At 28.4% G+C, this 274565-nt stretch overlaps 52 protein-coding genes and 1 long non-coding RNA gene across 104 annotated transcripts in view; 29 read left to right on the forward strand and 24 right to left on the reverse strand.

Annotated features, from left to right (window-relative positions):
• The first annotated feature begins 5194 nt into the window (after positions 1-5194).
• Positions 5195-6544, forward strand: LOC118066239 (odorant receptor 2a-like). The gene is made up of 5 exons (XM_035082124.1): positions 5195-5286; positions 5539-5931; positions 6009-6213; positions 6278-6433; positions 6503-6544. Exons 1-5 carry the CDS (start codon positions 5195-5197, stop codon positions 6542-6544), a joined length of 888 nt encoding a protein of 295 aa, XP_034938015.1.
• A 346-nt stretch (positions 6545-6890) lies between these two features.
• On the forward strand, positions 6891-8169 carry LOC118066244 (uncharacterized). The gene is made up of 4 exons (XM_035082128.1): positions 6891-7147; positions 7214-7446; positions 7530-7687; positions 7810-8169. The coding sequence occupies exons 1-4, from the start codon at positions 6912-6914 to the stop codon at positions 8062-8064; spliced, it is 882 nt and encodes a 293-aa protein (XP_034938019.1). The 5' UTR covers positions 6891-6911; the 3' UTR covers positions 8065-8169.
• A 197-nt stretch (positions 8170-8366) lies between these two features.
• Positions 8367-11494, reverse strand: LOC118066254 (facilitated trehalose transporter Tret1-like). Its single transcript, XM_035082157.1, has 4 exons — positions 11098-11494; positions 10290-10354; positions 9781-10128; positions 8367-9692 (listed from the first exon to the last, which is right to left on the reverse strand). The coding sequence occupies exons 2-4, from the start codon at positions 10341-10343 to the stop codon at positions 8532-8534; spliced, it is 1563 nt and encodes a 520-aa protein (XP_034938048.1). The 5' UTR covers positions 10344-10354; positions 11098-11494; the 3' UTR covers positions 8367-8531.
• A 4719-nt stretch (positions 11495-16213) lies between these two features.
• On the reverse strand, positions 16214-18941 carry LOC118066226 (uncharacterized). Its single transcript, XR_004690225.1, has 3 exons — positions 18789-18941; positions 17291-17405; positions 16214-16412 (listed from the first exon to the last, which is right to left on the reverse strand). It is a non-coding gene; the product is annotated as an uncharacterized lncRNA (long non-coding RNA).
• LOC118066225 (uncharacterized) lies at positions 16802-17666 on the forward strand. Of its 2 annotated transcripts, none has more exons than XM_035082094.1 (4): positions 16802-16914; positions 16994-17173; positions 17264-17414; positions 17482-17666. In XM_035082094.1, exons 1-4 carry the CDS (start codon positions 16837-16839, stop codon positions 17598-17600), a joined length of 528 nt encoding a protein of 175 aa, XP_034937985.1. In that variant the 5' UTR covers positions 16802-16836; the 3' UTR covers positions 17601-17666. The 2 variants fall into 2 exon arrangements, with proteins under 2 accessions (XP_034937985.1, XP_034937986.1); XM_035082095.1 differs by having other exon boundaries at positions 16994-17104.
• Positions 18123-19349, forward strand: LOC118066224 (uncharacterized). Its single transcript, XM_035082092.1, has 4 exons — positions 18123-18402; positions 18470-18655; positions 18801-18951; positions 19035-19349. The coding sequence occupies exons 1-4, from the start codon at positions 18328-18330 to the stop codon at positions 19265-19267; spliced, it is 645 nt and encodes a 214-aa protein (XP_034937983.1). The 5' UTR covers positions 18123-18327; the 3' UTR covers positions 19268-19349.
• A 347-nt stretch (positions 19350-19696) lies between these two features.
• MTPAP (mitochondrial poly(A) polymerase) lies at positions 19697-21829 on the forward strand. The gene is made up of 4 exons (XM_035082075.1): positions 19697-19862; positions 19965-20152; positions 20228-21101; positions 21179-21829. The coding sequence occupies exons 1-4, from the start codon at positions 19697-19699 to the stop codon at positions 21745-21747; spliced, it is 1797 nt and encodes a 598-aa protein (XP_034937966.1). The 3' UTR covers positions 21748-21829.
• Positions 21830-22091: 262 nt separating this feature from the next.
• On the reverse strand, positions 22092-26680 carry LOC118066255 (RING finger protein 207-like). Of its 2 annotated transcripts, XM_035082159.1 has the most exons (7): positions 26274-26680; positions 25920-26195; positions 25706-25854; positions 24856-25637; positions 24070-24682; positions 23598-23990; positions 22092-23528 (listed from the first exon to the last, which is right to left on the reverse strand). In XM_035082159.1, the coding sequence occupies exons 2-7, from the start codon at positions 26111-26113 to the stop codon at positions 22930-22932; spliced, it is 2730 nt and encodes a 909-aa protein (XP_034938050.1). In that variant the 5' UTR covers positions 26114-26195; positions 26274-26680; the 3' UTR covers positions 22092-22929. The 2 variants fall into 2 exon arrangements, with proteins under 2 accessions (XP_034938050.1, XP_034938049.1); XM_035082158.1 differs by having other exon boundaries at positions 25920-26680.
• Positions 26681-27246: 566 nt separating this feature from the next.
• Positions 27247-28574, forward strand: PrBP (Prenyl-binding protein). The gene is made up of 4 exons (XM_035082090.1): positions 27247-27385; positions 27606-27668; positions 27865-28122; positions 28237-28574. Exons 1-4 carry the CDS (start codon positions 27345-27347, stop codon positions 28316-28318), a joined length of 444 nt encoding a protein of 147 aa, XP_034937981.1. The 5' UTR covers positions 27247-27344; the 3' UTR covers positions 28319-28574.
• Positions 28575-29217: 643 nt separating this feature from the next.
• On the forward strand, positions 29218-30801 carry LOC118066223 (paired mesoderm homeobox protein 1-like). The gene is made up of 3 exons (XM_035082091.1): positions 29218-29560; positions 30109-30317; positions 30448-30801. Exons 1-3 carry the CDS (start codon positions 29362-29364, stop codon positions 30799-30801), a joined length of 762 nt encoding a protein of 253 aa, XP_034937982.1. The 5' UTR covers positions 29218-29361.
• A 408-nt stretch (positions 30802-31209) lies between these two features.
• On the reverse strand, positions 31210-35089 carry Cul2 (cullin 2). Its single transcript, XM_035082087.1, has 4 exons — positions 34767-35089; positions 33954-34149; positions 31866-33867; positions 31210-31697 (listed from the first exon to the last, which is right to left on the reverse strand). The coding sequence occupies exons 2-4, from the start codon at positions 34100-34102 to the stop codon at positions 31566-31568; spliced, it is 2283 nt and encodes a 760-aa protein (XP_034937978.1). The 5' UTR covers positions 34103-34149; positions 34767-35089; the 3' UTR covers positions 31210-31565.
• A 72-nt stretch (positions 35090-35161) lies between these two features.
• Prosbeta3 (proteasome subunit beta type-3) lies at positions 35162-36485 on the forward strand. Its single transcript, XM_035082088.1, has 3 exons — positions 35162-35317; positions 35710-36275; positions 36352-36485. Exons 1-3 carry the CDS (start codon positions 35315-35317, stop codon positions 36398-36400), a joined length of 618 nt encoding a protein of 205 aa, XP_034937979.1. The 5' UTR covers positions 35162-35314; the 3' UTR covers positions 36401-36485.
• Positions 36486-36658: 173 nt separating this feature from the next.
• On the forward strand, positions 36659-37677 carry LOC118066264 (uncharacterized). Its single transcript, XM_035082175.1, has 2 exons — positions 36659-36796; positions 36947-37677. The coding sequence occupies exons 1-2, from the start codon at positions 36745-36747 to the stop codon at positions 37597-37599; spliced, it is 705 nt and encodes a 234-aa protein (XP_034938066.1). The 5' UTR covers positions 36659-36744; the 3' UTR covers positions 37600-37677.
• A 104-nt stretch (positions 37678-37781) lies between these two features.
• LOC118066263 (facilitated trehalose transporter Tret1-like) lies at positions 37782-45054 on the reverse strand. Of its 3 annotated transcripts, XM_035082173.1 has the most exons (3): positions 44783-45053; positions 41916-42897; positions 37782-40015 (listed from the first exon to the last, which is right to left on the reverse strand). In XM_035082173.1, exons 2-3 carry the CDS (start codon positions 41921-41923, stop codon positions 38407-38409), a joined length of 1617 nt encoding a protein of 538 aa, XP_034938064.1. In that variant the 5' UTR covers positions 41924-42897; positions 44783-45053; the 3' UTR covers positions 37782-38406. The 3 variants fall into 3 exon arrangements, with proteins under 3 accessions (XP_034938064.1, XP_034938065.1, XP_034938063.1); XM_035082174.1 differs by lacking the exon at positions 41916-42897 and having other exon boundaries at positions 44783-45054; XM_035082172.1 differs by lacking the exons at positions 41916-42897; positions 44783-45053 and adding an exon at positions 43430-43661.
• A 1320-nt stretch (positions 45055-46374) lies between these two features.
• Positions 46375-51257, forward strand: LOC118066240 (uncharacterized). Its single transcript, XM_035082125.1, has 10 exons — positions 46375-46905; positions 47021-47298; positions 47366-47901; positions 48009-48113; positions 48310-48468; positions 49576-49897; positions 49954-50489; positions 50779-50883; positions 50950-51111; positions 51204-51257. The coding sequence occupies exons 1-10, from the start codon at positions 46844-46846 to the stop codon at positions 51255-51257; spliced, it is 2319 nt and encodes a 772-aa protein (XP_034938016.1). The 5' UTR covers positions 46375-46843.
• A 234-nt stretch (positions 51258-51491) lies between these two features.
• On the forward strand, positions 51492-54745 carry ninaB (neither inactivation nor afterpotential B). The gene is made up of 8 exons (XM_035082170.1): positions 51492-51552; positions 52035-52455; positions 52670-52816; positions 52910-53196; positions 53274-53488; positions 53571-54122; positions 54199-54297; positions 54371-54745. Exons 1-8 carry the CDS (start codon positions 51531-51533, stop codon positions 54551-54553), a joined length of 1926 nt encoding a protein of 641 aa, XP_034938061.1. The 5' UTR covers positions 51492-51530; the 3' UTR covers positions 54554-54745.
• Positions 54746-55402: 657 nt separating this feature from the next.
• On the reverse strand, positions 55403-80187 carry ClC-a (chloride channel protein 2). Of its 8 annotated transcripts, XM_035082102.1 has the most exons (10): positions 66276-67520; positions 66072-66209; positions 65797-66003; positions 58627-58912; positions 57410-58540; positions 57101-57331; positions 56611-56834; positions 56030-56530; positions 55731-55958; positions 55403-55651 (listed from the first exon to the last, which is right to left on the reverse strand). In XM_035082102.1, exons 3-10 carry the CDS (start codon positions 65860-65862, stop codon positions 55463-55465), a joined length of 2856 nt encoding a protein of 951 aa, XP_034937993.1. In that variant the 5' UTR covers positions 65863-66003; positions 66072-66209; positions 66276-67520; the 3' UTR covers positions 55403-55462. The 8 variants fall into 8 exon arrangements, with proteins under 8 accessions (XP_034937993.1, XP_034937994.1, XP_034937991.1 ...); XM_035082103.1 differs by lacking the exons at positions 66072-66209; positions 66276-67520 and adding an exon at positions 80078-80187 and having other exon boundaries at positions 65797-65881; XM_035082100.1 differs by lacking the exon at positions 66072-66209.
• On the reverse strand, positions 62896-65185 carry LOC118066232 (uncharacterized oxidoreductase YjmC). Its single transcript, XM_035082109.1, has 2 exons — positions 63905-65185; positions 62896-63832 (listed from the first exon to the last, which is right to left on the reverse strand). The coding sequence occupies exons 1-2, from the start codon at positions 64253-64255 to the stop codon at positions 62984-62986; spliced, it is 1200 nt and encodes a 399-aa protein (XP_034938000.1). The 5' UTR covers positions 64256-65185; the 3' UTR covers positions 62896-62983.
• LOC118066236 (vesicle-associated membrane protein 2-like) lies at positions 67656-70370 on the reverse strand. Of its 2 annotated transcripts, none has more exons than XM_035082117.1 (3): positions 70213-70370; positions 68826-69145; positions 67656-68025 (listed from the first exon to the last, which is right to left on the reverse strand). In XM_035082117.1, exons 2-3 carry the CDS (start codon positions 69139-69141, stop codon positions 67970-67972), a joined length of 372 nt encoding a protein of 123 aa, XP_034938008.1. In that variant the 5' UTR covers positions 69142-69145; positions 70213-70370; the 3' UTR covers positions 67656-67969. The 2 variants fall into 2 exon arrangements, with proteins under 2 accessions (XP_034938008.1, XP_034938007.1); XM_035082116.1 differs by lacking the exon at positions 70213-70370 and adding an exon at positions 69436-69584 and having other exon boundaries at positions 67657-68025.
• On the forward strand, positions 70768-78481 carry nSyb (neuronal Synaptobrevin). Of its 4 annotated transcripts, none has more exons than XM_035082115.1 (6): positions 70768-70912; positions 72969-73183; positions 73262-73341; positions 73427-73478; positions 73731-73791; positions 78053-78171. In XM_035082115.1, coding segments are annotated over exons 1-5 (363 nt in total). In that variant the 5' UTR covers positions 70768-70910; the 3' UTR covers positions 73745-73791; positions 78053-78171. The 4 variants fall into 4 exon arrangements, with proteins under 4 accessions (XP_034938006.1, XP_034938005.1, XP_034938003.1 ...); XM_035082114.1 differs by lacking the exon at positions 78053-78171 and adding an exon at positions 76242-77128; XM_035082112.1 differs by lacking the exon at positions 73731-73791 and having other exon boundaries at positions 78053-78481.
• Positions 80188-80399: 212 nt separating the features above from the next.
• Positions 80400-83473, forward strand: ATPsynbeta (ATP synthase, beta subunit). The gene is made up of 4 exons (XM_035082108.1): positions 80400-80563; positions 81404-81871; positions 81961-82760; positions 82880-83473. The coding sequence occupies exons 1-4, from the start codon at positions 80455-80457 to the stop codon at positions 83051-83053; spliced, it is 1551 nt and encodes a 516-aa protein (XP_034937999.1). The 5' UTR covers positions 80400-80454; the 3' UTR covers positions 83054-83473.
• Positions 83474-83567: 94 nt separating this feature from the next.
• Positions 83568-85858, reverse strand: Nse4 (Non-SMC element 4). Of its 2 annotated transcripts, none has more exons than XM_035082111.1 (5): positions 85591-85858; positions 84638-84730; positions 83996-84577; positions 83798-83916; positions 83568-83721 (listed from the first exon to the last, which is right to left on the reverse strand). In XM_035082111.1, the coding sequence occupies exons 1-5, from the start codon at positions 85700-85702 to the stop codon at positions 83674-83676; spliced, it is 954 nt and encodes a 317-aa protein (XP_034938002.1). In that variant the 5' UTR covers positions 85703-85858; the 3' UTR covers positions 83568-83673. The 2 variants fall into 2 exon arrangements, with proteins under 2 accessions (XP_034938002.1, XP_034938001.1); XM_035082110.1 differs by lacking the exon at positions 85591-85858 and adding an exon at positions 84834-85098.
• Positions 85859-86023: 165 nt separating this feature from the next.
• Positions 86024-87936, forward strand: LOC118066220 (dehydrogenase/reductase SDR family protein 7-like). Its single transcript, XM_035082089.1, has 6 exons — positions 86024-86650; positions 86720-86863; positions 86950-87169; positions 87246-87330; positions 87410-87570; positions 87627-87936. Exons 1-6 carry the CDS (start codon positions 86519-86521, stop codon positions 87830-87832), a joined length of 948 nt encoding a protein of 315 aa, XP_034937980.1. The 5' UTR covers positions 86024-86518; the 3' UTR covers positions 87833-87936.
• Positions 87937-88422: 486 nt separating this feature from the next.
• Positions 88423-90423, reverse strand: Pmi (Transmembrane protein Pmi). Its single transcript, XM_035082169.1, has 4 exons — positions 90281-90423; positions 89944-90126; positions 89270-89487; positions 88423-89209 (listed from the first exon to the last, which is right to left on the reverse strand). The coding sequence occupies exons 2-4, from the start codon at positions 89964-89966 to the stop codon at positions 88923-88925; spliced, it is 528 nt and encodes a 175-aa protein (XP_034938060.1). The 5' UTR covers positions 89967-90126; positions 90281-90423; the 3' UTR covers positions 88423-88922.
• A 5621-nt stretch (positions 90424-96044) lies between these two features.
• LOC118066260 (somatostatin receptor type 2-like) lies at positions 96045-124571 on the reverse strand. Its single transcript, XM_035082168.1, has 2 exons — positions 124482-124571; positions 96045-98354 (listed from the first exon to the last, which is right to left on the reverse strand). Exon 2 carries the CDS (start codon positions 98209-98211, stop codon positions 96928-96930), a length of 1284 nt encoding a protein of 427 aa, XP_034938059.1. The 5' UTR covers positions 98212-98354; positions 124482-124571; the 3' UTR covers positions 96045-96927.
• Positions 124572-128194: 3623 nt separating this feature from the next.
• On the reverse strand, positions 128195-136850 carry coil (coilin). 5 transcript variants are annotated; one of them, XM_035082166.1, is made up of 5 exons: positions 136456-136850; positions 135611-136391; positions 135425-135530; positions 135176-135336; positions 128195-128814 (listed from the first exon to the last, which is right to left on the reverse strand). In XM_035082166.1, the coding sequence occupies exons 1-4, from the start codon at positions 136689-136691 to the stop codon at positions 135176-135178; spliced, it is 1284 nt and encodes a 427-aa protein (XP_034938057.1). In that variant the 5' UTR covers positions 136692-136850; the 3' UTR covers positions 128195-128814. The 5 variants fall into 5 exon arrangements, with proteins under 5 accessions (XP_034938057.1, XP_034938056.1, XP_034938058.1 ...); XM_035082165.1 differs by lacking the exon at positions 128195-128814 and adding an exon at positions 134418-135058; XM_035082167.1 differs by lacking the exon at positions 128195-128814 and adding an exon at positions 134420-135026.
• A 760-nt stretch (positions 136851-137610) lies between these two features.
• Positions 137611-146898, forward strand: Pex23 (peroxin 23). The gene is made up of 9 exons (XM_035082160.1): positions 137611-137942; positions 138008-138242; positions 138335-138517; positions 138598-139248; positions 139319-140052; positions 140125-140256; positions 140343-142407; positions 142497-142536; positions 146058-146898. The coding sequence occupies exons 2-9, from the start codon at positions 138018-138020 to the stop codon at positions 146240-146242; spliced, it is 4215 nt and encodes a 1404-aa protein (XP_034938051.1). The 5' UTR covers positions 137611-137942; positions 138008-138017; the 3' UTR covers positions 146243-146898.
• Positions 142746-146340, reverse strand: LOC118066257 (cationic amino acid transporter 3-like). 2 transcript variants are annotated; one of them, XM_035082161.1, is made up of 10 exons: positions 146096-146340; positions 145439-145667; positions 145245-145373; positions 144901-145161; positions 144502-144785; positions 144193-144430; positions 143833-144111; positions 143591-143757; positions 143395-143503; positions 142746-143313 (listed from the first exon to the last, which is right to left on the reverse strand). In XM_035082161.1, the coding sequence occupies exons 1-10, from the start codon at positions 146096-146098 to the stop codon at positions 143195-143197; spliced, it is 1818 nt and encodes a 605-aa protein (XP_034938052.1). In that variant the 5' UTR covers positions 146099-146340; the 3' UTR covers positions 142746-143194. The 2 variants fall into 2 exon arrangements, with proteins under 2 accessions (XP_034938052.1, XP_034938053.1); XM_035082162.1 differs by lacking the exon at positions 146096-146340 and having other exon boundaries at positions 145485-146082.
• Positions 146899-147281: 383 nt separating the features above from the next.
• Positions 147282-153203, reverse strand: LOC118066237 (cationic amino acid transporter 3-like). 4 transcript variants are annotated; one of them, XM_035082121.1, is made up of 10 exons: positions 153071-153203; positions 150168-150420; positions 149783-149911; positions 149448-149708; positions 149100-149383; positions 148768-149005; positions 148351-148614; positions 147991-148157; positions 147583-147691; positions 147369-147493 (listed from the first exon to the last, which is right to left on the reverse strand). In XM_035082121.1, exons 2-10 carry the CDS (start codon positions 150394-150396, stop codon positions 147369-147371), a joined length of 1806 nt encoding a protein of 601 aa, XP_034938012.1. In that variant the 5' UTR covers positions 150397-150420; positions 153071-153203. The 4 variants fall into 4 exon arrangements, with proteins under 4 accessions (XP_034938010.1, XP_034938012.1, XP_034938009.1 ...); XM_035082118.1 differs by lacking the exon at positions 153071-153203 and adding an exon at positions 152430-153007; XM_035082122.1 differs by lacking the exon at positions 153071-153203 and adding an exon at positions 151351-151586.
• Ssl1 (general transcription factor IIH subunit 2 Ssl1) lies at positions 153073-155258 on the reverse strand. The gene is made up of 7 exons (XM_035082123.1): positions 155071-155258; positions 154793-154994; positions 154588-154716; positions 154348-154524; positions 153642-153895; positions 153300-153552; positions 153073-153222 (listed from the first exon to the last, which is right to left on the reverse strand). Exons 1-7 carry the CDS (start codon positions 155127-155129, stop codon positions 153085-153087), a joined length of 1212 nt encoding a protein of 403 aa, XP_034938014.1. The 5' UTR covers positions 155130-155258; the 3' UTR covers positions 153073-153084.
• A 389-nt stretch (positions 155259-155647) lies between these two features.
• Positions 155648-161778, forward strand: Chro (chromator). 3 transcript variants are annotated; one of them, XM_035082061.1, is made up of 7 exons: positions 155648-156252; positions 156543-156630; positions 156806-156948; positions 157039-157279; positions 157395-159373; positions 159449-160382; positions 160511-160652. In XM_035082061.1, exons 2-7 carry the CDS (start codon positions 156579-156581, stop codon positions 160606-160608), a joined length of 3447 nt encoding a protein of 1148 aa, XP_034937952.1. In that variant the 5' UTR covers positions 155648-156252; positions 156543-156578; the 3' UTR covers positions 160609-160652. The 3 variants fall into 3 exon arrangements, with proteins under 3 accessions (XP_034937952.1, XP_034937951.1, XP_034937950.1); XM_035082060.1 differs by having other exon boundaries at positions 157395-160382; positions 160511-161778; XM_035082059.1 differs by having other exon boundaries at positions 155648-155822; positions 157395-160382.
• Positions 161779-162317: 539 nt separating this feature from the next.
• LOC118066204 (G protein-coupled receptor kinase 1) lies at positions 162318-183594 on the forward strand. The gene is made up of 14 exons (XM_035082066.1): positions 162318-163439; positions 176211-176287; positions 176519-176592; positions 176721-176822; positions 177053-177127; positions 178867-178928; positions 179012-179063; positions 179160-179351; positions 179964-180271; positions 180364-180538; positions 181003-181380; positions 181469-181523; positions 181611-181852; positions 181994-183594. Exons 1-14 carry the CDS (start codon positions 163327-163329, stop codon positions 182150-182152), a joined length of 2064 nt encoding a protein of 687 aa, XP_034937957.1. The 5' UTR covers positions 162318-163326; the 3' UTR covers positions 182153-183594.
• Positions 183378-185254, reverse strand: LOC118066205 (uncharacterized). Its single transcript, XM_035082067.1, has 5 exons — positions 185096-185254; positions 184946-185030; positions 184832-184870; positions 183908-184617; positions 183378-183665 (listed from the first exon to the last, which is right to left on the reverse strand). The coding sequence occupies exons 1-5, from the start codon at positions 185171-185173 to the stop codon at positions 183615-183617; spliced, it is 963 nt and encodes a 320-aa protein (XP_034937958.1). The 5' UTR covers positions 185174-185254; the 3' UTR covers positions 183378-183614.
• Positions 185255-185700: 446 nt separating this feature from the next.
• Positions 185701-189635, forward strand: LOC118066227 (VPS35 endosomal protein sorting factor-like). 2 transcript variants are annotated; one of them, XM_035082097.1, is made up of 10 exons: positions 185701-186030; positions 186129-186219; positions 186308-186526; positions 186597-186762; positions 186835-187168; positions 187239-188707; positions 188780-188845; positions 188915-189081; positions 189150-189416; positions 189489-189635. In XM_035082097.1, exons 1-10 carry the CDS (start codon positions 186014-186016, stop codon positions 189573-189575), a joined length of 2883 nt encoding a protein of 960 aa, XP_034937988.1. In that variant the 5' UTR covers positions 185701-186013; the 3' UTR covers positions 189576-189635. The 2 variants fall into 2 exon arrangements, with proteins under 2 accessions (XP_034937988.1, XP_034937987.1); XM_035082096.1 differs by having other exon boundaries at positions 188780-189081.
• On the reverse strand, positions 189634-193237 carry Gabat (4-aminobutyrate aminotransferase). Its single transcript, XM_035082098.1, has 10 exons — positions 193095-193237; positions 192878-192960; positions 191868-191992; positions 191598-191765; positions 191437-191523; positions 191161-191356; positions 190779-191092; positions 190550-190707; positions 190189-190457; positions 189634-190101 (listed from the first exon to the last, which is right to left on the reverse strand). Exons 2-10 carry the CDS (start codon positions 192939-192941, stop codon positions 189986-189988), a joined length of 1497 nt encoding a protein of 498 aa, XP_034937989.1. The 5' UTR covers positions 192942-192960; positions 193095-193237; the 3' UTR covers positions 189634-189985.
• Positions 193238-193772: 535 nt separating this feature from the next.
• Positions 193773-206885, reverse strand: E(bx) (nucleosome-remodeling factor subunit NURF301 E(bx)). 4 transcript variants are annotated; one of them, XM_035082080.1, is made up of 9 exons: positions 205440-205776; positions 205221-205368; positions 200536-205142; positions 200010-200455; positions 199643-199908; positions 196889-199535; positions 196218-196413; positions 196049-196133; positions 193773-195930 (listed from the first exon to the last, which is right to left on the reverse strand). In XM_035082080.1, exons 3-9 carry the CDS (start codon positions 204658-204660, stop codon positions 195728-195730), a joined length of 7968 nt encoding a protein of 2655 aa, XP_034937971.1. In that variant the 5' UTR covers positions 204661-205142; positions 205221-205368; positions 205440-205776; the 3' UTR covers positions 193773-195727. The 4 variants fall into 4 exon arrangements, with proteins under 4 accessions (XP_034937971.1, XP_034937970.1, XP_034937972.1 ...); XM_035082079.1 differs by lacking the exon at positions 205440-205776 and adding an exon at positions 206762-206885 and having other exon boundaries at positions 200536-205368; XM_035082081.1 differs by having other exon boundaries at positions 199643-199875; positions 200536-205368.
• AIMP2 (aaRS-interacting multifunctional protein 2) lies at positions 206200-208209 on the forward strand. 2 transcript variants are annotated; one of them, XM_035082085.1, is made up of 4 exons: positions 206200-206670; positions 207197-207352; positions 207436-207646; positions 207752-208209. In XM_035082085.1, exons 1-4 carry the CDS (start codon positions 206509-206511, stop codon positions 208123-208125), a joined length of 903 nt encoding a protein of 300 aa, XP_034937976.1. In that variant the 5' UTR covers positions 206200-206508; the 3' UTR covers positions 208126-208209. The 2 variants fall into 2 exon arrangements, with proteins under 2 accessions (XP_034937976.1, XP_034937977.1); XM_035082086.1 differs by having other exon boundaries at positions 206203-206640.
• Positions 208185-228294, reverse strand: sdk (sidekick cell adhesion molecule). 2 transcript variants are annotated; one of them, XM_035082083.1, is made up of 12 exons: positions 227125-228294; positions 218190-218285; positions 217715-217894; positions 216842-217055; positions 216588-216761; positions 216150-216509; positions 215766-215893; positions 215514-215621; positions 214911-215030; positions 210579-214826; positions 209554-210197; positions 208185-209470 (listed from the first exon to the last, which is right to left on the reverse strand). In XM_035082083.1, the coding sequence occupies exons 1-12, from the start codon at positions 227210-227212 to the stop codon at positions 209228-209230; spliced, it is 6603 nt and encodes a 2200-aa protein (XP_034937974.1). In that variant the 5' UTR covers positions 227213-228294; the 3' UTR covers positions 208185-209227. The 2 variants fall into 2 exon arrangements, with proteins under 2 accessions (XP_034937974.1, XP_034937975.1); XM_035082084.1 differs by lacking the exon at positions 215514-215621.
• A 505-nt stretch (positions 228295-228799) lies between these two features.
• On the reverse strand, positions 228800-229829 carry LOC118066210 (40S ribosomal protein S15Aa). Its single transcript, XM_035082074.1, has 4 exons — positions 229677-229829; positions 229333-229467; positions 229064-229229; positions 228800-228989 (listed from the first exon to the last, which is right to left on the reverse strand). Exons 2-4 carry the CDS (start codon positions 229463-229465, stop codon positions 228896-228898), a joined length of 393 nt encoding a protein of 130 aa, XP_034937965.1. The 5' UTR covers positions 229466-229467; positions 229677-229829; the 3' UTR covers positions 228800-228895.
• Positions 229830-229879: 50 nt separating this feature from the next.
• Grasp65 (Golgi reassembly-stacking protein 2) lies at positions 229880-231649 on the forward strand. The gene is made up of 3 exons (XM_035082068.1): positions 229880-230693; positions 230821-231133; positions 231196-231649. The coding sequence occupies exons 1-3, from the start codon at positions 230043-230045 to the stop codon at positions 231525-231527; spliced, it is 1296 nt and encodes a 431-aa protein (XP_034937959.1). The 5' UTR covers positions 229880-230042; the 3' UTR covers positions 231528-231649.
• A 344-nt stretch (positions 231650-231993) lies between these two features.
• On the reverse strand, positions 231994-232730 carry NP15.6 (NADH dehydrogenase [ubiquinone] 1 beta subcomplex subunit NP15.6). Its single transcript, XM_035082072.1, has one exon. The coding sequence runs from the start codon at positions 232593-232595 to the stop codon at positions 232113-232115; it is 483 nt and encodes a 160-aa protein (XP_034937963.1). The 5' UTR covers positions 232596-232730; the 3' UTR covers positions 231994-232112.
• A 5-nt stretch (positions 232731-232735) lies between these two features.
• LOC118066209 (uncharacterized) lies at positions 232736-233791 on the forward strand. The gene is made up of 4 exons (XM_035082073.1): positions 232736-232932; positions 233008-233086; positions 233226-233438; positions 233570-233791. Exons 1-4 carry the CDS (start codon positions 232921-232923, stop codon positions 233740-233742), a joined length of 477 nt encoding a protein of 158 aa, XP_034937964.1. The 5' UTR covers positions 232736-232920; the 3' UTR covers positions 233743-233791.
• Positions 233609-234847, reverse strand: LOC118066207 (uncharacterized). Of its 2 annotated transcripts, none has more exons than XM_035082071.1 (6): positions 234631-234847; positions 234439-234560; positions 234236-234363; positions 234081-234157; positions 233851-234008; positions 233609-233750 (listed from the first exon to the last, which is right to left on the reverse strand). In XM_035082071.1, the coding sequence occupies exons 1-5, from the start codon at positions 234761-234763 to the stop codon at positions 233851-233853; spliced, it is 618 nt and encodes a 205-aa protein (XP_034937962.1). In that variant the 5' UTR covers positions 234764-234847; the 3' UTR covers positions 233609-233750. The 2 variants fall into 2 exon arrangements, with proteins under 2 accessions (XP_034937962.1, XP_034937961.1); XM_035082070.1 differs by having other exon boundaries at positions 233611-233750; positions 233855-234008.
• Positions 234848-235358: 511 nt separating this feature from the next.
• Myd88 (myeloid differentiation primary response protein MyD88) lies at positions 235359-237610 on the forward strand. 2 transcript variants are annotated; one of them, XM_035082144.1, is made up of 7 exons: positions 235359-235497; positions 235601-235972; positions 236057-236247; positions 236329-236546; positions 236632-236800; positions 236887-237052; positions 237141-237610. In XM_035082144.1, exons 2-7 carry the CDS (start codon positions 235860-235862, stop codon positions 237472-237474), a joined length of 1191 nt encoding a protein of 396 aa, XP_034938035.1. In that variant the 5' UTR covers positions 235359-235497; positions 235601-235859; the 3' UTR covers positions 237475-237610. The 2 variants fall into 2 exon arrangements, with proteins under 2 accessions (XP_034938035.1, XP_034938034.1); XM_035082143.1 differs by having other exon boundaries at positions 235469-235972.
• Positions 237465-239942, forward strand: LOC118066250 (lanC-like protein 2). Of its 4 annotated transcripts, none has more exons than XM_035082141.1 (10): positions 237465-237514; positions 237708-237787; positions 237953-238088; positions 238172-238351; positions 238423-238571; positions 238640-238919; positions 238991-239173; positions 239330-239476; positions 239535-239637; positions 239717-239942. In XM_035082141.1, exons 3-10 carry the CDS (start codon positions 237981-237983, stop codon positions 239791-239793), a joined length of 1227 nt encoding a protein of 408 aa, XP_034938032.1. In that variant the 5' UTR covers positions 237465-237514; positions 237708-237787; positions 237953-237980; the 3' UTR covers positions 239794-239942. The 4 variants fall into 4 exon arrangements, with proteins under 4 accessions (XP_034938032.1, XP_034938030.1, XP_034938031.1 ...); XM_035082139.1 differs by having other exon boundaries at positions 237471-237514; positions 237964-238088; XM_035082140.1 differs by lacking the exon at positions 237465-237514 and having other exon boundaries at positions 237653-237787.
• On the forward strand, positions 239932-242644 carry LOC118066249 (allantoinase). The gene is made up of 10 exons (XM_035082138.1): positions 239932-240213; positions 240270-240439; positions 240511-240625; positions 240890-241036; positions 241349-241485; positions 241567-241753; positions 241820-241949; positions 242056-242228; positions 242307-242339; positions 242424-242644. The coding sequence occupies exons 1-10, from the start codon at positions 240067-240069 to the stop codon at positions 242553-242555; spliced, it is 1371 nt and encodes a 456-aa protein (XP_034938029.1). The 5' UTR covers positions 239932-240066; the 3' UTR covers positions 242556-242644.
• Positions 242645-243292: 648 nt separating this feature from the next.
• CrebB (Cyclic-AMP response element binding protein B) lies at positions 243293-249242 on the forward strand. 11 transcript variants are annotated; one of them, XM_035082148.1, is made up of 8 exons: positions 243293-243572; positions 244159-244366; positions 244647-244796; positions 244884-245010; positions 246014-246103; positions 246445-246588; positions 246719-246788; positions 247474-249242. In XM_035082148.1, the coding sequence occupies exons 2-8, from the start codon at positions 244178-244180 to the stop codon at positions 247616-247618; spliced, it is 915 nt and encodes a 304-aa protein (XP_034938039.1). In that variant the 5' UTR covers positions 243293-243572; positions 244159-244177; the 3' UTR covers positions 247619-249242. The 11 variants fall into 11 exon arrangements, with proteins under 11 accessions (XP_034938039.1, XP_034938042.1, XP_034938041.1 ...); XM_035082151.1 differs by having other exon boundaries at positions 244159-244270; positions 246011-246103; XM_035082146.1 differs by having other exon boundaries at positions 243411-243572; positions 246011-246103.
• On the reverse strand, positions 248932-258363 carry LOC118066241 (uncharacterized). Its single transcript, XM_035082126.1, has 15 exons — positions 258135-258363; positions 257992-258047; positions 257130-257591; positions 256465-257010; positions 255774-256097; positions 255570-255594; positions 255152-255316; positions 254796-255070; positions 252202-252372; positions 251940-252119; positions 250699-251689; positions 249893-250637; positions 249652-249821; positions 249537-249588; positions 248932-249464 (listed from the first exon to the last, which is right to left on the reverse strand). Exons 3-15 carry the CDS (start codon positions 257583-257585, stop codon positions 249452-249454), a joined length of 4113 nt encoding a protein of 1370 aa, XP_034938017.1. The 5' UTR covers positions 257586-257591; positions 257992-258047; positions 258135-258363; the 3' UTR covers positions 248932-249451.
• LOC118066248 (peroxisomal acyl-coenzyme A oxidase 3) lies at positions 258306-262651 on the forward strand. 5 transcript variants are annotated; one of them, XM_035082134.1, is made up of 12 exons: positions 258306-258387; positions 258478-258568; positions 259512-259686; positions 259829-259993; positions 260055-260358; positions 260428-260891; positions 261042-261164; positions 261225-261345; positions 261420-261653; positions 261721-261875; positions 261945-262247; positions 262334-262651. In XM_035082134.1, exons 3-12 carry the CDS (start codon positions 259519-259521, stop codon positions 262454-262456), a joined length of 2160 nt encoding a protein of 719 aa, XP_034938025.1. In that variant the 5' UTR covers positions 258306-258387; positions 258478-258568; positions 259512-259518; the 3' UTR covers positions 262457-262651. The 5 variants fall into 5 exon arrangements, with proteins under 5 accessions (XP_034938025.1, XP_034938028.1, XP_034938024.1 ...); XM_035082135.1 differs by having other exon boundaries at positions 258342-258360; XM_035082137.1 differs by having other exon boundaries at positions 258313-258568; positions 261420-261632.
• Positions 262652-263042: 391 nt separating this feature from the next.
• Positions 263043-264265, forward strand: LOC118066212 (uncharacterized). Its single transcript, XM_035082076.1, has 2 exons — positions 263043-263197; positions 263289-264265. The coding sequence occupies exons 1-2, from the start codon at positions 263070-263072 to the stop codon at positions 264241-264243; spliced, it is 1083 nt and encodes a 360-aa protein (XP_034937967.1). The 5' UTR covers positions 263043-263069; the 3' UTR covers positions 264244-264265.
• A 248-nt stretch (positions 264266-264513) lies between these two features.
• Positions 264514-266526, forward strand: LOC118066247 (uncharacterized). Its single transcript, XM_035082132.1, has 2 exons — positions 264514-265794; positions 265981-266526. The coding sequence occupies exons 1-2, from the start codon at positions 264586-264588 to the stop codon at positions 266434-266436; spliced, it is 1665 nt and encodes a 554-aa protein (XP_034938023.1). The 5' UTR covers positions 264514-264585; the 3' UTR covers positions 266437-266526.
• Positions 266527-270714: 4188 nt separating this feature from the next.
• Positions 270715-272603, forward strand: LOC118066246 (G-protein coupled receptor 143-like). The gene is made up of 7 exons (XM_035082130.1): positions 270715-270750; positions 270860-271033; positions 271095-271206; positions 271401-271495; positions 271561-271739; positions 271812-272139; positions 272229-272603. Exons 2-7 carry the CDS (start codon positions 270884-270886, stop codon positions 272448-272450), a joined length of 1086 nt encoding a protein of 361 aa, XP_034938021.1. The 5' UTR covers positions 270715-270750; positions 270860-270883; the 3' UTR covers positions 272451-272603.
• A 191-nt stretch (positions 272604-272794) lies between these two features.
• The window catches only part of pkaap (A-kinase anchoring protein pkaap), a 4050-nt gene continuing 2279 nt past the window's right edge, over positions 272795-274565 (reverse strand). The window contains exons 5-10 of the mRNA XM_035082129.1: positions 274545-274565; positions 274353-274470; positions 274101-274278; positions 273864-273937; positions 273731-273783; positions 272795-273542 (exon numbers count right to left, since the gene is read on the reverse strand). The exon at positions 274545-274565 is cut by the window's right edge and continues 130 nt beyond it. Of these exons, the coding sequence (XP_034938020.1) occupies positions 273453-273542; positions 273731-273783; positions 273864-273937; positions 274101-274278; positions 274353-274470; positions 274545-274565 (534 nt within the window). The 3' untranslated portion in view covers positions 272795-273452. The remainder of the gene's footprint in view (positions 273543-273730; positions 273784-273863; positions 273938-274100; positions 274279-274352; positions 274471-274544) is intronic.

The raw sequence follows: 274565 nt of genomic DNA on the forward strand, positions 1-274565 counted from the left end.
TCAGCAATAGCCCGGGTAAAAACGGATTCTAATCAAATTTATTTGCCGTCCGGTTTTAAATGTAATTTAAATTCGAAAACATGTGTAGATCCCGAAGAAGGACATACCTTCTGGGATCAATTACCGCACAGATATTGTTCTATAACTACATATCCAACATTATATAGAGGATTAGCTCAAAAATTAGAAACTAAGAAGGCAACGATTTACACAGTTCCGTCGAAAGATACTACATTTTCATTATCTATAATTGAAGCTGAAGACTCATGTGGTCTCAAATTATTAAAGACTGAGCATCCAAAACTTTTCATAGTTATTGGAACCTCACTCGGTCAAGTGAAAGCAACTAAAGCAGTCAAGACGACAACCGATAACATGGACATTTTTCTTTATATTAATACTAAATTTATTTATGTTGAAAGACACATTAGACGTCAGCTCCAAACATTATATCATGATGTAATGATGCATAGGTGTGAGCTAGAGAAGGAGATTCTACAGAGCAGCCTAGCTATTGCTTCAACCCAGCCCGATGAATTCGCCTATAGATTCATGAAAGGACCTGGATTCATGGCAATTTTGGCTGGAGAAGTTATTCATATTGTACAATGTATTCCAGTTGAAGTGAAGATTCAGCATACAGAAACTTGTTAAAACAGAATACCAATATTAAGAAACAATCAAAGTTTTTTCTTATCACCAAAAACTCATCTAATCACAAATCATGCTGCACAAATTCCATGTAATTCGCCACTATTACAATTTTATAGAATTGGACAGACATGGTATAAGTTCATGTCGAAACAGCACCACCGATGAGTCTAAAACCAGCCTCGAAAATTACTTGGGAATACAAAAATCCTGTTCATTTGGCGAGTAGCAGAATTTACACGTCCGAAGATTTAGAAACTATGAGGAATCGAATAATGTTCACCATGGAACAGGCAGCAGTATTAGAGACAGTTGCGGGAAAGGCAACCAGAGGATCAATATCAAATAAGCCATTAATTTATAATATGCTGGATAAAGAATCGTTGGAAAAATTAGCCAAGAATGCCTGGGAGAAGACCTGAGGAAGATTTGTCAAATTTGGGACTGTCAGTGCAAGGTTGATTGGCGTGTTTATGGTCCTGAAAATATGTAAACTGATAATAGATACCATTGTACATGGTTACACACTTCATACCGTGTACGGATGGTCATTGAAATTAATAGGAGCCCTCTGGGACTCAATAACATACTTATTGGTTCATTTGGCAAAAGATAATTCAAATAAATATTCTTCGCCAAATGTAAAGATATCGGATATAAACGTTGAACGTGGAGAAGATGTTACAGCAGCTGAAGCTAGTTCTCCATTATATCCAGATATAGATAATCAAAGAACAGAGATGACAACTCGAGTATTTGTCAAGTGAATAACTTTCCGCAAAATTAGCCTACTCAACTTCAACTAATTTGCAGAAGGATGACAAAGGAGCCATCAGTGAGCTGCCAAAAGGTCTTCGGAAGGGTTATAAAATAGTTTATCATTGTCAACCAGCGGATAGAAAGTAATTTCAAATAACTAACCATGTATGAATTGAGTGTTACTAATCTCATTGTAAATGTTTGATTTTGAAAAGAAAAACGTCGTACTCGATCAAATTTTGTCACTCGCACTTCCGTCTAACACGGAGGGTGTAATGTCTAAATGTATTTTTATTATTTCATATAATTATTCAAAATATATTTTAAGAGAAACTAAAAGTGAATAGCAATAGAACTTAAGGATTGAGGTTAACTAATATTACTCAAGTTATTTTTTTTGAGTTTTCCTAAAATTTCGTTAAAATAAGAAAGGTTTCGAAGAATAGTTGAGGAAATCATCTTTTAGATATTTTATTGCTTTTGGAAAACCCACGTGGCGAAAAGCAATAAAATTTTAAAAAAGAGTACGTGGGGTAAGAGGAACGTTTGCTTTCCAAGAAGGGAAAGACCATGCGAAGGGACTTGTGCGCGCCTGAAGCAAGGGACTTCTAATTATGTCACATTCGACTAAATAAGTACGTAAGGTTTGATGCATCAGTCAGTTGTCGAGAAAGTAAGATCGAGATCAGATCGTTGTGGAACATCTCTTGAAATCGTAAGTCTTGTGATGTCTCAAACATTGTAATGATAATATTTCAAAGTTTGTAAATTTTTGTATGAAGTTTATTTGATCCTCAAATTATTCTTAAATTGATATTCAAATTAATTCGCGAGTAAAAGTGAATAATTGCGCTGACTGGAGCATGGACTAAGGACCAATTAATTGTAATTCATCTCGACCAGAGTAAAAGAAATCATCTGCTGGTAACGTTTAAATTATTGTTATAATTTTTTCATAATTTTCATTCAATAAATTTTGTTATTGTTTTCATATAAATCACACATTTTCACTTTCTCTATCGAAGATCCCCTCATCCCTGTCTATTGGTCGAAAGGTTAGGACTAAAGAAAGGAACTTAAAGTCTCTCAGGTTAAGCATATGGTTTACATATTGACACCTTTAGAGAACAAAAATACATAACTACCGATTATTTGATCTATAGTATCCTCCTCAAAAAGATGAAAAACATCCATTCTAATTATATTTAATTATCTACCATGACAAGTTGTCTTAGTTTTTTTTTCTTTTTTCCAATTTTAGAAAAATGATTAAGTCGATGGTTGTATCGTAAACTTTCTGCTTATCAATTATCTTACATCTGAGTTTTATTCTATAGGAAGTATTATTTTGTATAAAAAGGAAAAAACGTAAAAATATGGAAGTTTACAACTTTAAAAAAGCTTCAATTTAATCAATAGCTATTATCAAGTGAACAAAGTAGCAGCCATATCATCCTTAGTATATATTACCTGATCAATAAACGTATATTATCCTATTATCTGTAATCAAGGTAAGACAAGGAGGTGGAGTTTATTTCAATCATTGTTCATTATCTGTTATTTCCAACTTATAAACAGAGTTGCTTCTGTTTAAAACTTCAAAAAAACATTGCTTAGGCAGACAGAAAAAAAAACTGAATCAATTATCTTACTGCATTTTCAATCGGCTGTTCTTAGCCTGTAAATAATAGTTTTTCTGGTATAGCATAAAACATCATAAAATAATGTAAGGAAAAAATGTATATTTCTAAAGTTTACAAGTACTTAAGCAATCAATAGCTATTATAAAAAGAGCAAGAGAGCAACTATGTGTGCTTCAATATAAATTATCTGATCAATGATCATGTATTATCCTATTACCCATAATTTCAAGTTGGAAACTTTGTGAAAGCTCTTACAGAGCAGCCGCAAAAAAAAAGTGGGGGTCGGCGATCTGAGTGAGTTTTCACTCGAATTAATTCATTTTCAGCTATCAGAGAGAGTAGTTCAAACATTACCAATGGTTTTGGTTGTCTATGATCTATTGTGGATACTTGAAATGTTGATGTTCATCAGTACTATTACTCTTGTGAGATATCAATATCATATTACAATTCTTTTCAATGGAATAATATATAGAATATATTCAAACAATTTTGGAGACTGGATTTGACATCATGCAGCCATATTTTGAGATATTTTTTGTTAGTGATATTGGTAAAGTCTGATATAAATAAATAGAAGAGTTTGGTTGCTTAATGATAACTTTAATCAGATATAAAAATGGTAATTATTAAAATAAACTGTGTTATTAGACAAAAAGAAGTTGGAATAATTTTTAAATGTTATCTGATTATCAAGTGGTTTGGTATTTATTGTTATCAGTGAGTGTTCATTTTATATGGTTGTGTTTCTAAATTTGGACAAAAAACCTGTTTATCTCTAATTAAAAATTTATTTATAAAGATAAATGTCAGTAAATCTATTCACCTTTGAGTAATCTTTTATTGATAGATTAAAAAAAAATGAAATATTTATTTAATTTAACTAAATTTTTTTGTTTAAAAAATTAAAAAATAATAGATCATTTAATGAATGATTCGTTATAAAGAAAATTCTTAACTGGTGCCACTTGTTGCTTCTCCTTTAATACTATAATAGAGTAAAATAATGGATGTAACTGTTAATAATGAGTAAGTTTACTATCATAGAGTAATTGTATTTATAGTTATTAATTTATAATTATGATCTATACTTTCTAATGGTTTGTTTAATTCAATATTTCATTTGACATAAAAATACTGATTTAGTGAAATTCCCTTTTTTTTAACTTGTACATTCATGATAATTTGAAGCAAATAATAATAAATTTATTTACTGTGTGTATTACGGTACATGATTGTTGGAGTTATTATTCAATAACTTTATTTAGCACAATTTAAAGAAACTGATACTCTAGGTAAAAGAATATTTCAACATATTTATTTCTCAATCTCATAACCGGCATAATCATCTCACAATTGATTTTAATGAAGGATTACTTTAATAAATGATTTCCATAAAAAACATGTAAATAATCTATAAAATTACTTATAGGGTAATTTCATTAATATTTAATTAATTATGTTCACTGATTAATTATTTTTTTGTTAAGTATAAAAGATATATGTTTTTTTTATAACGCTTGAAAACTTAAGCTTCTAGATCAGCAGATGATTTCTACGTCAAGCTTGAACTACAACTAACCACTTTTTTCCATCATCTCCCCTTAAAGAACTATAGATGATTGCAAAAGCAGAATAACGTAACCCTGTTGTCTCCAAGTTCTGCTAATTATTGTATAAATAAACTATTATCTACATAGGTCATATGTTGACAATTAATAGTTGCAATTGTCTCAAGAATAATTATCTTCAAGATATTGATTAAATGATGACAGTAATTTTCTTACAGACGTTAATGACTACAACATACATACAAAAAGTATTTCAGAAAATAGTTTCTCGTTATCAAAGGGTTTATTTTAATCAATATACGCATGTCTGTTTTGCCTTATAATTTTCTTGCACTCACCTGTGTAGGGCTTTGGAAACCAGAAGGATGGAGAGGTTTAAAAGCTCTTCTTTATCATTTGTATACATTTATAGTAATACTATCAGTATATTCATTTGTATTATTCGGTCTTATGGACATCGACGTATTGAATATCAATATCAATGCATCGATTGATCATATTTCTTTGATCCTGAGCTTGATTGCAATAAGCCAGAAAACTATCAGTGTCATTGCTAATCGTTCAAAAATAATGGAAATGGTATATCGTCTTGAAAAGGATATATTTCAACCTCAGGATCATAAAGAAAAAATTATTCAACAATATTATGATCGTATTTGTAGGTAAGTTTATTTCTAACTTTTTTTCGTTTTACGTCATTTTCTTATTAATGAGCAAATGGTTGAATAATTTAAATATTTATATGGAACAGCTGAAGTGACTAATTCTCAAAAAAAAATTTAAGAAATAACACAAAACCATGATAAATTTATCTATTGTGTGCTTACTAGATTTAAAATAATAATAAAATCAATCAAAAGTCAATCAATAAGTATAATAATTTTAAATATTCAATGCTTAATTCCATTTTTCAGAGATTCAATTTTATTCTTCATTGTCTTGGGAAGTATAACAATCTTTTTATATACAATTAGCCATATATTACTAATGAAACCACCGGAAGTATTACCATATAGAGGTGCAATACCATTTGATTATTCAATATCATATATTTATTGGATTGTAGCAATTGAACAGATTTATGCTGTTATTGGAGCTGCTTCTGTAAATGCTGCTTTTGGAGCTTTTTTTCCTAGTATTATGATTCAAATTTGCGCCAAAATAAAAATCCTTGTTCATCGCTTTCAAATAACTCTAAGCACATTAGAACATATTTCAAGTCAGAAGAATTTAAGTCCTTATGAAGTTAGTATGATTGAACAAAAGCTAATCTCAAAATGGTTAAAGAACCATCTAGAAATTCTAAGGTAACAGTATAAGAAATTGATCTTCTGAGAAAAATATTCCTTAATGACATTTATATTATTAAAAATGTACCATGTAGATTATTCGAATACGCTAAATCTTTATTCTCAACAGTAGTTTTTATACATTATGTGATTACTGCATTTGCATTATGTACAATTGCATATGTTTTATCAAACACTGATTTTCATAGTGTTAATTTTATTGGGAATTTTTTATTTTTTATTGCTATGATGTCGTTGCAATTTTTGCAATGTATTTCAGCGAATCAAGTAACTGAAGAGGTAAATACATATATTAGCAATAAGAAAATAATTAATTTTATTATAAATGATTATTATTACATAGTTTGCTAGTCTTCATAACATAATATATGATACCAATTGGTATGCTGTAAGTAATAACGTGCGGAGGTCCATGGTGATAATAATGACCCAAACACTGCAACCAATTATATTTTCTAGTGGGCATTTTGTTACTTTATCTATAGAATCATTCAAACATGTAAATAAATTTATTCAGTTTTTACAAAATATCTAATCTTTTGAATCATTATGATTTTTTTATGTACAGGTTCTAAAAGCTTCATACACAATTTACAATGTTTTAGCATAGTTATCAATAGACTACGCAAAAAAAAAAAATAAAAGGGTATTGTAAAAAGAATGAAATAGATTGGTAACAATATTATTTTTGTGGCAAATATGATAATAATTTTCTAATAAATATTTTTTCACATGCTGTGTTACGTCACTACTTTAAAAAGAAAGTTAATAAAAAAAAGTTTTTGAAATTGCGAGTTATTTTATTCTATATTTGCCAAGTCTGCTTTAAGCTAGATAAAAAAATTATTTACACTCTTATCTACAAATATTCACATCTGTTCTATTGGATCCAATAATGAACTAATTGAACGATATTACAGATGTTATTTTACTATAAAAAGTACCTAAGAATGATAACGAACTACATAAAATCGAAAATGTACCCGTTTGATGTCACAATATCTTTAAAAACGTTTCTTTACCTGTATGTTAATATATATACCACTGGAGATACTTCCTCGACTAAAGTAGCCCCATGGATGGCAACTATTTCTACATCTCATCCACCATTCTCTGAAGAGTTTATGGATGATAATTTAACTTACATTTTTGGATGCCCAAGTATTATAATTGATCGACAAGCAGCACTAACATCTTTCGAGTGTTACAACAGGTATGGTCATTTTTAAACTAACAAATTTCTAACAGATGAGGTTATTAATAAAAATCATTTTTTCAGTCATTTTGATAATTTACCTACATATATCAACTTTCACCAATCCAAATATAGTGTTACTGAAGTGCAAGTCAATAACATTCCATTAAGTAAAATTATTAACGATAATTTGGTACTTCTTATTTCCTCTGATGAAATATTTAGTTTCGGAGTTTCCGATATCATATCCTTCCCAATGAACAAAGATGAAATAAATTGGAATAGTTGCAAATTGATTCAGTATCCTCAGGATTTACGTAAACAAATGATTTATTTTTTACTTAAAAATAATATAGAAATATGAAATTTAAATTTAAATTAAATTATAATTAACTTATAGGAAATTCAATATTCAATTTTTTTAATATTGATTTCGTTCAATCTAATAAATGTAAACAATACATCAGTAAAGCAAATCAATATGCCGTAAATCAGAATATATCTTGGAGCTCTAATTTGTTGTGTAGTACTTTAATCAGTAAAGATAAATGTCTCAAAGTAAGTAATTTTAAAATTTCACTGATCGTCAAAATGATTATTTCTTAAATTGATTTAATAAATTATAAAAATTAATTATAATGAATATTTAATTAATAATATATTTATAAAATTTTTTACAGATGAGACGATATTCACCAGTTGTTTGTCAAGTCAACAATAATACCACAACAAAACATGAGATCTTAGCATTCTCATCCAGAAGAATGTTGATCACAGATACGCAATGTTTTGTGTTATTCTTAAGTGTTCTTTCTGAGTCTGATTGGTTACATCGTGAAATAGCAAAACTAACATGGGAAAGATTTTCAAGATACATATCTCAAGAAAAAGAATCACCCAATCCCAAAATCTTGAGAACAGAATGTAACTGTTAGTTGATGATGAACTTTGACTCTAGATACAGCCTTAGGTATAAGGCTGAATAATTGACGTATTTCTTGCCCATCTTACAATTTACCCTATCTACGGAGCTTATTGAAAATAATTATCGCAATTATAAATTTAATCAATACTAATTATTTATTACATTCAAGTATTTTGTAATAATAATTGAACACTTTCATAGAGTGTCACGTAAATGATAACTTATTTATTGTTAACATCAAATGCAATTGTTTATATATTTATATACGTATATTTAACATAGAATAAATAATTGTAACAATGTATAAAAAAATCTCATATTTAACACAATCATTTATAAATGTATACAATCAACTAATACTACAAGCTATTTACATGTTTAATACTGATCGGTGGGTTCGTTACAACTTCTGACAGTACTAAAATACAAAATGTACAATTGAAAATATCTTATAACTAAATAATATCAAGTCCTTTATTAAAGTCTACCATGTTCCAAAGATGAAAGTTTTAATATACATGAATCACTTGTGAACACTTGACTATTTAGTGATTTACTTGGTTGTTCATCTCGTAAATCAATTCCCAAATTTTCATACGCACCAGATAATACAATAATACGGGGATACGTATATTTATCTTCTGGTAAAACTGAAAATCTTTCATTTGGTAAATTACTGACAGTATGTTCCTGAACTGAAGTAAAATCTTTTCCTATCTCATCGAGACTTTTTCCCTTAGTCTCCGGTAGGATTGTTCCAGCAAATAAAGCTCCAACAATTGCCGAAACGGTGAATATATACATAGTTCCTTCAAGTCCAATAATATTGTTGATATGAGGATAAGATTTTATAGTTGCAAAGGCCATTATCTGAGCAATAGCGGTGGTAATTCCACTCATAGTTCCTCGATATTTCAAGGAATATAATTCTGAAGTCATAACCCAGGGAAGAGTTAAGAAACCAATCATGGAAAAAGCTACGTGAAAAGCAACACAAATTAATGGGATGCATGAAGGTATTCCAGGATATTTTAATGCAATAGCAACACCACCTGCAGAAAATGTCATACCAATAGCACTGGAACAAGCAAGAGCTTTTCTACCAAAATGATTTGCTACTGCTGTTCCTAAAATAGCTGCAGATAAGCGAATTACACCGATTCCAACGCTTGCTGCATACTCATTAATGTCTGTACCGACTTCCTTTAAAAAGGTTACTGCATAAAAGAGTATGATGTAAATTCCACTCATTTGTTGGAGTGCAAAAAATATGAGAAGAATTATAAATGGTCTCCATATGACTGAGACTGTTTGAGAAAAGCTAACAGATTTTTCTGATGTATTTTGAGGACTAGAGCTGCATAGCTGCTGGAATTCTTTCTCAGAAGCTAAGCCAGGGCCTCGGAGCCACGTTAGTGCTTCTTGGGCTTCTTTTAGACGATTCTTCCGTATCAACCAAGCAGGTGATTCTGGCATTATTCGTGTTAAAGCTAGAGATAATATAGCTGGACCAATACTTATAGCTGCACTACTTTGCCATGATGTGATAGCTCCTAATGCATAGATAGCAAGAACTCCTAGAGATACTAGAACTGGTCCGGATGATGCTAACCATGCCCTTTGATGAGGTGCAGCTACCTGCAACACAAATTATGTAGAAATTCGTTCCAAAAATTTAATTGAAAAAAAAAAAATGTTTAGTTATTCCAAAGAAAGAGTCACTTACTTCAGTCACATATAAGTAAAGAGCGTTTGCCATTCCAGTTCCAATCCCACTGATTAATCTTCCAGCATATAAAACTGGAACATTTTGTGCAAGGGCTATTAAAAGCCATCCCATAGCATGCGGAAGTGTTGCTAATGCTATAGCTGCTCGTCTTCCATAACACTCTGCCGTAGTGCCTGCAATAAATGCACCCAAAGGGTTTGATATCACTCCTAAGGATGCTATCCATGAAGCTTCATTGATGCTTGCAAATTTAGATTCTAGCAATTTGGGTAATAAAATTGCACTGAATCCTTGAGATAATCCGACAGAAATTTGTCCTGAATGTGCTGCTAATCCTGCAAGTACCTAAAAATACCAAAGAATAATTCACTTTTTAGTAACACATAGTATTGAACTAGAACTTGTATGCTGAAAAGCTGCAGAAAGCTTGGAAAATGATATTAAAAAAAATAATGAAAGGAAAATAAAAGAAAAGAGTAATAACTTTTAATAAAATTAGTACTTACACCTTTAAAATTGGTCGTATGTAATAATTTCCACCAATATCCACCTTGTTGCATTTTCTTTCAAACTGTTGGTAAAAAAAGAAACAGGTAAATTATTCTCCTATTAGATAATTCTATGATTATTTTATGCTGATACAATTATAATAATGATTGTTGTTATTATTATGATTATGATGGTTATCAAACTTTTAAAGATACTACATCACGTGTTGGAAGTCACGAGAAGTCTTTTGGAAGATGAACGAAATGAAAGAAGAAGAAGATAATTGAACATAAGATGAGTAATGCATCAAATTGAATGATAACTCTTATTATCAATGACTCAAAATGCTTAAGTCAGAATTTAAATTTTTGATTTATGCTTGTATCTATTTCCTTTATTATATTTTTGTCTTCGTAATTAAAAATATAAAAACTCTCATTTGTCTTAATATGGCTAAAAATCTATTTGATATTGAGGTTGAATAATAATGAATGCCGTCATAAATTAATATCGATTTCAAAACTTTATTTCTATGTACTTCTTACATTCGAGAGTTCAAATTACTCCAGAGGATAAAAAAGTAGGATCAATTTTATATGGATCACATGTCTAGAATTTCCAATCACACATAATGTCCTTTTAATTGGCATTTTTATATGCTTTTTTAGTAATTGTTATGTCTATTCAACAAGGTTTAAAGAAATTATTAGTATCAGTTTTTTCAAAATAGATATATTCAATTCTTAAAAAATCACAAAAATTCAGGAAAAGCAAAAAATAAAATTTGAATGTTGAATTATTTTTTTAATTTATTTGACAACTTACCTGATAGTTAAAAGTCGTAAAAAAAAAACAATTTTAATAGTTGTTTTTATTATTGATTTTTTTCACTGTATCGGTGTACATATATTGTCATTAAAGAAATTTAAGAATACTTTTGAATAATAAAATAAGATATTGAAAATAATATTGATTATGAACTGTTAAATCACATAGTGATCATGTACCTTAAAGAATAATTAATAACACATAATTAACACCTCAATAATAATTAAAAATCACAAATTGAAATATTTGCAATTTAGCATAATTTATGATTATGATTTCTTTTATCACGTAATTATCCTGGAGATTTATGAATCTTTAAGAGTTATTATTATAATTTAATAACTGTTATTATTTTATTTTTTGCGTTTTTTGTTATTCAACTGATCATCGACGATTTTTCAAGTCTCACTGAGAGCAATCGTCGTGCAACACCGGCATTTATACTTTTATTCTTAAAGTAGTAGTATATATACATATATATCGTCGCGTATTATACTAATCGTTAAAAATGCCAATGTTTAGTTTATAAAACTTTTATTATTATCCTCTCACGTTTCTTTTAACCAACCGTTTTCTTTTGTTGTTATTTATTTTATATTTTTTACCTCATATATTAAAAGGAAATTGTATGACGTTTTATTTTTGTTACTGTTTATTGTCATTACTACTTGATGAATATTGTTATTTAGATATTTCAGGATATGATTATAAAAAAGGCATTCCCAGAATAAATTGTGGATAATTGATGATTAATTTTGATTAAGAGAGGAGTATATTGATTTTGTGAAAATGATTATGCCGTTAATACTGTCATTTTCCTGAAATAATGTGTCTTACTATTATTTTTTTATCGATAATTAATTAAAAAATATTTTTATGCATCAAAAGAATTTCAACTTAAGTAATATTTTCAACAAAAAAGTGTGAGTTTTTGTTGAATTATCTGCATAAGTTAGTGATATATAAACAATACTAGTCATAAATGAATTTATTTATTATTTATTGTATAATAATAAGTGAATAAAACATAAAATATTATAAAATAGAAATTAAAAAAGACTGTGAAGATTGTGGACTATTTTTTAATTGTAATAGAAGAGTAAAAATATTTATAGTGATCAATAAAAAAGACATTTCTAGACTAAAGAAACTCCAGGATCTTTAGAGAAAATTCTTGTTTACTTGTTAGCATTATAAAAATATAAAAATAGATATAAAAAAAATAATTGATCTGATGAAGGCGGAACAATTCAAGGAACATTTTCTGTCGCCTCAGGATACATCACCCACTTCTAAACAAGATCAACTGCCCCTTTTTAGTTATTACTAACTAATAAGAAAACCGTATCAAGGACTTCAATCTCCGGAAGTTCAATGTCTTAACAGTCTTTCAGACTTCTAAATCTATTGAGTCATCAAATATAATTTATCCTTCAAGATGGATTTACATTCATATGTTATCAAGTCCTTGTACTTCCTTCTAAGGATTTATCATCGGAAATAAGCTTGTTTTTGAGCAGATATCATTAATTATTGAATGTTTAGCAGAAATCATGATTATAAACTTCAAAGAAATCTCTTGTATTTGTTTGTTTTTAATTATATTTCATGATAAATAAACTATTTATTTATCTGTGATTATTAACAATTATAATCTTTTACAATTTTATTCATTAAAATTGTGCATATAAAATATTTTTTTGATTGAATAGAGCAATAATCTAGTTAGAAATTCAATGTACATAAAAATTGTTAGGATTATTTCTTAATACAAATATTTGAAATTATTATTATTCTTGGGTAAACATCATAAATTTTTTTTTAAAACAAAATTACTAATAAAATTGAAATTATCAATGAAAATCTTAGTTCACACTTTGTGCAATAACAATTTTTTTATTGCAAAAAATGATGAAATATTCATTAAATTTAAATGTTGAAATTCGATACAAACTATTCTCTTAGAACGCATTTTATTACTTTAGACGTATTTAAAAAAAAATATATGCACATCTAATGTTTTGATCATTATCAATTATTACCAACACATTTTTACTACGTCACTGTATGTTCTTGTTTAATCACCTTATTTTTATAATTCTATGTTTCATCCAAGTTAAATCCAAGATGTCATCTTTTAAAAATCTCTGTTACAGATTTTGATCACGATATCAAATGTTGAAGATTCAGGAAAGATAAGTTGAAAAAAGAGTCAGATCAAATTTTCTATTCCTCTAATGGCATTAAAAGATGCTGATTATGTCAAGAATCACAATAATGCCAATTGGTGTTGCTGATAAGATTTGTAGACTCGAGTTGCATCATAATTGCAGTGCTGTAAGTATGTATTAAGGAAGTATTAGTTGATTCATTATAGAAGATTATGAAAAGAGAGAGCTACAAATAATAAAAAAAAATAGTATTAAATCGTTCACACTTCTCTTCATAGTCTACTACTTTTTATTCATTTAATTTATTTATTGATTATTGTCTTCTTTACTGCAAAATATAAAAGTTATTGCTTTTTTTGTAACTTTAAAGCCACACTAATCGCTCACTAAATGATTTATTTTACGATAAAAAATAAAGTTTATTATTTTTTTTTTTTAATTTACGTTGGAAAAAATACAATTTTTCTAAACGAAATTTATACATTGAGGTACAATTGAATAGAGAGTTTCTAATCTCTAGAAAAATTAGATTCAAAAAGTGTTTTGTTTTTCAGCACTGTGTCTTACTATTGCATGATTTCCTGAATATATTTGAAAACATTTTGTTTATCGTGACGAAGCTCTTTTTATCTTAAAATCTCCATTTTTTTGCATAGGATAAAAGTCAAAAATAAAATGAAAAAATTTAATTTTACCTCAAAATTTATTCAATTGTTTAATTATAAAATATTTTATATATCCTAGTAATCTTAATATTCGTTTTAAATAAATAAATTATCATAAAATTTATAACAAAATAAAGCTGCATGATTTCCTTTATTTGAAAAATATTTGACTTCTAATATATTTGAAAAGTCACTATGAGTCTTAATAAGATAATCAATAGAATTATTATTACATAAGAAAATTTCAAGATTTTATTTAAAAAATCCAGTGATTTTCCTTTCTTTACATAATTTTTATAAAGATTTTAATTGGAAAAATATGTAGTTAATTTTTTAGATTTCAAATCTGAATCAAATCAAAAAAATAAGTAACAACTCAATCAATTCATGTACTCATGTGAAACGTTAATAAGTTACAAGTTTATCGTACAAAAAGATGCCTCTTTGTGATTTACAAAACAGTCATAAACCTTTCAAATATTTTTTTTATACATATATGTTTTTTTTTGACGTAATCATAATCTTTCCATCTATTGTGAATCAGAGTATTCTGGAAGATGGTAATATCCAATTTATGAGATGGAAAAAACCTACTAAAGACTCGCATAATATCTGTGAGAGTGATAATTATTTTTTTTCCCATGATTTATCGATAACATTATGAAGGAATAATTTATATATTATAAAAAGCTTTTTAATAAACTACAAAATTTTTATTCTTTTATATCCACTAACCAGTTAAATAATATATCATTATAAAAAGAACAGCATTTACTTTAACTAACAATTAAAAAAATTTATTTTAAGAAAAATAAAAATAATTTTTTCAGATTAATATCTAATAATTAATACTTATAAATAACTCTTTCACGATGATTAAGATAATTGATTAAATTTTCGATTTATAATAACAATAGGTAATTGAATGACAATTAATACTATAATAAGATTGAATAAATTTTATAATTTTTTTCCAATTATTCAAGACTCTTCATTAATAAATATCTTCTGAGAATCATTTGTTGAAAATTTAATTTCAATCTTTTATTATCTTGGCTCAGACGTCAGTTGACAAATTGCGGACAATTTGGAAAACAATGCAGTAACATCACTCACGCGATATCATGTAATATAAATTTAACAATAATTTTTTGCTTGCATTGCTAACATATTGATAAAATGCATAAAAGTATTTAATTCTATTTGATACTTGTGCAATAACAAGTTTAAGAATGATAAAAATGTATATAAACATGTATGTGTATAGATCTTGGGTAATTGTCCTTTAATCACTGTGCAAGATAATTGTATTCATTTCAAAGTCAGTCAATTATGTAATGATTAAATAACGAGTCTGAGTGTAACCTTGGCAATGACCACAGCGGAACAAAACCAATATACGTTTTTCTTCATTAAGTATAAGATTCAATTCAAATTTCTGTATCATCATCAGTATCTGACGTCATACTAAGATGCTATTACGATTAAGCAAAAAATAACTTAGTAAACAAAAATAATTATCAGTGTGAAATGTGTTTTATATTTATTGAAAGTAAAAAAAGTGCTAGGAATTTTTTAAATTATTCTTACTAATTCATTTTAAATACTAAACTTATTCATATTATTACCAAGTGCATAAAATAGTTCTTTAGGTTTTTATTGCAGACTATTGAATCTTTCTAATTACTGCCGTTAATAAGAAAATAAAAAGAAAAATCATGAATAGTAATTATCGATAGAAAGGAATATTTTTTTTTTACATAATCTTCTAATTTTTACGCTTGAAAAATTATATTTCTCGAGGAAATTCATTCAATGCTGAGTGAGTTTGAATGTTGCAAAATTGATTGCAAGAAGTTGATTAGCAAAACGATTGATAAAACCAATTTATGTAAATTATGGTCATTTTGTTTTATCATTATAAAAAATTCAAAAGAAAGCCTATTCTACTATTTCTGGTAATTATAATTAAAAAAAAAATACTTCATAAAACAATAATAAACTTATTCTTGTCAATTTATCATTCTTTTATCGTTTTTTTTTATATACAATAATTGATTTGTTCAACAACATATAATTTAAGAATGATGAATAAGATTATTAAGCTTACAAACATATAATTGTACATTTGATATGGCTATTATTGTAGTTTCTTATATTTAAATTGTAATACTATTTGATAAATCATATTTTTTTTTCATATTTGATTATTAGTAGTTAATTACCAACTAAATGATGATGTAAATTTTGAATTACATATAAAATTTATGTGTTATATTGACGTATTAGAATATTAATATTAAAATTATAGATCGTTTTATTTTTCATTATCTTGATCATTAGAAAAAAACGATTAGTGTAGAAACGACGATATTAAAAATTCAATCGAACGTTCCAGAGATGCAGTTGATATTAAATACATTTTTTCAGAAGACATTCGACAACACAACTTAGCTTACATCGTTCTGAATAATCTCTATAAACATGGAAAATTTTCAAAATTAGAATTGTTTATTCATAAGTATAATTACGAAAAGTAATTATAACATCAAAAACAATTATTTGGATAATTTTGTCAATTATACATTTTACTTCCTTTTATTTGAATGGAAACTAAACGGAAATTGCAGTTAATTTAAGATCTAAACGATAGAGGGAAATACGGATATTATGACCTTAGAAAAACCATACATCATACATATATCTAGTAAATGATCTATCGCGCATGCGCATACATTTGAAAATGACTTGAGTGAATTTACAGTAAAATTATCAACAATGAGTATACTAAAAACTCAATCATTTTATATTTTTTTTGCATGTTTTAAAAGTAGTGCATTATTAAAATATCAAATGTGATGAAGAGAAAAAAATTATATTGATAAAAATAATTAATTAAAATGGGTATTACATTGAATTATTGCTGCTGTTGTTATGATTTAAAATCTGGGACATTAGTAATTGGAATTTTAGTTCTCGTGAGTTATAATAAATATATAAATATTTAATATAGAAATTATTTATCATATTGATAAACTGATTAATTTTCTTAAACAGATTGTTGATATTTTTACTATTATTTATGCAAGTATCTACTATTGTATTGATAAAGGAATTCTTGAAACTTATTATCCAATTGCGAACAAAAATATAAGTGATTCAAAAATAGTATTAATATTTTTCATTGGTATAGTAGTGATTTTTCTTACATTACTGATGATCTTTGGATCATGTAAGGTAGAAAAAATTTTACTTGAATTACATAAAGTTTTCAAAGTAATTAGTTCATTATACATAAATATGGAAATATTATTTTCAATCCTTTAGAACAAAAGTAAATTTATGCTGCCTTACCTTATTATAAAATGTGTTTGCCTGGTGATGGGTTTCATATTTTCTTGGTATGTCATAGTAATCAACTTTATCAGTGGTATTATTTATGGATGTTTTTATCTTTTTTCATTGAATGCTGTAACAGGTAAAAAAATTAATTTAGCAATTTTTATTGTTAAATAATTTAATTATTAACATAAATAATTTTTTAGCTCTTATTCTTTATTCTTGGCTTGTAGTGTATAGTCGAGGTGAAGAAATTTTGCTAGAAAAAATAATGGAAAGAGATAAAATTGAAATCTCAAGAGAAATTATAGTTATACCTAAATAAGAACTGTTAAAATATTATTTTATAGTAAATTGATTTGACTGTTTATAACTTTTGTAGACCACTTTTAAATGAATAAAATCTATGCAAAAACTTAATCAATATTATTAATCACTGCATAATCCTATAATAATTTATACACATATTATCTAAGTTAATTATTTGTTTTTGTTATTTTAATCATTCTAAAACTATCAAAATTGTAGTGAGTTTTTTTTATTTAACTATTTCACTTGACTATGAACCCACACATATACATATGAACAGCAAGAATAACATTGTTATCAATAATATAATCTTTAACTACTTCACCGGTAGATATTAAATAATTAATTATTAAAATAGAGTTTCAGAACTTTGTTCGCTTATTTACATTAATTAGCTTATTAAAACTAATGATGTAAGATATCTTATTGGAGATTGTTATGGTCAGTATTGTAAAATTAAACAAAAGTAAATAATAAATTGCAAGTAAAATTTAAGCAGAATTCGTTCATAAAAAGCACATATATATTATAATAAATATTATGCCCTAGTATATGCATAATGAAGTGGTACAATAATTGGAAAAAATTATTATTGCGTGTATTCTTATACCAATGAATAATATGTGATTCAAACACGTCATTCTTCTATTAATTGTATAACAGTAAATTCACTTTCGTAATAAATGAAAGAAGTGACATTGTAATTGACTGAATAATCAGAAATCAATTTATTAGCATCAAAAATGATACATCTGGATCGGTGTTTTAAATGTTTTGATTTGAAATATGCAGCTATTCTCATTGGAACTTGTTATTTAGTGAGTAATTGTATCTAATCAGTTTTTTTATTAGCACAATTAGTTTATCCATTTTTTCAAAATTTAGACAGGAGAAGTATCATCAATTATTGCATTGGTTTTATGGTATATAAATAGTGCTGATTACGCCTATACAAATTTCAGTAAAAATCCGTTGAAAGTAGTTGATAATCCATGGATACTAATCATGCCAGTACTTACTTGTGTTTGTGCAATTGTAATAACAATCTTGATGATATATGGATCGTTGATGGTAATTTATTAAAATACTTAATAATAATACACGATCTAATAATTTTTTTTAAGAAAGTGTTTATGAACTTATGTAGTCAATGCTTTTATAAATCAAGAATTATTGAAGAAATATCATTCAATTTATACTTTACCTTTTATTTCAGAACAAATTTAAAGTCATGATTCCTTTTTTACTTTTAAATTCCGTTGCGATTGTTTTTGGATTTCTTATATCTTGGGCTTACATCATTTTTTCTTTTATGGAAGAAGGAGCCAAAAGTTGTATCTGGCTGTTTGTTCTTAATGGCTCTATAAGTATTAACAAACAAAAATAAATAAATAATTGGTAATATTGAAAAAATATCATTCAATAATTTATTCATTTATAATTTTTTTAGTACTTTCCGTCTATTTTTGGATCGTAATTTATAATCGTTTAGAAGAAATTATCATCGAAAACGGATTATATGAAAAACAAATTGTAGAAAATACTCATCCTAAACATCCTGAACAAAATTTACAAAGCTGGGCAATAAGAAGAAATTCTACCCGTATCAAAGCTAATGATCGCCACAGTGCGTTGGAATCTTCTGAATCATTTGAGGAACCATTTAGAAAATCGACTAATTAATTCGATAATATTGTTGTCCAATTTACTATCACAATATTCTTTTTGTCTTCAATGTAAATTAACAATTTGTGTGTGTGTTCTTATTGCGTTAAAAAAATGTATATTCATTTACTAAGAAGTTGATGTTCATCCGATTTTTCAAAAGTAAATTAAATAATTGTTTTGTAATACACTTGGTAAATATTTATATGTAATGATGATAAATGTATATGCATAATTTAATAAAATCTTTATGTATTCCAAACTTTATTGGCACAGTAATTAAAATTTGACAAGTTAGACGTCAACTAACCTGAGACAAAAGAGCGCGAATGGAAAATTGTGCAATATTATCTCGAGAGTAAATTATCTTTTATTGGTAAATTACAAATTTTTTATCATACCATGGTAAAAAGACATAACTCATTCGCACGTTAGTTTAAAATAAAAATGGCACTGTTCATGCGTGCGACTAGCAACAAATATTCATTATTTATAAATAATTGTTACAACAAGTTGACAATTACTAATTTAAAGTTGAAACCATGCACGGATTTATTACGACATTCTGTTATATTAAATTTTTGTTCTCAACGTAATTCTCCAGAAAATAATGGTAAACTAACCTCAATATTATGATTCCCAATCTATCACATGATTGTAACCGTATGAAAATTCCTTTCTTTAAATATATAATTCGTTTTTTATCATTTTACAGATCATACAGAAGATCAAGAAGAAATATTAAACCCTTTTTATAAATTTATTGCATACAGAAAAAGAGAAGCAAAGCGATCAGTTATTATTCAAGTTCAATCACCAGATTCATACCAGGATTTATACTCTTATTGTGCTGCTTTTGGAGCTATAAATCAAATGAAATTTTATAGCGCATCAAATCGTGGGGTAATAATTCGTTAGTTATATATATTAATAATTTTCAAAATTTATTTTTAATAGGAAAACTGTTAATATTTCTAGCATTTTTTTCTAATTGAATTCCAAGATATATCAAGTCAAATATCACTGATAAATTCAGCTACACATATTAATCACAATGAAATACTTCCAGTGAAATCTTCAATGCTATGGTTTAGGAATGTATATAAAAAATCGGGGAAAATATCTAAGAATAATATTCCACCAATGCCAGAAAATGATATTATAACTGAAAATCGAATAACTGACAGTATAAGATCACAGAAATCTATAAATGATCAGATAAATTGTTTATATAGATTATCAAAATTAGAAGATATTGGAATTCGATTACGATTTTTTACAGCATTACAATTAGAAGCCACATTAATTGGATTATTTCCAAATGTCACTGCGTTACCTTTTGGATCATCCGTTAATGGATTTGGTAAAAGAAATTGTGACTTGGATTTAATTTTAAATTTTGAGCCTATAAAAGAAGAAAAAGAATCGAGCAGACTTGTATTTCATACAAAATCAGCAATGCCTGTTGAAAGAGCACAAACAAAACGTTCAATGGAGACGATAGCGACATTAATGCAACATTTTATGCCAGGAGTATATGATGTAAGGAGAATTTTGCATGCACGAGTGCCAATAATAAAATACCACAATTCGTTGACGGATGTGGAATGTGATTTAAGTATGACAAATATGATTGCTTTATATATGTCTGAATTACTATACCTTTATGGAGAAAGTGACGAAAGAGTAAGACCTCTAGTTTTTACGATAAGGAAATGGGCTTTGGATGTAGGAATCACGAATCCTTCTGCTGGTCCTTGGATAACCAATTTTTCATTGACATTAATGATATTATTTTTTCTACAACATGAAGGCATTTTACCATCATTAAAAACTCTCCAGAAATTAGCTAGTAAGTTATAATTATTCTCTTATTTTCATATCCATTATTCATTAATTAATTAATTTAAAAAATAATTATTTTTTCAGGAAAGAATGATATAAGAATAACAGAAAACTGCGCAAACTGTACATTTTTAAGAGATTTAAGTAAATGGCCCAAAGAATCACATAATATCTCATTAGAGCGATTGTTAATCCGATTTTTCCATTTCTATGCAAATTTTGATTTTTCTTCGCGTGCAATTTCATTAAATGAGTCAACAAATATTGCGAAAACCGATGAATCTGCTCTTTATATAGTAAATCCATTAGAAAAGACGTTAAATGTTAGCAAGAATGTCAATGATCTAGAAATAAGGCGGTTTGTTAATGCAACAAGGAATGCTGCATTATTACTAGATGATAAAAAAAGTTGTAAACGAGGTTTAATTGATCTTTTTGCAGAAAAACAATCTAGTACAAAACATTTCATCTTGCGTGAAAACGAAAACAAAATAAATATTGCAGATTTATTTGAAAAAACTCATATTGAACAAAGTAAAGATGGGAAAAAAACCAGTAATGTTGATAATAGTAATAAAGATAATGTAGAAAAATCAAGTGATGAATCAAATTTAGCGAAGAAAGGTGTTAAAATAAAACAAGTGAGAAGATAGAATTTTTTAAATAATTTAAGAATTTCCACAATTGGAAATTTGTATGTATAAAGTATTAGACATTAAAATGAAACATTTTGTATATAATTGATTTTATTGTTGTTATTATAATTATTAATAGATCATATCATTATAATTAATGTTAATATTAATCTTTTAATTCATTTTTTACAATCATCATGGATGATTGATTAAGTGTACACTGTTTCATTTGTTTATATATAATTTTTTTCCATACTTTATATATTTTTTATAATTGTAAATTTTATTTATCTCATTTTTAATACTTTTCCTATGAATAAGTTAATAACATACATAATAATTCCATTATTTCATGAGCATTCGAGGGTTCTGTAATCGATAGAACCTAAAAAATTAATTCAAAGGTATGTTTTATTGTTTTATTTTCAATTACTTTAATTATTAAAATTGTCCACAATGGAATGTAGATTAATTCATTTAAAAACGTTTCTTTAAGTAGTTTATATTTTAACACAGTCATCATTTGATACTTGAATTTGATCATTTATTCATTTTATCTCTTGGTGTTTTTTTTATTTAATTTTTTTATTAGACTATTCTTAACTCTTGTGACTCGATAATATTTTTATTCGACATTTAATCAACATTTTTTACGTTTATCTTTTTTTTTTTTATTATCTATTTATTAATTATATTTTGGAGCAATAACATGTCGAGCTCATATTAAATTCGTATCGTGACGGTTGGCAGTGTCGTTTATTGATTTTTTATTTTTTTAATCTATCAATTGATTATTTCAATATTAATCATTCTAATTATTTCATTTATCTTCCAATTTGCCACATATGTATTCATGAGTTTAACAGTTTAATAATAGTTTATTTAACATAAATTGGAAGATAAATAGAATATTGAGAATTTTTTATTTTTCACCTATGTTAATATTTATTTATTTTTATCTACGTATTACCTAGTAAAGGCTCTAAGTTTCACTGTTATTAAGTATTTATTCGCCGGCACAATTAGTACAATTATATAATTAACATTAAATAACTAACAATTCACTTATTAGTTGGCAGCATCATTCATGCGTTCATTTTGCATTACCTTTTTCATTTGAAATAATGTAAATTGTGATTTAAAAAATCCCTTATTGTAATTAAAAAATTTACGGGATAGTAAAAAGTAATAAAAAAAAATTTAATTCGTTTTACTTTTACGATGATGGCGATGGTGATGAGCATGGTGATGTCTTTGAACTCGTGTTTCTTGCACAGCAGCAACAAGAGTTCTAACAGCCTCTTCATGGCCCTCGAAGCTATCGGCTTTCTTCAAAGGACCAAGACCTGTAACAGAAGCTTCAGTAGCTGCAGTACTTACTGGAGATCTTTTGCTTTTAGGCCGCGGAAAAGTTTCCCATGAGCGTTGTTTTTGCACTAGACTTGGAGTAGATTTAGACGAGGAAGTTCCAATCAATACTAGAACAGTTTTTCTTGGATCTTGACCTTGACCTCCAGTGCCATCAACAATACTTGATCTTCGACTACCGGATCCTGTAGTACTGATGCTATCACAGCTTGCTCGTCTTCTTCTTCTTACATCAGCATTCTTTTCAGTTGAGTAAAAAACATCTTCTGAATCACTTGCTGGATAAACTTTAACAGTTTTTTGTCTTTCAGAAATAGGATTGGGATCTTCTGATGGAGCAGCATGAATTTGTGCTTGAACTCGTGATTTTTTGGCTTCTCCAAGAGTTGATGCATCAGATATCCTCTGATACTCACTGTCTTCAGTAGTTCCTGGAAGTGGAAATTAGGAAGAGGAGAAAACTAAAGACTAACTTTTTAAAACAGATAAGATAGCCTTACCAGAAACCTGTTGCTGTTGTTGTTGTTGTTGTTGACTTTCAGGAACTTTTTCTTGCTCGATGTTATCTCCTGTATCTCCCCCAGTTCCACCTTTTAACGAACGATAGAGTGAGCGAACTTTACTAGTAGACGAATGGCCTGGTGGAGTTTTAGGTTTTTGACCATCAGGGGATTTTCGAGATCTTCGACTTTGACTTCGATCTCTACTTTCTTCTCGTCCGGGTGATTTTTTTCTATCTTCTCTTGGTCTTGCTTTTTCAAGTAATTGACTTAGAACTCCTCGCTTAGCTTCTGAAGACTTAGCAGTTCCATAAACAATAATGTTTCCTGCAGAATCAAGAAGAGCCCCCACACCACCAGACGGTGTCCTACTTCTTGGAGCATCTTTCGACTCTGCCAAATTACAAGCACGTAAAGTAAATTTATCATCAGATTACTTTAACTTTCCTTTGAAATTTAATAATTGCCTCACCTTTCATATAGAGAATGTTATCAGTTACACTAGAAGCTTTAGCATGTCTACAATCTTTAGAAGAGGCTTGTTGTTGAGGTTCTTGCATTTGTAGTCTTGTGAAATGATCTAAAAGTGCTTGCAAATGTTGATGGCCTGCAGCGTCAGCAGCAGCAGCACTCATTTCTCCGGCAGCCACTCCAGCCGAAAAGGATTTAACAAAAGGCTCCAACTGTTGCGTCAACGTCTGCAGTTGTTTAACTTCACCTCTCAACATCAAGATGTCATTCATTTGTGAATGGAAGATTTCTTTTTCAATGTGAATTTTACACAACTGCTCTTCCCAAAGAGCATCAAAGATGTCTCTCAGTCGTTCCAATTCAATTTGATGCTGTTCTAACTGTTGTTCTAATAATCTACAGTCTCGAGCAACATGATCATATCTTGATCCAAGTGGCGGAGTATTAGCACGTCTCAAAAGTGTTACATCTCGATGCAATTCATTGAGCCTCTCCTTCACAGTCATTAGTTGTTGACTCAATTCCTTTAGTTGTGAATCAAAAGTTCGGCAATGGCTTGAAAATGGTCCAGCATCTACTGTAGACTTAGGTAGTCTTGTGCTCGCTTTTGTGCTCTGCAAAATAGCCAACATTAAACTTGAAACCTAAAATACAATATACTCTAAAGAATCAACAATAGAATAAAAGGGTAAGTAGGTAAAAGACTAGAAAAAAGTTGAAAAACTCAAGATAATTCTTGACCAACTTTAGTACAATAGTCTGTTAGCATGAAAAAAAGGATTCTTGCCTGAAGAAGTTGGGGCTCTGTTGAGATTTGATGAGTGTGGTCATATAAATCCTTGTGCCCAGTATTTAATTGTCCAATAAACGGCTGAAGCACACGGACAAATTTATTTCGATAATTGATTTTAAAGTGACCAGTTAGTACAGGTGGTCTGGACGGGTATACCAGTTGAGCGACATGACCAAGTCGTTCAAGCATAGGATGAGCGAGCTCGAGAAATTGATATTTGGTAGCTCCACTAGTAAATACAGTACAAAGCATTAAATGCATCTGTAAAACTGGAAGAGCTGACCCCAGACTTAGCAATTGAGATCGAACCATTCTTTCTTTTATTTCAAATTGTCTTTGTAATTCAGCTGAAACCGATTGGTGAGTTTTCGTAATAGCATCTTGCATCCCTTGGCAATACGAATTAAGAGTGCGCTTTTCGGAATCTAAATTATGTCGCAATTCATCAAGTTGGCTTTTTAGAGCTAATAAACCATCACGCACCCCAGCCTGCAGTTCACAAATCGAATTGGCTGCTCTTTCCATTTTTTTTGATGCTTGTTGCCACGCCGTATCAATATCAACACAATGGATCCTAGCGTCATTTGGTGTATCTCGAAGGCAGGTTGCACATAACATAGACTTAGTACTTTGGCTGTACATAATAAATAAATCGCCATGAGTTGGACAACGTTTTTGAGTTTCTTTCGAGCATTTGCTCATATGCACAACTTCATGTGATGAGAACATTTTCGCACGATGAGTATGTTCTCGACAGTGGGTACATAAAGCTTGACCTGTTGATAAGTAAATATTATAGTTATGCCAAGTAAATATGCATAAATTACTCAAGCTATCAACATACCACATGTTGTGCAAAAAAACATAGTTGATTTGTCACGTTTGTCGCAATTGGCACAAGCTGGATTTTCTGAATTCGCGATCTCTACTAGTTGACATATCAATTGATCTACCGGAGGCATTTGTGCACCTTCTTCGAGTTGAGTAATTTGTCTGTAAAACCGATGGATTGATGAAAGAAATTGAAACAACTGAAATACAAATAAAGTATGGGTTACCCGCAAATTGGACAGACGACTTTTCCATCCAGGTGCGGTCCTCGTATGCATCTTGCGCATACCGTGTGGAAGCAGGAGAGAAGACACGGCTCTGAATAGTAATCTTGGCAGACACCACAAGTGAGAGGATTTCTTGGGGCGCCAGCCAGACTAGCATCAGCTTCAACCCCATCAGTTGTTGCTGAACTTGCCATTCTTTTCAGCTTTTTTCAATCCAATCACTGTCCACAGATGCCTTTCCCTACACTTCCTACACCCTTCGTTGAATATCTACCCCTGCATCAGACACTCCCATCACTGATCGATTCTTTCCGACGAATAAATGAAGAAAAATAATTAACGTGATATGTTTACCCTCCCTTGAGACGCATCTCCACTCGTGACGTGATTCCACAATCCGGCGCTGTTTTATCCCTCCGTCATTCTGACGTATGTACCTTATTCTACCTCTGCTGCTAGATGAGCTTGCAGAGCTTTCATCCCCATTTCATCCCGGAGCTTGCGCAACGTTTGACTACGTCATACCATCGCAAATCTCCTCAACCAATCCCACTGCGTCATTATTGTTTTTTAGTCGTGTGCGAGTTGCTTTCACAAACATATACACTAGAGATGTATTGTGCCAACATCCTCAACAAACCCTTGAACAGGTCAACGGGCGTGAAAACTTTAGACCCAGGACCTAGATCTAGACATTTATTCTATTGTTAGCAACAGACCGAAGGGAGCACTGGGTTCAATAGAAAACAGAAAAATTGTCACTAGCCTTTTATAAAATGCCAATTAGCTGAACTATCGATCAAGACATACCATTGATTTTTATATAACCTCGAAAAATATACTATATCATTTTTTTGCTCGATGACATTTATTTATTCCTATTCAATTCTTTTTTAGTTACGGAAAATATTTTTTAGTATGCCAAGAGATGAATTCACGCTCAATTTTCTATGCCTCGGTGGTCGTTGAACTCTTTTATACATCACAAAGACTTTAGATGTGTTATTTCTTTTTTGTTTTTCGATGCTATTCAATTTTTCTTCTGTAAATTATTTTTTACATTTTAATTATACCAATTAGTCATACTTTTATTTATTTATTTATTATTTTTTTCATTGAAAAAGGTATTGACTGAAAGCATACCGAAAAAAATAAAATTATTCAAAAAATTCTACAGTTAATTTTTTTGTATCAAATAACATAATTATTCAAATTTCGCGCTTTTATTTATTACAAATCACCTGCTCAAGTTTAAAAGGAAAAGAAACTAAACAATCAGATGGCGCTGAATGTATGTGCTGAAAAATGGAGGATCAATCATAGCGACGCCAAAGACGCCAGTTGACATTGTTTCAGGTGTTCGACCTTTTTTAGAAAATTATTATTGTTAATTTTTAACAATACTGCAATCAATTATTATTCACAATGCCTTCAAGAAGTGAAGATATTCTCAAAGGCTTTCAAGTGTATCCTTTTTTTAAAAAAAATTGTATTTATAATAAAAATTATGAACATAATAAATGTACACAAAAACATAACCTAATAACCTAACCTTATTAGGTTATGTTTTTGATGTTTGGTCACAAAATGAATAATTATTACTCAAAATTTTTAATTATATTTTTTTAATGCATGTAAAATTATAACTGATATTTTTTCCTTAATTGAAAACTTATAATCATATAGTAATTGGATGAATTTAAGAGACGCAGATAGTGGAAAAATTTTATGGCAAGGAAATGAAGATTTGTAAGTATTTATACAAATAATGATTTTTTATCATCAAATTTATTAATAATTACGACTTTAACTTTAGTAGATTTGTTTTATTATAATTCTGATATATTTCGTTTTATCTTAATTTTAGCAAATGATTTTACTTTCGATTCAATAATTGCATTTTAATTCATGTTAAAAGAATTGAAATTAATTTCGTATGTTGTAGGTCAGTTCCTGATGTCGAACATGAAGCTAGAGTACCCAAGAAAATTCTCAAATGCCGTGCCATCTCACGAGAAATAAATTTCAGCTCCGCTGAACCCTTAGAGAGATTTAGACTTGAACAAAAAGTCTTATTCAAAGGAAGATGTTTAGAAGAATGGTTCTTTGAGTTTGGGTTCGTCATTCCTAATAGTACAAATACTTGGCAAAGTCTTATTCAGGCTGCTCCTGAAAGTCAAATGATGCCAGCCAATGTTCTAAAGTGAGTAATTTATTGATAATTCTTATCTTTTATTTATTTGTTTTAGTTATTTGTAATTTATTTTAACATAATTATAAATCTATTGTTTTACATTTAACTTTTTTTTTTTTTTAGTGGAAACGTAGTAATAGAAACCAAATTTTTCGACGATGATTTACTGGTCTCCACGAGTCGAGTTCGACTTTTCTACGTTTAATGAAAAATACAAATTTGTATCAAAACTTCGTAAAAAAATTACGACTAAGAAAACGGAGATGTTATTAGACTAATAATTTATTTATTTTAATAAGCACAACTCGGCTGGTGTGATTGCATTTATAAATATAAGCACTTATTAATTTTATTTATAAGTATTAAGAATGTATAATATAAATTGCTATTGATGAGAAGATAATTGTAAGAATAATGTTAGTTAGTTCAAATGATTGTTCACCGATAACAGTCTTTGTTAATGTAATACAAACTATTTTTTTGTAAATATAATTTTTATTTCACTTAAAATAATTCTGATTTCTTTATTTATACCCACCCATTATCACTCTAATTTTAAGACAAAATTGAAACGATTGAATTTCTTCAAATTATTTTCAATACATATCAATGATATAAGAAGTTGTCATGAGAAAGAGCAAAAACAAAGATATATATCTGGAATTTATATCATAAAACAATTTCATTTAACAATGTAAGAATAAATGAATGATAAAATATCACAGTCATATCGATTGTCAGCATTAAAAAGGTTTCGGAGCAGCCCCTGGAGACAGGGAAGCCCATTCGAAAGTAACACACTCTTGTCACCCCTAAAACACCTTTATTCTCTTTCTCGCTCAGTTCTCTCAATCACACAGGTGAGTGTGAGGTAAAAAAGAAAGAAAGAAAAAAAATGTTGAAGAACAAAGACAAAAATAAGAGCGAGAGGTTGCAAAATGTATGAAGAAAAGAGAAAAAGACCTGACAGTGGACAACGTCCACAAGTACGTGGTCTAGTGTATAACCGACTCGTGATTCAATTACAGCAACGACTCTTCGTCATTTTTTTAATTTATTATTTTATTGTTGTATTTTAGTTGAATTAATTATATTTAAATACCACTTTACTTTTTAATTAAATCACTGAGTATTTATTTATAAAAAACGGAGTCAGAAGTAAATCAAGGGCCCGTGGGTCCAATTTCACCATCAAAAACGGACAATCCAGAGCACGAAAGCTTTGGAGAAGATTTCTTCCACTCGGGCATGGATTTAAAAGCTGAGGATGATGATAATGTTGAAAATCGTGAACTTTATCTTGTAAATACACCACGGGATTCTTTGCCTGATGTGATAGTTGCGGGTTCAGAAGCCGTCAATGAAGAAATAAATGCAGATCTTCAGTCAAATACAATTGCTGGCTTGATGGCAGGTCAATCTTCAGTTTGTTTCCCAGCTAAATTCAGTAAGTGACTAAGACTAAAAGTTTATTCGTTGTGCTTTAAGCTTACTTGTTACTCGTATTATTTTATCTAATTAACTAACTATCTCTTCTCCTATTGAAACATGTCATACCCCAACCAAGTGGCTCAACCCCACTAGTCCTAACGTAATTTAGGGCCTTCAATTTAATTATTTTTAAATACATTAACTATACTAAAGGCTGAGCATTGCCAGTTTATTCAATTTTATTAATTGCTTTATTTTACTTGTATTTTTTTTTTCTTTTTAAAGTTTACAATTTTTTTTTATTGATAGAAGCAATAGTGTCAACGTTCTTCTTCATCATTATTGAGGTTCATCTTTTGACAGTGAATTGAATTCAGAAACTAGAACTTTTTTTTTTAAATATTCACTAAAACTGTAATTTTTTTTCTTTTTTACATAAATACATAAATACAATTTATTTATTTATTAAAATTTTTGTATCAACAGCTTATTAAAATATAATCTTTTTTTTTATTTGACATATAGATTTTTTTATCATCTATATCTGATTCAATTTCCTTAAAGCGTACGACTTTTCACCTAGTCCTGGAAGCGATGACCGTCACCAAATTTCCGTCGGCGTAGGCAAAAGAAAACAACGAAGGTATCGCACGACTTTTACAAACTTTCAATTAGAAGAACTAGAACGTGCTTTTCAGAAAACTCATTATCCCGACGTTTTTTTTCGTGAAGAACTTGCTCTAAGAATTCAATTAACCGAAGCTAGAGTTCAGGTATATTTTCCATAATATTAGTGACAACCAAAAAAGAAAGAATAATTATTAAAAAAACGGCCAAATGATCTATTTACAATTTCTAAATGTTATATTAAGTTTTCATAATTAAATTTATAAACATTTTAAGGTGTGGTTTCAAAATAGACGGGCAAAGTGGCGAAAACAAGAAAAACAATGTAAAGTTGGCATGACGTCACATCTATCACCAGACATTTGTCAAGAAGTACAACACCATCAACAGCAACCTATGCAACACCAACACCATCACCAACAACAAAACACTGAACAATTACTTTTAGAAGCACCATTAGGAAGTCCGCCGCCAATTTATCTAGGAATGGAGTGGGCTGGTTTTTCTCCATTCACAAATGTTGCAACTACCTCGCCTTTGATCATCAATACCTTAAATAAACCAGCTGAGCATGATGATAATCCACTTTTAGATCCAGATCTTTTGCAACTAAAAACTCCGCGATCATAATTTAAAATTTAATCTAATAAATAATTTACTTCTTCAATTTATTTTTAATTAAAAGTTATTTAATTTATTGTTTATAAATTTCAAAATTGATTAACAATTTAACAAAAAAAATCTATCACTTTCTTATAAATATTATCAATTTTATTTTAAATCAAAGAAAAAATTTTTATTAAAATTATAAATAATATATCTCAAATTGCCTATTCACAAAATGATGAAAATAATAATTATTAACTGATAAGTCAAATAAAATAGTAACGTCTTTATTTAATGTGAATATATTACATTTTTCCGTTAATGGTTTTCTTTTTTTTTAGAGCAATTAAGCGATTACAATACTTTATTAACAACTTTTAATTAGTTTTATTGAAATTTATTTTTCATTAAAATTTGTAAATATTTGTTTGCCCTGATGTCATTATCTTTACTATTGTTATTATCACTATTCTTAAACTTATTATTTATTTTTATTATTATTACTACTACTATTATTATTGTTTTATACTTATGAATATTAGCATCATTATTCAAGTAAATACAATGATATTTACACTTAGCAATCCGAGAGATGAACTATCAGTTACAATTTGTATATTCGATTTTTTTTATGTAAATCATGGCAGGAGTATAATTCTACAAGCAAGAAAATAAATTATTTATTTGATTGCTTATCAGTTAAGTATTATAAAATACCAATTAAGTAATATTAATAATAGTAATGTTAATAATAATAAAAATTAGATCAATTATCATTATCTTAGTGATTACGCGACATAAGAGTATTCATCAGCACCATTAAGCGTTCGTTCAATATATTGTTTATCGATAAGTGCCTCAATACATTTTTTGATCATACCAATTGACGGAGCAAATGTTACTTTGGATTGTTCAAGTACCTGTTGAATAATTAAACGTAAAATTGAAATTAAAAATCTTATCGTTATTTTTAATATTTAATGATTGTTTCAAAAAATCTTATCTATCCAATTATCAAACGATTAAAACGTGTATATTTATATATTATGAATCCAAAATGTAGATAAATTGAGATAACATTTACTCACCTCTTGAACTAACTGATTATGTCTTAACAGTTTCCTGCTTTTCATAATTCTCACAATAGCTGCTTGAAGATAAAGTTTTCTGTCGTCATCAACACTGCGATGTGTGGCTTCAGCATCATGTGGTGCATCCTTTTGCAATGCTCCAGTAACACGAAACTTAGTACGTTTATTATGATAATCAAGATTTAGCGAAAGAATAGTATCTTCTTTAATTTCTCCTTCAGTATTTTTTTTCAAAATTTTACAATCAATAAGACTAGCAGCATGTTTGACCAATTGATCATGATGCAGTCGCAATGAAACCGCTGCTTCATTAAAGGTCATAGAATCACATTGTTCAAATAATAATAACAAAGCCATTTGATAAGTCTGAACGGTTACAAGGTACGGTTTTTTTAAATAATTGAGCTTTAATTCTCCTTGCGATAAATGATGAAGCCAAGTAAGCTTTCTTCCACTAAACTGTTCATGATAAAAGCTTTCAAATGCTTGAATTGATTTTTCTAATTGTTGAGGAACATGAAATTGCCCTGGAAATGTTGGTAAACTTAACGGCCAAGCACCAGCCTGAAGCACATAAATAACAAAACCAATGCCAAGTTGATTTTCGGCATCACGTTCACGAAGACTATTAGTAAACTTTGCATTCAAATCAACAGAAACCGACATGTCAGTAAACATACGATGAAGTTTATTGGTAAACTCATAACCACACATTTGCTTCAGTCTATCAATCATCGTTTCTTCAGCATCCATAGATTGAGATTGCTGATGGATCAACCTTTTAGCCAACATTCTGGCATAAAATTTCTGAAAAACGTCTTTATCATCAACATATTTAAACACAGTAATTGACTTGGCAAGTTTTTTATCAATTTCCGACTCCGAAATTCCTTTTGTGGATTTTTTCAACAATGAATCACAATATTTAGCTAATAATTCTGGTGCCCGAGCTGGTTGCCTAGGGGGTCGATGATTCACAGCTGCCGAACAGGCTTTATCTAAAGCAGCCATAAACGCTTGATCTCCTCTAAATACAACTCCAATCATTTGTGAGTATTTCGAATGAACATTAAGCATATTTTCCACAAATTGTATATGCACATTTTCACCTTGAAGATCGCCTATGGCATTTAAACCTTGTTGAGTTATATGCTGAGTTAATTTTGTTATCAAAGGTGATAAAGCACCAGGAATAGAACGTAATAAAGGATAAAGTAGTGATAGGTCTCGTTTACGTTCTTCTTCAATCATCGTTGCTGACTCTGCATGAAGCCAACGAATAGGACCAGCTATCATTTTTTCTTCACAACACTGACGTACCTTAGGCACTGATGTATGATGTAAAAAATTATGAGCTCTCATGTCTTCTTGTATTAATCTCCAAGTCACTCGTTCCATATATTTTGTAACATCAGATTGTTGTAAAAGTTCTGAAGCTTCTCGAGAATAAAATTCTCCACTGGTTTCTAAAAATGGTGTTTCAAAGATTTCTTGATATAATTCTAATTCTCCTTTTACTTTATAGGCTTCTACTGCTACAAAGCTCTCTATTACTCCACAAATTACGTCTGTTTTTGTTGTTTGAGCTTCACCCATACGATCCGCATGAATTCCTTCAAGTAATAAAGATACTAAAGACTTCTTTAAAGGCTCTATCATTTTCTTTTTCCATATATCTAAACCTAATTCTCCAATCTCCATTTGTTCTAGGCAATCTGCATTATTTTGCGTTGACGACCCATAAATTAATTCGGCGTCTTTTATTTTCTGTTTTTTTATGTGTTGTTGATTTAAATACAAATATAAACGATGTAAATAAATTATTCCTTGTGAATATTCCGTCCAGTAGCGATGATAAGTTTGTAATAATGCCGATTCTCCTTGAGATTGGACTTTTGATAGCAATTGAGTTACATGATTGTCCAGAAATCTTTTTGTTTCATTATACAAACGATCTGCCAAGGGTTCTGGGTATGCAACGCATAAGGAATAAACGTCACTGAAAGAGCATGATAAATACAGATTAATTAAAAAAAAATTGATTATATATTAAATAACATTATTTTAACTACATTCTCTGCATACCTAAATCTATCATTCCACGTCGATCGAGGGACATCAGCTAGTGTAATAACGCTTTTGACAGTTTCTTGCAAAACACCCCAAGTTTGTCCAAAATCAACTTTTTTCGGTTTCAATGACATATTTGTAGTATTGGTCAATGTTTTGTTCATCGAGTGTAAACCCCGAAATTTTGTATTTTTTGTTGTAACTACAAAAACTGAAAAATAATTTAAAAAATAGATATTATTTAAAAATTATTGATGACTTTGCTGATCTTATGAACTAATTTATGAATGAAATATAGTTGTTGATACGAAATGGACTGTTTATTGTTGAAACGATTAAAAATTTCTTTCTTCTTGTCGTGAAATAATCTGGCGTTGATCCAAGCCCTCAATTTTCAACGATTCATCGTACGTATTTTATCATTTAAATGAGGTTAGAATTATATAAAAATACGTCCATGTGTGTAAAAATAGAAAATTATATTTTAAACATTTTTCTTCAGTCTTTCTTTTGTATTTACATGAATTCATTTCAGGTTAACAAAACCGAAATCCAACAATAAAAACATCTGAAAGCAACTGGAATAGTTTTCGACTAAGTCAATAAACTGAAGCATTAAGTATATTGTAAATGTATTAATAATTCAAGAGAATCCTTGTTTCAAAGCATTAATATTTGAATTTTTAGATTAACCCTGAAATTTGTAAATCAAGCGACAGAGAAGGACAAAAGCATGGGATCCAGATGTTTCCATGTGCGTCACAAACACTTTAGATGTGAATGAAAGTTTAGTGATCAAATATCTTCTATTATGAGATATTTACTTACCTTGACTATTAATCAAATTCTGTTATGATAAAAATAACTTAATTTCAGTTTCAAATTCTATAATGGTTTAACAAATAAATTACGTTTTGTTTTATATTTCATGACATTTGCAGATTTTCGCATGTAGGCAAACATTTCACATAAACTATTTTTTTACTCGATTTTACACGATTGTCTCCTCATTTATAAATGGTGTATATATTTTTCAGTATTTTTAATAATAAAATAGATTACATTAATTTGTTAAATGTTTTTATTGATAAAAACACTGAGAAAACAACTACAACTTTAACAGTTCTTAATAACATTCAGCCATATTTTTTTGGTGGGGATAAAATGATTGCAACATTTTCCGCGAATAATTCCCACTTTATCTGCTAATAATAAGGTTGATAATCAATTTATTGTTTTCAACCAGTATGAACATACACTGCTCTTTGTTATACGCGTGCGCCGACGTTTTCGTTGTATCAAATTGATCACGGTCCTAGTGTTGGTACATCATTCACTAATATTTGAGTGATTATTTATTGAAAACATCAACAAAAATGGTAAATACCTATCTAAATATAACTGTCAAAAAATATTATTAATAAATTTTTGAAATAAAATAAAAATTAGATCAAAGTATCAAATAAAAACAATGAATCGTTTTTGAAGGTTAGGATAATGTTGTAGGTTCAATGACAAAGCAGGTTTGATCGAAATTTTGCAAAGAAATTAAAGAACACTTTATTTTTAATTAGATTTATTTGAAAAATCATTAAAATAATCATTTCAACAACTTATGACTTAATTTATTCAAAATATCTAATAGCTATGTGAATGTAACTAAATTATTAGTAATGACACTATGATTTGTTTCAAAAATTGTTTCAATTTTCAAATGTTAATATCATTAAATTTTTTAAAACGAGACTAATAAATTTATATTTTTTTGTAGAGTATTTTAGCTTATAATGGTGGTGCGTTAATCGCAATGAAAGGAAAAAATTGTGTAGCAATTGCTGCTGATCGTAGATTTGGTATTCAAGCACAGACAATAACTTGTGACTTTCAAAAAATATTCGAAATGGGACCACATTTGTATTTAGGATTGCCAGGACTAGCTACTGATGTACAAACAGTCATGGAGAGATTGAGATTCAGATTGAATCTTTATGAGCTTAAAGAAAACAGACGCATGCATCCAAAAACTTTTGCTTCAGTTGTTTCTAATTTATTGTATGAGAAGAGATTTGGCTCTTATTTTGTTGAACCAATAATTGTGGGACTTGATCCTGTAACCTATGAGCCCTACATTTGCAATATGGATTTAATCGGTTGTATCAATGAACCCGATGATTTTGTTGTCGGTGGCACATGTGAAGAGCAGCTTTATGGTATGTGTGAAACAGTTTATGAGCCCAATTTGGAGCCTGAAGATTTGTTTGAAACAATCAGTCAAGCACTTGTTAATGCTTGTGACCGTGATGCTATTTCTGGTTGGGGAGCCATTGTCCATATAATGTAAGTGTTTTTTTTGTAATTGTAATTTATTCTAATTATTTTACAAATGTTTAATCATTTTTAAATTTTTTTTCAGTGAAAAAGACAAAGTAACCATCAGAACAATTAAAACTCGTATGGATTAAATATCGATAATTTTTTATAATTAAGTAAATTTATGCATTTTTGATCAGATAAAATTAATTATTAAAGATCTAATTTTGATCCAAACTTGACTCAATTATTTTAACCTTCAATTTTCATAATAATTATATTGAAAAACGACATCAAAAAGAAATCATTGAATAGAATTTTCTCTTGTACGAAGAAAAAACATTAATTCATTTCTTGGCGCTCTGAACTCAATCGGTGTGGAATATGTATATTATCGGTCGAGCAACAATATCTCCGGTATTATTGTCGTTTTATTGGGAGTACGTTGTAATGTGAATTCTAAGTCCTGTTATTTGCTCCAATTTTGCAAATAATAATGGCTAACGTGTTACGTCGATCATTTCAATATTTGAACATAGCAAAAACTAGTAAGTTTACTATGTGAAATTATGAATTTATTATTTAATGATAATTATATGGAGCATACAATACTTAAACGTTCTAACCTATTTGAAATACTACTGCTGTATTCATTAATTGCTATAAACAATCTTAATTATGTTTATTAATTATTATAGGTTTATTAATATCAAAATATTCTACTGCATTTAATCAAGATTTAAATAAAAATTACTTTCCACCATTTCTTCATGAGTCATCAATAACTTCAAAGTCTAATTATGAACCTAATTTGCGTGTATCGGCAGTTCCATCTTCCAATATCGTTGATTTGGGTTTACCACAAGGAATATATCGAAAAATCATTGATACTCCAATAATGAAAATACCGCGAACAATTATTGATCCATTAACAATATCCATATTACCAAAAGAAGATAAAATTTCGGACAAATCCTTTAATTTACCTACTCCAGAAGGACAAATAGAGAAGAAAGCACATCGAATGATTAGGATCAGGCGTAGAAAAATGAAAAACCACAAACTAAAGAAATGGAGAAGGAAATATAAAACTTTGTATTTTAATAAACTTCAACGAAAGTGGTTGAGAAAAGAAAAAGAATTTCGAGCAGAAATATTAGCTAAAATTAAAGCAGCTGATGAATATGATGCAAAAGCATACGTTGCTTCACGCCTGGCAATATTGGATAATGTTAGATTCCCTCATACTTATAAGGGGTATTTATTACCTGAAGCTCAAATAAGGCAATTGATGAAGGAAGATGAAGAGAAGTATAATGCAAAACATAATCCACCCAAACTCACTTTATAAAATATGTTTTTTAAAATAATTAATAAATTGATTTATAGAAATTATGAATATAAATAATAAATTGGATAAAAAACATTACTCTTGATCACTTTTATGGGGCTGAATAATAATTTCATTTAATTCATGTCATAAAATAAATAAGTTCATTATTATTGAGATTATTTACAATTAGAAACTTATAATTAATATAGTAATTGGCACGTTAGTTAGCAACTTTAATTATTGAAAAAGAGATTACGTACGCATTGTGCACAATTTGAGGCATTTATGAATAATAAGGCATAACAAAAATTATGCCTTTCAAGTACTTATATATACAGAAAAAAGCGACTTTGTAAGTGATATCATTAATATTTACAATTTCGTTTTTTTCGTGTACGTACAATCTTAATTTACCATTGTTTTGTGTAAAAAATAATTACTGATTTAACTTATTTTATATTACATCTAACAATAATATTACAATCTTTAAATACCTATTAAAAACTTGGAAGAACACATTTTTTAACAACAAATTTTTACTATGTTCTAGAAACATGATAATATGATAACAATATTTATTTGTTTTAAATGGTTCAAATCATTCTTCATGATATCTCTTTTACCTTTAACAAAATTACTTACAAAGAATATGAGGAGATATTTATCAAGGAAGAAAATTAATTTATTGTACCATTTTTTTTTCTTTTTTAAGTCTACATTTTTTATATTAAAATACTCAATGTATATTTAAAAAAAAGTCTTAAAAGTAGCACCGCAAAAGTCTTCGTCAGCACACTTATATCACAATAATCTTTGATATAAAATTTATTTAGGTAATGTTTCTGCTTTTTTATTTTCTAAATTTTGAGTTTTCCCAATACAAAACAATTTTCCTGTTTTTAAAGATGAATTTCTACCCGAAAAATAATCCTCAATTTCTTGAAGAGTTCTATTCTTCGTTTCAGGCAGACAAATATAAAAATAAAATGTTCCAAAGAATGAAATAAATCCATACAGTAAAAATGTTCCATGTTCAGTCAGTGTAGCTCTTAAAAATGGGAAGGTCTTGACTACCATAAATATAAAACCATGTGCTGACATCGTGGTAAGACCACCAATAATTCCACGCACTTGAACTGGATACACTTCACCAATCATAACCCAGGGGATTACAAGAAAACCAATAGTACATGCAATTGTGTAGGAAAAGATACAGAGAACTGGAATCCATGTCCAGGACGGTAGAATATTATTGGCTTTCCAGTAAACATTCATCCACATGTAACCGCCTAATCCTAACATGGAAAGTCCACATCCAAGTGAGGAAATCATTGTAAGTGGCCTTCTACCACATTTTCTGCATAAAACACAAGCTAAAATAGTTGATAACAGTCTAACTATGCCTAAAATTGTTGTTGCTAAGTATTTATTCATTGTGGCACCGGATTGTTGGAAAATATCCACAGCATAGAACGTAACAGCATTCGTTCCTGACCACTGGTAGATGAGGAAGTAGAAAAATAGCAATGTAAATGGTTTTAGTGCATTTGGCTGAAGTAATGCAATTATGATTTCGCGAGGTTTCGTCAGTCTCTTGAGGTTATTTTTATTTGAAAAATTTATGAGGGTATCCATTTCTTTATCAAGGTTATATGAGCTTCCTCGAAAGTGTTCCAAAGCTTTTCGAGCTTTTTCTGGCTTATTTCTAGATATTAAATAAGATGGAGTTTCTGGAAAAATGAACATTAAAATCAAAGCCGTAAAAGGTATCAGCCCACTTATTGCTGCACATATTTTCCAAGAGACTATGCTTCCTAATGCATATTCTAGTAAAACACCTGTGCTTACTCCTACACTCGATAATGCTGTCAGCATACCGCGGAGATGAGGTTGCGTCACTTCGCTAGTATAAACACGAGCTGGTGCACCAACCATACCTGATGCCAAGCCCACGAAAAATCGTCCCGCATAAAGCATATCAACATTTAATGCAAATGTTATCAAAAGCCATCCTAGTAATCCTGGGATTTCAGTTATTATAAGAGATCGCTTTCTCCCAAGTTGATCCATCATGTAGCCAGATAATAAACAACCTATTGGTGTTCCAATTGATGACATGCTGGCAATCCATGATTCTTGTACTTCATCAATACTTATTGTACTGTTAGCATCCCTGAGTTGTGGAATAGCAATGGCAGAAAATCCAAATGTCATTCCAGTATTTATCGTTCCTAGTTGGGCTACAAACGCAGCTAATACTTGTCTCACGGCACTTCCATGAGATAAATGTGGATTTTCAGGGTCTATTACATGGCCGTTTGAAGCTAAATTTGGTTTTTCAAACGATATAGATGTAGAAAACTGTTGAACTTTTGGCTTGAGTAAGCTGTCATTGACCAAGGCTTCTTTTTCCTTTTCATCAGTAGTCTTGTTTCTGAAAACATTAATTTTTTTTAAATTAATATATTATTTTAAAATTATCAGTATATAGGATTCAATACATTTAATTGGATTACAAATCACTTAATAATTAGATAAGATTTTAATTAATCTCAGAGACTTCTGAGGATAATTCAATTATAAGTAAACATTTTAAATAATAATATTACTTCTCAATTACATAATTAATCCATATTTTTTATATTTTCTAAAAAAATAAGTCATTAAAAATATTCCATAGTACAGCTATAGAATTGAAAAAACTTATCAAATTTTTTCAACTAAAATATTTTATCGTCCTCTCACGAGTTAGGTAATTATATAAATGCTATTGTTTAAATAGTTGACAGAGCCAACAACTTATTGTCATAAATGGAACACTGTTTTACTTATTAACTAATAGAATAGTGATTGAAAAAAAAAATAAATTCTTTGAATTAATTGACACATTACAAATAAAACATCAATTTAAACAATTGAAGTGATTCAATACTTTTTTTTTGTCTACACATCTATGTGTATGAGGTAGCGTTCCATCTAAATGATTATAATCATTCTAAGCAGTTAGATAATGTCAATTATTATTCAAGAATATACTGCTTCGATTAAACCAATTAGCGTTTAGCAGTTTTATTGACAAAGATATGTTCCTAGCAAACAAAATAATTCGTTTGTTCCAATTGATGCGAAGGTCATAATATCTCTGATAGATATTTCAACATGTTGACTAATTTAAAAAACCTAGTTATGTTGAATTCAAAATATATTCAATCAAATTTTTTATTTTTTTGCCTTCGACATTCTAAATGGACAGTGTCTAATATGAATTGTAAATTTGCTTGTAAATCATTTGTATTCTCAAAGACGCGAACTTGAATCTTCTTTAGTTTAGAGTTGAAGACGTGCCCAATGGCCTATATTTTATTTATAACTCTATTCTATCATCTAATGTCTTGTTCATTGAGTTTTTTCCTAGCAAAATTTTTTGTATATCACTATTTTTTTGCATTTATTTTTTCCAGATCATAAGAAGTAATTATCCTTTATTATAATACTTTGTTCGCTTATTTACGTCTGTAATTAAGTTCAAACAAAAGAGATAATGAAGAAAATGACAGAACTTAAGCGAAAGGAAGGAGTTTAATTTATATATCATATGGAAAATATTCCATTTTTAATGTAATTTACGGTGTGATGATTCATAATCTTATTATCAACTCATACGGAAGCATTTTTTTTTATTCATTTAAGTGCTTTCCAACATCTTTGCTTTTTGCTAAAAAGAAATATTTCCACTGTGTTTTAAGTAATTAATAATATGTAATACATTTGTTTAGTTGATTAATTCAATAAGCAAGAATTGCTTATCATACTTTGACATTAAACTTTATATTATGAGATCGTGCAGTTTATATTAATTACTAATATAAACGTAGCAATTTTTATGTTAATATGTATTGAGTAAATTTTCTTGGTACGTGATTGACTTCATTTGCAAGGATTAAATTATTAGCATTTATTAGGATCAAAATAGATAAATGAAATGACTGATAATAATTATTTTTTTCCACATGAAAGTACATACATTTACGAATAAACTATTTATGTTAATTTAGTAAAATATTTTATCATTTGATAAGCAATCGTGAATTTTTATAATTGTTAACACACTTGTGTAGATAATATTTTTTTGAACAAAACATTTGTTACTTGAATATTTTATTTACACAGACAGCAGATTTAGTGCCATTATTTTTAAGTCTGATTATATATTTTATCTAACAGTTAAATGAATTATGATAATACCAAAAGTTTGTAACTTGTTTGAAATTTGCAGAAAAAAATTGAAATGTCAATTGACAGTATAAATGATTAATTAGTGAGTCAATACTTACAATTCCATTTTGTTAATCTATGAATCAAACGCAATAAATTTGTAAACGTTTTTTTTTATTTAATAAATAATTTATTATTATAATTTAATTACACTATAAAAATGATTCTTATTGTTATCATTATTTTATTATTGTCATTAAAAAATAAATAATAACAAATAATTTTTAAAAACTTGAACAAACAATTTCTTCCTTTTGCCACGATTCATTTGTAAATACGTTCACTTTATTTTGAAATACAAGACAAAAACTTAAGTAATGATATATATATTTTTTTTTTATTACGTCAATGTTTTTAAATTTAATAAAAAGTGATATTTTTTGTTGAATTTGACGTTGAAAGATACGTTTGCACGTTACGATACGAATGTTTCGTGTCTTGGCAACTCATGAGTTTTATACATAAACGCACGTATTTTGCCTCTAGCAAGAAGAAAGATGATAAAAGTCCTAGAGTAGAGGGGGAATTTCAACTGTTTCGGCGTTGCCAACTTCAAGCTTTCACCTTTAGATAGCGCACTTATTGAACATCCATCGAATAATTCATTTAAATTTAACCACTTTATTTATTATTTATTCTCATAACAATCATAACACACTTAACACTGTAATCTCCTTATCAGCACAGTATTATTAGATTTATATTCATTTGATTCGAGGGAAAAAAATTTTCCGAAGATTAAAATAAGATTCTATGAAATTTGTATTCATCATGAGAAGTATAAAATGGACTTATCATTATCTAATAGCAGATTTAATTTTTAACACGATTTTAATAGCTGATAACTCATATAATCAGAGATAATAAACAAGGATTAATTAATAAAAAATAATTAGAAAATTTATCGACAGGTATTACGTCTGATTAGATTCTTTTTAAGTACATTGTGATAATAAACTTCATAGACAACTGGTAACTGATGCTCCAATCTTCGAACTCATGTCATAATTTTGCTCTGAATATCATCATCCTCCTAGTTTCCTAAGGTGGTGTAATCTTATTTATTTTTTATTGATCAAGTAATTATTTAAAGATAAAAAATTAATGTGTAAAATATTTCTTTTTTTGCAGTTAAATCAAAAAGTATTGGAAAATATAAAAACAAAAGCTGAAGATTGGCTGTGAGATATTAAGTTGAGTGAATAAATTGTCATTTATTGGGAATAAACATCTTTCCAGTAGCATTTTAAATAATAAAGAATTATTCTAATTCATAAATGATATAATAGTTGCGTTGTAGGTAAATAAAAGTTGTTTACGCATACACTCATCACGCAGTATAGACGTGAATGCAACGTGATGGATTTTACGCCAATGCCGGGTGACAAGGATATTATTTATTAGACTGTTTATTATGACTAATGCAATAATAAATTATTATTTGCCAATAATCCATCAAAGGAAATAACGCAGCTCCCTCTGTAAATTTTACTTTTGATATGTTGCAGAATATGTCTTATTGAATTAAAAATAATCATTGAATAATTTTGATACTTGAACATCGGTTACTTACGGTAATTTGTTATTTTCACTGAACGTACTGTAATTTCGATTGTAATTAACCAACATAGTATATTAATTATCGTAATACTGAACTCTGATGTAAATGCACGCGTATCTCTTATATGTTCACCACGAGGCACGACCATTAAATAGTTCCCCTATCATGTATTTTTTATACTGAAAGTTTTTTTTCTAATCACATCTCTTTCTTTCTTCCTTCGCTGATATCAACATGTTTATTTTTGGCCATTTATATTTAATAGCACATTTTTATTAATCGATATTGTGACAATACTACTGATAACAACAAAACAGTGATAACAATTATTCATTTACATTAAGAATTTATTTTTTTTTGTTAATAAAAAGATAAAGTAATTTTCAAGAAGTGTCTATTTATTATTGATATGGTTTTTTATCGTGAATATGTAGCTGAAATTATTCAATTATTATGTTATCTAAAAAAGAAAAAAAATTGTTTTTTTTTTTTAAACAGAAATATTAAATTCTAAATTAAATAATGTTATAATTATTAATTAAATGATTATTATGAGTTTAATTGCTTTAAATGAATAAATTTTCTACTCAGTTAATTAAATATTCAACTGTATGACTTGTTTTATTGTTATTGTTTAATTAATTGTCGTAATTTCTATTGCTAAATAAATTATTGTAATTTATAGAAATAAATTATCTTTATTTTTCAACGACCAATTGCAACATCTTGAATAAATTGATTATGATGAATAGCAATGTCTTAATAATATTCAAATGACAATTTATCCGCAAAATTTCTCTTCTCAGGATCTCATAAAAATGATCATTTTATCTAATAAAGAATCTCAATTGAAATATTTATTTTTTCTATGCTATTTTCTTTAAAAGCATTTATTGCATCACTGTCAACCACGTGTTGTATTGCTTACAACACTTTCACGAGGTGTCTCGTGACTATTGCGTGTTCCAGGATCGAAGGATTTGTTTAAAAAAGCATAACACGTGTGCAACATATATATTTATATTCATGTGATTTTAAAAAAAAATAAAAAAACTACCAACATCACAGTAATAAAGTAAAATAGAAAATGACTTATTAGGGATGGAATTTAATTGGATGTAATTAATTAAAATTTTTGTCGGTGGGAAATAGTTTCAAATGATGAGTCATGTTAGATCACATTCTAGAATAGGCCACAGATGGAAAGGATAATTTGTAAAAGGTCACAATACCAAGCTCTGATGATAGTAATTACGTAAGATGAGGAGATTATTAATCAATTAGATAAAATACATACGATGAGAGAAGGTTTCGAACAGTCGCGTGCCAATCATTTTTATTAGAATTAATGAAATTTATACCTACACTTAGTTCCCCTCCAATGTTGTTAAATATTTCAAGAAATATTTTCGCATCTATGCATCGTTATCTCATTCATAAATTGCAATATTGAATAATAACTTGAGTAATAGATTGAAATTGATTGGCTGTATTGAGGGCTAGACTGCGCGGCGACAGTTTATTTATGATGGTTTTCCTTTACTTATTATTTTACTAATACTCTGACATGTAGATGACTTAATCATTTTCTGTAATCAAGAAATTCTGTGTTAGTAAGTTATATATTTCACTTTGATAATAGAAAATATGTTGGGAAAATATTGATAACTTTTAATTGATATCGATTGAAATATCAACATTTTTGAGGTTATATTATCAAAAAATCATATGAAATTGATTTTAGATAAACTTATCTATTTGATGATCATCAATAATTCGCAGAAAAAGCTTTGAAACTGTAAGAAAATTGGAAATCGTAATCAATTGTCATTCTTAATCTTTAACAGCTTTCACCTGGAATAATACACAAGATTAGAATAATTGTACTTTCAATGACAATTTCTAAAGCACGTGCCAAATAAATCAGCTCAAATTATTGTTATGTAAAAAAACATGTTAAAATATTTATAACTTGCAAATGAATTGTGGCCAAAACACTTTTTGCATAAAGAAATAGATTTTCAATGTTTAAAAATAAACTTTTTTCATTGGATTTTCCTTATTGTTGCAAAAACTTGTTAAAAAATATATCAATTAGTGTAATTCTCATTTTAGTATTAGTTATTGATGACTTATTTTTCTTCATGAATAAAATATGACCAACTAAAAAGGTCAAAGTTCGATTAGAGAAGAAAAATATCGTTATCAGACTCCGATGAGTCCTCACGTGCTTTTGTCAGTCACAACAGGCATGTGACTCGTCATGTGATTCTTTTAATCTGTAATCTCTTTTGGTCACTCAATCGTTACTATATTACACACTTATTTTTTTAATATTTTTTTTTACTGTTATTATGCTTAATGAATATTGATAACGAATTTCAAATAAATTCATAATTGTACTAAGTATACGACCTTTAGTATAGCTATTCATCAAAGTTTATATAAGCAAGATTTAATTTTTTATCAATCATGGAGATAAAAACATTTATTAATAATTTTTTACTTAATAAAAAAATGTGTTTAGTCTAATCATCGTGTAATGAAAATCAATTACGACAAATGTTATTTATTAAAAATATGCTTGATAGCATATGATAGCAATGAATTACATCAAATTGTTGTTATTTTTTAAAATACTCCTAATAATTGAAAAAAAACTAATAGTTTTTTAATATTGATTTATATTTTCAACTTTAATTTTTATATCCACATCTATTTTTTACCACAACTTAGATATTTGGATTTAAAAAATAGATTCACATATACGTTTTAATATTTTAAATAAATTAATCTTCAAGTGCGACTTACAAATACAGTTCGACTACAATTATGAACCATAATCACATATTTACTCAACTGGTTTCTATTGATTGGAAAAATTCACAAAAATAGTTAAAAATAAATTTATTTCAACAATATCTAAATAAGTGTAAATTATTTTATTTCAGAGTATTGCTATTTAGCATTAAGATTTTTGAATAGTTAGAATGAAATTGAAATGTAAAAACATTCAGCAAATTATTCAACATTCTACTATCACGGAAATAAAATAATGCTGACAGAATAAAAAGCACCAGTTAACCGCTGTCTAGTTAAATATAATGTAACAAAACGTCTGGTAAATATTTTATTTACCACTTATCATATACATGTTTGGCTCGATAGAGTTTTTCTTACGAAAATAAATCAGATGGGATTTAAACAACTGCAAATAAATTTGTAATTCAATAACAAGAGAAAATAATAGTAGAAAAACGTAAGCTATAAGTTAATTTTTCCTGTGATGTTCAAAATAGAGATACAAGAAAAAATAGAGGAAAATATTTACTTTTACCACTAGAAGAAAATGATAGCTTGAGAAAGTAAGTGTAATGCTGAGCTTTAAATAAATAAGTATTCCTTGTACGCAAGTCCTTAGCAGACATGAAAGGTTCAACCCCTCCAATACATCGTAGAACTATGGATGTAAAGATCTATGGACTCCGGTAAAATACAAAGAGTTTATTTTTAACAAGATTTAAAGAATTTTTATATTTTAAAAATTCAATAAAATTGAAAATAATAATGAATGAATGTTAAAAAATTTTGTTTTGATTGCAGATTATTTGGTTTATGGAATGAAAAGTCAAAATACGTGCAGCTCCTTTTTCATGTTGGAGTTTTTGTCAACATTGTTCTGCTTTTTGTATATCTCGCAACTGTAATAGTTGAGATCTTTCTGACGGATAGTAATGTTATTATATTTGATTGTACTTTACATGTTGTTACGGCGATTGCATTACTTTGCAAATTTTATAAATTTTTTTTTGATCATGATCGGATTGATAAACTGATTGAAAAGATCTATAAACCACTGGATATTCTCATATTATCACCAGGTAAATATTAAATCAATGAATTGTTTTTTTGTTAACAATATTTCTTCTTTAAATACATATTTTCCAGATACTCAAATTCAGGATATAATTCAACGGAATCTCCATCAAGAAAAAATACTAGATATTTTTTTTGGATGTTGTTTTCTTATTTTTGACATTTCTGTAGCCTGTGTAATATTTACAGAAGGAAAGAATCTGCCTTTGCCAGGAAGGTTCCCATTTAATACATCAATTTCACCTCTTTATGAAATTATATTTAGCTACCACATGTGGGTGACAAGTCTTCATTTAGGAGTTGTACTTCTGGTAGATGAATTGATTTTTTCGTCCATAAGATGGATTACCGTTCAGTTCATTATTTTAAACATCAACTACCAGAATTGCTGTAATACCAGTTACAGTAAAAGTGAAAAAAATAGTGACGATTCTTTAGTTATTGTCAGTGTGCACAACTTTACTGATTTATTAAAAATCCATTTTCAAAACCATCAATATTTAATTGAACTAGTTGCAGAGTGGAATGCTATTTTCAATATGACCATGTTTTGTGAAATTGCAACCAATTGTTTTATGATTTGTCTTGGTTCATTTCAAGTCACAATGGTAAGACCATACTTTGAACACATTTACTTTAGAATCTTTAAACATTTTATTAGATAATTAAAATTAAATTAAAAGAATTATAATGCATTTATATTTTATGTTGCGAGGGAACAAGTAACTTAGCATATACAGCCAAATTTATGTTTTTCTTTGGAGCTGCGTCTTGTCAGTTATTTATTTGGTGTTGGTTAGGCAGTGAACTTACTTCACAGGTATAATTGTAAATCCATTCTCATTTTTATATTTTCGTATTATGCATTTCATTATTTAATGAAACTATTAAGAAGCCAGGTAATCTATTATTATGTAACAACTTGGTCCAAATTTACTAAATATTTTTTGAATAAATCTTTAAATGAATATCACGCTTACGCTAGAAAAATAATATTATTAATAATTATTTTTCAGAGTGAATTAATGGCTTCGGGCTTATGGTCATGTGGTTGGGAATCATGTCTTAATTCAGACATCAAGTCAATGATGATTATGTCCATGATCCACACCAAAACTATATTACAACTCAAGGCTGGAAAATTTTTTGTTATGACCATGCAGACATTCGTTTCAGTAATACCAAATTCTATGAATTTAATTCATTTCGTTTCATCAGATTAATGACTTTTTTTATAATCATTCATAATTATTAACAGGTTCTACGCAGTGCATATTCATTCCTTGCCTTACTTTCAGCATCAAACGACTAGAGTTTTTCACTTTTAAAACATCATGAATATCTATTTGTTTTTTTATCATCTATTCAGTTGTTTAGAGAGACGCTTCAAGAATATTTAATTTACTACTTATTACCCATACGTATTCAACATTACATTTTTTTTCTAAAGTAATAAATTGAATGAGGATTTGAGCCAATGTAAATAAATTTATACTTCAGTTGAAAAGAAGAGAGAATAGTAGACAAAATGCCATACGAAATTTAATTTTGGCACACATAGAAAATAAAAAATGATGTACCTCAACACAGTAAGTTGAAGTGAAATTTTTCTTCATATCATCATATTGTAATATTTACAAATACTTTTGAGGATACATTCTTTGACGGTGTGATGAATTTTAGTATTCAGGCTTTGAGATATATTTTAGACAATACACTCAATATGAATGATCACAATTATGGTGTACAAAGTGTTACTTGGTAGTTACTAGATACAATGTAGTAGAAATTGTTCACAGTACAAAAGTCAGCAAGTAACTAAAGTTAGACTCAATGCGTTGCAAGGAAGTACTTTATGCATATTTTATGAAACCCCTACCACTGATGCACTAAGTACGAAAGGGTTTTTCTGCAAAGTATATGATAAGACTTTCTCACATATATTGATACATATTTTATCTAATAATGATGGATAATTTTTTACAATACCTCAGCTTGCGATTTTTCTTTATTTTCCTCTGTACAGAAATAAATAGAATGAGAGGAAAATTTTTTTGTGTAATGTAGAAAATTACAGTTCACATCGAAACATCCGTAGGAAAGGATCTGAATAAATTATTAACTGCTACACTTTTTCGTATTATAGAGAAATAAATGGAAAAAATAGTACCTTCTTCACACCGTAAAGCCCTGAATACTAAAATCTCTGGACTGAGGTACAACATATCTACTCTTTTTATAAATATTTCTGATAAAATAACAATAACTAATAAGTTATAAAGAACATTTTACTAATCAATTTTTTAAATTATAGATTTTTAGGATTTTGGGCTCCAGAGTCATCAACACCACTGTGTACTAGATTCCTCTATACTATTAATCATATTTTAGCTGTATTTTTTTTTTCTTTTTATGTAGCAACTTTGATTGGTGATATAGTCATTAATAGAAGAAATATCCCAGTTACTTTGGAAATTATTTTATATCTTTCTTCAACATTGATGGTAGGGTTTAAGTCATATAAGTTTGCAATAGAACATCTCCGAATTGCTCATCTTACTGAAGCAATTCTCAAACCTCTTGATGCTCTTAGCCAATCAGAAGGTAAGATTTAAAATACTTTTATTAATTTTTCTTATTAATTATCGCCGTTTAACTAGATTCCAACATCAGAGAGTTAATAAAAAAAAATGTTTTACATGAATTTATTGTTGATGTCTCTTTCGGAAGTATGATTACCCTATTCGACATGGGCGTACTCGTGATGATTTATTTTAATGAAACTGATTTACTTGTGAGAGGCGAATTCCCATTTGACACGACAATTTCCCCCAATCATGAATATGCGATCATTCTTCAAGTTTTTATGATTCATGTCGTTTTTGCATTGATCGTATTGACAGACGAATCTATATTTTCGTTGATTCGATGGATTACTATTCAATTGACTATTCTGAATATGAATTATCAAAAATGTAATGTTTCGAACAAATCAATTATTGATGGATACTCTTCACAAGAACCAATTTATGAAAATGATGATAATTTTTTATTTAAACTTGCAATTTGTTCCAATGACCATCGATATCTTATCAAATTAATGTCAGAATGGAATTCAATCTTCAACACTGTTATGCTTACAGAAATATCTACAAATTGTTTTATGATTTGTCTTACTTCTGTTCAATTAGTGATGGTAAGAATGTATACGGTATGCAAACAATTTTTTTATTGCCATCAATTTATATTCTTTTTGTGTTTTTTAATCTTGTGTTAACGAGAAAGTATAATTATCTTGATAACTTTTCTAATTTTACTTTGTTTATTCAAATCTATTTTTTGATATCTTGTGTAATTACATCATAAAGCATGTAAATTACTTATTTGTCAAACAATTTTTACCGTGGCTTTAAAATATCAATATGTATTCTTCAATGAGCTTACTAGAATAATCATTTTATTAATTTTATCTTGTAAATCATGAGGATCATGAAAATATGGCAGAGACAATAAAATTTATGCTGTTTTTTGGCTCAGCTGCATCACAGCTATTGATATGGTGTTGGCTTGGTAATGAGCTTACTTTTCAGGTGATAATCAATGAGATAAATTTCAAATGTAGTTCAAAATACTAGAGATTAATTGTTTATTTTTAGAGTGAGTGTGTATCTAATGGATTGTGGTCATGTGGTTGGGAGATGTACTTGAAACACCGTCACATTAAATCACTTATGAAGATTTCTTTGGTGCAAGGAATACGTCCGTTCCAAATGAAAGCTGGTAAATTTTTCGTCATGTCTATGGAAACGTATGTCAACGTAAGAATATTTCTTTATACCTTTTTACTCATTGAAAAAATGATATTTATAATTAATTCCCCAATTGAATATTTGTTTCATCATTTAAACAGGTCATAAAAACTGCATACTCATTTTTTGCCGTACTTCGTGCAACTAATGTATAATTTGAATATACATTTGATATTTTTTAATTTGATTATTCATTTCTTAGTAAACTTTGTTAGCAAATTTCGATGTTTAATAAATAAGTAAACATGAATTGTGTTCTTGATTACTAGACTGGTCTCTTAAAAGAATTAAGTAAAAAACTAAAATTGAAAGTTAATATTTCAAAGTTTGTCTTAAAATAATTTTGGACAACATCCAAATACTTACAATTCTTAAGAAATACTCAGTTGTAGATTTACTCGTAGTTTCCTATACTTATCTGCTATTTTATGAAGCTACCATCTCTACTTAGTGAGTAAATATTAATATCTACAATTTCTTTTTCATTTAAAGAAACTTTAAAATACATTTAACAAACTAATGATTCCATAAAACAATAAAATAAAAATAATTATGATCAAATAAAACTGAAAATTTCATCATAGGTTTTATTTTATCCCCCTTTGCTTTTAATAATATTAACCTACTATTATTTTTTTAAAACAATAAATTAATAATTCACGTGTGACATGACCATGTGTATTTTGTTCATGGATGGAATCACGTGGATATATAATTCCCATGATATCAATTGTATGGCTTCCTATATCATTTAAGAGGATTAGCGGCTTCCATTTAAAGGTCAAGCACAAGCATGAAATGCTTTCACTTTACAAACGTATTTACTTGAATAAACATACGATGGATTTAACTCCATCTAATTCAAAAAAACGGATTTTACAAATACTGTCATCTATTTTAAAACCACTTCTTTCTGCTAACGGTGAAAACAGGTTACCTGTCGAAGACGACAGCGATTAAAGTGTTAATAAAGATTGGAGCTATGACACGAAGAAAATTAATTTATTCGCAATCAATAGACAGCTTCAAACCAGTTCGTTCTAATATTATTGATAAATATCTCAATGACAAATTAAATCGTCAGACATCTTTAAAATCTTTTCAAGAAGAAGAGACACCAGATCATGGTAGAGATGTTGATAATTCTACGGATATTAATTATTGGCCCAAGTGTGATTCATCTATTTGGATGAGATCTTGTGAAGAGGAAGTCATTGTACCAATAAAAGGTCAAATTACTGGTGAAATTCCTAAATGGTTAAAAGGAACACTTCTGAGAAATGGCCCAGGAAGTCTTAAAGTTGGAGATTATAAGTTTGATCATTTGTTTGATAGTTCAGCTTTGCTACATAAGTAGGTTCTTTATATTTGTGTTGATGATCTACAGTGCTATCAATTTAAATCTGGTTAATGTTCAAATTATATATAACTGAATTAATAATTGACATTTTCAATTGGAAAATGATAAGCAAAAAGAAATAAGTATTAATAACAAATTTTTAAAAGCACTGTAGATATCAATCATCAAAAAAATTCATATAACAAGTTTTATTGTGAATATTATTAGATTTTATATAAAAAATGGAGAAGTGACTTACCAGAGAAGATTTGTACAAACAGATGTCTATAAAAAAAACCATCGAGCAAAGAGAATTGTTTTAACTGAGTTTGGAACCCGTGCTGCTCCGGATCCATGTCAAACTATTTTTAATAGGTAATAAAAGCATGAATTAATTTCAATATTCAATTAATAATAATTATTTTAAATTACTTATAAGATACTAATAATAACTTACATTATTTCAAGAATCGCTGCTATCTTTAACCCTGCTGATAATGCCTCAGATAATTCCATGATATCCGTTTATCCTTTTGATGATGAATTTTATACTTTTACTGAATATCCTGTGATCCACCGCATCGATCCTGAAACATTAGAAACCAAGTCTAAAGTTAACATCTCCAAGTATGTTGGAATAGTTAATCATACCTCACACCCTCATGTTATGGAAGATGGTTCAGTTTTTAATGTTGGCATGAGCATTACTTCTAAAGGACCTGCTTACAGTGTTGTACAGTTTCCTTGCAAGAAAGGTAATAAAATCAATGAAATTTTTACTAACAAAAATAATTATTGTTCTTACTTATAGAAAGTTTTTTAATTATTATAGATGATCAGCGATCAATGTTTGAACAAGCAAAAATAGTTGCTACTCTTCCTGTGAGATGGATGTTGAATCCTTCATATATGCACACTTTTGGGATAACTGATAACTTTTATATCATTGTTGAACAACCATTAGCTGTTTCATTGGCTACTATGGTTAAAAGTCATTTGAACAATGATCCTTTAAACTCCTGTTTAAAATGGCATGAGAATGAAAGTGTAATATCATAATTATCTATTCTATCGGATATTTATTAATTGATTACTGAATAACTAATTATTAGTTTTAAATTAATTTTAGACTTTAATCCATGTGATATCAAGAAGTAATGGTAAATTATTGAAATCATTTATAGCTGATACATTTTTCTTTCTCCATATTATCAATCAATTCGAGACTCTTGACAAAAATTATGTCGTTATCGACATTTGTTGCTATAGAGATGCAAAGATGCTTAACTGTATGTATGTGGATGAAATGAAAAATATGCACAAAAATCCAGATTATTCTAAATTATTTCGAGGTCGACCACTCAGATTTATTCTACCGATTGGTGACATAAAAGATAATATTTCAGCTGATGAGAATTTAATTCAAATAAATACAGTCCATCAAAGAACTGATATTGAAATAATTAATCATGATAATTATGAAAAAAATATCAAAAATACTATTTTAGAGCCGAAAGCTTCAGCTTACCGTTTAAAATGTGGAAAGATATTTGTTCAACCGGAATTGATTTGTGATTTAGGATGTGAAACACCGAGGTTTAATTATGACAGGTGTCTTGGTAAAGAATATCGATATTTTTATGCGATATCGAGTGATGTAGATCTTGATAATCCAGGAACAGTAAGATATTTTGATGTTTTTGTTTCTGGTTAATTGAAAGAAATTCAATCAAATGACAATCGATTTACTGTTTCAGCTTATCAAAGTTGATACAGCTACAAAAACAAAAACCACGTGGAAACAGGATGGTTTGTATCCAAGTGAACCGATATTCGTACCTCGACCTGGAGCAACAGTAAATATCAATAATTTATTTAATGGTAAAATTATTTAAACATAAATTAATTACCTAACCGTGAATCTTGTAGGATGAAGATGATGGTGTAATTTTAAGTGCAGCAATTTTTGGTGAAAGTAATGAAACTGATATAACATTATTGATAATTGACGCCAAAACGATGAAAGAAATTGGTCGATCAATATTTTCAACACCTGGACCAGTTCCTAAATGTTTACATGGTTGGTTTACTCTTGAAAGAAGTATAAGTTGAATATTATTTATATAAAATAAATTATTTTTAATGTCTTTTTCAGTTTTTGAGTGTTTTTTTTTTCTTTTGAATATAGATTTGTTTTTATGTTTATACATTATTTACAAGCATAGAATAAAATTATCTATTAATATATTACAATTTTCATTACTAATTTTGTACCTCAGTATTACTAATTAGTCATACACTTTTCAATTATTCCACTACCTACTTAGGAAATTATTTCTTTCTAACATTATAAGTAATGATAATAACATCATTATCGAACTTCTTTCATAGTGTTTTGTCGATTATGACAATATATTTCAGTTGGAATGTAAAAATATCGTTTTAATTGATTAAAATATTATCCCTAATATCATAATAATATTTATAATTATTAACATTCATTTGTATTAATAATTTCTATCAATTTCATTGTAAATATCTTATGAAAATATTATTGGCACAACCTTTGTAACAAAATAAAAAATTACGATAATGTAATTTTTATTTAATTATTTATCTTGTTCATAATTATTCTAATGACTTTATTCCTATATTTTTATTATTATTCAAATAATTCGGTATTGCTCAATTCGTATAATTAAAATTATATATAAAATTGATGATGTGATAATAAAATTTCTTCATCAAAAAAAGTCATCATTAATAAAAATAAATATATTATCTACGGATCCTGCCGCATTAACTCTACTTGATTATCTAATTTTTTTTTTCAATAAAAAAATGGGATTAAAATTACAAATTAAAATAACATCAAATTCAAAATTCTGTTACACGTACTTGAGGCCACGTCAGAAGATTGACGAGACTATCACAATTATTGATTCATTCATTAAAACATTCTTTTTTTTTTAATTTTAAAAATTTTTACTCTTTTTTGTAATTTTGCTTCGATTCTTTTCTTTAAACCTTATTATCAACAACCTTCTGCTCATCGTCAGTAATAACATCTATTGAATTTAATTTATCTATTTCTTTGACTTCTGAATCATTATCGCTCTTTGTTGTAAGACTTGAAACGGACGTCGTAGGATTTCCTTCTAAATGTGCGGGTAAAATTCCTGAGTTTGCATCTTCGATAGCTTTTCGTAACTGAAGAGTTGAAAAAATAAATACTGATAAGCATTAAGTATGAATAATAAGAAATATTAATTTAACTAAATTTTTTTACCTCTTTTAGCGCTACTACACCAACTAATCTTCCAATTGCTGTCACATAAGCATGATTAACACCCACCATACTGAATAAACTATGTACTTTAAGCAATGAAGTTCGCTCGACTAATTGAAATGGAGCTGGATCGATATGACAACGTGAAAAATCAACTTCAAGAGCCATTTCACTTTCTTCCCACCTTTTTTGATCTTCTGGTGACATGTCAATAACTCTTTCTCTTGGCTACAAAGTCAAGAATTGTTATTACAAAATAATATTATTATTTTTAAGCTGATAATTAAAATAAAATTTACCAATTGAACTTTCTTGGAAGTTGCAGGGCTAGGTGCTAACATCGGTGTGTGAGCAGTAACATTAGCTTCAGTACTATCATGCCTCGTGTTATTAACAGACCCAACTTCAGGATCAGGATCGACATCTTGAAGAGTTGCAGACTTTTTAAAAATGGCCTCAAATGCCAATCGGATTCTGCTTTCTGCTCCAGTTACTGTTGTATATGGAGTCATAGCAGGACTAACTAGTGGACTAAATCCTTTGAGTGTGAATGAATTAGTTTTTTTGAGAATTGATTTTTTTGGTTGGGTCCCAAAACATGGAGTATGATAAGTATGATGATCAGGTCCATTTCCTGCCATTGTTAAATCACTAGCACTTTGACGTTGCATTTTTAAAATATCTGGCGCTGGAATGACTTCAAATCTTGATGGTCGTCGTGTTCTCTCCTGTTCACGCATTTGACGTTCCATTGCTTCTTTTGCTCGTTCTTCAGCTTCTTTTTGAAGTTTTTGTGCTACCTAAATTATTTATATCATGTAATTCAATTTTACAGAGTGTCAGGTAATTTAATATAATAATAATTGATAAAAATAATTACCTGAAGCCTTCGTTCTCGACCAATTTGTTTCTCAATGAGCTTGATCAGTTCTAATCTCTGGATAGAGCCTAATAGAATCATAGACTCTGGATTATCAACAAGTGGAAAACCACGTAATTTACGATTCTCTTTTAAAGTTTCTTTCAACTTCTGATATGTTATTCCGTGATAAATATATTTAACATCTCGCACCATAAAGTCTTCTACATAAACATTGTACATTCCTAAAATAAGAAAGTAAATATTTTTTAATGAAGAAATAAAACTAAAAAATTTCAGAATCAAACAATATTAAGTTATATTTTAAAAATAAAAAAATTTATTCATACGTTATTTTTGTTAACTGAGATCACATATTTTAATATCTTACCAACAAGATCCTCATTTAAAGTTAAAAATGACAGCTACAGTAACAACACATTAGGTTAACAAGTGAAAAATGAGTGTTAGTGAATAAATTATCATACAAATAAACAATAATTATATTTACCAGAGCTAGACGGTAATAAATCAGGCAGATATGGCAGCTTTTTAATAAGAATAATACTGTCGTAGATGCTGGGTTGAAGTAATGCAGCAATAGCATTACTAATTAGCACAGCAATCATAATGGGAACAATATGAGTGATTTGCCCTGTCATTTCAAAAATTATGACGCTCACGGAAATAGTATGGGTGACACCGGCTGAAAACGCAGCAGCACCAACAGTTGCATAACCCCCTAGAAATTCCAAAATTAAACATTTCAAAATTTTTTTTTCTTGTTTACCACATAAATCATTCTGTTGAGAAATCTTACCTGGAGTGATAGGAGTGATGATTCCACCATAACGAACACCATTTGGAAACCAAAGAGCCATGGCTTCTCCTACAGCTCTTCCAAGAGCTGCACCAATTTTAAAAACTGGAATGAATATTCCCGATGGTACTGGGACAGTAGAACAAATAATAGAAAATATGAATGTAAAAAGAACATAACCAAATAGACCAACAAATACATCGGAATAAGGTGTTGTCCAATGTTTAACGACACTCATCTCTTCAACACTAAGTCGTTGTTTTGTCCAAGTAAAATTGGTAAAAAGACCATGAACTTGATTATGAGTATTTAATTCTCCGGCCATAAATTGACCAAGTCCAAGAGGGAAAGAAACTGATGCTACCAGTAGAGATACAATTCCCGGATAGAGAAAACGGTTTTTTTGTAAGAATAAATTCATGCTTTTATTTTTCCTCATGAATATGACATATTGACGATGAAGCCAAACATAAAAAGCACCTCCAAGTCCACTGCCTACACCAATTAAAGCAAAAATAAAAAGTTCTTGAGGATCAAATGGAAAATCCATTGTAAAATTTGTTGCAAACATTGCTGTAATTGTTTCTTCCCTCTGAAACCAGATAGCTAAAAGTCGGAACATGGTAGCACCACAAACAGCAGCAAAAAATCCTCTCCAATAATTTCGAACTGCGAAATAGACTGTCGTTACTTCAATACTAAATAAAACTCCTCCAATTGGTGCTGCAAAACATGATGCTACTCCAACAGCACAGGCAGCAGCAAGCATTTCACAATTTCTGCTTTCATTTTCGTAAATTCCTTGAAAACTTGTGACTAATTTTGATAAAAGGGTTGCCACAATACTGGCAATATGGACAAATGGACCTTCTTTCCCTAGAGGTAATCCTGATCCTAGTGTTGCTGTTAATCCAATTACTTTGGCTACTAATGTCCGAAATGTTAAATATTCTTTCAGTGCTACTCCACGAAGGATTGTTTTCATTTCAGGAATCCCAGAGCCAATACTTTGCGGTGCCACGATATGGACAAATCCAGCACTGAAGAGAATTAAACATACTGGAAGTGACACCCACGCCAAATATTGAAGAGCCGGATGCGAAGTTAAATCTTGATAAAGCCATATTCTGGCTACGAAAATAGAACGAAAAAATGGTAATTAGCTAGAGTGGTTTTAATTTTTGTAGTGTCCACTATTTTCTTTTTATTAAACTGACCATTATTACACATAGAAATTCCACGATCCATCGCGTAGCTAATCAATGCCATTATGATTCCTAGAAGTGCTAAAAAGACCCAGTCTTCTCCAAGCCTTGCTCCAGTATGTTTCCAAATAAATGCAAGTAATGCTAAAGCTTTTCGACATAATGGACCTCTTCTTGATTTTCGTAATTCTTCGGCACGTACTTTATCCAGTTTCCTTCTAGCCTTATCGTGTACTTTGAGTCTTCGTGCCTCTTCTTTAGCAAATTCACCCAAATCTTTGGTGTAACGACCATACATCTAAGAAATTAATTTCAAAATTAAATTAGAATATTTTTTATGATAACTTGAATATTAATTTTGGTTAATAAATCAAATTCACGGCAGGTTTAAACTCACCTAATAACAATCATTGGATCCAAACTACAGAATTCATTAAGGCAAGGCGGGAAAATACAGGAAGACAAAAAAAAGTCATTTCAAAAGCGAAAAAATGAAAAATAATGACATGACAGCTTAAACTTACAACGTATTCATCATTGCAGACAAAGTAAGCCCTGTTCAGGACACTGGCTGGCATATGAGATAAGAAGTTTGGTCTATCAATTATTCCGTATTTTTAACTCACTAATTAAACGTTCAAGTTACTGAGGAATTCATGGTTTATGAATGAAAATAATTAAAAAACATAAATAATGATGATGATAAAGTAATGAGACAAATTGAGAAACTTTCCAAAGATATATTGAGATGCTTGTGAAGATAGTCAACCGTTAACTGAAACGATTTGGTAGTCTCGACATTCGGATTTGTCGAAATTTGGCAACAGTCAGCAATTATTATTTTTAGATTGTAGCTGCTGCAAAAACTTTATCGGTGTTTCTACCTATTGTTTAGCAAACATGGTCGTTGAACAATCATTCATTGGTTGATTTGAGACACAGGTAAAATTAAATCACATCATTCAATGTATCACATTTTTCAACATGGTATCTTTATGAGTTCTGTTTGATCATTGCCACCAGTAATAATGATATATCGAACAATAAATTGTATTGTTTAGTCACAAAAAATTCATTGACATGAATAATTTCCATTATTTTATTTCTCACCCACTAGACAGATCAAACCGTCTGGGAAGAAATCCCACTTTTAACTGGGTAGAAATGCTGGCTTTTGATCATTTGGCAACCTCGACATTGGAAGCTATAACTTTGTCAAGAAGCTACAGTTATAAATAACTAAAAACCCCAGTAATATTGATTTAATCCGATATAGAATGATTAGCTTTAGCTTTTAAAAATTTATATAAACAATAACAAAAACATTTTACCAATAGTTCAACAATTTTATGTTAAAAAAAAATTCTAATTTCATTCGAGGCAAGTGTCGAGGGTTCTATTGACGTCAATAATGACCACGTCCTACTGGGCAATCGTTCTACTTTAATTTTAGTGATTGGACCTACATAATTAGCTTGCCATTGTCTATTAATAATTATTATACCTATTATAAGTAAAAGAAAAAAAAGAATTTTTAAATCCAACAATTTAATGAACTTGTGAATGATGCGTATGAATGCGTAGGCGAATAACGCCAAGCATACTTCTTCATGCCGGTCACGCATACGAGTCATGTGCATAACAAGACCAAGAGCTATTATCAAATACACATACGCGTCACTCGCATAATCGTTGAGATATCAACCACTGTAACGCTTTTCTTTCATGAAATTTAGCTATTTTCATATTGTATTGTCGTTGATGATAATAGTATCTAATACATCAAGATACAATTACAAAATAAACAAGGCCATCATTTCTACTTGACTTGTAGCTGTACACCCAAGGTCACGTTTGCTGACACATGTGGAGCTTTAGTTACATTTAATTTTTGCTCTTTGTTCAAGTGCGTGACAATGCTAGTGATTTGGCGGTGAATCAAAGAGTCGTCTAGACAATTCGGTCATATAATACAAAACTATAATAACTTTATTCTATTACTATTTCCCGCCAATTTTGTTAATAATAAATTAACATTTTAAATGCAGAAAAATTTTCATGACAACAAAATAATTTTCATATTATTTATTGATTTTAAATAAACATGCATGAATATATTACAGTTGTAAATGTACAATTTAAAAATACCATGCAAAGTATTAATATAAATAGATTTCCTTACAATTGTATTAATGTAGTCAAAAGGATCAAACTCCGGTTGGTCATCTTCTTTAGGTGGTGGGCATGGATAGAAAGCTTGCGATGGTCTATCAGAAATAATTACCATTCATTTAAGGATTCATTCAAATAATCAGACAAATGATAAGTGGATCAGATTATTGGATACCTGTTTGGTCGATTTGATCGACTTTCCCTTAATCTAGCCATCAATCTAGTAAAATCCTCCCATTCTTTATCGACATCCTCTTCATTGGCATCCATATGTGTATCTGGATGATGATGACGATGCCGATGATGGGTATTATCTTCTGATTCTTTTTTCACTACTTGGTTTGCCATAGTTAATTTTTATCTCTTATCCAAGTGTAACTTCATCCACACATCGTTTGAAGACTAATGAAGCAATTGAAGTGATGAAGAAGTTTTTTATTATTCAAATGGGAAATCTGATAAAAACAACAAATAGCCGTTTGACACCATTGTCAATGGTGAACTGTGAGTCACAATACTGAGCTTATGCGAGCCACCACTGCTTCAATTTACAAACTCATTAAACTCACACTAGTATATACGAATAGAGAAGGAGTGAAGAACACATGAAAAGAAAAAATGGCTAATGATAGTGGTACCATACCTGTAACTATGTCATCAATTATCTCCAGAATATTTAATGCCATAATTTTTATCTAATCTTACGGGTGATTTAGATGATATAAGAATCAAAAAATATAAAAACACTAGATAAAACAAAAATGAAATGTTTGAATTGTGCAGACTGTACAAAGTCATACCGTAATGGGTTACTTCCCTCACTAAAAGTAAGGGGAAGGGATCTCGTAGGAAGCTTCTCGGAGCTCAAAGTCACGAGTTATCTTCTTTATCATTGGTCAAAATGACCTCCTCATGATCAAGTCTACACACTTCTCAACTTATATTTAAGAGGGTCTCGCGGAGATTTATTATTTATCTCACTTTTATCCTCATGCTTTCAATTATTTTTTAATATTTTAATAACTTACCTCATCGTTCTTAGAATAAAAACAACAAAATTGTGCCATCGTTTTCCTTATTTCGTCTTAAGTAAAAAAAAAAGATTTTCTTTCGTAGAAGCAACAATTATGACTGACTACTAACTTAACAACTCGGCAGTGCGAAATAATACATTTTTTTACTCTACAACTTGTATATACTTTTGATTATCATCTCTAATATTAGTTTATTGAACATGAAAAAACAACGATAGCGGTGCTAGTCACAGAAGAAAAAGTTAACAATATTATTAGTGTAAATTTAAAAATCAAATTTCGCGCTCGATTATAGCAAATCATGATACTTTCAATGTTAATTTGCTGACTAATTTAAGAAAATCTCTATATAAATAATTGAATTGATTGGAAGACGGAATAAAACGGAAGTCCCACAGGTTCTATGACCCTCTGAAGAAGAGAAAAGGGCAGGATTGGAGATTGAATTAAAGTTGATGTGAGTCACATGACTACATTATTATTTCTTTTCCGCTGACGATAATTGGACTTCCGATCTCTTCAATTTCTCACTTCACACCATCTTCAAAGATTAAAAAATTTCATCTATTTATCTCTGAATCCATTCGTTATTATTCATGCTTTTTAGCATAGTTTATATTTATTGTTGATTAAATTCATATAAATAATTAATTTATTTTTTCTTGATTTTAATTAAAAGAAAATTCTGATCATTCTTTTTATCTTGTTTTTCTACTTCTTGAGTAATATCAAATATGCTCGCAATGTGTTTGGCTTCATTAGTTCTTTTATTATCTTTTGATTTACGTAACCTTGAATTCCAAGTATTCAGATTGATTAATTTGCATAAAATGAGGGCTTCCAAAATAAATAAATAAATGAATAAATATTTTCAATAATTCTTTTTTAATCGTAAAATATATAAGCCAAGTTTCAAGGCCTTTTTTTGTATCATGATTTGAGGATTATTACGTCATAGAAGTTAATGATAAAATAAAAGTTAAGTGGAATTATAAAATCATCAAATTACTTGCAAACATCAAGAACAATTTTTTAATATGCAAGAAATTGATGCAAAAATAAAAATTGCATGATCTAGAGAAAAATAAATTGATCGTTTTATTTATGGCGTCACACAATATTTTATAATAAAAAAAAACTAAATACATACTCAATTATTTTATTCAGACTTTTCTTTTTTTATCTAACTTCAATTTTTGTGTCCCTAAGTGCTCAGCAAGATTATTACAGATTTTTATCTGATTTGGATGATACTCAAGTCCACCTTGTGTATCAACTTTTTTCATTGATTCTCTTTCAAAATCACCAGCAACCATAACTTTCTCTTTACCAGCAGTTGGAAGATTCCGTAATTGGCACAGAAGATGACTTAATCTTTCCTGAGACCCTGGTCCAAAAGCTTGTGGATTAATAGCCATAAAACAATGTCCAATATTGGCAGTTTCGCTGCTTTCATTCCATTTTCTGATATTTGGACCGTAATTACTGCCACTCAAAATACCACACAGTAATTCCACCATAACTCCAAGACCATAGCCTTTGAATCCTGAATGTTCTTCAGCTCCTCCAAGTGGCATGAGTTTAGCAGATTCCAAGGCTTCTTTAGCATTAGTCGTTATTTGTCCATCTTTGCCTAAACCCCATCCTCGTGGAATATCAATTCCCTTATTGTTAGCTACTTCAATTTTTCCTAATGCAACGGCAGTCGTTGCCATGTCAAGTACAAATTGATCATTGGATGTTTTCATACCAATTGAAAGTGGATTAGTTCCTAGAGCTGCTTTAGTAGCTCGTGTTGGTACCATTAATGGACTGGAATTGGTACAGCTGAATCCAATAAGATTTTTTTCCATTGCCATGAACGTATAATATCCACAGATACCATAATGATTAGATCCACGAGTTGAAACCATACCTATTCCAAATTTTTGTGCTTTTTGGATGGCTAATTCCATAGAAAATTTACCAATAACTTGTCCGAGGCCATTTTGACCATCTACTAGAGCTATCGCCTAACGAAAAATGAGTTGATTAGTCAAAAATTGAGGAAACCGATCAAAGATAGAGATAATAAGAAAAATAACCTGGAAATCGGTAATGATGACTGGTTTTGCATGAGGATCTGTTAATTTTTTTTCAATGTCACTGACATACATTGGGAGCCGGTTCATCCCATGGCTGAAATGGCCTCTGTAATCTGCAGTCATCAAATGATGTGCCACCACGTTAGCATCTTCAGCAGTGGCGCCAACTTTGTGCATGCAGTCACCGATAAACCGGATGACCTCTTGCTTTGGTACGACAAGATCATCGACTGCTTGAGATTGTCCAATTATACTTCCACTACTTGTAGGCATTCCATTTGAAATGCTAAATAGTCTTGTAATACTTGTTGATTTTTTAAATAATAATTGACAGCTCATTATCGACGCCATAATATTTTTTTTCAACTTTTCTCTTAAACTTCACACGCGTCCACGGATAACTAAACAAATTTGTAAGAAGAAAATATATTCACTACAGTTAAGTCAACTGTTATCGAACTTCACTAAAGAAATGATGCATAAACCGTTAGAAAATTCTTTGAAGGCTTTTCTATCCAATAAAATACGTTCACTTCTAGTAGAACTCACGAAAATTAATAAAATTAACTAAGTGGGGATTTTCAAGGTCACTGGAAAAACGAGCGGGAAAGAATATGGGATTCCAATAAGAGTAAATGTTATACATGTCCTGTCACACCCAACTACCAACTGATTTTGGTAGACGTAATTATTATCTCGTGTTCTAAATGCAATTATCAACTTAAATATTGTATTACGTCGCATCTTGATTTATACGCAACACCTCTCATGGCCAAGAGTCTATTTGGAGCGCGCGAACTTTAAATATTTGAAATCCCTGAACTTTTTACCGATATCCACTAATTTATCGTGATTTTTTTGACCTTACCGACATATTTGAAAAATTATTTTTGCAATAAACATCACCAAAAATAATTATTGTATCATTGTCCTTTTTTAGTTACTCACAAATTAACGAATACATCATAACTCTTAAAACTAGTTATCCAATGTTTAATGATTGAGCATTAATTTTTTTGATTAAATATTGAAGATGGGCTATTCAAATCGGATGAATAGATGTTAAATCGCTAACACTAATCGATGATAACAGAATTGCGTCATTAGTACACACGTGGCGGAAACGTGTGGTCGATATTGAAGGACTAAAGTCTAGCGTCTTAAACGTAAGTGACAATTTGCCGTGATCAATTAACATGTCTTCTTTACAATCAAATTATGATTCTTTTATGGTCAATAAAAATACAATAATATTTACACTTTCTAACTGGTATTTACGATTATTTCGTTAGATTGTTGTCATCGAATAATAATGAATTATAAATGAAGACATTAATATTTATTAAAAGATAATGAAATATTTTATTAACATTTGTATAGTCTTAGTGAGAAAATTCTAGATGACACCTAAAGCTAACGTAGAATATTATGTCATTCGTATCTTTTTATAAGGATACACAATAACTATATCGTATGATGATAAAAATTTTTTTTTTCAGTTCGTTATCTTATTCTCTCGTTCTTAGCATCCGGCATTAAAAAATATACGTGAGTATTTTATGTGCAAAATTTACTCTTCAATTTTTTGAGATAAGAATTTTAATTTATGATCAAATATTCACAGTCGATATGTCAATTACAGAACTTGATTATTATAATTTATTACTTTTACCTGGATGTTTATTTTATCTTTTTTCTTCAATAAGAATCTTTCTAAAGTGAAAGTGATTCAGATTAATTGAGTAATGAAAATATGGAACATTTTAAAAATTATACAATTTATACATTATTATTGACAATTTTTGAATTTTCACTTTTTACAGAACAATTTTAAACCTGCCGACTAGATTTATTAACAAAAAAAAATTAAATAGCGTTATTTTGTGACTTACCAAAGTATTTTGATACCCCCAACCAAAATTGTTGTGATCCGATTTTTCATAATCCATTGGTGCCATTTTTTTTTTCTTGAATTTACTATTTAATTTTTGGACATTTAAAATGACTTGAAATTCTTAAGAAATTATCTTATAAAAATATCTTTTGACAATTCTCACTGCTTGCGTCTACTATAGTAAATAGTTTGCCGACTACGTTAGCTAAAAATTCATTCATTCATCAATAAGAAAAATCCATGAATTTAATTATTTCATTCATAAAATATTACCAGTTTGATAACAAAAATTTTCAGACCATTCTCTGATTTTAATGAAACAATAATTTTGGTAATTACTCAACAATCAAATAGTGATATTAAAATTATCTGACGACATGTATATTCATTATAATACATATGTAAATGAAACTAAATAAAAAAGAAAAATATTTTTATCAAACACTTATACATGAACACATAAATGAGAAGACTTACGATTAATACTTTATTTTGATTCTTGTATTAATCACTTCGAAATCACTAAATTATCTATCATGTCACACTTATATTACCAATCGCACAATAAACCAAAAAAGTAGGCCGAAGCTATTAATAAAAAATGTCAACTTATCGATATAGAGTTGTAAAATTATTTTATCAAAGCAAAATTTCTTCTACATTTACTAGAAATTATTTCGTTAAAAACATAAAATATTCATTTCAAGATATTTTTTATTTTATTTATTGATACTATATCACAGTTGATTGAAGTATTAATTAATTAACTCGACCAATAATTAATTTATTTTTAAATTTAATAATTAAACTATTAATGATAATAATAAATTGTTTACGACGACGCGCAAAGCGTCGAGACGTACGTCGACGTCTGCTCACTGTAACGGTCGTGAGTCAACTGATAGGTAAACTGTGATTCCTTTAGTAGTTTACTTGAATATTGAAAACTCTTTCAACTACTTGATACTATTCATTTCCTTAATCCTCTTACCCTCCCTTCCCATTATCATCACCATCATCATTATCATCATCATTCTTTACTCCGATCTTATTTTTCCTCATCACCATTATATGTAAATAAAAATACTATTCTAAACTATTTTTACTAGGTCTTTTCATTCAAACATTCTGCACAATCACTCATGTGACTTACATTTTTTTCTTTTTTTTTTTGAAATAATTCAAAACATTCTGAGAATAATGTAACACTGTTCTTCATCACTTCATAAGTATCAAAGGTTATTTCAACAACAATGTGTGAAATAACACATTTTTGTCTTAATTCTTTGTTTTCATTATATGATTCGTTTTTTTTTCCAAATCAATTGGTAATTTGAGATAGCAATAGTTACATAGTTAAATAACAATTCATTTGAATTATTCAAGTATTAAGTAACAATTTTTCATTAACAGAAAAATCTCTGTCAATCATGATTAATTCTATCACCATCAATTAACGTATATGACACTTCTAATTAAATTACTCACTTGATGGACTAAGATGGCTAAGATTTCCAAACAAATGAACAATAAAAAAATTAAGTAAGCACTACTACTATCAACTTATGATGATGATATATAATTTCGGTCACATTTTTTTGTTTATATTGATGTTGACAAATTATCTGATCAGATAATATAACAATTCATATGATAATTGAACTATTATTGTAATGAATAAAAAAAAAAGATAAGAGAAGAATTTTATGAATGTGAATGAAACTGAAAATGACAATTTAATTTTTCAAAAATAGAAAATGTATTAATAGACAATTATAAACATTTGTTAAAATGTATATATATTAATTAATAATATTAATTAATTGGATATTATTATTAGTATTAAATACAATCATTAAATCATTATTAAATGATTGACGTATAACAATAAAATGTAAAAATACCATTAAACACGCTCCATTTTACATTAAATAATTACTTGTGCTTGGACATTTTTATGATCATAATCTTTTAATTCCATGAAATACTCCTTTTTCCCCAATTTACTTCTAGACACTAGTAGATTCATTTCTTGACTTCAAGATAATATTTTTAAATACATATATGCATCACTTTTTATACTCGTTCAATTAAAAATGAATTCGTTTGATTTCTTTTACTTTCTAAATTATAAATGAGATTTGATTGATGAATAAAATAACATTTCCTTCTTAATTTCCTTTGGGTGGTGGTGTTGGAGATGCTTCAGAACTTGGAATTACAGATGCTATAACAGAAATATTTTTTTGTGGTTACAAACTATGCATTACATTTTTTTAATCGATAACAATTCTCACGACTACACGGTAATAGAAATTTGATAAGTGTAAATTAGAAGCATTGCGGTTTTACTGTGATATTAAATTGCTGAATAGAAAAAATTATTCACAATTTTAATAGGTAGAGTTTTCATGCTCAATTTCTTCTAACAATTCTTTTTTGATATTGATTGATTATTCTTATTGTGAATGTGATACGTATTTTTAAAAAAAAATAATCGCTCAATCTTAATACATTAATTTGTCAATAATATAATTACTTTTCTACATAAAACATATCGAAATTAAATAAAATAAAAAAATAAATAAAAACTGTATGTTCTATTAAATTTACTACAAAGTAAAGACAATTTATGTCTAATGTTGTATAAATGAACGAATTTACTAAAAACCTTGAACAATGTATTACATACAATTAAAAATTAATAAAAACTATTATTACTCATTATCAATCAAATTGAATAAAACTTTGAGAATATTATATATAAATATTGTAATAAAAACATCAGTTAAATAATCGTTAGTAACAATGTTAAACATCAACAACGTACTTGTTTTTCACAGTAAAACAGCAACAAAAAAATACTAATAATTATTAAATTATCATTAATAAAAAGTATAAAACCCAGTAATTAGGTTTCAACAAAATTGATTTCTAAGTAATGATACTTGATTTTGATTCTTAGTCATGTTTAACTAGTGTTAGTTAATGTGTGTTAATATTAAAAATAGAAATAAGGTATATTACCTATAATTATGATCAAAATAATAGTACAAATGATCCCAATAATAATCATCATTTTTAAGTTTTTCCACCAATATTTTCTTTTTAATTTTCCAGCTTGTTGCTCAAATTGTGCTGCCCCCTGTTGCAAAGCGTCAGCACGGTTATCAAGTTCTGACAATTTCTGATCTCTTTCTAATACTTTTTCAACATTTACTTTCATAATATCAACAACTTCATTAACTTTTGCTTGAGTTTGTTGTAGCTTTTTTGATGAAATTGTCGGCTGTGATGTTCTACCACCCAAATCATCATCACCAGAGTAACCGCCACCGTCCATAGTCCTGCAAGTTAATTTAAAAACTTGTTTAATTATATGTACACGCCCATAACCTTCTTAACAATTTTACGTAAGTTTTCAAAGTACAATAAGTAATTAGTTTTTTTTAAATGAAATTTTTCTTATTTAAAATAATAGTTTAAAAAACAAAAATTCATTTCTCATGATTAGTTGCATGTGATTCAGCTGCTGACGTTATAATTGACTCACTTTAAAAAAAAAATACTACTTATGGCTCGAACTTATGTTTAAAAATACTGCATCTTTAACCGAAAGAATGTTTACAATACTTACGTAACTAATAAATAAACACAGTTAATTAAATAAAGATATTAATATATGAAATAATAATTGTTTCTTCTCAAACTGTTAAATATTGAAATAGTTGTTCTTTTCATACGACACGTCGCGGTGAGAATAACGGACTGATGATTTAAAGATGGCGAATGACCATGACGTCATAATAAAAAATAGTAGGAGTAAACATCCTGGAAATTTGTTATTTATCGCATGATTGTAAATAAAATTACTCTAACAACATCATCATTGAAAGTAAACAGTTAATTAATGTTTGTATATTTTGATGATGTGTCTTTATTAATAAAGCTTTTGCTATTATAAAGGAAAATAAAGAAATGTTTGTTGTTACTTGTTGAATTTAAATTTCGAGCCATTTCTTTTTTACCGACTAATGAAACTGTTTTATCGTATACCATCTTTTTTATCAAACGTCGGCAGCTTGTAATTTTTTATTTGAATCGATTCAAATTTAAATGACAATAATTTAATTTATATTAATATAATTCCAGTTTTAATTATGATAAATGTAAAATAATAATTAATTATATACAGAAACATTTAATTTCTTTAGAACCAATATTTTAAATGTTAGAAATATTGGATTTTAAAAAATTAAATTGGCGTTTAAATAATTGAATTGAAACATCTATAATTTGTATAAAATAAAACCATGTAAAATAAGACAGATAAAAATGAAAGAAAATATATACAATTAAAATGGAATAAGATTAATTTAAATAAGTAGAAAAAATAATTATAATTATAACTTACTCTTTGAATAAATCATTGTTGATGAAGAATGAATATTTATCGTTAAAACCATTACAAAATAAATGTAATTAACCGTCAACACTTGTCGATTACGAGCACTCCAATTCGAAGCAAAATATTAATCAGAAAAAGATCAAATGTAATAAAATTGAGTGAAAGATTTTCTTCACAAGGGTGTTACAGAATCTAGAATAAAATAATGAGAAAGGGGCGGATCTGTAATTATTGACTGGTTTTAAAACGCAAGCGCAAATAAAAGGCGCAACCGCACTATTAGAGTAAGTCTCTCGATTCTCGAAAATATTCGATTGTTAATAATCTATTCGATTATTGAAACAGAAATTATTATTTATCAGCTTAATTATCAAAATCTGTCACTAATAACTAAATAAATTCAAATAATTAATGAATAATTATTCAATAAAGAACGAAAACTTGGAAAATTCGGTCTTTCAGAAGACTTTGTAAGAGTAGATTTGATATTGTTAAAAATATTCGAGTAATCGTTTGATGTGATATCGCGTTATATAGGATTCGATACTCGACAACAGCCGGAAAATTTATCAATACCGGCCACCAACCCAGTCATCGGCAGTCGCGTCGAATCTTACGTGAGAACGTCAGAAAAGAAAATTAGTGAAAGATTATAACGTTATAATTTACAACAAGTTTTAGCTTCTCACAATTTATCAATAAACATGTAAGTAGAACAACTATTAAATACATCTAACAAATACAATAACTTATTTTCATTAAACTCTCCATGAAAATATTGGAAAAATTTCTAATGTAACTATACGAACGTCCATTTAATTTTTTAAACGTCTGTAAGGAAAGCCTGCGCACCCTTTTAAAAATATTTTGTTTGCTTTATCATAATTTTTGACGGCCATTTATCAATACCATCAAAATAATCATTTTTTCTTTTATATAAATCATAAAAAAGGTAATTTTTAAAAATCAATATATTTAGCTTTCAATGGAATTATTTCATAAAAATGTCCTTTCTGGACGACAATCGATTGTATTGCACACTTTCTTGGCTACTGCAACTTCTCAATAAAAAGTCAATGCGGTATTATATAGATACTGACTCATCGTCTCACTTGAAACGAAAAAAATAATGTAAAGGCAATTAAAAAAAAAAAAACAATTTAAATAATTTATATTATTTGTTTGTGTTATATCTAAAACGATGGAAAAATTTTTACAAATCATTTCCATTTTCTATATTTAAAATCAATCGATATTTATTCGTGTATTTTTATCGTTAATATTTTATTTACATCTGATAAAATCATTTTTGTTCCCAATCGCAATTCATCATAATGTAAATTGCTGTCATGAATTTAAATATAAAAAAAATGATGATTGAGATTTTTTTTTTTATGATTAATTTTTATAATTAAACTAGAAAATATGAAACGGAAGTGAAGACGGTTACGGGAGAAGGAAAGATCAGGAAGAAATAGGAGAAAAGTAAGAAGGTGGAGCTCGGGGTTAACCCGCGCCGTTGACCTTTTACTCATCTTTATCTTTGACCTTTCCTTCTGTACCCCCAAGGCACCCCAGGGAACAATCGATTTTTATCATATCAACTAAAACAACCACGTGTATTTTTGTTCTATGTTATTTTAGAGTTAATAAAACAGTAAGAGCATTAGATTGATATAATTAATAACAAATAAATAACAATTAAAGTACAAGTACATCTAGATGCTTATCATAATTCTTCAATTGGTAACAAAAAATTAGTTGAGTTAAACCATCGAAATAAAAGAAAACTTTCATCAAGGCTTAACTGATAGTTAATCAATCCCAAAGAAAGTCCAAGTCATTTTTAGATACTTCGAGAACTTGGAAATATCAATATCATTCTAGAATATTTAATCATAAACGTAGGTGTATATTAATCCATTTGCTTTTAATAAACAGGAATAAATCAGAAATCATTAAATTGTTACGTCAAAGTTATGACTTTTTTGATCTTTAAATCCTTTTATTACGTCACTCAAGTAATTACGTAAGGTGGGATGGAGAATGAAATGAAAAGATGTCAATAATGATATCTTTATTACAAAACGTTCCCAATTGAAGCTGTCAATTAATAGGAAGATTCATTGTATCAAATAATAATTCATAATTTAACGTTATAAACAAATGAAAATTTTTGATAAAAAAAAATGATACAATTAATTTCATTTTATTTTAAATTTAGAAATTACTATCAAGCTGGTACGAACCTTCAAACCAATAGCTTGGAGTAAATAATTTTTTAATTAATGGAAAATTGATGATCAAATACTGTACACAATGTACTTAATAACGCATTCGCATCAACATATTTCCATAATTATGTTATCATAAAATCAATCATATTCTTGATTAACATCATGAGTTAATAGAAAATGTTAATTCTTCTGAATCGATTAACAAAAAAAAAACACCTTTTTGTTCTTCCATGTTAAAACTTATCATTTTATTACAATACGTGAAGGATCAAATGAACCGATAAATTTCCTATCAATTTGTTCGTATCAATAAACACCAGCAAATAATGGTTCAACCAATTGAAAATTAATGGTCAAATATTTACCAAAAGAGTGTAATACTCAAGAATATTAGTTTATTATTATTAAAAAAATAGTTATTTCAATTAACGTAAGATAAATTGCAGAAAAATAATTCAAGAATAAATCAAATGATATATGAGTAGTGAAATATGATTATTATCAAAAACTTTTTAATTTAATTAGGGCAACTGAAGGCGGTCTCGCGCCAGATGCAGCTGCTCCAGGAGCTGGTACTGATGGAATCGTTGGGGGTCCCAGGACACCTCAACAAATTGCATCACAAAAACGTTTGCAGCAAACACAGGCTCAAGTTGATGAAGTTGTTGATATTATGAAAACAAATGTAGAAAAAGTACTTGAACGTGATGCAAAGTTATCGGAACTCGATGATCGAGCTGGTAAATAGTTTTTTCTTTATTTTAATATTTCTTTTGTCCAAGCTAAAATATTTATTTATAACGTGTGCTTTTTTTTAGATGCACTGCAACAAGGAGCATCACAGTTTGAACAACAGGCGGGCAAACTTAAGAGAAAATTCTGGTTACAAAATTTAAAGGTATGAATATGTGTTCCAACTAAGATTTTTACAGCCAATTATTTTGTTCATTTTGTTAAATGAAATTTTTTTTTTTATCGAACAGATGATGATTATTATGGGAGTAATTGGACTGATAATATTGGCTATCATCGTCGGTAAGTAATGAAAAAAAAAATCATATTTTCAATTAAGAATCATAAAACGAAACAACCATTAAAAACATTTACTTATCAATGTTTTATACATCAGTGGCTATATACAAATGTTCGATGTGATGATTGTATTTCGGTGTATCTACTTTTAATTATTTTCTGAATATAAACACAAGTAACACAAAAAAAAATCAAAATAGAAAAAAAAAATGTCTTCATCTAACGTGCATATTGTCTTTGTTTTTCTTCGTCTAGCGAACTTCATGTAGGCGCGCAGAGATTGGTGGAAGAAAAAATTTATGTATGAGTGAGTCAGGTAGTGCAAAAAAACCCATTAAAGAACAAAAAAAAAACGAAATTCTTTAAAAATGCTTTGAAACATCAACAAAACATTTTTAAACGCGATTTGTGTTTCTCTGTCGTAGGAGTATGAACCCTGTATCGGATGTCTAATGTTTCTGTCTCTCACTCTATATTATTTATTTATTATTTTTTTATTGTAATTTCTCTAATGTTTATATATATAAACCATAAACAATCTATCGGTTATATATATATATACTTATCTATATATGTCAATGTTGTTTTATTGTCTCTTTAGGATTGCTGGTGTACTATTTGCTGTATTTTTTTATAATAACAATTGTAGGGCCCACAATAAACAAATAAATTTTCTTATAAATTTATTTAGTAAATGAAATAATGATATCTATGATAAATCATTATTTATTAAGTCAAGTATCATTATTTGAGATAATGAATGTCTAGCTAATTAGGCCCAAACTGTTGTTATGTGTCTGTCCGTTGTAATTTTTTTTTTCCTTTTTTTTTGAACGATTTTTTTTTGAAGCTAGTCCCAGGTAAACAACAGAAACAACAATTATAACTAACTAACCACTTTTTCACTATATACTTGTATCAGAAATTTTTTTATTATTATTATATACATTTAGACTCTTCAAATGTCGAGGGGTAAGCATAAAATATCTACAGTTATACTATTTTTCACTAATTCTGATGTTTTTTATCTTAATATTTGTCAATTCTACCAACAACATTTATATATATATATATATATTTCTCTTTGAACATATTTATTTTAGCATGATTGCGCAATTAATTAATTCAGCAACAAATATATATTTATAATTTTTCTCATTCAAAATGTACATTTTTATAATCTTGAAAACACATCAAATAAATAATATAAATACAAATAAACAATTAACAATTATTAACAGTATACATATCTTCAATCTGGGACGGTCTTCAGTTTGGAAAATGGCTTCTTTTAACTTCAAATTGATTAAGTTGAAAGCTTTTTTGCAATGCATGTTTTTTTTTTTTATAATAATATATATTTTATTTCAAAGTATCTATTTCTCATTTTTTCTGTAAAAAAATTAAGGGAAAAAGCATGATTGATGTCGTTATGCTTTGACAGAATGAGATTAACATTCACGTGATTTTATAAAAAATAATTGTATTTAAAGCTGCGCACAATCGATTCACGCATGGCAGAATGACCTATTTAAGTGGGGATAAATGACTATCACTGGCCTAGTTGCATGCTATTGGTCCGCAATATTATTATTATTATTATTATCGAACTGTTGAACGCACGCGGACTAGTGTATTCACACTTACTTGTGTGTTATAATCTATCTAGCCCTAGTGTCCTACACTTCCGTTTCCGATTTTTTTTTGTTCCATTTCTATTTTTGATTCTCATCATTTTTCTTTTTTTACGATTCTAATCTCATTTCTGATTGAATTTTTTTATATTGTTGATTTTAATTATTTTCCCTTTAACTTCAATAGTAATTTTAAATTTAAAATAGATTTTCTTTCACTTTTTTTTTTTCATTTAATTAATCAATCATTATGTCATTTTTATTGCTTAAGGAGATCTAAGCTTCTCATAAATAACAATGGAATTTATTTTGAAATATTATTTTTTTTTTATCTCAATCATAATATATTTTTTGGATAATTAATGTTCATATAAAAAAACATTCCAACTTTTATCGATTTAGAAAATTAAGGATAATTTAAGAATTACGTTCTATTTTACGATTAACATTATTTTTGAAAGAAATTTAAGGGAATTAAATTGAAGATTTTAATTTTGATTTTATTTTAAATTAAAATTCAACTAAAAACGTAAAAAAAATTCCAAGCTTGAGCTTAATTATAAGATTTTTAAGTAAATATTTAACAAAGTAAAAAATGAGCTTCAACAATATTCTTTTTTTTAATAAGAAAAACATATTACTTAAAGCTTGATATTCATTCTAATAATAATAAAAATATTCACTTTTAATTTCGTATTCAAGAGCTTTTGAAAATAACTCATAAGAATAAGATATTTTTAAAATTTCTTTGCCAGAAGTTAGCTCGTTTGAATAATAATTATTCAAATTCTGAAGAAAGTTCTACTGACTAAAAGTAACTCTATATCTCTTTAAGTAAATATATTATAATCAATATTTTTATGTGCTCATAATTATTTCTGATTTTTCTTTGTTCTTTTAACTTTTATCTTTATTATATTATTATATTCATATTGTTTACATTTATGTTCTTATTATTTTTTATATTTATTTATGTCTTATCAATGAGATATCAACATTTGATTTTTTATTATTTTTTACTTGGTTAATAAAACCTAGTATCTTGTTTATGACAATACTCTTGCTGATTATTTATGTCAACATGATTGATCAATTGGCCAATTATTAAGAAAAAAATTTGGGTTATTTTCAGGATTAATCCTCAGCGGAAGCAACACGAAAGAATGAATTAATGATTGAATTTAATGAACAAATAAAAAAAAGGATTTATGAATAAATAAAATATAAAAAGTTAACAAAAAAAAAAAATATAAATATAAATTATAGATATAAATAAATAATATATGTATAAATATGAAAAAAATGATGTTGCGACTCTTCCAAACTAATTGATAAAGGGAAAAAGGAGCGAAGAAAAATAGAAATCTTAAATTAATTAACTAAAAAATTAACTAATTCACAAAAGAACATAAAAAAAAATTCTTAAATTATTAGCTCCCGCTCTGTGTCTTCATAATTAACAATAAATATTGAATTATCTAGCAAATCCTCGCGTGGTCGTATAATGTGTAAATATAATTGTATTTCTTCGAGCATTTAGTCTACAGAATTGTCATTAATTCGATGCAAAAAAAAACAAAGCATAATCGTGTTCCTCGTAATATTAATTAAGATTTAAAGATTATCAGAAAAAGTGATAAAAATATGACAAGAAAAATTTTGAATAATTAAATACCATGTTGAAATATCAATTGATTCATAATTTTCTCATTCTGTCTGTTTCATTCTCACGAAAATAAAAAAAAAAAAAGACATCATCAACAGTAAACTAACGAATGAACACCGAAAAAAACGTATAATCAGTAAAAACCCATATGCAACCATGAGAAACAAGTAAAACTAAAGAGAAAATTATGACAACAAAAAAATTAAGAAGATATATAAATAAATGAAAATTTATGAGCAATTGATTAGTTATGTTTTAAGGCTTAATAATAAATTCAAAAAAAAAAATTGATAACAAGCATATAACAATAAATAAAATTATTTACCAATGTTATATGTTAATAATTATTAATAAATTCTACGATAATAATAATGATAATAATAACAATAATATTAATTAATATTATTCAATTAACAAAAATACTGATAATAAATAAAATATCAACAATAAAAAATTATTGACGATTTTCGTTGAATTTAGACTATTTTTTTAAAAAATAATCAACAAATACTCCAGATGGTGATCTACAAATAAAATCTCAATAAAAAAGTGGTAATTTTTGATACTTTGCATAGAAGGTGAGAAAGAATTATTTATATACAAAAAAATAATTATATTCAAGCATGTGAAAGCTTTTGCATGAAAATTTACTGCAAATTTCCTCAACAATTTTCTTCTATCATTATGATAATATTAAAACTAACTTTTCACTATAAATAATCATTAATAATATTTCCTCGTTTTCACCATTTTTTATTTTTATTTTCCAAGAACATGAAGCAAAATCATTATCCATTTTCATTAGTTAATGGGAGAAATTTCTGAACTTTAATTCCATTAAAGGTTATTATTATAAATTTATAGACATAAATAATGAGGGAAATATCATGTGATCTATAATTTTGTTTCATGTTCTTCTATAATACTAGATATATATATATATGTAATAAACACTTTTCTAACATTAAAACTACAATAATTAAAAGAAACTAATAAAACTTGACAGACACATAACAATACAAAATTTATTTGTTTATTTTTAGGATACTATTTGTTTAGTTTTCTTAATAAACTTTTTTCATGTAAACAATTACTATTATATATTCAAGAATCTAAAACAGAGGAATATATGATCATCAGAACAATATACTCACAACTATCAACTGTTTAACTGTATAATAATAACTTGTTAAAACCTGCCTGTCGTTTGTTGGAATTTTTCAAAACTAAAATTCATTTTAATATTTGAAATTAATCTATTTTCATTCAATTTCTAGCGAAATTTATGCCAGAATCTGCGCCAGCACAAGCTCCACCTGTTTATCAATATGCTCCACCACCGGGTGCACCAGTTGGACAACCTGGTGCAGCTCCAGCTGGACCTGCTGCTGGAGGTGCACCACAAACAGCACCAGCAGCATTTGTTGGTACGCTCAATCAGGGAATTCTTCGCAGTGTTATGTAAAGAATATCAGTAATCTTTTAAAAGATCAAACTAATTTCGAAAAAAATGATAACCATGACTTCAGTTCAATTATAAGAATAATTCAAATATACAATGAATTTAGTGAAAATTCTTTGCGTTGACCTTTAGATAATGGCAAACATAATTAAATTATTTATATAAAGACATATGTATTTAGATAAAAAAAAAAAATCAATTATAATTAATTAACAAAATCCCACCTAAAGTAAAAATAACTATTATGTGCTAATAAATTATAAATAAATGATAATTAATATTAAATAATAATAAATAAACATAAATAAATTCATGTATTATGTGTATATAATATAAAAATGTTATAGAAAATATTTCAATTGCATGAAAATTTGATTTAAAAAGAAATAAATTATAAAAACCAATTGCATCAAAAGTCGAAAGAACAAGAATTTAATTTGTAATATAACAAATCAATATATTGGAGTGAAATTTAATAAATAGTTATAAAGAATAAAGAAAGTGACTTTGTGGATATAATTATTGTTATCAATAAAATTTTTCCGATTATTTAAATAAATAAAAATTCTTAGATCAAACGATAAATTTATTATTAAATTCAATAATTTTTTAAGAAACACGTCTATTTTCACTTTCTCCTCAATACTTTTTTTAATTTACTCTGTGCAATGATAATAAAAAAAAGAATAATAAATGATAAAAAAAAAATTATAGAGCAAAGTACAGAATGTATACTTATTTGTTTAGGATGCAGTATAAGCTACAATTTCGATGTTAAATAATTTAATAATAAATTAATTGATAAGAAAAATGTAATATTATCACTTATATAAAATATTCACCGCGTGACTATATTCTATTCTCTATTTTAATTAGAACAAAATGATTCATTACTTCACGTAATATATTATTTACTCATTTATCAATTCAATCAATTTAGTTGATAATTTCTCATTGTAAAAAATTTTCAATTATCAATAAAATAGGCCTACATAAAAATTTTAACATCTCCAATTTATTATTTATCAAAATAAGATTATTTAATCCCTAACAAATGGTGAGAAATGATGAAGTAATCTATAAAATTGAGAAAATCATATAAATATAAAAAAAGTAATTTCATTGGATTAAAGAAAAAAATGATATACTCTACTCTATTGAAAAATCGAGAGAATCAATTGAGTGCAATCTAGAGCAACCTCATGGTAAATTGGAACTTGATAGGGATGAAAATCTAACTTTGAAACATTAACATGCCTTATCAAATGTGAATAATCATCCTTTTCGGCCAATGCCATATTGACCTATATGAGTATTTCAATATCCTTGATGACATATGTGTGATTAATATAACACAAGTGTTCAATCGTAAACCTGAAGAATACTGATTCTCTTCAGCCATTTCATCAAGTATATCTTCAAGTTCTTTGAAGTTGAATATTCAATAAAAAAAATTGCTCAATTAGAATCAAAGCTGAAGCTTTTATTAACTCGGTGACTTGATCATATTGTTTGATAAAAATTCTTCATTCTATTCTATTATGGTCTTTATTTTTATTGTTTCTTACTTATCATTTTCTTCCATTTTGGAATTTAGGATATTAATGTAGCCTAAGATGATGAAACTTATTTATGAACAGTATTACTTTGCTAAAATTAATACGCTTTGACGCATATTTATGTTTTTATTTGATAAGAAACAACAATTTACTACGCACATGTTCATCTGTATATCTATTTAGAACGTAACTCAAGCAAGTTTGAGAATTGACAAAAGTTTATATTAACATTTGAACTGATGAAAATTTTCATTAGCTAATTCAATAATATTTAAACTTACCAATTTGACGAATGTAACAGGTTGTAATCATTTATTTCATTGTTGTCATTGTTAAGAAACTTTTTCTCGTGCAAAATAAAAGCGAAATCGGTAGCGTCATTTGTTTTTTGTATTTAACTGCCATTTTATGACGTCATAACTTCAGCCCTCATGTGTTTGGAGATTGAACTACTGTTCAAAAATCAAAAGACGGAAATGTATATTATCAACGATTAATAAATCGTTTATCAGTTGATAAATAAAAACGTTACATTAACATACTTTAGATGGCGTCATATTAAAATTTTTCACGCAATCGCAGTATTCACGGATACTCCCGAGAGATTTGTTCAGAAACATTTCGGCAGAATCCGGTCGCCTTTTCTATTCGACCGGCCATGATGTTGAATGCCGTAACAAAAGCAGCCGCAGGAGCCCTTAGGGCCGTCAAACCTACTTTACTTCAAAATGAAGTCGCCAAAGTATCTGGAGTTATCTCTGTCAACAGTAAGTACAAACATTTAATTAACAATTTAATCTTTCAATCTTTGCAATCCTTCATTCATCACATCATTGCCATTATCATGTATTCCGGCATTTAATCTATCCTAGACATTTTAAACGACTTTGACACCTTCCTGACGATTAACGTTTTAATATTTGATCTCTTCGTTTTAGAAAGTTCATTCAATGAATTGACAACTTGATTTTATGTATTTCTATAACGTTAATCGATTATATAATTCGGATTTTCTCGGTCGTCGACGTCCCATCGTGTGCCAACATGGCCGACACTTTAGGTCACTCAAGACATTTTTCAGGATTTATTTACTTATTTATCATTTAGTTCCGATATTGGCAATGAAATATTCAGTAATGATCACTTTTTATTATTTCATAATTTATTCTTATACTAAATCTGATTTCATTTATCATTTTATGATATTTTCCAATTATTCTGGTCTTTGATTACTTGAACATCTTATTCCCTGAAAATCTCCTATTTTCTATTTTTAATTTCATTTCATCAAATAAAAATTAACTGTCCTACTTGATTAATAAAAAATTTGAAGATATGAAAACAACTCTAATAATCTAAGAGTTTCAGTTATGTAACTATTACCTAATATTTTGATTACATCCCCTTAAAACCTTGAAAAAATGAATAAAAGGCTCATAAGGGTTCATTTTACCATGTGAAGTATATTATGACAATTGATATGCTATTGACAAGCACAGTAATTTTTCTAATTAGTTATGTTTTCATTAATTATTCATGTAAAATTGATAAATTCAAACTGTAGTAATTAAAAAAAAATTGAATGACTGAATAACTTGATTTTTTAGAGCGTGATTATGCGAAAGCGGCAGCGAAAGGAGGTGCTCAGGGCAAAGTTGTCGCCGTAATTGGTGCCGTCGTCGACGTTCAATTTGATGATGCCCTGCCACCAATTTTGAATGCTCTCGAGGTTCAAAACCGAACCCCACGTTTGGTTCTCGAAGTTGCTCAACATCTTGGAGAAAATACAGTACGTACCATTGCTATGGATGGTACTGAAGGTTTGGTACGTGGTCAACCAGTCCTTGACTCTGGATATCCCATCCGAATTCCGGTCGGTGCTGAGACATTAGGACGTATTATCAATGTCATTGGAGAACCAATTGATGAGCGTGGTCCAGTGAACACTGACAAACTTGCACCAATTCACGCAGATGCTCCAGAATTCGTGGACATGTCGGTCGAACAAGAAATTCTAGTAACTGGAATTAAAGTAGTAGATCTTCTAGCTCCCTATGCTAAAGGAGGAAAAATTGGTAAAAAATCAATATTCACATAACTTAAAGAAATGATCGTTGATATAGAGAATTAATATTTTGCTACATGTATTGCTATATGTTTTTAGGTCTTTTCGGTGGTGCTGGAGTAGGAAAGACTGTATTGATTATGGAGCTTATCAACAACGTAGCTAAAGCCCACGGAGGTTACTCAGTATTTGCTGGAGTAGGAGAAAGAACCCGAGAGGGTAATGATTTATATCACGAGATGATTGAATCTGGTGTCATTTCTTTGAAAGACAAAACATCTAAAGTAGCGTTGGTCTACGGTCAAATGAACGAACCTCCCGGCGCTCGTGCTCGAGTAGCCTTGACTGGACTCACTGTCGCTGAATATTTCCGAGATCAAGAAGGTCAAGATGTGTTACTCTTCATTGACAACATTTTCAGGTTTACCCAAGCCGGTTCTGAAGTATCTGCTTTGTTGGGTCGTATTCCATCAGCCGTAGGTTATCAACCAACATTAGCTACTGATATGGGTAGCATGCAGGAACGAATTACTACCACCAAGAAAGGATCAATTACTTCAGTACAAGCTATTTACGTACCAGCTGACGATTTAACTGATCCTGCTCCTGCCACGACTTTCGCTCACTTGGATGCCACCACCGTATTGTCTCGAGCCATTGCTGAGCTTGGAATTTATCCAGCTGTCGACCCTCTTGATTCTACCTCCCGTATTATGGACCCCAACATCATTGGGCCTGAGCATTATAATGTTGCTCGTGGTGTCCAGAAGATTCTCCAAGATTACAAATCCCTGCAAGATATTATTGCCATCTTGGGTATGGATGAATTGTCTGAAGAGGACAAACTTACTGTTGCCCGTGCACGAAAAATTCAAAGATTCTTATCTCAGCCATTCCAGGTAAATTTAGAATTACTTTTTAAATTTTATTTATATTTTTACTCTTAATATCATTAATAGATGTAATTTTTCATAGCTCACTTAAAAAATCCATTAATCAATTAATATTATTTTAATAGGTCGCTGAAGTATTCACAGGTCACGCAGGTAAACTCGTGCCTTTACCAGAAACCATCAAAGGATTCCAAAAAATCTTAGCTGGAGAATACGACCATCTCCCAGAAGTTGCGTTCTACATGGTAGGACCAATTGAAGAGGTTATTGCTAAAGCAGAAACACTTGCCAAGCAGTAAATCATTAATCCTCTTCGCAAGCTTAAGTTTATAGCAAAAAAAAACAAAAACCAATAAATGAAACAAAAAAATTTATTTACGATTCATTTAAATCAGTGATTCTCATATAGGTGAATAAAAGAAAGACCAGAACGATCTTCCAACTTTACTGCCGGGTTATTATAAACCAAAATGTTTTAATTCTGCGAATTAAACTGTAGTACGCAGGTATAATAAATAAATTAATGTAAAAAGTAAACATATTTTTTATTTTTTAATCATTTATTTATGTTTGGAAGATTGTTTTGGCCCCCTAATCGTCGGTTAATGTTAGAAATGCTTTTACACGTCGTAAAAGAATATTAAAAATAATGAAAGATGTTAATCATTGATTAATGTACACTAATTAGTGAAAAAAACAAATATTAATAAAAAGAAAAATATTCTAAAAATTGATTGCCAAAATTTAATTTATTAATCAACGATATTAATATAATAATAATAATCGTAACATGAACTACATCTTTATTTTAAAACGAATACCATCATAATTAATTACGTATATATTATAAAAATAGTAAATGCTCTTCATTATATATTTTAATACTTTGTTTATTTAATGAACGTAAAATTGAAGACTTTTAAAAATTTATCATTGGTTCGGTTAGCCGAAAAGCATCCTTCAGAAACTAAAATAAAGTAATAATAATTTTATTATTTTAAATCGTTTATAATTATTTTTGGTTTCAGTAAATATCAACTGACCTGCCATGTCTTCATGTCTAAATAACTGATATGTTGATATTTATGTGTAACTTGTCGACTTTGAGCATTTTTTCTCTTCTCTTTCGAGGCCGGAATGACCACTAAATTTAAATCATTATCTAAAATGAAATAATCGAATGAGCAATATATAAATATTTAGAAATTATTAATTCAATTAAAATTTATAATTGTTTTTACCAGTAAGGATTTCTATATGTCCATCACGACACAAGAAAGAAACATGAAGCATATTTTCAATTGTTTTTCCAAAATCAGGATCCAAAATTAATTTGTAATAATTGATCGGTTCTCGGGTAGTTTTGTAAGTATTTTTAATCAAATAATCAATTTTAAGGACAGTTTCCTCCACACCTTTTTCATCTTTATCTAATTGCACAACATTTTCAGGCTTTTTCTTTGCTACATTAAGATCTAATCTTGTTCTTTGACTTCTTTGAGAAGCTTGGGCTCTTTGAGCAGCAATTTGTTCGATCTTTAGTTGTTTTTGGCTTTTTTGATTTGTCCGATTAAGGTTGCAAAGTAAGCTCATAAAATTTGCAGTATTTTTAAATGGAGGCAGTTCTCGTTCTAATATCTCCCAATTTGGCTCTGTTAATGTGACATCAGGTAAATTTTGAACATAGCGCAATAATTTCTCTGCAAAATCTTCAGCACTAAAATCTCCTAGCTCTTTTGTCAACTTTTTACCACAGGTTTTAATGACCTTTGAAGATAAAGTCATTACCTCTGAATCCAAAACGACTTCATCTTGATTGATAGCTATAAGAATATTTAAATTAGCACGTAATCTAATGTTATTTTAAATAATAAGTAGTATACCTTTTTCCTTGAGTGAAATGTCATCGTGAATCTTATCAGCTTCTTTAAAAACATCTTCCAATCTATTAAGGGCATCGGAATGATTGTGTTCATCTATAAAAAAATAAAATAAATAGTATATTAGATGAAGTTTTGTAAATTATTATAATAGATTAAAATTTGTTAAAAGTAAACTGTTCAAAAATTAGTAACATACATAAATCCTGAGTAGTATGTAAAAGATTTTTTAAGGCTTTTTTCCTATCTATAGGAGTGCGATAAAAACTGCGACGAGTCATTATACGTGATGGTTGTGAATGTTGAGAGGACGCCATAACAAAATTTTTTTTTTAAAAAAAGAAAAGAACAATTATCCGTTATAAAAATGTTTAAAAAAATTTGTTTCCTGATTAAAAATGAATTTAAAATAATATCAAAACATCATTATGTAATCGTTTATTTACACAAATATTTTAGGTTAGAAATATTGTAGTTTTAGCGCCATGACGCCATTACAGTTATTTCTTACCCCGCGAAACTTGAAAAAACTTGATATTTAAATAAAATAATATCCAATTACTAAATAAGTTATTTACATAAAATAATTGTTCTAAACAAATTGTAACAATCACTTTTAACAGAAAATCTACAGTAAAGTAAAAATAATTAATACAGTAAGAGTAGAACAAATAATCACTTTACGTTAATGTTCATTCATTCACGTCGTTGTCTATTGTTTATTTTTGAAGAGAAAAATTATTAAGAAAACGCTTTTTATAGGAAATATTTAAATTTTTTTTTAGAGAAAAAAGTAACTTGAAATATTGCTTAGCCTATTGGATTCATCTGATATTATTTCCGTAGTTATTATTTATTATTCCAGTGTTCATAAGAATTTGAAACAAGACGTTCATTACATTTACCTAAGAAAAATTTAGTTTTATATTAATTAAGTAATAATATAATTATCTTACCAAGGATTTGAGTCTCTATCAATATATTCCTCAAAGCTTGTTTACGTACATACATAGAAGGAAAAATGCTTTTACGCACATTGTGAGAATTCATCGATGCTGAAGCAGGCATCTTTAAAAATGTATTATTTATTAATACAAGTAGATAAATAATATACCAACTTTATTAGGTATAAACTAATATTATAAAATGAATGAATAGTTATCGCATATAATTAATCAAATTATATAATCAATGTCTCAATTAGTTAGATTCAACTAAAAATGAATCAGGTTTATCTTCAAAACAATCAAAACACGCAAATAATCTCTGTTACCCTCATGGCTTTAAATGCGGTACGCCATCTATGTAGGGATCAGATTAGTGCCATCTATCCCGCCCAAACAGAATATAGTGTTTTTCAGTATTAAAAAAATAAAAAAATAAATTAGAATTGAATTTATTGTAATTGTATTTTTAAATTTAAAATACTGTAATTAAATTATATTTCTTAATTCTAAAGTTAAATTACTTATAAGAAAAACTGTAAAAATATTTATTAAAAACAATAGATTGTTATCAAACAATCAAACAAAGTATCACCATCAGAGACAAGCCATTTATCCAAAATCATAATAATAATAATAATAATAATAATAATAATAAAAATACTTTGGAACTTGATCAACATCTTTTAAAAATATTTTTCAATTATCAATGTTAAATTACAAAAAGTTTGATAAATATTTATTACTTCATTTTTATGTCCACGTGACACGGTGATCATGTGTTATCATCAATATTAATTGTTTCATTGATTGTTAGTGCTTGTGTACAAGAATTTTACATCGGATTTAATTGATTTAGATTTGTTTAATTATTTCGATAATATATTAAATATTTTGAAGAAATTTTATTGGTGTTTCCTAGTCCTATAAAAAATTCATTATGATAAAAGGAGGGTCAATATTATTTTGGCTGTTTACCATATTTGGAATTCCAATAACTTTTCCATGGGTGGGTTGTTACCTCTTCACCAAGATTCAAATGAAAAAGAGAAAAAAGGAATTACGTGAAAAGGTATATTGTAAGATATAATATTTTTATAGTTTTTAAATATCATTATGTATTATCTTCATTACATTTTAGGTTGTAATGATTACAGGAGCAAGTTCAGGTTTGGGAGAAGCTCTTGCTCATGCTTTTTACAGATGTGGGTGTAAATTAATTCTTGTTGCAAGGCGAAAATTGGAACTAGAAAGAGTTAAAAATACTCTACTGCACACTCATTACGTAAGAATCATTTTTAAAGGCATTGACCTCACTTAATGTGAAAAATAATATGCAGCATCATTATTAACTATATTTCATTTTTATAGACTGTTCCAACTCATCCACCTATAATACTTGCTGTAGATCTAACTGAGATTGCCTCACTTCAGACAGAAGTAGACAAAGTTTTATCTATACATGGACAGATTGACATTTTAATAAATAATGCAGGAATGTCATACAGGGGAATGGCTAAAAATACACAAATGAATGTTGATACTAAGGTTATGATGATCAATTATTTTGCACAGATTGCTTTGACAAAAGGTAATTATTAAAAGATTTAAAGTCTCAATTGTGAATTATCTAAATAGAAATAGAGATAACAGTAAAGAAATTCCAGCAATTCTGCCATCAATGATAAAACAACAATCTGGTCATATTGTTTGCATCAGTAGTGTTCAAGGGAAAATGGGAATACCATACAGGTATTTTATGCATAATATTTTAATTAATGAAACAAAAAATTGTTTACAAAAAATTATTTTAATTTTAATTTTTATGAAGATCTGCATATTCAGCATCTAAACATGCTCTCCAAGCTTGGTGTGATTGCTTAAGAGCAGAGTTATTTGATACAAATATTCTGGTATCTGTCATTAGCCCTGGCTATATAAAGACATCATTGTCACTGAACGCTGTAACTGAAACTGGCGAAAATTATGGCCGTAAGTTATTATTTAATTAAGTTAATTTATTTTTTACTTAAGTTTAACTTTTGCAGAAATGGACAAATCTACTCTGGAAGGATACTCATCAGAATACGTTGCAGATAAAGTATTGGAGGCGGTTTTAAAAAGGAGTAAAGAAGTTATGATTGCTCCTTTAACAGCCAAACTAGCGAATTTTATACGTTATATGATTCCATCATTATATTTTAAAATAATGCAAATGCGTGCTAAAAAATACGCGAATTCTAAATTAAATTAGTTAATTTATTAGTAGATCAATTTTTTTCATATTATATTACTAATCGATGAATAGTACAATTTTATTTTAATTAATTCGTACAACGAAGATTTTAATATTGTGTATTGAACACTTTTTTTTTAGTAGTGTAAACATTCACTACATTTATAATGTAAATATTTATATTTATTCTAGATATAATAAAATATTTTCTATTAACTCTAAAAAAAAATCGAATATGAGTTACTCATAAGCTTTATTTGTTTAATTATACATAATCCATTGCGACTAATGCACTGCAATAAGTATATACATATTTAATAACGAAAAACATACAAAAATTAATAAAAAATGATCAATCAAGGATCTTATGAAATTGATAATTTCATTTAAATTTTATGATAGACGGAAAAATTTTTGACATCCGACAAAATTATTTATATTGATCGGAAATCAAAACAAGAATCATGATGAAAAAAAAAATGTCAATCAAAAATTGTAATTTGCTGGATGAATTAACCAACTTGGAATAATGTTCAATTTTTTATTCTATGCATTAATCTGATACTTTTGTTTTATTTAAAGTAAAATAAGATTTTTATTATGCATGATACATTCTACCTATTTTATTTACAGCTTAAAATTACAGTAAGAATAAAATGGTTTTTTTTTTCGTCTATATAAACTTCACATTGTATCTACAGATTTGAAATTGTTCGTGTTTCTTTCAGATGCACCCTCCATCTGATTAAAATATTGTACACGAAAACAAAATTGAGCTTACCTAATTGGAGTGTGCAATAATTATATTATTCGTACAAAATAAATTCAATCAGGAAGCTCATCTTTAGTCATTAAAGTAAAATATTAGCTGCTTTTATGTACTGTACTGCTAAATAATGAATTAAATTTTTCTTCCACCTTTGAGTATCATATAAAATAAGTAAAAAAAGCAAGAGAGCGTGAATTTATAAACTACGAACAATTTCTGTAAGACTGAATGAACGTCGGCAGAGGAAATGTAAATAAAACCGAGCGTCTGTTGAAGTTGCTGCTCATATTTATAGTGAAAATCTAGGAAAGTTAACACCTGAGTTTTGTACGTTGCACTTCATTTAAATGCCTGATATAATCTCCATGCACAAATGCTAACAGCTGCAATTGTAATAGTTCCATGGAGTATTCTTCTTCGTCGGTCATCTTTTCGAACGAGAAATGTAGGTGAAGATGGTCCTAGAACTGCTAATAATTCTACATGAGGTAATTTACTCGTATCTGGCTCAACCTGATACTGACAACAAGGATCAAACTGCCATGAGACAGTATAAAGTCCACACGTGATCATGGCAGTGATACCAAATGTTCCACAAATGTAAGGTCTATCTTTCCAGATTAGACCTGAAAGAATTATAAATTTAATTAAAGCTTATAAAGATGATTATCATGAACAATTTTTACCTGTTATAATAGCAGTTAATCCAGAAATGGAAGCTGTTTTGTGCAGGCAATTTCCTACTGAAATCCATCGAGAAGTTTCATCGCCAAGTTTCGATGGCTCAATTACTATGAGATTACACTCGGCTTCAAGAGCTCTTTCCAGCTCGTACTCGAATGTTTCGTGTGCATTTGCACTATCATAAACTTCACGAATGATGGCAACATTGGCAGTTTCGTCTCTGAATAAAAAATGATTGGAAATTAATAACGTGACTTAAATCAAGGTTAATTTAGTTTAAATGAAAGTGTCTTTATTATTTGCTTCACTTACAATTGTTCATTGTTAAAAGAAATTATGAGATCATTGGTATTGATAGAAATTACTGTGCTCCAATGTACATAACTACTTACTACACATTATAAATAGTTCTTTTATAAAATAGGTATTAATGCACTTATTGATTACAATATAATTATATATTTAAAAAAAAATTATATAAAATATTTTTGTATAAATTTCGTAAATAAAAACTGACACCATAGGCAGATAAATATACGAATAGATGTTTTTTAGGTTAACATTTTAGGCATGAGCTTTTTGATAAATATTTTATGATAAATTTAATGATTTATACATTACACATTGATTTAATATTTGCATACGTTAGGTAATTAAAATTAATCGTCTTACGAACCTGTCGCGACTTTCGTCGATCATCTTTTTTGATGAATTCGTTTTACGGGTCCTCACTGGAAAGATGATTTTTATGAACCGGTCGAAAACATCGAACGGATATTCCAAACAGCTGATGAATGGTGCAAAGTCTTCATTTGACTTCAGTAGTGGTGTTTTCAAACTGAGTTTTGTAACAGTTCAGCTAAAATTATTTCCAAATGATGTAGTTGATAAATACTTTTTCTCCAAATAAACTGTTATAATAATCTTCAAAGTAAATAGTGCAGCTAAATAATTAATTCTTAAACATTTGTACTTATGGACTTGTCTCGATATGAAACGCTGAGAATGCTAACCTATGAGTAGATGTAAGTTAAAAATAATTAACAAAATCCATTGATGTTATAAACATAATGAATTATTATTAACAATAATAAAAATTATTTAATCCATTTAAAATATCATGATTGTTGGATTGATGAAATAACTTGATTAATAGACATTGGCAAAAATCAGGTTATCTGAAAATGAAAAGTATGAGCACTATTTAAATCTACTTTGTAAAACCAAAACAGATTACGGCCAGCTTAAATCAATTGTATCACAAAAATAACTTACAGCGAAATTGAAGTTTTTTTTCATTTTGACATATGATATGCCAAATAACAGATAAGAATATTCATCATGAATATACAATTCTCACAACGTTATCTATTTTTGTTGATTTTTAATTATCATGATTTGCCAATTCTGTCATTTTAAAGATTAAATTCATTGTTTCAATAATAAATCATTCATCAGTCAATTAATAAAATTGCATAAAAATGTTGATGATAAAGCATCACTTAATGCACTTTTTATGAGATTGGATAGACTAAAAAAAAAAGAAAAAGTAATCTGATAAACAATTAAACTTTTCAAATAGTATTGAATATTATTCAAATGGTCTGTAATCCAACTAAAATGATAAAGATAGATAAGATGAAAGTAGGTTAATTTCCGTAGCGATTAACTAACGTTTACTCATCCTGCATCAAAAGTGAAAACTTATCAAACTAAAAGAAAAGTTTAAAATCTAGACATTCAACTCTACTTCTATCCCGATGATAAAACTGTATGTTGAAAGGTTTTCTTTTGTCTTAGGATTTAAGCACATCCCGAAGGAAATTCTATAAACAACCTTCCCATGATGTACATGTTTATGTCTTTTCTCTCTGCTCGTCATTTACTTTTGCTTATCTTATCATACATTTACATATAAACATTCACAGTAACCATAGTTTATAGACATGGTTTGTTTATCTCCTATTATAGTGACAAACAGTCATGCATTTTTATATACTTTTTGTTCTATTCCTTGTTTTTGTGTTATTCCAATCAACTTGGTTGCATTTTTGCTGAAGATATTGGAACTTAACAATAGCAAGTCATCTGAAAATATGTTGGGAAAAATGTTCAATATTTTTCTGTTGTTTTAATATATTACAAAATGGTGTTAACTGCATTTCAGAGATAATTCTTTCTTTATTTAAACATAATTTTAAAGTAGATATAATCCATAACATATTTTTTCATTAATCAATATGACACGTTAACATATTCAATGCCATATCTGACACATGTGTTGGATACAAGTTTGTATCACTTGGATATCGTATGAATATTGGTTCAGCATTCAATGTGTTAATAAATATGAAATTCAACAATTAAAATTGTTATTGGAAAAATAAATTAATCAGAAGTGAGTTTATGATGTACTATGGTACTCAGCTGATCAAGAACAACTTTTTAATTACAAATTCCTTGAAGTTGATGTAAAAACAGCATGTCTCTGCTATCAATCTTAGCATGCATCTAATTATTTATAGTTAGAAAAAGTCGATAGAAGAATTAATTTTGATACGTTTTTGAAATTAAGTTTATCATTAGCAATTTAAGAACTTTATTTTCAATGTTTTTGTTAGTTCAGATTTAATTGTTATAGGATTTTATGCATACAAAATTTTATGATAGCCTCTATCAGTTGATATTGGATTGGAAGCAGTAAAAAACATAGTTTTCGAAATAGAATAAAATAAAGGATTGTAGAATTCAGTTTTTTTGTTAATATTAGTTTATTGTGATAATATTAAAAAAGAATTGTTTAACATTTTAAACAAAAAAAAAAATTTCTCAGGAATTCACATTTTTAATATTTGCTTATAAAAAAGACTGATAAGCTAATTAAAAAGCGAAATATTAATTATAAAATTTTGTTTACTGTTTGAGTTATTTTTTAATACATGAGAAAAAACTCCTACGCTTCTTGTTAATAATATAATACCAGGATAAAGACATCCTGATGATTAGAAAATGCTTTGATGTTTTTTAGTAAACTTTAATATGTTTAAAGTTATCTTTTTTTGAATTGTCTTGAGAAAAAAAAAAAATATTTTTTTAGAATTATTTCAATTTGCTATAACAATAGTTAAATTTTATTTTTACTGAAGGAAGATAAATAACTGTTTAAAAAAAAAAACTTTTTTATCGATATGTAGTGATATAGTGGATTAGTTTTCTCAGTGATTAGTTTTTTTCAATCACCAGCAGCTCCAATAAAACTTGATTAATCGATATTTATTAAAAATGAAGCAAACTCATATGATTCATTTGGTTAATTGAACTAATAAAAAAGAATATTTTTTAACACCGACATAGCACAGTGTTTTATTCATTGTTTCATTTGCGTTTAATTACTATTTTTTTCTATTTTTTTACACATATAATTGTATTCCCAGTTCATTTGCATTTATCGATCCACTGAGTCGTATATAAAGTATCGAGGGAAATTAATGGAAAGCAAATAACAATTAAAATATCAACATTTAGCACATTATTTGATGAATAATATAATTCTATGTGGAAATCTCTTAATGTATGTGTATTCCATGATGATGATGATGATAATTTTGAATTGAAAAAAATATATAAAATAGGGTTTAATTAAATGTTTATTATCTGGACATTTTACGTATGTTACTGTCAGTGTTGATAATCATTGATGTGAGATAATGTTGAAAACATGAGATATATCTAATGATTACGAGATTATCCCTGGTCATTCAACTGATAGGATGGACAGTAACTTTTAGATAGTTTCATTTTTTTAGGTTGAGTCTTAAGTTCAAAGTAATTTAAGATAAATAAATGATTATTTAATTTGATCGAAAGATGAAAATAATTTCAAAAAGGATCAATTAAATAACAAATTGAATTTGAGTGATAAATAATTCATACATATTTATTTTATTTCATAAATTATATACATTCTTAAATTTATGTAACATTTAAATATCTTTACCCTATTTGATAATAACTAAATATTTTTATATTTAATATACATTTATATATACATACATAGAAAATTATAATCTCATTGTTAATCTTATTTATTTATAATCTTACTCGCTTCATTTTTTATTCATAATAATTATAATTGGATTAATTACTAAAAATTTCATTAGGACGTGTAGATTTTTCTTAATTAATTTAAGCGCCGTTAGTCGTTTTTATACATAAAACATCAAAACAAATTGTTCAATGAAAAAAAAATTTTTAATATTATTAAAAAATCAAGTACACTTGGATAAATTAATTCTTGCATCGATGTTTTGAAATTATTTTTGAATTATTCAACAAATAATCTGAAAATATTTGTTAACAACGAGATAATATATTTAATAATTTAATATCGAAATTAAATTCAACATTTTAAATAATCGTTATTTAATTTGACCTTTAAATATTTTCCACGTACAAATTACTTTTAACTGTTCAAAATTAAAAATTAAACTATTATTATTATTCTATTTGGCTCGACACCAGCTTTAAGGACATCACAGTAATTACATTTATAGAGGAATCGATTATTTGTCGATAGGTTTTTACTATTTTCTTTAACTTGATAGTATTTTTTTTTTATTAAAAAAAAACAAATAATTAATTTAAATTATTTTTTTTTTGTAATGATGGCATAAAAACTTTTTGTTCCTAGAGAGAAATGCATTTGTTAAATTAAAAATTCTTTATGAATATTTCATTCGATTATTTTACTCATTATTGTATTTGCCGTAGGCGTTAATTGATTACGCAAACAATTTATGCTTCATATAGTAGTATTTAATGTTGATCACCAGGTTTAATGTTCATTTTTTTACCAATTGATATTTTAGTAATTATCAATAATACATCGCACCTCATAAATCAATATTTAGTGACAATATTTAAAACAATACTTTTTTATATAACTCCACTAATTAATATCAACTTTAGTTATCTCTTTACATTTATTTTTTGAACTGCTTGTAAAATTATTATTTTCAATACTCCGTAAACTTTAAATATATTTAAAACTTTTATAAAATCAAAACATGGCTAAAAAATGGAAAAATTTCCTTAAAATGACGTTAACTAGAACAACAAATCTCCACAATGGCTTTACTCACTGCAAATCTGAGAGTTTAGGAACTAGTTAAAGAAGATTTGAAATAAAATAAAAACTATGTTTCCGATTCAACAAATTTCAATTAAACCTATAAATACTTTTACCAAAATTCTAAAGTTAGTCTATGGCGTTCAACACTATAAACACTTATAAGAGTTTAATTCGTGTTTTATTACTAAACAATAAAATTTTCCCAGATTTGCAGTGCTAATAATTGATTTAGATTCGATATTAAAAATATTGTTTCAATCAATTAATTTGTGACATAAATTTTATTTAACATTTTTTTCCATAAAAATACTTTTTTTCAAGTTGCAATAATAGTTAATTACTGTATATAACTATAAATCCTCTACTTTTCACACAAATATTTTCTTACAAATTCCATTCAGTAAGAACTATTTTTCTTAATTAATAAATAAAAAAAAATTATTTCTTAAAGTAAACGAATATTTTTTATAGATTAAAACCCCATATAAAACAAACTAGCTACAACTTTTATTTACAATATCAAGAGAACAATCCAAACTATCACAAAGGTGTGGATCATTTTCTCAATACTCATGTGTATTTTATTTATAATAGCAATAATAATATTAATTTATTTCTAATTATATATATCATCACGTATACAATAATTGTTAAGTACATACACTGTTGTCTTAAAATATTTATTGTGGCACACACATGGATCATTAATTCGATGAAGATGGAAAATGACTATCAATCATCCATATTTTTAATTTTCGACATTGATTAATCATTATTTTACCCTAATTATTTAAATATGATACGACTTATAATAAAATTAACAAAAATACATGTAAAGTAATTAATATTATACAAACAATTTTTTTAAAGTTATTTTGTATGAAGAGGAGCAACAAGAGTTAATTAAGATAAAACTACATATAATTTAAGTAACAAAATCTTGGCTGTGGGAAAGATGACAATTTACGCAAGTGAAGAAACAAAATATACAATAAAAAGTCAAGGAATCTAAACTGCCAGTGTTGAACTATTTACCATCGTATTGATATTGACTTTTAGAATTCCAGAAGAAGAGTTGAGTGCAATATGAACAGACTAGACTGAACAATGTCTTTATTATATGTCTTTTTATTTGATTCCTTGCTCACTTTTATGTTTTCACATATAGTCACCAAATATATTATTTTCAAGTACATACATTTTTCATTTCCCTCAAACTGGTAACAAAAATTTATTTGAGGCTTTCAATACCACTGACTATCAATTTATATTAAATAAATATTTGAACTAAACAAAAGATTAAATTGTATCACTTTTATGAATTTTCAGAATATTCATTATCTTTACTATTTCATTTTTTCAATTTTATTCTTAAAAAATATTGAAGATTAAATGTAAATATTAAATTTAATATTCAAGTAGTATTTAAGTAGTGTCTTTGAAGTATCTAGCCTCTTATTTTTTAATTTAATGAAATCGTTCAAGTGACTGAAATGAATTTTTTTCGAGACAATAAAAATGATTCCAATGACAAAATAAAATAGTAAAATTAATAGAAACTCAAGATTGTTTATAAGAATAAAAAAAAAGAATTATTATTCATTTATTTAAATTTAGCAATAATAATAAAGTAAAATTCAATTCTAAACACAAATACACTATTATTTATGACAATGTTAAGCACCATTTAATTATTATACGCTAGAAGAAATTCTCCAATAGTTAAAATTCCACATGATATAACTCTTTGGTAAGTAGACTAGAATGGCATAGCATCGGAATCCATGAACGTACTCATGCTCGAGTAAACTAGAAGGCAATAATCCAAAGGATCTCGATTGTAGATCATATACGCACTTGCCACACTACATTCAGAGTTTGACTTATAAGGCATACTTAATATGTCACTCATATAAAATACTTCTAGCAGTAACATTCTTCTATATAATGGTAATTTTTATCAATATCATGTTTACAATTCAAATTATGTTAACTAGTATTTAGAACAGTTATCCAAGAGATATTAAATGACAAAGCATACTCAAAATATAAATTGACATGACATTGAATATTTAATTAATTATTTACAATTTATTCAAAACTTTAATCTGTACTTGAAAAATACCTATCACTAATAATGCTCATTTAGGAATATAATATGTAAATAATAGGCGACCAGACTTTGTTGCAAATAACAAAATACAAAATTGTTTAATTAATTTACAGAGTTAGCTTATTCAGTTGATGATAATCCTAGTTGCCTTACTGCGTCGTGGCTTATATGTACACAAGTATATCTAACATACAGAAAGTTCTTGTGATAAACTTCACCGAGTAATGGGGTAATAGGTTGGAGATGAAGGAGGCCGGAGGAGATATGAAAGACAAGAAATAAGGAGAAATGAGGGAGATGGATAACGCTGGATAATATATCTTAAGCATATCCTGCAGTTCATGAAAATGATTATAATAACAATAAGCCAAGGTGTCATATTTCTGATGCAATGTACAAGTTATAATTGATATGCTTTAAAGTTGAGTGAGATGAGTGAGTTGTGTTCCATTTTTTTTACTGTTTTCGTTACTTTCTCGTTGTATTAATTCATGTTCTTTCGAATCGCTTACAACTGCTGTTATATTTGTTCTAGATGTCATGGTAACTGTTGTAGTAGAGGTTTTACTGATGAGCAGACCACGTTCACCCTCTTCATCTATTTCCAATTCTATTCGAGAATTTGTGGAATTGGCAACTGGCCGATTCTTAGATTTTAGACGTTCCGTATTGGTTTTTTTCCTCTTTGGAAATACACTATTTTCAAGATGGAGTGTGGTATTGACGTCTTTGCCGGCTGCACATGTACACGCTTTGAGGAAACTTTTCTTGAAGTTATCGCTTAGGAAAGCATAGAGTATTGGATTCATAGCACTGTTAGAGTAACTCAGAAATCCAGCAAGTAGAAATGCTGTTATGCTTATTGGAGATTGGCACTGTTTTGGTGGTGTATAAATTAGTGCTACCTGGGTGATCCAATATGGAAGCCAACAAAGAACATATACCGTTATCACTGTTAGGACAAGTTTAGTTACTTTTTTATGTGATTTCTTTTTCTCTTTGGATTTATTTTTTGGTCCAACTGTTTGTAGCTTTCTTATCACTAAGAAATAGAAGATTAAAATAAAAGTAAGTGGGATTGCAAAACCTAATATAAGTGAATAAAGAGTAAAAGTTGTTTGGCCTCCATGATTATCTGGCCAATAGATATTGCAATTGACTCCACTTTCAACTTCCTCGATATTAGCATAAAGAATTATTGGTATCATGAAGAGAGCACTTGTAAGCCACGCTGTTGCTGAGACTACCTTGGAGATGAATGGTGTACGCATTTTTGGTGCTGATATTGGATGACAAACTGCTATATAACGATCAGCACTCATGATAAATAAAAAAATGCTACTTGTAAATTGATTGATGCTCGTAGTTGTCATATAGGCTTTACACATAATTTTACCAAAAGGCCAATATCTAAGACTCATTGTGGTCACTAAGAATGGAATACCAATGAGAAAACATTCATCAGCAATTGCCAAGTTAACTATGTACATATTTGTTACTGTCTGCATTTTGGAATATCGTAATACCACATAAATTACTAATGTATTACCTAGTAAACCCATGATACAAACTATCGAAAATAGAATTTGATTAACTACTGTAACTACTGGTAAATCAGTGCCACAATATGGGTTGAGTGAAGTCTGATTAGTTATATTGAACATTGCTTGTTGAAACCAATCTACACTTGTGAAATTCATTGTGATGTTTCAGTTTTAAGTGGTTTAATTTGTTACGTCGATTGGTTTTTTCTTTCAATACTGATGATAATCTTGGAGGAAATCAACTACCACCACCCATCCAACAATGTTGAACCAACTGTTGACTCATTTGGATATTTTTCCTGAAACAACAAGTTTCGAAAATTTTTATTTTCTATTATAAAACATAGATTTTTAGTAATACAATAAAATTATTATTTCTAATCTCAAAATGATTAGATTCATTATATGTTTTATTTCGTCTATAAATAAATATGAAATATTGCAAAACAATAAATTTTGGAAAACGACAAAAACTATAATTCCCAAAGGTTAACACAAGAATACGAGAGATCATTTACAAGATTTAATGTAAAACTGCAAAGCGCTCTCGTGGGTATGAATGTAAACGTTTGGGAAAACGGGAGAAATATTTATTTTATAAAAGCACAATAACGTGGTAAAGTATCCTCTTGGGATATTCTTAAGACAATATTTATAATGTTCTTTCAAACTTTCGTATCAATTTGAAATCAAGTTACAAGTGTTTGTTTTCTTTTTTATTTCAGGCTTGCGAAATATTCAGATTAGGGCAATTACCAATCTGATTGTTTACACGTGTAAGTGACTGTTGGATAAATCTAGGAAATTTAACTCTATCAGGTAACTAAGTCATTTATGTATTTAAATATTTTAACTGGTACCATTCCCTCGCAGTATCAAATCTACTGAATATCTTGCTAATAAATTAGTTATTAGAAATTAATTGACTGCATGTGAGTATCACAATGCAAAAGAATCAATTCTTTTGTACATTATTGTGACTTTTTATATAAGTATATAATAGCACTACCTCTACGAATAATAATGGTAATCCTACTTTTCTCAACGACTAAATAAAACAAGTGGAAAAAAATAAAAAGAATGAAACAGTGTTGTTACGAAGCATATCACTATCAATTCATGTTCACTCATCCGATTAGTACTTTCTTTTTTTACAAATAAAATAACCCATGATTGTTTTAAAAATGCTCAGTTTTTTGTAGTGAATTTTTGTTTAGAAATGCATATTTTAATTCTAAAAATGAAATATATTGAAAAAAATACAATAAGTTCGATATGAAAGCCATACAACGAATCATATAAAATATTATCCGATTATAAATCAGAAAATAATCGTTATGTATATTATATTTTTATCTTGATTATTTTTAGTATAGTGGATTAGACTATATTAATTATAAAAAATAAATATAAAATTTATTTTCAAATATACGATTACCATTCGAGTTGCATTCTCATCATAAATGTCAGTTAATATGTTTGATTAATTTAAAAATTGTTTTCTTTTATTATCATGGATGATTTTTTGAATGAAGTGTTATTCTTAAGTAAGCTAAATAGACAAACGTGTAGGCGAACGTAGAAACGAAATATCGTAATAAATTAAATTAAGTTATATAGTAGGAAAAAGGGGAAAAGCTGATGAAATAAAGTCAAAAAAGGCAAATAATTAAAGAAAGAGTCGATAAAATAAATGATATTATAATAAAAAATTATATGTAATTGATATGACGAAAAAAAAGAGTAAATATAAATTTATTTTAAAGTTTTGTTTATGAAAATTCGAGTTCTTTGGTTGAATAAAGAAAATTTAATAATATTATGAAAAGTTTTTGAAAGGATTCTTTAATCATTGAAGATATTCTACAATAATTTGATTTGGTTGTATTTCAACCATTTATTTTGAAGTGATTTTCAATTTTTCATTTTATTGTTACAGAAGTTTATAGAGCAATTTAAAAATAGAAAACAAAGGGAACAAAGCTTTATAAGTAATACAAAAAATTTTACAAACTAGAATTATTCTTTTAAAGAATAAAAATAATATTCCATCTAGATGGTTATAATCGAGCAACTACCATCTCATATCACTACTTTAGAGTTAATATTCTTCGTAGATACTATTTTTACTTGAAAATTTATTACAATACATCTTTCCAGCAAAGTAGAGTTGAGTCCAATTAAATTTATGAATATACTCGTTAAAAGATACAATTTCCTGAACAGCTTTATTTCATAAAACTCTTTACATTGAATTTAAGATAAATTAAATATTGATATATGAGCAGTAATATTAATACTTTTAAGATATACTTAAAATAGGAATGAATAGAAATCCATGATGTTATATTGGTTGAATTCATAAAGTCAACAGAGCAAAGATGTCATTAGTATGTGATATGCCAAGCTTATAATTTATGTCAATTGTGATTAGAAATGAGGTATAGATGTATATAAAGGAAACTTTGTTGGTGTAAATAAACTAATTTGATCGTCTAAAGGAATTTGTATATGAGAGATGTAGAAAATAGAAATGAAGTTCGAAATTGGAAGTGTTGTCATCAAAGGTAATGCTATATAACATCCGTTACATTCAGAAAGCTTGAAATTGCAAGTTTCAACATTGACATCCATTCGACCGAGATATCCGCTCGATTTACCACTAGTTTTCGTCTACAGTTGCTTTATATTTCTGAATATATGCAATATCAAGCAATATTACATTGCTTGAGACTTTTTAATATATTTGAAATTTTCTTATTACCTCCACACCTGAGGTAATTTAATCATTTCTTTCATCAAATGGATGATTATTGTGACATAGATGAAAGAAATGTGTCTTTGATTATTGAGTTAATAGTTGTTCAGGTATTGATGATAAAATCGAATTGATGAATTTATAAATGCTAAAAAATGGAGTGCAATCAAATTTGATTTTGATTGAATGGTTTTAAAAACCAATCACGAATATTTTTCTCGAATTAGAATTTAATAAATATTTGATACGTGAAACGAATATTTAGAATGTCATGAAAATATTGTGAATCATTCAGTAGATATGAAACAATTTATTGAAGAAATTTCATAAAAATTAAAAAGAGTCATATTACTTGTTGTTGAATATTAGAAAAACTGAATGTAAATGAATTTGGTAGTGCTTCAACGAAAACTTTCGTGTCGTGATGGTTTATGAAAAAAATCAATAAACAATATGACTGTGACAATCAAGTTGTTGAGATAATCCTCAGATGACAGGAATTTTTTTTCTATTTTATTGACAATTTTTGTTGAGCATTCACCATGAAACTAAAAATAAGACAAATTGTAGGGTGAACTGTAGGGTAGATCATGATATTCTATTATTAACATTTCCAAAAGTAAGGCTGATATGTTAATTTTTTTTGCTCTCTGACTAATGTCAAAAGTTAACACAGATTCTGATTTTTAAAGTAAAATTTGTCTCTGTTTTATAAAACATTGATACAAAATTATCAAATATTAGAAAATCTCTTTCCACTATTTTCAGTCAGAAATTAATATAATGATTTTCTGATTTGTAATTAATACAATATTCATCATAGAACAATAAATGAGTATGGATACGAGTTTGTAAACTCACATGATCGACTTTCTGTTTCGTACCTTCACGAGATTTCTAATCAATACATATTTTTAATATCATCATCTGTTCTAAAATATATGTAAAAGATATTTATTTTTAGCTCGATAAAATTTTCTTTCAGTAAATTAAGGAGAATAAAAAATCAACAACATATTAATAAATCAATCTTTTTATAACATGACATTGAATTTTTTTTCGAAAGCTAAAATCATACAAAAGAATGAAAGAATGAAAAAGAGATCTTGTTGAATTGCAGATTGCATATGTTCGAATATCTGTAGCATTGATTTATTGTAACGTATTGCAGCAAAAGATAACTGGATAAATTCTGTAGGAATTATGTTTAAAAATAGTCGATTTTTATGGGTAAAATGATCCATAAGTTCAATGAAATTTTTTTCTGAATTTCTAACAGTTCTAATCTAATGTCCACACTCATGAACAGGAAAGAAGATTGTTCTGAGACAAATAAAAACGATGTATTTATTTCAACATGCATGTAATAGATACTTGGGAGGAATTTATTCAAGCTTAAAACAATGTAATATAATGTAAAGTCTCTTGAATAGGCATACTTTCTCAGATATTAAACAAAGAAGAGCTGAACAGAATAACTGAAGTAAAATGAAAAAAAATTACAGAAAGGGTAAAACAAGGGTAAAAAAAAAGATGAGCACATGAACGAAATGTTTTTAATTAAAGTCTTTTTCTGTGAAGCAGATTACGAGCATCAGCTTGCTTGACACTCAGTTATGAACGTTTGTTCAAATGCACGTGACACATCAAACCCCTTCAGGTAAAAAATGAAATAAAATACCGTTATGCTAAAACTTATTCTTATATTATGAAAGAAATAATTTATTTTATTTTTCATATAAAAGTTTTATACAATAGCTGAGTATATTTTTCACTTCAGTTTGTTACTTTGAGCGAGAAGTTTTTATAATTATAATAAACCCACGTGGCTAATTAAATAATCATGTTGTAAAGTGGGTCTTGAGAGGAAACGAGAATTCAACAGATGGAAAATAAATTTAAGAATAGGTTTTTAATATTAAATATGAAATTTTTCGTGATACCATTCTCATTATCTTCAATTATTTCGTAGTTGAACCTTTTTCAAGTTACCAGTCAGTAGAAGTTTTTTTTCCAACGGGAAATACATAATTGGAAAATGAGTAATCAATGTCGGACTAAAATCTAATTACTTCCCTTACTGTAATTTTTCTTTTTATGGGCGGTTAAAAAATGTACCTTTTTGAAATTGGAATGAAATTAGTGGGTAAAAGATTATTTATCATTTATCTATTAAATAAATCTGCTTCATAAAATGTGCCATCGCAGTAGATTCGGTTAGGATCACTACAGTTCAGATGTTCGATACTCAGATTTGTAAGATTCACTATATCTTAGATATTCCTGAATTCGTTCTTTCTCGTATTATACGATCATTGCTGTAGTGATTTATATCTTGAAAAAAGTTTCTTACAAAAAAAGGTAGTCTATCTTCCTTGATAAAATACTTTAGTAAAATATTTTTAGAATATTTATTATCACTAAACATTATTTATTATGAACAGAAAAAAATAAATACCTTGAGTCTCAATAAATTATGTTTAATCAAGAAATTTATATTCTATGTACAACATAACTCATATTTTCCTGCGTGTAATAAATGAACATGATCTAAAGATATTTTTTTTTTAATTCAAAACCACTGAGTTAAAGTAAAATAAAAATTTCTTCGATTTAGAGTATATATTTTGAAAATATTTATTTCGATTGTAGATATTTTCTTTTATTGAAAATTTTTTCAATATCTTTTAAAAGAAAATATGTTTTTCATTTTATCATACTATGAATTGATAAAAAAAAATTAATTATTGATAATAAAATTTATTTATTAAAATTATTTTATTCTACAAATGCAATTGTTTTTACTGAAATATAGAAATTTTTATTCTTCAATTAATAAAATTATTTTTAAAAAGAAAAAAATGATAAATATTTTTAATTACAGTTATCTATGGCTTGAGTAGATGAAAAAAAAACCCATAAAAGATAGAAAAAATAGTTATGTTAAAAAAAGAAGAAAATTAAAAAAGAAGTTATGCATATTATTCTCATTTGAATATTCACATCTTACATTAAAGATATCTATTTATATAAATATGAAATATTGTCGTAACTGCATGACAAGATGAAAATCATAGAAATAATTTATCGTTGAAGCTTAATATTTACATCAACCATACATATATACAACTACTGATCACGAATATTTAAATGCAAATTGCTTTTATTGTACAAAGAGTTACACAGAGGAATTGTGTAAAATCACTTATAAATGAGTTTTTTTTTTTGTTGCGATGGAATACTGATATTTATACAGTGCATGACGAATCAAATTTTTTTACATTGAGTAGAAAAGTTTTAAACTAGGATAGTCCATTGGCAATTTAAATATACATAAAAACTATTTCAACTGATTTAGTTGTTAAAACTTTGACAATCTCGTAGATAATAACATTGAACTTATAATAAATCATTATACGTTATTTTATATAAAAAATATAATAATAAATTATTGGCTCGATTCCATTAAAAACTATCTAACAATTGAGTGACATTGACATACATCGATTGCACATTGTTTATCCCAATCCAATCGTGCTATTCGTTTATAAAAAAAATGCAACCTGAAATATTGTCAACATGTCTATACGTCATCTTAGACATGTACATACAAAATGATGTATCTAAACTCATCATTAAAAAAAAGTTTACAAAAAATTGTAATAAATAAATACAGTGATGAAATTTATTAACTTATCATAACGAGAATAATTAATCACTAGATGCTGATTAAAATTACTAGATCAATGAACAATTGAATAATTTGATCAAAATTAATAGTTATTTTGACCTCATTATCATCATCAACTCTATCATTAATTTAGCATTGATCTTTTAAAATGTAAATATTATATTGATATTTTTTGCAATAATTAATTATTGTTTGGATTGATATGAGTATTTTTATAGATTCATGTTCTGAAAAAATAGAATTTAGTAGTGAAAAAAGATTGAAACTTTTTTGTCTAAATCTTGCCATAAACGTCATTGTTAAAAGTGCAGAGTGAGAAGAGAGTCTTCTCTGGTGTATGCTCAACTGAATATATTGCTTTTAGCGCTTTCCTTTGCTTCCTTCAATCGATTCTCAATCAAGATTTCTACTCTTAGACCTTTTTTTTTAACCGTTTGCAATAGACTTACGTCACCACTGTTTAACTTGGCGCCTATTTCCAAGTATAAGGAAAGACATAAGGTAACGAAATATCAGATGTTGGAGAAAATAAGGTGGTACCTACCACTATTTCATGGGTATCTTGGGATTGGAAGTGTAGTAAATCACAGTTTGTGACTCCAAGAAATGTTACAATACGCAATATTTTTCTCTTCACTCTCTCCCTATATATGATTATGTAAAGAACATTTATTTACATATAGTTGGTTGAATAAAGTATTCATAGGCATTTTTATTTATGAAATATATAAGAAGGTATGTATGTTTCATTTGCATAGGTTGGTAAATAGGTATGGGGAAAAATGGTATGAATGTCCTGGAAAAAAAGAGAAAGATAATAAATCACTGAATTCACCTATCCACACATTTAATTTTATTTTACTTGGAGTAAATAAAAGTGAACTTTGGAATAATGGATATAACAAAAATTTATGGTTAATAAAAGTTAAAATTGATTTAAAGTGATTGTTTTGATATAGACTAGTCTATTGATGATTCATAAAAAATAATTTATAGCTTAAAAAGTCAATAAATTGAGATTATTGATATAATACATCATTAAAGAATCATTTTTTTATATATATATTTACTTATTTTTTATTGAAAAATTATTTATTTTCTGTGCTTATCATTCTCATAAGATTTTTTTGGAATTAATCAATATGACAGTAACTGTTGTAAGTCGTCTAGTGGCATGAGATATTTTTTAAATTTATTAACAAAAAGTAAACCCAGTAGGAAAGAAACTATTGATAGGATCACTTTTATAAATATTTTTTCTATGCATCCACATGTATGAGAGAGATTTTGATATTGATGAAACAATAAATTTGTGATAGATCATTGAAGAAGATTATTTTCCATCATCAAAATGATAATCATCATTATATATTATAGAGTTTATATTTACAAATGTTTGATAAAGTTAGATAGAAAAAAAAAATTAAACTGATAATGCATAAAGTTTGCATTACAAACATAGGTAATTAATGTATTTGAATAATTTCAATTTTATCAAGTTGGCTAATTAACATCCTAGCTTATTTTATTTATTTATCATGTTATACCACTAAAAACAACACATTATTGACTTAAGTTCCATAATAGGTCAATAAGTCAACCTAAAAATCGACCTTTCTTTGCCTAAAACCAACATCCAATATGTTCAAAAATATTTAAACATGTTTTGAGCTTAAATTCCACTTGTAAATATTTCCCCAACAAACTATTGATTTATGGAAAATTTAGTTTGCAAAAAATTCAAAGTAACATCTGGGAAGGTTTAAAAAGGGATCAATAAAATTGATAGTCAACTTATAAAAAATAAACTTACACAAATTTATTTTTTAACATAATTCTCCAAATACTTGATCCTAATTAACTAATTTCATACCTAGCTTCATTTCATACCATTTGTTTCTCAAGGATATCATTTGAGTTGTTATTTTTGTTGAAGAAAAGGTTTGGCTAGAAGATGATCATAGACATAAAGAATAATGACTCCATTAAATTGGTTAAACGTTTCAAATAAGCAAACGTGCTGTAATTACATTCGTTATTAGGCAATAGATTTAAAACACCACTAACAAGAAATATTGTGACTTTGATGTTCATTAATATTCTTTATAAATGAATAGTTTTTTCATCTTTAATTTAAAATATTGTTAATCATCAGTGATTAACAGTAAGAACATTTATAATTTATTTTAATTTCTAATTAATTCAAAAGCTAATATTTTATCAATGGTTAGAAAAATTTAATAATAAGACATTTTTTCAATGCCTTAAGAAAAGAATATGAGACTTTTTTTAAATTAGGAATTTCAATGAAAATTATAAATGGGATGATGAATTGACTTTACTTGTTTGACCATGTTTTGCATAGATTTGCAGATTAATAATTTCATTGAAACTTATTAATCATCCAAGATGAATTGAAAATTGGTGGACAATTTATAACCATTGTCTGGCATCAAATGAGCAACGTCCAAGTCTGATAATTATGAAACACTCCATCTCTTTAAGTGAAATGTTCTCCTCTTGATTCTGAAGATAAATTATTCTAAAGCTAATTCACTGCACATTATTTTATAGCTCTGACATCAATGCTATATAAGTGAACAGACCAATAAAAAAAAAACTTTAAGAGAAATAAAAATTTCACCTAATCAAGATACTAAAAACTATACACTTCAATATTAATATCTAATCTTTAAAAGCGTAAAAGAAAAAAATTTTTTATGGTATTTCGTGGAGTTGACTTTCTTAAAATAAAAACTAAAAATAATTTAAACAATTCGACATTATTTCAAGAAACAAATTCACAAAAATCAGATATTATTGTGCTTACAAATGTTTATCTTAAGAAAAAGGGTAGCTACTATCTGGAATGAGAGCTTTAATTAGCCAAGAAAGATATGTACTTCGAGAAAGTCGTAAAGCGAATTTAAACTTATCTCTCGAACGATCCAAATTGTAAATCAAAGTGTAGTACCAAATCAGTAAAAAAAAAGTCATTTGTTTTGATAAAAACTAACGACTGATTAAGTTTTAGATAACATTCTAAACATGTTGATCTACAAGAAATTCAAAGAAGGTTTATCATCATAACCCCATTTATTTTCACAGTTAAATCATCATCTCTTTGAGTGTTTGAGATTGGCTGTGTCGAAGTAATCAATGTGACTACGCCTTTTGCTTCATTTCTGTTCATTGATTAACTTATATGCTGTTCTCTATTTCTTAGAAGATGTTTTTGTATATATATATATAAAAAAATACCAGTTCTTCATTTTTACTTTAATTTTATTGAGAGAAAAAATTCACTTCAAAACAAGTCGTTTTTCAATAAAGGAATAAATTATTTTTTCAATTCAGTGTATAAAAATGCTGTATAGAAATAAACTTCGTTGATAACAGTAGCTTTTATGTGCCTATCACACCTACAAGTTCCATTTTTCTACCTTGAGTTTCTTTGTTTTCTAAATTTATTCGATTTTTTCATTTAAAAAAGGGAATCTCATTGAATTGTCAATAGTCTTAGTGAAAATGGAAAGAATAAATATCAGTTAGTGAATGAGTCGAATAAATCATCATTAGGATCAGAAAAATGACAATATTATCGTATTTGAAGTTATAAGTTCGACTCTTGTTCAGATTAGATTGCTCAAATAACAGGATCGATTTCAGACTCCTGCTTCACTTAACCATTATTATAATAGTATGGCTACTTGGTATAACTGCAGTCTATCGACGCCGTCATTATCATTTCCATCGAGGATAGGTCGACAATCCAATTAGTTAGTGATATAATAATAATCAACTGAAGAGTGAAATTATTACATAAAATCATGATGGGAATCACCTTCCTTGGAAACATTTAATTCACTAGATAATTCTGCCAAAACAGTTTTCAATCTACAGATTACTCAAGATTTTTTTTCTTTTTTCAAAAAATATTCATAGAATAAATTCCATTTTAATATTTTTTACATTTAATATCATTTATTTCCACGAGTAATTTTAATTATTAAAGATTAATTATATTTTATTCGTACGTTATTAATTTTAATAAAACGTTTTCTCCCAAATCTTTTTTTTTTTTAAATGGAAGATTTTTATTAATTATAAGACAAATTTTTTTTCTCCAGGATTATATTTCTTCCTGACGTGTGTGTGTGTGTTTTTTTTTAAATAAATTAATTATCGTTAATATGAAATAATAAGTGTAATGGTTATATTTTTTATTGTCTTCATATCCTTGTATACTTATTCATATAAAACAAATTCATTATGTTATTCCCAAAGTAATATTCAAATTAGCGACCTCGAAGTCAATTGGAATAATAATAGTACGTATATGTTTGCTACTCAAATCTCATGCAACTTCTGTATTATATCACATATAATAGCATTTGTGGTTTGCGAATAAATTTTGATTAGCTATGTGTCTATGAATAAGTTCAATAGAAATAAATATAATTTTATTGAAATATTTAAAACAAAAAAAACAATAAAAAATTTATTATATCATCTAACTGAGAATTGTTAAGCAATAATATGACAAAGTGAATACAGATGGTGGAGAAAAAAAATTAATCTTTATTTAATCAATAGATAAATGTAAAACATGTAACAACAGATATTCCGCCTGTCAGTCGAGAGTAGATAGGCAAGCAACGTTTGAGTAAAGGCTATATAAACTTACTTAAAGTTCCAACTTGAACAACTATTGGTCTAACGAAGAGTAGTATAACCGTAATGTAGCAATATAATTTTGATTTAATTCCCTATTAATTACAAGTTTTATTGAGTTTACTTTTGTTAAAAAAAAAAAGTATCTGAGTGTTAACAAAAAATTTTCCCTTAGAAATAAAGGGTAAATTGGATATTTTTATTTATATTTAATTGAAAATCGTCTTTATTTGGCAACTATTTTGTTTGTAGTAGAGTGGTTATTTACAATATAATTGATAAAGTTAATTATAGTTATTACAATATACATAGTATGAATTATTCATGAGGAGAGTTCATTTCATTAATACTATGAACATTGAGGGCTTAGGGTGTGATAAATCCCTTTGAGTAGGTTTAAACTAAAGAGATATAAATTCTTTGTAAATATTCATTTTTTATGTTTAAAGAAAAAACAAGATGAAAGGCATGATTTTGTTTTTTAAATAATTATTTTTTTATAAAATATAGATAACTTTTATGAAATATTTCTGTAATATTGAAATTATGATTCTCTAAACTCCATCATACCTCATTTCGTATCGTCAGTAGAGTAAGTCATTTATACTCAGACATAGGGATTTCAGCACTCATGTAAAACTTTTAACTCACTGTGTCTCTAGAGGTTGAGTTTTTTTGAGGCTCATTCCAACGAAATTATCCCAAGTTATTTCTTCTAAGTTACATTGTATGAAACTATTCATGCTTTTACCAGGATTTTAATTAAATTGGTAATAAAAATAATAGATTGATAGTTTTAAATCAAGAATTAGGATATATAAATTTATTATTTGATGAAATAATAAATTATTTTTAACGAATTATGAAAGAGTGAATTTAATATACTATTTTAATATTTTATTTATAACGTAAATAACACTAAATAAATCGCTTTTATGCCAATGATTATAATCTCTGATAAAATGAACCAACAGTTGTAGATTCTCATTTAATCAATGCTAAATATATTTACATATTTCATTTTATTTTTGAATTTTTTTTTTATGGAAATGAATGGTATTCTATGAATCTAAAGATTCTTTAATTAATTTATTAAAAATAAATTAATACACATTTTATTGTAAATATTTCGAACAATTATTCTGATTATTTGTTTTACAATTTTTTTATTGAATTATTTTGAATATAAAGTAATAAAAGAATATTAGCAAATTTAAATATTGTTAAATAATAATAATAGTTTATAAGAGATATGATGAATGATAAATATATTGATTCACAAAGGAGATAATCAAATTTCTTACGATAGATATCACGATAAATAAAACGAAGAAAAAAAAAATTATTAAACGCCATAACACATTCCTTTTGTATATAGAATCTATACACATGTATATATGTCGGCATATAAAAAATAATGGGATTTAATACACGATTGACAAGGGAGAAAATAAAAATGAAGAGAGGAAGACATAGGTCATCGAGAATAAAGGTTGGGATTACCATGGGATTCGAAGTGACAAATAACTTTGATCCTTGATATTTCTTTTCAACTTTTACACATTCTATACTTTAAAGAAAGATATTAAATGATCCTTTACAGTGACTGTTTATTCAATAAATTATTATCTATTTTTTAATCGAGAAAAATAATTACTCCAAGAGAATTTAGAAAAATTGAAGTTAAAATATCGATTTGTTTGATTAAAAAAAAATAATTAAAGTGTGTACGTTCGAAAACGATATGTAAAAATTTGACGTTTAATTTTTTAGCGTGAATAGAGTAGAGCTACAGATAGTGATTTATTTCTCGTTTACTGCAGAAAACTGAAGAAAAAGCTGACAATAAACTGATATTCCTATAGTTGGGTATTGGAGTTTTATTATCTCTGTTAAAGAATAATATTATAAAAATTGTACAAAATATTAGAGACAAGTTTTCGAAATTAAACTTTCCATTGTTTTCAATGTAAATTCAAGATTATTACGTGGAAGTGGGATTTTATCTTAATTTCAATGCTAAAATACATCACAATATGTAAAGAGTGTTGCCAAAAGATAATTTAGGTCAGTGGAAACACAAAAAGTTTATTCGAAATATCTCTTATGAATAATTGTAATGAGCTTTTCAGTATATTAAAATTTTGTGGGAATTTGATGGATATTTTATAAGCATTTGATAATTTAGAGACATTGAATGTTTTGAGATATTTGTTTTTTTTTTCTTAGTTTTACTATTGAATCTTAAAAGTATTCCCTCGTAAGAGACTTGACACTATCATCAATTAAAATATGTTATTAAAAAAAATGTTACTATTAATAATTTATTATCCCTACTTATTGTTTTTGATTACTAGACAAATTCTAACTACCAAGTATTTAGTGAAAAAAGTGGATATGCCAGTAAGAAAGTGTAGGAGCTTAAGAGAGAGTAATACTCTTGACAAATGATACCAAGGATACGAACAATTGTCGAGAAATCCTTCGGATTTTGCTAGGACAAGAGTTCGTCATTCGTTATGTGAACATCCTCCTATGTGATATTTCCGGTTCGTTATGCCTCTTCTCGTCTTGACTTTTTGTGTATAAAATCATTCCTTCAACAATTCATCTTTACTTATTCCTAAATTGTGAGTTCCACCCTCTGACAAACCCTCCTATATCATCGTGGCTGATTATTTCATCCAAAATAAAAAATACTGAGATTCCTTATTTCATTTTAATAAGATTTTAGCCAGATTTAGCAAGGGGAGAAGAATGAAATTATCTATTCCGTTGATACCTTCATTTTTCGCTGCTCTCAGTTAGCATAGGAATAGCAGCTCTTTCAAATTACTAAATCAATCAACTTTATTAATTTCTTAAATTGATATATCCAAAGTTATATAACTATTCTTACCGTTACTTTCTTTCCAAGATCTTGATGAATTTTTGAAGAAATTATTACTTCTTCCAGTGCTAATGTCACTCTTTGAATGATGTATTAATTAATTTTTTTTAACGGCCATCATATTTAAACAATTCTTCATTCCAAGTAGGTCAAAGTGACAAATTTTAATTTTTACCGCATAGAAATATAAACATTGTTTAACATAAGTGAATGCAGACTTATCAAAAGTGAACTCGTGCTTGCCAAAAATATTTTTGAAGTTTGTCTTAAAACTAATAAAAAACACACACACACACAAATAATGCATACTGGGATGTTAAAGAATATCATTGCCAAGTGAAAATTACTCATACAGAAAATAAAAAGTTACTTATTCCAAATAAAACAATGCTGTTTTTGTTTCAATATTTTCCAGTGCCAAGTGCCAGTTCTTCATTTAATTAGTAACCAACTAATTTATATTAATTGTTTCTGGTTTATTCTAACAAAATAATTAATTACCAACTTACTAAAAGTTATTTAATAATTTCAAACAAGTTTTTATGAGATGTTATTGTTTTTTTTTTAAATCTTCAATAAATAATAACGTTTCCTTTAATTAAAAATATTGCTATCGATAAAAATAGCTTAATAAATTTGCTATATACCTTTTTTACTTTCAATAATATGTGCATATTTGTCGATAAACTTTATTTATTTGCATTTAGTGCGAACGATATCCTGAAGCACTGAGTTATCGTATTACACTCTAGAAAGCATCATCAATTCTCGATAGTTTTACACTGCATATATGTGCATTTATGAACATGATATTATCGTACTGTGTAAATGTCAGATAGACCAAGTTATTATGAAACGAGGTAAAAGAGGTTGTTTGAAAGTTGTAAAAAAATCTGATATCTCATTGAGATTTCCAATCCAATATTGTAAATAGAAGAAAGCAATATTATTCTTTACTGATATTACTTTCGATAATACAAACAATAAACCATAAAATATTTCTACTCATTAGTCGAGACTGCTTTTGTAGAAATTTTTACTCGTGGCTGCAGGAAGTCTTTCCGGTGTAGATTTAATCTATGTCCATTTTAAGTTTTAATGGTTAATTAAATCACCGTACAAGATGGGTAATTACTTTTTTTCCTTCATAAAAATTGGCCCATCTTATACCAAAGGTAAGTCCACGATAGTCAATGTTAATTCAACTTTGGGGAGAAGATTGGCTTCTGTGAATTTTGTTTCCTGTGAGATTTAAAAATATTTATGAAAAAATTCTTCAAGTTTATATTGGCTTAATTATGTTAACAAAATTCCAAATAAATGCCCTAAGTTTTTTAATATTATTTGTAAAGTAAAAAAATATATATATAAAAGAAAAATATGAGCTTTCATAGCGTCTTTAATCATAATTTCGTTTCATATCACGTGGCAAAAGTGAGCGTGAAAGATTAAACACAGTAGTTATTACTGAAAGCACGACATGAACTATAAGACAGTCATGATAAAAAAAAAAATAGGAAAGAGAACGAATGAGAGAGAAATAATGTAAGCACGTTAAAACTTCTATAAATTTCCTTACGTAAATTGAAAGTGGTCTTTTTACTTCACTCTTTTCGTTCTTTTGTATTATATTTTTCTTTTTATGTATCAAATATACGAATAATTGTTTTTCTCTTATTAATCATATATAAACATCAATATTCACGAAATAATATTTATAAAAAGCACATTTAAAAAATGAAAAAAAAAAAAATCTGTGTATCTCGTTTTGCAGTTTACTCCGATTTAAAATACGATTTTTCCTCTTCAACTTTTGATCTTAAATTTTTTATCAACTCAATAAAAGACTTCCGGCATTTTGCCAGAAAATTTGTTCGAATCTTCGTATTCAAATCAGTATTTATCAAGAAAATGAACGGATATTCAAAAGTAAAACAGAATTTCGTGAAAAGAAAGTACTTTTTATTTAAGTGCTACTTATACTTGACTTTAGTAAGTTCTTTTTTCTTTATTCCGCATGTTTTTATTCTCACGTCTCTGTGATTTATTTATCTACTTAATATTACGCTTTACTACATTGACATACATTTGTGAAGAATAAACCTGTGTATTTGCTTCAAGTAAATTTTTATTGAAACAAACAAAGATATTTTAAATCTTTCAATAAAAAAATTGAAAAAAAAAGCATCAAGAAAGATGAAGTATTAACTGAAAGTACAAAAGAATAATTCTTTCATCATTGAAAAGACAAAAATAAATTTTTATTAATATCAAAATAATTGCTCATTATCATTTATTACTATTTTCATAATTAAACAAAAAAAAATAGTTGGAAATGTTATTATTGTCAATATTGACAATTTTGGATTGTAAAAATAACTATAATAATTTTCTTGTTATTAGCCTGAATGATAATAACGTTTATTATGCAAAGCTCACATCTGATATTCACTTAAAATCTTTTACAATTATTGTCACAAGGTATAAAGCAATATAATGTAAAATACTATACGTATATATTCACACAACATCTATTTACTCATAATCCTACTCTTAACAATGGTTACAACTGTTGACACAACTCCATTTGGTGCATTCAATTTAACATCATTTTGAATATAAACGTTCAATTACACTGAATAATAAATCACCATGTGTATAAGCAATAAAAAAAAAGGCTGTTATTTTTTCATTTTCATCTTTAAAAATATACACACTGAAATTTGTAGATGTTGATCAATTCATTCATCAATCTATAAATCTTTGTGTATCAAATATTATTGATAATGATAAATGCAACAAGTGAACTCATCATTAATTGATAAAAAAATATTTATATCTTAATTTAAGTAACTTTATAAAGATAACAAGTTATTTAAACTATTGTTTTAAAACTTTTTAAAGATTAATATCTTTAAAAAATTTTAATGAAAGGAAATTTATAGAATTATTTTTAAAATATTTATGAAAAAATGACCAAAGCAAATATTTCATGTAATGGAATGGTTTAGAAGTGATTCCTCTAAAGGATTTTGCATTAGCAAGAATTAATAATAACTATTAATGCAAAATCACTAGCAAATTTTCTCCAAGTATTATAATTAGTAATCGTATTATTAATCTGGGTTTAGGAACTGTATGTAATATAAATGCGAATCTATTATTCATTATAATCTAAATAATGCTTTGTTTCAAGGGAATTTAATTGGCACCCCACTTGGTTTGCAATATGCTCTATCAAAAAGCTTAACTGGAATTCTCGGTATGTGATAATAGTGAGGTTTAGTCAGAAAATCTGTAACGGTTACTTCCTGGTCAGATAAAATTTGACTTCATCAAGAAGTCCTATATGATCTATAATACAGAGAATCAAATTAATTAGGTCAATAAACGTATAGCAGATTAAAAAATTAATAAATAAACAGCTAGAATAAAATTCAAAAAGTGATTAGCAACTTGGGTGTGATATGATGATATATGAATGTTTATGATGCATGTTTATATACACTCGGAAAAAATGCCGGTAATTATTATTAGCTGTAAAGTGAAAATGAGGACAACGAGATGATGTCAAATAATATTTATTTCAAGTCGACTTTTATTTATGATACTTTCAAAATATTTAACTCTATGTAAAATTACACTGATCAGTATGCAAAAGATGTTAAATATCGCTGTGAATTTTTTTCCGAGTATTTTTGCTGTACATAAGATAAAATACATCAAGTTTGAGGCTCGTAATCTACTTGACACTTTATGTTCTCAACTATAGTTATGTATTTCGTAAAGTCTCGTAACTTTTTGATCTTTTCTACTAGGACATTTCATCACTTGCATATTTATTACTGATTAAATTATTTAAAAATGAATATTTATATAAAAATAATAAAATAAAAAGAAAACTAAATCATTTAAAGGAGGAAATGAGAATAAAATGCGAGCAATAATGTTTGAAATTTTTTTTGTGATTTGTTTGAAGAAAAAAGTTGACTGAACTGCATATTTTATTTCTTTGTTATTGACACTGATTATGATTTTAATCAAATCAGACCTTTACACTTAACTGACTTTCAATTCTCCAGTGGTTTTCTTTTTGACAACAGTTGGAGACAATTCTGTTCGATATTGAAAGCATTGAAGTTAATTTCATATGTAAGCAAAGTTCACTTTAACCTATCAATTCAAATTATTGAAAGAGTCAGCAAGTACCATATATATTCATTACCTTATCAATGAATCAATAATGAAATTATTACTAAATTTAACTAATGAATATTATTGATAAAATTCTTTTTATTTTTTATGAATTCAAAAATTAACTTTGTGGATTTGAAAAAAATTACAAAATAACACACATATATTCGAAGAAACTGTCTAAAATTTCTAACAAAAGAACAAGTACAATAATAGTTTGCATTAATGGCATAACTTTGTATTATAAAATTCTTTACATACTAAATTTTTTATCGAAAAAGTTGTCAAAAGAAGTCAAGCTTCCTGTTTTAACAAACTCGAAGCTTTGAAACTTTTAAATAAAAATAAGACTGCTGATACGTGACATTAAATGTGTCTCATTGTGTAAACAATAAAAATAAACTTTAACAAGATAACTGACATTATTTATAGAAAAAAAAAAATTAAGATCAATTTATTCACGTAATGACATTTCAACTAGAACAGTTTGATATTTATTTACTTATAACTCTAAAAATCATGTGGACATAGAATGTTATTTCAAAAATTCTGAACTACTTAGCAACGTCTATGAAATTAAGAAAAATTCTCAGAAAAATACATTTTATATTTTTAGAATTAGCAGTCTAAGCTTATTTTCACTTAACTTCAAATGTTTGAAAAATAAAAAATAGTCTTAAAATCATACATGTGACCACAAAATAAAATACAGGAATATTCTTTTTGTTTCTAACCAAATACTTCTGAATAATTATTCAAATAATGACAAGCTTTTTTTTTTAGTTTGTCGATCAAGATAATTAATTTGCTTTATCATTTCAGATATTCAGATCATCAAACACAACTCAATATAGTTCAAAAATTAATTAATCAAAAGTTAAATAATTAAATTAAGTTAATCTGAACAAATGTTTAGCAAAACAGTTTTCAGCAAATGCCAAGAAAATGATCTCCAATGTCAAGGAAACTGGAGAGAAAACCTTTTAACTCAATCCAGTTGAAGAAAGGTGATGTTCTTCAACCCATAAAAAAATACATGAGTTCAAAGATCACAGAAATATCCGAATTTTATAACAAATCAAATTACCTTGATGAAGAACTTCATCATGGTTAATTGACTGCTCTAATGATGATGACAATATCTCCCAAGAAAACTTGCCCAGTATGAACATTTTCAATTCCCCCTTATCTTCACAAAGAAGACGAAAGACCCTAAATTTTAGTCTTAATTTTTACAATCCCATTCAAACAAAAATTCCCTCATGTTAAGTTAAAAGTAATTTTTCGTGCTATATAGACTATACTTCAAAATAGCACCTCATAAATTTCCCTATACTTGTTGGAATACTATTTTACATTTGAAAACCAAAGTATGAGTAATTATTTTTCTACTTCAATTTATTTTTCAACTGTCCAACTCCATCTCAAGAGTTTTTTTTACATCAGTGACAGCCAGATCATTAATAAAGCTAACTGGTTTCCAATTTCAATATATTTGTCTTTTTTTTCAAATTTTCATTTAGTTTATCAATCTATTCATTAACTGGTATTAGGCTACAAGGTATCATCAAATGCTCAGCATCCATTGGATTCAAGATTGACACAACAACTAGGCCAGTATGGTGTCAGATAGCAGTCCTTGGGTTTGTTGACCTCACCTAATTAATCCAGACTGGTCATTAGAATGACTTTGACACATCTTAGTTCTATGATAATTCAATAATCATAGTGAGAGAAATCAAAACTGACGGTTAATTAAAATTATCAATGTATTTAAATTAATATACTTTGATATAAAATTAGCATCGAATAATATTTTGTGCTATTTATGAAGTTGAATATCATATGGCAATTTTGTAGCGAAAAGTTTAACAATAAAAAACAGTGGAAATGTTTTCAAAGTCTAATCGTACTAGTGAACAATTTAGTTCCTTCTTTTTTTCTAGTATTATAAGATAACAAAGTACATGTCCTGAACATGTGATGTTGGGTGTCTTTACCTTTTTCACCTTCACTTTCATCGTCTACGTAGTTGTACAACAAAATATATATATACATATATACAATTGTGTATTCTGCGAGTTTCTTAGCTACAACTATTTTTTTTTTTCTTATTTTCTGTCTCGAATTAGTTTCACATCCCTCCTGTCTCCTCCTACCTTTCTGTCTACGACTTCCATCATTCACACAGTACCACAATGTGGTCGGTAACTTGTATACCTTTTTCTCCAGTCACAAATAACTTTTCCTAACTTTTAGCTGCATTTATTTTGTATCATTCATTAGAGATACATCACGCGATTGAGGAAATATTTATATACTATATCATAAGATATCACTATCATGATGACTATCAGCTGTTAAAGTGAAATGGAAAGCTTCTACCAGAGTTATCATATTTTTTCTTCTTTTAAAAAACTTTTCAGCAAATACTAAACGGCGATTTCATTCAATTAAGTTGAGTAAAATTTTATTTTCATTGCTATAGATCATTTTCTACAACAAAACATCGTATGAGTATTAGATTAAGTTTTTTAATTAAGGTAGTAGAAATTATTTTCAATCACAAATACTCAGTAAATTATTTCTGTCTATTCAATCAATCAATTTTAAAAGATACGTTCATCGGTAAATTTCGTTTTTTTATTACCAAAACAAATAGAATAATTTTTAGATTGATTGTTGAAAATAAATTGCTAAATTATTTTATATCAAAAAATATTCAAAAATTGAGGTATTACGCGCTTTTAGAATATCATATTATCAAAATATTCCTTGGTAGTTGATAATTGCGTGTCGAATTATTTATGAAGAGGAGTAACGACACGTTTGTTAAAACGTGTTGAAATATAAAAAATCAGTTAATTGCTCCAATGATTGACGAGACTAAGTAAAAAGTGACAGCAACGAATGTGTATATCAAAGTAATACGGATATATGCAGGTCATGGCGCATGTCAGACTATACCAACTCGGGGCTTGGGTGCGGCAACTATTCTAACACTCGGGGTGAATCGTCATTTTCTTCAAGTACTTCTTCTTCATCTTACTCGGTTACTCAACTGTATTATTATTTAGCTTATCAACAACACCCAATGAATTATAAACCATTAACTCTTGACTAAATACATAAAGAATCAACATAATTAATTGCAAAACGTGTCAAATCGTTGTTTAGATATGTTAAGAGTGCATTAACAAACTCAAAGTCATGAATAAAAAATTAGTCTTTTGATAAATAATAAAACTGTTTGCTATATAAACATATTATTACAACATCATGTATACTTTACATGTTGTTTCACACTGATGGAAGATTTTTTTTTCAATTAACGAAATTTATTTTTTCTCAAACATAAAACACATTTTTTCTGTTTTTAAATTAATTTTTATCAATTTTTATTTCACTAAAAAAAGATTTTTTTTTAAAGTTAGATTTAACCAAGTAGAATTAAAATTCATTAATATTTGTTTAATTTGTTGATTAAACATATATAATAATTAATTAACTTTTCATAATTGATAATAAATAAACAGTTTTTCTTTGTTCAATAAAATAAGTTAATTATAATTAGAATTGTTTGATGGTAAATTAATTAACTTTATTGAATTTAATGAGATTTATTGATACTAATTAGTATTAAAGAAAATTTTAGTATAAAATAAAAATAGATGATAATATATCTAGAAGTGGAATATTTTTAAAGAAATCATACATTACTCTAACCTTCGAGAAAGTTGAAATAAATCACTTGGATCTTCAATTTTTCAAATAACTCGTAATGCATGATAAATGACTGCTCTTCACTTAATAGTTGACGTTTAGTAAAAAATTCAAGTAAAACACGAAAGTTATCCCGCCAGCTTTAGCTTTTTCCAATGAATGAAGATTTTCATTAAGCTGGCGTGAGGATGAGATTTTTTCTTCGTAAATTAAAGCCATAAAACAACATAACAGCAATCAACAAAAAATTATCACTGAAAATATTTCCCCTGTTTTTCGATTGAAAAATTAACAAAATACTCCAGCTAATTACCACTCCATCATAGAAAAAAAGAAAAATTCATATCCACACGAAAAAGAAACAAGAAAAAAGAAAAAAATGTTAAAGGAGAAAAATTGTTCTAAAATAAAGGTAAAAGAAATTTCATAATAATTAACTTGTGGATGTAATGAACTAAAGAAAAAATATCCATTGTGCATACAAATATAAAATTTTCACTAAGACCATGCATTTATTACTTTAAAGATGTCTTATACATCCTCATTAACATAACTTATTTAATTTATTAAATTTTAATCACTATTATTAGAAGTTTCAATTTATTTCAATAAAATAATGATTGTAAACATCTACATGCTATGATAGCAACTCCCTTTACCATTTATTTATAAATGTAAATTTTTAAAAAAATTTATCAAAGAATGTTCTATCACTGAAGTGCAAATCCAAGTTGTAGACACTTGTAACATGCTAAGCCTCTTCAATCTTATATACCATAAACAAACTATAGATTTTTTACACACTATGAGACGTCTAAAAAGTCTCTACAAATCATGCATAGTTTATTAATGGGCTTTTTACATTGAACACACTTTAAGTGTGTTATTTTACTACGTTTGTGAAATCTTGGGATTTGCAGTATTTTCTTTTTCTCTTCTTTATTCTTATCTTGTTGAAAATTTCAACCAGTTTAAAGAAGCTTATTAAACGACTATTAAAAAATGTGAAATGGTAATTTATTGCTCCAAAGGTATCTAATGAGAATAATATTAAGCAGACTTTTAATTCCACAAGACATTAATACGTTAATCGCATATGTCAGATTAAATCCAAGCATTGGTCTTAACATTTTTCTACACCAGAAGACAAATCTATTTTACATGAGGGTAATATTTTATTTTTTTCACAGCACTGCGGAAAATGTCACTTTGTAAAAATCTAATTAAAGGGAAAATTCAAATTTTTCTTATGAATGTTGCAAAAAAAAAAAAATATGCATGTATGAAATATAAGTTATGTTTTGTAATAATTCATTTGTTTATACGAATTTCATATGCAGATGATATTTTTTTTGAATTACACAAAATTGTATTTCTTTTGAAATAAAAAATAATTTAAAACGATTATACTCTGGTTAAGATAATTGTATCGTTATTTTTTAACAACATTTAAAAGTTTAGATCTTTTACCAGGCAAAACTTTTTTCATTTTTTAATTACGTCGATTCTCCGCAACAAAGTTACGTTAAATAAAAAAGGAAAAAAATCTTGCAAATTGTTTTGTTTTTATTTCTACATATTTTTTTTTTTTTTTTTATTAAAAAATGAAAAAAGTTTATTGATAAAATTTAAAAACTTACATCTTTAGCTTAACTTTCATATTCAGAGAAGCTTTTTACAAGCATTTTCGACTCAACTATTTATACCAAAAGCTGTCAAATTTACTTTAGCTTCATAATGTTATTATTTTAGACCAGAATTACAGGAAGTATTGAAGAATGTGGGTTACTATCATAAAAAAAATTCAACGAATTTTATTCTTCCTCACAATACAAACCACGTGAACGGATAAAATAAGAAGATGCTATCTGTTGCATTCTGATACAACAATTACAAATACATTTTATTAGAATAATTATTAAATAATAGTTATCATAAACTGGACAATTATTTAGAAAAATCTATTTCCTAAGTTGAAAAAAAATCAATTATAATTATAAAAAGCTCTAAATATATTGTGATTTATTTAATGTCATACATTTCAATAAAATGATAAAAAATTTTTAGCATGATTATCTAGAGGAAGATTAAAGCAAGCTCGAAGTATGTGTGTAATTAAAGTTTGCGTAAATTAATTGGTAATTATGGAACTTTTATTATATAATACAGGGAATTTTCTTTCTTTAATGATCTTGATAATAATAACAATAACAGTAACAATTATTATCACTAATACTAATAACTTTTGTTTAGGTTGATGATTTCTAATTTTATAATTACAGTTTACTTTTCGTGACCTGATACCAAATTTTTATTAGCTTTACATGTTAACAGCATTAATCATTTATTGATATCAAAGGGATTAATGTAAATCGCATGAGTCAGCGTAACGTGAAAAAAAAAAAATAATAAAACAAACTATTTTTATTTGTTCAAGTACTAAATATTGTAAAACAACATTAAGGTTGTGTATACATTGAACTTGGTAATTTTTATTTTATTCTATGTTTATCTTATTGACAATTAATATGTCCACATAACTTTGGGAATACATAACAATATATTTATTGATTATTTATTCATTGTATTTACTATAAAAAAAAAATTAGTTATATTAGCATTCTAAATAATTTTTTTTTTTTAATTATCATTATGTGTTTAGATTATCAATATTTATATATTTTTAGCCACTTATCACATCATTTAAAAGCAAAATATTATGCTTTTCTATTCTCCAAACGTATACACTTTAAAATTAAAATTTCTTCCCCCTATAATCTGAGTGAAGTATTATTATTTTCTAAACCTACGTGCTAGAAGTGACTACTCAAAAAACATTTTTATTTTAATGCAAATATTTTTTTTATTGTTAAACAAATGATTAGAATACAAAAAAAGTTGTTTATGGCTTTGAAAGACATTACTTTTCCCTTTTTAATTGACTTTTCCATTAAAATAATTGGCAATAAATATTAGAATAATCCATATTGATTAGGATAATTCTTCAAAGCTAAATTATCAGTAATAAAAATTAATATTAATAAAAATGATTATTTTATAAAATTATTATTCTCTTTCATTCTGAGATGAATAAGTGCTCGAATAAATTTGGTTAATAGTTTTATTGACCCTTATGAAGACTTCGAGAAATTCGAAGGGTTATTATAACAGAAAATGAATGTATTATGACAATTTATAAGCATTTTGCTAATAATTATCGAATGATCATTGAAGTAGAAAATCGAAGTAAACGACATATGTACATATGTATGCACATTTGGAGTTAGGTAGATGGTGGTGTTGTTGAGTATCAAGAACTATAACGTCAGAGTGAGATCGATTTCAAACAGCAAATGGGTAACGCGTGACCATCGTAACAACCTGATGCACGTAGTTTCCATCTCACTCACACTCGTTGATTTGTTACCTAACTCTACGCCCTCTTCTATTCCTTTACCTCCATTTACACTTATCTACATATATCCATACATTCTGATATTTGCTTTATGTGAATGATCTTCAAGAGTAGAGAATCACATTTTTACATTAAACTTCTTATAAATATATACGCATAATATTGAGACTGAGAAGAGTAAAAGCATCAACCACGGTTGATCCTCTTTTTGCAGGAGTCAATAGACATTGTAGAAGCAAATACTCTCGATCCAATAAACATTACAAAAATAAAAAAGATAAAAGTCTTCTTTTTCTTTTTTTTTATCAAGAAATCTCTTCATCTTCTTAACTACTTTTATTTCTTCTTGTCGAGTCAAGAGACAACAAAAAAACTAAAAGCTGTCGTGTATGGTTTGATGTACAAAAATTCAATTTTTCTAGCACTATGGTATTTTATCTGATTTGAAAGTGAGTTATAAATGTGAGACGATTTTTATTCGTATTTTTAAGATACTTTGTAAATGTTTATTTGAAAAAAAAAATCAACTAAAATATCCTTTAAATAAATAATATGATCAAAATAAATTGGAATAATTTTTTTAATTATATGTAATCTTATGAGATCATTTCAATATTATTCCAGTGCTTATGATTTTATTTTATTTATGGTTATGATTTGACGTTAATTGTTGGAAAATTGTATTAAATTATTCGTCAATTAAATCAATTGATATCATGGAAATGATAATTATTATTGGAAATGTATTATTATTTGCCTAAGGATTTTAAATTGATAAATAAATCAATAATGGTTACATAACTTTTCTAATTATAAGTAAAAAAGAAATCCACACAAATAAAAAATGTATAATAATTATAATAACAAAAAAATATAAATACAAATAATAATAACTTAATCATTACAATTATTTATTAACAAACTTTCATCTCATAAAGTTTGTCAAAAGAGATTTGCTCATCGCTGTCAATTTATCGATAAAATGCGCTCATTTTTTTAAGTAAAATCATTAATATAAATTATTTGATAATAATTTAAACAAGTGTTTAAATTAATTAGACTTGAAATAAGTTGATCTTACCTCAAGTAATGCTTAAAATTATTGACACTTGAGTGGTGATGATGAAGATCCTTTGAACTTTATGCATGACACAAAGTCAGTGAATTTTTTTTTCATCACTTGAATGAATTATAAAGCGGAATAAAATAACGGTAATTTTAATTTTAATATTTTTAAAAGCATACGAAACGTTGTATTGAAATGAGTTAGAGTGGAGTTGTAAACCGTTCATAAGACGCGCTCCAATACATCTAACTTGTATGAATGATCATACAGGACTGAGTATAATAGGGTGGCAGTTGGGTGTCCGGCGCCGTTCGGCGGTGAATCGGGTGGATGTTGCGATGCCAACAGTTTTGCAATGTAACTGAGCATGCGCTTGTTTATTAAATATACACAGGTACAGTCGTTAAATAAATCTTTTTTTTTTTGTTACAAAATCCGCATTTTTATATTACAACATTTTATACTTTTTGTTCTATTTATCCTTTAGAAAAATACATACAAATACATATAATTGTGGTATTATTTAATATAGAAATTTGTTTTACAGTATAAGCCGGCAATATAAAAGATAGATTTTGAATTTCGTTATTTAAGTTTTAAATATTTTTTGTATTTCAAAAGAAAGACGATTTTGTTAAATTTTTTCATTTGTTTTCATTTGTTTTTTTTTCATTGTTTCAATATTTTATTATTTTTTTTTTTTTTTTAGTTAATATTTATATTATTGCGAAAAATAATAAAAATCATCGTCTTTTATTTTATATCCCATAGAAGTATTGGATCCTCTTTCAAGTCAATAAATTTTAACTCATTTTTTAGAGTAATAATTTAATAATTCTAGAAAAAGTATACTGAATTTTCAGATATATATTTTAAACAGAAGATTTATTACTACGAATCAAATTCTTTTCACTGATTCAATTTTTTACAAGTATCTCTTACATTTCAAAGTCGTTAAAAGTAAAGCGCTTTACTCAATGTATCGATAAAAAGTCCTGAAACATTTCCAAGACTTAATAAAATGATAATTTACGAAAAATTGAATTTTTACGTGAATTAAAAAAATAAAAAAAACACATAAACAAAACAATTCTGTTTAGAAATATTACCAGCCAGTACATATTATTTTTATATTTTTATCAATAGTGTAAATACGTTATTAAAAAAATAATTGTTTCAATTCTCAACAACATTTCCACAGTTTTATTTTCCTAAAAAGTGAGCATTTGAAAATAAAATAAAATGCCACCATTGTCTGACTTTTTATTCGAGAATTATATGAGCTCAGAATCAAAAGTGACTGTTTTATTTCAAAAAGTGATTACATGGTCGAAAAATCTATGAAAATAGAAAAATAGTATAGATAAAAAAAAAAGAATATAATTTAATTAAATATTAATCGTTGTATAATTATTTTCTCAATTTAAAATGCATAAATTCAAATATCCACTGACGTAGCATACTTTAAAAAACATTGCTAGTTAATCATGAAAGTAGTAATTAAAATAAATCAATTACAACAGAATTCAATAGACAAAAAGTCGTTGTCATAAATTATTCAAGTAATTGATTTATTACTTTTGAATCCACAATAAATTTAAAAAACAATGAAACCAATGTTTTTTTTTGTCGTCATTATTTATGGTATTCAGTTAATTAGTAATAATCGTTTAATCAATATTAAATTCAAGGCTCAAACTAAAAATGATTTGTTATATCCCATAAAATGGTTATATGAGGTAATAGAAATATTTAAAACAGAGATAATTATCGAAATAAATATCAAGTAGAATTTATTTCTTCCATTCAATAGTAATAATTAACGAATATTGAATTAATTAATAAAAGCAGTATGCTTATTGAATCAATAAATGACAGAAAAAACTATTGGAACATTTAAAAGAATTGAATTTCAGTATGCTAATTGATAATATCGAAAGAATAAAATTTACATGCTAACGAAGTTGAACTGATCAACGAAACATTATTTTCCAAGTTGAAAAATTTCACTTACGTTGAACTTTTTTAGATATGAATAAATGATAATTAAATTAAATAAACAATGAGATATCAATAATGAAATTAAATTAATTAGGAAAAATTTAAAGTTATTTATCTTTTTCAATGAGACTAATTTTCTTGAGATGGATTATTTTTTTAATTTCCCATCATTGTTTAATTATAAAAATAAATAGCCATCATTAATTTGATGAAGTTAATTTAAGGAAATAAATGAATAAACTTTCCCACAAATTTAACTCAATAATTTTTCATCATTGCAATATTGTTAAATATAAGCCATAACAAAATTAGCATTTTTCAGGTTGATAAAAGTATAATACAATTGCCGGGTTGTTTTCACTTATAATCTACTTATGTACACCTGAGTCAAAGCGTTAAATAGTTTGAAAAGTATCGCTTTGATAAAATAATCAATGGACAAACAAAAAATTGATCAAAGCGAAAAAAAATGCGAAAATAGATAATATTTTTTACTTATAGTATTTAAAGTTTTTGTTGAAGATTATTTATTGTCACATGACAGTTATTATTGTTTTGAAAGCTCCTACAAACAACGTAGATCGGATAAATTTTTTTCGGTTATGATGTTTTTTTTAAGGATAAGGGCAGAAACATAGGGGAGGTGAACTAGTATGATGAGGGTTGTTTGGTTGGAATGAAAGATGAGAAATCTCCTATTTTTATCGATTAAACTTGTTTATCTTTCACATAAAAGACATTTGAATAATGGAATTCCAACAGGATATTTGTATCTACAATTAAACTAATAAAGAGTTGAAAAAGTTTCTGCAAATATGGTATGGAAATAGTTTGAAAAGTAAGACAAAAGTTAGTAGTTTATCTACAGTGAGTATAGATGTAAGTATCTATGATAATGATATTGAATATGAGCTATAAATGTGAGCTTATTTCTATTTTGTGAATGAAATAGCATCGTCTGTAGAGTAGTGAAAATACATTGAAGTGATTCTCCAAAGAATAGAATATTCATTAATATAAAATTGAAATGAATAATATGAAGATAATAATCAGAAAGTAATTAAGAACTTTTAAGAGTCATAACAAACTATTTAAACCCTTAACTGAATAAAGTGCTAATTTTTATTTTATTAAATCTTTTTTATTAAAAAATTGTTTTAATATTACAAACAAATTAATAATAAGTCACGAACATATTAAATAGTTTGTTCTTATTTTACAATTATAGAATTTTTTTCATATTTTCTGCATTGTTTACAACTCGTAACTGTATTTTTTTATAAAATCCAACAGTAGTATAAATTGCATCTACATATTTAAACATTTCTAGTTTTTTTTTCTTAGCATTTTTATTTACAAACAATTATTTACATAAAAATTTAATTTATCTTTTGGAGCTATGCCAATATAACTTGGAAAAATTCACAACGTCAAATTCAAATAAAATTTTTTGTTATTGCATATTTATGTAATATTTGATATGTTTTATAACTTTAAAAACAACTTAAAAAAAATATTCTTATAAAGTTCATAGTTACGATTGTCAAGAAGCTTTGAAAAAAAATTTTTTTATAATTGTGTAATAACTACTGTCAAAGTTATCGCATTTAAAACAAAAATGATTACATTTAAATCTTCATTTACATAATTTAAACGATAAATATCATGAAAAAAGTATGAAACTTCTGTCTACTCATTTTTCTTCACTCAAGTTTCGTAAATATAATAAAGTCCAACTACAATATTAATAAATAATGAATAATTATAAATTATTAATTCATTAAATCGCAATTCAGTCAGTTTTGAATTAGTAGAGTTCTTTCATTCTCTCAACTCAGAAAAGCTGTATGTAAAAATAGAGTAAGATGTATGAAGATGAAAAATATTAATAAATAGATAAGAAAAAAAGGGAAGAGGTTGAAGTAGTAGCTGATGAATTAAATTGATTTGTAGATAATTAAAGGTAACGTTCACTACATATTAAATAATTGCAGACATACATCCGAATGAACATGAGACAATAATCGAGACTTATTTCACAAACTTGTCACGACTCTCTCCAATATTCTTCGTCGTGCGAATTTATAAATTGATATATATCTATATATATATATATATATATATATATTTAGTTGAATTTTTGAGTTAAGGGAAACTTGTATGCCCAATACTGTAATAAAATCGTAGCCTACAATCCATTGATATTCTATGCCGGCATGAGGTGAGTCATCTATCGGTATTCACTCTTTCAGTTTTCAATTTCATCTAAATTTTAGAAGCTGATGCTGCATCATAATATTTTTTATTACTTCAATCAGTTTACCTTTACTATCTGTTTTACATTTCCCTACAAAAAAAATATTTAAAATCATTAGTGAATGTTATTACAACTAGTGACAGAAGAAAATGAAGTGGAAGTTAACCACGATTAGAATTATATTACTTTTTACTTTTTTTGTTTTTTAAATATTTTTATTTTGAAAAAATTCCAGATAAATAATGCGAATGTTTTGCAACTGTTCCAATGGATTACACAAGGGACTTTTTAAATATTTCTTTTTTGGTTGATAAAAGTCAAATCTATGTAGAAGGAAAGTGGATTTAAAACTTTAATTTCTGTTAAAAACAAAACTTCGGAAGAAATGTTTTTTAACAAGAGGGAATCATCCATATAAAATGCATCGAAAGCATTTCGTAGGGAATATTTCTAGTATTTCGAAACTTCTAAATTTATTGTCATACAATGTTTTGTTCCAAGGCTATTGAAATTTAAAGTTAAGAATGTTATTTCTTCTACAATGATTTTCATTATTTATATCAATAGTATCAAATAACTGAATAAGTATTCTATTTCTTTAATTTTCTTGAAAAAAAACTTCTCTAAAACTTTCTAGAAAATAATTATCACTATTTATTTTAAATTGAAGCAAAAAGTTGTCACTGACATGGGTTACATGGTGAGAATTTTTAAAAAGAATATAATTTGTTGGAACCACTAATGATAACAATAATATCAAAAACTACAAAATGCATATGATAAACATTTTTAACAATCATCAACTATAATTTACATATAAAATTTGAATATTGAATACATTGTCCATGTATTATTTTAATCACATAAATTGGCAATGAAATATATTAAACAAAGTCATAATATTTTCTATGCTCTTCTCTCCATGTCTGCATGTATAACACACTAGCTTTAAACTCTGATTTTATTCTTGAAATCTTCAAATGGGATACCTTCGTTTTATCGTGACTCCAAATCGCAACTGATATCATACTCCCAGACACAATTTGAGTTTTACGTCAGTACAATTTGAAATAATTCTTGTTACTTTATATTAAGTTCAAAAATAAAAACTCCAGAATAATCATTAATTCATGAATGCTCATAAAAATGAAATAATTGATATTGTAGGATTCTTGGATAAGTTTATTTTTCAATTTCAATCATGATTTCCAACTGCAGGCAAAATAATTCTCAAGTGATTGCATTAATTGCAACAAGAAGAAAAGTTTCCAGTAATCAATAGAAAGTACAAATAAACTGTCGTAATAAACTTAATCAGTAAATTGAATTTTATAAAAATAGTAGTATATCTGTTCAGCTCATCAGTTAAAGTAATTGACAACAAAGTAGTAGATAAGATGATCGTGCTAGAACATTTAATTTTTGGATTTATAATATATCTAGCTCGTTCTGCTTTGCAACTCTCCAATAAGGATTATTCAAAGCTGCTTATTTTCAGCTTTTTATTTCATCTTTGTTGTCTTCCATAACAACTATACTTTCATTTAAGTCAACCTGTTTCCATGTAAATTGACTTTTTTCAGCTATCCAGGCAAAACAGAAACAAAAAACCCATTTTCTTTGCTAATAAAGTTGATGCATATTTCAATGGCAGATTTATTTCAAAAGATTTCATTAAAATGATCAAATAAACGTGAAATAGTATTATTATTAGTCATGATGTTGATAGTAGTAATACGAGTCGGAGATGTGATAGGACTTTTTATTATTTTCTTTTCAATTATTCTTGAGAAAAAGATTTTAATAATAATGGAATTGTCAAAGGATATTTATACATTTTAATTAGTTTACCAAAAATACAGCATCTTTTGTATCATTTCTGGCACTGACAAGAGAATTATCATTTTTGTTATTATGAGAATAATTCTAATAATAATAATTGATTAATTATTAATCAATCAATTACAATTTTTACTTTCTATCATTTTTCATGATGATTTTATGTACAAAAATTGATATTTATTAAAGTATTAATCTAATCATGGTCATTATATTTAATTAATATTTTATTCAATAGAATTTTGGAAATCATTTAAAAATAAGCTTGAAAAAGTTTTATACTTCTTATTTACATCCCTTTTTTTCACAAAATGTTTAGAGATTTTATTTAAAATAAAGTAGTGGTCTAACACTATCATCTTTTGTTGTTCGTATATTCTTGAGCTTATGTTAAGCTAAACATGTTTAATTTTATTTTCGTTTAGATTTAATCAATTTCTTCATCTTCAAGTACATATTAGAGTTTATTTAAAAAATCAAATAATTTGTATTTGGTATTACTTTTGAAAGACATTCATTCTTTATTTGTAGTTTATTTGAATAATTGAATCTACTTTATTTTAAATTCCAGTTCAAATCGGATAAATAAAATAATTTTTCATAAATAATAAAATTTTACGTTGAAATAACAATGCCAAAGAAATGATGCCAAAAATGAAGAAGATCTGATGAAAAATTTTAATTTATTTACCCTACTTCTTCTTTCTTTTAAATCAATATATATTTATATTGTCAAAATGACTTTAAAATATGAGCATACCAATGATATTGCACATTGTTTGAGATAACTACAGATTCACTGCATATTTAAATTAACTTTTTTTTTTAACTGCAATTTTTACAAATCGATTTTGATGAAATATTTCTTTAAATTTGTATTCTCTACCTTTTTTGAAGAATTAAAGGTAATTATGTATTAAGTGCACGAATGAGAAAATGTCACATCCGGCAAAGAAAGTTATCGATTCACTAAGATCCTGCAGAAATTTCCATTACTATCAAAGACGAGTAGTAATGTCAATCCATTAAACTAGTTGAACAAAAAACTAATTGTAAATTTTAATATTCTCTTATCATAACTGTATATAAAACATATTTTTTAGATACAGTTTTAAATTTCCATTCCGTAGTACAAGTCAAGATTTAATGCATCAAAGTAAACATGTATGCATTTCATCATCATAAAATTCATGCAATTTAATGGTTCGATAATTTCCAACACGGTTTGAACTCATGTAAGCGGTTTAAATATCATAATTTCAGAATAAATAAAAAACGATTAAAAAAAGTTCATATAATTATAAAATTTACTTCGTTTTTCAAAGAAATTTATTAAAAATCTAAAAAACTTTATTGCATTATTGATTATCATTAATTCCTTATATTGAAAAGGATATATTTATTTCGTTCCTGCATACCAATTATCGATTATTAAATAGAATTTAAAAATTCCAATGGTCAATATGGCTTTTATTCACATAGAAAATATTCGATTGATTGCTAAATTCAATAGCAAATAAATTAATTAAAATTGCAAAAGTATTCTGACAACATTGAAAAAAAAAATGTCGATCTATTGGTGGATTCTAGCAACATTTTTCTCTTTCGATTCCATCAATATCCACATAAGCTGTCATTCAGTTACACAAAAGCGATTGAATGCAATGATGAAGCTGAAAAAAAATATTCCATATTTAGATAACACGCACATCTATGTGTATCTACTCCATGAACACAATAGCACATTCAATGTTCAAAGCTGATTTATCCTTATGCCAAAGTGATCTAAATAGAATTATTGTGAAGGAGCTTACAGTTGCTCTAGGAAATGGAAATTACTGATGTTCAATAATAATGATGGAATATTATTGACAGTTGATACAAAACATTGAGATAAACTGCCAATGTTGATGATAATACATTCATACTTCATGGCAAACTATTGGATATGATGATAACTTGATTCTATAATGTATTGATCAATTAATTAAAACATAATCATGCCAATATATTGTTCAATAACTCGTTACTTATATTATCATATTACTTATGAACCATAAATGTAAATCCATTAAATGTAAATAAAACTAATTTATATCTGTAAATTTTCAGGTTGAGCATACCAAAATCCTGATATATATATATCTCAGTTCAATCATGCCTCAATGTAATGACCCAGAAATCTTTCAATAGCAGCAAAATAGATGAGAGAAAAAAAATTAAGTATAGATCTACATCAAAGTGAGATGGATAAGTTCCAGAAGAGAATAAATAGATAAACTATCAATCTTTATTAGGTTGAAGTTACATTGTGTGAAGCTCTCCAGATTCTTGGACTAAATTCAGGTATGTTGAAGACATTTTCCATTGCAGAAAAATTGATAAAATTATTTTGGAATTGATTTCGGTATTATTAGACTGAGATGAATGAAATGTTAAGATGAAAAATATTTTGATAGTAAACATTATACAGAGACTAAAAAAAAATAGTACAAAATAACATATTCTTAAGGAAAAGAATTTTAATTATTTATTAAGCATGATTAATAATAGATAATGCTACACAAACTTTTATCAAAAAATATCAATTTGTATCAATAAATGGAGCATATTATTGATGCTTTGATGTTAATTATAAGAAAGAAATTCTAAACTCAAGTACTGTAATAACTCTACTGCTGTAACATTAAAGCTTTAACATTTCGTATTCATTTCATAGAAACTGACTTTCTTGAAAGTTATATTTCATCATCAGATAATATAAACTATTTTATATAAGAACACTTTGACATTTCGTTCATGTTCTTTGTGTAAACAAATCATTAATACAAATGTGATGAAGATCTGATAATTGAAAGATAAAAGAAATATACTTTTTTCACCTTAGTTGAAAACAATTAATTAATAAGTAATAAAAATTTGTCCCTGCAAATAATTGAACAATTAATCAACAAAATTGGCAGTAATTGTCTTTTATCCGACATTGAATTTCAGCTGTAATATAGATAAATGCAAAATATTACTCCATACAACCTATTTTATAGATGATGATTCCACAATCCTTCATTACTTACTAATTAATGAAATAAATTTATAAAACATGAGTTCACTAAATAATTCTGGAATCAAACCGACAATTAGTATGTAATTAATGTTCATTGTAGATTAATAAGCCAAATTTGCAATAGAATAATTTCAAGAAATAATCTAGTTCAAAGAAAAATATCAAACATAATTGAATATTTGAAAATTAATAGAACAATTATAAGAGATTTTTCTCAGAAAGATGAAAAATAATATTGTCAGCTCATGTGAGCTATAATTGAGGGCTAGAAATAAAGTAAAAAATCATGACGGAGAAAAAAATACCAAGAGAGAAAGTGTGAACGTTAGATATATAACTTCAAGTAGTACTGTTGGCAGTTACCTAACGATTTTGTTGGATAGTGTGATGCGAACAATCGATATATTCGTATATATCATCTAGAAAAATATCGAGAGACTGTAACGTTTTCAACGAAAAAAAATAGTTCATAGCTAAGAAGGGTTGAGTATGAAAAAACAATAACAAGGAAGAAAAAAAGTTTGCGATACAAAGATAGAACTAGTAAAGTAATATTGAAAGATACATAGGAGGTAATTACGAAACAATCTTATGTGGGCGTTTGTGTCAATCTTATTGTGAAAAAGTCTAACTTATTAATTTTTTATAGGTATTATTTTATTGATAACATCTCTATAAATGGAAGATTTATTTTAATTAGATTATTACATTTGCAAAGTTTACCCAAGCAGCAACTAGAAAGAATGAAATTTTAGCAAATGTCATAGTAGTTAGCCATTTTTAGAAGTTCAAAAATTTTATCTCAAGTCCAAAAAGGCTACTACGAAAATTTCGTTGAAGATAATATCGATTTTTCGTTTTCATGCTTGAGAACCTCTATCAAAGTGAGAGATAAGAATAGGCTCCCTGATGCCTCGAGTTTTTTTTTTGCTTTTTTTCTCTGCCGTAAATTGAAAGGAACTTATCAGAAATCGAACTGACAGTGCAAAAGAATACATTTGCGTGCTATGTTGTAATGATAATGTATAAAATGCTTAGATGTTTTATTCTTTGTATCAAAATAATCCTACATTTTTCTTCTAAGAGTAATGGTTTAGAGTATCAACACATTGTGTATGTTACTTTATCATTTATTAAATCGGTCAGTATAAAATGATTTTCTTCAAAAAAAATCTTAAGAATGGTATGAAAAAAATCTTGAAACATTTATATTCATATCTCGTATAAGGTTTGATATACTAATCATAAGCGAAAAGTTTTCGTGTAACTTAGGCTTTCATTTTGTCAGACTGTTATTGCTACTTGATCCATGATTAGCTTAATCCTAGATTATGTATGGGAAGTGGGCCTGAAATGGGTATCACAAAATGTGCTGGATCTGGCAATGAGTTTCTTGGTTCTTAAACGAAGATCATAACACTAAAAACAGCACTGATACTTATCTTAATTTAAACTTTAAAAAAAAGTAAATTTATTTATATCTCAAATCAAATAAATTAAAGTCGATGGATATTAAAAAAAAATAAAATTGAATAAAAAAGTACGAACTTAGTTAGCTTTTACGCGATAGATCAATCGTGGCTCCACAAGATGAGTTGCATTTAAAGTAACCAATGCGTCTTCATCCAGGTTTGTATCATTATCATCATTTTGTTCATCATTGAGAAGAGAAAATTTCCCATTCGGTGTTTTCATTTGGTCATGACCTTCTGTAATTATATTTTTAAAAAATGTAAAAAATAACATTCAGACTTTCATCAGAATTATAATATTCGAGTTAGAATAAAAGAAAACTACCGAGGATTTTGAATACGTAGTTATTTTGAGTACAGTCTTTGGATACGGTTTTCGCAATAATATATCCAGATACAGTAGGAGAATAATCTTCGGCCATTTTTAATGTCTATAAAATTGACAAAAAATAAATTTATTTTAACAAATATTTCATATTATATTTATTTAAAGTAAAAATCAAATACTTACTCTGAATGCAAGAACATCATCAACTTCAAATTCTGATGAATATGCTGGATAATCAAGCGGATTAATATTAGCATAATTAACATTTTCTTTGTCAGGAACAACACCATTTGTTATTGGAGAATCAAGTTTTTTCGTTTTCTTATTTTCATTTTTTTCAGGATTTTTATTTGTTGTCTCCAGAGATGTTGGGGAATTTGGTTTCACTTTTTTACTAACAAATCTCAATGGGCTTTTTGAATTCTTCAATCCCAGTAATAAAGTTAAATCAGCAGATTCATTGGAACGAACAGTTGGTTTTGTTTCATGTAAATGTTTAGGTGAATTTCCATTAATTTTCTCATTTCTATTTTCTATATCCTCCCAATTGAATTTCAAATGTTTTGGAGTAGATGTATTTTTGTAACCATTGTTACAATGATTATTTACTGATTGATTACGCGTATTATTTGAATTCTCATTGACTAGTGGAAATGTCGTTTCCGCAGTCTGAGTAGGGTTCTTTCTTCGCCGACGACCTCGTTTTCTTTTTCTCTTAGGAGGGTTTGCGGAATCAACAAACTCTTCACATTTTGTGTGGTTATTATTCGCTTTAAGTTGTTCTGTTACATTGATTTTTGTTTCATTATCTGTATCTGATGTTGATTCACTTTGACTGCTAGGATTCGTTTTGGATTCTGTACTTTCAAATTCCTTAAGCTTAGTAAAATCCTTTTGAGCTTGGAATTTTTCTGATGCCGGCTGATTGATAATTCCAATGAGATTAGAAGATTCTGGCAGAACTCTAAACATCATATGTATTGTAAAATATAATTAATACATTTAAATGATTTATCTGCATGACTTACATGATAGTGTCATTTTTATCAATAATCCTTATATCTTCATTCAATGGTAAAAATATATTCTCATCCGTGAAAAGATGAAAAGGCCGGTCAATGTTGAAAACATCACTAATTTTTTTATGTAATCCAGAAACATATGTGATTTTATCTGTATCAACGTAAATGTAACTTAATTTTCGCTGGTCATTATAGAAATTTGCAAGATCTATTTTAAGACGGTAATTTAATAAGTTAATCATATTTTTTGGAATATTAGACACTTGAAATTTAGAGGTTGTGAGAGTTGCTTAGAGTCTGTTATGTATTTTTTTCTTCATGTGGGAGAAACAAAAGCATGTTGCTTTACTGTCACTATATCGACCATACAACGACATCTTCATTTTATTGAATCATTCAACTAAATACGAATTCGTATTCAAACTGAATAAACAATATTTCCACAAGTCAATAAAAATTCAAATAATAAACGTAATCCATCAATAAATAATCATTGTAACAATGGTTACAAAAATACATTTACTCCAAAACTTTTGTTAACATTAATTTTAAGTCATTATAATTTCATATATAAATCCATAAGCAAAATGACAATATTTAATTTATCGATATTATATTTTCATTAATCGAACTCTGTGTACATGAAAGGGTAAAATTTTGCAAAACTTTTTATTAATTTAATTATATTTTTATGAAAAAAACAGTCGAAACTGTGAAAAATATTCGTATCATGTAATTTGAAACACATTCTTAACGTGGCATTTAAATTTAAATTTAACATGCAAATCTCGAGTAAAACATGAAAAAGAAAATGTCACAGATGATTAGTGACAATATTTGTTGATATCTTCTGAATAAAAAGTAGTTATTTTACCCATATTAAAATAGAATAATACTTTTCCATTGTGTTTTTATTTGCCAATTTTTCATTTTATTATTCAATACCAACTTTCTAATTTTATCAACATAAATTACTATTTTGTTTTTAAGAAATAATCAATTTATGAGCTCTAAAAAAATATTCAGTGTATTTTTTAATTTCTCTACTTTTATAAATTATTTGAAACATCTGTCTAGGATCACACATTGAGCAGATTTGAAACTGAACCTCTTACAAGATTATTCTCATTTTTTTCATCATTATGATGAATCCACAAATCCATAGTTATTACCATTATTATTTATATCTGTAATTAAAAGTGTTTTTAAATTTTTTATCACTATAGCTGCTTTCACCCGACTATATCAACCTTTATTGATATCGAACAGACAGCATAACCTATACAATAAACGTCATTTAACACTGACAGCTACTTGATAGCCCTCATATAACCCAATAATATTTATTGTATTATTATTAAATAGTGAGATTACATTGTGAAACTAATTTAATTCGTGTAGATAATAATTTTTGAAAAGATCAAATCTAATGAGAGAATTAAGAACAAATTGATTATAAATTCAATTTTCTTTACTGAAATTCACTCATAAAAGTAATGTTTTTTTTTAAGATTACTCACGATTTCGATTTATATTGACTCATTTATTTTGATAATAGATAAGACATCATGCCAAATTCATATCTTTATGCAATCAATAATGAAGGCAGAGTGTTTGGGCTTTCAACATCAGGAAATTTGTGGCGTGAGTTCATGTATCTTGGATTGGAATTTAAAAGATTATCAGCTATCCCCCATTTCATGTGGGCCATAGGAGGTGATCGCCAAGTTTACGTACACGTTCATGAGCTGGATATTCCCATAAGGATCAAAGAAGAAACTTATGAAAATGAGGTATCATAATGAGAAATAAAACTTGATTGTCAGTGCATCATTTCTAATTGAATCATAATCATCAGCGGTTTTAATAATAATTGAAATTCTAGAGATGGTTACCTCTGGAAGGATTTACTGGTAGATTATTACCAACAGACAGATACAATTTTTCAAATGCAGACGGAACAGTTGATAGGTCTCGGGACAAAGTGAAACTTCCATCAATGGCATGGCAATGGGAAGGTGACTGGCAGATAGAAACGACTTTAGATGGTCAACCATTGGATCACGACGTTAGTAACGGTATTTAATTGGTAAAATATATATAGACAATGAATGAGCTATACAAATAAATTACTAATTATTATTATAGGGCTGGACATACGCAGTAGACTTTCCAGCAACTTATTCAATCAAAAAACAATGGAAGTCGTGTGTCAGAAGACGTAAATGGGTTCGATATCGACGATACAGTGCAATGAATTCATGGTGTGCTATTGCTCCATTGCACAAAGATCCTACCAAAGAACCATTTATTGATGTAGCAATAGGAGGAACTCAAATACCTGGTGGTACTCCTGGTAGTATGGTAGTTTGGGCAGTTACTGCTCATGGACGAGTGATGTTTAGAGTTGGCGTTAGCTCTACATCACCTGAAGGCCAACGTTGGAGTGCAATTAAATTATTAAATGGTCAAGAAATAGCACAAATTAGCGTAGGAGTTACAGGATTGGTTTGGGCCATTCTTAACGATGGTAAAGCTTTAGTTAGAACTGGAGTCACTCGAGAAAATCCAATGGGTGATGAATGGAGTGAAGTTGAACCTCCTCAAAAAGATCTACGTTTAGTTCAAGTAAGCGTTGGCTTTGATGCCGTATGGGCAGTAACACATGATGGCAATGTATGGTTTAGAAAAGGGATTAAAGGAGACATGAGTGGAATGTGCGAACAGCTTGCTACTGGAACTGGATGGGTGGAAATGTTAAGCAAAATGGCTTCGGTTTCTGTAGCTTCTAATGATCAAGTAAAGTATCAATTTGTTTATGTACATTTGCTCGTATCATTTTCTAATTATTGTAATTTTTTTAAACTAGGTTTGGGCAATTGGACATGAAGATAGATGTTTATATTATCGAACAGGAATCAATCGTTCAGAATTAACAGGAAAAAAATGGAAAATCATTAATGCACCTTTACAATTAAGTAGAGCAAGCAGCAATGCCAGTTTGTCATCTAGTAACCGTCACAGCATGTGTGGAACTCCTCAGCAACAACGTCATCAAAGTTGGAGTTCTTTAAATAGACCCCAGAGTACCGGAGAATGTGCTGCTCTTATTAGAGATTGGGAAGAACAATCTAGATCTGCACCAACTCCAACGTCTTTAAAACTTTGGCAAAAAAATGAACAATCCAAAAATGAACTATCTCAACAAACATCACTACAACAGATGTACAATGCAGATGAAAAAAATAATTCTGCAAATTCTAGTAATGATGAGAATCTGGATAGTGCTGCAAATATAACAATTTCTAATGAATCACTTTCACACAGTGGAGAAGCAACAGTAATTTCTGGAAAAGGAATGAGTAGTACAATTAAAGTCAATCCTGCTGCTTGGAGTCCAGTACACTCAGTTGGGTCTATGGTGGGTGTTGAAGCTCATCCTGAAACTGATGGTAGCATTTTTGATCCAGATTGGACTGGAGACTCTGGAGTTTATGGTGAAGATGAAAGTATTGCTGCTATTTATTGGGCTGAATGTGATGTACTTTGGTGCAAGGTTGAAGCTGGAGCTTGTTTTGTTGATCCCTCTAATCCACCTAAATGGTATTTTGATTACTTTGATAAAAACTTTTTATGTATTTTTTCATTTTAGTCTAATTTTTAATTATGTATTAGGCTTGCTGATAATTATTCTTTAACTCAAGGAGAAATTGCTGAATCGTGGAGGATGCATATTTTAGAAGAATTAAAAAATAGAATGAAAAATTTTAATTTTGATTCTTCGGTTTGGGAACAAGCTGTTGAAAGGTGAGTAAATTATTTAATAAAAAAAATAGTTTTACTAAAATAAAACCAGATTTAAATTTTATTTTGTATAATTTGTTGTATTTCAGATCTTCATGGGTAAAAAACGGAGATGCTAAGTGTAAATTAAAAGGGAGTAATAATTATGAAGATTGTGTTATCGAACTTGAATGGATAAGTAGCGATAGCGGGTCATTAGACTCAGGAACTTTAACAGTATTAAATGCTGATGGTGCAACAACAATAATGCAATTTCCTGTGATGGAAATAGTTTGTGTGGTTTGCTGCAGTGAACCGGGTAATCCGCGACTCGCAATTCACACTCCGCGATTGCCAAAATCCAAAGTTTTGCGGCTACAATTTGCCAGTGATACGGAAATGGAGGATTGGATGAGTCATATAACCACAGTTACTTGTCAAATGAATAATGTTTACGGAAGACCTGGGCCAAAATCAATTTGGTCAACAACAGCTTTAGGTGATGTATTTGTATATGATCCAGTAATTGCTGAAGCAACTCAACTATCTAATGGGATATATACACAGGAGCTAGACAATGTAGGGAAAGAATTACCATTTGAGAGTATTTTACATAATGGATTTAGTCCTGGTCATTCACTACATATTTTTGTATGTGTTCATGATGATGCTGATCGACTTTCTTTTAATTTTGTCTGTTATAAGGCAACAAATCATAAGTATAAAGTAACTCCTGATACACATGACATAGCATTCCATTTTAATCCGCGATTAAATGAAAATTTAATTGTAAGAAATACGTACCAGAATGGTCAATGGGGTGATGAAGAGAGAGGTGGAGGAAGTCCTCTGAAACCTGGTACAGATTTCTCATTGAAGATATTATGTGAAGAGAGAGGCTACAGAGTTTTTATTGACGATAAAGAGTTTACATTTTATTGCCATAGGATACCATCACAAAATATAACTCATTTGAGAATTAAAGGACTTATGACGCTACATAGTATTTTATATAAATCACCATCTGTTATTGTCGAACCTGTATCAATGTTCTGGAGACAAATGGGAGGTCATCTAAAGAGAGTCGAAACTTGTAGCACTGGTATTACATGGGGAATTGGCTACGATAACACAGCGTGGGTTTATACTGGTGGTTGGGGTGGATCATTTCTCAAAGGACTTGGTACCAATAATGCTGACATCTACCCCATGACCGATATGCATAATTATTTTGTCTATGAAAATCAAAGATGGAATCCTGTTACAGGATATACATCACATGGTCTACCAACAGATCGTTATATGTGGAGTGATATAACTGGAAGACACAAACGTACTCGAGAGCATACTAAATTACTGTCCATGCATTGGAAATGGGTATCTGATTGGATTATAGATTTTCACACTCCAGGTGGTGTTGACAGAGATGGATGGCAGTATGCCACTGATTTTCCTTCACAGTATCATGGAAAGAAACATTTTACTGATTACGTTAGACGAAGAAGATGGTTTAGAAGATGTTTATTAACTACTCGTGGCCCTTGGAAAGAATTAGGTAATACGAAAATAGTCGATATATCATTGTATTCTCCAGAAGATGCTGGTTCTGATGGTCTTGTTGATGTTTGGGCTGTTGCTGCCAATGGTGAAGCTCTCTTTAGACGAGGTGTTTCAGAATCTTGTCCTACAGGAGTATCTTGGGAACACATACCTAGTGATCAAGCTCTCATTAGTATTTCTTGTGGATCTGAAGGCCAAGTATGGGCCGTAGGAAAAAATGGATCATCTTACTGGCGTGTTGGCATCACGAAAGCTAAACCTATCGGAGAATTATGGGCAAATGTTGAACCACCACCTGGCGCACAATTGAAACAAATTTCAGTAGGAAAAAACGTTGTATGGGCTTTGGATACATCTGGAAGATTGTCTGTTAGACGGGAAATTCAACCTAAAGTCTTTCCTGAAGGAACTTATTGGCAAACATTACCTGCTATGCCAAATGATCCTATACATATTGATCACTCTGTTCTTACGGCTAAACAAGGATTTAGGCACGTTTCTACTAGTCCTGATTGTAATCAAGTTTGGGCAATTTCTGGTGCTGGAATAATTTGTAAGAGAATCGGTGTCACAAAAGATAATCCTGCTGGCACTGGATGGAGTACGGGAATTGGGGTAAATAATTTTGATTAAAAATAAACAATTTTTAATAAAAAAAGAATTGTAAATTTTACACTTATTTTTTCTTTTTTTTTAATTTTCAGGCTAATTGGCAGCATATAAGTCTTAGAAGTTTTACAAACGGTAAGAAGTAAATTTTAAAATAAAAAAATTTATCTATTTTCTCAGTATTTTGGCATCAGAACCAAGGTGTTGGCGTATATTAAACTTAAATATCTTAAGGCCTATTTTAGGTTCTAGTCATTCAGTGAAATCGTGTAGTTATTGTTGTTAATTGTTTTCAATTCACTTTTTCATTTTTCCATGTTTTAATTTATATACATTTTTTTAAATAATTATTTTATATTATTTAAAAAGTAATTTATTATAAAGAACATAAGCCAAATAGAATTTCCATCGAATTTGTTTATTTTTTCATACATTCCATTTATAGTTGAGCATAATATATTTATACATAAGTATAATAGATATTTAAAAATAGTCAACCTAATGTTTTTTATTTTTTTACCACTTATTGTTTTCATTTATAAATAATACTATTTTTTTGATACTCTTTTTATTTAAAAAATAATACAAAATGATGAATAATACTAGATAATTTTAGCCGCATTTATACTATACAAAATAAAATATGTACAGTAAAAATTTATATACGCTAAAAATTGCGCTCAATATGTAAATTGTAAAAATATTTACAATACAATATTTAAAACAAACCAATTCGATAATGATTATGAGAATAGTGAGTCTTTGGAATAAATAAAAAATAAAAAACAATTATTTAAAAAAAATTCTGTGATGTGCTTTGTGTCTCCTGTGATGGTATATTTTGGAATTTTAATTGGTTTTTTTGACCCTGAACACTATTTTTTATTCCATAAAAAAAGTAAATACATAAACCTGAAAACAAAACATTAATACAATAATACTCATTATAGTGATTTAAAAATTAAAGCAGTAAATATTTGTATTGTTACTAACCTATAACCATCCACACAGAAAATCTGATCCATGTGAACATATCTAATTGTAGCATTAGAAAGAGATTTATAAATATACTACAACAAGGTGCAAATGGAACTAAAGGTACCTGTAAACATATTTGAAATAAGTCAAAGAATATCGTAATAAAATAAAATACATTAAATCTGTTATTATTAATAGTTTATAAACATACTTTAAAAGCCAGTTTTACTGAATTAATTGGTTGTCTACTGATTGCAACAACAGTAAGTACACCAATCATACCAGAAATTAACAAAACCAAGTATAGTAATATATTTATTGATAAGCTACTTGATGGTAAACGATTAATAGACAAGCCAAATATAAATGCCATTATTGCTGAGGATAAAAGTAAATTAATAGTTTTTTCAAATTAAATGAACTTCTTTCAATTATTTTCAAATATATAATTACCAAATACAAGTACACCCCAACTTGCCACTTTGCTAGATGATGTACTTGGAGTATCTTGATTATTAAAATTGAAAATTATCTTGGAATATTCTAAAAATGGTGAATATGTTTCTAATGATGAACTTGAATGATTAGCAGATGCTTTAATACTTTTTTGTGAGGTTGATTTTTGATATCTTAAAATGAGAACAGATATAGCAACTATTGTATAAGCTAACAGAGTTCCAATAGACATCATATCGATTAATTGTTCTAAATTAAACATCAGTGTCATAAGACCTAGATAATAAAATAATATAAAAATAAGAAATTACTAAAAATACTTATGAATATTTACTTAAATACTTTTTTTTATAATACCTATAAAAGCTCCAGACACAATAGTTCCAATTATTGGAGTCCTAGTCTTACTGTGGACTTTCGAGAAGAATTTAAAAATCACTCCATCACTTCCCATAGCATAAAGAATTCTAGGAAGAGGAAACATTGAGCCAAGAAGATTAGTACAAAGTGCAGAAACAGCACCAATATTTACAATCCACATTAATGCTGGCCAACCCATTTTTTGAAAGACATACGGAAGTGGAGCTTCAGGATTCTAAAATAAAGAAAAATTAATTTTGTTGCAATATTATTACAAATTAATTTTTCAAACATTTTAAAACTAACTTGATCGTAATAAGGCCACATCATTGTAAGAACAGTAGATGTTGAGAAATAAGCAACAAAAATAACCGTCAAAGAGATGACAATAGCAAGGGGGATTGTTTTTTGTGGGTCTTTAGCTTCTTCTCCTGTAGCTGCCACTGCATCAAATCCTACAAATCCATAAAAACACTTTGCAGCTCCGATCATTATTCCACTTAACCCGAATGGCATGAATCCACCAACTCCTGGGTTTGTTATTTCCGGTGGTATTGTTTCTTTGGCTATTTGCCAATTAGCAGGATTAGCTATTTATAAACAAACATTCCAAGTAGATTAATTAATTATTTTGAATAATTTAAACATTATGAAATTTGATTGTTGGCTTTATACATAAAACGACGTTTTGGAAAAATTTTTTACCTTTAATAGATCCAGCAATAGTTACTATGAGTACTGTAGTTAAATTGATGGCTGTGAATCCCATATTCAGATATGATGATTCTTGTGCTCCAATACAAAGTAAAACAACTAGCAGCACAATAACACCAAAAGCAAAAAAATCTGGATATTCCGATAAAAAAGATACTTCTATCGGCATTACTGAATGGAAATAAGTCCGCATTTTATTGTCAACCAAGGAATCAACATAACTGCTTAAACCTCGAGCAACACTGGCGGTAGCTTTGAAATATGTAAGTATGGAAAATTTATTTTTGTCAACTTATTCAAACGTTTTAACTTTTGATTAACAAATATTAATTCACCAATAACATATTCAAGAATTAAGTTCCATCCTATGATGAAGGCTATGAATTCTCCGATTGTTACGTAGCTGTAAACGTATGCTGATCCTGCTTTGGGGACTCGAGAAGCAAACTCTGCATAGCACATTCCTAAAAAATTTTATTTATTAAATTTGAACAATAAACTAAATAAAAGAAAATAATAATTTTTCTACCTGCAAGTGCTGAAGCAATAGCTGCTATAAGAAAAGAAATACATACTGCAGGACCAGCTGTATCTTTGGCAACACTTCCTGCTAGAACGTACACGCCTAAACCTAGTGTTGCACCAACACCAAGAGCTGACAAATCGAATAAACCTAACACTCTTGCTAATTTTCCTTTATCTTCTAAATCTCGGATTATTCTCTTTCTCGTCAAAGCTTTCCATAATTCGGTAAACATCTTTGAAATTAAGATAATGAGTTATTTATTTGCAAACTGATGAGTTAATTAACTGATTGATGATTTTATCAATATGATTACAACGATTTCTATCTTAATTTTTATAAAATACTAAACAATAGCACTGATTGAATAGAGACTGTTTGTGGTAATAAGAAATGATTGAAATTTTACATGAGTGGTGAACTGCATGAAGAAAAAAAAATACAATCAATGTTGTGGCATTGCATCATGCTAATTCTGCCAATTGATGGTCGATTATATGTGACTCATTGCTTAAATGATTGACATTGGTGTTAAGTTTGTCTCTTTTTTGAAAGATAATTTTTGTCTGTATTTAATACTCAAAACATATTGAATACAATTTATATAATTTTGAATGGTTTTCAGATAAGACTAAATTGTGTAAGTTTACGTATCATAATTACCATGAAATTACTGGAATAACTGCCGTTGTCTCCACTAATTTAAGTAACAACGTTAATTATGATATAACAAACGATTTTATCTGGAATGAAGAAAAAAGAAAACTGATCATTAAATCGTTAGATAGAATGTTACGTATCTACAAATGACACCAAGTTATTTTACACGTAACAAGAATTGTCTATGCAAAGAAGCAATGCTTTGCTTGTCAGTTTTAGAAACTGATACTTGAAAACGTCTATGAACTGTTGCTTATCACTCTTTATGATTCTCTTCTATCATTTTATTATTCTTACTTTATTTGTAATGATAACTCTATAGGTGAGAGAAAATATAAATACATATATTGAAGTATCATAGACGAAGGTTACTAACAAAAATATTGTTGTTGCATAATGTTGTATTTTTGGATAAGCTAAGAGCAAAGAATTAGACTGAAATTATTATGCAACTGTGTGATATATTTTTATTTCTTTGATACTTTTTCTAAATTAGTTCAATTTATCTTTCATTTCTTCCGTATCTTTAGTATTTTCGAAATTGAACTCTCCTCTGTTATTTACATTGATAAATTTTATTTAATATAGATTATCTGCATTGTTTATTGTAGATTACTATTATGATAATGCAAATCAATTATCTACAATTACTTGTTAAGTTAATAGTATTTGAGTAAAAGTAAGTTTACCTGTATGAGAAATTTATTGTATAAGTATGTGGCACGAGATAAAAACTGTTGACTTAATGGTTTTTAATAATATTTTAATTGTTTAAATATAATTCAATATTAATATATTATTATTAAAAAAGCTTTACTTTATTAAAGTGTATTACTTGATGGTAACGTTGCTTGATTACTAATACTTGAAGAAAAGTAAGAATTTGTTGATCTAATAGAAAAGTATAGTGAAGGTATGCAATAAATAATGCTTCCAACTAAGTAACTCCAGATCACTTTTCAATTTCATTAGATCAAAACAATTATCTGTATGATAGTATACTTTTTGGCACAATATATGTTCCAGTATTTTTTACTTTCGTTGTCATATTTTATCTCCATTCTGGTCATATTTAATTTATCCTTCATACTGGATAATTTTTTTGAGTCCAATATAAATGAAATAAAAATTAAACAAATAAGTAAGAAATGGTTTAAAAAAATAAATAAATAAATCATGTAATAACAAGTACAAAAAATAATTTAATTTTTATTAAAATATTGCAAGTACTTAAAAAAAATATAAATGATAAAAATATACATTTAATTACTCTCATTTAAAACTTTGTTACTAATCTCACTGGATTGGTGTAATCATGAATAGTAGTTCTATTATTTAATAATCTGTCTCTTTGTCCTTGAGAACTATTTCTAATTCCATAAAAGAAATAAATACAAAAACCTAGAAAATAATCCAAAACCAAATTAAGAGTATTCTACTTAGTAAATAATAATGTGGTAATTTTTTTATCTATATATGTAATTACTCACCTATAACCATCCATACAACAAATCTAATCCATGTGAAAATATCGAGTTGAAGCATTAGAAAAAGATTTATGAATATACTTCCACAAGGCACAAGAGGTACGAGTGGAACCTTCAATTAAAAATATCAATTTAATTAACTATTCGTATTTGTTTTATTTTAATTTTAATAATATCAACAAAGATAAAAATTCAATTTGCATAAAAAAGCAATTTTTTTCTTGTAATTTATTATCAAGAAATTTTAAGTAATAAAAATAAATTGGAATCAGTTGATAATTATTTTTATCACTTAAATTAAATATCAATAAATAATTTATCAGCTGTTATTAACAAAATTATAGTATCTTATGGAAAGAATATTCATTAAATATGTTTTATTGAACAAACATTCATTTGTTTGATATTTACCTTAAAAGCAAGTGTGATAGAATCAACAGGCTGTCGTCCAATTGCAAACATTGTTGATATGATCATTAAACCAATTAACATTAAAACAAAATAAGCAAAAATATCGCCTGGATTGTTGTCGAATTGTACGTATTTGATTGTTAATCCAAAGATAAATACTAGTATTGCTACACAGTAAAATGAGAATGTATGTATTTCAAAAAAAATATAACTGGTTTATTTACACACTCAATGTTTTTCTTTTACTTTTTTGATAAAAAAAATGGTTCATTTGATGTTAGCTCATCAAAATATTTCAATATACTAAGATTAACTAGTAATAACTAGAAAAGAATAATTCACAATTACTAAATTACTTACCAAAAACTAGAACGCCCCAACTGGCCACTCTACTAGAAAAGTTTGTAGCAACCTTCTCGTTACAAATATTGAAAACTCTTTTAAAATAATCTACATAACTTGAATGATTCTCCATTGGCATATGAGAGAATATTTTAACGTTTGGACTAGTTTTTTGATACCTTAAAATGAGTACAGAAATAGCTACTATTGTGTAAGCTAAAAGAGTTCCAATAGACATCATGTCAATTAATTGTTCCAGATTAAACATTAATGTCATCAGACCTACAAAAAAAATTATTAGAAAATTTAGTTTTTTAATATAATAAAGAGTTTACTTATCTATTTCAACACTTAAGATATTACAAAAGAAAATGTTCACTCATTCGTTACTTTTTAAATAAATATCATATCTGTAATATGGTGCTTTTATCTTACCGATGAGTAGTCCAGAGATTATAGTTCCGAGAATTGGCGTTTGAGTTCGATTATTAATTTTTGCAAGAAATTTAAATATCACTCCATCACTTGCCATAGCATACAAAATTCTTGGAAGTGGAAACATAGCTCCAAGAAGACTGGTACATAATGCAAATACTGCACCAACATTTACAATCCACATAATTACTGGCCAGCCAATTTGTTGGAAAACATAAGGGAATGGTGCTTCAGGATTCTGAAATATTTACAAGAATTGTTTTGATTTGAAATATCTTTAATATCATTTTAATCAGCATTGATGATAAAATATATTGGGAAATTATACGAACCTGATCGTAATAAGGCCACATCATTGTGAGCACAGTAGAAATAGAAAAATAAGCTGCAAAAATTATTGATAGTGATATAACGATAGCAAGTGGAATGTTTTTCTGTGGATTTTTAGCTTCTTCTCCAGTAGCTGCTACTGCATCAAATCCCACAAAGCCATAAAAACATTTAGCTGCTCCAAACATTACTCCTGATATTCCAAATGGCATAAATCCACCTACACCTGCGTGTTTCACTTCTGGTGGTATAGACTCTTTCGGAATACGCCAATTAGCTGGATCGGCTATAAAAAAAATCTTTTAGCTTCTTTTAAAAATTATGTATTTTTTATGTCAATGAAAATTTACCTTTTATAGATCCAGCAACAATCACTATTAAAATAGTAACTAAATTTACAGCTGTAAAACACATATTCAAATAAGACGATTCTTGGACTCCAATGCAAAGTAGAAGAACAAGAAGCATAACAACAAGAAAAGCAAAAAAATCTGGATAATCTGATAGGAATGGTACATTTATTGGCATAACTGATTGAAAATAATCTCGCATTTTATTTTCAATCAAAGAGTCAACATAATTGCTCAAACCTCGAGCCACACTAGCAGTGCCTAAAACAATTATAATTTAATTTCTTATTATCTTCATTATTGCGTGAAGATTTTTTTTAGTGAAATATATATACCAATAACATATTCTAAAATCAGATTCCATCCAATAACAAAAGCAATAAATTCACCAACAGTAACATAACTATAAACATATGCAGATCCTGCTTTTGGAACTCTTGAAGCGAATTCTGCATAACACATGCCTGAAAAAATTAAAAACAAGTTATCCGAAAATTGTTTCTATTTATCGTACAATTGTGATTAATTATTAATGATATTAAAAAGTCATTTGATAATTGAAAACATTTATCAAATGACTTTTTGAAAATTCAATTTTAATGAGGTTGAATAAACCGAACAAAGCCATTAGTTAAAAATATGTATCGACTTTAGATGCTAGTATTTATTTATTTATTATTTATAAATAATAAGATTTGACGGATAACATTGATTCATTACCTGCAAGAGCAGATGCAAATGCAGCAATAAGGAATGAAATACAGACAGCTGGTCCAGCAGTTTCTCTAGCGACACTTCCTGCTAGTACATATACTCCTAAACCTAAAGTTGCTCCAACACCCAGAGCTGATAAGTCAAATAAACCCAATACCCTTGCCAGTTCGCCTTTTCCTTCATTATCTTCTTCTATTCTTCGTCTGATCAACGCTTTCCATAATTTTGTGGCCATAATACAATTTGTTGCTCACTTATCCTATTCAAACAAACAATATTTATCAAATATAAATTTTTCCTTAGAAGATGGCTAATTGTTTAAGTTATAATTAAAAAATTGTTTACATACAGCCTAAAGTAATTTTAAAAATGAAATGAAATATATACAGATAAAAAATATATAACGATTGATCAAAATTGGAAGATAGAACAAAACAATTAAAATGCATGAGACGATTTTTCCTGTCATTCAATTCCTCCTCACCGAGTAATTTTATTAGAAAGTAACTCATTGACATCTTTGTTTAAATACTGATCCTTGCGTCAATTCCTATTACGAAATTTGTCATGAAAAAGAAGATAACATCTTGTAGAATTTCAAGAATGTAATTGATGTAATCATTAATGTAAATTATAACATAATTATAATCCAATAAACAGAAAATTGATTAATTTTCCTGATTTTTTTCTAACGTCGATTCCTTTAATAAACATCATTCAAGGACTATTTCATCATGCAATCACAAAGTTTCTATGTTGGTCGAGGACCCAGACCGAGGTAAGGCTTTGACCGCCAAATTTAGTACTTTGGCGCCAACATGTCTCATTTTGACTCTTATTAGTATTAAGGTCACAATTTTACATAATTGGTTCTATGAGTAACGAATAAAAATGAATGAATAAATAAATAATTCCATTGGCATTTAATCTCTAATATTTCAGATAATGATTACCTGTATTTTGACCTAGGTAAGGATAAAAATACATTCAACTTCTTGTCAATCAATGTATGCTGAATTAAATGATAAATATGATAAAAGAATTAAATGATGAAACATTGAAGTGTCATTAATTGTCTTTTATATTTTAAATCTTTCCGACAAATCAAAATATCAGATAATAAAAAGTATTTTCATTATTTTTCAGTTATTTTGAATTCCAAAAATTTTTTATAACTTTTTTTTATTACCTGAATTCAATGATTGATTCACTTATTCCCGCCAACACTAAGCTAGTGTAAAGCAACATCGACACAATTGAAGTAATTTTTAATAACATACATAATAATATTATCACTGCATTTATAAAAATCTTCAATCCTTAATCTTCACAACCAGACAACTGAATAATAATAATTATTCATACAGGTGCATTTTACATGAAAAAAGTCTAGTCTTAATATGTAAACTAGATAAATATATACTTTAATTACATATTAATTTTGAAAGAATTAATAACATATTATTTACTAAAGTGGATATCTTAACTGACATCAACGATTCGTTGAAATTGCGTTCAAATGTAAGAATAAAATTTTTAAAAAAAACATCCCATGAGATCAACATAAGTAATAAATAAATACCTTCTGAATAATGTTTATTATCACAATAATCATTATGCTTACATAAAAGAATACTTTAGTATTATTACCTTGACCAAAATGTATTATATGGTTTTTTTCTTAAGTATTGTATGCAATAACTATTTGATAAAAAATAATTACCATTAAAAAAAATTGTTTATATTTATCTCTACTGATGATTAGTTTTTTTTTTTTTTTATAACTCACATTTGAATGTTAAAAAGAAATAAAAATCATAAAATAAACAAAATGACCACAAATTTCCTGGTAGGAAATGTGATAAATACATGGTATTGAGTTGAAGTTTTCCTTATACATTAATAAATCAATATACAACTTCTTTAATAATTTATTGTTAATTTGAAAGTTTATTAGCGAGTGATAATGGTACTAGATCATTGTTGAAAGAAGGTAAAGGAAAAGTAATAATTATAAGAAATGATAAGATTATTTTTCAATTATCGATGAACTCAAAGAATATTTGTAAAAACAACAGAATTTTCACAAGATAACAAATGTAAACTGTCAATACAACAAAATTATCATTAATTATGACAGGTAAATAATTAAATGATAATTATGTTCTATATTGTAATATTGAAATTTAAATTATTTCAATTTTTTTTTCTAAACAAAGCTAATCTACTAAAAGAAGCAAAAATGAACTTTCAATTGTTGTAACTCACCCTTAATGAAATGGAAAATATTCAATAAATCCATAAAAATAATTAATAATAAAATTTTATTGGTAAATGCAGTATTATTGCATTACCGATCTTTTTTAAAAAACTGTTCGTAACGACGGTTGAGCGCGAACTAAAAAATAGTATTACTTGTATCTTTACGTTCACTCGCACCTGTTCAATGTGACAAATCTGAGGCTGCCTCCCACTCAGTCTCATTCACTTGATATCTCACTTTTTGCGACTGTATTTCTCTGTTACCTACTCTCATTCAACCAGACGATTAATCATAATTCGTAAATTAGCTAAACTTTCAAAGGTCTTCCGATTTCAATTTAAATCCTCAGACAGTATCATTACGGATCATCTTTCCAATCAGATACAGCTCTATATTTACGTAATCATTTGCGTATTAACTCCTTTACATATAAATTATGTATTTTGTTAATTATTAGTTTATATAGAATTAAATTGGATTAACTATTTTTATATCGACAATTGTCACAACTATTTGTACTGTTTTTAAAAAAAATTTATTAGTAAACGAATAATTACTTTAGTAATTATTTACGTATATATTAATAGTTGTCATTTCATCCATAGGATGAAAAGAAAAAATAATTTATAAAAAATATTTTAATAACCTGTTTCACTACTACTAGGTGTTACTATTCTCCATCGGCTTGTGAAATGATGCAGTACTTGTGGCACAACCAGGGCATGTATGTAAGGACTCATGAATAAAAATCTCACAATCAATGCAAAATGTTTGCGTACACTTTTCACATACATAAACCTGCAATTGAATTGGCAATGAAATCGTTATATCATATTATATTGACTTATTTCTAAACAAAACGAAGATAATCTGACCTTTTTATCCATATCTGAAAAAGATTTTTGACAACCGTAACAAAACGACTTTACTGAATTGTCATGAGGCATTTCTTTAAAGTGGTTCACTGGGAAGAGATAATGGTAAGACCTTGCTAAATGAGGAGCAGAGACAAGAGTAAGTCCACATGATTTACATTCAACTGGTAGCTCACAATGTTTACTAAGACACTGAGGACAAAGGTAACCATTACTTGATAGCTTGGTAAAATCATCAGTGCTGTCAGCATGGCTGTTATTAAACGACATAAGATTTCATCAAAATGAATATGAATATAAATGTATGAACAATAATGAATAATAACGTAGAACAATTATTACCACATGCAAAGACTCATAGATATGTCAGCTCTAGAGCTTAAAGCATGATGAGGGAATCCCATTTTGACTAATGCAGCGTCAAGTCGTGTTGCTGCTGGTGGTGGATCTACGTGAATCTTTAATTGATTTCGATAATGTTTGTCATCTAGTACAACTGCATGTTCACCTCCAGTTAGTGTAGCCATTTTTTTACAAACGTGTAGTTCTGCTGAGAGTCCAATGACACTACATCTTACACTTTCTGACTTTAACGTCTAACATAAAAAAATATAATTTTAGTTTAACAAAGATCACTTATTAAATTTTTAGATTTTTATTACAATTAAATTTATATGTGGTTAAATTCTTATATTCAATTAATAATATAAGATAAAATATTTTTAGTTTTAAAACTGTGCAAAACATTTATTTTAATTTGAATTTAATAAAACAATTTAGTACTCCATTAAGTTAAAGTATTTACATCTTAAAGTAATCAATCAATACCAAGCGAGACATTTATCGTATTGTTAGAAATAGATATTTTTTGCATACGAAAATAGCTTACAAGATGATTATTATCTAACCGAAGCCAAAGTAAATCGTAAGCTTCATATTATTCGATATTAGATATGTTAAAAAAGCAAATACATAGTATTGTTTAGAAGAACTTATCTTCAATACAGTAATTTTTTTTTAAATAGAAAATTTAAAAAATTGTATTTACCTGAATTGTATCATAAATATCACCTGGATCACATGTTGTTAATGATGCCATAATCACTAAGATTTCACGACTAGCATGAGATGGAAGATTTTTTAATGACTTCAGTGCTAGCTCGAGAGAGTTTTGTAATGACGGCTCTCCTGTGAGAGAAGTTGAATTTAACAAAGATTTTACTTCCTAAAAATAAAGTAAATATGAAAAAATTACCAATCACATTTATTATTAAAACATTGTTCATACTTTGATATGTTTTTTGGCGTTTCCAGATAATTCACTGAGCTTTTCAGCTCTTTTATTCTTTGTAACAATTATTCCCAACTGACTAATTGGATTTTGATAAAAGAATTCATCAATAAATTCTTCAAGAAGCTAAAAAATATAAATCATAAAAATTAAATACGATTTTTTTACATATTTTTGAATAATTTATGTGAATAAAATTTACTTTAACAGTGCAAAATAGCCTAGTAGGTTTGAGGTCTTGTGATGTTATTGATTCAGAGACATCCAGAATGATATAAAGATGTCTCATCATCCCCAGTCTAGCACCTCCAGTTTTTTCCAATTGACGTTTCCTCTTGGCTTTATGAATAATATCCGCAACTGAAGCTTCAAAACTTCCATGATCATCCTCTTTTATTGCTTCCCTACAGAATTCAAAAGTTATTTTACATTATTCAAATATGTAAACCATAAATAAATGACAGAATAATAATATATTACCAAGTTTTCTCGTAACCAGTCTCCCAACGGTACTCTTTAAGATTTTCTTCTTCTGCCATTTCAATTATCAAAATTATACAAATTGCTAAAAATTAATAACAGTACATGTACACATTTATTATTAGAGGTTAGCTATTTTCACGAATTATTTTCTCTCTTTTTTCCTCAAATAAATGCAACTTTGTTTAGGTAGAAAAAAATTGATTTATCCAATCAAATTGGATATAAAGAATCCAAACGTCATATTTGAGAGTTGATTGGTTTTATTCAACCGGATGTAGAGTTTTTGCTTTTTCCAGTTTTAAAGCGCGGGAAATTTCAACAACGAATGCAAAAAATTACCGTTAGAAATAAATTTGAATAATGATGACAATTAAAACATAATTGAATCAAAATACCGAGTTCATTTTTTAAAAATAATCAATATAAAATAAGTGAAATAAATATTAAATTAATTTTATATTAATAAAAATATTCCCGCCAAAAGTAAGAAGCTCTAATAGTACCAAAAATGGTCACTAATGGTGCGTGGCGTGGCGGTTGTTTTGCAAGTTGTAGGAGGAACGCGATTGGGTGCGTTGTTCAGTAATCCGGTGTTGTCGGTGTGCATGTATTGTTGTACAATACGTTGCTCCCGGTTTGCGTGTGCGTCCCTGGCATAAGAAAATTTTTCACGAAACGTAATTCCCGGGGAAACGAGTGCTATCAAGATAAAACAATTGAATACAACCGAAAAGTAGAAAAACCATCAGGTAGGGAAAAAAGATTGTTGTAATCAAATAATTGTAAAGCTCACTTTCGGGTTTGACCGCGAATATCAAGCAGGAAGTGAACGCCAACGTGTGCTCTGTGTTCAGATTTGTAAAGTGTAGAGCAGTGTAGAGAAGTGAGAGCCATCTTGAAGTTGAAAAATTGTAAGTAGAGCTAGTTTTTGGCTCGTGGACAAGCACAGTAGTAACAGGATAGAAGATTGGTGCGGTGGCGCGGCAGCTTGGTAGTGGCGGTTGGTAGCGGCGCTACAACGGACAACCATCGAACGGCGCGATGGCATCACATCACGATAATAAAAGCTACTTTGCGTCCTGAGGCGTTCTCTTCTGAGTGATATTAGCGAACAAGCTACGAAAAAACCAGTGATTTGTTTTTGCACATCTAATTGCATTTCCAATACGAGAATACAGCGTAAGTTGAGTAGTTATTTACGTGACTGGCCGCGTTTTCAACTATTCCATGCCTTATTTCTCCCCTCTCTCTCTCTAGACATAAGTCTCTCCTGCTCTTTTCTCTCTTCTATACTTGCTATTTCTCAAACTTACATATCTAGTTTATGCGGGAATTCATTAAATTCGAAATGGACAATATGCTAAGATTTTTTTGTGAGTTTTTCATTAACTCTATGTTAATTTATTACTTTCTTTTGATAACTTGCCGTATTTTATTTATTAATAATCATACTTTTTTCATTTTTATAGGTTGTCTGAACAATAAATTGAGCGGGATACGGCAAGATGGAAGCCGAAGATGGCCCTGCGGCCGTCAACAATCCAAGCGTCGTCAAAGGTAACATTGATAATATGAAATTATCGCATTATTTTTATTATAAAATTACTTTTAAACAATCATGAATACATTAAACATTTTTTTCGCTCATGATTGCATCAAAATTACTGTTTATTTAGTCGACAACTATGAATCAAAAAATGAGTAAATTTCAAAAAAAATTTTTTTTTTTCAGCGGCACAAGAAGAGATGGGAAGACTTGACGTTTTAGTATGTGGACAATGTCATTCTGTTTTTCACTTTGTTGAAGAATTCCAAGAACACCGAAGCAAAGAGGGCGCTTGTTCAAAAACCTCACATTTTCGCGATAATGGAAATGTAAGTTCTATTCTTCTGATATTTGAATAGAGAATGTGTTTAATAGTTAATATTAAGTAGCTTTTAATCATTACATTTATTTTTCTTTAGAATGAACAAAAAGCGCAAGTATGGGCATTTCTTCTCTGGAAAGATACACAGATCCAACAGGAAGGCCCTGATAGAGATTCTGCAAACTCTTGGAAGCTCTATCAAAGATGGTGTAAAATGGAATCTCATGTAAGAGAAACTTGGGTGACCGCTGGAAAGACTATTCAAACATTTACTAAAATAAATAATGCAAAGATGACAGATTTTCGACCAACTGGACAAACAAATATCACCTCAGATGGTATTTTTATAATTTATTTTATTTATAACTAGCTCAACTAGTTGAGCTGATAGTAAATTTTTCCATCATTGAATTGTATATTAATATATATGTATGTATATAATTGTTCATTCAGGTGTGAAACAACCAATAGTGGTACGTAAAGTAATTCGTAATGGGCAACCAGAAGAATCTACTGAAGTTAAAAAAGAAGTAGTAATTAAACAAGAAATAAAATCACAACCGGGAGAATCAACTACACCACAAGAGAAGAAAGTTATTCATCCTCGACCGAAAGCTCTTGTTAAACCCAGAGTAAAACCTGGAAAGTTAGCATCTGAAGCAGATGAACCCAATGAAGAAGAATTTGTTGTGGAAAAAATTGTCGCAAAACGTTACAATACTAAAAAACGTTGTCCTGAATATTATTTAAAATGGGAAGGATTATCACCTGAGTTTAATACTTGGGAATCAGCTGATGTAATATCATCTTGTAAATTTCTTTTAGATGAATTTGAAAGGAATTTAGCAAAACAAAAAGAAATGAAAGAATTAAAAGCACAACAGTTAGCCCAACAGCAGCAGCAACAACAACAACAGCAGCAAACAAAAATAATTACTACACGACCAGTACCTCTAAAAACAATCGTCAAGTCAGAACCAAGTAGTATACCTGGACCTAGTAGTGCAGCTCAAATCAGTCGTCCAATGCGATCAAGTAAGTCAAAAGCAATGGACCAAGTAAAACAATGGTGTGGATCGATGAAAGAAGAAGAAGGTGAACTTTTGGGTAAACGTCGTGCTGAATTTACGGATAGTGATTCAGAAGATATTACTTTACCTAAACGAATAAAGGGAGAGACAGGTAGCGATGAAGATTGGAGTGGAGAATCTGAAGATGAACGTCTAGTTGGTAGAAGTGATGTCATACAACGTGCATTTAATCGTGCTAATGCCCAATCAAATGGTTCCAATAAAGCAAATACTATTGTTTCAAGCTCTGACCTATCATCTTTACATATTCAAACATCAGATGGCTCCAAAGTGACCCATCAAACACCGGTTTTAGTTGCTAATGCTAAAGGTGTTGTCAAAGTTGATCCTAAGCAAATGCCTAATTTGGCATCTGGTGTTTATGTAATGTCGAAAAAAGAAGGAATTATCAAATTAGATTCATCACCAAGTGGAAAAATTGGTGTTAAAGGATCGCCTAATACTCAAGGTGTATTAATGGTACAAAATCGTGAACCAACTGTGGTTCGAAGACAAGTGATTACTGCAACGCAAGCAAATTCAATAACACCGGTTAAAGTTGTTTCTAAGCCAGATGGAAGTCAGATAGTTACTCAAATGAAAGTGATCTCTAAACCAGTTCAAACTAAACCAAGACCATCTCTGGCACCAAAGACGGAACCAGTTAAAATTCAGCCTAAACCCGATCCAAATCAACTTCAACAAATTCATGTAGTTACGGCTGTCCCAACACCTATAGGTATTCAACCAAAAATGGCAACAACAACAATAAGACCTACAATTCAATCTCAACAATCACAATCATCACCACAACAACAGACACAAAAGACTCCAGATGGTCGTCCTCTTTTACCAAGACCTCCTCTCCGCGGTGCAACGCCTACTAGTGTTCTTGGTGTTGGATCAGTTCGTACACCGGTACGAGCACTAGCTCCAAGACTTCCTACAGCTCAAACACGTCCAATAATGCAACAAAAACGAATAATAGCAAGTTCACCACAGGCTGTAGTAAGTCCTAATCAATCGACTCAGATGCGATCAAAAATTACAGTTTTAACTACGCAATCAAATCCAGTAGTTAAAACAGTAAGCACAGTAGCAGCTAAATCATCACCAAAACCTCCAGTAAAACCATCCCAATCGCTCTTATCACCTCAGCAAAAACTTCTTATGGCAAAGAGAAAAGCTCAAGAAGCTGTTGGATTAACTAAAACATTTACCAAGACGGTTGTAGCTAGCCCGAAAACACCACAAGGTCGTGGACGTGGAAAAATCACACCTGTTGCAGCTGTTTCTACTCCTGGAAAGCCAAAAGAAACCAAGATTGTAGAAAGCGACGGATTACATATGGAATTTCAGGAAGTAGGCAGTGAAGATAGCAGTGAGGAGGCAGAACCTGAAGTTTTGCCTGAAGATAATATCTGTAATGTTCCGCAGAATGAACCTGACAGTCCACCGAGGCCGTTTACACTTTGTCCATTGACTGGACGTATCATTGGACCTGATGGGGAGCCGATGGACACAACGACTGAACCTGAACCGGAGCAGCCAACTACAACATCGGATCCAGTCACGTCGGTCACCACCACTGTAACATCATCTGAAAATTCTGAGACAACAAATGTCACAACACCAACAACAGCAGAATTAGTTTTACCATCTTTAGATGTCTTAACCGATGCTAGTGGTATTATGCGTGTAGAAATGAGTCCAGGTGGCACAACAGGTACGATAGTGCAGGCTAGTACTGATGCCACCCAGATAAATCTTACAGGCGTTACTGTAGCAGCACCAGATCTTCCTTGTTTGGATGATACAACAACAACTTCTGTAGGAACACCGATACCAACAGCAGCATTAACTGAGACTACTGCATCTGAAGCAACGACTACTAGTCTCACTGCCACTGTTACGACTAGTGTTCCATCAATAACTACTAATATTAAAGATATTAAAGAGGAAGACAAAAAAGTGATAGCTGAAGATACATCGAACTTAGTAACAATCACTGGTGAGGACGGTGTTGTCTATCAAGTTGCAGGTCATGCTGATGATGGCCAGACCCTTTTAGTGACACGCGGTGCTGATGGTGAGCAGCAATGCGTTTATGTCACGACTGAACAACAGGGCGATGATGGATCAGTACTCACACTTGATCATGCTGTTGCTGAAGCTGTTGCTCAACTAATGCCAGATCAGGTCAACTTAACTCCTCAGTTCTACGTAAAAGAGGGTGAAGGTGAAGCTGCTGAAGGTCAAATGGTTATGTCTATAATGGATAATAATAGTGGAGCTGTTGGAACTCAGGAGGATCCTGACGGACAAGCTCAAGTTGTCGCTCAGGTTGTTCAGGCTGATGAACCTACTCCTGGTAAGTTTTCTAATTTTTTATTGAACAGATACTAGAATTTATAACTAATTTCTTATCTATACAATTGAAGTATTCTGTATGAAATTTATATAAACCACTGTTTATAACTGAATTTATTTATTTTTAAGGTGGTACTAGGAGGGTCGTGCTCCTACTTCCAGATGGTAATTTAATGATGACGGAGGTGGATGAAGAACAATATGCCGCATTAGAACTCGATAAATGAGTTTAATGTAACAATATGCAATACAATAATACCATGAATTCTGTATGGAAATTGATTACTGACAACTTCACATTCATCCAAAACGTGAGTGAAAAAAAGAAAGCGAATAATGAAATTGTGAAAAAATAAATATTAGGCATTGCAGAAAACGTGAACAAAAATCTTATTATTAATATGTATATATGTAAGAATCGTTAAGTGAGAATGACGATTAAGAAGTTCAATGTAGAAGAATTCGCTTTCAAGAATAATAAACATCTTAAATTGAATGACCACTTCTACTACTACTATCACAATTATTATTGCTACTGCTACTATTATACCATAAATAATAAAGCTGTAAAGAATCAACCGAGAGGGAAAATAGATAAAAGATACAAAATTGAATTGATTTGTGACGAAGTAGACGTAAATATTTGAAATAGCAAATCCACGCTATATAGATTAAACAGAATAAAATTAAAAAAATGTATTTTAGACATTCATGTCTGCGTGTAACAACTTGCTCTTTAATTTTAATTTCCACATGAAAACTTGTAATAATGCAATTATAATTGCATTGGGATAGATAATAACACAAAGAATATCGTAGAGTTTAATAATTAAATATAATAATATTCGCTATTGTTTCACAGTGAAAAACAAAAAGAAAAAATAGAAAGAATACATGCAAAGATGTATTTAAAGAATACCAAGTCTTTTAAGAGTAGTTATTTTCTGAATTTTATATTTTACCATTGTATGAGAGCGTAAAATGATTATTTTATGTTTACAATAATATACGCAGTCACATTGGTATTAAATCAATTTCTTACCGCTATGACGAATAAATAAGAAGAGCATATTTAATAATACAAAATTGAAAGAATGAAATCAAATTTTTTTAAAATTTAATATGTAAAAATTTTTTTTTCTAAATATTAATTCTAACTCACGAGTGATTTTTGCTCTCATGAAAATAATCAGATTAATTGATAAGTATATACTCAATTAATTAATCTCTTATTTTATCATCAATTTCGAGTTATTCTGATGGTTGATGATTGAGAAGAATATTAATGTAAAATGATGTGAATGAGAAGTAAAGTGTGCGTGAAAGGCATGAAATATTGAATATTAGACATTCGTATAATGTACGAGTCCAATAAAAATACATTCTTACACGGTAAATCATTTCTTTTATATCTTTAGAAATAATTTACATAGTTATAAGATTAAATATTAATTATTTAATAAAATATATATATTTCTAGCTTTTTCTCTTTAAATAATAATAAAGCACTGATGAGTTAAAAGTATTTTAATCTCTTATCTAATATTTTCAAATTAAATTTTTTTTCATATGAATGAATATAATTATTAAAGTATTTAAAAAAATAATTTCTACTATTTTCGGTCTGAGAAATTAATTTTTAATTGTGACATTTGACGTTTCTATCTTATTAAGACAAAAAATTTTGATTGATATTTATAATATTGATGTACAAAAAGAATGTTTTAATTTTTTTTTCTGTAATTAATAAACAATTAATATGTTTGTTAAAATTAAAATTTTCAATTAATTTTTTTGCAAAACATGTCGTTTTTACCGATAGAGGTAATATATAACTATTAGTTGTTACCATTTCCGTAATGTAAAAAATGTCGCTACAGTCACAATTGAAAATCGAAAACAGTTCTATCGCAATTTTCTATACAGTGTTCTACAGTCTCCGGCCAATCAGGGTGCGGACGAGGTCAATTAGGAAGTGTTGTGTGACGAGCAAGTTTTGCGCGAATGTCATCATTGTCGCAAAGAAGAAAAATAGAAAAACCGCGAAACGAATCATCAAAATAGTATTTACAAGTGAAACAATTGTAAATTACTTACCTTAATTATAATAAAGTCAATTGAAATTAATATAATACATTTAAATAAATGAAAAAATAGTGAAACATGACAAATGAATGAAAAAAAATTTTTGATCTAAAGTGGACTCCCGGTGTTGCGTTTCGTGATTCTAGTATCGTGCTGTGTGTGATAAAAGAGAAGGGATATCCTACAAACATAGCATTGATAAAAGTGTTTTTACCGGTAGTTAGTGTTTACAACTACGTGTATATCAATTTCTTGAATAAAAATAATATCATCATTGCCAATATTATCAATAACAAACGTAATATCAAAATGACAGTATTAAAGAGTAAATAAAAATTAACATAGAAAATAACCACAATCAATTATTTTAATAAGGATCATTCTTTACAAGATCAAGTAACTGTTAAATCGATTACTAACGGAATTACATTTTTGGAATTGTTTTCCACTCTAACAGGTCATTACGAAAATGTCTTTTGGTTAAAAATCTACAATAAATAACATCAAGTAAACATCATCAATTTATCTTTTATTCAACACAAAAGAAGGGGAGAAGTTGAGTAAATAGGGAGTAAAAAAGTCTTTGAAAAAGTTTGTGATTTAAAATTCTGACTTTGGAGACTGACTCCAAGAATTTATTTTGTATGATCAGTGTCAGACAATCACAAAAAACGGCATCAAGTGTTAAAAAGTGTAGTGAAAGACACGGGTGAGTGTAAGACACCGGTGAATACGCCGCTGTGGCTACTGGCCGCAGCGGTGCCTCATACGACAACGCTAAGATTCAGGAACTTAGCCAAGAGTAAAACCACGGGGAAGATTTTGATTGTTAGAAGCTTTACTAATCATCACGCACAAATATGGCGGATCTCGAGGCCGTCCTCGCGGATGTCAGCTATCTTATGGCTATGGAAAAAAGCAAATGTACACCAGCGGCAAGAGCTAGCAAGAAAATAGTTTTACCAGATCCTAGGTATTGCGTTTTATTATTTTTTCCTTAATCAAAGATTAATATGACAATTCTCATTTATCCCCTTTAGTATATCTTTGAAACTTTTATTTCACTACTTCAGACCCCCTAATCTTGTGTCACATTTTGTCTATTTATTTTTTATATTCCTCAGAAATGTGGGCTTTCTGCCAGATGTAGATTGTAATCTTGATTTGTTCGTGTTTTTTATATATTTATGAGAGTAAATCGAAATTAAAAATCAAAGTATTATAGAATTTTAATCTAGCTACTACAAAAATGAAATTAATCTTTTTTACGTACCACAAAAATATGTCCTAGTAATGATTCAAATTCCTACATTATTTAATATTGATTGAAAAACTCAATTTAAAATTTGATGTTTTTTTCATGTAAAATAATAAGATTTATGAGATAAAGGAAAATGAAAATAGGTAAAATTATGATGATTATATTTACTAACAATTGTACCAGTTGGGCATAATCGATTTTACTAGAATTTGGGTATTTGACTTTTGGTATATTTTGCTAAGATTTGTCTTTTGATTGAAATTCATTCATTCATTCATTCATTCATTCATTCATGCATTCACTTCTTTATATACACTTTGATCGAAAGTTGATCTTTAAATGCATGAGTTATACGGGCAATTGGAAAAAAGTCATTGTTCTACTTTAATCTCTATATAGGTATATTCAATGTTGATGAGAAATCTATGCTGAATTTACTTTCGAACATTTTAATATTCATTAAAATTTGTTTGTCTTCTAGTGGCTTTATTACTTATAGAAAGGATATTAATGAAATGCAAAAGATTTTTTTGTTTTAGGTTTTGCAATAAATTTAAGTTATAATTATATGGAAATGTGCAAATGATAAATTGGACGTGAAATCGGTCAAATTTTGACAAATTATCTTGCTATAAATTAGCTGGAAGTTTCGTAAATAGGACAAGCTCAACACCCCAATAAATGGTCCGTATAATCTTGTTCTGTCAAGCTAAAGGGTCAATGTGTTAATAGAGACATAAAAATAACAATGGTATATCTTGGGAATACAAGTTCAAGACAAAAATAATGAATACTCTATAACAACAAGTTTCAATTATAGACGTGGTACATTGAAACATGAGTTTAAAAGAAACAAATCATAATATCTAAACTTTGATATTAAATTTTAGGTGTTAAACTTTTATTAGTTTTTCAAAATAACTAAAAAATAGGTTAAATAATTAAAGTTTCAATAATAATTGGTTTTATAAATCCATCATTTCTCTGTAAATAAAAACAATACAATTTCGATTTTTTTTCTTCTCTTTATAAAAGAAATTTAATCCGTAATTTTAATTGATTAAGAAATAAATTGAGGGAATAAAGTTTATATAAAGGGTCATTAAAACGTAAGTTATTGAATAAAATTCTAATAAAAATTTCGATAAATAAAACTTTACTAAATAATTGTTTAAAGAAAGAAAAGAAAAAAAAAATTCAATTAATTAACAACAAAACAGTGAAATCAATAAAAAAAAAGTACAGTTTTTTTTTCTGTTATTTATATTTCTTCAATTTCACCTTCAATTTTAAAATGATTTGCAGCAAATTTTTTAAAAATATTAATTGTTAAAAACATACACATGTTTTTGTTTATACTCATAAATTCAGATATTCAATTCGATTACCTGATAGCATATGATTGATTAATAGCAAAATCATAATTAATTAATTTAGTAAAAAAGTGGTGAAAGAAATTGATGGGAGAAGTGGTTTATTAAAAGAGATAAGAAACCAATTTGACTATGTATCCGTCTTTACTAGACGAAAGAAGGGAATAAATGTAAATTTCTTGATGAAAGTAAAACGAAAGTACAAAACATAATAAGAATCCCTAGTTTGTAACTTGAAAATAATTTCATAGAATAAAAGTTGAAAACGCAAATCACCAAGACATTATGTATAATAGCAAATAATAATAATAAAGGGTAACCGTTTGATAAAATAAGGTACGCAGGCGCGGAAAGGTCATTGCAGAGCAATCTCTAGCAGCTCCCACCGTCTTTTCATATCATCAACGTCCTGTGCATCGACCTACATTACTGCCGGGAAATTGTATTGAAGACTTTCGAGAGCCGTTATCATCAGTCACGAACTCAAGGACCAATTTACTATAAACAGGGAAAAAGGATTTGGAAAATAATTTCGAGAAAATAGGAAATAACACTTTATTATATTGATTAATAAACATCTGTAGTCTTATCATTTTTGGTTGATGATAAAATGTGCTATTAGCTTTCTTCTTGAAGACAAATTGCATTTTAATAACCTATTTCTATGCAAGACACACTTTCGTTTATGTACATACCATGCTCTTCCCTTATTACTTTTTAAAACACACCTACTACTCTTTTTCTCTCAATCAAATATTTACATTTGAAATCTTTTTGATGCTTACATTACAACCTGTAAAAGCTCTATCAAACATCAGAAAAATTCAAAACAAGAAAATAATATTGAGAAAAAAGTCAAAAATATCTCAAGCCAAGAGTTTTCTTTGTTTTCATTCTTCTGTACGGTTACCTCTGATAAAAACAATGTGAGAATAACTCGATTGGAGAAGAGATGTTGGTATAGAAGATAAATCAATATCAAAAGAAGGATTATTGCCTCTCCAAGTGTTCAGACAACTTGTCAATGCAGGATTTTTGCACTAAAGAAGACCACCAAAGAATTGAATTCAATACCAAGAATTAAATCAACTGTTTGGTTTATTTACTGTTATTGCCATTAATTTAATCAATACAAATTTCCAAGCATATTGGAGATCAACATTAAACACTTTACAATAACCAACTCGAGTTTGAGAGACTATTGTTTTCAAAGCCAACAGTATTATACTTAAAATAGATGAAGTTGAGTGCATCTGAACCATCTGGTGCTTGACTTCCAAGTTTATAAGAGAAAAAATAACGAATGTAGATAGTATAAAAGTTATTGAATTATATAAGTTGTTGTATTTAAGTGAAATATAATGTTAAATTAATATCTTGTTAAACAGGTGCTGAGGAATAGTACCAAAGTGTTTAATGTAATATATTCATTATCATTAATAAGAGTACATCTGTCAATTAATTAATGGTTATTACAATGTATTGACTACATTTGTTATGGTTCGAATATTATGAACTAAAATTATCCGATGATTATCCAATTTTCAGATCTGTTACTGAAGAGATTTGTTGTGTAATGATACAAATTAATTTATCTGTGTTTGGAATTCAGAACCCCATTGGGTGTATGTTGGATAAATAAGAGACTAAATGGTGATAAAATTTGAATAATTGTATCTCATTTTATTTACCTACGTATTGAATTTCTTTGCTGATGTTGCTATATTTATTGATGATATTATTATATTACAACAATCATGATGGAGGATATTTTTTGAATGATATTTAGATTATTGACAAATAAAGATATTGATTGGAAATTTTTTTAGGAGAACTGTGCTAAGGGGAAGTAAAAGATATCAGGATAGAATGAAAGAATTCTACTTTTACCTTACTTTTATACTTTTTTTTTTGTTGTATTTATCAATATCGACATTTTTTAAAAGTAGAATAATAGTTGAAAAAAGGAGATAAAAAAATTGTGAAAAGTTATGTAACATACATAAAAATGCTCTTTTATACCGTTTGTTATTTCTATTCATAAGTTAAACTCAACTTTATAAATTTATACGGCTTAATTTTTTGTTTATTCAAAAGTTTATCTATTGAAGAAAAATTAAATTAAATTAATTTAGTTTCTTAAAATTTAAATTAAAGATTTATACTAAATTATTTTTTTTCTATTAAAAATAAATTTTTGTTACTTTGTTGAATAATATTAAATAATTATTGTATAATATTCTATTACATAAATTAATTAATTATATTTATTGAAAGAAGATTAATTTCTAAAAATATAATATTAAATTTTTTTATTTGATTGTATTTGCTAATTGTCAATTACAGTAAATGCAATATAATTGATTTTTCACAAATACAATATTTTATTAAAAAAATATTTATTTTTTATTTCAACCATCTATATTTTCAAATTATTTTTTATAATATACGTTGTTGTTTATATAGCAATTGATAGCTTTATTTTATCAGTAAAATTTGTATAAAATTTTCCTTTTACCAGTTACTCTATTTATTATATGTGCAATTTATATCGATGAATTTTAATGAAAAAATTTCGTTAACTTTTGTTTAGTCTATAAATAAAATTGTCAGTAACATTTGCATTGGTTTTTTTTTAACGATATTTTATTAACTATTTTTTAAAAATTATAGCTCAAAAAAAATAGAATGTAATATTCATAAATAGACTAGTTTAAATTAAAAAAAATCCAAGATCAAAACTTTGACTCACTAATATCACTACTTTTATCTTCCTTTTAATAAAATTACCTCATTTTCTATTCAACTTAAAGCTCATATTTTGAAGTATTTTTATTTTATTAATAATTTATACGATGGTTAATCTGAAAAAGAATTTATCAAATCCTTTTATTAAAATCATAACACAAATTTATTTTATAAATAAAAAATATTAAAATTTTGATGAAAATTTGTCGTCGAATTTCACGAAATTCAACATAAGGGTATGGTTGATAGCACTCTAAGAAAATTGGCAATAAGTTGAACGGACTCCTGAATCAGTGAGCGAAGAAGATAGACATAAAATGAGTAAAAGAAAAAAAAAATGTGAAAAAAGTAGAGACAGAGAATTGAAATGGATGAAGGAATTGGTATGTGTAATCGTCTGTATACCAGACGTATACTATATAAATATAAGCGGAAATTTCCTTTTTTTTACATACAAGTATACAGACGTAACACATAAAATAGAGTGGTATTGGAGCGACAGGATAAAGTACAATACCAACATGTAGAATCGATTATTGGCAGACGATTAAAGACAAAAAGAAGAAACACCTTTTGCTTTTAGTATTGGCAAGAAGGTATTAACATTCTATAGATTGATTGATGAAACTTTGGAGGTGTCTATATGTCTACTTCCTTCTATTCTTCAATGCTACTTCAACATTTTTCAACTCTCTTGCACATTAACTCACTTCAACTCAAGCAGACTTTAATGCTATGAGATGGTACGTTTGCTGTTTAGGAACTAAACCTTCAATGTCTAGAAATAGACCCGTCACTGCCTGTTCCTCACTTGTTTTCTGTGATGCATTTTCCTCTAGAATAAAAACTAAGCTGATTATTGTTGTACATTAAATACACTAAGATGTGACAAACATCAATAATATTGAATATATTGTTAGTTATAATCTGATACGTTCTACAAAGTGCTGAGTTGATTTAGTCCAGGAACTTGATACAATAATTATCATCGAACCAAATTTATATTGGATTCTAAGATAAAAGTTGGATAAAATAATTTATTGTAAGGCTATAAATTAACTTATTGGACGAAATACGATGCGTGACGCATGTGGCCTCGGCCTTGGCAATCGCACAAAACGAAAATCCAGTATGTATATGAGTTGATTGAATGTTTTTCCATTTACTTAAACTCTTTTGAAAATTTATTAGATATAGAAAGAAAATATTTGCACTATTTTTAGAAGCTGTTCAACTAGACAGTAAATAGAAAGTTATGTTCATCAAGATGTTGGTGATTTATTTAAGTATTTGTAATAGAACATTTCAAGAAATTGATAAGATTATTAAATATGAGTAATCTATCAAATTGTCAATAATATATTTTTTAATTAATAGTCTATAAATAATAAACTTTGTCAAATTTATTGTAATAAATTATACAAAAACACTTCTTATGTTTAACATAATTAATATTTAAAAATGTCTAGAATAAGGAGTAAGAAAAAATGATTGAATTAATTATATATGAAAAAGCAAAAAAAAATAGTCAAATGAATAAGTTAATTAAACAGTAAAAATGATCCTTTTCTATTCTTCATTTTGGAGTACTTCTAGGACATCTCATTTACTCCAAAACTGGCAATGGTTTTTATCTGTAAAGAATGAAATTTAACTTTTTATAGAACTAAATTTACTCTGGTACTGAGTAATTCTTTGTTTTTTGGTATTGAAGAGATGTTCGAGGATTACTCCGAAATAAAAGAGCAGATTGAATTTTACGTTAATCTTTAGGCTCTTTTCATGTATAATTGGTATTATTATGGAAATGAAATGTTGTTTTAGTTGAAGCTTAAGATTCCCATTTGTTTTGGGGTTTATAAATACATCAGCTAAAAATTGTGTAAAAAAAATGCTAATGATCTTGGATAAAAAATTAATTCCAAGCCTTAGTTTCATCACAATAACTTTTCGAATTACTGTCAATTTTAAAAAGTAATAGTTGTGAAAATATTCATTTAGTTTTTATTCAAAAATTTAAATGGAAAATGTTGAAAATATTCACTATATAATTTAATATAAAACAGGAAATAAAAAGAAGTTTTAACGACAATTTTTTTCCCTGAATTATTCTACAAAAAAGATGAAAAAGTTTTACAATTTTTTTTTAAATAGAAATTTTAATTTTTAAAAAGTCTATTTAAGACATATAATGTCATTATAATTATAGAAGATTAAATATTCACTGAAACGTTTATTATAATTTCCATAAAATTAATTGAATTTTTGATACTACAACCAATATCTAAATCATGTAGTACCACTTTAATATTTTATTTAAAAATTACATTCACCTTTGTTGTAATGTTTTTTTTTTTATATAAATATGTTAGACACTTGTTTAAACAAAAATTTTCAATTTATTAAATGAATACATCAGTATTCTTATGTAGTATTGAATAAAATTTATCAACTACTCAAAAACATGCATTTAGAGATTTTAATTGATGAAAAAATATTTACTTACCTTATAGAAAAATTTTATTCAATCAATGCTTTATGAAATAGTTGGAATATCATAATAGAAATAGATATTAACTTACGCAGAACAACAGGATATTTCGAATGATTTGTTTGAATTATAAAATATTTATAAGTTACTAGAGACCAAATATCGTGTTCAGCTGAGTACACAACTAAACTTATAACATTAATGACTCATACATAAATGAATACAACCACTGATCGGTTATAAGTTTGACGAAAAAGTAAAAGACGTCATTAGTCTTATATTTCATTCCTCTCTAATGTATGTATGTATGCATGTATCTACATATTTAAATTTTTCTCTTCCTTTCCTCTGATCTCACGATTGTTCAGTTTGTCCGTCATTATTTATGCAATCATTTATTTTAATCAGCCGCAAGTTATTCTCATCAACGTAACATTAATATATATATAAAAAAAAAAAAATTAACAACAAAGAAAAAAGTTTTTTGAAATGGGTGAGTGAGAAATATTGAAAAAAACTAGTGAGTTATACACGCATTATCGCATAACCACAAGCAACTCGTTAAGTGAGATGTGTATATGAATGTGTGTTTAATAATACACAAAGTCGTATTCAACTTTAAATACATGCCATGTTCAATGTGACAATCAAGAAAATCAAGAGAAAAAAATTCTGATAAATTCTCGAGCCATTCAAAGCATTGTTTTAAAGCAGTAGCGTTTATTAACTTTCACATGACGTACTTTTTTGTAGTTGAATTCAATCAAATTTCTAACATAGTTTTGTCTGTTTTGCACTAAATCGAATAAATGTCTTTCTTTCTATAGAATGAATATACTGATACAATTAAGCTATCTTTATTAACTTATTTTATTTAAATGGTACCTCTATAATGGAAATGCAAGTACCTAAATTTAGATCTACTTGTGACCTTGTTTTACTCAACTCTAAATACTTTCTAAGCAATTTTATCATGGAAATAAAAATATATCTTTTTATTAATACTGATTTAGCATATTTTATCTAAAAAAAAAGGATTTAATCTCTATCATTAAGTACTTTATTTTAAATCATATATACAATTAATATTTTTAGTTTTCAATTTAGACTTCTTAATTAATAACTGTGATTTTGTCCTTCACGAATCATTAATTCTTTGTTTTGTCCAAGTGGATGATGAAAAAGTTTAAATTATGGTTATATAGAATCTGGAATATCAAGAGTATGTAAAATATATTTAAAATTGAATAATTTTCTCTTTTTGTATTTATGCATGAGTTATGCACCTATCTTTTATAAATATAACAATGCATAAAATTTTCTTTAAAACATACAAAAAAAAGTACAATGCATTTTCTCTGTCTAAATGTTAAGAATTATGAGTGAAAATTCTTTTTTGAAATCATTTCTGTTTCAACATTTATCTTTCGTTGAATTAATTTTAAAATTTTTCTAGTAATATTGATATTTTTTATTTTTGCAGTCTTTCATATTTTATTTTCCATTACTTTCTTCTGTAAATTAAGATTTAAGTCATTTTAATGATAATATTAAAAATATGACTTTAGATTATAAAATAAAATAATATTAATATTTTTAGTCATACATTGGAGCTATCAAAATATATATAATACTAAGCTTGAAAGACTCTGTCCATTACATTTATGCACTCATATTTTAAGATTTTCTTCTCTTTATATTTTACTTACCATTAATTCTATCATTAAAAAGCAATGTCATAAGCTCTTGAATATAAATAATAGCTTTCAATCAATACATTTAAAAGCTTAGTTATTCGATTCAATTTTAATATTATTGAAGTTTATTTCACTTTTTATATAAAAAAATTCTATTTCAATTAATTCCTGAAATAACGAAAAATTTTTGAATCAGTATTCATGAATTGATATTATTGAGTATAATTGATAACGTTCAATAGATCATTAATCGAGTTGTTCATATACAATTAGATTTAATATCTTAATCAAAAAATACTTTTTATCTTTTGTAGATGATTGACAAAAAAGTTTATATCAAAGCTTGAATAATAATCACAATAAAATTAGTTTCTCTTTACTTTAAAGAAACAAAATTGTAAGTTTTTTTTTTCTTAATACAACAATTTAAATTAATAAATAAAACTTTTTCAATTCTGTTTTAATTTAAAATAATAACAATGTTCGATTAAATTTTCTGTTTAAAAGTAAGAAAAAAGATGAAGGAGAGATAAAAGTTTATTACATAAAATCAACAAAAGACTGTAATTATATATTTATTTAAAAGTTTATTAATATTTAACTTTTTATTGATAAATATATTAATCTGTTATGTAGTATTTTTGAATTCTATGCTAAACTATCAATTACTTGCTCTAATAAATACATATATTCTACGTACATTGAATATTATACATCGACGTTATAATCTTTCTAACGTAGGTAGTAGACACATTTATATTATAGCTATTAATAGGTTTTAAGTTTTAACAATACAGCATATAAAGCACAATCGACTACTGGCATACCTATAAAGATATATGTATGTGGTTATATTACAAACTACATAATGTATATACACATATTTTAAAGTGACGTAGCATCAGAAAGGCACATAAGCTTACCGATAATATGCTGCTTCGTTACTTGCGATCGGATATTGTAGCTTGGAGACCCTGTGCTGTTGGTGAAACGCATTATTCATTGTATGATATAGATTAAAGTGATCTGATCAACTGGTTGAAATGTCAATTAATTTGATTACAAGTTGATTATCGTGAAAAATCATTATCGACCATGCTTGTTTATTATAATACGTTATAGGATTTATGTATAATAGTTGAATAGCTGATTAGATTGTTATACTACATTACTACGTTGTTGTTAATTCTATTATTAATAGTTATTATTATTTTTATACCACAGTTAATTGGGTACTCCAGTGGGATTTGAACTTGATTGCAGTAGCATCTTTAGATGAATTATAACAACCAAGAAGAACATTTACGTTTTCATCTGAAATTTTATTATAATCTAATATTAGATTTTAGCTGATTGAAATAGATTTAGAGCATATTGTTGATGAAAATATAAATATGTGATGATTGAGAGAAAAATTCTTTCTTGATCAGTTTTATATAAGAGTGATTCTTTTTTTTTTATATATATATCTTAAACATTGTTATTTTTTTTTAGAAACTAAAACTTAAGTTTTAATAATGAACTAAAGTTTTATGAATTATTTACAGATTCAACAGTTGAATAAATATTAATAAAATTCCAATAATTTAGCTGATTTTTTTTATTTTCAATAATGATTTTGTATTAAAATTTTTGTACTACTTCACCAATATATATTTTGATGTAATTAATATTTTATTAATAATGAATAATAATCCGATAACTGTGGTATAAATGTTCAATATGTATATATTATTTATAAAAGATTTGTAATAATAAATATAACAAAAACACAGTCAATTTTTAATAATAAAAAATTGAGAGATTAATTTTCTTCTCTAAATCAATTTATTAATATTTACATAAAAATTTGATTGTTTATTTATAAAATTTATTAACAATGAAACTTTTACTTCAATAGTTGCTATTTTATGTTGATATAAAAAATTAAAACTGTACAAAATATAATCAATAATATAAAAAAACTTTTTTACGTAGATTTTCTTAATATTATTATTATCATTATTATTATTATGTTAAATAAAATATCAAACTTTTTTATGATCAAAGAAAGCTCAACATAAGAGTTTAATATGATTAAATTTAATACAAGCAAAAAACATGCACTTTTATGATCTAAATATAGCATACCACAGGAACTAAGTAGAAGAGATTATTTTTTTCAATTTTAAAATCTGTAAAAGTAGGAAATCATTCTTTGTATTAAAGTGTTTATTCTACGACAAAATTTTATAACTGCTCTATATATATATATATATATATACATAAAATAATGAATTTCATAAACATCACATATCGAGAGTAAATTTTTTAACTCAATTACCAAGTTAACATTCATTTAGTGTAGTTTTTAATTAACTTATTTGAAGATATTTTCAACAAAAAAACTCATATTATACTTCGCAGTTGTTTGTGATATCTGGTCTGACTTAATCCATAATTAAGTTAATTAGTGTCAGCAGAATTCACCCTTGGAATTATTTCAACAAAGGAATTAAACAATGAATATTAGTTTTCCTGTGATTTATTATTAGCTGATCAAGTTGGATTGAAAAATATTTTTACTTTTAATTCATTACTGAAAATAATACGTCAACATAAAAGAATCGTTCTAGTTGTAGATTTGATTTAATATTTTCATATAAAAGTCTATATATATAATAAATACGTTTGATGTATTCTCAATAAATCCAAGTAGAATATCACTAGTTAAAATAAAGATAAGGAAATCCGTGAACAAATGTTTTTTGCTTTCTTTAGATATATATTTTTCCTGAAATCAACTATAAAAATTCATACTACTTTTACCTTCAATTTTCTTTTATTCTTCAATGATTGTCAAACAACGTTTTACAATTCTAGTCAAGTATTCTATCAGTTGTGAATAATAATAAACAATAAAAGGAATAAATTTTCAGGATTTAATAATAGATTGTGTGGAAAATAAAATTAGGTCATTGATCATTTTTTTTATTTTACAATATATTTCTATAATATACCATATAATACCTACACTGCTCTTATGTATCCGATAATAATAGTTTGAAAATTGTCAATAAAATTTTTACTCAAACGTATTAACATGAACGTCCATAGTTTTCTACTGGGAATTTAATAAAAAAATATTAAATCTTAAGATTATAAAATAAAGCGAAATAACGTCATGAAAAATTAGTAAAACTAATTAAAATAAAAAATTCAATTAGAGGCAAAAAGTGACATCTGGTTAGCTCAAATCTTAGTGACAAACATAAAATAAATCAGTCAAATCAATATATAAATATAACTTCAAATATTTTACAAATAATATATGCGATTATTATTTTATTCATTACCTAAGTTTTTATTGTATTGTATTTTATTGCATTTAATAAATCATTAAAACTAAACTTTTTTATCCATCTCAATACAAAGAATCATTAAAAAACATAATGAATATAAAAAAAATAATATTTATCTCTCAAATACTATTAATAAGTTCTCATAAATATTACTCTAGACTTGTTTTCTCATGGATAAGAAAGTAAAATAAATTTTTATTATTGCCCATCAGTATAATATTCAGCAATTTTTGCTTCTTCTTTTGATAACTATGTAAAAATAAGTATGGAATTTCGAGAAGTGAAAGAATAAATAAATTATATAAAAGAATTGTAACACACTTGTATCCACTTATGAAGTACAAAATATATATTAACATAATAACAATTCTTATTCAAAATTATGTAATGACGTCAAAGTATGTATCAGACATTAGTTTCGAAGCACTCAATTTTTGATGAGCCACCCCATCCGATACACTGCAAAATCGCATGCGCAGTGCCCTGAAAGTTCACGAAATTTACCATTAAATTAATGGAATTTTATTGGACATCGATTGCATTCCTTGTTTTTATTTTCTTTTTTATTTCCTTGAATATTTATATTCATTGGCCATCTATTATCTTTTAATACATATATCATATTTTCTCTTATATAAATCTTTATCCACTTAATTTTATTAATATTGTATATAAAATTATACTTTATTTTATAACTTATAATAATTTTTTACTCATTTGTCATTACCGATTAGAGAACCAAGTGTTGCAATATTACATCCTCTTTACACATACATATTTCATTTACTCTTATTCCTTTTTATTTTCTATCAATGTTTTTATTTTTGTTTCAGTGTACGAAGTGTGATGCACAAATATCTGGAGAAAAAAAATGAAGTCAACTTTGATAAAATATTTAATCAAATGTTAGGTAAAGTATATAAATAATTGTGCTTTATTACAAATTTTATCTAGATATAATTTAATAAACAAAATTTTGTTGCTATTTTATGATTTAGTTACATACTTCATCAATATTTATATTATATTTCAATATTTGATTTGATAAAAAATCAAACAATGCAACTGCATCAATAATTATTCATCATTTTTTTTTTCTTCTATAAAAGTGAATAAACAAGTATTTGATCAATTCTTTCAGGATATCTTTTATTCAAAGACTTTTGTGAAACTGTGTTAGACGAACCAGTTCCTGAACTTAGGTTTTATGAAGAGGTAAGTTTTGTCATTATTCTTTATTTTTATTCCACTCTATTTTATACTTTCAAACTATTTATTGACATTTATATGTAAGTTTATATGAATGAAAAATATATATCAACATTTATGCCAATTAAATTTAGATAAAAGCGTACGAGAAATTGGAATGTCCAGATGAAAGAAGAAAACTTGCTCGAGAAATCTACGATAACTTCATAATGAAAGAACTCCTAGCACATTCACATGTAAATATATTTATTTATTTTCCTATGAAACGTATTTAAATAAATTTACAACATAATGAAATAAAATAAAAGTTAATGTGACAAAAAAAGCTCAGTGGTCACGTGATTATGGATTTCTTACGTTTTGGAACTAAACTAAACTCTACACTTGTCATTATAATTTATATCTTTCAATTATCATATAAATAACTATTTAGTTTACTTTGTTCTTTGTATTTAATATTTCACAGAATTATCCTTCAGAGGCTGTATCACATGTGCATAAATTTCTTATGAAAAATGAAGTGCCAGTGAATTTATTTGAGGTAAATACAATAATTACAATTAATGAAGACAAAAACAAAAATATATTATATTTTTAAGTATAAATGTAAATAAGTTTCTAATAATAATATATGAATTATTTAAAATAGAAAATAAATTAATTCAATGGAGAATATACGTCATACCGAGTGCAATTGATATGATTAAAGCGAACTTTGTAATATTTCATTGATCAAAATTGGTCTAGCTAGAGAGATTGTAGCACCTACGGATAAATTTATACATACACATATATACGTACATACATTTACTGGTTATAAGTATTTGGTCATCCTAAATTATATCTCATTTACCTTAATTGTTTCATCGTAATTGAGTATTATCTATTGAATGTTATAATAATAATAATGCTTTTATATGTTGCTCTAATTGAGCTTACATTGTTGTATTTTATTTCTATCATGAATACTTGTTCTTGCTAGACTAGGATTTAAACGATCAAGAGTGAAATTGTTTGGAACAATCTAAAATCACCTATCAATTCATGGTAAATCCACCTATTTGAGGATCTTTTTTCTGCAACAAAAAATCCTCTTAATTGATTTCACATTAAATACTATTCATGAACTAAAAAAAAGTTATTTTCACTTTTAAAACACTTCTAAGCATTTTAAAAGTAATTCCAAAATTTTTATTGTTTAAAGATAATACATAGCATCTATGTAATTATTATAAATTATTTTTAAATAGAATTATCTTTTCATAACTATTTCAAATTATAGGTCGTTTAATAATTAATAATAAATTATGTATTTACAGATAACTAGGTACTTTATTGTTACTTATTGTTTTTATCAGTTTCTAAAAATAATAGTATAGAACTAACTTTGCAATTACTATTTTTATTGGCTTTTAAACACTAGTTTCGATGCAAATATTTACATATAGACGATAAAATATACCATGTTTTAACAATAAAGGTTCAATAAAAATGGAGTATTATAAAAGAGAAAATAAGTGACAGATAGTAAGATAAAACTTCAATTCTCTGTTATAAGTAGAACAAAGCTGTCTATAGTCAGCCGTTACAATTAGTTTATTGTATTTACAAGAAGTAAAGTATTTTTTTTTTTTTGGTACAATATTTTAAAATAAACTATTTCAATTGAAATTATGTAAAGGCAGTATTTGTCTTCAATTTTCTGTTAAATAATTGATATATTTTTAACAAGTAATTAAACATAATAAGATTTTATTTATAATAACTCTTTATGAAATTAAAATTAAATCTATTAAACCAGGATTTTTATTCAATCATCTGCAATGGTGAATAATAATTGTTTTTTTAATGTGAAAACTACTTACAAGTTTGGCATTAACGAAATTTTTTATGAAATCAGTCATTGTTTATTGAAAAATTTTTATTTTAAAAAAATGAGTTAATAATAAAATGCTTAATCTATTGTGTTTCATTACTTCACAAAATACCATTAATTTCTGGTATATAGAAGCTTTCACAATGATTTCAATGAAATGCAAATGAATTTTATATTTATAAAATTATTTATTGTGATTTATAAGCATTTTAACAATTATCCTTCATATATAATCCTTTTTGTTTTTGTCTTCAAATAAAATTCAGCTTTCATATTTGTAATTAAGTCCATGTGTAGTAGCATCAAGTGCATGCAAGTACTACAGTTATGGAGGTCAAAAATAAATATAGGAACTTTGTAATGATAATAAAAACATGAAATAACAAGATGGACATTTGTTATAGCCTTACATTGAAGAAATCTTTAACCACTTAAGGGGTGAACCGTTCAAAAAGTTCCTGGAGAGGTAAGAAAAATATGACAAGAATTTTTCAATATATTCAAATACCAAAAAAAAATACTTGGTTATAAAACTAAATATTATTTCAGTGAAAAATACACTCGTTTTTGCCAATGGAAAAATCTCGAGCTGAATATTCAGGTAAGCGAGAGACGTTTCTGTGTTTCCATTCACGTTCCTCGAGGGTATGTTCAATAATCGATAGAACTCGTCAACGATTTGCCATTGTTTCTCCAGTTGACAATGAACGACTTCAGCGTGCACCGCATAATAGGAAGAGGTGGCTTTGGAGAAGTTTACGGATGCCGTAAGGCTGATACAGGAAAAATGTACGCGATGAAGTGTCTCGATAAGAAGCGTATCAAGATGAAGCAGGGCGAGACACTAGCACTCAATGAGAGGATAATGTTATCTCTAGTCAGCACTGGGGTAACTTTTATTTCCATTTTTCATTTTTTTATTTACACTTTATAAGTATGATGCTTACATTCAATTTAATAAGATTAATTAATCCAAAGATTGAGATTAAATAAATTCATTTATTATTGTTTCTTTTTTGACATAAAATTCTTTTCATTCCAATCTTAATCAAGATAATTGTTTTTATATAATATTTTTTATTTTATCTTGATTATAAATGAAAAAATATATGATTTCAAAATGTACAGATATGAGGATTAAATGTGACTATGAATCAAATATTTTTCCTAATCCATAGTATAAACATATGTGAATTTCATTCTTTTTACTCTCACTTTTCTGCTGTATTTCAAGTAATTTATTCATTACTTTTATAATGGATTATTTATATACATAAATTAGATTGATATTGATATTTACAACCTAAATATAAACTAACAACGAATGATGGGTTTGCTCTTTTAGAACTTTGATGCAATATTTTCATTGCATAATACATTATTCAACTACAAGTATGGTTATTAATTATTTGAAATTTTTTTTTTTATAATCTTTTAGTTACTGGCAATCAAATTAATGAAAGGAAATATTTTAATTATTATTACATCAAATAAATTTCAGGTGGACTGCCCTTTTATTGTCTGTATGACGTACGCTTTTCATACTCCAGACAAACTTTGTTTTATTTTGGATCTGATGAATGGTGGTGATCTTCATTATCATTTAAGTCAACATGGAGTTTTCAACGAACTGGAAATGAAGTTTTATGCTGCTGAAGTAATTTTAGGACTTGAACATATGCATCGACGATATATTGTTTATCGTGACCTCAAACCAGCAAACATTTTACTTGACGAACACGGCCACGTCAAGATATCTGATCTTGGCCTTGCCTGTGATTTTTCTAAAAAAAAACCACACGCAAGTGTGTAAGTATTTTTTATGACTTCAAATTTATAAAAAAAAATAACTTCAGTATTTTTGATTTTCTATATACTTAATCATGTTGATCTTATTCCAGGGGCACCCATGGATATATGGCTCCTGAGGTGCTTTCCAAAGGTACGACATATGATTCAAGTGCTGATTGGTTTTCCTTCGGCTGTATGCTGTACAAACTACTCAAGGGCCATAGCCCATTTCGACAGCGTAACATCAAAGATAAAAGCGAAATCGATCGAATGACGCTTACAATGGTTAGTGATGATGTTTATAAAGGAATAATAAATATCAGAGATGCTCTAAATAGCTCCACGATAGGTTATTCATTTATACTATCAAAGACTAATAACCTAATATCTATTTTATGACTTTGATAAATTAGTAATCAATATTTGTATAATGGTAACAAAAATCATTCATTAACATTATTATTCACTATAATTATCAATCAATAGATTTTTCATACATACGAAAGTAGACTATCAATCAGTTCTTCATTAGTTTTTTTTGTTTCATCTGCCGTTGATATCAATTTCTATAATTATAATCCATGCATTTGAACAATTAAACTTGAAAATAAACATTTATTATTATTCAATAAAAAGATTAGCTGTTTTATGAACTTTAATTGAAAGTTTACGAATATTTAAAAAAAGAAACATCAGATAATGATAAGTCAAGTGACGTTAAAAAATTCTTTTATCATTAATTGTTGTAGAATGTTGAGCTGCCAGATTCATTCTCTCGAGAATTACGATCACTTTTAGAAGGCTTACTCCAACGTGATGTGAATAACAGACTCGGTTGTCGTGGTGGTGGAGCAGATGAGCTTAAAGTGCACCCATTTTTCAGTGGGATCGATTGGCAACAAGTTTATTTACAGAAATATACACCACCATTGATACCTCCTAGAGGCGAAGTTAATGCCGCTGATGCTTTTGATATTGGTTCATTTGATGAAGAAGATACCAAAGGAATTAAGTTGACTGATGCTGATCAGGAACTCTATAAAAACTTTCCGTTAGTTATTTCGGAAAGATGGCAAGCTGAAGTGGCTGAAACTGTTTTTGAAACAATCAACAATGAAGCTGACAAGGTACCACTTTACTCAACCACTCAAATATAATTTGTTAACTTTTTCTTCTTCAAGCTTTCATTAACATAAATTTTCCGTTTATCATTAGGTGGAAAATAAAAAGAAAGCAAAGCAAAAGTTACGATTTGATGCGGATGAAAAAGGTACGTTAAAGTTTTAGAATTTAACACAATAGTTTTTACAATTAACTTGGAAAAAAACTAATTGATTTTTTGTTCATTTAATTCTAGGGTCAGATTGTATTCTTCATGGATATATAAAAAAACTTGGTGGTCCATTTGTTAGCGCATGGCAAACTCGTTATGCAAAATTGTATCCTAATCGACTTGAGCTTCATCCGGAATCTACAACAAAGCCAGAGCTTGTTTTTCTTGATCAAGTAGAAGAAGTTAGTGCTGATCTTCAGCATGTGAAAGGAGAGCAGTGCATTGTCGTCCGTACTAGAGATGCAAAGATTGTGCTGACTAATCCAGTAAGTTGAATATTCTTATAAAAAGAAGAAAAGAACGGTGTATAAAGAAAATAGAATGACTAAACTTCATTTAATTCATTGATAACATTGTTTTCATTAATCTCATTCAATTAGACTAATGCTAATTAAATTTCTCTCTAGGATGAAATTAGTTTAAAGGAATGGGCTCTTTCGTTGAGATCAGCGCACAAGTATTCCATGGAGATGTTGGGAAATATGGCGAAAAAAGCCGGTAAAATTTATGGAACTGAACGTGATGCCGTAATTCCGTCAATGCAACGATCAACAAATGGCAACTAGCGCTTTCTTCCTATAGATAAACTGAACAATAATAATTAAAAAATTAAAAATAACAATGCATAACAATAAACAACAATTAATAATAAACATAATTATTAAACAAAAACGAAAACAAGTTAATGGCAATGTTGAAAAAAAAATAGACAAACAGCGAAGAAATAAAAAACTACGATTCACTGTGACACTGCCTCGCAGCAGCGATATCAACAGATGCAAATTTTTTTATACCATCTAAGTAAAGATCGTAAAAAAAACATAAAGAAGTCATTAGTAAAAAGGAGAATAAAAAATCAGAAAACATTAAAAAATAAAACAAACTTACACAAGACTATTGGACTGAGATAATTGTTTTAATTTATAGAAACATGGATCACATGATTGATAACATGATGCAATGTTATTTTTCTTGTTCGTGCATAGTTAAAATTCAAATAAATTAATAAAAAGATGTCCCCAAATCATTGAAAACGACGGTTAGCGTCGCGCTGTATAGAGTTTGTAGGGTGTAGTGGATGTTGCATTATGGAGAAACTGTTTCCCAGAAGAATAAAATGTTATTAAAATAATTATTACAATTTCTTTAATAGCTAAATACAAATATTTACGTAAATCTGGGTGACAACTCCCTAATGCATCGTACCATGTCGTTATATTTGTATGTTAGATATGTATGCGCAAGTGTGGCATATAGTGATTAGCAATTGAGCCACGTTATATTTAAAACAAAATTAATTAAAAAAATATTCAAGAGATATGAATATTTAAAAGAAGAGAACGAATGAAGAAATATTAAATGAAGACAAAAATAGTGGTATTAGAAAAATAATATTATGAAAGAGAAACAAACTCAAATAATAATAAAAAATAAATAAATTTATAATTATGCACACAACATTAGTGTACTAATAATCGCCGCAAAAACATAAATCATGAAAAAAATTCGAGGTAAAATCCATAAACATCTGTATTATGAATTTTCGAGTATCTGATGCGTGAAAGAAAAACGTAGTGAAGAGCAAGAGTGTGAGATAAAATGTAAGTGTGATAGAGAAAAAATTGTAAGAGAGAATGACATGACATACATATATACCAATTGTTTTTACTTAATTTATTTTATTAATCCTAAACGATTTTTCTATTTCCCGTAAAAAAAAATACATGAAACGGAAAGCGAACGATAATAATATTAATAATAAAATACTAATAAAATGAATAAATGCTTAGGTAAAATAAACAATATTCATTATTATTTATTACGTTAAATACTCATACATTATATTAAGTATTGACAAAAAGAAAAAAAAAAAGAAAAAAATTAGTAAAACCAATCGTTTGTATATTGACAGGAAAATTAATTTAAAAGAAATCTTAAATACTGATAAAACTATGTATGGCCGATCCATTCGACCTGGCAATAAAAACAAATGTGCAATCAATCCAAATATTATGTTGTATTCGTTAATTAATTCCTTTGTTCTTTGAGCCAACAAGGACGATCATTAGGGCAATTGAGCTAGAAATAAACATATTTGTTAATAAATTTTCATCAATCAAAAGTAGACAAATTAAAATACATAACATTATTGACTGTCTAATTAATTACAGCCTTTCAAAATTTACTTTGACTATTTATAAATTGATAAATAATTAATTATGCCTTCTATTTGTCTATTATTACAACTATAAGTGTAAATGTAACTAAAGAATTACTTTCTAAAATAAAAATAATTAGGTATCGATTGTAAATTTACTTACAGGTTCACATTTATCGTAGCAATAATTAACATCACATGTAATCATGATGTTTCCATTGTCGGGAAATTTGAACGCCTTAAAGTTAGCTTGCAATGAATGTGATTCATCATGCCATTCCCATTGTCCGAAATTCTGTACGTCGGTGGCACAACCATGTTCATCAGTAACCAAGTAATGGTCTGGATGACTTTCATCATTGGATTTAACTTCACAATTTTTTACAGTTGCTTTATAGAGTTTTGGATGGATAGAAATAATTGCAACTAATTTATCTCCTGGCTTGGCATTTTCGACGGGTGTACCATCAAGAGTAGTAATATACATTTTGTGAGTAGGATCTGGCACCATGATACTTGTATTTGTGCTTTGTCTAGATGATGGTGCTCTATCAACGATCAACTTTTTAGCAGCAGTTCCATTTTTGGATGGATAATAGCAAGTAATATCATGAATGTTTGAATCTCCGTTATCAATTACATTGTGTCTAAGCACCATTAAATTATATCTAGCTTTATTTCCAATCAATTCTACCCCACATTTGCCAAAGTTTACTTGAAAACTATTAGTAATAGAAGGGAATGTTTTTTTGCACTCTGGATCATCTCGGTGGCCTTCAACGTAGAGTAATGTATCATCTGTTCCCTCTTGATCAACTCTAATTTCTATGCTCTGAGGTAAGCAAGCTACATGAATACTCACTTTTCCTGGACCTAGAATATTTTTTTAATGAATATTAAAATTTTTTTTTCAAGAAATAAGAAGTAAATCTTGAAAGACAAGAAAAATTAAAGCTATTGGAAGTTAATCTAATAATAAATCTAATAAATAATTCATTAAGTTTTTTAATAAGAAGAAAAATAATTAAAATTTGTAATTTTTTTATAGTAAAAGTATTATTTTAATTACGTAATAGTGTTAAATTACCTGAACAATCTTGACTTGGAACAAATGGCTCTATTTGTGCTGCAAAAAGAAAAATTTACTGATTAGTAAATTGAAGAAAAAGGTTTTTGACTTTATATCAAATGAGATATTTACTGTTATAAGGTTGATCTCTTTGTAATTCAGTATCTTTGTCTTCATAATCATCATCGAAATCTGCAGAAATATCAGAAGAGTCTCCCTATAATGAAAAAAAATATTAAAAATCAAAAAACAACTATTCGAATATAAAGTATGAAGACTTACAGTAGGTTTAGCCGATATCAAAGCAGCAATAAATAATAAACACAAATTGATAAATAATAATCTTTTAAATAACATCATATTGAATATTTTTCTGAATTAAATTCCAATATTTCAATGAGAAATAAAGAGTGGAATGATGACTGTGATGAAAAAACGAAATATTTTGCTTTTATATACTCCCTGGTTGGGATATCCATGTTTCAGAAATCATATACAAAACGTGCTTTAAATGTAAACGCACTTCCTAATTCCGAATCTAAGAAATCATCAACAAAACGATAAGATAAATGAATGAATTGAATGGACCGCGGAAATATGCGTGAATTTTATCGTTTTTGGTGATGAGCAAAGTATTATAAAATAAATCAATATTTATATTTGTTTGATGTTTTAATAACAAAATTTATTTTATTTTAATTTCCTGTAATAAGAGCATCATAGCATTAATTGGCCAACGATTGATCGTTACAAATTTCATTATTACGATTTTTTGTCTTATTTAGAATAATAATTTTCATGAAAATTAAAAAAAATAAATTTTCATGAATGTGAATATTAATAATCTATCATCAAAACCTCTGAATGTTTAATATTAAGCGCCATTTGCAGTTGGTAAAAATTCAGAATAACTATTATTATTATCAAACAGCTGTTCTGCAATCAACAGAAGATAATAGAAAAAAAGGTGTAGCGATTGACAGATACCGCTTACCGCTTTCTCACTACTTTGAAGGCTAAAATAATTATACAATTCATATATTTTTTATTTTTTCATTATATAAAAATACTATTTAGGATAATAAACATGAGTTTTAATAATATATTTGTTTACAAATAAACTATGATCTTGAAATATTAAATAAGAAAAGGTTATTAACAATTTTCACTGTAGTGTAATATTGTTATCAAGTTAGAAACATGAATGAAATTAGCTGGTAAATATTGAACACATTATTTATTCTGATAAATAATAATCAATCAATTATTCATATTGTTCATAAATCATAACAATATATGTATTTTTATTGTTTAGGTTATCATACTCTGTGGAGTACAAAATTAAAAAACCACTCCCATCAGAAGAAACTTCGGAGCATCCTTTAAAACCTTCAGTAATAATTCCTGCAAGTATTTTATTTTATATTAATTTAATTTTGAACGTCTATAACCTCTAAAAAGTCATCGACATTAAACAGTGCCATCATTTGACAGATATTCGATGGAAAATATGGAGCAAAAAGAGGAATATTTCGGAGTACAAGTACTAGTACATCAAACAGTACTCCAACACCTACTCATACTCCTGTTAATGCAGGACTTGCTTTATGTGATCCTCTTTCTGAAGCAGCATCCGTATTTGATGGGACTGATCCTCTGAGTCAATTTGCAAGAGAAGAGTTAGATCCACTCTCTAAAATGGCAGCTGATGAAGTATGATTTAAATAATTTCAATAATGTGATTGATTGTAAGTAATTGAATTTAAATAATAATGTCTTCTAGTGGGATTATTCATCAAATGTCGTCACTTCAAAAAAAAAATCCAAAGATAATACAGTGGATGAATTAATAGAGCCTTGGTCAGTCCGACGAGCTGTAATATTAAATAAATATACAACTTCAGAGAAGCTTACAATAGTAACTAGTTTTCTAACTGGAGGCGAAAAGGGTTATTAATTTTGTTAATTTTTTAATTTTTTATTTTATTCATCAATACAATGAATGTATTTATCTTTTGTAGTAGTAAAAATTCAACCTAATAATCTTGTCGATAAAGTTCGTAATCGTTTGGAGCAGCTAGATGATTTTGAAGAAGGATCAGTGAGACAAATGCTTGATTTATCGCAACAAGAATATGTATCAAGAATAGAACAATTAAATAATGAATTAGTACAAGCTTGGCATTCAGATCAGCGTGTAAAAGCTCTAAAAATTGCTATACAATGTGCAAAATTATTAGTAGACACTTCAGGGATGGCTTTTTATCCTAGTAAATTTGTTTTGATCACTGATATTCTTGATATATTTGGTAAACTTGTTTATGATAGATTAAAAATGAAAGCCGATTATTACAAGTAAGTTTAATATTTTAATTCCTGCGTTCTAATTATAGAAATGAAATATTAAAAACTAATAATTTTTCAGGCCAGGAAGTAAAATTCCAACAAACCTTCCAGATAATTTTACACCAGACATGGTACCAGAAAATGCTAAAGAAACTTGTAGAAATTGGTTCTATAAAATAGCGTCTATTAGAGAATTAGTACCAAGACTTTATGTGGAAATGGCAATAATTAAATCCTACAGCTTTTTAACAACAAATGAATTTAATATTGCTCTTCTTCGTATAACAAAAATGATTCGTGGGATTGGTAATCCATTGATAGCCGTTTATGCAAGATGTTATCTTTGTCGAGTGGGTTTAGCTTTAAAAACAACGGATTTAGAATTTGTTCGAGAAAATCTTTATGACTTTTTACTCACTTACCATCAATTATTCAGTCAATCAATGAAAGCAGAATTGGCTCGTCAAAACATTTCATTTTTTGTTTATTTAAATCTATACACCCCAGCGTTGGATTGGATTTTGCAAGTTATGACAAAAGTAGCTGATGAAAATACTCTAACAGAGATATTAACAAGATGTAAGCAACAAAACCATGGTGCTCTTCTGTTTAATGCAATTCTTACAGCTTTCAAGCCTTCGTATGTAGCTTCAAGAGCCATGGAATTTGTTCATTTGATCACAGATTGCAGTGATGATACTGCATTCCCACAATATATATTATATCGTAATCTGGGTGAACGATTGGTCCAAGAAGAGATGCCTAGAGAAGATTGTCAAGCTATTTTCGAAATTGTTTGGAAGTATATAATTAGTTTACAAGATCCAATAAAATTCATGCATTGTGCTGAAACTTGGATTCAATTTGTAGTGATGCACTTTTCTACTACTGAACTCAATGAATTTTTAAGAGAAATAATTAATCATTTAAGTCCTGATCGTTCATTTGAAAATTATTATTTACAATTGCAAGCTATAATTGAGAAAATTGTCTCGAAAACTCAAGATTTTGAATCTTTATTAACTATGGAGAATTTTTTACCTCTTATTGATTTATTTCACAAAGAAAGTGTTAAAGTAGATGTTTGCAAAATTATTATTGAAGGATTAAGTGCACAAAGTGGTCCAATAACTGATCCAATAATTATTAATGCTCTTATGTACATTTCTAAGATTATGCATGATTCAGTTAATGCTTTAACTGTTGATGATGAAAAACGACAAATTGGAGTACTCATTTGTGGTCTTGTCCAACGAGTTGATTATGGAAGAGATTTTGAGAAACAATTGAATTTTTATGCTGATGCTCGAGCTGCTTTTCCAAACTTAGACTCAGTTCATGTGCAATTAGTACAATGTGTAAATAGACAGGCTGTGGAAACGAGGAAAATTGTTCGAGGTCATCACACGAGACGAACTGCAGCATTTGTTCGTGCATGTGCTGCATTTTGTTTTATTACAATTCCTTCATTAACTCTTGTTCAAACTCGATTACAACTTTATTTATTGTCCGGCCAAGTGGCTCTATTGAATCAATGTTTAGGTCAAGGTAAACTATTCCAAAACATTTTTAACTAATAGTTAAAATAATTTAATTAATGGTATTTTTTGTTTGTTGTAGCTGATGCTTGTTTCAAAGCTGCCTTGAATCTCGTTCCAGAAATGCCTAAAACAATCGAAATTGATGGTAGGCCTAAAACTTCTGAGCCCTACATGTTGTCATATCTCTCTAGCTTCCTATCTACTCTACTTATAGTGCCGGACAGCCCAGAACATGGAGTGTTATATTTGATTAGAGGACTTCTAAATGCAGTTCAACGATTTTTTGATGAAAATAGCTCAGTAAAATGTACTCTTTATCTCAGAGTTTTAGATTTATTATCTACTGTAACTTTAGAGACTTATCCTTACCATATTGATAAGGTAATTATTATTATTCAATAAAGTAGCTATTTTTTTACTTTTCATTTTGAACATATTTTATTTTCAAGGTTGATTCCAATGACAAACTTTACGGAAGCGATGAAAAATTCATTTCAGAAGTAAACAAAATGTGTACAAAAATTCTAGAAGGAATTTTAAGTCATCTAAAATATCTAGGTCAATCATCGCAATACGATAAACAATCTGCACTTTCTACAGAATTATTTATGCGATTGATAATACGTGCAGATCTTCGTCAACCTTCATTGGCAAATATGGCTATTAGTTTATGGAATTTATCACAAAAGCACGGTTATGCTGATGCAAAAATACAGGTAAATTCTTACTAAAATACTTACTAATTATCTGTAAATTAATTATTGATTATATTTATTTATTTTTTCAAGATGAAGACACTAGAATACATAAAGAGAAAAAGTTGTAGTCCAAACTTTGAGCATTTAAAAGAAATTGTAAAAAAAATATCAGCATGAGTATAGTCAAGTGAACAAAATTTTTTTAATAATGTAAAAATAAAAAGACTTATTTAGATAGTTTTTATTTATTGTCTCATTTTTTTATTATCATCATTTAATGGAAGACAGCGATTTATTTTTACAATGAATAAATAACATCCTCGTAATTTCTTTATTTTTATAAACAACTTGATCTTCATTTGGTAAACTGATTGTGGACGAACAATGAACGGTATCAATCTCAAATATACGGCAAAAAATACATCAGCAATAAGGAACATAATTAAATATTAACATTTTCACACAATATCAAAGTAACTTTTGTTTATATATTTACAAAAATATGTAGAAGTTACTCTTAATTATGAATAGTTTGGAAGACTGTTGAAATGATGATTGTTACATTTGTTAATTATTACAAATATAGTTTATTCCTTGAGAACCGAACGAAGTGAATCTAAGAATATATCAGCATGATGTTGATCGAAGGTCAATGCTGGTCTTAGTCTAATAGAATTAGCACCACAACCGCCTGCTTGAATACCTAATAAATACGAAATATAATAACATAAATAATTAACATCATTAAACAATAATTATTGTAAAAGTAAGTTAAATAAGTAAATTTTACCTTTCTTTAAAAGTTTTTTTATAATACTATCTCTTATTTCAGGCGTTGCTCCATTGAATGCAATGAAAGTTCCTCGACCTCTAGAGGAGTTAATGATATTTGAATGCTCTTTTTCAAGAGTCTCGAGTTTTTCAAGAGTGTATTGACCAACTTTTGATACTTTTTCTAGCAAATTATCTCGTTGAATAATTTCAATAATAGTTTCCAGTAGAATCAACTTGCTTGGATCACCCATCCAAGTGTTAAATACTCTATAGCCTTGTTTAGGTCTAAGCAAAATATTAAAATAATTTTAATTGTTACTATTTTTAATAAAAAAACGTTTCGTTAGATTATTAAAAAGTATCAAGAAATAAACTACCTCAGTGCTTTGGTGTGATAATATCCTCCCATTTGCATCTTCTTGCTGAACGTCACAACATCTGGTGGAGTTTTAAGATTAAAATGTTCATGACACCACATTTTTCCAGTTGGTCCACCACCAGTTTGCACTTCATCAATCAATAAAGCTACTCCATGCTGCATTGAAAATTTTTTATCAAATAATGCATAATTTTAATCAGAAAATATTAATAAATTAACAATGAAACCTTTGTAGTTAAATCTCTAAGTTGTTGGAAAAATTCTGGAGAAGCATGGTTATCACCCCCTTCTGCTTGAATAGGCTCAATTATTACTCCAGCTACAGGTACATTCTTTTCTTTATCAAACTTGACAATCAAATCTTCAACCTCAGCTAAGCAGCGTTTATCTTCTTCTTGATTTTGTCTGATATTTTCTTTCAACGGATATTTGTAAGCTGGGAAAGAAGCGATTGGCCAATCGAAAGCAGGGACATCAATTTTATGAATATATTTACTGTGAGTTGTTGATAAACATCCCAAAGTTCTTCCATGAAATGCTCCTTGTATGATAAAACCAAAAAAATAATTTCTCATAAATTAATTATAAAATATTGATTAAAAATATCACCTTTAAAAGATAATATAGAATAACGTGGGGATCCAGGAACTTGATTTATCATACAAGTTTCCATTTCTTCTTTCGAAAAAGATTGACCGTTTCTTTGTTTATCAGCATACCACATGAAAATATTTTTAAAAGCATTCTCGTTAGAACAAGAGCCACACATCATCGTCGTTATGTGATCGAGACCCGACGGAGCAACCTAGAATTATTCCAACATTTTATTCATAAATTATTTAACAAACAGATCAACATCATTTTTTAGACCAATAAAATTCTTACTCCTGGTTTCAGTAGTACACTTTTGAGCTTCTTAGGCCAATCTGCACCAGGAAATACCCCAAGAGCTGGTCGATTGATGATTGTCCTCTGAAAGAAGTCTTTTATTGTCTCTAAAAGCTGTTAATGCCACTTGATAAGTGAAAAATAGCGATGCAACATACTTGATTGTGGGGATTTGAAAGAGCTTCTAGCATTGCTGGATGATTGTAACCCAACGGAACTGATGATATTTGCATGTAGACGTCTAACAATGTATTTCCATCCACGTCCACGATGTAATTTCCGGTAGACTTGTCGTAGTCAGCGAACAGCTGAACGGTAGCTGCTTGCTATAAAAATTAAACGACACATTTATTTATTATAACTTGGATTACAGTTTTTTGTTATTAAATTATTAAATCAATGAATTACGAGCTTGACAATAAGTTTACTTGATATTGATTAAGTTCATCGAGTAGCTGACGAGATTGTGGTCCAGGAATATCAGTCCTTACGGTTGGTCCAGAAGGTTCAGAACATGATGCAGTGGTTAAAAATTTCTCCCATAATTTTCGATCTAATTAAATAATTAGATACCGTTATTTTTATAAACAATACGAACAGATAGAAGAAATAAAAAATTTTTTTTTTTAATTAACTTTAAATTTACTATGATTGAACTCTTGAATATTAGTGTTATTTTTATAGAATTATCATTTGTTTTTTAATTTTAAAAATCTATTTTATATTTAATAAATGCTTCATATTTTTCTACCGTCATATATCCGTCATAATCAGTTTATTACGAAGCGAAATATTTTTATTGATATCCGGACGACATAATATGTAAAGAGATATGTCTGTATTTTGAAATTTAATTAATTTACAACATACAATGCAGATGTCGTTTTCAGATTTAAAAAAAAAATTCGCGCTCTTTATTTCAATAACAATAAAAATAACTCCAAAAATAAATAAAAAAATATATATAAAATTATTCGTTAAAAAAAATTTAACATAGCTTTGATTTATGTTCAAGTTGATTTATTTTTATTGATGCCACTTAAAACTAAGTGGATGAATAGCACTGGATGATACTCTCCCTAATTATGTTGTCTATTAAATCTAAATTCAATCATTTACAATTATATGTTGTAAAGTAAACGAAGTAATATTGATAATTATTCATATTTTCAAAAAATTATAGTTAATTTGAAAGTTGTTTTGAATGTATTTACATAAAATTTAAGATTGTCAACACCTGGTTACAATCTATATTATCAAGGTCATTATATTGTGACATGATAAGATAAGTAATTTGTCTTTGAAAATATTTAAGCACTTCAATCGGTTAATAGACGAGTGGTTTATGACTTAAACTTATAGTATTTTTAATAAATTTTTACTTTGATAATATATTAATAATCGACTTTATCGTAAAAAAATAAAAAAAAGAACGTACCTTTGACAGCAGCACTTTTAATGATTGATCGTCCTTTTGTAAAGATGTAACATTTGCTCATCATTTTCGAAAACTTATTGATTCTAAAATAATAAAAAAATTACAATTATATCTAAATTGTCAATTAAAAATTAATTATTCACTAAACTTCTATTATTAATTGGAATAAATTAGTTAGGGAATATTTCTATAGAATAGTACGAGCAGTATACAATACTTTTATGACTGAAAATTAGGAGATTTATTATTTCGACGCAGTATTCTCCCAAGTCCCAACAAAAGTGATGATATTTAGCTTAGTTACACAGACCAACCGGTTCTGTATTGAGATGAAAATTTTGTGTATATGCGCACACTCCGTTTCATCTCGTCAATAGACATATATATGTTCCTTCCTTCAAATTCATGTTCCTCGTTTATTTATTCTGATTCTTACAGTTTCGTATTCTTTTGGTATCCAAAGAATTTCAACAGTGAAATAGATCAAGCATGACTAAGTTTCGATTTTCTAATTAATTTACAATCGAGAACTGTTCAAATTTAAATTGGAATAATTCTGTTGTTTTTCATTCAATATTTTAAATAGTTTTACAAAATTTCTATTAAAAACATTAACATTGGACAAAAATATAAATCTTGAATAATTGAATTAATTATGCAATACAGAACATAATTAACTTTAGTTGAATTATTTCATTTAAACACAACATCATTAGTGCAAATTATTAACTTGATTTGATATTTATGTATATTTTTATTTACTTATAACGAATTCAAGTGAAAAGTTTAGTAATTTTGATAATATTGTTATTGTTTATTATAAAAATGCATACTTAAATAACTGATAAACTCAGTAAGGAAAAAGGAATTATACAAAGAAATAAAAAGTATCGTCTTTTTCATTTTCACTTTCTCTTACAATTCTTATTTTTATTCAAATATGTACTTCATACTTTTCAATTTTATCTGAAAACTTATTACTACAATTTGAGAATAATTATACAATGTGGTTAAGCCACTATAACTGGCACTATTTTCTTTTTTTTAAATATATTTTCCCAAGTATTTGTTACTTTTTAAATTATTATTATTTATTAGCAGTATGATACGCGTGCGTAACGAGTGATTTACAATGTTTTTTATGATTTAGTGTATGTGGATAATTTTATAAAATATTGCATTTTAAAATAAACAAATTTACACGAATAGTGACTTATTTAAATTCTAGTTAAATTGAGATTTCAATTTATTTATAAGATTATTTTTCCATTAATAGAATAAACGAAAACGTCTTTATTTAAAAAATTTTCATTTGACAAAACTACGCTCATTTTATTTATTATTCTTATATTTATTTTACTTATTAATTAATGATTTTATTTTGTTACATAATTATTTTGCCAGGTATTGTTTACGAATCTGAATAAAAAATACTGTACATGTTTTGCTAATACCTTGGCAAAAGAGTTTTAACAAACTATCTTAATTCTTTTTTTTAATCAATATTTGTATCATTTCCCGACATTTCAATACTCCCTAATTTAAAAATGAATGACAGAAATTTTTATCCTATAATTAATCATAGTTTCGAGTAATAATAATAATAATTAATAAGAATAATAAAAAATAAATTGTCTGGAAAAATGTAATTTCTCCAAGATAAAGGTTTATTCTGTTTAATTAATTATATATATATTTTTTACTATTATTTATTTTTTATTAAAAAGACATTGAATGTCGCACCAAAATGAAATTACAATCTTTCAAGTTATTTTTGTTACGAAATAAAGATAACTATTATGTTTCTTTATTAAAATTGCCATTCTTATTGATTATGATGTTGATCGTAATTATAATAATTTTCTTTTAGTTCGTTTGTTTTATGGTTGTTTAAAATTAACTATTAACAATACTGCCTCATGTGTAATAAGCTTTTGATACGGGGCACTTTTTCATTTGCTCTTTTTTCTTTTAAAAGATCATTAATCAATCTGATGACAACTTCCTTATCAACTAATTATATACAAAGCGGCTTATATTTTACTTATTACTTTGTATTATTATTTATTTTGCAATTTAATCATTTTCTTTTTAAATCTTAACATTATATGTCTTCGTTTATAAACAACTTTATAGAAAATTTCTTTAATGAAAATAACATAAACGTTGATAATTACTTATGAGCATAATAAACAAATTTGTACAATTTGTTATGCGCATCCTTATAATTATTTTTAGTCTAGGATACGAATATTTTTGTTTGTAAGACAAATCGTTTTTTAAATTCAAATGTATTACACATATATTTTATTTATCACTCAGAGTTATCTTAGATGTCATTCCATTCTCATTTTCATGTTCACTTTTTTCACTAATTTTTTGTTATATCATAACTAAAAATTAGTATAGTCATGATTAAAAATGTTTGAGATGACATAAAAACTAATACGTAAAGTTATAATTATCATTATTAATAATTTTATCACGTAAAACCACTGTGCAAAAATGATATACATTATTCAAGGGGCCATGTAAATAGGAATATTTAAAAATAATATTTTGTGTTTTTGTTTTCATTAACAGATATTAAAACTAAATCGTAGGGCCTAATAATCATAATGATTATTTAATAAGCATTAATAGCCCACACGATTTGAATAAATAAAACTATTATTTACGAAAACGCTTGAAAATTAAAATCTAATTGAACCATTTCAAAAATCACTGTTCATCATGGATATTTTTTTTTTACAAGTTATGTACTTACGTTTGATCATTATTTTAATGATTATTATTACTATTATTATTAGAATTATTAGTTTTCTTTCTTGTTATATTATTCTAATTACATTATTTCCCCTCCGAAAATTTTTCTCGTAAGCTCTTAATTTTGTGGACGAAATAAGTTTCAAGTGTTTCAGCACATTTGAAGAATGGCGATTCTTTTGGATTATAATAACGGCAATTGTCGAATATTTTAGTCATATCGCCGATAAATTCACTTAATTTCTTGTATGACTTGTCATTTATCCTTAGCTCAATTGTTTGCAGGTCTGCAGATAAATGATATTTATTAATTTTAAGATAAAAATTATTTAAGTTTACGAATATTTTACGAATGAATTTCATTTTACTCCGAAATTAATTACATTTATTATAAAAAATATTTACCCATAGGTTCTTTAATAACTTTATAATAATCTGGAGCTTCATTTGGATCAACAGGTTCCATAAATGGCCAAGCACTTTTGTGAGCCTGAAGTAAATCAATCAACAATCAATAATTTGTTTATATTATTCATTTTAATAAAATCAATTTATTTATTACAATTTAACACACCTGAATTTGTTTTATAAGTTTCTTCAATAAATCTAAATCTTTTGTATCAAGATTTTTCATGTTTGCAAAATTGACAGAGGAATTTCTCTGACAATTAGGACAAACATATTCATCAATATTGTCAGCTTCGGACTGGAGTATTCCGACGCAACGGCCGTGGAACCAGTCTTGACATTTGTCACAACAGATGTAAAATCTTTAAAAGTAAAACATTACAATAATAGAAATTCTTATAAAAATATTCTTTTATTATTAGAAAAATGATATAAAATGGAGAATACATATTTACGGAGGTTCACTGGCTGCATTAATTTTTAAGATAATTTATTGAATTAAAAAAATTTTATACATAAAATTTTGATTTGAATTTACCTAAAACAATATCGCTTATAATTAAAAAAAAAAAGGGAACAAATAATGTTCAATAAAACGATGGAATAGTGTTTGACATTACGAATAACAATAATTGAAAAATAGTTTACAAAATGTGTATGTTCAATTCAAAATAAAATTTAATTTTGATAGTCTAAGATAATGTGTACAATTATAATTTTAAAATGCATAGTATTCGTTAAAATATTCATAAATAAATAATACAATTTTTCTACAATTAAAAAGCAGTGAGTGAACCTATTAGAGATAATATCAAAACGTATAAAATAATAACTTACTGAGATTCATCATAAGGCTGTTTACATAGACAGTAGAGTTCCTGAGTGTCTCTGGCATGTCGACATTCAGTACATACAAACTCTGAAAGAGATTTGCTCATTTCTTCGGTAATACCAACACATTCACCGTGAAACCAATTATTACAAAGGTCACAACCAACGTAAAATTTTGTTTCATCATACGGTGTTCTACATAAACAATAAAGTTTCTCCTTCCTAAGCCGATTAGCTGATGCAGAAGATCCACCAGGTGGTGTATTACCCTGAGACCGATTTTTCTTTGCCTTCCCACTCCGACTGGTTGGACTTACTTGTTGTGGTGTCTGTGCATTGGCTTTCCGCTTGGCACTTCCAACCTTCACCTCATCCTGCTTATGCCTCTCAGCTTTCGTCCGGGATGTCAACTCCGCAGAAAGATCCTTCTGAATGTCAATCTGCAGCTCCTTTTCCAACAGCGCACGTTTTTTCAAAATATCCTTTTTTAGAAGTTCTTTGTGTCGAAAAAGCAGAACCTGCATGCGAGAATGTACCTGTTGCTTCCTTCGAGCTTCCTGAGAATCCTTCAGCTTCGCCGCTCGACTCTTTTGTGCATCATTGATTTCCTCAACCTTTGGCGTCTTCGGTGATTCCTTTGGCTCTTGTTTAATCGTCACTTTTTTACGTGGTGGCTCGGACCAGTCTTCATCTTTATTGTTAACAGCAGAAGTATCCTTCGTTGTCGTTGGTGTATTTACTGTAACGTTGACATTTACTGGAGCAGGTCTTTTACGAGCTGGTGTTTTAGTTACTGGAGTCGTGGGAATTTGAGACTGATTACTTGTCACTGAATTGTCTGTACCTTTCATTTGTTTCTCCTGATAACGCTGGAGTTGTAATAGTTTTTCTTCAATGTCAGGAGTAAGATTTTCTTGTTTTAACGCATTCTTTATCGTTTGCTGAATATAATCTGGTGTTACAATAAATTTATTTTGTCCTGGACTGGCATCTTTTGAAGTTTGTGCTGGTTGTTGTCCATTAGCTATACTCGTACGTTGTGGTTCATCCTCAGAAACACTCGTTCTGCTGACTTGCTGAACAACAACCTTTGGTTTGTCTGGTTGAACAGGTGTACTAGGTACTTCAGTATTATTATTTTCTACTTTAATTGATGACGTCAATGTTTGATTTTTTTGTACAGGTGTTAATGGTGATGAAGTGATAGCATTAGTATTAGAAGCAATTTCAGAATCAACTGTTGAAGTTGTGCTAGTATTTGTATTAATGCTTGTAGTATCAGTAGGTGTATTATTAGTAGATACAGCAGTATTTGTTGTGGTCGTCACATTTCCAGAAGACTGAGTTATTTGACTTCCTGGCGCGGGTTGAACTGCTAGATATATTTTTGTGGGGCCAAGAACTCCCAACTTTCCAGTTAATGCTTGTGCTTTTACTAATTGTTGTTTTACTTGTTGCTGAACCATTGCTAATTGCTGTGGAGTAAAATCAGCACCTTGTATGCCTTGAAGAACTATTCTAGGGCCGTCTGAGGTCTGTATAACTTGTGCTGTGACACATTTTATAATTGTTCCAGGTGGTTGATTTGCCAGAAGTGAAGCTTCCATACTTCCCGGTGCTGGTGTAGATTGAGCAGATGCTGTTGGTGTCGATGGGGTCATCACCGTTGTTGTATTATTATTTATTGTGCTAACTGACGGTGTTGTGGCAGCTCCTGTTGAAGATGATACTGAAGTTGTTGTACTAACTGTTGGTGTAGTTACTGATGGAGTTGCTATCGTTGAAGTTATAACATTAGAAGTTGCTTGTACTACTGCGACTGGAGTTTTTTGTTGAACATTAGTTTTTAAAACTAGTCCAGTACCCGTCGAATTTAAATGTGTTAATTGATTACCGGGAGATGCACCTTTGATAATAACATGCTGACCCCCAACAGTGGCTAATGCAACTTTTCCGGCGGCCAATTGTTGTGCAAAGTTAGCATTATTCATAACTATTGGACTTGGATTAGCAACTACAAATGTATTTTTGGATGGTGTAAACACTGCTGTAGCATTAGAAGCTATTGCAATAGTTTGTTGTTTTATTTTTGGTGTTTGAGGAGTGGTTACACTCTGAGGATTTGGAGTAATATTTTTAGTTGGAGTTCCTTTAGCTGGAGTTACTTTAGTCACAATGGTCTTCACATTAGATTGAGATGTTGCAGTGGGCGTCGATTGATTTACTGTTAATGTAAGTGGTGATGCCGAAGTTGTTTGACTTGTATTTAATACATGAAGTTTGCCATCAGGCAATTGTACGAGCTGTTGTCCTGGCATAAGTCCTCGGACTTGTAATTTACCATCTGGACCACGTAGAATTTGTACTCGTTGTTGTACCGGTGTTAATGGTGAATTAGTTGTATTTGCAGCTTTTATCAAGGATTGTTGATTGGCATTTGTTTGATTCAGTGATTGGGTTTTTGGAAGAATACTAGTTGATCCAGCAACCACAGTTCGTGGTGCTATACCTGATTTCGTCATAAAAATACGTCGTGTACCGATAAAAGTTTTATTTTGCGTTGGAGTTGTTAAGAGAGACGTTAATTGAGATTTTCCATGTGGAGTATTTGGATTCACTGGTATTCCAACTTTAGTTACAATTTTGAGAGGTTCTGTAAAATAATATTTCAAATTGAATTGGTTATTGGAATGATAATAATGATACTAATGATATTTTTGATAAAAAAAAAAAAAATTTTTTTTGTAATAAAAATCTCACCTGTTTTGGGAGTTGCAACTTTAAAAATTGGTGAAGAATTCGCTTGATTCTTCATTGTATTTTCAAGAGCTCTTTTTTGTTGATGAGCAGCTCTCTGAATTCTTAATTGTTGTTCAATTTTTTCTTTAATTTCTTCAGGGGTAGCTTTGCCACTAACTTGATCACTTGATCCAGACAATGAAGTTCGATTTGCTCCAGCCATAATTGATTGTTGAGGTCCACCTGATCGACTCCTAGTAATAATTTGGGCATTAGCCTTTTCTAACCTAAAGAAAAAGACACGACGAAAGCATTGTGTTAGTTGTGAAAGGTGTTAACTGTGGATGGGAAAGCTAGAAAACCCATAAGCTAACAATAATATTCTTACCTGTCACCATACTGCTTGATTTCCCAAAGCTCTAGTTTATCTTCATCAACCCACTCTTCACTCACTTGAGGTTCGGTACTTTGCGGTGATTCAGGTCGTTTTCGTTTTCTCAATCCACTTCTTATTGACGTCACTTCTCGAATTTGTTTCGGAAGTTCCAATGGAATGACAACTTTTCGTCGTAAATATTGAGTTCTGTCCATAAATTGACCAACATGTCGATGCTTCAAAATCTCCAAAGACATAATTTCAGTATCAGTAGTAACTTGATGTTTTCCATCAGATGAAAGTGGCTTTGTAGCCATATCATCCCATCTTAAACAAGCCCAAAGTATTCTCAATTGCAATGCAGCAGCTGCCAAAGATTTTAGTCCTACAGTACGATATAACCAGCATGTTTTGAAAAGAGGCCTTGGACAGGGGTAAGGCCACACTGACATATTAGCCTGCCAAAATTATCAATTAAGTTAATTTAATCAAAAATATTATGTAAAACATAGAATGAGATAATTAATAAAATATTTACCTTAGCTAATTGATGGAATCCTTGAACAGATACTCTTCCACCACCTCTAGCAAGCTTTCGTAGTTCATTTTGTGGAAGTAATAGTATACTTCTTTGCTTCGCTTTAGTACAAAAGGTTGAGCATAACGGATATTTAACGGGCGTACGTTTCTTTCTTCGATCGGCCAAAGAGATTGCAACTTTCTTCAAATAAATTTTTCCTTCAGTACTAACAGTAGTATAGACTCTCGTCGTCCCATCAGCACTCAATTCAGTAGCCATCGTACTTCTTTGAACTGTTCTTCCTCTCCGATTAACAATCGTCACCACTGTACTACTATTACTATTAACTGTTTTAACTTCTGTTGAATTTATTAAATTTTTTGCATTCTCACTTTCTTGAACACTTTTTACAACACCATCTACAGTCTTTACAGTTTTTGATGTCGTTGTTGTTGTAGTTGTGGTTACAGTTTTTGTTACAGTACTCGTGATTTCAACTTTCTTATCTTCTTCATTTTCTAATTTTATTTTTTTGACAATAGGACTATCAATATTAGCTGCTGCTGCTTCCTCTGTGCAATGAGTTGCTAAAGCAACAGCAGATTCTAAATCTCTCTTGATAGCATCTTTAGGTTCTTCATTAGGTTTTTTAGTTACGGTGGTTATGGCTGGAGATAATCCAGCTGATGTTTGATTATTTAACGCATTTGCTTTACGAAGGAGATTAACCAATTCTCGTTTGAGTCTAGCTTTCTGTAGACAAATTGGAGAATAACAAGTCGGTGTCAAACTTTGATTAGTAATCAAGGTTCTTGTCGGTGTTGTCATATTACAGTAATTAGAATAACAACGATTCCCTTTACCAAGCTTCATGATATTTGCATAATGTGTTCTCACCTGTTGAAAACGTTTTGCAACAGGGATCAAAATCTCTTTCACAGCTGGAGGTAAAGATTTATTTATTGTTTTACCAGCTAACATACTTTGAAGTGATCGATCATCATTATCTTCATTTTCAGCATCAGTTCCACCATCTTCTTTTTTAATATTCGATTCTGTAGATTTTTCATTCTGTGAAAAACGACGTTCTTCAAGTATTTTTAAATGAGTTCTTCTTGCTAAAAAGTCATCTATTCTGGTTTTTTTGGCGATTTTTGGATAATGAAGACGTCCAGGTGTCGTCAGAGCTTTCATAATATCAATTTCTTCAAAACGTTCAATTGGAGTGAAAACTTTTTCTATTTTCATTCCAGCTAAAAATGAAAGATTTACTTTTTTATCTGGTTTTACATCTTTTTCTTCTTTAACTTCGGATTTGACTTCTTCCTTCTCAACTTCATTCTTTTCTTCAGGTTGCTCCGGTTCTATTTCTTCTTTGATCTTAGGTTTTAAATCTTCTTGCTTAACTGCTTTTGACTCACAATATTCTTGAACAAGGAATTCATATGTTGGTGGATCCAAAGCTAAGATTTTAATACCTTGTTGATCACGAATTTGAACCATAATTTTTTGTGGTCCTGCTCGTAAACCCACTTTAGATGTATCTCCAGATTTGTATCGACGACTTGCTGATATCCAAAGCCAACCCCATTGTCCATGTACTCGATATTCTTCACCTTTTTGCTTCCACACCTGATGCTTTAAACCAAGAGAGTATTTAACAAAGTTATAAGTTAATCGATTTCTTTCTTCTTCATCTTCTTTCTCCTTCTTCTCTTTTTTATCTAATCTTTTTTTCTCTTCACGCTCAAGGGCTGTCACTCGTTGTAATTTTACATGTCCCAGCTGATCATGCCAAACATTAGCGAATACTACAGATTTGATACAGGCCTGTAAAACAATTAATGCACGTGCGAAGTCTCTAGGATTGACACAAGCACCAACAGCTGTTGTCCAAGGTTTCTTCAATAATGGCCAGTTAGGATGCATAAATGGTGTTTGAATGTTACTCTCCAACTGAAGAATTGTTTGTCTGATTGTACTTACAAGTAATGCTCTCGTTCCAGTCAAAGTTCCAACCCATTTGAACTCTGATGCTTGAGTTAGAGAAAATTTATGGGATAAATGTCGTTTTTTATCACGTTCTTCATTTCTTTGAGCCTTATTTAAAGCTACAGGATTCGTCGTGTATTGATTAACATACGATTTATAATTACTATCCATTCCTAGCTTGAACAAATGAGTACCTGTAGCTATTTGATGAGCTTTTTGCCGAGTCAAACGACCGTTATCACCATTATCTTCTTTTATATCATTTCCTGTTCTTTTCTTTAAATCATCCATGTTAAAAGTTCTTGGGGTTAATGAGCCTGTTTTTGATCTTGTTAAAATTGTATGCTTTTTACCATCTTTACCAATTTTTTCTTCACCATCCTCATCGTCACCTGCTTCAGAAGATGATGAAGATTTTGGCTTATCTGATGATTGACTTGGAAACACTTCACTATCGCCAATTGTTTCTTCAGTATTTTCATTACTTTTTTCCTCAGATTTTTCACCACCACCTGATTCAATATTATCAGGTTTTTTATCATCTTCGTCATTACCTTGACGTTCTTTTTCTTTTTTCTCAGCTTCTTCTTTTTCTTTCATCTCTTGTAATTCTTTTCTTTTTTTTAATATTGCTGCATTTTCTACTTCAAAGTAAGATTTTTTATTGCCTTTAAATTGATTTGTTAAAGATTCTGTTAACTCCATTTGACGAATAATTTCATCTTTATAATCGGATAATTCTCTATACAAAGCAACTTCCATTTCATTTTTATCTAAACTGTTCATTAGCTCTTCAAACTGTAAAGGTGTACTATAATACCATACTTCACCAGCTTCGCTTTCAACGAAAATACGTCGTACTAAGAACCAATATTTTCTGCCATGACGATCAAATCCCAAGTGTTCTTGACGACAAAGTAATCCATTTTTTTCTACATCAGGCACACAATCAACAACACCAGTAACTTTATGAGCTTTACAGGTACTACACTGCCAATCTTCCGTAGGTACATCAACTAGAGGTGGATCAACACATTCTAAATGAAAAACTGCTGGACATGTTTCGCAACATAATAAATCTCCAAGACGATGACAAACTCTACAATGATCATCATAATGCATATTACCTTCATGAATTAAGTCTTCACGTACTGGGTTGGTTATGAGAAATTGGTCAGTAAGAAACTGAAGAACTTTAAGACGATTTTCAATGGTAGTAAATGGATATTCAGTATTGGTAAGAATATTTAAAATATTTTGATCAAATTGTTTATCACTTTCTACGTAAGATCTCAAGATTTCAGGCCAAGTCATGGAATCAACAAAATATAAACTCACATTAACAGAATCTTTTTGATCTAAAGGACCAAAATGTGTTTGTTGAGAATCTTCTTCTCTCAATAAAGCTTTAATTAGCATTATATGAATTTCTGCAAGAAGGTTAGTTTGATCTTCACAATTAATAACGGCACAAAAGTCTTCAAACCTAAAGCTCGATAATCGTACAAGTGATCTAAAATGCCTCAAAACTTCATAGATGGATAAGCATGGCATAACATATTCTTTAGCTATCAAAAGATCATCTGATGATTTAGGAAGTTCTAATGGCGGGAGTTCACGGTTTTGAAGCCAAAGAGGTTCTGGACTAGGTGGTCTTGGTTGACCTAACAGTGATTTTCGTGGAGTCCCACTAGTATTGCTAAAACTAGATAACGAAAAATCACTATCACTAGAAGGATCTGGCTCTTCAAGTGTCTCTGAGGATTCTTCATCAGTTTGGAGTGGATCATCATCAATGTCACTTTTTTCACTAGATTCATCACCAAAATCAGATCCATAATGATACTCAGAATCATTGTAATCAACATTAGTATTATAACCTCGACGTGAATAAGGGCCAGCATGTCCACCTTTACGTGATTTACCACCTCGAGGTCTTCTAGTCCTGGTACTACGTTTGCTTCCATCACTTTCGACTGGAGATGCTGCTCTTGATGCAGTAGGCGTACTTGGTTGTGAACTTGGTGTTTCTGAATCTTTTTGTAAATATTTAGGCTTTTTCAGCATATGAAGTTGAAATTTTTTCGGTCTCTCCATCACCACCGACTTGGGCGGTCGTCCCCGCCGTTTACCTGTTCCTCGTCCAGTCATTTTACGTTCTTAACAATATCAATTAGGTATACAGTCAATTACACTCACGTCACGTAACACGTGGCTTATGAAAGCCCGCGCTTGTAAACAAATACGCTTGATATCGCGGCAATAAAGGATAACCCATGTTTGTACTCTGATCTTTGCGCCATTTTTTTGCACATTTGTCATGTGACCAAACAGAGTCTTTCCATGGTGTCCCGTACTTTTAGAAGACACTATTTTCTAATAATTATCTGTTCACAAGGTCTTGAATAGTCTAAAAAAATTTCAGACGTCTCACTAACGCACTCTTTCACTTCTCTTGTAGCTCACCAACCGAGACAAAAACGAAATTAACGAGCACTCACTGACGCGAGGGAAAAGCGTAAAGGGGGATAAGCTAAGGTAGATTGACGATTGCTTTAGAGAGACGATCTCTGATTGGTCAACGGAAACGCCGCCATGTCGAGTGTTCACAATTTCTGCCGGCTCACCAGATACTAATAAACAAAATTCATTCACTATTAATTCACTTTAGATATTTTTTGATTCGAAAACTTCCAATTTTTTAAGCTTACGAGTTATTAGGTTAATCCAAAAATTTATTATTCACGTAAAACCGTGCTGCTGTTGAGTACAAGCGTCACCCAATCGTCGTCGACGACTCCTGCTGGGCCTCGAGAATTCGCCTTGATGCGACTGCAGGTGGCGGTAATGGCGTTTCAACTGAAAAAAAAAAGTAATTCTAACCACACTTCAAACAACAAATATATGATTATTATTGTACAGTTCATTACCAGAATCACATTTAATTATTATTTCTTATTTTGCAAATAATTAACAATGTTTTTATTGACAAAACACAACTTAGTTTACAGAGCAACAGCTCATTACCGCGAAAAGACGCACATCTAACCTTAGTTCTATTCAGACCTCACAAGAGGACACCACTTTTTTCTGTACCCAATTGCTTTTCGAGCAGTTTTTACATTTTTTCAATTTTCAAATCATTTTCAAAATCATTTCATTTACTTATTCAACTTTTCTATTAATTTATTTTATCACTTGTTACACTATTGTTGAGAACAAGGAAATATTATCGCTCAAACCTTATTGTAAACTGCCATCTACTGTGAAAAAATAAAATATGCGATGTAAGTGAAAAGAAAAAGTTCAAAAATTCATTCCTTTTAGGAAAATTTAATTTTTAATAACTATTTAAAGGTCCATAAATCAAAATAAAAAAAATTTTTTAATTTTACGTAAACGAAATTTTAATTAAAAAAAAAATTTTCAAAATAAACTAAATTGTTTAAAAATTATTTACTATTATCTTCTTCCATAAATAAAATGATTTCCGGATCACAGTTATTGAAAAATATTTGTTGAAAATAAGCTGATAAAAAATTTGATTTGAATCATAATCAAAATAAATAATTTAATACAAGAAAATAATGTTTTAAACAATAAATGAATCACGTAGTATATCCGCACTTTTTTCTTCTATCACTCCAAAATGAATTTTTCATTCAGATAATTTTAATCATCAACATTTTAAGCATTATTTAGATCTTTATAATTTTTTCATCATTATTTAATAAAATCGAATTTTTAAACAATTTAAATTATTCAATCTAATTAGAATGATGTAAAAGTTGTCAATATGACGTCCATTTTAAAAAGAAAACATAGAATGAATGGTGGGGGCAAATCTCATATCACGCATGTGGTGTAATGTGCACATTTTAAATGGCTGCCGTGAAAAATTGAAAAACTGGAAAAGTGTGAAAAAAAGACGTTTTTATGTTGAGAAATTATATCAAGTGATAATAGTGAATTATATTAGAAAAAATAAATACAAAAATAATGGTAAAAATGTATAGCCTCAAACCGATAATAGATCAGGATATAACGATTAACCGTCCGATATGTATGTACGAGATGAAAAATATTCATGACGATAGCGACTTGAAACTGAAGTGCAGAATAGTCTCAGAGGTTACTGGCCACTTTATAAATTCTCTTAAGGTTTATATTATTTAATGTTCATGGCAAATATAAAGCTATCAAAAAAATTAGCGTCGAAAAATTCAAATACAGGTTTAATTAATAGACTTACACGTGGAGCTGCCATGGCTTTTTCCCGTAAAAAGATGAGTTCTTTGAACAACGTTGGCGTGAATTCTTCCCGAAATTTCAACGGTCACTAATCACTCGATCTGAGAGAATATGGTTCTCACTGTTGGCTTGATCGATGTGCTTCCTCTCCTTTCCCCTCCAAATTTTTCTTCTTCATTTCCTGTCATATAATATTATTTTTATTATTTATTCACATTTTAAATGTGAACTGATATTAATTTTTGAGATTTTATCTTAGAATACAAAATATATATTTGCTTACAAAAATTCTCACCAATATAAGTTTGTATAACCAAACATTAATTGTTAAATTAAATTATCTATCAAATACATTCTCATTTAAGCTTTACACATGAAAGTATATGTCAATTTTGAAGATTTGCATTTGTTTACTTTAAAATATTCATATTTTCAGACTCCATCAGCTGAAGTAACAGCGTTAGAGGAAAGACAGAAAAAAATTCTAGTACAATTAGCAGAACTTAAAAACCAAGTTTTAACACTTTGTAACGTTTTAAATAAGAATAACAATCAAAAAGTTCAATCAGTCACTCCTATAATAAGGTATCAGGTAAATATTCTGTTTATTAAATGAGTATTTAAACATAATCAATATTTAAAAACGAATATTTTAATATTACCAATGCTTTGCAGATTCATTCTGTTCCTGAAATAGTGCTAAATGTATCACGATCAAAACCTTGTTATTCACTTTTAGCTCTAGGCAGACTTTGGACTGATATAGACTTTAAAATATCACCATTCATTCATTCCACTATTAAATCTGAAATACCAAAAGGATTCGAAAACACTCGATCCAATGATAAAGCGAATTCAATTAATATAATTCTGATTTGGAAAGAAGGTAGTTTTTGATAGATTTATTTTTTGAAACTATTTAGTCACTAGAGGAATTAATCAAATATTATGTATCTCAGATATAGTTAACAAGTTTATTGCTCGATTTCAGTTCCCAACACCGAACTTATAATCTCTGGTGTTCAAAAATTTCCTATAATCGGTGAATCAAATTTTCTTCGATATCTAGTCCGATCTATCAATGATGGAACATATGAGAATCCTGAATCAATACAGGAGACAATGAAAATTGATAAAATTCTTGACCTGTCAAATCTACTGATCCACCAAAGTCAAGAAAATAAGCAAAAAACATTAGATGAATTGAACAGAAGCTTGAAATCCAATACGTGGTTTTCTGATCACAACGAACCAGGAATTTCTGATTTAGCAGCTTGGTCAGCAGTGAAACAATCTTTGGTAGAAAAATTGCCTTCCAATCTTGTAGGTTGGTACAAAAAATGTGAAAACTTATTCTTAAAATAACTTATTCAATATAATTGAATAAGAAATAAATGTACATAATTTTGATTATTGATAAATTTTTCATAAATTTTTTATTAAATGCAATATTGGTGTATTGAAAACATTATTTTACATTTAAAAATGGATTTCTTCCCTTTTTTATTATGACATCTTGAAATTCTTTGAACTTATAAGGTAGTTACATAGATCATTTATTAATTATAATATATAAATAATTCATGACATAAATTTGAACTAAAAATTGGAGTATAAAATATGCAAAATTCGATGCATATCCCCAATTGCCATTCTTTAGGCACTTGATTTTCATTATTGATAAATGCTTTTCAAAAGCAATAGAAATACATAAGAAAAGATAAAAATCAGACTTTTTAGCTTAAAACTTATTTTGAAATAAACTTACAAAAATACTTAAATACAAATTCTAAGGCATAATAATTAGCTACCAATATTTCATTATTAAAGTAGCATATTCATAATAATTAATATAAAAAAGTAAATATTAACTTCAGTCAAATAATATTGCGTATTTACAATAATCGTTTTAAAGAAAGTTTTTAATAAAATTATTTATTAACAAGCATTCGTCTTCGAGTACTCAATATAATTTATCATCTTCTATAACATTGTCAGTAAATTATTGAAACAATGATATGAATGATTTTATAAAAGTATGTTGTATATAAAAAAAGCATGATTCATTTACAAATGGCTAGATTCTAAAATTTCTCTTGAATATTTAAGATATATTTTTATACTCTTCTTAGTGAGAAATCTTTAGATGAGTTATGATAAAAAAAGTGGCACTAATATGTATTAATATTCATAGAGATCGCTTGCCTAACTTCTAATTGATATGAAATGACAAATTGTCAATGTATACATCCAGTGATACGTATATATAAAGCTTCATAATCCAATTATGGAAGTAAAAATATCTATCTAAAGCACTTAAATATTATCTTTCGTCACACTCTTGTGATTGATTGACAAATCGCTTGTATAAATTATTAATATTAATAATAATAATCTAATGAACTGTATCACAATATTGAATATTAACTGCTAGTAAATTTTTGTTTTCCTTAGTAATAAATAATTTTTAAACAAATGATGAAAAACCAGGCAGTGGAGCTCTCGATCTTGCCATATTATTCATAATAATTTGGCCACCATTGAGACTTACTACAGCACTTCCTTCCGGTTCTGAGTCTGTATAAGATGAATAATTTCGTACTGGTTTCTGACGTTTCCATGATTGACGTAATGAATCATTAACATTTGCATAATGATTGACAAACGAGTGGGGATCTGATTGAACACTCTCGTTCTCACTTTCCGAACCCTACAAAAAAATAATTAAAATAATTAATCAAGGAATTATTCTAGAAATATGTTTAAAAAAAATCATCATTCTATCTGAAATACCTGAGAATCTGTCGAACTAATTTCAGAAGGTTTTTCTGTTACACTACTATCATCTGGATTTTCATCGTAACCTTTCAAGCTTTCTTCATCACTATGATATGCAACAGAGGCTGGAGAAGGTCTTGGAGGTGATTTACCATGTAATGGTGGTGGTGGAGGATGCATTGATTTCCTTCCTAAAGTATTACGTTTACTTAAAGTTCCACAACCGTTGGCAATACTTAGACCGCCTGAAGGTCGTGTACGATATAAAGAAAGGTCAGATTCTTGGCGATCATCAATATCCATAGCCATTGATTCTTCTAGTGTTTTTTGAGCTTCTTGTTTGTATTTATAACTCTTACTCTTTACACAGAGAATTGCTACTACCATAATAATAATTACAATTGAAGTGGCAGCAAGTGTGACCATGAACCAGGTTTGACGATAAAATGGTCGATGTTGCAGATATGCATACTCTAAATAGAGTTTTGATGGCGTTAAAATTGTCTCTGATGAATATGCAGGATAACTAATGCCATATTTGTTATATGAAATAACTCGGAAGAGATATGATGTTGATGGAAGAAGATTTTGATAAGAAACAGTAAATTCATAGAGAAGTCCATTGGTTGTCTTTGCAATTGTTTGCCATCGAGATTCATCTGTGTTTGACAAACAAATAAATTATGTTAATAATGATTATTGTTGATAACAAGAGTTTTCTTCAATCTCATTAATCAATTAAATCTGTTATAATACGAATAAAACTACTCAATAACACACTCAAATTAATAGCTACTAATACTGTTAAATTAGTACACAAGGGGATATTCGTCTCATGAGAAAAGCTCATGCATCTTATGGTTAAAAAAATGTAATTATATCAATAATTCAATTAATAACTCAATCGAGGGTAATGTTTCACTTACAATGCTGCCAATCTTCCATGGCTGTGTCAGAAAAAATATGATATAGCAATGATTCCCCCATTTTTATTTATTTACTTCAAATTAAATATTATTAATAAAGTTAAATTATCTTACCTTTTCTGCGTGTTTCGATATAATATCCAAGAATAGGTCCTTTTCCAGAAGCACCATTTTTCCATTTCATTTCAACACTGGAAACTGTCTTAGAAATTTCAAGATGTGTCGGAGCCATTGGAGAACCTTCTTGAGGCCCAGTTGTGACATTTCCTGACACTGGAGGACCAAAATCAATTGTCAATGCTCGAACCATGAATGTATAAGTTACTTCTTCTTCTAGAGGTTGAACGAGAAGACTTGTTTCAGTTACTTTTTGTTTAACTTGTTTGCTAAATTTGTCATTTTGCTCTGCAGTTTCATAAGTCACGATGTATCCAACGATTTCACCATTACGAAGTTTCGGTGGATCCCAAGTAACTTTCATGCTTGTCATTGTAATTTCAGTAAATTGAAGATTTCCTGGAGGTCCGGGAATGTCTTGTGTAGTTCTTACAGTAATTGGTGGTGTTCTAGGACCATCACCAGCCGGATTGAAGGCTAAAACTTGAACTCTATATTCAGTATATTTATCAAGAAAAACTAAACTATGTTGGAGAGATGATGCAGGAACAACTTCAATCTCTTCTTCTTGTTTTTTCTCAAGTACTTGAGGTGAATCTGTCACTAAATAGAAAATTTTATAGCCCAACAAATCACCATTTTGCATATGAGCCTCTGGTGGTTTCCATTTAAGATAAACCTCGGTTGAAGAAATTGGTTTAGCTTCAAGATTTTGAGGTTGACCTGTGGGAACAGCTTCTCCAACATAAACAGTTACTGGAGGGCTTGGAGGACCATCTCCTTCGGAATTGAATGGTAATACAACGATTTCATAGTTTTTATCCTCCATTAAATCACTTAGAATCATTTTTGTTTTATTAATTCCTAAAATCTCTTGCTTTGGAGTGGCTTGAAGAGCAGTTGGAAAATCAGAAAGAGGTTGATAAACAACTCTATAACCTCCAGTTTCATGATCTCCACTCCAGTGTACCTCTTCAATCATGTCCCAATGAACTTCAATACTTGTTGTAGTTATAGGAACAACTTTAAGTCCTGTAACACCTTTAGAAGGAGCTGCTGGAAGTGTTTGAACTTGCAAAGACTCTCCACTCCAATCTGATGGTCCAATGTCATTTGTTGCTTGAATCCGGAATTGATACAATGTAAACGGTTTTAGATTGTCTGCTGTATAAGATGTTGAAGTTGGATCAACACGTTCGGAAATAGTTTGAAAAGGTCCTGAGTTTTCAGATTTTTGCACAGTATAATAACGTAATGGAGCAGATCCATCTGGTCCAGGATTCCAAGAAAAGGTAATTTGTCGACTCTGAACTTGTGATCGACTGATTTGTGGTGTTGACGGAGGTTGAGGTTTTTCACGATTATTTGTTGTAAGTACTAAAGCAAATGCCGTTTTACCCCAACCTAATTTTGTACGTGCTGTCACTGAAAACATATAATATTTTTCTGGCTCTAGACCAGTGGCAGTAAATGTTCTTGCGGATGCTTCTTCTTCCTTAGAATATTGTCTTTCTTGGCTACTATTCAAATGATACATCACTTTATAAGCCAATATTTCACCATTTGGATCTTCTGGCGTATCCCAGATAATTCTTGCTGTAGAGAAACTAACATCAGGTAAAGAGACATTTGATGGAGGTCCTGGAACATCTTCAAATGTTTGAACTCTAATTGGTGGTGTACTTAAAGCACCATCTCCAAGTCTTGTATACGCCAAGACATGAATTTGATACTGTACAAACTTTTTCAACTCTGTTAAAGTGGTCGTAAATGTTGTATTTTTAGGAATATTTTTATATTGAAACGGTGATTTTCCAATTGGTCCATAATAGACTTTATAGCCTTCAATTTGACCATTTTGATGTTCTACAGGAACTTCACCCCACTTGACAAGAATTGTCGTTGATGATGTAGCATTAGCTTCAACATTTGATGGGCCTACTGATGGTACGGATTCTCTAGTTCTTTCTACAGCTTTTGGACTTGGTACTGAAAATCCTACATCATTATAAGCTTGCATAATAATTTCATACACAGCATATTCCTCCATATCCTCCAAAACATAAGAATTTGCTGTATGATCTTCAATTGCAATACTTTTTGATTTATTAGTTCGTACTTCTGTATAAGTAACGTTATATCCACGTGGATTACCATACCATTCGACCTGCTGTAGAGGAATCCAACGTACTCGTAATTCTGTAGCACTCATGGCGCGTACCGTAACATTCATTGGGGGATGAGAGGGTGGTGCTTGAATAGTTTGAAATTCTTTCGTTGGTTCCGAAGGTTTAGAGGCACCAACGACATTGTTAGCAATGAGTCTAAGCTTATATTCCATAAATGGAATCAATCCTCCAACAGTGACAGTGCTAGCATCAGGATCAGAGACTTCATAAATATTGTACCAAGTGGTATTTCTCTTTGTTTGAGCTTGTACTGTCCATTTAATAATTGATGAATTTCCGTCAAAGCCTGGAGTAAACTGAAGAACGACCGAAAAAGCATCAATATTTGATAAAGCCAACTTTGAGGGTGGTTCTGGAAGTACTGGTTCAACTCCTGATTGAATTGTAGCAACTTTAGATTTTCCTGGTCCTTTAGATGTCCAAGCAATTACTTCGAACTTATAATGTGTTGTTGGTTGGAGATGTTCTACGTTACTTGATAATGTGTCTGCTGAATAATTCAAAACTTTAAGAGATTCCGGCAAGTCTTTGATCATATATTTAAGCTGATAGCCTGTTAAGACACCATTCATTTCACTTGGTGGTTGCCATTTGACTGTTAATGCACGATCGCTGATATTGTGGAATTGAAGGTTCTCTACTTCTCCTGGAACATCTTCACATGTTCTTACTTGAATGGGACTACTTCTTTGACCATCACCGGGATCAGTGAAACAAAGAACAGTTATATTATACGGCGTATATTTTTTTAAACCAGTCATAAGGGCTGATTGTTCAGCAAGAGGATCAAAAAGACTTGGAGGAACCTTCATTGACTTGTATTCATTTTCTTCGGAAAAATTTCCACCAGTCCAAGCTTGAATTTTATATCCTTGATTAATTCCATTTATTTTTTGAGGATTAGGAGGTTTCCACCAAACTTTAATTGCTGTTGAATTAATAGCTTCCACTCGTATATTCGTTGGTGGTGCTTCAGGAACACCTTCCTTAGTTTTTATTATTAACCCATCTGTATAAACTCCAATTCCTTTTTCATTATAAGCAGCAACTTGAACGATGTAATCCTTCCAAGTTATTAAATCCGATATAAGATAATTCTTTTGCGCTTCATTGGTGATGTTTTGCATCGTCCATGGACTTTGCTTGTAATATCCGTGAAGTCTATACCTCAATATATATCCAAGAATATGTCCATTACAATGTTCATCAAGGGGCGGTTGCCATTGAGTTATGATTTCAGAATCAGATCTCGCAGATCCAACAAATCCAACAGGTGGACCTGATGGTGGTTCTTGGGGCAATATAATTACATTGCTTGGTTCCGAAGGCGGACTTTCTCCTACTAAATTTATAGCAGTAACTCGGAATTGATATGCAGCAGCAGCTTTTAAATCCTTTAATAAACTCCATCGTAATTGTGCTGATACATTATTATTTTCTACTACCCAGTTGGACAACGAATCGGCAATAGGGCCAGTTTCCGGAACCACCCGACGTTCAACAACGAATTTTTTGATTGGACTATTGCCATCAAAACCTGGAACCCAGCTAACATTCACTGTTCTTGGCGATATACTTTCTACACGTTCAGCAATGACATTTATCGGAGCAAATGGTAGCTCTATGACACTTAAACGTGCACTACGAGTTTCATTACCTCCTGGGGATATTACGGAACATGTATATTCACCAACATCAGATGCGCGAACCGCTCCAATCTCTAGAGTGCCATCATGGCGTGTTTTTACTCGAGAACTTGCTCGATTGATTAATTGAGCATTGTGGAACCAATCAATGTCATAAGGTACGCTTGGATCATTAGATACTTTACACTCTAGCTTGGCTGTGTGCCCTAAAAGTACTGATGTATCACTTGGTGGTCGAATGATTTGAGTACGAACATGAATTGAAAGATAACCAGATCCATTAACAGATCCAGCATCGTTTGAACGTATGCAGGTATATTTTCCGGCATCGTTGACATTTACTGAAGATATTTGAAGATCCCCCGTGTCAAGAAGTCGAACTCTTCCGGCAATTTCAACGGGAATCGTATCTGAAAAAAAAATCAAATTATAAAACATGTTCTAAAACAAATGATCAATAAATTCTTTAGAATAATTTTAATAATATTAAATACCATTAAATATCCAGGTTGTATTAGGAATTGGTGCACCAACAGCTCGACACACAATTGTTGCGTCTTTGCCATCCAGAACAGTCAAATTACGAGGACTGGTTTCCATTATCGGAATAGATGCTGTAAAGGAAAAAAAGTGATTTTTAAATAACTGAGTGCTAAAATAGTCGAGTAAATGCCATGCGTGATATAAAAAGTGAACTTAAGTAGCTAAAAAAAAACATAAAATAAAACAGATGCGTATCCCAATGACTTCCTTGTCATGAATTGAAAAATGATATCTAAATTCATTTGTCAGCATTCCTGGATTTAAAACTACTCTAAATTGGATTAAAAGGACAGATAAATTATCTAAGGGATTTTGATGAACATCAAAAATGAGAAAAAAATTAAAAAATAATGCAGACAAAAAAATGTGAAAATGCATTTGATAAAAAAATAAACAAGCAAATGATTAAAGTGTTTTCGCACGATGTCAAGCTGTGCCTATAAGTGATAAAACATTTTTCTTCGAACGTAGAGTCTACAAATCGTGTTCAAACTAGGTCAAAACAAAAGCTTTATCTCTCTTTCAATAGCATGTTATCTCCTCATAAGCCTTACTCTCTGGATAGTGAGTGAACTCAAAGTGGCGGTCGGATTGACGAACTCTCACTATTCTGTAGCCGGAAACCCATCGGGCTACCCTCTTCACCTCAGGACTTTTGTTCACTGTTTTTTCAATAAAAACATATGTCAATTGCATCGTTGATGCTTTAAAAACGCAGGTGACAAGTAATCATATCAACAGATATCTTATTTCAGATGAATATTGATGTCTAGACTATAAACAGTATTTATATACTTTGTACTTACTTTTTACTTTCAACCATGTATAACTTGATGATTCGCCCGCATCATTAGATGCTAAACATTGGAATATTCCCGCATAATCCATCGTCAATCTGTCGATTATCAGAGAGCCATCATCTCCAACTTTATATCTGTAATAAATAAATAGTAAAAATATTCATACTGTATCATTTTACGGAACAAATATTTTAATGCAAGATAATTTACAAATCACTAAGATGAATAAAAAATATAAAAATGAGTCTTGGCGCACATAATGGACTTCACTGGACTACATATGCTTTCTCAGAACGTAAAGAAATGACAAATTTCAACAATTGACTTCATTACAATAATGTCCTAATGGAAAATTAATAATAATTTTCATACAAGAGTTTTTTAATTTACCTAGAGCCAATAAATGGATCAATTGACTCTGCATTGTGATACCAGCTAATTTTTGGAGTAGGTACGCCAACAACATCGCACGGTATCACTACCGTTGATCCGTAATCCCCATGTGTTTCTCGTTTCAGATCATTAACGAATGTAGGCTTTTCAAAAACATCAACCTTGGCGCTGGCATTAATCATTGGATAATCTCCACTACGAAGATAAACATGACATGTGTAGATTCCTGTGTAAGTCAAATTAGCAGAAATAAGCTCTAGAGTCCTGTTCCATAGGTCGTTAAGACTATATGAAATTCTTGCGTCTTCTATCGGGATCCCATCTTTACTCCATAAAACTTGTAACTCGTGAAGAGATCTGTTATTAAATAACAATCACTTAATTAGTATTAAAAAAAACGATATTTCTTCAGTGCGAGATAAAATAAAATATTACCTGGAATTTGCTATACAGTCAAGATAAGTAACAGGTTGATGTTTGATAATTTGCGTATCGTTCGGTGGAACAACAATAGTCGGAGCTATTTCAACATTTGGATCTCCAACAACTTTTAGTTTAAACCATGGACTGTATTCTTCCTTGCCAACTTGTGTATTCATAGCACGAGCTCTGAGCAATAAAATATGATATTGTAGTAATTCTTAACAATAAGTAATCATAAAAGAGCAACAAAAATCTTCAAGTTCTACCTGTATGAACGTTCATCTTTATCATCAGCACTTAAAATAATCAAGTTGCCTTGATTCGTTACGTATTTAATGTCATAGGGGAGAGGACCTTCTGGCGTTGACCAGGTGACGTCTGGTGCTGGATGACTCTCTATGGGTGGTAATTCTAGAATTGCTGCTTCCCCATAATTTACAGTAACTTCTTTTTCCGTTTGATTCTTGAAGACTCCCATATCTAATTATAATTAAATTTATTTTTAATAAATCATGTTTTAAAATGCGGGTTTGTTGATTAATAATATAATTGTAATTGGATTAAAAAATTAATAGCAATTTCATTCTATAATATGTGTTAATCATTACAAACGAATCAACAAGATTATTTTTTCCCTTACTTCAAATAAGAACCCTCTATAAATTATTTCAGAAGAAAATAAATAAAAATTACTCTACAAATTAAACATAGATAAATCATGTTTTTTATCCTCATTTTTTCTTCAGACTTATTTTTGGCATACTTATATTGTATACAAAATCTATCTCATTCGTTTGATGTATGTTTCAATAAATACACTGTCATAATAAATTTACAAAAATTTGTATGCGATAGTAAATCGATCTTTAAAATTATTTTTAAATTCATTTAGATTAAACTAATCTATCCAAGATGACCACCATTGAATGAGGTTAAATAGATAATAGACATTTACCAGCTACATATGTATAATCAGTCAATTGTAATAAAGTTATAATATTATGGTCTATAATTATCTACTAATAAATATTCTTTTAACTTTTATTTTGTAAAAATCGATAATTAATTATTCTCTATTCAATTTTATTTAATTCAAAAAAAAATTTTTTTAATTTAAAATTTAAAATTGAAAAACCTACAGGCAACAAAAAATGGAACACGTTCACTGAAGACAGATCCAACATCATTGGTAGCAACACAATAATAAACTCCAGCATCGTTCTTGCTAGAATTATAAATTCGCCAAACCAATTCTGATGTCAACTCATTGCTAAGAGCAACGCCATCCTTAAACCACCTGTACTTTGGTTGAGGATATCCTAAAAGGAAAAAAAAACTCTGTTAGTTTAGACTTTATTCATTTATCAAATTACAATTCTTTCCTCCATCACCCTTCTTTTTTTCTCTTGTCTCTCTAACTTTCAAGTTTTATGGCTTCATTTACCCTACGTCATTCGATCGTAGGTCGCTTTTTACGTATTTTCGTTCCTTAATATACAAATAATAACAAAAATATCGTCTATAAACATTTTCAAAGGGAAAAAAGAAAATCTATCTCTAGATATTTAGCATAATCATAGAAAATTATTTTTTATTATTGATTTTGACACTTACCTCGAGCTTGACATTGGAGAATCTTTGGCCTGGTCTCTATCAGAATTTTACTTATTACAGATGGTTGAATGATAAATCTTGGCTCTTGAAGAGATTCTGCAATATTGAAATAAACATTTAAATTTCAGAGTAATATAAAAAAAGTCATTCACTATCTTAAAAAAAAATTAATTCTTTTTTTCAACGGATATACTACATAAAAGAGACTTTGATGAATTTTCGCAGTATGAAGCAGTGAAAGAGGTCTAAATGATGATCTAAAAGAAGTACTTAATGGAGAGTAGTCAGATAAGCTGAGGAAGTGGGGAAAGACTCAGTAAGAAGCCGGACAAAGAGGCTATCAATACTAAAAGAGTTGATGAGAACGTGGCTTTTACTTGACAGTCCTATATAATAAGAAGTATTCAAGGTTGATACAATAAAATAGATTATTTGAATAATACTTTGTCCATCAAGTATATTAAATTAAAACGATATAATTTTATCCTGTTATTATTGTACATTTATTTTATTAATTGCAAATTTAAAAAAAAGCATTCATGCATGATGACTGATCTAGTGATAGTTAAAATGACTCATTTTCAATAACGGATCTTGACCGATTATTCTTTTTTGATGGAATACTTGTTACAGTGAGAGCCACAAATTCTTTTCTCCTCTTTATATATATATGTAGGTATATTCTCGTATAGTGTAACCTTCCCAATGTGTCCTTTTACTCTTACTCAACATATAGGCATCGTCGTGAGTCAGGGCATATTCATGAAGAATGGGAGATCAAAGAATTTAAATGACAGTTCTGTAGTATTTCTCTTTCATTTAACTTTTTAGATAGTTTCATATTTCTTTTTAGGCATGATAATAATACCCATGATTCGAAAGAAAATATTATTTACTTCATATTAGCTTTAATGATTTAATACTTGAAAACTTACATCTATTAAAATTGAGAAATAAAATATTTGATAATGATAAGTAATGAAAGAAACTGAAGAATACTGTTCTCCAAATTTGTTTTATGATGAAATAACTTTCCTGATGATTTTAGTAAAAACAATACATATATGGTAATCTTAATTTAATCACTAAAATTATTTTCTGATAAAATTGTTGTTGGAATTATTTCTTCAAATCATATCTTGGATCAGAGACTCTGTTAGTACTTTCAATATTACATCCATGTGAATGTAATGATGAAATAATAATTATCATCGAACATTTGTAGACATTTCAAGTATATATCATCAAATGAGAGTTTAAAATGAGTAAAGGTAGAAAGAATATTGAAAAAATTCGATATGTATTGATTTTAAACCCAAACTCCCTGAATGACTTCAATAAAATATAAAATGAGCAGCTATAAAACTCCAAATGTATGCTTGTGAACATAAACTTTGATCAATTTTTTGTTCATAAACCATTCAAACAAACAACTTGAAACATTTTATTGTTAAACAAGAGAATTAAGGTATTTCAATGTAATTGGTTTTCTTGGAATAACTTTCAACAATTTTACAATTTCATACTGTGAAATAAAAAACGATTTTATACCACAAGCTGTCCGTTATAATAATCTCCAATTTATATGGTTATATTAGACTGTTTGTAAAGGCAAATTGATGTCTTAAAAATATTTCTGTTTAGCCAAACGATTCATTGCTCTTTATAACTGCTGCCAGTTGATGTGGAGTTTGCTCAAGCGTTTGAAATAAATTTCCAATGAAGAGAAACAATTGAGCTTTAATCGTGCCCAATCAAAGTCACGTACTAACTGCACAGCCAGCAGTTAAAATATTGGCGCAAAGTGGTGGAAGGAAAGAGAAGAGAATTAGAATGAAAATATAATATATAACAAGAACGGCGCCAAGAAAGATGAAATTCAAGAGAGTGCTCTTGAAAACAACTTGAGTGTTCTATTCCTTCTGCCTTTTTATCACGTTTGCCAAGGCATATCGTCGGCTGTAATGTTATACTACCAGCCAATATCAGCATTACACCCTCCAATGCAGACCAACAGACAGCAGTCTGTTACTATATTTTTTCCTTGTGGTTATTCTATTTCTTCCTCGTCATTTTAATCGATCTATTCTGATTCTATCTAGGATAGGCTATCATCAGTGGTAAGCACTGATATAATACTCACTGGTTGAAATATTTCTTCATCATGATAAAAACTACATTTTTTGGAGCACAATCACTGAACATATGATACAGAAACATTTGATTTTGATCAATAATTGGAGTAGATTAATTAAATGAAGTAAATATAATCCAAATAATCATTGATGAATATTTGTTTTTGAATACCTTTGTGAATAAATGATAAATTATTACCAATTTTTTCAAAAGTAGGTTGAATAACAGCAAAGGGATCTATCACTTTGATCAAATATTAGTCATCACTGGACAAAAAATTAAAATCTTGTCAGCCAGTGCAGCTCTCACGTGTCTATTTTACGGTTGATATTTTTTATATTAGCACACTATACGTGCTTTTTTGATATCAAGTGGATTCTTCTATCACTCTCAACACCTGGCCTACCCTTTTTTAGCGTTGGGGTACTCAAGAGCCCTTATTGTAATTTCTATTTGCCACCCCACGAGTCAGAACAGCTGCAAACTTGAATTCCGTTTAAACTACAGGGGACGTTTGTCAGTTAGGAATCATGATACAGGGCTGGTAAACTTCCTAGAAACATTTCGATTTAACTTGGTTTCAAATCGATTTTACATTTGTTGAGATCATGAGAACTTACTTCATGTAATAGTTTGTTTCGTGGTCAATAAATTATCAATTTAAGTCTAATGAAAGCTAGGATGTTACTTAACATTTAACTTTCCATTTTAAACCATTACAAAAGTGATTCTTCCTGATAGATTTTGTTTCAAATAAATAAATCCAAACATTTTAAATTTTTTATTAGGAAGTTGTATTATATTAGATTTAAATAAATTTGTTGATAAACGTTAATTGGCATAATTTAATGAAGTAACTAATGTTCAGTGATAGCAAAAAGAGTAATCTTATTTTCAAGATTGATTCCAATCTTGCACAATTAGGTAATTAAACTGATGAGCTAATTTCCGTTTTTATATCAAGTATATGTTGTCGCTATATTCGTACCGGAATTGCGCTTCGTCCAACCTAAGCATATAGCACAGAAAGTTCTCTTGTTGTTTTTTCACTTTCTTGTGATTTAAATCAGCTAATAAATTCAATCATCGACCGAGAACACTTAACATATTTCAAAGATTCATTTTTGTAAGTGATTTCACTTCCTAGACGAAAAAACGTTGATCAATTGAATGTTTTTTGCCAGCAGAATAAATGGATATCAATCAATTAACTAACATTCATAATATAAATTGATTATTATTATTTTTTTTATATAAGTAAAAAAAAAATGAATGAATAGAAGCACAATTATGGAACATTTAATCGTAGAAGTCTAGGAAGTTCATTCAACTTACGTTGAATTCGATTAAGCAAACAAGTTGGCAGGAGAAATGCATAAAAAGCAACGTGAGGGATGTTTCAACAAAGATATAATGCTCGGGGGTATTTTAACCTTGCCAAAATACGAGAATAAAAGAAATAAAAGTGAGGCAATTGAAGTAAGATAGTGATAGAAAATAGGCTATATAGTTATATGAAATGAAAAGAAGAGAGGGAGAAAACCTCTGCAAAGCGTTGCGCATTGCGTCTTCTACTACCGAAAACTCGAGGATTGTGTGCAGAACTGGAATTTACAGCTATGTGTTAACTTGTGAATTTTCTGCATTCTAAAGGTGATCAACCTCTCTAATGTTCTGTGAATACAATTATTTAACAAACGTTATTTAATTATCGATATCAATTACTTTTATTATCCAAACATATATATATATTTTTAATTAACACAAATAATTAAATACCGACTTACTTTCAAATTTATATAGTTTTTTCATAAATTAATAAATAAAGTAATCTTCTTTTAATGAAAAATATTTTTTAGTTGGTGATAAAATATTGATACATCTTTTGCTTTTGAATATTAAATAGTTGATCTTAACTTAAACTTAACTCCAAAAAACAACTTAAACTTTTTTCAAAGATAATAAATTCATGCCCTTTTTAACACAACAATAAAAAAAAAACTCGTATTAACTTAACAGAAATATGTAATCTCCCTGTTATTTACCAACTTAGATTAAAATTCCAACATTCAACCTGTTTTTTACATTCTCCCTCCAATAATCTCATTTCGTTACAATTTTTTTTTCCAGATTGTAGTATGCATATTGAGAATGAACCTAGAGAGAAAAAAGAAAAGGACATATGTGTGTCGGTTTCACGAGCCATACTAGAGAAATAATAATAATGGGATGTTTGGGTTTTCTTTTTTTATCATTACCCAACTGTTAGTCCAAGTGTCGAGGGAACAAGACAAAGTGCATACGGAACGTGCCATCAACAGTAAACTATATAGAAGAGTATAATAAGTAATTTCCGCCACTTTTCTCTGTATAATCTGTTTTTAGATTCCCTTTACCCCACAATATATAGCATAAACTTTGAAACAAATTTCTCCGTCGATATTCTTGAACAGCCAAGTAATAAAATAAAGGAGCAATTCAGAATCTAAAGTCTAGACAAATGAAAGTGGCTTGTATCCAAACGCAGCATGAAAATTATAAGTGATTTAATGTTCATTTACAGTGCTGAGAATCCCTAGAGAGAATGAATTTTCTCACTGACTTGAATAGTTTTTTCTTCAAGTTTAGCTGCAAAAATAAGCGTCAGTTGGTTCACCTGTCTATTCCATAGTGAAGAGAGAAACGTGTGGTGACTTTGTGACCACGAAGACGTAGGAAGAAAAAAATTGAAGACTTGAGTAACAAGTAAGAAGAAGAGAGTAGAGTAGAATGTCTCGTGGTCTTGGGGCCACTGACCGCCCCCGGCAAGGCTCCTTAGTTCTTCTTCTTCTTTTTTCTTCAAGTCCCTTTGCTCCCTCATTCGTTTTTTCTTTCTTTCTCTTTGACTATTTCTTACTCTTTTTGTGTCGCTCTTTCGTTTATTTCTTTCTCTCTTAACCAAATGTCTCTCTTATAGTCTCTCAAGTATTCTTAATACAAAGCTTACGCAGCTTGGCACGCACGTAAGCTGAACATGGTATATTCCACAAGATTCAGTACTCGGAAAATATCGAAGATGGCGAACACGTGTGCTGCTGTATGTCTACTATTGCATTCCACCTTTTAAACTTATTGCTTTCTCCCACACTCTTATAGTTTACTCCAATACTTTCCAAACATTTCTTTCGACATTTCTCATTCGTACATTATATGCTGAATCATTATAACCATGTTCAATAAATTATCAATCAGATGAATATATACAATGTTTTAAGGATAAGTATTACTTAAATTTATTTTTAAAATGCTTCTTCAGCAAACTATGAAATATACATATCTTCCTGTAATCATCTATACTATGAATCATTTTACGCTTGATGATCAAGTGACTTGCGATGAACATCATTGACGACTAGTAGCTATAGGTACATATCTTCTATACTCATATCCAGTTTCCATTCACTTTTTATCACCTCATGATTTCTCATCCAAGACCATCTCTAACTATTTCTTTCCACCATCACATTAAAATCATCTTGCTTTGCCTTATTGAGATCTTTAACCCTTTTGTGAATCTTCAATTACATATTTCCAATACACTTTGATGTTCCAAGAAAACTTGAGGTAAACTCATGTTAGTGAACAGTGGCAATCATTAGAGATAAAATTTTATTAGTTAGATTAAAATTTTGTACAATTCAAAGAGTTGATATTCTTTTATTTTTTAAGTAGTTTCTTGAATTTACAACATTTTTCAATTTATTTATTTCACTGAAAACTTGATACTTTATAATCAATAAAAAGTTCGATTGTAATAGAATTTTTATCTAGAAAATTAACCCATAATTTAGCATCTTTTTAAAGAGCTTACATCATACAACCTTTTTCCATCAATGAACAATACTTGAAGATAACACTGATGCATAATGGAGTTGTGAATATCATTATTAATAGAATGAAATTATTCACTTGCTCATATTTCAAGTAAATTTATTGTTTATAAAATGAAGAAAATTACCCTAACCTAATGACATTGTTTCAACTTAATTATTTCTAAACGATAACCGCATTTTAATGAACATTTTATGCTAATCAAATACCCAGTGTAATTATAACATTCCAACCTCTATAATAAAAGCAAAAAAGAATTAGAAATATACATGAAGAAACTTAGTTTTTTTCATATCAAGTTAATTTTGCATTTAATTATTTGGATAAATTATAAATATATAGGCTTTAAATACTTGAAATTTTCCAATACTTAAAAAAAGCTGCATCATTTAACGTCAAAAATACCTTCTAAAATATAGGGAAAAACTATTCTATAAATACTTTAAATGTTTCATTAAAAAAGATTAAATTGACGTCTTCATTACCTTAAAAGATCTATAAATATTATCAGTTTTCCTTTTCTCATGGAAAAAAAAAAATCGGAAGCAGCATTTTCCGGGACAGATGTTCACAAGAGAGCAGTTGTGACAAGAAAGTGATCTTTAATTTGGAGTAAGGTTTAAAGTTTCTACATATTATATAGTAGGTATAGTTATTAAAAGACGTAGCAGAATAAAGTAAATGGTGAGAAATATACAGATACACATGAAGAATAGACCGCAGGTGAATGGTAAACGAGGCCGTGGCTTGAGAGGAATGGGAAATGTGGAGAGTAACATCCGGCGGACGCCACTGCGTTCCTGACGAGTTGTGAGGACGAAGGACAGGATAAAGGTTTCAAGCGAATGATTATAAAAGAAGGAATAGAAAGGAAGAGGGTAAATAAAATCACGTAAATTCTTCATGTATACATGCAATTGTGATACGAAATATTTTAAGTGTTTTATAAACTAATATAAATACAAAAGTTTCAATAGGTTGAAATACTTTTCTTTGTATTTAACAAATCACATCGTTTGTAAAATACAAATAATCTCTTCTTCTTTAGCTAACTATTTTCTCGTAAATCCAGTTCACTATTTCCTTCTCAAGTATTTCTCATTCTACTATTTCTTTACACGTTTTCATGCCTCAAAGATCAGGTTCTGATTCTAGATGATAATAGACGAGACTACGATGCTCTAGTGTGTGAGTCACTGAAGTGGATAGACAGGTTTGCTGCCTTGTCAATTAATTGCCCGCTAGAAGGATCGAGCAGACGACCTCGAGAGTATACATGTAATCTACGATAATAGTGAATCTTTATCGTTGCATTTTTCACTTTATTCAATTGTTTATTCAACTATTTTTCCAAATCATATCCTCTAAATAACCTTTATTAATGATTAATCAACAATCATTATTGTATCATCAATTTCGTTATAAATTTAACATTACTTCTTTTTATGATGTTGAAAGATTAAATATAGTCAACAATGAATGTAACAAATTTTATTTTCATTGAGTTTACTGAGCAATCAGAAAAACATTCATAAATAAAGTACTAGTTCATTGGCCTTCAAAAGAAAATAATAGGAAATGACTGACAAGTAGTGTATGGATGAAATACTCATAAAAAACTGTTACGTATTTTGATGGAGGAATCAATACAAAAAAAATTACACAATTTATTTTCTCTCAATTTTTTTTTGTAAATTTTTAACGAGCATCTATGATAAATAACTTAGCTCATTATTTCAAAAATGAGATTAAAATTACCACGATTCCTTTTTTTTTCAAATATTAAATATTAATTACAGCATTACGGTACAAAATGAATTCTTTTGAAAGTTCAAAAAAAATCTATTAGTTCAAGTTCTTTCAATGTAAAAGATAAAAAATGATATTAACTCCAATATAAGAATACTTTTGTTCGTCTCAAGAGAACGAACAGTATAAAATCAAAAGTATAAATAGGTATCATCATAGTATTACACAATTATATATTATTACAAAAGGCATCAATTAAAATGAGTACTACGTGATAATAATAACTATATTTAAAAATAAAAAAAAAACATCTGTACTTGGGTAATAAGCAAAACCGCATACCTGTAGTGTATGCTTCTTATCATGATCTTTTGTGAAGTAAAGAGCACAAGTGTCACTGATCCAGATGACAAACACTTGACAGTAGACACGTCGCATACGTTAGCGTCTCAACTGTCCAAACTAACGCCTACAGTAGAGTAGAGTGATCACCAGGTCAACTTAACTTAATTCACTTAATTGACCAACAGATTAACATCGTAATAAATCCTAATAAATTCCATCATTTCTTTGACTCCATTCCGCATTTATTCTTTTTCTTTCATCATTACTTGAGTTCATACCCTTAGTATGTAACAAGTAGGGAAAAAGTTGAGTTTACAGATGTGAAACACCTCATTAGTTACCGGTTCAAAGCTCTTGAATCGAACAGATGCACCATTGTGAACCCAAAAAGGTGTCAAAGAGGAATAATGTTGAGTGTGGTTTTTTATAAGGATTTAGGGGCTGATTTTATTTGAATTTGATTATCAACATTTTGCTAGGGGATTTATCTATTATGCCAAACCGTGGATAACGTTTTTATTGACTATGATCATCATAAGCCCAGAGATTTCGATGCCCGAATAAATATTTTTCCACCATACTTCTTTTCTTTATTACCTTCACAACTTAATTATGTACCTGATCTACTTTTTTATGAGAATTCATGGGAAAAAATTATTTCACTTTTAAAATCATAAATAAATATTTAGAAATCATGTTTATCATGTTGAAAATAAATTTTTTTTTTATTTCAACATAATAAATGAAAGAGTAAGTGAGTCGAGAATTAAATAAAATGATATTAAATAAATAAAATAAAAATGATAAAAAATAAAATGAAATAATAATTACTTACCGGTAGCTTTAACATTTTCTGTATTGCAAAAAGAATAAATTACAAGCAGTATCATGAGCCTCCTGGCTCGATCTCGAGACAATTTCATCCTGGTCAGTGTTTAAATAATTCACAACACTTGCTTTCTTAACTGATCAAATAACCTTTGATTTGATATAAAGTTATTATATCAGTTCAATACATATAATAAATGCTATGTTTTAGATGTGCACTTCCAAACTTTCACACGTTACAACGGTTCCACGAGATATTCTATTCATTGTCCACTATTGTTTACAACTTCCACACCACTAATCACACTATGATCTCTAAGTTGACTTTGTGGGAATGATGAAAAGTAGTCTAATTTATTTGTCACATTTACATATAAATTTCTTTTGTATTTTAAAATTTTAAAAACAAAGAAAAAAACAATAGCTTCAGTTGAAGGAAAATGTAATTTTTTTGAAAAAAGGAACATCAAGTATTCTTACGAGAAAAATATTGACGTTGAATAATCACCTTTCTCGTTTGTATTTGCGTTGCCTCATTGTGATAGTATCAATAGTCACAATAAACGACATTAATCATACAAAAATCACCCAATCCATTATGCTTTTTCTTCGTGACCGGAAAACCTTCAATCTGCATTCAAAATGCCTGTACATTTTACATTTTTTTGTGTTATTGTATCGTGAATATTTGATACACGCTGTGACCGTTAGTTTTACTAATTACAAAGGCTCCAATGATGTTTATCAAAATTTATTGGAATTCTAAATAATTATTATTTAGATTGAATATTGGAGAACCAAATGTTTTTAATTTTAAGATTTCTTGAAATAATTACCATACAATTGTTTATTTTGCACTCACTCAGAATTAAATAAATATTTAAACACTATACTTTAAAATTTTGCTCACGTTCACCTGAGAGACAAACCTGGCAACCCTGCGGACTCGTTACCTGGCATCAGGTCGTAGCATTGTAGTTACCTTATTGTCTCTAGCACTATTTTCACTTTTGTTTAAGTTAAAAATATGAACACAATTTGGTTATTTTTTTAATTATATTGATAAAAAAATTTATTGTATTTATATCATTTGTTTGTATTAATTATTAATCATCGGGTAAACGTACATAAACGCTAATTTTACCGAGTATCTATTCAAGACTCACTTCACGAAGAGTTGGAATGCAACTCGTATACAAACGGTGAATAAAGTAGCGATTATAGGTAGAAAATTAACCAATAAGAAAACAGAAAACGTGCGGCTTTTAACAGGAGTGGGAGACGTTTCAAGTTTTAAAATTCTCTAATGTCGCCATCTTTCTTCCGAGAGTCAACTCTCTATCAAAATTTATCGGCAATATGAAAATGTTTTGTTTATTATGAATTTTGTTAATTTTAAGTAATTAAAAAATAATTACCTGATTTTTGTGCATAACGAGAATAATATTTTTAATAATTTTATTATATACTAATGTAATTTACGTCGTTATTGTTTTGAGTCTTGATTAATTATTAGAATAAACAAAAATTTCTATATACTTAATAATAGCAAATACAATTTGCAAAACCATCCAGTAATCTTTGATACAAGTGATTTTTTATGAAAATATTTCTCAATATTAGAAATACCTAATTATCAAGTGCAAACCTTAAAACTACGAGTAAAAGTGCTACGATGAAAGTAGTTGGTAAAAGTTTTTGTATCAACGTTTATTGGCAAAAATATTTCCACATTGCGTTGATGCAAAGATTTTTTATTTATTTTTATAAATTAAAATTTAGAAAAAGAATCCAAGAATTTTTCCTCCTAGATGTTTTCTTCTCGCTTCTTCATGATCCATAATACCACCACTGGTCGTTAGAACAACATATCTATAAACAAAACAATAATTGTTTAAACCTAACTGACATATAACGAGATATTATTGTTATAAAATAATAATTACCCAAATTGTCGAGAAGGTAATAGATTGTTAGTCCATTTTTCAATATCTGTAATTGGTACATCGAACCTTGGAGAGATCACTCCACATTTGTTTAACCTTCCGGAAAGGTTTACGACAATTTTGCCACTTCGGTGATCATCAACAATTTCAAATTCTCCGATGTAACCTGGAAAAATATTATAAATCATAAATATCGCAATCGTAATTGAAAAATTAAACAATAAATATAACAGAAAATTTTATGGAATAATAAACAGAAAAATACTCACCATGTTTCATCATAACAGTAAGAAACTTTACAATAACTTTAGAGCAAGGTCTCAAGAGAACTTGTCTTTTACCACGTTTTTCAGCATTGTTGATGCTTTTAAGAGCATCACTGAGAACGTTCATTCGCACCATAGCTGAAAAACACACAAAATAATATTGAGTATGATAGAATGTCAGATCAAGGTAAACTTAACCTCACTAATGTATACAAACTTTGTATCAAAAAATAAATTGTAAAAAATTAATTAGTAACAAAAATATAAATTTTTTAATATTCACTGATATTTATTATTTAAATTATAATAGAAAAACTCGTATAATTATGAACAAAAACTCAGATTACCTGCGATATAAAATTTATTTATCGCATCAACAGATCACGCACAAACAGGCGAGCCAAAGGAAAGATGTGAGGTTAAAAACCAGAGGCCGAGTGGAAATCGATAAAGAAGCAAATTATCTTACCGACTATAAATTGAATAAATTCTAATTTATCTACAAGAGAGAAATAATTTTTTCAGAACGAAGGAACGGACTATTCCTGTGTTTATCTTCCATTAACGTCATCATGAAGTTTGCTGTGTATCTTAACTAGTGCCACGTAATTTTGATATTTTTGAGAAACATAAATAATAGTCGGCGCGAAAATAATAAGTTATTCTTGATGCAAACTTGTATTACAGTGCCTTAATTTTTCTCCATATCAAATATGGGCTCATCGCAAAGTATTGAGATCCCTGGTGGTGGTACAGAAGGTTACCATGTACTCAGAGTCCAGGATGGCTCACCAGGTCAGAAAGCAGGGCTAGAGGCATTTTTTGACTTCATTGTATCTATTGGAAATACTAGATTAGATCAAGATAACGATACCCTTAAGGAAATTTTAAAAAATAATATTGAAAAAGAATTACAAATGACGGTTTACAACAGTAAAACTCAATCTGTCAGACAAACAACTATCGTACCAAGTATGACATGGGGCGGTCATGGACTTTTAGGTGTAAGCATACGATTTTGTTCGTTTGAAGGAGCAACTGAAAATGTTTGGCATGTATTAGAAGTTCATCCGTCATCGCCAGCTGAGTTAGCTGGTCTTAGACCTTTTACTGATTACATTATTGGTGCTGATTCAGCGCTCCACGAAAGTGAAGACCTATTTACGCTCATTGAAGCTCATGAATCGAGACCACTTAAACTGTATGTCTACAATACTGTTGACGATGCATGTAAAGAAATCACGATTGTTCCAAATTCAACTTGGGGAGGTGAAGGAAGTCTCGGATGTGGTATTGGCTATGGATATCTTCATAGAATACCTGTTCGAAATATTTCTGAGGCTAAATCACACCATTCATATCAAGTATGATGAAATAAATATTTTTATTTTTTTTAGATTCACAATTGTATTTATTATAAGCACAGTTTTATGACAATAACAACTAGGATATTGTCAGTTAAATAGATTATCTAATTGATATAAATTACAGACTACCAACATAAAAACTCCAATTGCTGCACAATCACCACCAACGAATTATCATCCTTCAAGTAATCCAGTGGTTACGTCAATTCCACCAGGATTCACGATTCCTCCAAACTTTATTTCAACCATAGCCGATGTTTCTGCACCTCGAGATACTGTTACTACAGTCTCTGCTCCTAAAATACCTACAACAATACCATCTACGCCTACTCAAGTAGTTCCACCTTTGCCTGCTGATCCGACTACTTCTGGTGCTCCAACAACAATTGGTTCTGCGGCTAACTATTTTACTCCATCGTCTAACAATTATTCTCAAAGTATGTTTCCATTGTTCTTTAGGATATGTAATTATTCGAATAATTTTCAACTTTTTTTCCAGATTTCAATCAAATGATGTATCAAGAAACTCCAAATATTCCAGGGATGCCACAAGTGCCACCAATGCAACCGTTCTTAGTAGACACATCGATTCCTACCACTTTAAATCTTCAAAATAGTTTTAACCCTCCATTATATGTTCCTTCATCCAATTCTCCATTTGATTCACCTCAACCTCAAGTGGTTACTACTCCTATCAACCTCCCTGGAATGCCACCAATAACTGTGAGTGCTAGCCTACCCCAAACTACAGATTTTTATTCATTACAAGATCAAAGTCCGTTGAGTAATCCTAGTAATTCAACTTTACCAACTTCGACATCATCACAATAATTTTTTCAGCTGTTTTAGAGACTGGATAACGCATTTTCATTGATATCTGGTATAGCAAATGATCGAAAGAAATTGAAAAATGTACTAAAATAAAATTCGAATAAAATAATTTTATATCGAAATTAATGCAAGATTAAAAAGAAAAGAATTAATGAGTAATAAGCTCGCTGTAAATAAAAAATTAAAGTAATTTAATTCATGTCATTGAATGAAGTAATATCTACATTATGAAGATTAATTATTTTTAATTAATTTTTAAGTCTAGCTTTTTGTGAGTCTTGATAAATTCTCCAATTTATAATCAATAAATATATATTGCAGAAAAGATTGGTATTTGTTTTGTATAAAAATATTAGCAAGTAGTGTAATTAGAACTTTTATTAATTTCTCAAAAAATGTCCTAATGTTTGTAATAAACATAACATGAAAAATTTTATGAAGATATTAAAAGAAAAATTACAAAGAATACAGGAAATACATATATTCAATATTCACATGATTATTACACTAATTTTTCATATATATATCCTATAAATTGATTTAATTACTACCAATAATTAACAGTACTTTTCTTAAATAATTAAATTAAATGATAATTTCAGTATCTCCAAGCTCCTCATCTGTAGGCAGTTTAACTTTGGATGGATCAATATAGTTCGGGTCAATCAAAGGAAGTCCATGATCTTCTCTGTATCGTAATTGAAGATAGGCTTCTCGTTGACACCAATCAATTAATTTGTGGTCTGGTTGGTAAGCAAATACAAATATTCCACCAACAAAACAGAGTGAAACGACACAAAACATAGTTGAGTGGAAAAGGAATCTATCCATCCATTTATCATATGGATCAAAACCATAACATTGCCAGTATTCTACATTTTTATCTGTACTTTCTTCTATGGCTGTTGGAGTGATGGAAGAATCAGCACTTGCTTGAGTAGGTTTGGATGAAGTGTTAATCTGCCTCACTAAACTTGGAGCTATTGAATATTTGGTTTTTTTCGATGTTGATTGTACTAATTTATTTGTTAGCACTCGAGTTACACCAAGTCGAATAAAATTTGCCATTGTTGTTGTCGTTAAACAATTGTTTCGGTGTTTCAATAATAATCACCAAGCATTACGAAACAACTCACAGTCAAATTGTATGAGGCTGCTGAATGTAAGGTTATACAATATGTGTACATTCAATATTGCTTCAGTTACGACCTCTATCACACTAATTATTTGGCAAAAAATCATGAATTGTTATGCGAATATTATTTGAATAAACTAAGTTGAATATTAATTAATCAGTATTTAATTTAATGAACGCAACATTAACCTTAAAAGTTTGTTAATTATTTTTTCAAATAGTTTATTAAAGTCTAGAAATTTAAATACACTTTTTACTATGACAAATACAGTGAGTATTTTTATTTATTTTCTTACTTGTATGTATAACCGATCATGATTAAAGTGTTTAAAATCTTTTCTTCAGCGAAATTCCGTTGAAACACTTCAACAAGATAGTTTTAACAACAGAAAAGATCAACTGTTAAATTTGTTACTTCATAAATGTAAGTAAATTAATTGGGTTCCGAAGGAATGAACGTTATCAGTGTTTGCAAAAAAGCATCTCTATTGTTTTATATTTTTTTAAGTGATATTATATGAATATCTTTTCTTAACTTTAATTAAATTATTTCGAATTTACAGGTAGTAGAATAAAAAAAAATATGTATAAATTTGTCACTGAAGCTAAAATATATGAAACCATGAATGAAGTCTGCAAATATTTGTCGTCACATCCAATTTTATTGGCTGTTTGCCTTTCAGTTGCTGCTGCATTTATTGTACCGGTATTCTTATTCATTCTTTTTGCAGTAATTAACGTTGCATTTGCATTTACTGGTTTCATTGTTATTGAAGGTAAGTAAATAAAAGAATTCTTTATGAAAAATATTTTTTTAATTGTAAAATGACTTAAACTTAAATTGATTAAATATTATTCATATTCATAATAACTAGATGAAAATATATCAAAAATATTTGTTTTTCAGTGGCAATAATTTCTGTTGGAGCTACAGTTATTTGTTCCATACTTTTTTGTCTTCTTTCTACAATCATAGTTTTAGGCATTTTTTGCATATTTGCTTGGACCATAGCTTGTTATATTTTTTCACTTATCAAAAATATAACAACTAAAACGATTCCTCGTAATAAAAGTTTGTAGTTTATAGACTGAAATTAATTAATTATTAATCGATTAATGTATTTAACACGTTTTGTATAATGGTATATGGAAAATATATTATATCAAATAACATTGATATTATTTTACCTACTGATTAGGATTAGAATTCTCTTTGTGCTCCGATACATGTACTTTTTCAAGTTTTCCTGCACATCGTTCAATTTCTTTCCAAAGATTTACTTCTACTAAATTATCATTATAATCGAATTTAAATGGATGAACGTAGTTTTCATTGTTTGTGACATCTACTTTCTTTAATAAAGGAAAGTATAAATAATTGTATAAAATTAGCATTTATATATTTATTAAAAGGATACAGCCTTTAATAGCAGTTTTAAGATTTGGATAATCCCATCTGACGCCAGTTAAAGTTTTATAATAATCTAAAACTCTCCTGAAAATTAGTTTGATTAATATGGATAATTCCGTACAAATGACAATATATTTTATTTATTATTTTTTATCTCAATACCTTTTTCCGTCTAACATATTCTTGTCAGCTACACTTGGCTTTGAAAGTTTGCTTTGTAATTCCCTGTTAGATCTTTCAAGTGCATAATTTTCTGTCAGTAATTCTTTATGTTGGTTTCCTAATTCTTTCTACAAGTATTAAAATACTTAAGTAGTAAATTAAAAAATAGGGAATAAACATCAAATATAATTTATAATACTTACTAGTATATCATTGTGATGAGCTAAATCATTCATCAACGATTTCAACTTTTGATCTTCCATAAACAATTTTTCTTGTTGTTTTTGAATATGATCTTTGAGTTCTTTAATTCTTTTCTCTTCTTCTATAATTAAATGATTTAATCTTTTAATATATTTGAAGAATTAAATAAATAATAGAATTATTATTATTACCTGCCGAATACTCATTTTCTTGATAGCAAAACTTTTCAGAGCGTATTTTAAATGTACGGAATAATTGATGCCTTTCTTCACTTTCAGGCACTGATGAACTGTAATGCTTTTTTATTTCTAATATGTCATCCATTTTTGATAATAAATTAATAAGAAATTTGATTGATAATAAATATTTGTGATTTGATTGAAATTCTGAAAAACGGTTATAAACAAATCTCTGTTGTATACGACAACGTTGTTTTCCTAACCTTGTATCGCAGCGCCAGAAACTTTAAATTGCTCCCTCTATTCAATAAAAATCATTTGAAAACTACTTCTTTATCGAAATGAAAATGAAAAATTTACCGACATTTAGTGACATGCGTATTCATGTAGCGGGAAAATGTTTTCTCTGATATTACATCCTTCTTGATCTCGAAAGTAAAGAGGGACTCATAACTTGAGGCATTTTATTTTTATATATCCTCAAATAAAAAAATTGAAATAATCACCGTATGATTTCTGAGTATTTTTACTCCTTTGTATGTTCAGAATAACTTTGTATTTGCTGCAGAATATAAATAACATGTGTACTTAGCTATCAATAAAAATCTATTTGTTACAGCTGTTAAAATAAGCCTTATATGTAAATAATTGATTCAAATTTAAATTGAAAATAATCAATATTTCAAAATATACCATTGTAAATTATCGTAGTATCAAAATAAGAATGAGAGACATACATTGAAAAAAAAAATTTATTTTTAATTTATCGAAATTAAACAAATTTCATAAGAGTTGATTCAGTAAGTAGCGTCCTCTTCAAAAAAGGTCTTCCAGATGTTGAATGACGTCAGATATGATAATCCAGTAGTTCTTTAAAATGTATGTACTCAATATTATATAGATATACAATGATAATTAGTAGTTACTACTGTAAACCGAGAACATCTATCTCCTAATATAACTTTTTCTTCATGTTTATCAGTGAAACATTCAAAGATAGTGTTGAGAACCTCAATTAAACTTACCGGTAATGAGTGGGGATTGGAAAAACCACTTTACAAAACGAATTCTATTGATTAATCAGTCACGTTATTTTAGTGGTATTGAACTTTTAAGTTATGACTGTAAAAAGTTGGCTTATTTAACTCACATGCTCCAAAAATTTTAAATAGGACACCATTACATAAAAACAATATTCTTCAAAGTTTGATTGAGAAAAAATATATTTTATTGTTATTAAAATGGTTGATATGTCAACAGTTCCACTTGTTGCTTTATCACAAGAAACAAGATTTTTGCTATCGACATTATTGAATCCTATAAAAGCTCTTCCTACATCTGATGGGAAACCAAGGTAATAATTAATATTCATCATTTATGATATTTCAAGTTATATATAATTATTTATTACTGTAGTTTTGATTTCCTCTCTTTTCAGAGACTGGCGAGGACTAGCTGATTTATTTCTCATTGGAGGAGAAATGATACCATCAATTGTAACAAGTCCAGATCCAACAGGATGTTTATTGGAATTAGTAAAAAATTCTAAATATACTCTAAAAGATTTCCAAAATATGTTAGAAAATATTAGTCGATGGGATGTAATAGATGATTCTGAATTACTTTTCGGTATTTAAAAATTTAATGAAAATTAAATTTATTTGTTTAAAGTTTGGTAATTTTCATTTATTTCATATTTAAATTATTAAGAAAAAGATGCTGAACAATACTTTGAAAGGATGGAAAGAAACAAAGAGTCTGCTGACGTATTTAAATATGAAGTAGATAATAAAATGCTCACTATAGATGATCTTTATAGAGTTAAAGCAGGATTAAAAACTCAACATTATGATGCATTTCTTCTTTGTGCTGATGAAGACTTCACAGAATTAGTTATCAACAACTTGGAGCAAAAATACAATTTAAAAGTGAGTAGTAATCTTCGTAGCTCTGCATCTTTTTTTTAAGGAGTAATAATATTTTATAGCTAAAAATGAATTCTTTTTTATGTAGCTATGTATAAAAGATCGAGATTTAATCAGTGGTATAACGTTCGAACATGAGGCAATTATGGAGTTAATATCTGAACGTTGCAATAGGTTGTTGGTTGTTATTTCTCCGAATTTTTTAAAAAGCCCAGAAAATAAATTTTTTCTCAATTATGCTCAAGCTCTTAGTATTGGTAAGAATAGTTATTATCTTTATTTGTTAAAATTCATAAAGTAAAATGTATTAATTATGTATTAAAAAATTTATTTCTAATTGTAGAAAAACGTCAAAGAAAAGTGATACCTTGTTTGTACAAAGAATGTGACATACCTTCACAATTGAGATACACATTTATCTTAAATTACAATAAACCACATTTATATGAATTCTGGAAAAGACTGAATGAGTCTATAGAGACTGTAAAATCTGATTTACCTGTTAAAAGGTAAATGACATAGCGTTACATAATTATACAAGTTATTCATAAATGATTTATAAATTAAATGATGATTACTTTATTTGTTAATTTTCAGCAATTCTTGTGAAGAAATATTAAAAGGGTCAACTGACTGTGATTTAAATAAATGTGATTCAACATTAGATAAAGAAGAATCGGACAAAGAAACATCGAGTAAGGCAAAATTATTTTTTAAGACACCTCAGAAACGTGTGAAACAGAGCAGTGTTCCAGATAATAAATCTTCAAACAATCAAGATAATCCAATAATGAATCTTCCTTCATTAGAAGGTTTAGACAGCTTAGAATCTACATCTGTTAATCTTGACTCTCCGAAAAAAAACAAAAAAAAGAAAACATTTAAAGCGTATAAAGAGAAAATTAAATGTCTAGTTGGAAACAAATCTTAAATCATATATCAATGAAAATTTCATCTGTGATATTTCTAACGTAAGACACTATTTTTGCTGTAAATGTACATAATTTGATTCGATAGAATAAATTCATATTTTTATAAGCTAGACATGTTAATAAATAATTACTGAAATCGATTATTCGCCATTTGTTATTGTTCTGCACTCTAACCTTATCATTGTGTACCGGTATTAGAAAAGACTAAGCAGTCGTTTGTTTGTTTTGACAGATCAAGTTTGAAGAATAACAATCGAAGTATTATCCACAAAGAAATTACAAAATTCGTTAATAAAGTTTTTGTTCCTCAACGTAAGTATAGATGATTATTTTGTTATCAATCAACTGGTCAAGAAATATAAAACTAACCTTCCATTCTAACAAATATGTTAGTATATAATTTCAAAACTTAACAATAATCGATGAACAAATTAGTTTTTTAAAAATCAAAAATTATTAAATTAAATATATTTCAAGAATTTTTTCAGGGAACTATTCCGACAAAATGAGTTCAAAATTAGTGGCAAGAGATGATGGACGACATTACAGCAACCCATATTTAAATCTTTCTCCAGATAATGACAAAAACATTGTGGATTCTGGAAACAATGACGTAAATAATAACTACTATTGGATACATGAATTAATAGATAGTAGAGCTTTGAAAAATTGAATCCTTTTGGAATTAATTTCTAGATTCATGCTGATTTTAATAACTTATTAAAAGATAACATTCATAAACTAATGGATCACCTTGATAAACACAAAACAGGATGGTTAACTCGTGATGATACATCAATTTATACAGGAAATTCTGGTATTGCTTATATGTATTATTTATATGGCAAACAATTTAATGATGAATCTTATATAACAGTAAGTATGTTTAAATTTGAAACCAAATTTTAATAAAAATATTGTATCAAAATGTAAATTTTTAACTCTAGAAAGCATTGGAATTGATTAAAATACGTTCAAAATCAACAAGTAGAAGAGATATCACTTTTTTGACTGGTGAAGCCGGAAGATTGAGTCTTGGAGCAGTAATTTATCATATAACAAATAATAAAGCTGAGTCTTTAGAAATGATATCAAAGTCCGTGATAAGAAGTATGTAAAAAATTTTGATTGAATTCGCTTAGTTAACTATTTCATATTTTCCAGATTGCAAGCTATGTTAGATGAAGCAGTTATGAGTACATATGATGAATTACTCTATGGTCGTGTTGGATATCTTTACGCTCTTCTCTTCGTTAATAAAAATATTTCTCCTACTACTATTGACAGAGAAATAATTAAGAAAACCATTAATTGTATTTTAATATCAGGAAAAAAGTATGCAAAAGAGAGGAAAAAGACAACACCTTTAATGTACAGTTGGCATGATACAGAATATTTAGGAGGAGCTCATGGTCTTGCTGGCATTCTTTATATTCTTTTGCAGGTTGTTTTATATTTGGTAATTTTAATGGTTTTTCTTTTCTTTTTAATATCAGCGTAATTATTTGTTTATAGGCAAGAGAATACTTGACTGAAGAACAACTGAAAAATGAAATTCAGCCAGCATTAGAATATTTATTATCTTTAAGATATCCTTCAGGAAATTTTCCGTCTTCAGTAGGAAGTAAGACTGATAAATTAGTTCACTGGTGTCATGGAGCTCCATCAATGACTATGCTTTATATCCTTGCTTCTGAGGTAAAAATTCAACAGTTTTTTAAAAATAAACTAATCATTTTTATAAGAGCCCAAAGTATCACAATTTTATTAAATAACTTGAAATCATGATATAAACAAATGTTTGTTAATTTTTTTATTTTTAAATTATCAATAAAAATATTGTTTATCTTTAAGGTTTTTAATAATGAAAAATATCTTGATGTTGCTAAAGAATGTGGTGAAGTTATCTGGCATCGTGGATTATTGATAAAAGGCTGTGGCATCTGTCACGGAGTCTCAGGCAACGCTTATTCATTTTTATGTCTTTATCAAAAAACAAAGGTATGAAACATGATTACATAGTAATTATCAGTTTATTTTTATGTACTCTTTTATCTAGGATATAATGTATTTATGGCGAGCCTGCAAATTTGCTGCTTGGTGCTTTGATTATGAATCAAACCAATGTAGATCTCCAGATCGTCCATACTCATTATTTGAAGGTAATTTTTATTTTATCTTTAAATTAAATTGATAAACTTCAAGAACTAATTGAGTTATATGTTAATATTTCAATTTTAGGTCTTGCAGGAATAATTTATTATCTTATTGATTTGACAAAACCATCATTTGCTAAATTTCCCGGATATACTCTGTAAATAAGTCACTTTATTAATTATCACATTAATTAATCATCAAGACAATTCATAAATAATTATACAATATTAAGGTTTAATTTTAATCTTTTGAACTTTGAATATAATTCATACGTAATTAGTGATTAAAGTTTTTATTAAATAAAGGGGGAGTCAAGTAGCGTATTGAAAAAGTTGTTAACTTTTATTTCACAACTATATTCCAAGCTCCTAGCCCTCTATATTTTATCTTAAAAGTTAACGTTGAAAACTATTGTTATTTAATATTTAATAAAAATGTCATCACAATTTCGAGTTTTTATATCTCAACGAACAGTAATAGGAGATGAAATTTTGCCAGCAATCATTGTTGTTTATCAGGAAAAAATCGAAGAAATCATTTACAGTGAAGTAAATGAACAGATTACAAGTTATCTCGAACAGGTAATTTCCACGTAAGCTATGAAATTATTATTTTTTAATAGCTTACTTGTTTATAGAAATATCCTAAAATCGAAATTTTCAATTTCGGGACACGAGTATTAATGCCAGGTATCGTAGATTCTCATGTTCACATAGATGATCCTGGAAGAACACATTGGGAAGATTTTCGTACTGCAACGAAAGCTGCTGCTGCTGGTGGAGTTACTACAGTGATTGATATGCCTCTGTAAGAGTCTGAATACTTGATTATATGAAGAGATTAAATTGTTTTTTGGAGTAACGTATAGTTGGTTTTAGCAATTCAATTCCTCCAACTACCACTGTATCTAATTTGGAGATAAAAATGAATGCTGCTTCTGGGAATATTTATGTTGATGTTGGCTTCTGGGGCGGACTTGTACCAGATAACATTGTGAGAAAATTTATATTCAGTTCATTATTGCCATTTTATCAAATTTCAGATAATTAAAGAAAAATATATAATTTATCAAAAGTAATTATGATCTTAATTATACGACAACTAGATAAAAATAATTTTCAATTAAAGCATCATAATTGATAATAACTTATTGATTCCTAAAATTTTAAAACTTCTTTCTAAAGGTTATAGTTCAATTGGTTGGCTTGAAAAATTAATTCATCAATCACTTGACGAACAATCTATTAAATTTTCTAGAATGAACTTAAGCCAATGGTTGAAGCAGGAGTTGTTGGCTTCAAATGCTTCCTGATTCCGAGTGCTACTGATGAATTCAAACATGTGTCTGTGTTGGAAGTAGAAAATGCCTTAAAAGAGCTTCAATCGAGCCAAACTGTAGTAGCTGTAAGTAGTATTCAATAACTGAGTTAATGGCAGTTTCATTATTGAAGCTCTTCACTCAAATTCATTTATACGAATCAAATAAAAAATATTTGAAGAACAGAATTTTTCAACAAAACAATTATAATTAATTGAAATTAATTATAAACTTTTCATACATTTATTGGAATAATCTGAAAATAATTAATTATTATTAATAAAAATGAAAAAATTAATTAGTTAGTTCATTATTATAAAAAATAAATATAATAGTAGCTCGTATAATAACTATTTTATAATTAAAAAAGTTTTTCATTATCTAATATTTAATTACAGTTTCACGCAGAGTTCGAAGATAATATTTCTATCAAAGGCTTTGATCCTACTTCTTATAATACTTTTCTGTATTCTCGTCCACCAAGTATGGAAATTAACGCAATCAAAACAGTGGCCTTACTTTGTGAAAAATACAAGTAATATATTGTTATAAAAATATAATATAAATAATATATATATACATTTGTAATGTATATATGTATATTTTCATTTTCAAGAACCAGATGTCATATTGTTCATCTTTCTGCAAATGAAGCTCTTGATGTAGTATCGGAAGCTAAGAAAAACGGCGTACCACTAACAGCGGAAACATGTTATCATTATCTGACATTTTCTGCTGAAGATATACCTAATGGCGCAACACAATTTAAGTGTTGTCCTCCTATTCGCACAAAGGAAAATCGAGTTAGTACTTAGTGAGATATAACAACAGTTTCGAACAATTGTTGAATCATATTAAAATAATTGTAGGAAATCCTTTGGGAAGCTCTGAAAAATAAGGTTTTAGATATGGTTGTCTCTGATCATTCACCTTGTACTGAAGATCTCAAGAATAATAATTTTATAGATGCTTGGGGTGGTATCTCATCATTACAGTTTGGTAATTTTTAATATTTTGATGATAAAGTTTTTGGAGTAATTATGTAAAATATCAAGTTTTTTTTTTCATATGTTAAGATTTATTTAGAAAGTATTTAAATTTTCAGGACTACCTGTTATTTGGACTGAAGCTGAAAAGAGAGGAGTCAACATTAATGATGTTGCACGCTGGATTTCTACTAATCCAGCAAAATTGTGCGGACTGGAGAAATCAAAAGGACAGATTAAAGTGGGAATGGATGCAGATTTTGTTGTTTGGGAACCTGAAACAGAAATGAAAGTAAATTTTTTTTAAATTTATATTTTTATTATCCTCAATACTTACAATTTAATATTTTGGTATCTCACTTGTTTATAGGTACAAAAGTCTGATATTCTCTACAAAAATAAGGTAATTTAATTGATGCGTAACAAGAAAAATATTGGATTTATAATGAGATAAAAAAAATACTAAAAAACTAACATTTATTTTTAGATAAGCCCGTATGTGGGAAAAACATTGAAAGGTAAAATACATTCAACAATACTGCGTGGGAATTTTATTTACAAAAATGGTCAAGTTCTGGAGGATTTAAGAGGAAAACTGCTTTCGAATTCAAGTCTTTAACGCAATAAAAATTCGAACATTACATGTAAAGATTATAGAAAAAATAAAAATTCTTGGGTCAACACTTGTGACCTTGCCAACGTAAAATACTCATATGATGAGTCATTTCCTACACTACATTTTAGCAAACAGCATAAGGTGACGTCATCACCTGATTTTCCAGTGTTTTACAATTAAAAAAATAACAACGATGATGAAATAAATTAGAAGGGTCATATACATGCAGGAGCATGAATAAAAACAATTTATTATAATTTAAAAATAATGTTAAATGTAAAAGATGAAGTTGTAGATTCACCACATTTCTGTATGCTTCTATGTATATATGTATAATATGATACTTTCAAGCATTTAAGTTTTCTAAGAATATGTTTTTATTATATATATGTATGAATGTTAAAATATAGATATTATGTTCTCACATACATGGAGAATTATATGAATAAATAGTGGCCGATGACGTCATCGAGTGACGTCGACAGCGCTCCATTAGTACTCCCGGAAGTTCACGCGCGGGATTAAGACGATGAAACTGTATTTTAAATATTTCAAAATTAATACATATTTCATCTGTAAAAATAAATGTTGACAAGCGTTAATTATGATAATTTTTTAACTAACTCCTTTAATAAGAAAAATTAATTACAAGAAATTATTGAGTGCTAGTTCTATCCAAATATTTAGTAATAATAACGATAAATTTTTCCTTTGAAATGGAAATATAATAAATTGTATAAAAACTGAAAAAAATCAGTAAGAAAAACAAAATCAAAAAGTTGGAGCAAGAAGGGATATAGAATAGAGTAAAATAGATTGGTGGGGATTGAACGAAGACGAAAAGACAGTGGCTCTCTCTTTCTCTCTTTCTGGCAATCGCCATTTTGATGGTGACGCGCGGATTGGAGGTCGTGTGCTCCACCAGTGACGAAGCCACTGGAGTTTTGACGTGGCTGCTACGTACCTGCCCGCTTGCCCACTCGGATTGCAGCAAAGTTGGTGACGAGAAATACGTAACTGGTAAGTACACCAGCTGGAGAATAATAACAAGGAGGCATGGACCGTAGCGAAGAGATGGGTGATAGACTTTAATATCTCAACTAGTGAACGTGAATGTTTGTGTTCGATAATCAAGGATTAATGTATCTGCTATCACGTCATCTCCGTAGGCCTTTGATGCCGTCGAGAAAATTCGAATCGTGTTCGTTAGATTATAAAAAAATGGCGTCTGAGATAGTTTAATCAAAAACAAGCTTTAGGACAGTATTTGCAATTAATTGAATAAGCTCATAAGTGAATCCTGTTGATTATATTTTCAATAAAACAAGTGCTTCCTGATCATGATTATCATCGACAACCTCTCCGTGAGTTGTAGTTAAGAACAGTGTGTTTATTTTGCTTCGTTATAATCTCAAAACATGAAAAGTTTATTGTTCCATTATTTTTAGAACTGCTACTTATGTAAATGACGCAGTTGCAGTAGCATTCAAAAGGCGGGAAATTTTGAAATATTATTTTATCAATAATATTATAACTTTATCATCAAAAACACATTTTTTAACATTTGTTATTGTTTTTGTTAATTGAAAAATTTTCAATTTTTTAGGGCTCTTGGTCCCCAGGCTATGGAAAGTATGGTCGAAGAAAACGGATCAGCCGTTGACCCTTTATCTCCAGAATCCCACAGCGGTGATTCTGCTCCAGCAATAGCTACTTCGGTACAGTCCCTGAGTAGATCTCAACAGCAAACTCATCATCTGGTAGCATCTACCAGCATTGTGCAACTGACGTTACCCACATCGGGGACCACTCAGGTACACTCAGGACTTTAATCCTGTGTACCTTTACGCGATAATTTTTTTTTTCTCCCAAGCTTATTTTCCAAAATTGTATCTCTATATGTTTAATTTACGCATTCCTAATGGGTTGCATGCACACGTCACTTATTATCAATGCAGAATGCTGGTCTTAGCTAAAATTTTATTCAAAAAAATTGAAAATTAACTTTGAAATAACATAAAAGTAGCTAATTCATTAATTTGCGATGAATTAAATTATGTGTATAATAACTGTTAACGAGCTGTGTATTCGTAGGTACAATCTGTTATTCAACCAAATCACCAATCTGTGATCCAAAGTGCTACAAATATTCAACCAGTAGCTATTTCAAAAGGCAATGTTATTCTTGTTAGTAAATCTAACTCAGTCATTCAATCTGCTCAAGGCAATTTGCAGACGTTACAGGTAATATTATAATATGTTCTTTTATTGAATGTATAATATCAATAGAAATAACAAATTTATCAATATTTTGCGATATTTATATTTCAGGTTGTTGAAACCGGTAGCGACGAAAGCTTTTCAGACGAAGAATCTCCTAAAAAGCGACGAGATCTTTTAACAAGACGTGCTTCTTATCGTAAAATTCTCAACGATTTAAGTGCGAGTGAGATAACAGGTAAATCATTTCAATTGAACTTATTTTTTCATTTTAGACTGCAATAATATTATCAGTATTAAATTTAAATGGTATAAAGCAATGTGTGGAGTTTGAAAATTTACTATAATATAAAAATAATATTGACATTATTCAAGTATTCACTACTGCGGTAATTATAAGTCACGAAACGGTTTAATCCTTATGATTTCTATCATGTTAATCAAATAGTTACAGAGTGCATGTCAGTTCATACTATAAAAGATCAATTTTAAGTCATTTATCAACAAAAAAATTAAATATTAATGTGATTATGTAATACGAAAATTCTTAATCCTTAATTCTCTATTGCAATATTAAAAAATGTTACTTTAAAAGACGAATTTCCTTTTCAAAGTTTATTTTTATTTCCCGATGTGTTTTTTATAAATCACATGCAATAGAGGGTTAACAATAGGTTATTAAAAAAATCACGATGCCACACCAAGCTGAGGAATATGCATGATTTTATGCTTCATAACTCAATTATTGCACTAGCATGATGCTTTTTTCCTTATAATATATTATTATTTTAAAATGATTTTTATCGATTGATTATCTAATGAAAATGTGCTCTTTCTACTCTTCCTCTATTCACTCACATTTATATTACTTTCTTGACCAAAAACAAATATTGGTTGTCTGTAGTACAGTTGATTATCATGCAAAAAATCATTGGCATTTTACTTGCTTTTTTACACGTATGACCTGACTGCACAATTCTCAGCGTGAGCATTTATCTCGTGAGAATGTTGTCCGCAAAAGCGAATACTAACTATGAATAGTTTCTGTTTGAGTAAAGGATAATTAAAAACTACTTGTTAAGTATAATAATAATAATAATATTAACAACAATTATAGTAAAAATACTAACAACAATGGTAATAATAAGGTTAATAATAATGTTGGTGATGGTAAAATTAATAATGAGTTAAAAAAAATGAAGACAAATTAATCCGAGTCTATTGATTCGGTGTTACAGCAGGTCATTTGCCTCCCCTTGAATCCTCTTTAGAGTGTGACTCTAATGTGGACAGTGATATGTCTTCTCACTCACTCCAATATCAAACAACAGGTTGGTTTACTTTCTTATCTATTCTTCTATTTCATATTATTTTCTTAGTTCAATCATTATTTGCTTTGAAATAAGAAATTATTGCCATCTTTATTGCTTCCCAATCTTATGCATCCTTAAATAGGTAATCCTGTCCATGTGTAATACTGCCGATATTTTCATTTTTTTTTGCTTGGTATGGCATCTTCGGGAGTTCGCGATATTTCCAAAAATGAATCATTCATTAAAATTTTTATAAAGATTGAAATAATAAATAAATTACGGGAAAAAGATCATTCATAAATAATCCAAGAATACATTTTTCATGGGGAAGCTTTTTAATTGATAGAAATATTTTCCAGTAATTCCGGCGGGGACTATTCAAATTGCGACCCAGGGGGAGGGTGTGCAAGGGCTTCATACGCTGACAATGAGCAATGCAACAACAGCAGGAGGAACAATAGTGCAGTATGCACAGGGCCAGGATACACAATTCTTTGTCCCAGGTGTGCCCCGTATTTTTTTTTTATTTTTCACTTATTTATTTTCATTTTAAGTTTTTCTACCAACTATTAAGTACTCCTTTAACTATAAAATCTTTCTCTTCGAGATGTACAGACTTCTGCAATATTTCAGATAACTCAGGTCACGGTGTTGTTGTTGAGGATGCAGCTAAAAAACGTGAAATGAGGTTGCAAAAGAATAGGTAAGTTATTTTTTAGCTTTTTAATTATTGATTATTCTTTGATGCTCATTATAAATTGATTATGCTTGGATAAAATTTGAGATGCCTCGAGTGTTAAATAAACGAAATAAATAAATAAACTTAAAAATTTGAATTAAAAATCTAATTTTTATAGTATTTAGAAGTAAAAAATTATTTTGATTTATAAAAATAGGAATTTTCAATTAAAATTTTTTAATTTATTTTTCAAAAGGATTATAATAAGATGAATAAATTAGTGTTGTCTAAGGTTAATTGTTATCATCAATCAACTGCATTCGAATATTTTTATTTATGAAGACATGTGTGCAATAATTAATCAACTCTATTATTACTTGTTCATTTACTTTAAAAATTCATGTCATTAATTTTGTTAATTTAAGTCAAACTTAATGACTAGCTTTTATTAATTTTTGAATAGGGATTAAAATTGACATACATATATGAATCTAATAATAATGCAAATTAAAAAACTTTTAATGTTTTAGAAATATAGTTACTTTTTCTCCGGTATAATTAATTATATAATACAATTTAACATTTAAGGCATCTCAATTGTTAATAAATATTAAACTCATGTCCGTTAATAAATAATGGAAATAAATAAGTAAAAAACAAGTACGAGATTGAAGGTAAAGATTGAATAATTTTTTGTATGTAAATATAGAGAGGCAGCACGTGAGTGTCGAAGAAAGAAGAAGGAATATATAAAGTGTTTGGAGAATCGAGTAGCTGTACTAGAAAATAGAAACCAAACGCTCATAGACGAGCTTAAGTCATTGAAAGAACTATATCAGCAAAAAACTGACTGAAACTGACAAATTTTTTTGTCACAATGTCATGTAAAGCAGACCAATGATCAATCATTGATTCTATACATGTGGGAATTTTGTGTACCAGCATGAGGGACTAACCGTCCTAAAATTGCTACGATGATTTACGTATCATCGTTAAAAATTTCAAACAATTTAAAACAGTGAAAAAAAAAACAAATTCTCTTATAAATAGGTGTCTGTATCATATTGTATTTATGTATTGAGGTATGGTGATTAATGATGGTGATGATAATGATGATGTTGAATTAGAGGTTAATAACGAATGGAAGGATTAAGTTAAGCGAGAAGCCAAAGGTTTTTTTCGAATGAGCAAACAATTATATAAATCGAAGATTATACGGTTAAATTTATGTCTTTTGTCTCTGAGTACAGTTTTTCAGAAGTACATTACAAATATCTAATATATAGATTTATAAAATATCAACATTTTTTTACTATCATACGCATGAAATACATTTGATTTTTTAAAATTATTTTTTGAGAATATAATTGGGTAAGGAAAGAATTATATTAAATAAAGTTATATTATAGTTAAGAAATAATTTACAAAAAAATCCATTTTAATGAAATATATATTAGACTTTTCCGACATCTTTTTATTTTTTGCCTGATGTATACATCATGCAATAAGTAATTTCCGTTATATACTAGAAATACTGATCTTTATCCATCGACTTTGAAATAAGAAAAAACTGATAAACAAATGGGCGATGGAAAAAATTATACATCACCATTGTAAAATATAAATTGTATAATAATATAAGAAAAAAAAAAACATCAGGAGTGCCTTGAAGAATTGCAGTATATACATATATGTTTACGTATAGAAATTGTCATATGTAAATTTAAATGAGTCTAAATGAGAATTATATTAGTTATAATCACAGTTGAGATATAGAATTTGAAAATATTGATGAAAATATTTTTAATGGAAATAAAAAAAAAACGTACGTGTTTATTCGAGAAGTAATGAATTTGATAGTAACGAATATTAATGATATTCGTGCTTTTTACATACATAATTAATCAAGAAAATTATTAATTATGTTATGGGAAAAAATATTTACTTACCCATTGTGAATATTTGAATGTTCTTTAGAATCTTTATAAATGTGTTATTAAAATTTAATAACTCCAATATGTATTAATTAAAAAATCTAAATTTTTTTCTGTAGCTTTTTTTTTATTTCAATTTATAGGCAAATTTTAATAATAATTATTGTTATTATAAACTGAATAATTTGATAATAAATTTCTATATTTCATACTTCTTAGAAAAGATAAAAATATTTAAATATAAACATTGTTTATTAAATTTATCGTCACCCTTTACACGTACGTCTGTTGTATCATTGTGGTATCGGTTGTGTTCATTAAAAAATGAAACAACCTTACGCATTTTTATTCAATTAACGATCAAATCGAATAAAAATAAATGTGAAGTAAAAATGAGCAAAATATTATATGTATGATATATGTATATCTTGGTTGCTGCACCGATTATAATTATATATTATAAAGTATTGTATATAGATAATATATGTATTTTTACATATCATTGGCTTTCTTGAAGAAATATAGCTTGTAAATCTATTGATAATTATTGACTCCTACGAGTTTACTTCTCAGGCTTTTCATTATTCATTCTTAAATATTATTTAATTAGTTTACATAAATAGTTATGTTTATTATTATCAGATTTTATGTGACAAACCTTAATATTATTTTTATTATATAAGTATTAAATCAAGCAGTAAATTAATATTTATTGGCAAGATTTAAATAATTAAAAATTCCGTCTTTGAGCATTTACTTCCAGTGGCTAGAAACAAATGAAAAGAATGAAATATATACTAATTATACATGAAAACAATACGTTAATAAATTATTTTACCTTGTAGTAGTGTGATACATTTGTTTGTTTGCATTTTGCGAAGTTAAATGGTCTAAAATAAATTAACAATTGTTTTATAAATTTTTTTTTACTTATAAATAAGGATTCTATTCACCTTTGTGCTTAGAGTTACTTAGCCGAGTGTTTTTGCTACCACATATGAGATCGTTTATATAACGTGGTCTTACTTTAGTTTCTTTTCTTTTTATAGTAGGAGACAATTTCTCATTTTTCATATTAAACACAGCTGTACGATATACAACTTCCATCGGTTGTTTCTTCAATCTATAAACAAAGTTTATTTAATTCTAAATATATAAATAGCTTACATCTGCATCAAAATTTAAAGACAATACCTCGTCGATCTATTTTTAATCTCTTCTGATTCTTGTGATATTGATTCACGCTTTGGACTCAACTTTCTTTGAACCTTTAGATCTCCATTGATGTTTGAATTCTTAACGTCTTTCATCTTCATTGAGCCTTTTGAAGATTTTCCAAGGGATCCACTCCACGTTGAGAATCGTGATGAACTCTCTGGAGATCTTTTATCAGATTTATTCGAAGTTTTTACTTTATTTCTCTTTTTTTCTAATGAATCTTTCAGATGTGGAACTTCAGAGGACACTGGTGATGAATTATAAGTCTCTGGGAATTCAATAATTTCTTCAAATGTAGATTTAGATTCGGGCATGTGTGCATGATAATTTTCGTAAACAGGAGATCGACTATTGCTAACTTTAAAGACATTAACATAAACTGGATCTTTGTTTGAATTATTGTGACTATTAGTAATAATATTTTTTTTAGAATTTTTATCAATTGAGTCTTTTTTCTGAAGACTTGATGTTCGTTTCAGCCCACATTTTCTACGCAAAGATGAAGTAGTCTTTTCTAAAGATTTTTTCAACAATGGAATATTATCTTCAACTCTCGCAATAATAGGCTCATGTGTTGTGATAGCAGTTGATATTACTCGATTATTTTCTGCATCTTTCGTTACAACATTGTAATTATTTTGATCTAGATTTCTCCGAGATATCACTTCAGAGACTACTTTTGGTGATGCTAATTCTTTTGATTTTTTTAATTCTCCATTATCTGAAACACAAAAAGAATGTTCAAGGTGTCGCTTAGGTTGTATAATAAAAAAAATATTCACCTCTATCATTCCGTTGATCTGCGGGCTTAGCAAGGCTTACCATTGTCGCATGAATTTTGTGATTCCCTTCTCTTTCATCCGGATTTATCCAAAACTTTTTAGAATCTAAATCTACAACGCAGTAAGCACCAGAACTATCATTATCTATGTTTATAGGCTTTGTTTTATTGTCAGATATATCTGATCTAATAATCATACGTCTAGGAGAAATTTTACCATTAACACCAAATTCTACAGGTTTTGTAAAATTTCCTATTGTATTTCCAGTGGAATTCTGATTTTTACGTCGTTTGCGAAATTTATTAGTTGGAGGAGGTTTACCATCGGTTTCAACGATATTGACTTTTCCTGAATCAGCAGCAAAATGAACTTCAGTCTTACAAAATCCAACTTTTTTTATACCTCGACTAGGTAAATTAATTGTTCCTTCATCACCTGATGAATTGGTCTTTGTAAGTGATTTTTTTGTAGTTTTAGAAATACTATCAGATGGAAAAGAAGTTGGTAATTTTTCTTCTGTTGTTGATAATGGTGATCTTAACGTTACAATACTACTTTTTCTATTTCTTGGATCTTCAGTGAAAGATTCTGGATTCATGATATTAACAACAGTGACGGCGTTAGAACGATTCGTTGGTTGTAGAGATTGTGGAGATGATTTGAAACGAAGGGAACCGTATTCAGAGGATTTAGATTTTGATTCATTTCCAATTGTTATTGATGATGCATTTCCTGAAGTAGCCGATGATATCGTCGAATAAAGTTCTTTGTTCGCAAACTTCTTTTTCGTTTCACTGGCGCTTGGTACTGAAATAGATACGCTGGTGGGGATTTGTAATGACCTTCTGTTCTTGCAATCTCTGGTAAAAAAAGCTAAAGAGTGTTTGGATGATGAGTCAGACTCCATTAAACTGGATAAGTCGTCATCTGAATTACTTTTTTTTGATAATCCATATTTATCCAACCCATTAAAATTTTTTTGTAGAATCTTCTATATTTAGCAAGTTTAATTTGTCATTTTTGAAGTTCTCATGAATTTTTGAAACTGCTGATAAACTTTTTAAAGCTGGCATTTTCCATGGATCTGATTTTAAAACTTCGTTTATTTCATTTAATACTGAGTCATTCTGAAAAATAATCCGTAGATGTTGATACTATATATTTATTTAGCATAGATGCTAAATGATACTCAAAATATTTAATAAAAATAAATTAACGTTAAACTGTAAAAATGATCTTACACATTCTAACGGCATTTTATTATCCATAGCATAATCAGTAACTCTCGAAGAAGACCACTGAGATGCTCTAACAACTTGGACAGACCTTCCGGGTTCTTGACTTTGAAAGATTTCTACTTGTCTTTTGGCTTTTTGTATTACACTTCCATCAGCTGAGTTACGTTCTCTCTGATCTGTTACCTAAAATCATAATTTATATTATTAAATTAATTAATATTTATATATTACTATAAACTAGTAAAGCTCTAATTTCAAAATTTACCTTTCCATAAGAATGTGCAGATGCATCATTATTTGATCTCCACCGTCCAGTTTCAATTCTTGCTCTTTCTAACATCCCCGTCAGTCTATCTACTCTTGACCATTCTCTGACTTCTTCATTCTTAAAAGGTGTGTCATCATCTCCAAATCTTCCTGGAGATGATAGCACCACCTCCATTTTCATTATTTATTTAAGCTTCAATTAGGTATTTTTATGAGTTAATATTCCTTATTAAAACCTGGAACAATAAAGGATTAGTGTATTGCAGTTTAAGTGTTAATTACAAAAATTAGTAGAAACCATAAGAGTTCTATTCATTAATATCTGTAGCCTTGAGCTTCTTAGATAAGTTGATATCTGGTGTTCTTATCCAGGACAGAGACCTTGCGAAAATAATTGCGGGAAAAAATGATTTCAACAAAATTGATGACATCTCATGCATAATTGACGCCTTGATGCTTATGCAAACGTGTCGTACAATGTGGGAAGAGACTTGGGAATATTTTTTCAGTGATGAGTAGGCGAAGATCAGTAGACATGACTCGTAGTCGCGTGGTTGGATTCTCAAGGACGTAAATATCGTTCGCCCCCACAAGACCCAGAGATGATCGCCTTCGACTTGTTATTTATTTATTAATTTTTTTCAACACTTCTTTGTACCACTCTACAGTAATTTAATTTTATTGTTTTTTTGTTTTAATTAAATAATAAAATCAATTTATTCTCCACAGTAAACATGAAGAAAGAATTGTATATCCTCGTGAAGTCAAAAATTTATATGCGGTTCCGCTTTCAACGAGGGTTAATGAACTCACTAGGTGAATTATCTGATAGTAATACAAGTCTCTAGTAAGACACATTAGAATTAAAAATTTCTCTGACACCTTAAAATTCAATAGATTATGTAAATAAACATGTAGACAAATGTAACTAAAAATTCAATTGTTGTTTAGAACAATGCATTAATATTCTCTTATAAATACTTTTCACTTTCTCAATTTTTTTCAAGGTAAAGATTGTAACAACCAAGTAGGAATTTGCGTGAGCAATTATTGTGCTTGAATGTACTAATTTGTTCCACTAGTTTCACCTCAGAGTTCATCGAGAGTCAAAGATATACCTTTTATTTATCTCTTAATATTAACCATAGCTACATAGTTATCAGATTAATATTAAATCATAAAAATTAGCACATATTTTAAAGTGAAAAAAAAAATGAAATGAAATGAAAGTTGTCCGAACATTTGTAGATATTTATATCACCTTCTCTTTCTTACTTCCAATTCTATATACCCATGGAAAGTAATGCTTAGCAAATAATTACAGGTATATTTCGTAACTTCGTGACTAGTTCATTAGCATTTCCTGTCTCAGATGTCAAAATAATTTTCAAGAACACTGATACCATAATTTAATTCTCCAGGTGTGTCTAATCATTTTGTAGCTCAAATAACATAATACTGAAGAATAAGAAGAAACAGAAAATAAAGTATAATAAACAATAGAGTGAATTTCTAGATCAAAAAGATCAAGAATGGATGGCATTGCCGTAGGATTGGTCACTTAAACGCAGCGGTAAAGCCGGTTTCTCTGTCGATTTCGAGGGCACTCATGTAAAACATAGGTGAGAGTATTGTATCTTTTGTTTATTATACACCATGTCTAGAAGGTATACCGTTTATCCTTATTTTATCTTATTCTATTTTCACTATCAAAAATCATAACGAATAAATTTATTATTATTTTTATATTTAATTAACATTACAATTGGATGTTATGACAGAATAAAATCTAAAAACACACCTGGCCAAATGAGGTAAAAGAGTGAAAGAAACTTAAAGTGCGCCCACAGGACCAACACATGTACGAACTTGAACGCAGGCTTTATGACTCTTGATGCCGAATAAGGCCTTTCTTTCCTCTCTCGCGTGTGCAATCAATCGGAAACCGGTTGAGGACACATATCACTCGCTTTGACACACTTTAACCACGTTTCTCACAAAAATATTTCCTAAAAAAGCATTATAAAAATAAATAAAACAATTTTTCTTGATAAATTGACTGAATTTACTAATAAACATTTTTACTATAAATCTTACAATTATATGTGACTTGTTTAGTCATCAATCACTCATTCATCGATCAATAGACATCCAAGTGAGAGAGAAAGAGAGAGATAAAAAAGACTTAAGAATACCGTACTCCCGTTCGCCTCCAGCTCAAATCCTTCACTGACGCTGGACACAACAACGGATCCGCTAGTTGTACACTGAACGGGGGACGCTTCGCTCGTTGATCACGTTAGACTACGATAGATAGAAAAGACCAACTGCATGGTCGCAACATTGACGGTATTCTCTTCTACTCCTTTTTTCTTCTTGTCTTGAGACCACGTCATTTATGCAGATTTATGCGCGTATATTATGTTTATATTGAATGGGATAAAGAGAAGAAACCTTTTGTGAAACAGACTGACTCATGAAGATAGGAAGGAAACTATTGAGAAATATTATTAATAAAATTATTACCGTTAATAAGATTTATATGAAAATTTTTTTCTATTTTACTCAATAGTGACATAATCAGTTTTAAACAGTCGTCAAAGGATCTTTGTCCATTTTCGATACATTTATTTCAACGGATTCAGTTGAATGTTTTCTTAAAATGGTATGAAAAAGTTTGGCAAATTCATTCAAATATCCTCGTTCTGAGTTTGAATGTTTTGTTAAAATAACGTTTGTATCATTATGAATAGCATTTAGAGCATCATGATGAGACATCTCGCCTGTTACGAAAAGATCAGCTTTAACTTTTTGTAGAACAGATGATCCTGACCCAGCACAAACTGCTACAGTACGAATAGGTTTTTCTGCAAGATATGTAAAAAATTAATTATATATATAATTATTAATGATATAATTAATATTTCTTTTAATCAAAGTAAACTTACCGACATCCGCTCTATAAGCTACTTGGACATCCGATAAATTCGTATTAGCTTTAACAAGATTTACTGCCTCTTGGATATTTATTGAATCACGGAGTGTAAGAATTCTTCCCATTCCATAAGTTGAATTTACAGAGCATGGCTCGATTGGCGCACATGAATCGTAATCTGTAATCATAAAAATTTTATTATTTATTAATAAAAATAGCATTACTACTCATAGAATATTTATTTAATAAATAATCATATACTTACTAAATGCTTTGATTAGCCAATCGTTCACACCACCATTTTTTGCATCCCAACTTGTATGTGGAGAATAGAGAGCGATTTTATTTTCTATACATTTCAAAACAATTCGTTCCTGAAAATAAAAATCGATTAATTCGTTTTATTTTTTCACTTTTTTTTTTAAATTTACTTCCGTCAACAACACATTTTTGAATCTTTAAATTAAGTGAAAATAATTTTGAAATGTTTTTACTGCACGCTAGGTTTAATTAAAAATAATTGCTCAATTTTCCATTAATTAAATCAACGGTTATTAATTTTATTCTAAGACCATAAATTTATGTTTTTTTTTTAACGTAAAAACTATTCTTTGATAAAATTATAAAAAATTTACCTTCCAAGTTGCGGTTGTAATTTTTTTCAATGGTGCAAATATAGGTGGATGATAAGAAATAATTAAATCTGTTTTATTATCTACAGCTTCATCCATAACTTTCTCTGTTAAATCATTGGTAAGTAAAATACGATGTACATTTTTGTTTGTACTTGGTTCAATCAAAAGTCCTACATTATCCCAAACAGCAGCAAGAGATGGATTAGCATAATCATTCAATGCTGTGACTACAGTAGACAATGGAACGCCTGATCCAGACATGCTTCGATGATATTTTAAAGGTGCTATTAACTTTGTACTAAGCCCGAAACTTAACTTGATCATCTAAAACAATTCTAAAGAATAAAAAACTTGTAAAATATAATATTTTTAAATTTTATCTTTAATATATAAAAAAAAATAAGATATGTTATTGCAACATATTTAAAAAAACATTTGAAAAATGTATAAATTTTTTATTAATTTGTTCATACATAGTAATTATTTATTCTATAGAAATATCTCATTTGAGAATCTTTGACAACAGTTTAATTACGATAAAATCGACTATGAATACGATCTGATTATCAATGATGACTTTTTCCATATTTTATATTTATAATAAATATTTTTATCGACTTGAATTTCTTACGTCATAATTCATTCATATTCAATAAAATTAATTAAAGGAATAAAATATTCGGTTCATTTAATCACTATAAAACCAAATGTGAACTTTTCCATCGTCTCCAGCCGATGCAAATTGACCAATATTTACAGGGTCCCACCGAACTGCATTAACATCTTGTGAATGTGCAGTTTCATGTGAACAAATCATACTGAAGCTCGGTTGATTTATATCTGAATCACTGTCCTCACGAAAAATTCTGATAGTATCATCTCCACATGCTGTTACAATCAATCCAGTTTTTTTGCACCAATCAACATCATAGATAGTTCTAGTGTGATATCCAGAAAGAGTACAAACGCATTTCCATACAGGAACATTATCTGGTGTAGGGATCCCAGCATTGTTATCCGGTTTGTATTCTTGCCAGATTTTAATCGTTCTATCATCGCTACAAGTCACCAATCGAGTTCCTGTTGAATCAAAAGATAAACTCCATACTGTAGATGTGTGGGAAGCCAATGTTGCAAAACATGTCCAATCGTTGTCTGTTGGGTCTTCTTTAAACATTTTAACGGTGTCATCGTAACTTGCTGACGCCACGATTTCCTCATGTGGGTGCCATCGAACCTAGAATGAATTATTTATGAAAGATGTTTTACAGTAATTAAATAAGAGATTTTATCAAAAGGTTCTTAAATAAATGTTAATTAATCTTAACAGGAAACTAATATTTATAGTTCAGTTACCTTTTTAACATCTTGAGTGTGAGCATTGATAACAGCAGCACATTCATATTCATCATTATTACATTCCCAAATCCACACTGATTTATCTCTACTACATGTTGCAATCAATTGGCCGTTACTAGACCAGTCTACACTTTTCACTTCATTTTCATGGCCTTCTAACGTAGCATAGCATTCAAATTCTTTTGATTTCTTTTCCCATATTGCTGTGGTAGCATCAAAACTAGCAGACGCAATATATTTTCCACATGGTGACCATGAAACTTCACGAATAGTTCTTGTATGTCCTTCAGCAAGGATCATTTTCATAACCCATTTTGACCCGTCAAATGACCATATTCTGATTGTCTTATCTTCACCACATGATGCCAAAACACTTCCTTTTGGATACCAACAAACATTCCACACTCTCCCTTTGTGACCTTTGAGACTTTGTTTTAATTCCAGAGTACCCATTACTGTCTGAAAACAAATTAAATAATCTAACATTCTGTTGTTTTCCTCTTTTGTTTACAATCATTACACACAAAGATGATAGTGAAGAATGTTTGTTTAATCCACTCATTTAACAACAAATTTTAAACCGAACTTAGATTACTGAAATTTAAATGAATTGTATGACAACTATGAAATAACGTGACATATAAGTTATCACCATTATTGATAACAATTAAATGAGTTAGAGTATTAAACTTTCAGTATAATTAATAACAAAATATCAAGTATATACATTTTTCACGAAATAATCAATTGTTGTTCATTTACGGAGCATGAAATAAACTTAACCTCAACGGTACGGCATGCAATGGCAACTTTTTTGTGAAATTGAACATTATGAATTAAAAACATTGTGCAAGCTTACCTGTGTTATTATTAATCTCGTAACTAGTAATATTATTTCTGTTGTTTAATCAATAACTAAAAAAAATAAAGATGAATCGAATTAGAAACAAATCGAATAATAACTGACATTGATTTATTTTTATATTGTTGATGATTGCTTACCCACGTTAATCATCCTGTGTTCACTTTAATGTCAATCTATGCTCCTTCAAAGTAGTGCAAGCAAATTAGCAGCACTATCACCACATCACGTGAATGATTGTTATCTTATTCGTATCGTTTCTGGAGGTAGTGTGCACACACACACAATTTTAAAGGCTAACATACACATAAGAAGCTTCATGAAATCGACAATGTGAGAAGCCGGCTCTTAGTAGAATTGTACAAAGTAAGCAACGTGGTCATTTATTTCTCGGTTAGTTGGCGTCTCGACGCTTTCGTGATTATTTATTTATATGCATTATTCATTTTTTAATTATTTTTTGTGGACACTCAATTTTTTAAGGACCACTTATTAAATTTGATTCATCACTAACATCACATCCATTAACTCATTGACGCTTCAGGCTTGATCACTGTCAATTAAGGACTTAAATGTAAGTCAATCTTGTTTTAAATTTTACCTTATACATACTCAAGTAAATAAAAAAATCGATGATAGTTCGAGGAATTTTCAAATCAATCAATAAATTACTACAGAAGAAACTTATTAGCATAAAAGTATTTGCATCCTAAAATATTTTGATAAAAATTCCGCAATTAGGATTTTTTTCTATTTAAATTATTGTTTGTTTATATTCAAATTATAATTTTGATTCAAGTATTTATGTAGGATTACAATGTTTTAATTGAAAGGTTGCTCTGAATGACTCCATTCTTCATATAAATTTCAAATATTATTCACCAGAAATTGTTTGTTTTAAACTTTGGAATAGATTTCCATAATTATGTTATTTCTGAATGTGATTGTTATCGCATTAGTATTGCTGGTGTTCTAATTGTCAATTTTGAAGGTTAGATATGTTCTCCGATAATTGTGGGCGTAGTCTTTTTCTAATAATAAGCTTTAGACACGAATGATAGTTGTTATTCCTTGACGATTCTATTTACTGTTGGTATTTGTTTGATTTATAAATATAATTTTTTTTCTATCATCATTAGATAAAAAGAAAGAATAATCTATATAAATTTAACTTGTAATAAAAATCATCAATTTGGATTCCACTCGAAAAATATTGAGTTATATGTTTTTGTGAAAATAATTATTCTTTTCTCAATAAAACCGGCGGGAAAATGCCAAATATTTTAAATCAAGTTAGTCGTAAGAGGTCGCTTTGTGTGTTTGAATTTTTTTTAAATATAAAAAATTACAACAATGAACATTTTATTATAATTTATTAATATCAGAAAGTATATTTCATTCTATTTATGTATTATTTGTGTATTGTTAATTATTAAAAAAATTAATGATTGAAATTTAATTTATAAGATAAAAAAAATGATGTACAACTTATTTGGAGTTATATCATACTATTACAGAAGAACGATGTCTCCAATTTCACAAGAATCATTAGTTAGAAATAATCAAATGGATATAAGCTGGCTGGAAGATTTACCACCTGGAGGAGCATTAGCTGAATATCGTAAACAGGCATCATTTTGTTGGAAACGTCTTCGGTTAGTTTTGGAAGATCCTGAAAAATTACGTCTTAAAGTAAGTACATAATTATATAAAATGCAGTAACTACGAAAGTTTATATATAACAATTAATTCAAATTTATCAAAGTTTTTTTTTAATAAAAAAATTACGTTTATTTTACTGTGCCTTAATACATTCTATAACTATTATGTGTAGATAAACATTTGGAAGGCAATGGAAGAAGATCCAGAATTCCATCCACCTCACAATGTAACTCCAAGTATTGATGAACAAAAAAGAAGAGCTGCCAGGCAATTAGCAAGGTTGAATCACTTGAAATTTCTTCCTCCAGACATAGGTCAAGCAAGTTATAAAATCAAAGTAAGTTTACTTTATTATAATTTTAATTATAAACAAAATATTAACAACTCCAATTTTTCAGACGGGTGGATTAATGACTTTAAATGAAGCTACTGCCATATTTAGTCCATCATTATCAGTTAAAATTGCTTTGGGAGTTTACCTTTTTGGTAATACGATTCTCAGTTTAGGAACTGAGAGACACATTCCAATCTTCCAAGCAGTTTGGAGTAAAAAAGTACTTGGATGCTTTGCTCTGACTGAAGTTGGACATGGTAGTAATACGAAAATGATGCGAACAACTGCTACATATGACCCAACAAATCAGCAATTTATTCTTCATACTCCAGATTTCCAAGCAGCTAAATGTTGGGTTGGAAATTTAGGTAAAATAACTTATTTTATTTAAACTTTTCTACAATCAATAAATTCTAATTCTAACAAATATCTTTTAGGTAAAACTTGTACTGTGGCAATAGTTTTTGCACAATTAATAGCTCAAGGTCAATGTCATGGCCTTAATGCCTTTATCGTGCCAGTTAGAGATGTTAAAACATTCCTTCCTTATCCTGGAGTGGTTGTTGGTGACATAGGTGAAAAAATGGGCTTGAATGGAATTGACAATGGATTTATTATGTTTGATAATTATCGAATACCAAAAGATAATCTTCTGAATCGAACTGGTGATATAAATCTAGAAGGGGAGTATGAGAGTTCATTTTCTGATCCCCAAAGAATACTTGGTGCCGTCTTGGAGAACTTATCCGCAGGTCGGATGGGAATTTGTCAAGAAGCTACTAATACACTTGGAGCTGCTATCGTCATTGCCGTTAGATATGCCGCTGTAAGAAAACAATTTGCCTCATGTTTATCAGCAAAGGGGGAAACAGAGACACCAATAATTGAATATGAGCTTCATGTAAGTAAAGATACGACACTTATCATAAAAATTGTTAATTAAAGTCAATGTTTATGATTTAATTTGATATTTAAGTGAATTATGTAACATATTAACTGATTTATCATTTTTATGTATATAAATGATAAAGTATTAATTATTTTATTATAGCAATGGCGATTATTTCCCTACCTTGCTGCCGCTTCTGTCATTAGGATTTTCATGACGGAATTTACAGAAGTTTACTTAGAAAATGTAGAAAAATCAATGGAAGGAGATAACATTCCAAATCTTGTAAGTATTAATTAAAAATAAAAATTAAAGAGAAAATAATATATATTATTTTTTTTATAGAGTCAAATTGTCGCAGAAATTCATTCCATAGTATCTGTAATTAAACCATTAATCACTTGGACATGTAAGGCTGCTTTGAGTGAATGTAGAGAGGCTTGTGGTGGACATGGTTATCATAAAGGTAAAGCAAAAGTTTACGTAAAAAATAATCAAATGTCTATTTTAAATTATAATAGTTCTTTTTATTATTTTTAGCTGCTAATCTTGGTGATCTCAGTGTAAATCATGAACCAACGGTCACGTATGAAGGAGATAATAATGTCCTTATTCAGCAAACAAGCAATTGGATCCTTCGACAGTGGATGGATGTACAAACTGGTTCTACGATTGGTAGCCCATTGTCTTCAGTTACATTTCTTCTCAAGGGTCCTATGATAATTAAGAGAACATTCGCGGCAACTTGCATTGGTGATGTCAAATCCCTGAACTGTATGTCATTAAAATATTTTTATACAATATTTATTGGTATTATAAATATATTTGTTATTTTATTTAGTTGTGAGAGACTCCTATGAATGGCTCATTACATATCTTGTTATGGAAACACATAGAAAATTTGAAGCTGGCAAAAATCAAGGTCTTGATAGCTCTGCTTCGCGGAGTAAGGCTCAAGTTTATCGTGCGGCTCAACTTTCACGAGCATTTGGAGAAGTATAATATTATTTTGTAATTATTTTCTTGTATCTATTTGAATATTCTAATATTTTTTCATTATTTCAGATGATTATCTTAAAATACTGCACAATCAGATTGGATAAAGTGTTAGACAATAGTGATCATGATAGAAATTTAAGAGAGGTATCGGAAAAGATGATGCTTTTATACTCTCTATCGTGCTTGGAAAAACATTTAGCATCTTTTTATCAAGGTGGTTATTGCTCGGGACCACAATTGGCTGATTTTATCCGAGAAAGTATTTTAGAGCTTTGTGGACAACTCAAACCAGAGGCTGTCGGAATTGCTGATGCTTTAGCACCACCTGATTTTGTTCTCAATTCAGTCCTTGGAATGTCTGATGGAAAGGTAGAATTTTTAATTTTTCGATCAAACCTGTATAAACTTAACCAAATTATATTAATTAATAATGATAAACAATTAAATCTTTTCAGGTTTATGAACGTCTTGAAGAAGTATTTCGTTGTAATGCTGGTGGAATGGAGAGAGCAGATTGGTGGTATGAGCTTCAAACAGCGGGTGAAGTTCCATTAAATCGACCACGTTCGAAACTCTGACGTTAATCATGAATTTTAAATCAAATGAGAATATCTAAATAGACATTTTAATCACACAATCATGTATACGGACAAGAGGGAATATATAAGTTTTTACAATATATTATATTTTTTTCCGCTATCTACAAGCAACAATTATGAAATGTATCACTTGAAAACTAATAAAGCAGGTCTTGATGAATTTTATAAATATAATTGTGCATATAAATATTTATTTCAAAAATTTGCTAACGTATTTTTGTGAAATACATAAAAATTGCTGACTTATCATTGATGAATTGAGAACGTCGATCGTTCATTGCAATGATTGTTGCATAACATCCAACTATTTCTCAATGCCTTCATCAATTGAGAGCAACATTAATTATTATTAAAATAAATAAATAGTATATTTATTTAAAAAACATTAGTAATTAAATACATTGTTGTCGTTTATAAATAAACTTATTCGATTCAATGATGTAAAGAAATGAATGAAAGTCAAAATATAGCTCAACTTCCTGATAACATCTTTAACTTAAACACAACACTTCCTAATTAAATTGGCTAATGCTTTCAATCTGCTGGATTATAAATGAACCCATCAACGTTCTGATCAACAGACACGATAAAGATGTCAAAGAACATAATGTTCACAAATTCGATAATAATTAGTTTTTCTTTAATATTTTTACCCATTGTTTTGGGCTATCCTCAGGATTGTGGATGTCCAAGAGGTCGACCACAAGTTCCACTTTTTTTGTAAGTTTCGTAATTTTTTAATCTAATTAAGATCGGTTACTTAATCAGTATAGAAAATTTTCAATACCTATTTTATTTTTTTTATTTATAGGCAACCAGATAATACTTTGTATTATCAGCAAAACCCTGGCTATTCGACTCAACCTCAAAGGAATCGATTATCTTCCGATCGGTCTTCAGGTGGTTTTTTTCAAGGAATATCTAGATTTGCATCAGGACTCCAAAACTTTGTTGCCAATTCTAGTCCACTAAGAAGAACTAGAGAAGTAAATCTTCCTCACGATGTAAATCTTCAAGATGATGTCGTAGTCAGAGTTACCAGACAGAGTGATAATAATTCTAAGAAACTTCCTGAAACTGAACAGAAAACTTCTGCTTCTCAAGATGAGAAGAATAGTCAAAATACAAAAAATAACAATGAAATGAGTCAAAAAACTGTCAAAAAAATCTCAGGTCCGCCTGTTCCAGGTCCTAGAGTAAAAATTTCAAGAGAACAAAAAATGGCAGCTGACTCTTTGCTTGAACATGAAGTTACTCCAGTAACTAAGCATTCAGCTGAATCTGATATTGAGTTAGATGAAGTAATTCCTGATCCATCTATGCCTGGAGAAGCTAAAAAACAACTTGCAGATAATTCATCTCCACAAGTCATTCATCAATATGCTGATTTCTATAGAGAACCAGAAGTATATTATTACCCTATTAAAAGATATGCAGAGTATGTACAAACACCTGAAAATCAAATTGTCTTAATTCCTCAAGCTATCAATCCTTTTGGACTATTTCGACCTTCATTGAGTTATGAAGATTTAATTAATTTACAAAATTATGGTGCTTATGATTCTGATTACGGGCTAGAAGATGATGTAAATGATTCTAAAGTTAATGATCAAGTAGAGAAACCAATAACAGAAGAAAAAACTCAAGATGTACCTGCTGAAAAAGAATTAAAAAGTGAAGTAGATACACAGAACAAAGAAACAAATAAAAATGCGTCAAAAATAAAAGAAGTAAAAGTAGAAAATTCATCATCAACAAATATGTAAAGTATTTTTAAATTTCATAACAAAAAAGTAGAATAAATGAATAACTTAATGTATTAAATTTTTTGTTATAATTGTAAGATATTTTTTATCACTCTGTATTTAATAAATGAAAGTAATAAATATAAAAATGAATGAAATATTTGTAAACATTTTACATGCATTAAGAAATGAACTAATTTATATGTATCAAGTTTCATTGCGTATCTGATGACATATATTAGTATGCTAAAAAATTGTCAACATTTTTGGTGGTAGGGGTGAAGTGGAAGACGACTTGCATACTTTTTATACGCGTCGAAAATTTAAGAACTTCACTTGTTAATTAATAACTGTCTTTAGTACATGCGCATGATGAATAATATCATCAAGTACGTTATTTTTTATACGTGGGTGTCAGCTGTAATTCAAGTAATAGCATTACCTGCGTATTCTAAAGTGATTGAACCAACAATTAATCATGAAGTTATATCTGAAGAAAACATTCACACCGCTTCTAATGAAGAATCTAACAATGAAGAAGCAGAAGTGAATCGAAGTAAAAAATCTACAACTTTTTGTATTGAAATCAAGTCTGGAACTCCTGAATGTGTTCCTTGTCAACCAGTTCATATGGAAGCTCAACCTCAAGTGATATATATAACTGATAATAATACTTCTTCGAATTCTAATTTGATGAACAATACAGTTTTCCAACGAAGGAATGAAGTACTTCTTCCTTCAGAATCTTGTGAAAATGAAGATACCTATGTGATTATATCAACACCAGCAGCTAAACCAGTCGTTTCTATGGTTCAAGTACCAGTTGTTCTTTCAGTTCCACAACCACCTCGAATGATGTTAGTAAAAAAACCATATATAGAAGAACATTTTCCAGAGTCATTAAATAAATCTCAGGTACAGATACAACTATTGACGCCAGTTGAATCATTGCCAATAAACGATCAACAGTTTCCTCCATCGTTCCAATCTTCAGATATATATGATCTTACAAATCCAGAATTTAAATTAGTCGAACCTTTGAAGGATCAGGGAATAAATGGCAATTTAGGATTTGGAGTTGAAGCTCCAACTCAATCTCCTTTTCTACAACCTTTAGAATACCAATACACTGGTCCAAATTTTGGAAACGAAGCTGTACCACAACAGCATCCTTCTTCGATTGGATCATTAGAAAATGATGAAGTAAATACTAATTTTGAATTTGGACTTGAAATGCAAAATCAACCTCCTTTTCTGCAACCTCCAGAACACCAAAATATGGGCCAAAACTTTGCAAACAGTGCTACACAACAGTATTCTTCTTCAATTGGAATTGATCAGAATTATGGATCTAAAGTCCAGCATCAGCCACCTTTTATGATTAATCAACAAGGACCAGCGCTTAATACAAGAGTTCAGCCACTTCAGCAAAATCTGCCATTATTGAACGATTATGCATCTGGATGGAAGTTTGCTAATGGAGGAGTTGGTCAACTGCCAATTCAAGACCCTGTTCAATCACAAAGACCAGTTACTGATTTTCAAACGCAACAAGGCTATTTAACTAACATGGTACGTAATCCTTAAAATTACTTTCTGTTAAAAATATTTTTAATATAGAAAATAATAAAATTCATCAATTACCTTTTATTTGATAAACTTTATTATAATTATCTTTTATTCTAAACAATTACTTTTATAAATTTGAAGAACAATATTAAAACTTACATATTTAAAAATATTTTCACCAATTTCCAGAATTTTGTTATGGGACAAGATGGTATGGGTTATCTTGTACCAGTGATGATGAATGGAAACCCACAACTTTGTTTCCAACCTGAGCTTACAACTAATCCTCCATTAGATAACATTCATCAACAATCTTCGACACCACAACAAAAATTATCAACTTCTGATACTCAACAGTCTTCATCTATCATCAAGCAATCTAGAGAAATAAAAAATTCTAAAGAAACTTTAGAAAGTCCAGAAGTGCAGACAACAGTAGCACCTATAAAGTCTGGTCTTAAATCACAGCAAGACGTTAAAGGGAAAAGTGGGCCGTCGAGCCAATTAAATCATTTAAAAGGGTCATCATCACTCTCTAAATCTAAAACTTTAGGAAAAGGGCAAAACAGGGACAGTAAAAATAATGAGAAATTAGAGTTAAGACGAGGAATTAAGAGAGAAACTGAAATTTCAGTAGATAAATAATTATGTTAAATTATAGTTTGTTTTTTATGTTTCATAAGTACCAGATATTTTGTAAAAAATTTTACTTAATAAACCGGAATTAATATCTTATCTTTTTCTATCTAAGTATTTTTATTATTTTATTAATGTAAATTAATAGTTATTTCATTATATTGTGATGAATAATGATGGTCTTAGAATACCAAAAAGATTGAAATATCTAAGTATCTTCTACATCAGCGTAAATTATGACGTTTTTTATGATTACTTTAATTTAAATAATGAAAAATGATTTTAAAATATTCATTATTAACTGACTGCTATTGTGAAATCATCAGATAAATGCGTCGAATGACGAAATAAAATTTCGTCGGAACGTAAAAATAATCATACAGTAGAATGAATTTTTTTATCGTTATTATCAATGCTTCAATATTATCCATAAAAAACATTGATACTATCACTAGATTTCTCCATTTGATGTAAGATATATTTAAGAGTTGGATCATTCGTACTCATGTATTAAGATCAACAGTATTTTTCGAATACACTGCATTTCCATCAGTACAGCTATGGAATTTATTTTAAGATTTCAAATCTTTTTGTTTATTTTTATTGGATTTAATTGGATTGTTGAGTGTAAAAGTGAATTAAACTTAACAAATACTTATGAAGATGACACTGAAGACTATCAGATTAATGGAAACCATTTTATCTATGAAGACGTTGGAGTGATACCAGAATATTCAAATTATGAAGATCATGAATATGAAACTCTAGTAGCTGAAAAAATAACTGACAGTAATCGTCAGCATAAAATGCAAGATGATATACTTGGAACTTCAAAAAGTATCATTGGTGGACCTACAGGGAATCAATGTCCTCCAGGATATCGACCGGATAGCAATGGAAAGTGTAGAAGACCTATGGGTTAAAGTGCAGTTCAACTTCAGCCTTCAATAAATACTGCTGTTTCAAAACCTAAAACATCATTTAAAAGTTGTTAAATACTGTAAATTTTTTTTTCATATGATAATTTTATATCAATGAGAATTTACTTAGAACTTTATTAATTCAAATAATTGATATGGACTTTGTTCAATAATTGAATGTATAAATAAAATTATCTCTAATTTAGTAATAATTGAATAATTTTATTGTTCCAATTCACTTTATTCTTCATTATAATAGATAATATTATTTGGTGAAATTAGTATGCTTAAACATTTCTGATACGTAATAAAGTTGTTTTTTTTATTCAAATTTAAATAAGACGTAATTGTGATGTTCCTCATTATTAAAAAAAAAATCCAAATTTACATAATAACCTATTATTATAAGAATTCTTGAAACTTTATTTTAAGAAATTATAAAAATTACCCGATCAAAATGTTATAATTTCTTTGATACTATTTGACAGTGTCAAAATTTATGTGTTAAGTTAAATATTCATGGGAATAATAAAGAATATATTATAAGGTATTCATAACCTCGAGATCCTTGAATTTTGTTTAACTAACTCATTAAAATGTTCGTTGATTTTAATTTTACATTATGGTGTAATGTTTAGAGAACCTTCAGGGAAATTAATAGATGCTTTTTGCAACTTTAAGTATTTTAATAAATTTTAGACCTGAATATATTTATACTTTATAAATCATGTTTACAGTTGTTTTCATTGAAAGTGAGATTTATTTAGATTTAAAAACAATTATATGTTTTAATGAAGTAATTAAAATAAACTATGTATACGAAATAAAAAGCAAAATATAAAAATTAAGAAAAAAAAGAATCAGAGTACCCAACAGCTTGATTCAGGAACGCTAGTGTTTTTTATTCATTTGGGATGATTTTTATGACGTTTAGATAATAATTAAATTCCACGAGAAGCTTCGGAAAATCAAGGGAAAAGGTTTTATAGTGAGATTCTTCAAGGTAGCATAAGTTATTCTTTTGTGTATATATACCATAATTTGAAAGATAGAAAGGGAGAATGGTTAGTTTGTTTTGAGTTGCTGAAGAGTAAAGATCTAACATTTTTTACATTTCAAAAAATTGCTTAAATTTCAGTTATCGAAATTTAAAAATATTACAAATAAATAAATCAAGTGTAACACTAAAGTATGTTATAGTTCTAACGAAATAATTAAATTAGATTATTTATAATTAATTATTAACATTAATTAAAAATGTTTCAGTCATGGAAGCAGAAAAAGAATTTGAACCTTCAGCAGATGTTGATGCAGAAGCTCAAAATATTGATGAAGTTGATGAGACAGAAGAAAATAAGCCCACGTCAAGAGCTAAAAGAAATGTTATCACGACTCCTACATCTTCAGGTGGTTCAAATTAAAAACTAAAATCAATATTAATGACTCCAATCTCAATAATATTACAACAAAAATGTAACGATCATCATTTATTTCGGCTTAGATTTATAGACAAAAAGTTACTAATCACTTTATCATTGCCATCAGGTATGAACATTTAATTTTTTTTTACCAGAAAAAAAGTTTTGTTTAATCTGTCAATTTCATTCTTCATCAAAAATTAAAATGAATTATCTCATCAGTGTTGTAATTAAAATAATCCTTTTATGTCATACTAACTAGAACTTTTGGCAGATGTTTTTCAAAAATATCCAATTAATCAAATTCAAATATATGAATACTTAACATTATATTATATGAGAGAACCATTTGTATAAATAAAGTAATTTCAGCATTACCTATAAAATGACAGAAAAAAACCTTGAGAATGATCAGTTCACAAATCATCTTTAAAATTGAGTGAAATTTGTTAATACATATTTTCATTTGACGAAATGTACTCCAAACGTCAATATCACATCGTTTTTTCATTGTTAATAATTGTATTATTTGCCATATTTGTAACTGGACAATCCATAGCGTCCGAGGAAATCAACCAGGGTACGTTGATGAATTCCAATCCATCAAGAAACCAAATTGAAGTATCATTGAAAATGTTCCGACTACAGCCTAAAACGACTTCAGAACGTAGTATAATGAGTAGAATATTGATATATCCAAGATCTATGTAAGGTAAATAAAAAATTCTTAACATTCTGTGCCTACTACACTTGGATAGGAAACAATTAAATCTTCAGCTAATTGGTTGACAATATAATGAATACTGTAAATTCATTACTCAAAGAAAATTTAGAAATAGGCAAAACCAAAATGTTGTAATATATATTTCAAGGTGATATCGATTATATATTTTGTGAATACCACGATTTAAAAAGCAGAAGCGTCAGTTTATTTCAAGCTGCTGAAGAGTTTAGATCTAACACTGCTAATATCAAATAGATACGTGATTTCTACGTTCTACCAATGATTTTTAACCAAGCGCATCGCCCAATGATAAGATAAATGTGAGTCAAGTATTTACATTTCTGACAATTAAAGAATTATCCCATCAGTATTTAACGGCTAGCCACGACCTAAAAAACCTCAGACATGGAGGTAATTCCTATAGAGCAAAGTTTGAAAGAAAGTGAATGTGATACTCCACAAAAAAATCCGGAATCAAATTCGAAGAAGGACGAAGTCGATCAAACTTGTGGAATGGAGGAAAATAAACCAAAACGCAGGACTAAAAGAAATATTATTATTGCTCCAACGGCTCATCCTAACCCATGTAAACGTCAAGATTCAAAAGGGAAATGGAGATTCGTTGCCTAACAGCTTTCCCACGACTACATACTGAATACTTCTGGAAATAAAAGTCTTTGTCAGTTGTTTACCTGCGATTGCCAGTCGTTCACGTGTTAAATATTTTATCACATTTTCTCCGAGGCTTTAATTACACACTTCCTGCATCTTAAAGATCACTTTTCATCATAGGAATGTTATATTAATTACTAATACTTTTTTTTTACTAGTTATTAAAGGAAAATAACCTCATTTGTATATGATTAATTATCAAATCTTGTAATAAATGTAACATTAATTAATATTTTGTGAAAGTAATAATTAAAATAAATGTAACAATGTTATTTGATTGTATGTTGCAAATATATAATTGATTAATAATAAAAAAAATTATTCACCATCTTCATTAGTAAAACGTTGACCTATACCTTTTCCCCTCAATCGATCATGATCTTGTAAGGCTTCAAGGTAAGATGATGATCTTGTGAGTCCGGTTTAGTTTACCACGCGTTAATGCATACGTATGTTTTAATGTAAATGTACCTCAGAAGCAAAGATGCTTTCATACATACAATTAATCTCATATTGGCCGTTAGTTTGTGTTCGAAAATAATCTATCAATAGACCGTAAGAGACTTAGTTTATAAGATACACGTCTGTGGTAAATATTGAGATAAGCTCTAAGTCTTATCTATTGATGCATTATTATCTTTTTTCTTAAAAATTATCGTGAGTACGACATAAAATTGATTGTGACAAGGTCTTTCTAGTCTAAAAGTGAGAGCCAAAGAACAATGGCAGATCCAACAATTCAAACTTTTTGTTGTCGGCATACGAATAACACTGATATGGGAGTAATTATTATGCAAGAATTCAATACAGATGTTTATAATACTGTTTGTATGTTTTCATCTGCCATGGGAATATTTGGAGCGGTTTATCAGGTATTTCAACAATTTTAAATATATTGGTTCAAATGAATGATTTGGTGATGTTGAATTTTAGATTCTGCCAAGAGAAGAAGCATCACATCAACATCGTTGGCAAAGTTTTTCATCTTCTCGTGGACGTCAAATTATTATTTGGCTTGCAATTTCTGACTTATTTGCATCGTTAGGTATTCATAAACAAATTTTAAATATTTCAAGTAATTGAAAACAACTCAATTAGCGATAAAATTAGGTTAATGGCGTTTATAAATAACGTTAACAAAATACAATAAAGTTCGAGGATATTTTTAAGCATTAATCTAAATAAACTGATTAAAATATTTAGCAGCAATGAATGATAAAAAAAAATATGTTATTATAGGAGTATTTATCAGATCTGCACTTTGGATAAATAATAAAACAATAATCCCAACCGAAACAGATACTAAGAGTGTAGTTTTTTGTACAATTTCATCGGTAAGTCAAGAAATATTATTTTATTAAGAATCAGAAGGAAATGTCACCATAGTTAAGTTTTTCAGGCTTGGATACAATACTTTTATATGTCCACATGGATATGGACCCTTTGCTATGCTATTGATATGAGACTTCTTCTAGGAGAAAAAACAGGAAAACCAATCTGGTATCATGCAGCTGCTTGGGCTTGTCCGGCAATTCTTACGACATTTGGTTTGGCTATTCTTTATATTCCAGATGCAAAGTAAGTTCATATATCTGTTAGCATATTTCTAAATTGATTAATTAAAAAATTACTCTGATGACATAATTTTAGCTGTCATGAGTCAGTGTCAATGAACCTAGCAATTTTCCGGATTCTTCCTAATTATTGTGCTACGTATGTTCTTCTAACAGCTGTTATGATTGTGAATCCTTTATTATATCTCGCCTCAACGAAAGATCTACAAAATGCGGTGACTTGTAGTCTTGCTCAAGTGACTGGCAGAGAAAGAAAACTCGTTCAAACAATTAAAGTGAAGTTTGCTTTAACGAATCTTGTGTATTACATTTGTTGGATTCCTAATTTAATCAATGGAATTTTATTGTGGACGTTATGGTTTCATTTGCCAGTGAAAGTTATTATTACTTTATGGTATATAATGGTACATCATTAACAAATTACATTAAGTATCCAAAAATAATGAAAAACTATACCATCTAAATAATTGAAATGTTGAAATATATCTTTCAGGCCGTTACAAATCCTCTTCAGGCGTTTTTTAATGCTCTAGTGTATCAGAGATGGAACCGAAAAGAAAAATTTGCATTTTGGTGTAAAAAATTGTGGAGATTTAGAAGAGGAAATTCGACAAATAATTCTAGTAATGAAATGGATGAAGTCACACCATTATTAACTCCACATTACGAATATTATACACCCCACACAAGTATCAATGGTTCTTCATCAATTTAAAAACTGTGATATTTTAAACATAAATCACAAAATATTTTTTATCAAATTAGTATATATAAGAAGGCAACGCTTTAAAATTGTTTAAATATAACAAATTTATATTTTTTATTGTATTTTTCATAGATCCATTATTCATTCAAATTTTTCTATTATTTTTATTTCGTTCTGTATTATAATTTTATACAGGTACATAAACCATCATTGTTTTCATTATTCTATATTTATATACAGTATAGTACTCAATCACACGATATTATAATTCATACAAATATTATTAATAAAACGTAATTTTTTATCAATTATTTTTAGTTTTTGCAAAAAATATTAGTTGCAAAGTTTATAATGTAATTATATTTCAAAATAATTTTAGCACCTTCGAAGTTTTTATATTCTAAACATTATGATTTTTTAAAAAATAGTATCTTGATATATTTTCATTAAATAAAAGACTCATTCATACACCAGCTTTATCATCAATTTGTATACAAACTATTTTCGTTACGAAATTGACGAAATACACTTATCATCGCTCAAAATAATGATATTTACATCTTTAAAAGTTTAGTAACAAAAATCGATGTATGTAAAAAGGGGTAAAAAGTGAATACAGAAATTATTATCAAGGTCAAGAGGTTTGTAAAATTTGATAAATTCAGGAAGATTTTAATAAAAATTGTCATGGTTTTAACCAAAACAAAATCTGTTTATGATTAATTTGGTAAAATTAGTCATTATAATGCCGCACATAAGTTATAACTATCATTTGATTATCTGATTAATATTATGCTAATACTAAATTATTGAAATAACGTAAAATAGCTTGGAGTTCTTAGTAGATTTAAAAAATAATACTTTAAAATAATCTCACTTAAGTAAAAGCAATTCTGCTGTGAAACTTTAGAAAATGTAATAATAAATTCATTGTAGAGATAATTTTGGCACGAGACTGTTCTCGATTTTTGTTTTTATAACGTACGGCAGCTGTTATCTTGAAAGACAATATTAAGGCGGAAGTTCTGGTACCCCAAGAGTCAAAGATGTTATTTCTCGAATTATCATTTCAGCTATTTTCCAAGCGAGTTCTTCTTTTGCCTATCAATTCAATCATAATTATATCATTTCTGATTACATAATCATGTTTAAGAAATTTTTTATCCTTTGTTCTGAACTGATTGAATGTATAGTGACAACTTTTTTCGAATAAAATTTTTACAAAAAAAAAACAAAACAAAACGCATACTCATAAAAGTTATTAATAAATAATTTCTTTTAATACTCACCTTATCTTCTTCTAAATGTATAAGCCTTCTTACTGCTTTTGATAACCGGGATTCTGAGGATAATTATTAGTTTTTATTATTTAGTTCAAGAACAATTGATAATTTTTAAACATTAAATAAAAAATTATCTTACCGTATTTACGGCGAGGATCTGGCTCAATTTCTGTGACAAACCTCCCCATATTATCAACGTAACCAACACTCAGGCTGTAAGAATAAGTATTATAAAAATTATTTGATTTATTGATAACCTTGTAGATGAATTAGCTATGAGTCTTTTTTATTGCATAATATTATAATAAAAATTCATTAAGATTATGGTGATAATTTTAAAAATGATTTAAATACTTGATTAAATAATTATTCATACTTGTATTTGTTGCGTTTCCACAATGAATCAGGATCATAAAGTTGCCTAGTGTCAATATTCATGCTCCCATTAATGGTAGTATCTCGTGATGATCGATTTCCGTCTTCATGATTACTTGTTTGTGAAGTATCATGAGTACTCATACTGAAAATACTCACTTCACTACTACAATCTGATCCTAAATAAAGAAAATATACACGAATGAAGCACTTGTAGGTTTTAATGATACAATTATTACAAAAATAAATTTACCTGCTCTCTTTAACCGTTGATGAGATTGTGACGCACAAGCACCACTTTGAACTGTGCTTATTAATTCTGATAAGTATTTGTAATATAATTGGGAAGATAAGAAGGCAGGTAGATAGTGCTAGAATGATAAAAAAATTGATAAGAATTTCATGGATATATCCACACATTTATATTACATTAAGCAAAACTCACTTTACTCAAAAAGTTATATAC

This window comes from Chelonus insularis, unplaced genomic scaffold, assembly GCF_013357705.1.
Source record: "Chelonus insularis isolate UGA/USDA-ARS -01 unplaced genomic scaffold, ASM1335770v1 contig_338_pilon, whole genome shotgun sequence".
NCBI classification, from domain to species: Eukaryota; Metazoa; Arthropoda; class Insecta; order Hymenoptera; family Braconidae; genus Chelonus; species Chelonus insularis.

Excerpts from the sequence above, each read along its gene's own strand:
- Pmi (XM_035082169.1), bottom strand. The coding sequence starts at position 89,966 with ATGATCGACGAAAGTCGCGACAG. Across the intron at positions 89,488-89,943 it reads ATCGACGAAAGTCGCGACAG|AGACGAAACTGCCAATGTTG; the intron begins GTTCGTAAGACG and ends TTTTTTATTCAG. Across the intron at positions 89,210-89,269 it reads ATTAACTGCTATTATAACAG|GTCTAATCTGGAAAGATAGA; the intron begins GTAAAAATTGTT and ends TAATTCTTTCAG.
- CrebB (XM_035082146.1), top strand. The coding sequence starts at position 244,178 with ATGGAAAGTATGGTCGAAGAAAACGGATCAGCCGTTGACCCTTTATCT. Across the intron at positions 246,104-246,444 it reads ACTCCAATATCAAACAACAG|TAATTCCGGCGGGGACTATT; the intron begins GTTGGTTTACTT and ends AATATTTTCCAG. Across the intron at positions 246,789-247,473 it reads ATGAGGTTGCAAAAGAATAG|AGAGGCAGCACGTGAGTGTC; the intron begins GTAAGTTATTTT and ends ATGTAAATATAG.
- LOC118066224 (XM_035082092.1), top strand. The coding sequence starts at position 18,328 with ATGATACATCTGGATCGGTGTTTTAAATGTTTTGATTTGAAATATGCA. Across the intron at positions 18,656-18,800 it reads TGATATATGGATCGTTGATG|AACAAATTTAAAGTCATGAT; the intron begins GTAATTTATTAA and ends CTTTTATTTCAG. Across the intron at positions 18,952-19,034 it reads TGTTCTTAATGGCTCTATAA|TACTTTCCGTCTATTTTTGG; the intron begins GTATTAACAAAC and ends TAATTTTTTTAG.
- LOC118066247 (XM_035082132.1), top strand. The coding sequence starts at position 264,586 with ATGCGCATGATGAATAATATCATCAAGTACGTTATTTTTTATACGTGG. Across the intron at positions 265,795-265,980 it reads AAGGCTATTTAACTAACATG|AATTTTGTTATGGGACAAGA; the intron begins GTACGTAATCCT and ends ACCAATTTCCAG.
- LOC118066241 (XM_035082126.1), bottom strand. The coding sequence starts at position 257,585 with ATGGGTACTCTGGAATTAAAACAAAGTCTCAAAGGTCACAAAGGGAGA. Across the intron at positions 256,098-256,464 it reads ACATTTGGTTTTATAGTGAT|ATGATCAAGTTAAGTTTCGG; the intron begins TAAATGAACCGA and ends GAATTGTTTTAG. Across the intron at positions 255,071-255,151 it reads AGCTTATAGAGCGGATGTCG|AAAAACCTATTCGTACTGTA; the intron begins GTAAGTTTACTT and ends CATATCTTGCAG.
- LOC118066255 (XM_035082159.1), bottom strand. The coding sequence starts at position 26,113 with ATGGCAAGTTCAGCAACAACTGATGGGGTTGAAGCTGATGCTAGTCTG. Across the intron at positions 25,855-25,919 it reads GTCGTCTGTCCAATTTGCGG|ACAAATTACTCAACTCGAAG; the intron begins GTAACCCATACT and ends TCGGTTTTACAG. Across the intron at positions 23,991-24,069 it reads TAACATTCTCTATATGAAAG|AGTCGAAAGATGCTCCAAGA; the intron begins GTGAGGCAATTA and ends GTAATTTGGCAG.
- Chro (XM_035082060.1), top strand. The coding sequence starts at position 156,579 with ATGGAAGCCGAAGATGGCCCTGCGGCCGTCAACAATCCAAGCGTCGTC. Across the intron at positions 156,631-156,805 it reads CAATCCAAGCGTCGTCAAAG|CGGCACAAGAAGAGATGGGA; the intron begins GTAACATTGATA and ends TTTTTTTTTCAG. Across the intron at positions 156,949-157,038 it reads ATTTTCGCGATAATGGAAAT|AATGAACAAAAAGCGCAAGT; the intron begins GTAAGTTCTATT and ends ATTTTTCTTTAG.
- LOC118066236 (XM_035082117.1), bottom strand. The coding sequence starts at position 69,141 with ATGGACGGTGGCGGTTACTCTGGTGATGATGATTTGGGTGGTAGAACA. Across the intron at positions 68,026-68,825 it reads TATTTTGATCATAATTATAG|CATCTGTAATTCCAAGTTCT; the intron begins GTAATATACCTT and ends TTTCTGTTATAG.
- LOC118066209 (XM_035082073.1), top strand. Across the intron at positions 233,087-233,225 it reads AAATTTGTTACTTCATAAAT|GTAGTAGAATAAAAAAAAAT; the intron begins GTAAGTAAATTA and ends TCGAATTTACAG. Across the intron at positions 233,439-233,569 it reads TGGTTTCATTGTTATTGAAG|TGGCAATAATTTCTGTTGGA; the intron begins GTAAGTAAATAA and ends TTTGTTTTTCAG.
- LOC118066239 (XM_035082124.1), top strand. The coding sequence starts at position 5,195 with ATGGAAATGGTATATCGTCTTGAAAAGGATATATTTCAACCTCAGGAT. Across the intron at positions 5,287-5,538 it reads TATTATGATCGTATTTGTAG|AGATTCAATTTTATTCTTCA; the intron begins GTAAGTTTATTT and ends TCCATTTTTCAG. Across the intron at positions 6,434-6,502 it reads CTATAGAATCATTCAAACAT|GTTCTAAAAGCTTCATACAC; the intron begins GTAAATAAATTT and ends TTTTATGTACAG.
- MTPAP (XM_035082075.1), top strand. The coding sequence starts at position 19,697 with ATGGCACTGTTCATGCGTGCGACTAGCAACAAATATTCATTATTTATA. Across the intron at positions 19,863-19,964 it reads TAATTCTCCAGAAAATAATG|ATCATACAGAAGATCAAGAA; the intron begins GTAAACTAACCT and ends ATCATTTTACAG. Across the intron at positions 21,102-21,178 it reads AACTCTCCAGAAATTAGCTA|GAAAGAATGATATAAGAATA; the intron begins GTAAGTTATAAT and ends TTATTTTTTCAG.
- LOC118066210 (XM_035082074.1), bottom strand. The coding sequence starts at position 229,465 with ATGGTGCGAATGAACGTTCTCAGTGATGCTCTTAAAAGCATCAACAAT. Across the intron at positions 229,230-229,332 it reads TACTGTTATGATGAAACATG|GTTACATCGGAGAATTTGAA; the intron begins GTGAGTATTTTT and ends ATATTTTTCCAG. Across the intron at positions 228,990-229,063 it reads TTACCTTCTCGACAATTTGG|ATATGTTGTTCTAACGACCA; the intron begins GTAATTATTATT and ends TTTTGTTTATAG.
- sdk (XM_035082083.1), bottom strand. The coding sequence starts at position 227,212 with ATGAAATTGTCTCGAGATCGAGCCAGGAGGCTCATGATACTGCTTGTA. Across the intron at positions 216,510-216,587 it reads GACTGTATAGCAAATTCCAG|ATCTCTTCACGAGTTACAAG; the intron begins GTAATATTTTAT and ends ATTTAATAACAG. Across the intron at positions 209,471-209,553 it reads TTAGTTCGACAGATTCTCAG|GGTTCGGAAAGTGAGAACGA; the intron begins GTATTTCAGATA and ends ATTTTTTTGTAG.
- LOC118066225 (XM_035082094.1), top strand. The coding sequence starts at position 16,837 with ATGGGTATTACATTGAATTATTGCTGCTGTTGTTATGATTTAAAATCT. Across the intron at positions 16,915-16,993 it reads TAATTGGAATTTTAGTTCTC|ATTGTTGATATTTTTACTAT; the intron begins GTGAGTTATAAT and ends TTTCTTAAACAG. Across the intron at positions 17,415-17,481 it reads TTCATTGAATGCTGTAACAG|CTCTTATTCTTTATTCTTGG; the intron begins GTAAAAAAATTA and ends ATAATTTTTTAG.
- LOC118066232 (XM_035082109.1), bottom strand. The coding sequence starts at position 64,255 with ATGGCGTCGATAATGAGCTGTCAATTATTATTTAAAAAATCAACAAGT. Across the intron at positions 63,833-63,904 it reads TCATCATTACCGATTTCCAG|GCGATAGCTCTAGTAGATGG; the intron begins GTTATTTTTCTT and ends ATTTTTCGTTAG.
- LOC118066264 (XM_035082175.1), top strand. The coding sequence starts at position 36,745 with ATGGCTAACGTGTTACGTCGATCATTTCAATATTTGAACATAGCAAAA. Across the intron at positions 36,797-36,946 it reads TTTGAACATAGCAAAAACTA|GTTTATTAATATCAAAATAT; the intron begins GTAAGTTTACTA and ends TAATTATTATAG.
- Pex23 (XM_035082160.1), top strand. The coding sequence starts at position 138,018 with ATGCCAAATTCATATCTTTATGCAATCAATAATGAAGGCAGAGTGTTT. Across the intron at positions 138,518-138,597 it reads GTCAACCATTGGATCACGAC|GGCTGGACATACGCAGTAGA; the intron begins GTTAGTAACGGT and ends TTATTATTATAG. Across the intron at positions 142,408-142,496 it reads GATGGAGTACGGGAATTGGG|GCTAATTGGCAGCATATAAG; the intron begins GTAAATAATTTT and ends TTTAATTTTCAG.
- ClC-a (XM_035082099.1), bottom strand. The coding sequence starts at position 61,134 with ATGGCAAACCAAGTAGTGAAAAAAGAATCAGAAGATAATACCCATCAT. Across the intron at positions 57,332-57,409 it reads CATCACTCCTATCACTCCAG|GGGGTTATGCAACTGTTGGT; the intron begins GTAAGATTTCTC and ends TGGAATTTCTAG. Across the intron at positions 55,959-56,029 it reads CTTCCAAGAAAGTTCAATTG|CCAAGAGAAAGAGTTATTGA; the intron begins GTAAATTTTATT and ends TTGACTTTGTAG.
- LOC118066244 (XM_035082128.1), top strand. The coding sequence starts at position 6,912 with ATGTACCCGTTTGATGTCACAATATCTTTAAAAACGTTTCTTTACCTG. Across the intron at positions 7,447-7,529 it reads TCAGTATCCTCAGGATTTAC|GAAATTCAATATTCAATTTT; the intron begins GTAAACAAATGA and ends ATTAACTTATAG. Across the intron at positions 7,688-7,809 it reads GTAAAGATAAATGTCTCAAA|ATGAGACGATATTCACCAGT; the intron begins GTAAGTAATTTT and ends AATTTTTTACAG.
- coil (XM_035082166.1), bottom strand. The coding sequence starts at position 136,691 with ATGATTAACTTATTAAATTACCGTCTTAAAATAGATCTTGCAAATTTC. Across the intron at positions 136,392-136,455 it reads GATAAAAATGACACTATCAT|AGTTCTGCCAGAATCTTCTA; the intron begins GTAAGTCATGCA and ends TATGATGTTTAG. Across the intron at positions 135,531-135,610 it reads ATGATGTTCTTGCATTCAGA|ACATTAAAAATGGCCGAAGA; the intron begins GTAAGTATTTGA and ends TCAATTTTATAG.
- Ssl1 (XM_035082123.1), bottom strand. The coding sequence starts at position 155,129 with ATGGCAGAAGAAGAAAATCTTAAAGAGTACCGTTGGGAGACTGGTTAC. Across the intron at positions 154,717-154,792 it reads GGCTATTTTGCACTGTTAAA|CTTCTTGAAGAATTTATTGA; the intron begins GTAAATTTTATT and ends TATATTTTTTAG. Across the intron at positions 153,553-153,641 it reads TCTATGAGTCTTTGCATGTG|CCATGCTGACAGCACTGATG; the intron begins GTAATAATTGTT and ends GTTTAATAACAG.
- LOC118066223 (XM_035082091.1), top strand. The coding sequence starts at position 29,362 with ATGGATTTAAAAGCTGAGGATGATGATAATGTTGAAAATCGTGAACTT. Across the intron at positions 29,561-30,108 it reads TTGTTTCCCAGCTAAATTCA|CGTACGACTTTTCACCTAGT; the intron begins GTAAGTGACTAA and ends ATTTCCTTAAAG. Across the intron at positions 30,318-30,447 it reads TAACCGAAGCTAGAGTTCAG|GTGTGGTTTCAAAATAGACG; the intron begins GTATATTTTCCA and ends AAACATTTTAAG.
- NP15.6 (XM_035082072.1), bottom strand. The coding sequence starts at position 232,595 with ATGGCAAATTTTATTCGACTTGGTGTAACTCGAGTGCTAACAAATAAA.
- Grasp65 (XM_035082068.1), top strand. The coding sequence starts at position 230,043 with ATGGGCTCATCGCAAAGTATTGAGATCCCTGGTGGTGGTACAGAAGGT. Across the intron at positions 230,694-230,820 it reads AATCACACCATTCATATCAA|ACTACCAACATAAAAACTCC; the intron begins GTATGATGAAAT and ends TATAAATTACAG. Across the intron at positions 231,134-231,195 it reads GTCTAACAATTATTCTCAAA|ATTTCAATCAAATGATGTAT; the intron begins GTATGTTTCCAT and ends CTTTTTTTCCAG.
- LOC118066207 (XM_035082070.1), bottom strand. The coding sequence starts at position 234,763 with ATGGATGACATATTAGAAATAAAAAAGCATTACAGTTCATCAGTGCCT. Across the intron at positions 234,158-234,235 it reads AATATGTTAGACGGAAAAAG|GAGAGTTTTAGATTATTATA; the intron begins GTATTGAGATAA and ends ACTAATTTTCAG. Across the intron at positions 234,009-234,080 it reads TAAAACTGCTATTAAAGGCT|ATGTCACAAACAATGAAAAC; the intron begins GTATCCTTTTAA and ends TAAAGAAAGTAG.
- LOC118066260 (XM_035082168.1), bottom strand. The coding sequence starts at position 98,211 with ATGAATTTCACAAGTGTAGATTGGTTTCAACAAGCAATGTTCAATATA.
- Myd88 (XM_035082144.1), top strand. The coding sequence starts at position 235,860 with ATGGTTGATATGTCAACAGTTCCACTTGTTGCTTTATCACAAGAAACA. Across the intron at positions 235,973-236,056 it reads ACATCTGATGGGAAACCAAG|AGACTGGCGAGGACTAGCTG; the intron begins GTAATAATTAAT and ends CTCTCTTTTCAG. Across the intron at positions 236,547-236,631 it reads AGCAAAAATACAATTTAAAA|CTATGTATAAAAGATCGAGA; the intron begins GTGAGTAGTAAT and ends TTTTTTATGTAG.
- Gabat (XM_035082098.1), bottom strand. The coding sequence starts at position 192,941 with ATGATGAGCAAATGTTACATCTTTACAAAAGGACGATCAATCATTAAA. Across the intron at positions 191,766-191,867 it reads ATGAACTTAATCAATATCAA|CAAGCAGCTACCGTTCAGCT; the intron begins GTAAACTTATTG and ends TAATTTTTATAG. Across the intron at positions 190,458-190,549 it reads TATCACACCAAAGCACTGAG|ACCTAAACAAGGCTATAGAG; the intron begins GTAGTTTATTTC and ends TATTTTGCTTAG.
- LOC118066240 (XM_035082125.1), top strand. The coding sequence starts at position 46,844 with ATGAAAGGTTCAACCCCTCCAATACATCGTAGAACTATGGATGTAAAG. Across the intron at positions 47,902-48,008 it reads GTTCATTTCAAGTCACAATG|GGAACAAGTAACTTAGCATA; the intron begins GTAAGACCATAC and ends TTATGTTGCGAG. Across the intron at positions 50,490-50,778 it reads CTTCTGTTCAATTAGTGATG|GATCATGAAAATATGGCAGA; the intron begins GTAAGAATGTAT and ends GTAAATCATGAG.
- Cul2 (XM_035082087.1), bottom strand. The coding sequence starts at position 34,102 with ATGAACAAAACATTGACCAATACTACAAATATGTCATTGAAACCGAAA. Across the intron at positions 33,868-33,953 it reads ACGTGGAATGATAGATTTAG|TGACGTTTATTCCTTATGCG; the intron begins GTATGCAGAGAA and ends ATGCTCTTTCAG. Across the intron at positions 31,698-31,865 it reads ATAATCAGTTAGTTCAAGAG|GTACTTGAACAATCCAAAGT; the intron begins GTGAGTAAATGT and ends ATTATTCAACAG.
- Nse4 (XM_035082110.1), bottom strand. The coding sequence starts at position 84,951 with ATGGCGTCCTCTCAACATTCACAACCATCACGTATAATGACTCGTCGC. Across the intron at positions 84,578-84,637 it reads CATTTCACTCAAGGAAAAAG|CTATCAATCAAGATGAAGTC; the intron begins GTATACTACTTA and ends ATATTCTTATAG. Across the intron at positions 83,917-83,995 it reads ACATATAGAAATCCTTACTG|ATAATGATTTAAATTTAGTG; the intron begins GTAAAAACAATT and ends ATTTCATTTTAG.
- LOC118066237 (XM_035082119.1), bottom strand. The coding sequence starts at position 150,396 with ATGGCCACAAAATTATGGAAAGCGTTGATCAGACGAAGAATAGAAGAA. Across the intron at positions 149,709-149,782 it reads GATTTTAGAATATGTTATTG|GCACTGCTAGTGTGGCTCGA; the intron begins GTATATATATTT and ends TAATTGTTTTAG. Across the intron at positions 149,384-149,447 it reads TGTTGCTGGATCTATAAAAG|CCGATCCAGCTAATTGGCGT; the intron begins GTAAATTTTCAT and ends TTTTTTTTATAG.
- LOC118066204 (XM_035082066.1), top strand. The coding sequence starts at position 163,327 with ATGGCGGATCTCGAGGCCGTCCTCGCGGATGTCAGCTATCTTATGGCT. Across the intron at positions 179,064-179,159 it reads ATCTCGAGCTGAATATTCAG|TTGACAATGAACGACTTCAG; the intron begins GTAAGCGAGAGA and ends TTGTTTCTCCAG. Across the intron at positions 181,524-181,610 it reads ATTTGATGCGGATGAAAAAG|GGTCAGATTGTATTCTTCAT; the intron begins GTACGTTAAAGT and ends ATTTAATTCTAG.
- LOC118066257 (XM_035082161.1), bottom strand. Across the intron at positions 145,162-145,244 it reads AATTCTTGAATATGTTATTG|CTACCGCCAGTGTTGCTCGA; the intron begins GTGAATTAATAT and ends CATATTTCAAAG. Across the intron at positions 143,504-143,590 it reads CAGTAAAACTGGCTTTTAAA|GTACCTTTAGTTCCATTTGC; the intron begins GTATGTTTATAA and ends ATATGTTTACAG.
- LOC118066227 (XM_035082096.1), top strand. Across the intron at positions 186,527-186,596 it reads CTAAAATGGCAGCTGATGAA|TGGGATTATTCATCAAATGT; the intron begins GTATGATTTAAA and ends AATGTCTTCTAG. Across the intron at positions 189,417-189,488 it reads ATGCTGATGCAAAAATACAG|ATGAAGACACTAGAATACAT; the intron begins GTAAATTCTTAC and ends TATTTTTTCAAG.
- PrBP (XM_035082090.1), top strand. The coding sequence starts at position 27,345 with ATGCCTTCAAGAAGTGAAGATATTCTCAAAGGCTTTCAAGT. Across the intron at positions 27,386-27,605 it reads ATTCTCAAAGGCTTTCAAGT|TAATTGGATGAATTTAAGAG; the intron begins GTATCCTTTTTT and ends ATAATCATATAG. Across the intron at positions 27,669-27,864 it reads TGGCAAGGAAATGAAGATTT|GTCAGTTCCTGATGTCGAAC; the intron begins GTAAGTATTTAT and ends CGTATGTTGTAG.
- ninaB (XM_035082170.1), top strand. The coding sequence starts at position 51,531 with ATGAAGCTACCATCTCTACTTA. Across the intron at positions 53,489-53,570 it reads AATGGCATGAGAATGAAAGT|ACTTTAATCCATGTGATATC; the intron begins GTAATATCATAA and ends AATTAATTTTAG. Across the intron at positions 54,298-54,370 it reads TACCTCGACCTGGAGCAACA|GATGAAGATGATGGTGTAAT; the intron begins GTAAATATCAAT and ends TGAATCTTGTAG.
- LOC118066220 (XM_035082089.1), top strand. The coding sequence starts at position 86,519 with ATGATAAAAGGAGGGTCAATATTATTTTGGCTGTTTACCATATTTGGA. Across the intron at positions 86,864-86,949 it reads CTCTACTGCACACTCATTAC|ACTGTTCCAACTCATCCACC; the intron begins GTAAGAATCATT and ends TCATTTTTATAG. Across the intron at positions 87,170-87,245 it reads ACAGATTGCTTTGACAAAAG|CAATTCTGCCATCAATGATA; the intron begins GTAATTATTAAA and ends AAGAAATTCCAG.
- LOC118066250 (XM_035082139.1), top strand. The coding sequence starts at position 237,486 with ATGAAAATTTCATCTGTGATATTTCTAAC. Across the intron at positions 238,089-238,171 it reads TGGATTCTGGAAACAATGAC|ATTCATGCTGATTTTAATAA; the intron begins GTAAATAATAAC and ends ATTAATTTCTAG. Across the intron at positions 238,352-238,422 it reads ATGATGAATCTTATATAACA|AAAGCATTGGAATTGATTAA; the intron begins GTAAGTATGTTT and ends TTTTAACTCTAG.
- LOC118066212 (XM_035082076.1), top strand. The coding sequence starts at position 263,070 with ATGTCAAAGAACATAATGTTCACAAATTCGATAATAATTAGTTTTTCT. Across the intron at positions 263,198-263,288 it reads CCACAAGTTCCACTTTTTTT|GCAACCAGATAATACTTTGT; the intron begins GTAAGTTTCGTA and ends TTTTATTTATAG.
- LOC118066249 (XM_035082138.1), top strand. The coding sequence starts at position 240,067 with ATGTCATCACAATTTCGAGTTTTTATATCTCAACGAACAGTAATAGGA. Across the intron at positions 241,037-241,348 it reads CGAGCCAAACTGTAGTAGCT|TTTCACGCAGAGTTCGAAGA; the intron begins GTAAGTAGTATT and ends ATTTAATTACAG. Across the intron at positions 242,229-242,306 it reads AACCTGAAACAGAAATGAAA|GTACAAAAGTCTGATATTCT; the intron begins GTAAATTTTTTT and ends ACTTGTTTATAG.
- LOC118066254 (XM_035082157.1), bottom strand. The coding sequence starts at position 10,343 with ATGCAACAAGGTGGATATTGGTGGAAATTATTACATACGACCAATTTT. Across the intron at positions 10,129-10,289 it reads ATACGACCAATTTTAAAGGT|GTACTTGCAGGATTAGCAGC; the intron begins GTAAGTACTAAT and ends TGGTATTTTTAG. Across the intron at positions 9,693-9,780 it reads TTTACTTATATGTGACTGAA|GTAGCTGCACCTCATCAAAG; the intron begins GTAAGTGACTCT and ends TTTGTGTTGCAG.
- LOC118066248 (XM_035082134.1), top strand. The coding sequence starts at position 259,519 with ATGTCTCCAATTTCACAAGAATCATTAGTTAGAAATAATCAAATGGAT. Across the intron at positions 259,994-260,054 it reads AAGCAAGTTATAAAATCAAA|ACGGGTGGATTAATGACTTT; the intron begins GTAAGTTTACTT and ends CCAATTTTTCAG. Across the intron at positions 261,165-261,224 it reads GAGATAACATTCCAAATCTT|AGTCAAATTGTCGCAGAAAT; the intron begins GTAAGTATTAAT and ends TTTTTTTTATAG.
- nSyb (XM_035082112.1), top strand. Across the intron at positions 73,184-73,261 it reads GGAACTCGATGATCGAGCTG|ATGCACTGCAACAAGGAGCA; the intron begins GTAAATAGTTTT and ends GCTTTTTTTTAG. Across the intron at positions 73,479-78,052 it reads AATATTGGCTATCATCGTCG|CGAAATTTATGCCAGAATCT; the intron begins GTAAGTAATGAA and ends TTCAATTTCTAG.
- AIMP2 (XM_035082085.1), top strand. The coding sequence starts at position 206,509 with ATGGTAAAAATGTATAGCCTCAAACCGATAATAGATCAGGATATAACG. Across the intron at positions 206,671-207,196 it reads ACTTTATAAATTCTCTTAAG|ACTCCATCAGCTGAAGTAAC; the intron begins GTTTATATTATT and ends TCATATTTTCAG. Across the intron at positions 207,647-207,751 it reads AATTCTGATTTGGAAAGAAG|TTCCCAACACCGAACTTATA; the intron begins GTAGTTTTTGAT and ends GCTCGATTTCAG.
- LOC118066246 (XM_035082130.1), top strand. The coding sequence starts at position 270,884 with ATGGCAGATCCAACAATTCAAACTTTTTGTTGTCGGCATACGAATAAC. Across the intron at positions 271,207-271,400 it reads TGACTTATTTGCATCGTTAG|GAGTATTTATCAGATCTGCA; the intron begins GTATTCATAAAC and ends ATGTTATTATAG. Across the intron at positions 271,496-271,560 it reads TTTTTTGTACAATTTCATCG|GCTTGGATACAATACTTTTA; the intron begins GTAAGTCAAGAA and ends TAAGTTTTTCAG.
- Prosbeta3 (XM_035082088.1), top strand. Across the intron at positions 36,276-36,351 it reads GGAGCCATTGTCCATATAAT|TGAAAAAGACAAAGTAACCA; the intron begins GTAAGTGTTTTT and ends ATTTTTTTTCAG.
- LOC118066263 (XM_035082172.1), bottom strand. The coding sequence starts at position 43,485 with ATGTTGGTTAATTACAATCGAAATTACAGTACGTTCAGTGAAAATAAC. Across the intron at positions 40,016-43,429 it reads AGTGAAAATAACAAATTACC|AAACAAGACTACTGATGAAA; the intron begins GTAAGTAACCGA and ends TAATGTTTTCAG.
- LOC118066205 (XM_035082067.1), bottom strand. The coding sequence starts at position 185,173 with ATGATGTTATTTAAAAGATTATTATTTATCAATTTGTGTTTATTATTT. Across the intron at positions 184,618-184,831 it reads TCCAAGTCAAGATTGTTCAG|GTCCAGGAAAAGTGAGTATT; the intron begins GTAATTTAACAC and ends AAAATATTCTAG. Across the intron at positions 183,666-183,907 it reads GCTACGATAAATGTGAACCT|CTCAATTGCCCTAATGATCG; the intron begins GTAAGTAAATTT and ends GTTTATTTCTAG.
- ATPsynbeta (XM_035082108.1), top strand. The coding sequence starts at position 80,455 with ATGATGTTGAATGCCGTAACAAAAGCAGCCGCAGGAGCCCTTAGGGCC. Across the intron at positions 81,872-81,960 it reads TGCTAAAGGAGGAAAAATTG|GTCTTTTCGGTGGTGCTGGA; the intron begins GTAAAAAATCAA and ends ATATGTTTTTAG. Across the intron at positions 82,761-82,879 it reads TCTTATCTCAGCCATTCCAG|GTCGCTGAAGTATTCACAGG; the intron begins GTAAATTTAGAA and ends TTATTTTAATAG.